General features: G+C 41.3%; 5 protein-coding genes, 2 long non-coding RNA genes, 1 other non-coding gene and 1 pseudogene across 11 annotated transcripts; 7 read left to right on the top strand and 2 right to left on the bottom strand.

Annotated features, from left to right (window-relative positions):
- Nucleotides 1-614: 614 nt before the first annotated feature.
- Nucleotides 615-73,297, bottom strand: Kpna1 (karyopherin subunit alpha 1). The gene is made up of 14 exons (XM_075965097.1): nt 73,084-73,297; nt 56,181-56,314; nt 38,285-38,392; nt 30,920-31,019; nt 27,575-27,669; nt 19,169-19,300; nt 17,966-18,054; nt 17,565-17,664; nt 16,629-16,792; nt 14,870-14,948; nt 11,540-11,665; nt 7,625-7,752; nt 4,264-4,442; nt 615-3,988 (listed from the first exon to the last, which is right to left on the bottom strand). Exons 2-14 carry the CDS (start codon nt 56,307-56,309, stop codon nt 3,801-3,803), a joined length of 1,617 nt encoding a protein of 538 aa, XP_075821212.1. The 5' UTR covers nt 56,310-56,314; nt 73,084-73,297; the 3' UTR covers nt 615-3,800.
- Nucleotides 37,064-135,366, top strand: LOC142845786 (uncharacterized). Its single transcript, XR_012909989.1, has 2 exons — nt 37,064-37,103; nt 133,494-135,366. It is a non-coding gene; the product is annotated as an uncharacterized LOC142845786 (long non-coding RNA).
- LOC142845777 (uncharacterized) lies at nt 73,254-104,512 on the top strand. Its single transcript, XR_012909987.1, has 3 exons — nt 73,254-73,562; nt 102,676-102,792; nt 104,303-104,512. It is a non-coding gene; the product is annotated as an uncharacterized LOC142845777 (long non-coding RNA).
- Parp9 (poly(ADP-ribose) polymerase family member 9) lies at nt 79,818-115,945 on the bottom strand. 2 transcript variants are annotated; one of them, XM_075965065.1, is made up of 12 exons: nt 115,851-115,945; nt 114,688-114,911; nt 113,406-113,502; nt 108,794-108,827; nt 104,506-105,425; nt 99,150-99,362; nt 97,508-97,726; nt 92,073-92,130; nt 89,399-89,785; nt 86,119-86,255; nt 84,256-84,430; nt 79,818-80,600 (listed from the first exon to the last, which is right to left on the bottom strand). In XM_075965065.1, exons 3-12 carry the CDS (start codon nt 113,418-113,420, stop codon nt 80,206-80,208), a joined length of 2,553 nt encoding a protein of 850 aa, XP_075821180.1. In that variant the 5' UTR covers nt 113,421-113,502; nt 114,688-114,911; nt 115,851-115,945; the 3' UTR covers nt 79,818-80,205. The 2 variants fall into 2 exon arrangements, with proteins under 2 accessions (XP_075821180.1, XP_075821170.1); XM_075965055.1 differs by having other exon boundaries at nt 108,686-108,827.
- Nucleotides 116,034-135,366, top strand: Dtx3l (deltex E3 ubiquitin ligase 3L). 2 transcript variants are annotated; one of them, XM_075965083.1, is made up of 6 exons: nt 116,034-116,217; nt 118,734-118,870; nt 118,913-119,053; nt 125,717-127,258; nt 129,097-129,314; nt 131,553-135,366. In XM_075965083.1, the coding sequence occupies exons 1-6, from the start codon at nt 116,034-116,036 to the stop codon at nt 131,620-131,622; spliced, it is 2,292 nt and encodes a 763-aa protein (XP_075821198.1). In that variant the 3' UTR covers nt 131,623-135,366. The 2 variants fall into 2 exon arrangements, with proteins under 2 accessions (XP_075821198.1, XP_075821188.1); XM_075965073.1 differs by having other exon boundaries at nt 118,734-119,053.
- A 4,822-nt stretch (nt 135,367-140,188) lies between these two features.
- Nucleotides 140,189-149,379, top strand: LOC142845770 (E3 ubiquitin-protein ligase DTX3L-like). 2 transcript variants are annotated; one of them, XR_012909985.1, is made up of 4 exons: nt 140,189-140,418; nt 142,347-142,750; nt 147,108-147,277; nt 148,027-148,155. XR_012909985.1 is itself a non-coding variant. In XM_075965110.1 (2 exons), exons 1-2 carry the CDS (start codon nt 142,382-142,384, stop codon nt 148,426-148,428), a joined length of 771 nt encoding a protein of 256 aa, XP_075821225.1. In that variant the 3' UTR covers nt 148,429-149,379. The 2 variants fall into 2 exon arrangements, 1 of the variants encoding a protein (XP_075821225.1); XM_075965110.1 differs by lacking the exons at nt 140,189-140,418; nt 147,108-147,277 and having other exon boundaries at nt 142,382-142,750; nt 148,027-149,379.
- Nucleotides 149,380-211,142: 61,763 nt separating this feature from the next.
- Nucleotides 211,143-218,607, top strand: LOC142837094 (uncharacterized; annotated as a pseudogene).
- A 10,447-nt stretch (nt 218,608-229,054) lies between these two features.
- On the top strand, nt 229,055-234,578 carry LOC142837100 (uncharacterized). Its single transcript, XM_075952042.1, has 5 exons — nt 229,055-229,064; nt 231,956-232,075; nt 232,264-232,324; nt 233,414-233,478; nt 233,722-234,578. The coding sequence occupies exons 1-5, from the start codon at nt 229,055-229,057 to the stop codon at nt 234,576-234,578; spliced, it is 1,113 nt and encodes a 370-aa protein (XP_075808157.1).
- An 11,703-nt stretch (nt 234,579-246,281) lies between these two features.
- Nucleotides 246,282-246,388, top strand: LOC142842762 (U6 spliceosomal RNA). Its single transcript, XR_012909442.1, has one exon. It is a non-coding gene; the product is annotated as a U6 spliceosomal RNA (small nuclear RNA).
- Nucleotides 246,389-269,186: the final 22,798 nt, after the last annotated feature.

Here is a 269,186-nt window from a genome sequence, read left to right on the forward strand (position 1 = left end):
GCCTGGTCTACAAAGTGAGTTCCAGGACAGGTAGGACCATTGCACAAAGAAATCCTGCCTTGAAGAAAAAAAAAAACCAAAATTAAAATAAATAAATGAATAAAAAGTTAAATATCTATTTTATTAAACATTATCCTAATGTCTTAGTACTCATTCTTATAACTTTCCTAACAATAAAGAATATTATAGAGTATCATTTACATTATAGCCAACATAGAACACTGAGTCACACCTAATCCCAAATTACTTTTAAATATTTTTGGATGATGGGAAAAGGTAAGTTAAAGTATTTCCCAACTATGCAGATACTTAATCTGTTTGCTTCAAACAAAGGGAAACGGCTCTACTGATTTGAGATGTCAAATGAAACTGCAAATAAGCAAATTTTGGAATGTAGGAGGCAGCACACAGGTGTGTATCATGAAAGGAAACAATACCCCTCTCAAAAAGCAACTCTTTTTTTTTTTTACTGTACATTAGTGAGTAGAATTTCCAACATAAGTCAAAAGCTTTAGCCTCTAAATATACCTAAAATGGTTTGCTTATTGGTGTGACAATTTTCACAAAATTAATCAGAGATAAAATAAATCTTAAAGAAACCCAAGGCAAACCTGTTTTACAATGCGGCCCCACATCTGGGGTCAGACAGCTGAAATGTTTATTTCGCACTACAGAAATCAAAGTTGCCGGTAGGTAGTCATGTACAACAGAGAGTTTGGTTGACAAATTATACTTACATATGTTTTCTTAGGCATAATCAGCAGCAACTGGAATAATTCAGATTTATTTATGGGACAGTAAGGCTGAAAAATACCCAGAGTCCACTAGCTTTGTCTGGTACACGGAAGAACCACCCTAGTGCAACAGTTTCCAGGAGGGACGACTGACGAGGGCATCAGAAAAGTGGCTTTGACTGGTGACAAGAACTGTGTCTCCGAAATCCTTTTCTTTATATGCGGCATCTGTACTTTCTGGGTTATTTCTCCACCCAATCATATTTACCTGTTGGTCCTTCAGGTACCCCACACCTTTACATCTCAAATTCTCTGAATGCCATTGTTTGAAGACCAAAGTTCTCAGTATAGAAGTCTGAGGGAAGACAGAGAAAGGTAAAGAGAACAAAGCCTCTTTGCCCGATCGCTGTCTAAACCCTTGAGCTTGTTGTGCTGTAGATACTAACATGCTTCTGTAGTGACACCTTTCTGATAAAAATATCAAAAGATTAAACTACATCAACAGACTCTGCCAGATGAACTGAAAATAGGATTTACAAGTACCCTAACATTCCACTTGTATTAAACCATCAGTCTGCTCCTTAAGGACTCGTTTCCAGAACATCAGAATTTGCTGTTAAACCTTTACATTTAATCATTTTACTATAAAAACAAAGTTCAAGATATTTAAGGTTCATAAACTTCTTGGGTCAAGCTGTTTTAGATAAAACAGACTGCACTGGCTACTGGACCTGACGTCACTGGGTAACCCTAAAATTGCTACAAAAGTTCCAGCTGTATGCCCTTGGTAAGGTAGGGTGACAACTCTGTGTGCTTTGTATCTCTTTTCATCCAAACTCGTTTATAAGATGCAAAGATTTTAACTATGCAATAAAGGTACATAATTTAAAACATTCTACAGAAATAACATTACCAGTAATTTACAATAAAAAAAAAAATCAGCCACGAAAAAGCCAAAGCTAAAAACAAGATTTTTACTATGAATCAGTGCTTCTATTACCCTTCTGAAAGAAGTGATATTTTAATGTGATGTAAAGGCAACATTGAAAGTTCATCTTTAAATTAACCACCTAATTTATCCCTAAAATTACAAAGAATCAGTCTTATACAGGTCAAGTTCAGTAAACTAACATGTTCTCTCAGCACAAAGCAGCACTAGAAAACAACAGGACAGATGGGAGCTGACTAGTTTTGTAGTGCCTGCTCCATCAGTGACAGACATCAGAAGATATCCATCCAGAGCACAGACACATTTAAAGACTAGGGCAAGAATGCATCACACTCTTAGCTGATAAATGTCCTTTGACTCTGGAACTTTCTAGTTTGAATGAAATGAATTTTTCAAAGTAAATAGGGTCATGTAAATTGGCTGCTTAAATAACATCATGATGAGGTATGGAAGTTCTAAATATCCCTTACATTCAGCAGGATTCACCAGAGATGTGCAACAGCTTGTCAGGGGCAACTCCCAGATAGCTTCTATACTTTGGGGTTACAATGAATTCTAGAAGAGTAGTCTAAAGAGATTTAGAAGGGTATGCTCTGAAACAGACGTGAGCATCTTTTCCTTCAGAATTCATTTTGAACAGAACATCATCAAGGAAAGCTCTTCTCTGATAGTGTGTCCCAACATTGAGCCAAAATGGCCAACTAGCACCAAGAAGTCGCATTGAACTCATTTGCAGTTCTCTTGGCAATTAAGCTTTCTTTGTTTTTTTCCCCTTCTAGTCCAAGCACAAATGTGGATCAGTGAACACAGTACTGGAAGCGCCATTTGCAGGTACATTACAGTCATCATTAAATAAGCAGGAGGTGGGCACTGTTTTTACTTGGGGAGGTAGGGTACTTATAGTAGGAGATGAAATAAAACCAGGGAACACTGAGGTTATTAGAAAAATGATCACTGCCCTTTTAGTCTAGAGGTCATATTGAGGAGACTGCTACGCTTTTAAAGGTAAGGTTGCTGCATTGCAGGATCATGTATGCAGCATGAATGCATTAGAATTGAGCTGCACTTGACTAAGGAAAAAAAGTTCCTAAGTAACATTTATATCTGTGTTATCTGCCAGTCACATAGAGGAAAAGCACCTAGGGTGAACTCCAATTACCAGGACCTTGATCAGGACCACAAAGCCTGAGTATCTTTTTTAATGCAGAAACACAGCCTCTCGTCACACTGGTTTAGAAAAAAGTGATGGGTTCTGTGTTCTTCTGACTCTTTAATCGAATTTTAGAACATGGTTTTACTAAGGACTTTTATCTTCATACCAGTGTTAAAACTCAACTACTTCCAAATCCTAAGAGACATAAAACCAAAGAGAAGCCATACACATTAATCTGTGCTCCTCTCCTTTCTGCTTTAAGGGAATCTGCCAAGTCAGTATCACATTTAAAAGTCAGAGTGTTAATTCTTCAGCATTCCTGACAACTAGAAGCACATTCACTGAAGGCTGAAGGTGAGGGAGGGATGGTTTAACTTTAATATCTGAAGAATGACTCCATTAGAGGAAAGAAAACCATCCCATCTCAATAAGGATTAATGCAAATTTGGCTAGAAAAAGCCACCAGGTACTCCAAGGGTTGGTTCACTGTGGAAGAACTCGAGAAGAGTACTCTGATGTATACACAAGTCTAAGTATCTCCCTTGTCCAAGCAGTTGTGTAAAATTCAAGATAAAGGTTTTAGTTTTATCTTTTAATGTCATTTTCCCCACTTTACGGAATGAGGGAAGAGTCCTCTTTTTTCCCCCACAAAAAAGGGAGCCACAAATATACGTGTATATATTCCCATGACTCTAATATAAGTGCGGATCTCCAAAGCTTAGGGATTTTTCCATAAGAGAGTGGGCCGTTCTGGTTACCCTTGTAATAAAAGGGTATTCCACCACAGAGAGCCAGAGGTTTTCCAGATGTGTGTAAGAGAGCAGGTGCGCAAGGCAAGCAAATGAGCGCAAACAGTATTATGGAAAACATTTGAGAAATTAGCTCCATGAGGACTGTGGGCTCCACAAGAGGACTTGACTGGGTAGCCTGGTCTGACACAGGAACAAGAAAGCAGAGGGTTGCTTCAAAGCTGGAAACCTTCCATAGGCGCCTCACACTGCTGGAAGATGTACTGCTGCTGGCTAAGGTCAACCTGGGGAGTGATGCTGCTGTCCTCATCTTCGGTCCCAAAGTAATGCTCAATAAGATCAAAGGCCTTTTGATAGATCTCCTGGTTTTCATGACTCTGCAAGAACTCTATTTTATCCAGACCTAAAATGAAGAATAAAGAATCGTTCTTGAAAATCCCAGTAACTACATCTTCAAGTCTACTTTGATGTAAACATTCTCACATTATCTTGTATTGCACAGCTGTAGAGAAGTGATTACTACTATTACATCTGAATGTTAATATCTTAATTAGCATCTTAGTAACAATTTCTCTAACAGTCACTTTATCACCCAGTACCTACTATATTCACGTCTTCTGATGACTACGTCTATTTCCTAACTCTTAGCCAGAAGTTGCTCCAGTCAAAGCATCTTACCATATGCTTCTTCAATCAAAGCACAGTAAGGGTTAATGCCTGAGCCATTCCTTTTGGCTTCTTGTTCTCCAAGCCTCAGAATGTTTTCCAAGCCATTGAGGGCAACCTGTACAATCTTTGAGTCCATGACAGTGAGGAGATCACAGAGTGGCTTGATACAACCAAGTTCTACTAGGTACCTGAATCAATAAAAAGCACAATTTAGTAATACAAAATAATTCTGTTAGACTTTCATCAAACTGTGAAGCATCATCTTCAAGCTTATAGAAATAAAAATAAACTGTCAACTATAGTACTTTAGGGCGGAAAGAATTTATTTGGCTTACACATCCCGATTATAGCCCATTACTGAGGGAGACTACTTTAGGATGCTTCTGCACACTATAAATATGTATTGTTTGTTTCCACTGGTTAACATTAAAAGCTTTTTGACCAATGCATAGCGAGGCAGGACAGGGTTAGGAGGAACAATCAAACTGAGGACTCAGGTGGGGAGGAAGGAAGAGAGAGACACAAGCTGCTGCCCAAGAAACAACGTGCCAGCAGACCAGTAAAAGTCATAGCCACACGACAATACATAGATTAACATGCATTAATTAACACATATTAATAATTAATTAAAATGGGTTAAATTAAATATAAGAGCTAGTTAGTAATAGGCCTGAACTACAGGCCAAACAGTTTGCAATTAATAAAATTTTTGTGTGATTAGGACATGGAAGCACTGCCTCTGTTTGAAGGAGACCTCAAGCGGGGCCACAGACCACTTATAGCTGGCTTTTACCATACCTCCCAGGACCACAGTAGGCTGGACCCTCCCCCATCAATCTTAAATTAATCAAGAAAATGCTCCACAGGTTTGCCTATAGACCAAGGCAATGAAAGCATTATTTCAACTAGCTTATCTCAAGCAGACAGAGAAACTGACACAATGGGAGTGGTGTCACATGATTTTAGTCTCAGAATTAAGGAAGGTGAGCTGGAGGCCACACTGGTCTACACGTGGAGTTAAAGCCAGCCACGGCTACATAGTAAGATCCTGCCTCAAAATCATTAACGATTGTATTTCATCACTAAGCACCAAAAAAATCCAAACAAAAACAAAACAAAAAACACAAATTGAGTTATCTAATAACATCCCCCCTTTCATAATTTTTGTACTTTTTTTTAAAAGAATTCTTCTCATCTGTATGAGTGACTTATCAAAATAAGTTTTGTTTATTTCTTCTTTCTTTTGGATTACTTTTGATGCAGGATTTCTCTGGGTAGCCCTAGCTATCCTTGAACTCTTGAACCAGGTGACCTCAAACACAAGAGATCTGTACAAGCATGCACCACCGCTGCTCAGTTCTTTCTCCATTTTTCACATGGGCAGTATTCCAAGATGCATGTTTTACATGTATATGGGTACACTTAGGGGATGTGGACATACATGTGTCCACGTGAAGGCAGGAACACAAGGTTGATGTCAGAAATAACCCTGATGATTCTTCCACATTATTCATCAAAGCAGGTGCCTCACCCCAACAGAGCCTACTGATGTGGCAAGTTAACTAGCAAGGACGCCCGGGGTATGATCTCTGTCTTGTGAGGCTGGACGTACGGCTGGACTGCCAGACTTATGCAGCACTTACTTGATGCAGAACCAGGGTTTTAACCACTAAGCTATCTATCTCCTTTACCTCTAGCAGTACATATAGTTTTGATAGTTAATGTTGGCATTATTTCTGTATGTACTCACACTTCTCAAATACAAATTGTGTGAACTAAGAATGAAGCAAATGGAAGAACTCTATAGCTGTATTTCTTTTAACTCCAGCAAGATTAACATGTAATCTGGAATAAGTACAATGGACACGAGCTATAGATTAGTAAAACTTGTATATGTGAATAATGCCACTGTGGAACTTGGTACTAGTCTTTTATCTATTTTCTTTCTACACTACTCCAAACTGAAAATACATAGGTAAATCTCCAGAAGGGGAGAGAGAACACATAAAATTACTAACATTATATGGTAAAGAGGGATATCACTGCTGATGACATGGAGATTAAGAAAATCAAAATCCCTTCTTTATTATTAAAAAAACACCTCCCTGCAAACTAAGGATAAAGGGAATATGATAAAGAGCCTTAACAAGAACTTTTCAGCTAACATCATATTGAGAACAAAGATATGGAATTAGGGAAGGGGTACTCTCTACTCCTATCCTATTGCACACTACACATGATCCCAAACAGTATGCTTTTTAAAATATATATAAAAAGGAATGGAAGAAAACTCTTCTTTCATTATTGTCTATATGGAGGAGAAATACACAACAAACAAACAAAAAACCAAAAAACTGGCCCAGACAGGCCTGGATAATAAGTAGAGAAAGAGTCCATTATATAAGGCATAACAGAAAGCTAATTCACAAATTTAACTTTTATACGCTAGTAATGAGCAGTTAGGACTCTGAAATTAAAAACCACTATAGTAGAAAACAGTATAAATCTGTTGGGGCACAATGATGTACACCTTGAATCCCAGAACTCTAGAAGCAGAAAGGCAACTCCTTGAGTTTCAGACCAGTCTGATCTATAGAGCAAGTTCCAAGACAGTCAGGACTACACAGAAAAAACTCCATCTTAAAAAAAAAAAAAAGACACAAAACAAAACAAAAACCTAAATATGAAGGGCTGCAGAGATGGCTCAGCAGTTAAGAATGATGTTGCTTTTCCAAAGAACCCAAGATCTCTTCCCAACACCCACACCTGGAAGCTCACAACTGCTTGAACTCCAGCTCTATGAAATATGAAGGCCTCTTCCGACCTCCATGAACACCTAAGAACACGAGGCAAACACAAAGAGACAGCGAGAAAAAGACAGATATACACAAATGTACACACATATAAATCTTTTATAAAAACTGAAAGAGAGAGAGGAAAGACGAGTGTTAAAAATTCAAGGTAGAGGTCGCAGAGATGGCTCAGTCGCTAAGAGCACTTGCTACTCTTACAGAGTTTACTTCCCATCACTCTGTCAGGTAGCTCACAACTACCTCTAACTCTAGTTCTCAGATCTGGTTTGTCTAGCCTTCCAGGTACTGGCATTTATGTACACACACACACACACACACATATGAATTAGAACAGCTTTTAAAATAACACTTAAAAAGACTAAATGTACTTCTGAGTCTAATTATAGCACTGAAAACAATTTCTCAAAGGGCCAGACTTAATTGTTCATAGTCAAGAAGTTCATTTCTTAGTGATCAAGAAAATCAATCTTTTCTTTTTAGGTTATGTGTTGGGAATAGGATGAAGAGGATAACTTGATTTCCTTTAATTTACAAAACACTACCTAGGTGGTACTTACTTGATCTGCTCAGCTGACCCTCCAGAAGTTGCATTTGTGATGGCCCAAGCAGCTTCTTTTCTTGTTCGGAATTCAGCGGTTTGCAATATACTAATAAGAGCTGGGAACATATTAGCATCTATCACAGTCTGCAATTGAAAAAGAAGTTAAAAGAACAAGAAAGTTACACTATTTGTGAAATATCACTGAAGGTCATTATAAGTTGCTTTGTTTCAGTTTGGCTTCTGAAACCAGATCTCACTAAATAGCTCTGTTTAGCCTGGTGATGGAGATTCCAAAAAAAGCAATGATTTTTTAAAAATGAAACAAAGTCTTTAAGAGTACACACAGTCATAGATTAAAGGATTAAAGAAAAATAAGCCACATAACAATGGAATATACACGGACTCTAGATTATGTATATATTTATATTATTGTGTTTCCTTTGAATTTTTTGACTGAGTGAGCTAAGTACAGAGAGATATTTCATTGTATGGGCTGCTAAGCTAAACCAACATATATACTTAAAGATATCTTGACTTCAAAATTTGAGTCTAAGGATTTGTTGCTTTGGAAAACAGGTTCTGCATTTGTTTCCACAGAGGATGAGAACCTGTGGATTCCTTCCAGACTAATGTGGTTGTATGGAACAAGACCCCCTGAAAGGTCTCCATTAACCCCTAAAATTACTTTGCCCAACAAAAAGCAGAAAGCAGTTTGGAGAGAACTACACCTAAATTCCCTAAATGATTGTTTATAAATGTTTGTTTACACTTAAAGGGGGATATAAGATAGAGATGCATATTTTGCATTGGTATGGATCTTGGTTTACTGATACAAATTTAAGGTCAATTTTGTTATATGTAAATTTCTGCTCTTGATTAAGGTACTCTGTTTCTGCAGCTCATTTTAAAATGTAATGTATAATTAAGAAATACAGGTTAGGCCGGGCGATGGTGGCGCACGCCTTTAATCCCAGCACTTGGGAGGCAGAGGCAGGTGGATCTCTGTGAGTTCGAGACCAGCCTGGTCTACAGAGCTAGTTCCAGGACAGGCTCCAAAGCCACAGAGAAACCCTGTCTCAAAAAAAAAAAAAAGAAAAAAAAAAAAGAAATACAGGTTAACGAATAATCATCAATAATAGTCAAACTTTTAGTCATCTTAGGTTTTCTAGATGTATAAATAAATTTCAGATGGATAGATGTCTTCAAATCTTTCAAAGACTAACAGAATATGGCATTTAAAATATTTTTAGAACTTAGGACTTTTCATGACAAAGAGACACATCTGTTCCTGGCAGCATCAATCTACTTCAAGAAGAAGATGGGCATCTAAGAGGCTATGGAGCTTGTTAGCATTTGGGGAAGAAACGGCTCTTGCCTGGACAGCCTGATGATATGCTGTATAAACTGGACACATAGGACCCACAGAAAAATGACTGCTGAACTTGCCTAAAGGTAAGACAGTCCTTTGGGTAACTATCCAGACAATAAGATGTCTCTGTCAATTCTAGAGTTTTGGAAGTTGCTTATAAAGCACTTACTGTTTACTTAGGTATATCCTTCTGGAGTCTTTGATGGAATCGAAGAATAGTTACAATTATAGTTTTCCTTAGTTATGATAAAAGATAAAGTAAATATAAATATTGTAACTATAATCCTTGCTTGATAACTGTTTTATGTAATTTTACTCTGTTAAAGTTAAAACCTTCCTTTTTATTTAAACAGAAAATGGGAGGTGATGTGGGATTGCCATCTGTATATGTGTTGTTTTTATTAGTTAATGTGATAGGGCAGAATTAGAGCTAGGTGGAAAAACTAAACTGAATACTGGGAGAAAGGAAGCGGAGTCAGACACTGGAGGAACCTTGCTGGTAGGCCACCATAGGCCACGACCTAGTGGTGATGCACAGATTAATAGAAATGGGTTAATTTAAGATGTAAGAGCTAGCTAGAAATATGCACAAGCTAACAGGCCAAGCAGTGATTTAATTAACAGTTTCTGTATGACTATTTCAGGTCTGGGTGCCCAGGAACAAACAAGCAGTATCTGACTACAGTATGGAACTTGTTATGTAGACCAGGCTAGCCCTCAACTCAGAGTTCCATCTGTCTCTGTCTCTAAGTGCTGGGATTAAAAAGAATAACTTCTGAACTAACTTGACAAATGATGTTTGTTTTTCCTACTGCCATTTTTAAATTTTTACTTTATTTATTATTAATGTGTATGTGAGAATGAATAGGCCTAGCACTGGCTTTCTCTTTCTATCATGGGCTCTGTACTATAGCTAATATTACTATTATGGAGGAGCTTGTGGTTTTAAGTCTCATCAGGGCAGAAAAGATGGTTTAGTGGATAAAAGTGCTTGCCACAGTACTGACAAACAGTTCTAATTTCTAGAAGCCACTGGAAACGTAAAATGTGATAGCAAGCTCAAAATGAAAGTCTCAGGATTTGCCTACCTGTGTATGACTCAAACATATACACAATAAATAAATAAATAAATAAATATTTAATGCCCTGAGCCAGAAAATGTTGACACATGCTTTAATTGCAATACTCAAGAGGGAGAAGCAGACAGATCTCTGCGAATGTGATCCTAACCCTAGTCTACATAACAAGCTTCAGGCTAGCCAGGGCTACACACTGAGACCCTGTCTCAAAAAAATCCAAGGTTTCTTATTAATGGAATACTTTTACTAAATTCCACTTACATATTATTACTAGTCTGCCTCATATACTTTCTTTATGCTTGAAACTGGCCCAAAAACCTAGCATAGGTTTGTATAATTTCTCCTATCAAAAAAAAAGAAAAAGAGAGAGAGAGAGAAACTCTAGCCAGGCAGTGGTAGCACACACCTATAATCCCAGAACTCAGGAGGCAGAGGCAGACAGATCTCTGTGAGTTCGAGGCCAGTCTGGGCTACAGAGCAAGTTTTAGGACAGGTTCCAAAGCTACACAGAGAAACCCTGTGTTGCAAATAAATAAATAAATAGATTTGTGTGTGTGTGTGTGTGTGTGTGTGTGTGTGTGTGTGTGTGTGTGTGTGTGTTGGGGGGCTGGAGAGCACTGGCTGTTCTTCCAGAAGTCCTGAATTCAATTCCCAGCAACCACATGGTGGCTCACAACCATCTATTATGAGATCCGGTGCTCTCTTCTGGTCTGCAGGCAGAACACTGTAGACTTAATAGATAAATAAATCTTTAAAAAAAAAAAAAAAACAGAAAAAGAAAAAAAGAGAAATTCTGCAAAGAGCATATTTAAAGAAAACAGACCCTCCTAGGCCTGGTGGTATACATTTTTAATCCTGGCACTCAGAAAATAAAGGAGGGCAGATCTCTATGATTTCTATGGACTCTAAAACAGTAAGTTCCAGGATAGATATTTAATACTCCATGAAAAATTTACAAACTCTAACACATGGGTTCACTGGAAAATATAGTTTAATAAGAAGTAAAGAAAACCTATTTCCATCAAAACATTTTGAAAACAGAGACCTTTTTATGGATCTCTGGTAAAATTATCAAACTTTAAAGGTAAAGAGAAAATGCATGGTCTAAGTATCAAAAAACAAACATCAGAAGAAAGAAAATTAAGATTGAAATAGTGACACAGGAAGTTGACAGTTTTAGAAGAAATTAGAAGACTATTTTAAAGACTGACCAAAACAACCTTACGCATCATTAAAAGAGACAGCTCAGCTGTTTACTGCTCTTTCAGAGGATCCAGGTTCACTTCCTAACACCCACAGATGGCTCACAACTTCCCTGTAACTTTAGTTCCAGGAGATCCAATGCCCTCTTCTGGTCTCTAAGCACAGCATGCACATGACACACATACAGTTAAACAGGCATATACACTTAAACAATAATAAAGTTTTTTGAAAATGTATCTCACACACAGGGATTAAAAAAATGCAGGCACTCTGGCATTACCTGGATCTGTGCCCTATTTCCGGCTGTAATATTAGATATTGTCCAACAGGCTTCCTTTTTGATAGATTCCTTGGGGCTACTCAGTAAGTGCAGTAAACTCTGAAGAGCTGAGCAATTCAAAATTACCTAAAAGAAGAAAACAGGTTTTTCAGTTTTACTTATAGCATAGTTCCAAGTTTTGTTTGCTGAGGCAAGGTCTTATGAAGCACAGGTTGGCCTCAATGCATACTGGAAGAAGAACTTGAAATCCTGGATCTTCCTGTGTCCACTCCCCAAGGGGCAATAAGTAAACATTAATTCAACAAACTGTCTTGAAAAACAGAGAAACCCAGTTTCAAAAAAACAAAAAAATACAAACAAAAAAAATCCAAAACAAACTTATTTTACTACAATGTAGGAGGAAAAAAACTGGAATTCTAAAAATTAACTTTATATATATATTGCTTTTAAATTGTATTTATGAGGAGTATGTATGTATGTGGCTTGACTGTATCACAGTACACATGAGGTAAGAGAAAACTTTGTAGGAGTAGGGTGTGTCCTTTCATCGTGTGTCCTAGGAATCAAACTCAGTGGCAAGTGCCTTTACCATTTGAGCCAACGTACCAGTCTATTAAAATAATATTTAGTGCTAGTCTGAAATACATTAAAGACTATGAATCTGGTTTCACTATGTACATTCACAAACACTGTGCCTTGTGATAGTACACACCCATACTTAAGAACTTGGGAGACAAACAAGGGATGATCTTGAATTTTGAGCACAGCTTGATCATTACAGTCATACTTTGCTCTCAAAGCAAAACAAAACCTATAATACTCATCTACAATAATGTTAGTATTAAAAACTAACATGGGCTGGAGAGATGGTGGCTCTTACAGAGGACCCAGATTCAAACCCCAGCACCCACATGGTGGTTCACATCCATCCTCTACTCCAGTTTGAGGAGATATGATGCCTTCTGCTCGTCACAGGCACTAAGCTTACATGCTATAGACACATGCACACAAAACACTCACACATAAAATAAGATGAATAAATCTTTAAAAACATCTACAAATATAGGACAAGTACGGTGGAATACACCTTGAATCCCAGCACTTGGAAGGGAGAGGCAAGTGGATCTCTTCTGAATTCAAAGCCAGCTTTGGTTGTAGAAACTTTGAAAGATGGGAGGAAGCAGTTCATGGAGCTGTGTGTTTTGTCTGTTCTTTCCTCTATTTTCCAGCAGACTTAACATGGAAAAGCTCCTCTGTCACTTATTCTCAGAACCATAATATTCTGCTTTGTAACAGGCCCCAAATGCAGAACCAATTGACTACAAGTGGAACTATCAGAAACTGTAAGCCCAAACAAACTTTTTGGTGGTTCTTCATCTTCTTTTTTTTTTAGATTAATTTATTTATTATGTTGTTTTGTCCATGTGTATGCTTGCAAGTCACAAGAGGGCACCAGATCTCATCATATACAGTTGTGAACCACCAGGTGGTTGCTGGGAATTGAACTCAGGACCTCTGGAAGGACAGCCAGTGCTCTTTACCTCTAAACCATCTCTCCAGTCTGAGACAGGATTTTTCTATGTTGCCCTGGCTGTCCTCAAGCTCAGAGGACACCTGTCGCTGCCTCCCAAGTGCTGGGATTAAAACTGTACACCGCCACTTCCAGTTCAAATAACCTTTTAACTTTTTTAGGGAAGGTATTCTTCAGTGATGAGAAAAGTAATGTCCCTATAAATTATATAGTAATAATATAGTATGATTAGTGCACTTGTAAAAGATTACTACCTAAATTAAAGAGCTTGAGGTTCTAAAGAAGCTTTCCAAAGAAAACAATACTAATATAAAAAGCACAAAGAGTAAGACATTAGTAAAAAGAGTATAGATATAGGGGAGGTGGTGGCTAGGGCAGGGATGGTAGATGAAGGAAAAAAAAGTATGTGTTAAAACTCAGAGCTAAGAGTGGCCAGTCCAGTTAGTCAAAACTTAATGAACAAACAGGGCAAAAACAAAAAGCATGGGTGGGACAAGGAAGATGGCCAAAACTTTTTGTTGTGTGGGGGCAGGAATTGAACTCAGACTCACATATGTTAGGCATGTAATTTATCACTGAGTTGTATTTCAGCCCTATAAAGCTGCCCCCCAACCAAGTAAATACATTAACATGGTTCAAAATCTAAGACTGGCATTTGCCACGTTTGAATCTTAAAACTCATTTTAATGAAAGAATAAAAACCAACTCCAAAGCACTCTGACTTCCACATAGAAGCTATGGCACACACATGCACATCCATATACATACATAGACATACAGTATTTTAAAAATTCAGAATGTATAAAAATTGCATATGTAAGAAACTCCTTTCCCTTCTGTTCTGTTACTCTACTCCAACAGTCAAATTATTCTCAGAGATAATCCATGATATTAATTTTGTATGTGTGGTTCCAGAGGAATTTCAAACAAATACAACCAAATATATATTCTCTTTTCTCTCGCCTAAGACACCTACATCAAGTAATGTAAGGGATGATTAGTGACGAAGTAACAGGGCACAGTGAACGGCGAGAGTAGAGCCAAGCTAGAACATGTACTGCTGGCAGGGACACTATTAGAGCCAAATACTAAGACTAGAAACTAAAACGGGAGCAGATAAAGAGGGAGAAACAAGTTCCCTTGTAGGCAGAATAAACTAGAATTCAAACATTATAACTGTAAAGCTGACTGAAATACCTAACATATAACTCTCAATTCTTAAAGTCCATGCACAAAAGGGTAATGAATACAGGAATGAGGCTCAAGATCTGTTCCCTAGACAATTCCCACAAACACATGAGAACAGGAAACAGAGCTTCCTAAGTCAAAAAACTAAGTATTCTATACCATGGAAGCACAGAAAAAAAATTTGTATGACATCATCATCAATGCATTAGAAATGTGGAGGGAAAAATAAAACAGCTAAAATGATTCACTGTGGATGCATGCTTGTTATCAAAGTAGAATGGATATTGAGAACTATGATGGGCCTCTTCCTTACAAAAGCCTCAGCATACACCACAGAAGGGAGCTACCAGAAACGCGCTGCTGGAAAGCTTACCTGGTGTTCCTAAGATCCAATACAAATAAAAGCAGGGAGAAAACTGACTTAGGGAAAAATTATTTCATAAGGGAACCTACAATCGCTACAAGTCACAGGATGAAAGAGAAATACTAACGAAACTGAGGACAGCAAAACAGTGTCAGTCATTCTTAACAATACAGAATTCAATATAACAGAACTGTGCTCACAAAGCTCAAGGGATTCACTTTAGGAAAACGTTAGCATGCGTTCATACCTGTGTCTGAATATCATCCCCTGTGACAATGTTTCCCACAGCCCGCAAAGCAGGAGACACCACTTTATAATCATTATGCCTGCAACCATTAAAAAAAGAGAAAGAGAGATGCTAGAGTCAACAGTTGTATCCAGAATCATTTTTTAGGGGATGAAATCCAAAATAAGCATATGTGATTCAATTTTAGAACAGAAAGGTACTTTATGACTATGGCTATTTAGGGAACTTAGCATGGTGGCAGAATTGACCATTACCTAGAAAAGCAATCTTTTTCCCTTATTTTTAAATAAATTTCATCCTAGTAATCTTTCCCAGGTACTCTAGCACTGAATTCCATTTTTCTCTAATTCTATAGCCCCTCTCCTCTTTTCTTGGTCTCCTGGAGCTGCTGAGATGACTGGGAAGCACAGGTGACATTTATGCACTGCTCACATTCTGAAAATGCTATGTCAACAGTTCAGCTATCTTAAAAACCAAAGTCAGATTTACACTTCAAATGTTTTTCTGTTTCACTAACCTACAAGGCAATCTTTATGGTAAAAAAGCTGTCCACAAAGCCTCCTACGTATCTGGGAGGACAGATAGTAAGTATAGATTTCAGGGTATACAAAGCAATAGCCCTGTAACTCTCCTCTAAGACCCTATTCTCTTCCTCCACATTTAAGATCTAATGATTAAAATGAAACATGTAGTAATCTTAACTTAAGGACAAAGGTGATTGTTTTCAAGATCTTGAATTCTTTGAACCCCAGTAGCACCATGTTGCCTTTAACTTGTACCAATACTACACTAGTGGTCTGCAACCAGTCTGTAACTAGCTATAATCCCAGTAATTATACACTTATCAATTTCATATCATGTTTGAGACACTGTCTCTACAAATGGTTTGTACACCAATCAAGTTCACGTTGCTTATAACTGTACTATTTGTTATGATATTGTGTCTATATTTTCTTCTAAGTATTAACTAAAGATTTGATTAATACAGTCTAAAATTACTTATGCCATAAGTAAATAAATCTTCCATGCTATCACCAAAAGCATTACAAAAACAGGATTCAAAGTCTGATGTCAGTCTGGTGTTTTCCTTTAATGAGAAAGTAAAAAATGGCATTTTACCATAGAAATATGCCTTTGGTGTCTAGTATCTGACCTTAGGCCTTCCAGTATGGGATGAACAACAGAGACAGAATTACATAGGCAGAGCTTTCCAAATAATTCTGCTAAAGGGCTAATAATGGCAGAGGTATAATAGATTCTTCACTAAATCTCAAAGCAAACCAAAACATGGCATCATAATAAAGAAGAGACAATCGGCCAGTGCACAATAAATCAATAAAACGTACAACCAAAGCACTAGAAATATGGAAAATAGCAGAGTATATAAGTTAGTACCAGCTGCTAGCTTGACACAGTCTAGAGCCATCTACTTAAGACTAAACTGAGGGACGGCCCAAATCAGACTGTGGCCATGTCTGTGAGGGACTGTCATAGCTGACGACTGACATGAGAGGGCAGGGCCCAGCGACCCCATGATAAGCTGGTGGAGCATGAGCTGGGAGCAAAGCAGAGAACAAGGCAGGAAGCTCGTTCATAGTTCTGGTTCATAGTTCATCTATAGTTTCTACTTCAGCTCCTTCCCTGGATTCCCTCAGTGACAGACTGTGACCTGGAAGTGAGAGTCAAGTAAATCTCTTCCTCCTCTAAGCTGTTTTCAGTGTGGTTTATCACAGACACACTTTCTTGAAGATCATCTTACATCAGAAGCTCCACAAGTCTCCTACATACTCCTGCATCGATGACTGCTTGAATTTTATCATTGGGTCCATCTGACAGGTATGAGAGGGCCCAGCAGGCATCGGCCAGCACGTCAGTGTCACTGACAAACAGCAGCCAAGAAAGGACATTCAGACAGGGAGAAACCTAGAAAAGAAAAGATGAGTAGAAACTCAACAGAAACAAACTGAAGTAAGACTATGACTCTCAGGAAGCCTATCAGGCAAACACTTGGTGAGTCACCGAGTGGTTTACATGTCAAGCGTTTGAAGGACATTTCAATCTCTGGCAATGTGGCCAGTACTTATTCAGTTTTCTGAGTTGAGGTGGTCAGAACCCAATGAAAATGATTTCAGGAAAAAAAATGCTGTGTATTAATCCTTAAATTAGAATTCTTTGTTACAGTACACACTTACAAAAAGAAAGTAGAGGAACTTTCAAAGATACTACAGCAGAGAAATTCTGCTATAGAACTTTGTTATTAACAAAAACTGCTATGGTTCTAAGAGTGATATAGAGCTTCATACTGGGAGTTAGAAATTACCCTAAATTAAAAAAAAAAACTACCAAAAGCATTGTTTCTACATACAAATACAATTTCTTTTTTTAAAAAAAGATTTTATTTATTTATTATGTATACAATGTTCTGCCTGCATGTATGCCTGCAGGCAAGAGGGCACCACATCTCATTACAGATGGTTGTAAACTACCATGTGGTTGCTGGGAATTGAACTCAGGACCTCTGGGAGAGCAGTCAGTGTTCTTAAACACTAAGCCATCTCTCCAGCCCCCAAATAGATTTTCTAACACTCTAAAAAATTTAAACAAAAATCGTCTTTCTATAAACATTAATGGTGGTTACTATATTACTTTAAGAGCATTTTTTTTCCTAATGATTTCCAACAAGGATAGTGTTTACCTTAGCAAATTCTGGAGGTGGACTCTTCCCTCTACAGAGATTAGATAAAGCCCATACTGCATTCCGAGTCATGGTCAAGCGGTTTTGCTTTGAAAATAACCTACAAGTATAATGAACCCACAGTAAATTATAAAAGATCCTAATAGTCTATAAAGAAAATACTACTACTGATAAGAGATGTCTTTATTCTCCAAAATAAATATTCATTTTCTTAAATTATTCATTCTTTGAAGATAAACATTAATTCTAATGCAGTATTTCAGAATTTCAATAAGAGACATCAACCTAACAAAGTAACAAGAAAATACTTGGCATCAAAAGAACACAAGGAAAACACAACATGGCTTCCCAAGGTATAATACTGTTCATATATTCATTACTCAGAAAGAGAAGAAACTTACTGCAGAAGAGGGGGGAGGATATTGCAGTCTAAGACATAGTCTCTGCACATGGTACTATCTCCAGCAATGTTGCCAAGGGCCCAGACTGCCTGTGAAAGAGTTATTCATCAATAAAGTTGAATATTTTCATTCCCTCATAATTCTTTCAAAAGAGATACCAACATATCATAGTAACACTTTATAAAAATAAACATTTTATATATAAGGACTATTATTTTCTTAAAATCATTCATCAGGGAGTCAAGCCAGTTATAGGATCAGTGTTAGAAAATGCAATTATTACACAAAAGAAAATGTTATTTCATCAAAGTAAAAGCTTTACTAGTAAAAGAGAACTCTTTTCCCAGTGCTGGGAAATGAACTCAGTACCTCACAAAAGGTGAATAATTGCCCCATAAAGCAACATACCTAGTCTGGAGTCAATTATTTTTAATGGATCCTACCCTTACTGATAAGTAATATTTTATACAGTCCTTTGTACAAAACAGGGATTTAAATGGCTCAATAGGTGGACTAAAAATTTTTGTAAGGTTGTTTACAATAGGAAACTAAGCAGACAGCTGAAATAATAACATAGACACATTTATTAAACTTGTAAAGGTGGCGACTGTAATTTCACAACAATGGCTTCATAGGTGTAGGCAACTCAATATAGTGGTCTATTGTATTTTAATTCTCCCTCAAAACTTCAAAAGAAAATCATATTCACTTAGTAGTGGCTTATCCTTACAAACTTATTAAGGCTGGTAATTAACAGAAGTTTGTTTTCTGTCTTTTCTGAACAAATGACAAAGACTTTTTGGTGGGGGGGAGGGGGTTAGACACAGGATTTTCAGTAGCTTTAGAACCTGTCCTGGAACTAGCTCTTGTAGACCAGGCTGGCCTTGAACTCAGAGACCCACCTGCCTTTGCCTCCTGAGTGCTGTGATTAAAGGCATGCATTACCACTGTCTGGCTTAAAATGACAAAGACTTTTAATAGTAGCAATAGAAACTGACATTAAGAAAGGCCATTTTATAAGTAATATGTCCATGATTAAAGAAAAAAAAAACGATAAAAGCTGCAAGAATCCCATGGTTGGAAGGGTAATTCTCACTAGAGGACTGTTCCTATTTAAACAAGCTATGGACCATTTTGATAAAACTCAAGCTGGGTATGACTATGTGAAATGTGGGCTCCTATCTGTTTCTGTGAAGATTTTACCTGTTCCTGGACATCTTCAAACTCTGAGCTAAGCAACTCGATGAAGATAGGCACTGCTCCTGCCTGAATCACAATCCGGGTCTGAAGAGAATTTCCTGAAGCAATATTTGTCAGGACCCAAGCTGATTCAAACTATGAAGACAAAAGTTAAGTTTCATTGTTTTATTAAAATTTAAAAGATTCTTTACTTAAAGCAATGCAATGTTTAGTACAATAAAAGGAGTCTGGGATCAATCTAGGATCATTATTGGCATGTTGTAAATACCATACTAATTTAAAAATAATTTCCAGAATCCCTCAGTCACATAAACATGGAATATACACAGAGAGTCTGGATTATGTATATTATTGTATTTTCTTTGAATTTTTTGAGTGTGAATGAGCTACATCCAGAGAGACATTTCATTGTACAGGCTGTGAGGCTAAACGAACACAGACATTTTAAAGGTATCTTCACTTCAAAATTTGGGTCTAAGAATTTGTTGCTTTGAAAAAGAGCTTCTTTTGTTTCCACAGAAGATGAGAACCTGTGAATTCCTTCTAGACTAATGTGATTTGATGGACCAAGTCCCCCAGAAAGGTCACTGTGAACACCCCCCAAAAATTACTTTGCCAAACAAAAAGCAGGAAGCAGCTTGGAGAGAACTACACCTAAATTCCCTAAATAATTGTTTATAAATGTTTGTTTACACTTAAAGGAGGATATGAGATAGATATGAATACTTTGCATTGGTATGGATCTTGGTCTATTGATGCAATTTTTAGGTCAATTTTGTTATATGTATATTTCTGCTTTTGACTAAGGTATTGTGTCTGTGCAGCTCATTTAAAAATGTAATGTATAATAAAGAAATATAGGCTAATAGATAATCATCTATAATAGTCAAGCTTGTACTCATGTTACTTAGGTATTCTAGATGTATGGAGATATATTTCAGATGGATAAGTATTCTTCAAACCTTTCAAAAACTTACAAAATATGGCATTTAAATGCTTTAAGAAATTAAAATTTTTCATGACATTGAGACACATCTGCTCCTGGCAGCACCAATCTACTTTAAGAGGAAGATGGGCATCTAAGAGGCTCCTTACAGAGTTTGTTAGCATTTGGGCAAGAAACAGCTCTTGCCTGGACTGCTTGATGATATGCTGTATGAACTGGACATGCAGGACCCACAGAAAAATGACTGCTGAATTTGCCTAAAGGTAAAAAAGTCCTTTAGAGTTCCTGCTTCATGAAAGAGACTGCCAGACATTCTGCAGGACAAAGAAGAAAGTGACCGACAAACTGCCAATATAGGTGGAACTGTCTTTGCAATTTCCTGCTTCATGAAAAAGTCTGCCAGATACTATGGGCCTGTAGGCTTAAGATGGATGCCCCCAATGTTATAGAAGAACTTTGGGTGACTGTCCAGACAGTGACATGTCTTGGTCAATTCTAGAGTTTTGAAAGTTGCTTACAATTTATTTCCTGTTTACTTAGGTAATATATCCTTCTGGAGTCTTTGATGGAATTTAAGAATAGATAATTATAATTATAGTTTTCTTTAGTTACGATAAAAAATAAAGCAGATATAAAATTTTAACTGTTATTATTGATTGATATTAGCTTTATTATATGTAATTTTACTATGTCAAAGTTAAATCCTTCCTTTTTATTTGTACATAAATGAGGAAATGGTGTGGGAAGTCCTTCCTGTATATGTGTTGCTTTTATTGCTTATTAAATAAAGAAGCTGCTTTCAGCCAATGGCTTAACAGAGTACAGCCAGGCTGGAAAAGATATAGAGAGAGAATAGGAGGAGTCAATGAGAAGCCATGTAGCTGCCAGAGGATAAATACGTGAGCTGCCAGTTGGAATCTTGCTGATAGGCCATGACCCTCATGGTAAAATATAAAATAATAGAAATGGGTTAATTTAAGATGTAACAGCTAGTAAGAAATATGTATAAGCTAATAAGCCAACCAGTATTATAACAGTTTCAGAGTGATTATTCTGAGCAGCCAGGAAAAGAAACAGCCTCCAACAATAAAAGAATATTTAAAGTGCCTAAAATTTCAGAAAAAAGTATAGCTATCATGAAACCATAGGAAAAAAAGTGTTTCATAAGTTGATATGGAATGATATCAAATTTTTTGTTTTTGTTGTTGTTGTTTTTCAAGATAGAGTTTCTCTGTGTAGCCCTGGGTGTCCTGGTGTTCACTATAGACCTGGCTGGCCTTGAACTCAGAGATCTGCCTGCTTCTGCTTCCCAAGTGCTGGGATTAAAAGTGTGCATCATCAGCACTCAGTGATTTTATTGAAAATTTTATCGAAAGAACAAAACGACAAAAAAATGTACTTCCATACAGTAACACACCATTTCATTAATTAAAGAGCTAAAAAGGAGTAATTATAAGTACATTAATACAGGCACTGTACAGATCATCTCTAGACAGAGTCACAAGACACCATCAAGATGTACTGCTTATAAGGACAGGCCTAGATGACTTCATAACAATAAGAAAAAGAACTCTACTGAACATTCTATGCTCCTTTGAGCTTTGTATTGTGGTACTGTATTTTATGAACCAATAAATAAATAATTTCTAGGGAATGGGCAAAATGAAATAGAAAGAAAACAGTGTAAAATGTATTTTACACAATTACAATTGAAAAGAGCAAAACATACTGTAAGTAAATTAAATAGGTAAAAAGATAACAAGTATATAATTAAAAGCAATGTCTCGCCGGGCGATGGTGGCGCATGCCTTTAATCCCAGCACTCGGGAGGCAGAGGCAGAGGCAGGCAGATCTCTGTGAGTTCAAGACCAGCCTGGTCTATAGAGCTAGTTCCAGGACAGGCTCCAAAGCCACAGACAAACCCTGTCTGGAAAAACCAAAAAAACAAAAAACAAAACACTTTCTGCTTCAGAGTACACGAGCATCTAATAGATAAGAAGCAGCCTTCAAATCCAAGTCTTTTTTTTTTTCTTTAAAATATATTGGCCCCCTTGGAGACAAGAATCTCACTCTTGTCCTTACTGGCCTGGAGCTCTCTGTGTAAACCAGGCTGGCCTTGAAATCAGAGATCTGCCTACCTCTGCTTCCTGAGAGGAGAGATTAAAGACAATTGCTACCATTTCCAGGCAAAGAAAAGGTTCTTAATAGATAAGAAAAAGAAAAAAAAAGAGGAAGTGGAGGAAGAAGAAGAGGTGGTGGCAAAGGTAAACTGAGCAAAAATCAATCTAGTATTACAGCATTGGTAAGAAAAAATATGAAGAAAATTATGACCAACAAAACTACAGCATATTACCAATTTTAGAGATGCCTAACTTTCTTGCTAGCATAACATTAAGAAATCTAAGAATGAAAGTTTATATACCTATATTCAGCCACGACCCCCAAATTAAATTTTTAATTCCTTCCACCATTTCTATCCTTTAATAAATAACTTATGCAGTTGAAAAAAATGTCACATTTCTGTTTAGTAACATAACATTGAATGTGAGATCAATTACATCTCATCAAAAATATACTTGTAGCTAATTACTTTCTAAAATTTTATATCAATTAAAAAGGCATCAATCATTGGAAAAGTTAAGATAGCAGAACAAATCTAGGTGACTGACAGTACATTCCTAGCAGAAGAAACAAGATCAAGTGAGAGATATTTGTACGTTTTTTGCTGCCCCTTGAGGGTTCTTTGGTTTGCTTATTTTTAAGATTAATGTAACCAGTGACCCAATCTATGATTGTGTCTACAGTTGGAAAAATGACAGCAGAACAAAAGGGCTGCCAAAGACACCTCTGAAAGCAGAAACTTTAGCTAATGCTATAAAAACTACATACATGTAACTATATCAATAAAGTCTGTGGGGGAGCGGTTAAAAATCTAACACAAAAATATCATGGGGGAAAAGCACTTTATACATTTATCTCTAGTTAAGTTACTAATGAAAGAAATGTTCAAACTAATTTCAATCTCTCTGAAACATACACACTTCAACTCCTTTTAGTTCTACCACCTAGAGCAAGAAATCTCAAATAGTACAGCACATTATTTAACTACAGAGGTGTTGCCTAAGCTGTAGTTTCTCTAAGTCACTGTTAAAATGAACTGGGTAAAATATAAGGCAAATGATGTAGGGAGGCAGCAGACTGTCTGACTAGAAGGTGGGCTCAAAGTTTATAAACTAATTAATTGCCCAATTACTATAGATATCAAGTCAGAAGAAGTTGAAAACTGAGGAAAAGCGATCTGGAAAGAGCAAGTCCTATCTGGATACTACATTTCCATGAGGAAAGGGGTCGCAATAAGATTTTGATGTATATCACAGCAAGACCCCGATAACAGAACATATTAAAGAGTTATCAGTGGGAAAAATCAATTAGCATGGTAATACTGCCAAGGTTCACACCGCTGACTGAGTTTAACAAAGGTCTCTGAGAAAATCAAGAACCAGAAGCCTACTCAGATGAACCAGACAGAAAAACAGTTGTGATGATGATCAGGAAAGTGAACAAGAGAGCAACAGCTAAGCATGGACGAGAAACATTGTATGTGCTTCTGCAAAAGCTAATGTGCCGGAGCTATGCTTATATTCAGTACATAATCATAATGATGACTGTCTTTAAATGCAGACAAGATTCCAGAATGGGAATTAAAAAATAGCTTTGGTATTTACAACTTCAGTGTTTTCACCTTATGATGAGTTATAGCCGGGGACGGGGGGGGGGGGGGGTCAGAAAGAAAACTCCAGGAATATAAGTCCTTATTCAGATGTGTTTAAGGTGCAGGTACACTTTTTTAAACTTGGATGTAAGCAGCCTAGATACCCTTTCCTTATAGTCTGCCCTGTATTTCACTAAGGTTTATGGCTTTGTTTTTAATATTTTGGTCTTAGGTGCTAGATCAGAATGTAACCAGAGAGAGACTGTAAAGCTCAAACTAATGATGAATACAAATACATAAAGATATGATAAAAACATCTAAAAGAAACAATAATGACTTAAGTAATCGTATAACCCAATAGGAGAATAACCTGGAAAGTGAAAAGCATACCTGAGAAATGTTATCACCAAAAGTAACAAATCATGGACAAAATAATCACAGCCTTAGCTTTCTCTGTGTTGTCTTATACTAGCATAATCTTAGCAATCCAAAAACTGCATCACAGGAAAGAACCTACTGTGTAGCTATAACTGCTAATACATAGTACTCCACTGAAGTTTTGCACAGGAATTTGCTAAATACGGACTGATTGCTACAACTGCCATCTGTATTCTTCAGATTTGAGGTTTTTCTCTCTGTCCTCTTTCTGAGTCTCTACCTTCTGGTGCTCAGCTCCTTTAATAAGGAAAATGAGAATCCAAAGCTGAAGTACTTCTGACCTCCTATCAAGTTTCCCACTCCAGGTTGATGTACGCCTGGCTCCCTTTCTCCATTTGGATCAGGACTCTGTTGCTGGCCACTTTGCCGGTTCCACTCTGGTTCCTAGCAAATGCCAGGCTCACCTGGAGAGCAAGTGAAAAGAAAGGCTCACATCAGAAAAATAAACCCAGATTATCAAACTCTGCAGAGAAGAGCACCTGAGATATCTGAGCAACCCTCCAGGAAACGGAGAGACATCAGTGAAGACAGGGAGGGAAGAGGATGAAGGTTTACTGCAGTTTATCACACTAAGCTTCCAGAGGGACAAGAAAGCCAAGAAAGGACAAAAAAAGCTAAGCCAACTTCATTCAAATTTACAACTTCTGGAGGAGTGCCATCTAATAATTAGAAGTAAGAAGTAATTTATCGTTTCTAGATAAAACTTTAAAAGTTTGGCCGCGCAGTATATTAGCACTGCAGAAGATAGTATAAAGATGCTGGACCTGACCTCAAACAAGTGAGCCCACAGACTACTCAAGGTAGAGCAGTCTCCTGCCAAAGGCTAGAGGGTGTCACTAAGCCTGACAGCACTCTAAAGCTAAGGTACTGCCTAATCCCCAAATGCTAGATTCAACCTCTAGTTTGAATGGCAAGATAGTATCTGGGCAGTGATGTCCCAAAGAAGACATGTAGGGCTCTCTTATTTGAGACAATCCACTGATCTGAGAAGACAAAGGGTAGTGACGTTCACTAAAACTCAGTTCTTTAGCTACAGGATAAAAAAAACTTGGCCCTGGGATTTATTATTGAACTAAGCCACCCAATTTCATTTGTGCCATAGACTATCAGTCTCTTTGTAAAAAGAGAAATGGCAAAACCTTATTCTAAAGATGTGCTACTTGCTGTCTTACATTTAGTGCTGCCCCCAAGTCACAAGGCAAGGAATTCCCTCCAAGCTTCCCAAAACATCTAATTATCTGAAGACATGGCAGAGCACTTATGTCCCTGGCTCCTCCCCGAGCATAATTGCTCTTAACTGCTTTGGAGGTGATCGATGTCACCCAACACTCAGACTGGAAAGAGAATGCCATGCTGTCCTTTACATGCAGAAGGAAAGCTGGAGACAATGACCCTCAAACACTAGACTGGTTACTTCCCAATCTTAGATAACTGAGGTAACAATTCATGAAGCACTCACTTCAGAGAAATCATTTTAGTCTTTCATCCCAATTACTAGTCTGGAAAAGGGTGGAATCTAGAAATTTAGATAAAAGCAAATCAGAGACTTTGAAGGCTTCACCTAAGTTCTAACAGATAATGAATCACAAAATAATAGAGAATTTTATGTGTCAGTCAGAAAAGGGTACTGTATAAGAACATGGTATACTGCTTATAGACAAGAGTACAGTAGAGTATAGAGACAAGATTCATTTCTCAAGATTTTTTCATTTTAATTCTGGAAGCTTCTGCTTTATTTCTTCAGTGCATAAGAGAGTAGACCTCCATAAGCACCTAGTTAAAATTGCCTCCCTGAGAGAATAACTGCTACCACTCAAGTGCACTCCTTCTGGAGACCGGAGAGCAACAGTTTATAATTTGTAATGAACGAAATAGTCATCTTCCCTATCTCCCTTTTCTTACAAACCATTTGGAATGATAAACTGCAGTAAGTCTCCTCTTTTGATCCCCATGGTCTCTTGGCAGGTCGCTTAGGGGCTCAGGCTCTGTTCTCTGCAGGTTGGTCATCTGGATTTCCTTTTTTTTCTGAGAAAACTCTCTTTCCTTGCTCTCAGGGTAAATATAACTTTTCAACTGTCTGGTGATTCTGGACTTAGATGGAGGCCAGAATTACAACAATCCAGGAGGCATCACGCAAAACAGAATCTTAATTCAAATCAGCACAGGGATTGGCAAAGGTCAAACTGGAGAAGAAAACCGATGGGACAGAGAAGTACTCTACCTTTGCTGGATTTCCTCCTTCTCCTCTGGAAGACATTCATCACCACAATAAAGATGTAAGATAAGGAGAAAGATGGAGCAGGAGGAGAGAAAGTACCAAGACAAAGCATTAAGACTAACAAATCATCTGCAATAAGGAGCCTGGGACAGGAATTTGCCATTTATGAAATTTCTCAATCAAGAGTGACAATGGAGGCAGAAATTGCCTTATGATTGGCAAGTATTTCTCCCATCTTGTGATCTACTTACCTCTGAAAGACCTGAGCCCTTCATATTACAAAAAAGACCTTGGTGAGAATTTATGGATTATAGGTATTTGTCAATAATTCAGATATTAAAGGAATCTGCTAAATGAACAATCAAATTAGTAGCAAAAGTTTAACTTTACCCAGGGAAAAAAGTAGTACTTTTAGAATTCCAGATACTCAAAGGCTGTGAGTTTGACAGCTGGCTCCTCTTACTGTAAAAATTATTCAATCCTAGGAGGCTGGAGGGATAGCTCTGTGGTTAAAGCACTGAGGACCAGGGTTCAAAATTCCCGGCACCCACATGGCAGCTCACAACCGTCTGTAACTCCCGTTCCAGGGGACCCGACAGTCATGGCAAAACGCCAATGCACATAAAATAAAAATAAACAAGTTAGAAATTAACACTAGAAAAAAATAAAAAAATTCAATCATTAGGTGGTAAACTCTTTGTACAGTCCATTAGAAGAAAATCAAACTTATGGCAAAGTTTTCTTGTGGTTTAGTAAGACCGGGTTTGATTTCTGAGTTTCCAGGCCAGTCCATGTTATATATTATATACACCATCTTGAGAACCCCCACCCACCCACACACAAACACACACAAGAAACTTCACATAACTTGCATAGGCTCCTGGTTATGACAAGTCCTACTGCGAAAAATTCAAATGAGACACAAATTCTAGCAAGTATTGGTCAGGACACCTGCATGTTAACAAACCTATATAAGCAGTTTACAAGGTAGTTATCACCAATACTCTTACAAACAAACAAACCTTCATACAGATTAGAAACTCATATTAAGTTTTCAAGAACAAAGTTCTAAGGCAAGAAATAAAATATCCGCACCTGCAGTGTACAATTTTCTTTTCGTTTGAGGAACTCCACAAACCTGGCCACTACTCCTGGTGTGTTGATGACTTCATCAATAGGAGGATTAGGTTCTGTTTCCCCATAAAATAAAACAAAAGATTTCAATAAAATGACTTTATAGATCAAAGTTAGTCACAATACCCCTCTGATCATTCATTGGCCAACTTTCCTATTAGAAATCTATCCCCTCCAAAAAGGTTAATATTGAATTTGGTCACTTTAAAAGCAGTGTAGCTTGAAAGGTATCACAAAAATATAAGCTTACATATTAAAATGAAGGAAGGGCAAAATTCTTTGTTTTTGCAGTACAAGGGAAATCTTTCATGTGTGCACCCTCAGTGCTGAACCTTGTATGCCAAGCCAATAATTCTTATCATTGAGCTACATTATCAGGTCCCAATATTTCCTAAAATTAATGCATTTGCTACAGTGGGTCTCAGCCTTCCTAATGCTGCAACCCTTTAATGAAGTTCCTCATGCTGTGGTAAGCCCCACCATAAAACTATTTCACTGCTATTTTATAACTGCAGTTAGCTATTGTTATGAATCATAATGTAAATAAGATATGCAAGATATCTGATATGTGACCCCTTGAAAAGGTCATTCAATCCTCTCAAAAGGGTCATGATCCACTATTAAAAAAAAAAAAAACCTCAAGAAAGCAGGGAAATCCAAAGCCAACTGCTACGAGCATTCTGGTATACGCTCCTCTGGCCCTTTTTTGTACAAAAGGCTTCAACCTGTGTTTTTATTAGACCTGCCAAAAGAACCTGAATGACAGGATTCTCAATGTGCTTATAGGATTTCACAGCAGCACTAACAAGAAAGTGCCAGCAAGAATTCATTAACACTTACTTGCCAAATTAATCTCACTTTGATTTATGAGGATGAGTATAAATTGGCATTTAATAAATAATTACTGGGTGAGCAGACAGAAAATATCAGATAATCAGGCCAATAATTTCAGAAGAGACTTTTCCTTTTGTGTATGCAATGCCAGAACAATACATTAGAACAGTACTGCCTAGGGAGACCCATGGCAAAAGTCAATAGCCGCACTGTAAAAGGTAAACCAAGCATGGTGGTCTGCACCAATAATCCCAGAACTCCAGATCAGAGGCAGATCCGGAGTTCAGATTATCCTCATGGCAACTTACAGGGACACCTGTGTGCTACATTAAGGCCCTATGCTTTTGTTTTGACTAATTAGTTTATTGTTGATTTAGAAGAAAGGCATTCTAGTAACATGTCTTTTGCCTTGTTCAACAGTTTTATCAATCACTCAAATGTAACAAACCTTGTAATAATGAAGATAAACTAGTTAATATTCTGAATTACAGAAACATCATAGAAAATAAAGAGTAACGCACCAAAAGTGACAATAAATCAGGGGAATAAAACAAAAGCAATCTTGGTTGTTCTGTTTGCCAGCATAGGGTATGAACCCCAGGTTCTGTGTATCACAGGCAAGTCCTGTAAGTCATGTTTCTAAGCTACAACAGTTGATTTGTTTTTGTTTATATTTTAAGATGTGATCTCATTATGTTGGCCAGACTAGTCTTAAATTCTGAGATCCTACCTCCATCTCCTGGTGGCAGACAACTAAGTACCCAGCTTAACAACTATATATTTTTTAATTTACTTATTTATTTGTTCGTCTCTCTGTGTGTGGACATGTGGGGCACGACACGTGTGGAGGTCGAAGAATAACCTACGAGAGTTGGTTCATACCACATGCATTCCAGAGATCAAACTCAGGTCATCAGCCTTGGAGCCTAGTGCCTTTATCATCTGAGTCATCTTGATGGCCTAGTCACTGTATTTATTAAAAGGCTTTTTTAAAAAAAAAAAAAAATCCACATGAATTCACTGTCCTCATTAGGTTCTCTCAACTTAACATAATTATCTGGTAAGAGAATCTCACTTGAAACATTGGCCACATCATACTGGTCCGTGAGAGATTATCTTGGCTGTTAATTGATGTAGGAGGGCCCAGCCCACACTATATGTAGCACCATTATCTAGGAAGGTGGCTCTGAACAGCGTGAGAAATCAAGAGGACATACTAACCCTGCCTACTAGCCAGCAAGCAGGATTCCCTATAGCACATGCCATACATTTTCCTGCCATCAAGTGTGTTCTTTGGCATGTAACACTCTACGATGGGCTGTAAGCAACTGCAACTTATTCCCCATACGTCTCACACCTTTGAACACTTGGTCCCCAGCTGCTATCATTCGTGCTCTCTGCTTCCTCTCAGTGTTCTGAGATATGAGCTCTCAGCTACCGCTCCTCCACCATTTGGGACTCTAGCCATTGGAACTGCAAACCCAAGTAAACTCTTCTATAAGGTAAGTTTTATCACAGCAATAAAACAAAAAAGGGAACTAAGTCAAGTAAGTCCCTTCCCTAAGTTGCTTTTGGCCAAGAAGTTTTGTCAAAACAACAAAAACCTAAAACATTCAAAACTATAGTTCACGAAGTAAAGAGTTTTCTTTGCTGAAAATTCAAATGTAGAACTATGCTGTGACCAACACTATTCTCTTAAACTGACACTGAAATGAGCAGTCTTCTCAAGACAAAGAAGTGAGTCTCTTGTCAACTACCACAATAAACACATCTGCAGTGCTATGCTCTAGTTATCATACTTTTAAGAAGGAAGCTGGCAAACTAGAATACATGTAGGAAAGTACAGGTTATAAAATGCCTTTTTGTAGGAAAAGCATGCTATAAAGGAACATGCCACAGAATTTTACCAAATTGTCATACCTTCTGTGTATGCTAAGGTGGTAGACATTTTAATGTAGCTATCAGCTCACGACATAAATATTTTTAAGAACTAATGATTTTAAACAACCATAACTTACTACTGTATGGTTCATTATTTACTACCAATATTTTAATATGGCTCAGATTTTTTTTATACGCCAATTTATTCTAATTACACAAAGAAGAAATATCCTATTCCACAATAAATCTATACTTAACTTTCAGTAGTAAACTACTAATATTAAAACCAGTAATTACTGTTCAAGTAATTTTTAATAAAGAGCGGAGCTTCTCGATTTCTGTCAGCAAAAGCTATTATTTACTTACTATAAAGTCTTTTTATGACAGCTCCCAAATGGTTCCCTTCTGGGAAATAAGTAAGGAAACAAAATGCACGGCTCAAAATTGTACACATCTATATGCCTCTTTATTTTTCTACTCACAAAACACATTACTCCAAAAGAAATTAGCAGGAGCTGTAGAAAAGGGATTGTGGACAAGGAATAATTTACACAGAGATTAAAAAGTAAAGTCAATAAATCTAAGACTTACCCTTTGAAAGTAGTTTCCTGAATTTCTGGGTTGCAGAAAGTTGTTGCTCTGGGCTATTCGAAAATATCATCTCAATCATGTCAGAGGTAATGACCCCACCCTGGATAAAAGGTAAGCAAATATAACACAGTATTAACCTTAGTTCAGTGGAAAGAAAAAACATAAAATACTATCAAATAAATCATGCATTTCCTAAAGTTATACAAGTACATAAATCTTTACATGCAGAACTGTCTAAGATCATACTAATATGAAGAGGTCAGTCAGACTCTATTATTACGAAGCTCATGACAGCCAGGCCTTGGTGTCTCACCCTTTAATCCCAGCACTCTGGAGTCAAGAGGCAAGTGGACTGCTGAGTTTGAGGGCAACCTGGTCTTGACCAAGTTGACCAAGACAGCTATAGCTATACAGAGAAACCTTGCCTTAAAATCTAAAATCTAAGGCATTGAAAAAAGAAGAAAATGCAGCAGCAGCAGCAGCAGCTTATAATAGTGAGAAAACTATCCAAGTAATAAATGCTGAAAGAGGCATATTAGCATTCTTCACCCAGCTCCTCACATGTATGGTTATTACTGCTATCAAAAGTAAATATTAGAAAATATAAAGGCTGGGCTAGATGGCTCAGCAGTTAAGAAGACTGCTTGCTCTTCCTGAGGTCTCAGATTGAAGTACAAGCACCCACATGGCAGCTCACAACCACTTGTAACATCCAGCCCTGGGGTAAAGACAAGCCGTCTTCTTGCCTCCACAAGCACCAGAAACCCAAGTGGCATACACACATACATGCAGGCAAAACACCCACATGTGTAAAATACAAAATTTTAAAGTTCTTTTCATGACCTCTAAATCTAAAGCAATTGCTCAGCTGCTACATCAGTCACTTCTATTCTATTCTTTTCTATTTTCAAGAACAGGTATCATGAATCTACAAAACGCTCTGTGTAGCCAAAGACAACACTAAACCTCCTGATCTTGCCCCCAGACCCAATTTATGTGGGACTGGGGACTGAACTCAAGGATATATATATTAGGCAAGCACTCTAATAATTGAGACAACCCATATCCCCAACATACTACATACTAAACTCATATCACCACTAGGTATTTTCCTGGTTATTTGTTAACACCTGAACTTCCTAGTTTATCATAATCTCCTTGAAAGTAAATTTAACCTTGCCTTTTGTGTTATTTTTTCAACAGATGTATAGAGACATAAAATTGCACATATTAATAGGACAGCATTAAGTATTCCTATACGCAATCACTACTATGATGGCTGTAAATATGAGATGTTCAACTAGAAGTAAAGGAGTTGGTGGTGGGCTTGCAGAAACCAGATTCTAACCACCACTAAATTAAAAAATTAGGTCCTTAAGTCCCTATTTGTCTTAAAATTTTCTGTTCCCTACCATGTTACTGTTTTTTTTTTTTTTAAATAAAGGTTACAGTTAGCAGGGTGGTGGTGGTGTAAGCCTTTAATCCCAGCACTTGGGGAGGCAGAGGCAGTCGGATCTCTGAGTTTAAGGCCAGCCTGGTCTATAGAAAGAGTTGATGCCCTATCATACTACAAAAGCATTTGTTCAACTATGTTCATAGCAGCATTATTTGTAATAGCCAGAACCTGGAAATAACCTAGATGCCCCTCAATGGAAGAATGGATAAAGAAAGTGTGGAATATATAGGAATTAGAGTACTACTCAACAGTAAAAAACAATGACATCTTGAATTTTGCATGCAAATGGATGGAAAGAGAAAACACTATCCTGAGTGAGGTAACTCAGACCCAAAAAGATGAATATGGTACTCACTCATTAGTGGATTCTAGCCATAAATAAAGGACATTGAGCCTATAATTCATGATCCTAGAGAAGCTAAATAGGAAGGTGAGCCCAAAGAAAAACATGTAGTTATCCTCCTGGATATTGGAAGTAGACAAGATTGCCAGGCAAAAATTGAAAGCTTAGGGGAGGGGGGGGTAAGGTGGGGGTAAGGGGAGATGAGGAGAGAGAAGTGAGAAGGGGAGGATGGGGAGAGCTTGGGGAATGGGACAGTTGGGATGGAGGAAGAGTGGATATGGGAGCAGGGAAGTATATATCTCAATTAAGGGAACCATTTTAGGGTTGGCAAGAGACTGGACTCTAGAGCAGTTCCCAGGTGTGCAAGGAGATGTCCCCAGCTTGCTCCTTGAGCAGCTGAGGAGAGGGCGCCTGAACTGGCCCTAGACTATAGCCACACTGATGAATATCTTGCATATCACCATAGAACCTTCATCTGGCGATGGATGGAGATAGAGACAGAGACCCACATTGGAGCACTGGACTGAGCTCCCAAGGTCCAAATGAGGAGCAGAAGGAGAGAGAACATGAGCAAGGAAGTCAGGACCATGAGGGGTGCACCCACCCACTGTTGATGGTGGGGCTGATCCAATGGGAACTCACCAAGGCCAGCTGGACTGGGACTGATGGAGCATGTGTTCAAACCGGACTCTCTGAACATGGCTGACAAGAAGGGCTGACTGAGAAGCCAAGGACAATGGCACTGGGTTTTGATTCTACTGCATGTACTGGCTGTGTGGGAACCTAGTCTGTTTGGATGCTCATCTTCCTAGACCTGGATGGAGAGGGGAGGGCCTTGGACTTCCCACAGGGCAGGGCACCCTGACTTCTCTTAGGACTGGAGAGGGAGGGGGAGGGGAATGAGAGAAGGTGAAAATTTGTAATAATAATAACAATAATAAAAAAAGATGCAAAAAAAATAATAAAAGGACAAAAGGGAAGGAAGAAGGAATGAAGGAAAAGAAAAGTTAAAGTTAATAAGAATTATAGAGAAATCTGCACTGAGTTCTGGAAATACTATGTAATTGACAATAAACCTCTAACACTTAAAATTTCTTATTAGAGGTTGGGTGATGGTGGCACACACCTTTAATTCCAGCACTTGGGAGACAGGGGCAGTCGGATCTCTGTGAGTTCGAGGCCAATTCCAGCCTACAAAGTGAGTTCCAGGACAGCCATTACACAGAGAAACCCTGTTTTGAAAAAACAAACAAACAAAACAAACCCGAAAATCAAAACATTCTCATTAGAGGATCATGTGTGGTGGCGCATGCCGAAACCCCAGCAAAGAAAGGCTACAGCAAGGGGGTAGAGAATTTAACACCAGCTATTACATAGTGAGATCCTGTCTGAATTTCCATAGGGGAATTCATGAAGCATTCTGCTTAAGATTAGAAAAGCAACTGTTTTCAATGCAGCAAGATTGATTCCTGAGTAAACAAGTGTTTAAGAGACTGTTACAAATGTTTTCACATGTACAAAACCAGCTGTATATCTGTGTGCATGGTAGTATTATAAATGTAGCAAACAACTATCTTTTTCTTCTTTTTATATCCTCTTTTATAGCTGTACAGATTTATATCATGGTATTTAAATTATAGGACATCAAGAAGGGAAGTGAACACTACCCAAACTTTTAGCAACCCCTTCTAGGGAGAAGGTTGTTATATAGAAAAGCTATACCATTTTAGATGAAGGAACAACTTTGTTATCTTTTCTGAAGCTCAATATCGTTAAAAAAAAGGGGGGGGTATGCCTAACAGATAAGGAGTAGATTCTGACAGCTGATTTCACGTGTCAACCAGGTTCCCTAGACAAATACTAGTCAAAATGTTATTCTGGAAGTATTTTAGATGTGATTAACATTTAAATTAGGACAACTGAATAGAGCAGATTCTAAGATTGGTTTTCATAATGTGGGGTGACCTTAATTAGCTAAAGGCCTTTTAGCATGAGGTTTCCCCAAAGAGAAGGAATTCAGACTCAGACTGCAACAGCGATGCTTCCTGAGTTTCCAGCCTGCTGACCTCCCTCCATCCAGACTACTTGGTTGCAAGCTGCCATCACAAAAGCCACTACTTCAATCACTCCCTTCCCTCTCTCTTTGCCCCTCTCCCTGTCTCTCTTAGAAACCTTGACTAATGCATCTAGAACACTACATTTATAGGGCATGAAGAGTTAACTCAGCAGTTAAGAATATATACTGCACTTGCAAAAACTCAAGTTCTGTTCCTAGAACTCATGGGGCCACTCACAAGTACCTGTAACTCCCACTAAGGGGGATCTGATCTCACTTCCAGCCTTCTCAAGCACCCACACATACGAGTATGTAATCAATCCCCCTCCCCCGAGACATCTATATATATATTTTAAAATAAATACTTTTAAAAAATTACTGGTTCAGCAGTGGTGGCACACACCTTTAATCCCAGTACTCAAGAAGCAGAAGCAGGTGAATTTTTATGAGTTTGAGGACTGCTTGGTCTACAGAGAGAGTTCCAGAAAAGCTAGAGATACATATGAAAAACTCTAGGACAACTCTGAGGCCATTTCTGAGGCCTCTCAGCATTAGTGCTCCCCCCTCCCCTGGGAACCAAGGACCTAACACCTTCTATTCTGCACATACTAGAATGTTGGGGATTTTCCATCTCCCTGTGATCTTGTGGATGCTCTCCAAATAGAACTCAGTTTTGGAATTAGGGCAAGATAACCCATAGATGTTGACTCAGTTCCTCAGCCTTGGTCAGGGGATATTGACTCAGATACGGTTAGGATGACTCACAGATGTTTCCTCCTTACCCCGCCTGATCTAGCAACCACTCTATCGCTGTGGCTCAGAACAATCATTGCTAGTAGCCCTTTGAATCAGCCAAATCTAATAGTTGGAAAAACAACCCCAAGACTCTCCCCTTGTTTCTGTGGCTTTTCACTTTAAAAGTAGCCTGTACAGCTATTCGGGGTCTTTTGGATTCTCGAATGCTGAAAGACCCTGTCGCAACAGAATTAAATCCTCTTGCTTTTACATCAACTGCGGTGTGAGAGTGTTTTATTGGGGTGACTCCTCCTCGGTAATTAGACTCTAGGGTCCAACACATAGAGAAACCCTGTCTTGAAACCCCCCTCCAAAAACTCAAAACAAAACAACAACAAGCATTACCAACATTACGATATTCACTTAGTATTCTCCTTAGTAGTTGGAAAGACCAACTCCCCCCCACCCTCCCACCCCCACTGCGCTCAGACAGGGCTTCTCTGTGTAGCCCTGACTGTCCTGGAATTAGCTCTATAGACCGGGCTGGCCTCAAACTCAAGAGACCTGTCTGCCTCTACAGCCCAGTACAAAGGTGTACACCACCACCACCTGGCTCAAAGACAGATCTTCTAAAGGCCTGAGAAAAATTTACCACAAACCGATTAAAATGCTGGCCACATCTTCATCAATTCTAAAGGAGTTATATATGTTGGGGAAACCACTTCCTTTTCAAATCCCTCTTGACTTAGTTAGGCAAACTATGTTTCCCACAAGTCTTGCGAACAGTCCCACCAAATTAATGTTTGAGACCACCATTCATGGAGCTAAGATGGAGCTCACTGGTAGAGTTCTTACCCAATATGCTCAAGTTCCTGGGTTAATTCAATGCACACAAAACTGCTTCATTTGTTTTCTAATAAAATCTTCGATGGGAGAATTATTGTAACTACTTACTCAGATATACGTACAATAAATGTTCTGAAATACTTCCTTAGCTATAGTTACTCTTATGATCCTTTATCTAATAGGTTTTTAACTCACCTATGTCTGTATATATCCTTGTATTCTTTACCCATTTATAATTAGTTTAACAGTGACCTCCTATTATTAAAGTAGTACATTTCTCTAATTGTAGCCTACATTAAGTACATTGTATTCATATTATAGATATGTAATGAATTTATTTTGAGACGTATGTACAACTTTGTATCTATTTTCTTTTCATCTCAAAAATTTCATTGATTCCTAGTTGGATGATCAGAATGGTACAAAAGTGAGCCTGCGTTGTCTGTGGTTTATTTTGGGGTTTTCTTGGTTCACTTTTGTAAGACGGATGTAACTGGTCAGTGTGTCACACTTCATCTTGGAGACCAAGCTCAAGCTAAGCTGCCTCATGGACACCCAAGCTCTTCTCCTCTGAGTTTATTCACCTCATGAGAAGTGACTTCTCTAAGGCTTTTTTTTTTGGGGGGGGGGGGAATGACACAGAGTTTTCTGTGTAGCCCTGGCTGTCTTGGAACTCACTTTGTAGACAAGGTTGACCTTGAACTCACGAGATCCACCTGCCTCTGCTTTCCCAGTGCTAGGATTAAAGGTGTGAGTCACCACTACCCCCTAAATTTCTAGCCTATTAAATTATAAGACCTTGAACTCTTGACTACTGTGTCTTAAGTCCATGCCTTATCGACCTTATCAGAATATAAATCTCAAACAATTTTTACCATGAAAACCATAGTCCTAAAACTAAAAAGTACTATACATGGCTGGGATATGTCTCAGTGGCAATGCTGTTGTTTACCCTGAAATAGGACCTGAGTTAAATACCCAGCACACAAAGATGTATGCATGTGATTTCTATTAGAATATATTAATTGTTCAAAACAGGGGGCTAGAGAGATGGTTCAGCCATTAAGAGCACTTGCTATTCTTGCAGAGGGCCTGGGTTCAGTTCCCAGGACTGACATGGCATTAGTTCCAAGGAATTCAGTACTCTTTCAGCCTCCATGGGCATCAGGCATGTACACATTTACATATGTGCAGGCAAAACACTTGTATAAATAAAATAAAAATAGAACTGCCTTTGAATCCAGCACTCAAGAGGCAGAGAGGCAGGCAGATCTTGTGAATTCAAGGTCAGTCTGGTCTACAGAGTGAGTTCCAGAACAGCCAAGGCTATATAGAAAAGTCCTGTCTTAAACTCCCCCTAAAAAGAAATACATCTTTAAAATATATATGCTAACTGCGTTCAATGAGACATTTTCATAAATGCATAGCATATTTTATATGCTATACCTAAAATTATTTAATCAAATATACATATATGTTGGTTTTATTATCACAACTTTGGGGAGGGTACATGTGCCACAGGTACCTGTGGCAATCAGGACAAGAGGGAGTCAGTCCTCACCCTCCACCATGTAAGTCACAAAGACTGAACCCGGGCTTGGAGGAAAGCAGCTTTACCTACTGAGTCATCTCACCTGCCCCCACCCTTCACCTATAGTCGACAAGTTGTATACACTTATGAAGTACAATGAGATGTTTCAACACAGGTATTTTTAACAGACTTTTTCTTTATTTTGCTTTGATTTAGAAACAGGGTCCGTGAGGTCAAGGAATGCCTCAAACTACCCTCCTTCCTCAAACTCCCTAGTACTGGTATTATATAAAGACATCACCATGTCCAATTAACTTAACCTTTCTATTAAACTCAAGAAGACCAACATCTTTTAGCTTCATCACACACCAAAGAGTTCGTTTTACTATCATACTTACTGGGGCCATCTCCATGTTATTAACCTGGGCCTCATGAAAGCCGCCATCTGACATAACTTCTTCTTCGGTTTCTTCTTCTGCTGTAGCGACATTTCTTCTCTTGAATAACTGAAAAGTAAATGAACGTCAGTAACACAATTTTAACACGGGGGAATTCAACATCTTTTTACTTCTAAAACTTTGTACTGCCCTTAGTATTTCCTGGTGAGACTGCTTTCTCTACAGTCTTACAAAACAATTAACTACCACAATACATATGGCAATCCTCAAGGGCAAGCATAGCAGTGGAGGCGCACACCTTTAATCCCAGCATTTGGGAAGTTGAGGCAGAAGGATCTCTGTGAATTTGAGGTCAGCCTGGTCTATAGAGCGAGTTCTGGAACAGCCAGAGCTGCACAGAGAAAGCCCTGAAAAGAAAAGCCCGAAACAAACAAACAAATCTCAAAGGCACAAAACTTAACTAGGAGAGACCTGACACTGACATACATACGATGGTGATGACGATAAATAACACTGTACAAGGACAAAAACACAACTTTGGACATGTTGAAGCCATATCCCTCAACAGTTGGTAAGAAGCAGGCAACAGTCTTAACAGCTCTTCAGGGAAAAATGCTATTAATTGGCCATTTGTTATAACAAGTGGCTTTTATACTGGACAACAACCAGCTTTAAAGTTTAGAAACTCAGGGAGACTGAAGCAGCAAGACACAGCTAGAACTTGAAGCTTTATAGAACACACTTTGAACATTACTAGTTAGATGATGTCAAAGGTTCCCTCCAGTAACAAAAACTATCACTTTCTTTACAGCCCAAGTCATGGTCACTAAAGTGCTTCAACTACACCTATGTAAACTTCAGACAAAGAACTAGAGATGATGCACTAAATGAGTGTATGTTGTCCCTCTCGGTGTTTTTAAATACACATACTTACCTTGCTTCAAATATACAGATAAACAGACACTGACTATTGAGCTGAATTTCTGTCAAAATTTTAGTATTTCATTTTGGGTTCACAATTATGACAGAACGGTAATATATCAGAAAATAATAAAGCAATAACCTATAATATCAGACTTTGGTTGGGAGAAATTAAGAGTAATTCATAAAATGGTTAGAATAGGGCTGGGCAAGACAGGCATGCAGATCTCTGTGAGTTCAAGACTAACCTGGCCAACCAGGGCTACCTGGTGAGACTGTTTCAAAAAAATGTTTAGAATGGTGACTGATATAGCAAATACTCAAGAGTTATTATCCATACTTTAAAATTATTAATTGGTTCAGTTCACTAATATAGAGCTGTATAGTTCATAATATACAACAAAAATTAACATACTAATTTTCTTTATAAATAAACTTAGCAAATTAAAAAATAACATTGACTTTTATATGATAAGACTCAGAAAAGTGACAAGAGTGAGGCTTTTCTATGCCTATGACATCAAAAATAAAGCCCTATTTTGTTAAGTGTGGTGGCACACTCCTTTAATCCCAGCACACAGAAGACAGAGGTAGGATGCAAGCTCATAAACCACTGAAAACAACTGAAAATTAAGATCAGGATAGTTTGAAAATAAGAGAAATTAAGACAAGCCTATGAAGTGTCATCTGACTTCAAAGATGTGAACTGTTTAATTAAGCCTATCACAGTGAATAATTAAAAGAAACACTAATATATATCATTATAGATTTCAGAACTGGGGAAACTATTCAAAAAGGAAATAAAATACACAAAGAAGCAGTAGTAGCATCTGGAAACCAGTATGAAAGAAAAAAGTTTCAACATTCTAAGAAAATCTGACTGCTTGAGAGACTGAGGCAGAATGACTGGCCCAAGTTCAGGGACAGCCTAGCCTATACAGTGAATACCAGGCCAGTCAGAGCTAGCTAGCCAGAGCTTTTTCTACATGCCCCCCTTTCGGGAATCTACTAAAGAACTGACTTTAGCAAACCGAGGAAGTAAATGCTTCTAGAACGATGGTTCTCAACCTAGGGATAGAGAATTCTTTGGGGTTCAAATAACCCTTTCACAGGGATTGCTAAATATCATCAGAAAACACAGAAATTGATATTGTGCTTTATAGCAGTAGTAAAATTAGTCATAAAGTGGCAAGAAACAAAATTTTATAGTTGGAGTCAACCACAACATGAGGAACTGTATTAAAGGATAGCAGCCTTAGGAACGTTGAAAACCACTGGTCTAGAAAAACATGAGATTGGAAACTGGAGAGATGGCTCAGTGGTTAAGAGCACTGGCTTCTCTTCCAGAGGTCCCGAGTTCAATAACAAGCAACCATATGGTTGCTCACAACCATCCATGAGATCTGGTGCTCTCTTTTAGTCTGGCTTGCAGACATACATACAGACAGAACACTGTATAAATAATAAATAAATAAATCTTAAAAAAATAAAAACAAAGATTAAGGAGAAAGGATCATTATAAGAAAAATGGTAAGAAATCCCAGTAAAGAAGTCTTAGTACAATAAATAGCTACACAGCAAACTCACAGAATAATCAATATTAACAGATCCCAGAGGTCAAAAACTGTGGAGGGGAAAAACTTAAAAAAAAAAAAAAAACTAGAGCCAATAAATTATCTGAAAAGTTTACGAAGTTAAACTAAAAAAACAAAAATTAAATTAAAAATTAACTTGTCATAGAGACATATGCCTTTAGTTCCAGTATTTATGAGGCAGGGGTTAGCTTGGTCTAAATAGAAAGCTCTAGGACAGCCAAAGCTGCATGAGACTCTGTCTCATAAATAAACAAACAAATGACCTAGCTATAGGAGGGAATCAGTAAATGTTAGAAATTTAAAGAAAGCTAAATAGGTTTTTTTTAAAAAAAGGCACAGGAGGAGCAGCAGGTTGCTGAAGAGATGGTGCAGTGGCTAAGTTTGCTCTTCCAGAGAACCTGGGTTCAATTTCAAGCACAACCATCTCTAGCTCCAGGGGAATCTAACTGACCCTCCTCTGGTCTCCACAGGTAACAGGCATATACACAGTATACTGACATAAATGGAGGCAAAACATACACATAAAATGCAGGAACGAACATACATACATACATACACACACACACACACATATATTTAAGAAGGGCTGGAGAGACGGCTCATTGGTTAAGAGCATTTGCTGCTCTTGCAGGGGATCAGAGTATCCAGGTTCATAACATCCACATGGCAGCTCACATTCCAGGATCTGATACCCTCTTCTGACCTTCACAGACACTGCATGCAAGTGCAAGCATACATGCGCGTGTGCGCGCGCGCGCACACACACACACACACACACACACACACACACACACACACACACAAATATACAGGCAAAACAAAACACTCAAACTAAAAACAAATCAAGAAAGAGAAAAAAAGAAAAGGAAAAAAGAACTCCAAAAAAAAAAAGCAATGTACAGAAAAGCAAATACATCTGCTCATCAGTGATGGATAATGAAGGCACACAGGAATACAACTATGCTGCTAGGAATGACTGGAAAGAGCGCTGTAAGACCTTCACCTACTACAATGGAACATCAGCAGATATACAGAAATTACTCAGAAATTTAACATTCATAAGAGTTGAAAGCATCTTACCTAGGAATGAAACCTGAAACCTCTAGTATTTTCAAGTATCTGAAAACTGTTTGGCTTCCTCCACTACATGTGTCAGTCACTCATCTCAAAGTAGGAATGCGAAAAGAAAATATAACCACCCAGACAGTCATGATCTATAGACTACCTCATACACAGCAGGTTACCTGAACTCACAGGCCAAGCTAATTGATGACAAATTCTGACAGTCCAGATTATCAAAACCGTTATTCCAGAAGATATTTCTCTTCACTAAAAATGCCAAACAGGCCTTCATTCCTTATTACTTTGTGTATAAACTTTAAAACAGTAACATATGACTATATCATATCAAGTCGGCAGGAATCTAAAGCTCAGTGTAGCTGGGTGCCAAATGGTAGTTCCACAATAGCCAGGACTGGAGAATAACAATGGTTTATTTATTTGGAGATAAATTCATAATAAGGGTAGCGATCCACAGTTCTCTGCACACACTAGAAACTGGAACCGAATCCATAAAAAAAAAATAAAGGTGGGGGGGGCTGTGCACACTTTTTGTCTGCACTTATAGTACATGAGACTTCACCCAAAGTGGGCCTGTATCTTAAAGGCTATTGGCTGAAGAAGTTTCCACAACTCAGTCAACATAAAGCATGTTCTTTCTGTACAGAAGACCTTTTTATTATGTCACTTGTCTGAGCTATACACAGAGGTTGTTTATATACTTTGTCCAGATAACAAATATTAATTTCTATTTTGCTGAGTGGCAGCTAACACTTTGCACTCGGAAGCATCAATTACTACACTTAGTTGGCACAAGCCAAGAACCTTATAGATAGATGAGAAAACAGCTGTGGGAAGATCAACAGTACTAAATGAGTTCCTGTTTTCCTTATCTTCAGTATCTCACAAACAAGGCATGAAGTACTAATGAGTTACCCGTACAAGACAGAATTTACCAAGTGACAAAGATTTTTTTGTTTGTTTTTAAATTTTAACTTATGTTTTAACTTCATTTTATATTCTATTCACAATTCTCCCCCCACCACCTCTCCCCCAGCCCACCCTTGTTATTTTTTGTTTTTGAGACAGGTTATTTGGCTGACCTGGAACTCGCTATGTAGACCAAGATGGCCACAAATTCAAAAAAAGAAAAAAAAGTGTGCCTGCTTCTGTCTTTGAAGTAGTGCAACTAAAAGCATAAAACCACACCCAGCTAAAAGTTAAGAACCAATATTCCAGAAAATTAAAGCCCTAGCACAATTTCAGATTTTTACATAGTAAATATGGTAAACTTCCAACTACAAATGCTTTTAGTCAGAAATGTGGTCGTATTTGTCAATTTATATACTATGGACATTGAGCTTCTGCTTTCAGGAAGATAAATAAAGAAAAAAGCTATGGAAATTTTATAATAGAATTGAAGCATGAAAAAGTAATCACACACAATCAGTAAACTAATCAAGGACAATTCAAGCATGTCCAACTTTTGACACTGTGACACAAGATATCCAAGGGGGGGAAAATTAAGGGAGCCCATGAGATGACTAATTGGCACTTACTACCACCCAGGAACCAACTTGGCAGAAAAAGAGAATCGATTCCTGCAAGTTGTCTTCTGACGTCTACAAGCATTCTTGGCTCCAAGACGCCCAAACCTACTCCGTCACACAAACATCATGCATATACACTAAATAAATGTGACCTAATAATAACAATAATAATCCTTTAGTTTTTTCTGAGATAGGGTTTCTCTGTGTTAACAGCCCCAGTTGTCATCAAACTCACAGAGATCCACCTGCCTCTGCCTCCCAAGTGCTGGGATTAAAAGTCAGTGCCACTGCCACCTAGCAATAATAATAATCCAAAAGCATTATCCAAAATGTCTCTTTAAATAAAATAAATTGAGAAAAGATATATTCTCTCAAATTTTACTTTAAAATATTAGATACTGGAACTATATAGGGAGAGAAACATGAAGCAACCAGAGCACATAAATGACAATCACTGAAGTTAACGTATGAGTTTATGAGTTTCACTGCCCTTTGTTCCTGTTTGTTGCGGGAGCTCCTTCCGCTCCTTCAGCCAATAGCCACAGAGATACCAGCCCACTGGGGCGTGGTCTCTCTCCCTTTAAAAAAGCGGCCACTTCCCTTTGCACTTGCTCTGGCTTCCAGCTCTGCTTCTGGCGAGTAGGCTTCATTCCTGATTGCGCAGAGGGCTGTTGTCTGGGACGGTGTTCTGTAAGTTTTTCCCCCTTAAAATAAATAACCTCTCTAATAATCTAATTCCAAACTGGTGTGGGATTGTTTGTGACTTACGCCTTCAATTGGTGCCTGAATGTACGGCTTTTTGGCTACGCGCCTCCGAGCCTTTGGTCGCCTTGTGGCTGCCAGGAACCAGCCACCTCTATGCCAGGGCCTCCTTCCCTCCTCAGCGCAGCCAAAAGCAGCTCTCAGTGAGCGACCACTCCACCACCGCCTCCGCCACCACCAAGGAAAAAGCGAGCGAGCGAGTGAACAGAGCTTAGAAAGTGCCTTAGAAAGCTCGACTCAGCTCAAACTCCCCCCCAGCCCGCTGCGGGCCCGCCCACCCGCCATATTTGTTCACACCTAGCAGCAACAGCAGTGCAGCCCACACACAGCACCACTCAGTGCACACGACTGCTCCTTGTCCTCTCCCGCAGGCGGCTTAGTCCAACCTACGCTACCGCCCACCTGTGGTTAAATAATTCACACAGCACGTGGTCTGTGAGTTTAACTTCTGGATTTGAGTATACATTTCAGAATTTTTTTTCTGGTTCTGACTCCTCGGCCACGTGGATTCAGGTGCACCCCGCCACCTATTGGCAGGCAACGGTCATTACAGGTAAAATTTATTTCCATTAAATACAAATAATTACAGGTTTGCTTGAAAATGTAGGGCATTACAATTCAAGGTTTTCACAGCTTTTCTAATTATACCATGGCTGAGATTTTACAAGAGGATATCCCACTGGTTTGGATATTCCTGGGGCTTATAATTCTACTTTTTTTTGGAGGCTTCTTTAAAATATGGCTTGATATTAGAAAAATGATACAGTCCTTACAGAATGAATGCAGGGTTCTTAGGGGAGAGGTTGAATACTTAAGAAAGGGCACAACTGTTCTGAGTGACAACTTTCAGTCGGTTGAGGTAATTTCAAAAACAATTCAGACTGACACCAACCTCCTCAAGAGTTTGAAATTCTCAAGGAGTAGAATAGATCTTTGTCTAATATAACTCAGTCAACTGAGCAAAATTTAGAAAAGGTAGTCTAATATTAAAGAGAGCTTCACTGCTCTGGAGGAGGGGACAGCTGATTTGGCTCGTAAACTTCAATCCCTGGCTGTAGGTGCTGAAACATTATCTGAGAGGATTCAAACCGCTAATAGGACTTTATCAAAAGGGTATGAAAGATTAATGGACAGGATTTCAAAACAAGAAGGCACAATTCATGCTATGAAAATTATGTCCAAGGATGAGATATTATCTCTAACGGACAAACTTCATACCTTAGAATCCTCAGTGAAGGCTTTGGAGCATAATTCTGGACAGGAGATTCGGGGTTTACAGAGGCAATGGTAAACAGACTTGAAAAGATTGAGGAAATTCTAAATTCTGATGAACAGGAGCAAACGGTAGAAAGGCAAATTTTAACTCCATCAGTGAGTAAAATTCTCCGGGATAATTCCCTGCCTTTCCAGTAATAACAACAGAGAAGGTGACTGGGTCACCAGAAACCTTAGGGTCATCAAGGAACATACATGGGAACCTGTCCGTATGAATGATCTGAAAGAAATCAAACAGGCTGTTATGAGTTTTGGGCTACATTCCTCCTTTGTTAAAGAGATGCTAAAAATATGGTCTATCAGCAACAAGGTCAAGCTCCACGATTGGATTCAATTGGTTTCAGCTGTCCTAGAGAGTGGACTGCAATTGAATTGGAAATGCTTATTCAGGCAAGAGGCTAGACTTTTAGAACAGCAGGAAAGAGCAAAGGGAATTGAGATTTCCCTAGATCAAATTCTAGGTGAAGGGCTCTTTTCCAACCCTCTGGAACAGGCTAATTATGATGAACACAACGTATCCATATGTACCACAGCAGCCTTAAAGGCTTGGGACAGGGTTCAAGACCCAAGACAAAGAATGGAATCGTATATCAGAGTTAAACAGGGTCAGAGAGAACCCTTTAGTGAATTTTTACAAAGACTAACTAAAGCTGTACAAATAGGGGTATCTGACACAGAAGCAAGATGTATAATTTGGCTTATGAGAATGCCAGTGTGGATTACAAAAGGATCTTAGGGCCATTAAAGATGAGATCCGTGCGCTTGGATGAATGGGTCTTGCATACACTCAATGTTCATACATTTGACTGAAGCATGGGTAGAAGAAGCAATTTCCAATGGTAAAAGAAGGCATCAGAATACCAAATGTTTTAATTGTGGTAAAATGGGTTATATGAAAAGGAATTGCATACAATGGATTTCCAGAAACAATAATATTAATAATGCCTGTAGTAATAAGAGCGGCGGGGCTGCGTCCCCAACACCCAGCTGCCTGCACGGCTAGCTTATGCCCGAAATAACAACACACAAACTGTATTCATTTAATCACTGCTTGGCCCATTTCTATCTAGCCTCTTCTCGGCTAACTCTCGCACCTGGACTAGTCCATATCGGATCATCTGTGTCACACCGCTCTTACAGGAAAGATTCTAGCCTATGTCCATCCTGGGTCGGATCTCTCGTGTGCAGGGAGCATGGCGTCTCTCTGAGGCGTCTGCTCCCGAGAGGAGAGCTGTGGAGTCTGAGCTCACTTCCTCTTCCTCCCAGCGTTCTGTTCTGTTTACTCCTCCCACCTATCTTCTAACCAATGAGGACCAAGCAGTTTCTTTTTATTTAACCAATGACCTTCCTCCATCATTTCCCCTTTTTAGGTTTGAACAAAAAAAAAAGGCTTTAACTTTAACATAGCAAAATTACATATAACAAAACAGTTATCAAGTAAAAGTTACAATAATCTTTATCATAACTAAGGAAAACTATAACTATAACTAACTATTCTTAACTCCATCAAAGACTCCAGAAAGATACAATACTACCTAAGCAAACAAGAAAAAAGCAAGTTTTAAAACTATAGAAATGACAGAGACATCTCGCTGCCTGGACAGTCACCCAAAGTTCCTCTGTACCGTTGGGGCATCCATCTTCAGCCTTCAGGCCCATGGTATCCAGCAGACATTTCCATAAAGCAGGAAAATTCAAAGTCAGATCAGTCACTATCTGTTGTGTCCTGCAGAATGTCTCGCAGACTCTTTCATGAATCAGGAACCCCGAAAGATCATCTCACCTTAGGCAAGTTCAGTAGTCCTCTCTCTGCGGGTTCTCTGTGTCCAGTTTATGCAATAGTCCAGGCAAGAGCAGTTTCTTGCCCAAATGGCTATCAGACTCCATAAAGATCCTCTTCGATGCCCATCTTCTTCCTGAAGTAGATTGGGTGCTGCCAGGAGCAGAGTGTCTCATTGTCATGAAAAACCCTAAGTTATTAAAACTTTTAAAATGCCATATTCTATAATCTTTGAAAATATGAAAAATGCCTATCTAAAATATATATATGCACATCTAGAAAATCTTAACTAACATGACTACAAACTTGACTATTATGATTATCTATTAACTACCTATATACATTACATTTTTAAATGAACTACACAATGACAATACCTTAATAAAGATCAGAAATACATATACATATATCAAAAATGACCTTAAATCTTTATCAATAGAGCAAAATCTATACTAATGCAAATTATTCATATCTATATCATATCCCCCTTTAAATGTAAAAGAACATTTATAAACCATATTTGGGAACATGGGCGCAATTTTTTCTCTCCAAACTGCTTCCTGCTGAATGGGGGCGCTGTTAATCACATCATTTAGGGTGTAACCTGTGTGCGAGGTTTATCTCAGTTGGCAGTTGAGTGAAGTAATTTTTTGAGGGTATTCACAGGAACCTTTCGGGAGGTCGTGGTCTATCATACCATATCGAGATATATGCAATCCACAGGGTCTGGTCCTCTGTGAAAACAAAAGAAGACCCTCTCCAAAGCATCATATCCTTAGACCCAAATTCTGAAATCATACCCTCATGATATCCGTTCTGGTTCCACTTGGCAGCCCATATAATGAAATGTCTCTCTGTACTTAGCTCCTTCATAGTCAAAAATTTTAAAGAAAACACAATGTACATAATCCAGACTCTCTGTGAATTTTCCATTTTTACATGGCTTATTTTTCTTTATTTCTTTTAATCTCTTAACTATCTGTTCTCTGTCTCTTTAAAGAGTTTGCCTTTTTTTTTAAACCATTAACTTTATTCTCTATATTCTTTTTCTTCTCTCTCCCAAGCCTACATATATTCATCCAACAGTGTCTGAATTTAGTGGTCTGAATCTGTCCTATCGTGAATCTGCAATTTTTAACTATCCAGGAGCACTTTTGATTTGAGTCTTTAAATCACTAGGCGCTTAAGAATCTAAGCTGTGACATTCCTAGGTTAACTTTTTGCTTTTTGAGCGTATATCTTTGACCTGGAATAACTCTGTAGACCAGGCTGTCTTTGAACTCTCAGAGATCCCTGTGTCTCTGCCTCCCAGGCATTGGGATTAAAGGTGTTTGCTACTACACCTTGAACTCACAGAGATCTGTTTGTCTCTGCCTTTTAGGCACTGGGATTAAAGGCCTGTGCTAGCACACCTTGAAGTCACAAAGGTCAATCTCCCTCTGCCTCCCAAGTGTTGGGATTAAAGGTGTATACTACCACACCCAACTACTCTCTTTCTTCCTTTTTTTTATTTTTAAGACTTTTAACTTTTAGCTTGCATATATTTTTAACACACAGTAAACCATTTAGAAATTTTCTTTGTCTTTGAATTTCTCTTTACTGTATCTCTCTGTTTTTCTGACCACATGAGTCTTTAATTTACTAAGCAATCTCAGTAGGACTAAAGCCGTGGCTTTGACAGCTGGATCCAGCCCATTCCTTAGCTTTCCAGCCTCATGGCTGAGGTACTGGCTGTAGCCATGTTTACTGCCACAACTCTATGGCATTTCAAGGTCCCTGCCAGCAAGCGAGCTTCAGTAGCCTGTGCTTGCAAACCTCACGAACCGCCTGCATAAAAGAGTCAGAGTTTACCCTGGCAGGACGGCCCAGAAAGCTGGCATTTTTAAACGGTGCAGCTTTTTTCCTGCTACGGCTGAAAACCGAAAAGCATGCATTCAGCTTTTCGTCAACACCATTTAAGTGTTTCGTGGCAGGAGCTCTTAATGAGCTGCAGGGTTTGGCAGCTAAAGCTGAGTCAGGAAGCTTCTCTTAGATGAGAGCGCTTGCTCGCTTCTAGCAAGCAGAGTAGACCCAAGAGAGTACTGCTACCAAAAAACCATGCACAAGACTGTCATTTTGTTCTAGAATTACTTCCCAAGCTGTCTCAGACTTTCTGTGGACTCAGTTGTCCACGTGGGTGCCATTTGTAGTAATAGGAGCGGCGGGGCTGTGTTCCCAGCACCCCGGCCGCCTGCTTGGCTAGCTTATGCCCCGAAATAATTACACGGACACTGTATTCTTTTAATCACTGCTTGGCCCTTTAGCTCTAGCCCTTACTGGCTAATTCTGATATCCCAATCAACCCATCTCTAATAATCTGTGAGCACCGGTCTTACCGGAAAGATTCTAGCATAAGTCTATCCTGGGTCAGAGCTGGGGAATGGCGTCTCTTTGAGGCGTCTGCTCCAGAGAGGAGAGCCGTGAAGTCTGAGCTCACTTCCTCTTCCTCCCAGCGTTCTGTTCTGTTTACTCCACCTACCTATGTTCTAACCAATAAAATGGGCCAAGGCAGTCCCTTTATTAGCCAATGACCTTCCTCCATCACCATGGGAGCAGGAGATCCTAGAGAGTGGTGGTTCCCTTCTTTACAGGACCTTCATTGTGAAGCTTCCAGTTCTTTGCTCTTTCTTTCTTTCTTTCTCTCTCTCTCCTTCCCTTTCTTTCCTTCTTCCTTCTTTCTTTCTTTCCTTCTTTCTTTCTTCTCCCCTCTCTCTTCTTCCTTCCTTACCTTTCACTCTCCTTCCTTTCTCTTTCTCTCATTTTCTTTCTTTCTTCTTCCTCTCTCTTCTTCCTTCCTTTCCTCCCTCCCACTGTCCCTTCTTTCTTTCCCTCCCTTTCCTCCTCTCCTCTTCTTTCCTTTCTTGATTTTATTATCCAAGTGGTGCAGTTAAAGAATTAAGAATCCTAAGGAGTTGTGGGTCAGCTAGCACCACAGGGTTCTAGCTTGGGGGGGCTGTCTTTGGGAGGTGAGCTTGAGGAGGGAAAATCTCTTGAGCGCTTGCTTGCCTCTAGCAAGCAGAGTGCCACAAATGCTTTAAAGCCAGAGTTCACGCTGGCAGCACAGCCCCAAGAAGCTGCGCTTTAAAATGAAACAGCATTTTTTCTGCTGCTGTTGCCGAATCAGGAAATCTCTCTACAGCACGCCACCAACAAACAGCAAAAAATTGTGTTAAACTCTTTCTCCCTTATTTTTAAGCCTTCTCGGGTTTTTTAAGTGGGTTTAGTCCATCACGTCTGGCGCCAGCGTTCTGTTCTGTTTACTCCTCCCACCTATCTTCTAACCAATGAGGACCAAGCAGTTTCTTTTATTTAACCAATGACCTTCCTCCATGAAATGCCTCTTCTAGAAATAACAGAAATAGGAGGACTCAGCCTTCAGGTTTATGTAGGAGATGTGGAAAAGGCAGGCATTGGACGAATGAGTGTAGATCAACAAAAGATAGACAAGGCAACCCGTTACCATCGGGAAACGCAATGAGGGGACTCTCGCAGGCCCCCATGGTGAATGTGGTCCAGTCATTCCCGGTTACTGTAGAGAACGTGCCTCGTCAGGAAAATTAGAAAGCCCCATGTCTGCTATTAAAAGCAATAACGGCCTGAAGGATGAGTTACTTGTATTTTGGCAGACTTCTATAAATGAACAAAGACCAAAGCTAAGAGTGTGTATAAATGCAAGTTTTATTAGTGGCTTACTGGACACAGGTGGAGATGTAAGTATCATTACTCCAAAATCTTGGCATCCGAATTGGCCTCTTCAGGAGGTAGATGTTCAATTCCTGGGAATTGGAACCCTCTCACGAGTAAGACAAAGCACGAGATGGGCTGAATGCATAGGGCCAGAAGGGCAAATTGGAAAACTAAGGCCACATGTAGCCAATATTGCCGTGAATTTATGGGGCCGTGACCTATTGCAGCAATGGAATACCCAAATTAACATTCCTGCTGTTTCTAGAGCCTCTATTTCTGAGGAAAATATTAAAAGATATTACAGACGGCAGATACCAGCCGTTCAGGCTGTACAAGAACACAAACAATTGATGACCCTTTAGAGGTACCAACAGCCCTGCCTCTTAAATGGTTGACTGAGAAGCCAATATGAATCAAACAATGGCCTTTAGCTGAGGAAAAGTTGCAGGCTTTAGAATAGCTGGTACAAGAGCAATTAGATGCTCAACATATAGAAGAATCTACCAGCCCATGGAATTCTCCTGTATCTGTTGTTAAAAAAAATCTGGTAAATGGAGAATGGTGACAGATCTCAGGGCTATCAACAAGGATATTAAACCTATGGACCCTCTGCAATCTGGAATTCCTTTGTCCTCTTTACTAAAAAAAGGATGGCCTCTCATAGTCATTGATTTAAAGGAATGTTTCTTCGCTATACCTTTACAAGAAAAGGATAGAGAAAAGTTTGCCTTCACAGTGCCTACTTATAATAACTCTCAGCCTACGAGGAGGTACCAGTGGACAGTCCTCCTCCCACAGGGCATGTTGAACAGTCCCACCTTGTGCCAATATTTTGTACATCAACCATTGCAAATAATGTGCAAGCAATTTCCCAAGTCTATCATTTATCATCACATGGATGAGATTCTGCTGTCTGATTCAAACATAGAAACCTTAGAAAGACTGCTTGAAGAAGTAAAGATAGTTTTACCTAAATGGGGATTGCAGATTGCTCCTGAAAAAATACAGAGAGGAGATTCTGTTAATTATCTAGGTTATAAATTAGGTTTGCAAAACATTAAAACGCAAAAGGCACAAATTAGGAGACCGGTTACAGACTCTTAATGACTTCCAAAGATTGTTAGGAGATATTTCCAGTCTATGACCAGCTGTTGGGATAACACCTGATCTAATAGTTCATTTAAACAAAACCTTAGATGGTGAGAAAGATTTGAATAGTCCCAGAAAACTGACAGCTAAAGCGGAAAAGGAACTAACAATGACTGAGGAAAAATTACAGGAGGCACATGTGGATAGGGTGAACCCAAATCTTAGCTGCATCTTAGTCATATTGCCTTCCAGAATTTCTTCTACAGGAATTTTAATGCAGAGGGAAGATACTATTTTAGAATGGATCTTTTTACCACACAAACCAAGTAAAAAATTGAAAACTTATGTAGAAAAGGTCTCTGAATTAATTATAAAAGGTAAACTGAGACTTCGTCAACTAGCAGGTATAGGCCCATAAGAAATTATAGTGCCTTTCACTACTGATGAAATAAAAAAGTTATGGGAAGACAATGAACCATGGCAAAGGGCTTGTGCTAATTTTTTGGGAGAAATTAACAGCAAATATCCCAAAAGGGATAGACTTAACCTCATAAAGATAACTTCTTGGATTCTTCCTAGAATTGTACATGATGCTCCAATAACTGGAGCCCGTACGTTTTATACTGATGCAAATAAATCAGAGAAAGCAGGTTACAAGTCAGATGAATTGAGTAAGATGGAACAAAGCCCTTATAATTCTGTCCAGAAGGCAGAATTATATGCCATTCTTATGATGTTAAGGGATTATAAAGAACTCTTAATATAGTTACAGATTCACAATATACAGAAAGAGATATCTTGCATATTGAAATGGCTGAATTTATACAAGATGACACAGAGTTGAGTTCATTGTTTATTCAGGTACAAGACATAATCAGGAATAGGCTTTGTCCGATATACATAACGCACATCCGGTCCCATACAGGTCTGCCTGGTCCTCTAGCACAAGGTAACGCTGAGATTGATCAATTATTGATTGGAAGCGTGTTGCAGGGCTCAGAATTTCATAAAAAGCATCATATCACTAGTAAAGGCCTAAAGAAAGAATTTTCCATTACATGGCAACAAGCTAAGGACATTATAAAGAGATGTCCTACTTGTTCTTTCTATAATCAAACACAGTTGCCTGCAGGGAGTAACCCAAAGGGTACTCAAAGGAATGAAATCTGGCAGATGGATGTGTTCCACTTTATGGAATTTGGTAAATTAAAATATGTACACCACACTATAGACACATATTCAGGTTTTCAATGGGCTACTGCCCTGAGCTCAGAAAAGGCTGATTCAGTAATCACACATTTATTGGAAATAATGGCCATCACGGGTATACCAGCAGAAATGGTCCAGCATATGTATCTAAGAAAATGAAACTTTTTTTTGCTTATTGTAATATAAAACACATTACAGGTATACCAAATAATCCTACAGGTCAGGCAGTTATAGAAAGATCAAACTGTACTATAAAGGATATGTTGAACAAATAGAAAGGGACCAAAAATACCCCCAGAAATAGATTACATAATGCTCTATTAACCTTGAATTTTCTCAATGCTAATGAGAAAGGAACAACAGTGGCAGAAAGACATTGGATAATGGAAAAGTCTGCTGAACTAAATCAACCGATTTATTTCAAAGATGTGCTGACCTCTCAATGGAAGCCAGGAGATGTGCTACGTTGGGGAAGGGTTTTGCTCTTGTTTCCACAGGAGAAGAAAAATTGTGGATACCATCAAAATTAATAAAGTTTTGATTTGAAGAGGCAAAACCTCTTGGAAAGGTGAAATGACAGCTCATCCACAATGATGATTTTCATACAGGTGGTAAGAAAAACATATAGAATGGGGACAGGGTTCTCTTTGTATCTCCACAGGAAAACATTCATCTTTGAAAAATTCAAGGGACCCTGGATGTTTGAATAATGACAGATGGAAAAATAACTGTCCAAAAGGGACTATCAAGAAAACCAAATAGGTTCTGTAAGTATAAAAATCTAAGATATTATAAAATCATATTTCTAAATTTATAGAGCTGGTTTTGGAGATGGACTCTGGCTCAGTCCCTCTCTAATTCCAAGCCTGTTGTTAAGAGAAAAACCCAGAGTTTCTGGAGTTTCTGTCTCATGTCAAGAGCCATGATATGGGACAGAAAGAAGTATTACTTTAGAAAACATCTTTGCTTTTCTTCATATCTATCATACCTTTCATTGAATATATCTATCATGCCTTTCATTGAATATATATATGTCTATATGATTAATGTTTTTCACAATGAACAATGAGTTTTTCCTGAAGTGACATTTGAAGTTTCCAGGAAGAAGATGGGGCCCCATAAGAACAACTCCACCTGGTTGATATGATGTCATGATACTAATAGCACTACTACAAGACTTGTTTTGGGTACCAGCTGCACAAGACAGTTCCAACTTGGTCAGCTGAAATGGTGCACATCTTGTACAACATTCTGGCCAGACCTCCACAAAATATTCAGAGACTATTTGCAATTTTAAAAGACATTGATCTTGGAATTTAACCATCATTTTACTTTCACAGGATCCCCCAGAAAGAACGTCGCCCCCATGACAGCTGGAAGTAATTCTAGAGGACGACGTCCCCTCTCCCAGTAAAGTTTGTCCTTGGGTTTAGGGACATCATTTAGGGGTTGATTATAATTAGTATATGGTTGAGGGCTGGGGGAGGAATTTTATAAGCTCAGGGATCTTTTTGAAAAAAAAAGGATGATGGGATAATAGATTTGTAATTGTGAGTTACTGGTTTTAGACAAATATATTGATATCAATTCATGTATATTGATACAAAGGTAAATCATATTGACTATTGTATACATGCATGCTTCTACCTCTGTTTAGAACATTTTTTATGTATTGATATATATTGTACTGATATATATATTGTATAAATTTACCATATTGCAGTGTACATTTCTACCTCTGATTAAGATACTTATATATTGTTTATGTATTGATATATATTTACCATATTGCCTTGTATATTTGTACATTGTTTATATTTGGAGGTCATATTGTCTTCATCTATCGCACAGTTGTTCACTGTCTTAGTCTTTAAGTTAGATAGGTATTGAGAATTATATAGATCAATAGTCATCTAAGTTTGTCATTTATAATTAGCCTAATCAGGTTCTTTAGATACATAGAGATTATATTCAGTATAGATAGATAATCTTCAACCCCTTCAAAGAGCTGCAGAAAATGGCCTTTAATCTAACTCAGAGTTTTGTGGAGTGAGACACAATTGCTCCTGGCAACACTGATCTATTCCCGAGAGAATGTTGAGCACCAAAGAAACTCCACCTGGAGCCTTTCTTTTTGGCAAAACTGGCCTTTGGGCAAAGAAATGTGCATGCCTCAACCACTGACAGAGACATAGTATCCGTACATGGACAAAACAGGACTATCATATCCTGCCAAGACAGGGTAAGATAGTTTTGAAAAGTTTCTTGCCTTTGAAAATGGTATGTCAGTTACGTTAGGCCTTAGCCAAAACTTGTTGCTTCAACACTGCAAACGTGACCTTTGGTGATTGCCCAGGTAGCTAGTTGTCTCTGTGATTTGTTGCATAACATTATTTCCTTTCTCATATCTTCGATAGGGTTGATGACTTGGCCAAGTTATTTATTATACAAGACTTAAGCTAGTTAGAATAGGATATTTGTACTTATTGTATATAATTTCATAGTAGGTTTAGAACTCTCTTACTTAAACGAAAGGAGGAGGTGTTGCGGGATCTCCTTCGCTCCTTCAGCCAATAGCAGCTAAGATACCAGCCCATTGGGGCGTGGTCTCTCTCCCTTTAAAAAAGGGGCCACTTCCTTCTGCGCTTGCTCTGGTTTCCGGTTCCGCTTCCGGCGAGTAGCCTCCATTCCTGATTGCGCAGAGAGGGCTGTTGTCTGGGACGGTGATCTGTAAGTATTTCCCCTTAAAATAAATAACCTCTCTAATAATCAAATTCCAAACTGGTGTGGGATTGTTTGTGACTTACACCTTCACCTGTTTTTTTCAAACTTCTCAAATAAAATTTATGAGAGGCAGTGCTTTGTCATCTGAAAATTCAGTAACACATATGTACAACAGAAGTAGGTGACTGACAGCCCCACAGACTTACCTGCTCCTCTCTCTTCTGCTTCCGTAACTGCAGGCCCTCTTCCTCCCTCCTCCTGCGCATCTCATCTGGATTCAGAGATTTGTTCTTGTAACTTTTCAGGCGAAAGTTCTCCTTTCCTGGCGTGGTCATGATTTCTAGAAGCACAGCGAGGGAACAGAGGAATTTTAAGGATCTTATTATTCTCTGAGCTCAGCCTTCAACACACACACACACACACACACACACACACACACACACACACACACACACACACACACAGCGGTGGAACACGAGAAATGGTTATTTCATTTATTGGGAGGGAAGGAAGCCAGCACACTATATGGGGTCAGAGGACAACTTGCAGGAGTCACTCTCTCCTAGCACGATAGTCGTGAGGAGGGAATATTCACAGCCAGGCTTGGCAGCAAGCATCTCATTCCACAATTTATCTTACCAGCTCTATCATATTTCCAAAAGTATTATTAAAATATTCAATTCAACCGTTTTTACTATATTAACAGGTATGTGTAAATATTACCAGACTGAATTTGAGTATTTTTATCACCTTAAAAAAGAAACCTGTCTTGGTCAGGCAGTGGTGCGCACACCTTTAAGTCCAGCACTCAGGAAGCATAGGTAGGCAGAGCTCCGTGAATTTGAGGACGGTCTGTTTTCCAGGATAGCCAGGGCTACAAAGAGGAACCCTGACTCAGAAAAAGAAACCTGTTTCACTTAGCTCATTAGCTACTGATCTTATTTTAGACATTTCATACAAACAGAATCATACGACATGTAATCTTTTGTTGATGGGCTTCATTTAGCCTAACACTTTTTATTTTATTTTATTTATTTATTACATATACAATATTCTGTCTGTATGCATGCAGGCCACAAGAGGGCGCCAGGTCTCATTACAGATGGTTGTGAGCCACCATGTGGTTGCTGGGAATTGAACTCAGGACCTTTTGAAGAGCAGGCAGTGCTCTTAACCTCTGAGCCATCTCTCCAGCCCCTAGCCTAACACTTTTAAAAGATTGATTTTCACTGTAGCAAATTACCAGTATTTTACTCCTTCCTACAGCTGACTAATATTCCACTATATATTACATCTATCTCTTATCAGCTGATGGACAGTTGGGTTATTTCTATCTTTTAGCTATTATGAACTATGCTTCCATAAACATCTATGAAGAAGATTTTGCGCAGACATATTTCCATTTCTCATGCATATACAGTTAGCGGTTGTATTGTGTGTCACAGTAACTCTATGCTTAATCACTTGATAAACTGCCCATCTTCCAAGGTGACTTTATCATTTTATATGCCCATCACCACTAGCTGCAATTTTCTACATCCTAGATAATATGATTTCTTTAACTGATGTTAAAGGTATGAAGTGGTAGCTCATGGTTCTGATTGGTAATCCTCTGATGATTAAGAAAATACAGCATCTTTGCAACTATTATCTAAGTATGTAGCTATCATAAAAATTTAGCAGATCCTTTGTCTATTTTTAATTGGGTTACATGTCTTTTCATTACTAAGTTGTAAGAGGCTTTTTCAAAATAGATTATAGATAAAACTCTTAAAAACCTTAATTTTGGACTAGAGAGATGACTCGGTGTTTAAGAGAAGCTGTTGCTCTTGCAGAGGACCTGGGTTCATATGATGACTCACAACTGTCTTACAACTCCAGTTTCAGTTGATCTGAAGCCCTCTTTTGGTTCCCAGGGCAACCACATGGTGCACATACATACATGAAGGCAAAACATTAATACATATAAAATAAAAAATCTTGGGGATGGAGAGATGGCTCAGAGGTTAAGAGCATTGCCTGCTCTTCCAAAGGTCCTGAGTTCAATTCCCAGCAACCACATGGTGGCTTACAACCATCTGTAATGAGGTCTTGTGCCCTCTTCTGGCCTGCAGGCATACACACAGACAGAATATTGTATACATAATAAATAAATATTAAAAAAATTTAAAAAAATCTTTTTTAAAAAAAAACCCTTAATTTTAACATAAGCCCTAAATAATATTTCTTTTAAGATTTATTTATTTACTTATTATGTATACAGTGTTCTACCTGCATGTATGCCTGCAGGCCAGAAGAGGGCACCAGAGCTCATTAGGGATAGTTGTGAGCTATCATGTGGTTGCTGAGAATTGAACTCATGATCTATGGAAGAACCGCCAGTGCTCTTAACCACTGAGCTATCTCTTCAGCCCACCTTTTCTCATTCATGCTTTTGATGTCATATCTAGAAATCCTTCACTTTATGTTCTTAGGAGTTATATACAGGTTATCTCTTATAGTGGTCCAAGTTAATATTTCTATATGCTATGTGGTAAAAGTTGAACTTCATTCTTTTGCATGTCTATACAGTTTTCCAAGTGGTATCTGATGATCTTTCAACGATCTTGGAGCTTGTTATAGAATGCATGTTATGACTGCCCACAATGTGTGTATGAAATCCTAAGTCCCGGTATGAGAGAGAGTACATGAGGTAAGTCCAGTATGATTGGTCATGACGGCAGACCCCTCAGAAATTAGGTTAATTCCTTTATAAAAGACATGCCTTTAATCCCAGCCATGAGAAATGAATTTCTGTTACTTGTGAAGCATTCTTGTTTGTCACACATAGGTTTAATTTTATGACTTTTGATTATATTCAATTGCTCTTTGATTATCAATGCCTTGTGTGAACATTAGAACAAGGAAGTGTGGACCTTTCTACAAGCTCTCTTAAAAGATTTGCCTTAGTCATTACAGATCTCCTATACTTTCACATCAATTTTCAGAATCAGTCTGTCAAGTTCTACAAACAGCTCAGATCCTGATAACACTGTAATGAACCTATAGATCAATTTGGGGAGTATTGCCATCATAACAAGCTAAACATTCTAATTTATAGTTTTGATTTGTCTAACTGCTTTTTTACCTTTATTTCAGTGTGTGTGTGCATACACGTGCATATGTGCTTACATGTATGTGCACTTATATGTGCCTGGTACCCCTTGGGAGACCAGAAGATGGTGTTGGATGTCCTGGAACTAAAGTTTTAGACAATTGTGAGCTACTATGTGAGTGCTGGGAACCAAACCCAGGTCTTCTGCAAGAACATCAAGTACTTAGCACTGCTGAGCCATCTCTCCAACTCCCCCTAACAATGCTTATGCACATTTCTGAGTATAAATTTTACACTTCTTTTACTAAACATATTCTCAAGTATTTTTTATGTCCTGATGAGTCAATTTTTAATTTTACTTTAGGTTATTCGTTATGTCTACAGAAATACAACTAATTGTTATGGCAGTTTTGTTTGGTTTTCATCTGTTTTTGAGACAGTGTTTCATGTAGCCCAACCTGGCCTCAAACCCCACCTCCCAAGGACTAGGATTCTAGGCGTGCACCACCACACCCAGTTTCAAATGATTCATAAATACTGACCTAAAATACCCTTCCATCTTGTTGAGCTTATCAGTGTTCAGCAGATACACAAGACCATCTCCTATACAGACTTTAGTTATACCTACTAACCTTGACGCCTTTGTACTCTTTAGTTTCCTAATTAAGGTTTTCAATACAAAGCTGAACATAAACGGAAAACGGACATCTAAGGAAAGCTACCATCAAGCATGACATTATTACCCTTGAGAATTATTTTTAAAAAAATTTAGTTTATGTGTATGTTGTGTCTATGTGAATATATGTTATGTGTGCTTGGGTACCCACAAAGGCCAGAGATGGTGTCAGAACCCCAGGAGCTGGAGTTACAAGTGGTTTTGAGCACTGGAAACTAAACTAAGGTGCTCTGGAAGAGCAGGAAGCGCTCTTCTATTTTCACTGTGAGCCTAGCCTTTAAAAGCTAAGTTATCTCTCCAGCCCAGGAGTGCTCTTAACCACTAAATCATCTGTTTTCCATGGGTGTGCTCTACCATGTTGAGAAGCTCCTTTCTATTCCTAGATGAGTGTTTTCTACCATTGAAAGAATTTGGACTTTGTGAAATGCTTTTTCTGTACACTGAGATGCACTTTTTGTTTTTATTTTACTAATACATTACATTAACATGTTTTAAGACTTTAAACCAATTCCTTCATATCTCTAGGAAAAATCCCATCTCACTATAATGTGTAAGTAAGTCTTCTGGAAGACTGCTGGGCTCCACTGTAAGTACTCTGTTGAGAATTGTGTTCAAATTATGATATCAGTCTGTATTTTTCTTGTGAATATCTTGTCTGGCTTTGGTATCAGACTTTGGTATGAGCTTTAAAAAATGAGTTGGGTAATGAAATACTTTGTAAAGAATTAGTCCTAAGTCTTCAGATGTCTGGTAGAATTCAGGAATGAAGTCAACAGGCCTAAACTTTTCTCTGTGAGCAGTTTGTTCTACAGCTCCACACTTTATATGTCTATTCATAGTCTGTTCTTATTTAGACAGCTTTGATAGATATATAATATGCCTGTTTGATCTAAGTCTTTATTGCGATACAAGAGTTGACCACATTTTTATAATCTTTTGTATTGCAAGCTAGTAATGTTCCCAACTTTGCTTCAGTTTTGTATACAGTAAACCTTTTTCCCATGGTTTTACTTTCCAAAGTTTCAGACACTAATTATAAGTCACAATCCAAACCTAGAAAATTCGAGAAATAAGCAATTCTTAAGTTTTACAGTGCCCATCATTCTAACTGCTGTTGAAATTTCACACCATCCCACTTCATCATGTCAGCTAAGTAAATCATTACTTTGCCCAGTATACTCATCCTTTATCCAGTACCAACTTGTTATTGTGTTAAACAGTTACTGTGATCATCAAACCAAATATCAACAAACTAAAATGCTTGTATATAAGATTCAATATTACCTGCTTTCAAATACCCACTAAGGGAAAGAGAATGTCTTCCCCAAAAGACAACTGTACTTGATTTATAGTTTGCTTCCTCATTACTCCTGGTTGTTCTGTTCACTACTGAAGGTATAGTAATGAAGTGTCTTCACTCTTATTGAATTACTCGATTATCCCTTCATTTATGTCACACACATACCCTTCTCATTTACTATAGGCCTTGTCTTTGGGAGGAAGAAAAAGATGAGCTAGAGAGATGACTCAAGTTTAATTCCCAGAACCCAAATCAGGCGGCTCACAACCATCTATAACTTCTGTTCTAGGGTATCTGACACTTCTGGTCACCACTGCAGGCATCTACAGTCATGTTTGTGCACAAAGACAGACTCAAGTCCCACCTCAAAAGAAGTCAGACATGGTAGCTTAAGGCTATGATCCCCAAACTTGGGAGGTGGAAGCAGGAGATTAAGATTTCAAGGTCACCCTCAGCTACACAGCAAGTTCAAGGCTAAGGGAAATCTGGTCTACATAAGAGAAACTGTCTCAAAACAAAAATTTTCCCAAATAATTTCCTAAAAATCTAAAAATATTTTCACAAAAACTAACTTCTCTTATTTTTTTTCTCCTCTAAAGAAACAACTGACTCTAGCTAAGGAGAACCCCTTTAAAATCCTAAAGTTCATAGAAAGTAGCTTTATTGGATCTGGGCAGTAATAAAGAGTGTACAATATAGCTGGGTGGTGGTGACCCAGTGGCTCAGGCCTTTAATCCCAGCACTCAGGTGGATTTCTGAGTCAGGTGGCCAGCCTGGTCCACAGAGTGAATTTCAGAACAGCCAAGACTACACAAAGAAACCATGTCTCAGAAAAAAAAAAGTATGTGTATATTTAATGACATGAGCCAAGCCTGATGACACACACCTTTAATTCCAGCATTCACGAGGCAGAGGCAGGGGGATCTCTATGAGTTCCAGGTAGGCTGGTCTACAGCAAGTTCCAAGACAGTCAGAGCTACAAAGAAAGACCATCTCAAACAACAAGAAAAGAAGAACTCAGTTGTATCTTTTTATTAAAGTGCCTTAAGAGAACCAATTACATGAAGACATTAGATTTCTCTGAAGCTTGGATCCCCCATTTCTAGAATGGAGATATGAAGACCTCATAAGGTAAAGAGAGCATACTTGTACTGCCTGATCCATATTTAAGTGATATATGAAGAATGAAGGGACAGCTATAAATAACCCCAAGTGATCAGAGGTCTCCAAAGCTCTAAAAAGTAGATGGTAGCTGGGCTTGGGCACAGTTCTAATACCCTGGGTTTAATCTCCAATACCAAAAGACAACCAAGAAAAAAAAGTATTTCAGCTAAATTGTAAAGTAGAAAAGATTTTAGCAGATAAGGTTAAAAAAGAAAATTCCACAAAACAGGCCGAAATCAGAAGAGGGGCTGGAAAGATGGCTTAGTGGTTAAGAGAGGACCAGAGTCAGGTTCCTGATGGAGGAAGGTCATCTGTCTATGTGTTACTTTCATTGGTTAATAAAGAAACTGCCTTGGCCCTTTGATAGGACAGAAAATTAGGTAGGCAGAGTAAACAGAACAGAATGCTGGGAAGAAGTGAGGCAGACGCCATGGAGCCAGCCACCAGATCAGACATGCTGAATCTTTCCTGGTAAGCCACCACCTCGTGGTGCTACACAAATTACTAAATATGGGTTAAAGCAAGATGTGAGAATTAGCCAATAAGAGGCTGGAACTAATGGACCAGGCAGTGATTAAATGAATAAAGTTTCCGTGTAATTATTCTGGGGCTAAGCTAGCTGTGTGGGAGCTAGGCAGGATGAAAAGCAAGCCTGCTCGCCTCATCACTACAGATTCCCATTATCCATGTCCAACAGAACAGAACCAGGAGCTCTAGTTCCAGGAGATCTGACACATTCTTCATGCTTATGTGAGCATGTGAGCGCATACACACATACACAACTAAAAGTAAAATAAATTTTTAAGATTAAAAAAGAAGTCAGAAAGTGGTTGCTGAGGAATGGCAATCTCATCTATTAAAACAGTTATTCTTCAAAACAGAGAAAAGACAACTAAGAAATGCCAACAACTCGTTTTCTTTCTCTTCATTACTTCTGTGTACACATGTATGCGCCCACACATTTTGAGCACACATGCATGTATATCAGAGTGGAGACAAGAGGGTGAGTGTGTCTTCTCCTTTCACTCTCCACCTTACTACTGAGACAGGATCTTGCTCTAAACCTAGAGATCACCAATTAGAATAGCTTGGCTGGCCGCAAGCCTCAGAGATCCTCCAATCTCTGCCTCCCCAGAACTGGGATTTATACACACACAACACCACACAAAGGCTTTTTCCTTGGGTTCTTGGGATCAAGTATCAGGTTCTCATGCTTATGCAGCAAGCATTTTACCAACTGTGCTATTTCCCTAGTCCCTATTAGGAGGCGTGGCTTTGTTGGACTGGGTATGGTCTTGTTGGAAGAAGTACTGTGGGGGTGGACTTTAAGGTTTCCTATGCTCGGGATACCACCAAGTGTTTCAACTGAGATTTCCTTTTGCACGATGAAGACGCTCTGCTACTCCAGTTTGTCTGCCTGGACACCACCATGCTCCCCATCATGATGATAATAAACTGAACCTCTGAAACTGTAAGCGAACCACCCCAATTAAATGTTTTCTTTAAAGGGTTGCTGTAGTCACGGTGTCTCTTTCCAGTAACGGAAATCCTAACTATGTTTTAAAACAGCCACATTAAGATTTCTGCAGCACACACGTACACACACACAAACCATCCAAAGTTCATTTTATCTGCTTCTGTCAGTTACTATCTCTGTTCCAATTCCTCATCCATGTCATAACTACCCACCTGCAATAGCTTTAAACCATGCTCTCAAACTCAGACTGTTCTTTTTAATGTATATTGGTGTTTTATCTGTACGCATGTCTGTGCATTGTGTGCCTGCTTAGTGCCCAAAGAGACCTCAAGAGGGCATTGGAACCCCTAGGGCTGGAGTTATGGACAGTTGTGAGCCACCATGTGGATGATGTGAACTGAATCCCTGTGCTCTGAAAGAAGAGCAGTGTTAACTGCTGAGCCATCTGTCCAGCCTCCAAATGCAAGCACTCCCCATCCCCCTTTCGTTTTTCAAGACAGGGTTTCTCTATATTTCCTAGAACTCACTTTGTAGAACCAAGCTGGCCTCGAACTCAGAGATCTACCTGCTCTGCCTACCAAGTGCTGGAATTAAAGGAGTGTGCCACCACCCAGCAAACAAGTACTCTTTATGACATAAGAAATGATGTATCATCTTATCAAGAAAATATGTGACTTTACAGTGAAAAATTAAAACTATATAAGTGGTGGCACCTGCCTTAATTCCAGCACTCAGGAGACAAAGGCAGGCAGATCTCTGTGAGTTCACAAGGTCAGCCTGATCTACACATAGTGAATTCTAGGACAGCCAAGACTGCTTCACAAAAGAATCCTGTCTCAACATCCCCCCACCAAAAGAGATAGAGATAGAGATAGAGATAGAGATAGAGAGAGAGAGAGAGAGAGAGAGAGAGAAGAAGGTGGAGAAGGAGGAAGATGAGGAGGAGGAGGAGGAGGAGGAGGAGGAGGAGGAGGAGGAGGAGGAAGAAGAAGAAGAAAGTGTTACAGTAGGGTAGTGGTGGCACATACCTTTAGTCCAGCAACAGGGAGAGAGAGGCAGGCAGAGTTCTATGAGTTCGAGGCTAGTCTGGTCTACAGAGCAAGTTCTGGGGCAGCCAAGGCTACAGAGAAAAAGCCTGTCTGGAAAAACAAAAACAAACAAAAAATAACATCCCTGGAACCCAGAAGACATCTTACACAGGCCATAGAATAGTATACCAATTTTGGATTCCACAGCCTGAGTGCATGCAAGGTTCCTAACAGTAAAAATAAAAAAGAAGTGATGATTCACTCCCAGAATCCCAGCCCATGGGAGGCCAAGGCAGGATTTACTTAGGAGTCTTAGGCCGGCCTGGCCTACAGAGTCAGTTCATAACCCAGGTTCTGTTATAAGTTTGTAGAGTGAGTCTCTAAATCAGTGGTTCTCAAACTGTGGGTTGTAACACCTTTGGAGGGAGGGAATCAACAATCCTTTCACAGAGGCTGCATAAGACCATAAGAAAACACAGATATTTAAAACTATGAAACATAACAGTAGCAAAATTATAGTTATGTAGTAGTAATGAAAATAATTTTATGGTTAGGGATCACTACAACATCAACTACCTTAAAGGGTTGCAGCATTAGGAAGGTTGAGGACCACTGCTCTAAATTAACAGGACAAGGTGTAAAACAAAACTTCTGAAGAAGAACCATAGGGACTAGGTACTAGGGCCAGAGTGATCGCTCAGCAGGTGAACATAATTGCAGAGCAACCCTAATAGAGTTCCGCCTCCAGAACCCATAGTGGAAGAACTGACTCCATGTTGCTCATGGTCCAGGAGTGCCCGCCCTCCCACATCACAACATAATAAAATTAAAACACACACACACCAACACTATATGGGCAGGCTGCAAAGTTTACACAGTAACCAGAACTTAAATCAAAATGCATAATGAATTTGAGGTTTCTGGCAGAGCTAATCTGTGCCACATCACATAACTTCACTGAAGCTTGATTATGACACACGCAGGCACTTCATACAGGGTACACCATCAAGTTACACAATACCATCAAATCTGCCCAAAAGATCTCAGCCTACTTTTCAAACTATTGTGTGTTAAAATTACAGTGGGTTTTAAAAACTTTTATTATACTTATTAGCAGCATGTATGTGTGTTTGTATATATGGACATCCACATGTGTACAGTGCCTGTGTAAGAAGAGGACACTGAAACTATACAGATGGTTGTGAGCCACCATGTGGATACTCTGAACCAAAACCAGGTCTTCTGCAGCAGCCTGCTGGCCAGTTTTATGTCAACTATACACAAGCTAGAATCATCAGTGAGAAAAAGACTCAATTGAGAAAATGTCCCCATAAAATGGAGCTGTAGGAAATGCCTTAGGGTATCTTAATTAATATTTGAAGGGAGAGCCCAGGCCATTGTGGGTGGTGCCATCCCTGGACTGGTGGTCCTGGGTTCTATAGGAAAGCAGGCTGAGAAAACCATGAAGGGCAAACCAGTAAGCAGCACCACTCCAAGGACTCTACATCAGGTTCTGCCTGCAGGTTCCTGCCCTTCTTTTGATTAACTGTAATATGGAAATGTAAGTCAAATAAACCCCTTCCTTCCTGAGTTGCTTTTAGTCATGGTGTTTCATGACAGCACTATTAACCCTAACTAGAGCAAAAAACAAGTGCCATCTTTGCCATCTCTGTAATCCCAACTGCTGAGTTTTTAATAACATACAAAATCTGCTTTTACAGAAAATATAATGATTAATTTTAAAAAACAAAGACTTTTAATATTTTCCTACAGTTCATCCTCAGCAGGTATTAGGCACTGCATCAGAAGGTTTGATTTTTTTTTTTTTTTTGGTTTTTTGAGATGTAGTGTTGAAGCCTGTCTTAAAACTCAACTCTGTGGCCTCAAACTCACAGAGATCTGCCTGCCTCTGCCTCCCAAGTGCTGGGATTAAACCCCACCTGGCTCTGAGGTTTTTTTTTTTCCGTTGTTGTTTTAAATCTTTCTACTTGAATTTTTGCTTGGTAGGATCAGGACAGAATTTCCAACCATTCGGAAATAGCCTTCAACATACTGCTACCATTTTGTACTAGGTATTTACACGAAGCAATCATCTCAGCACTGACTGTTATAAAATCAAAGAATCGATCAACTCTGAAATGTGCTGAAGATGTTATATATCTTGCAACATCAAATATTCAACAAAGATGTAATAATGAAAAAATAGATGTAATAATGCGAAAATAAACACAACTGACTCATACAAATTTGTTTTAGTCTTTAATAAATGGTTAAAGTTCATTTATATCAAAGAATCACTTTAAATTAATTTCTTTTTGTTTATTATCAGTAAATGCTTGATCTGCATTCTTATTTGTATTACACCCACATACTCTGACTGCAGAAAAATTTCTTGAACAAAAATGGTCTCTAGTGGAGAAAATTTAAGCTCTGGTATGTACAAAATAAACAGCACACATACACCTTGACAGACATTTCATCTCACAATAAATCATGTGTAATTACAACTGTAAACATTCACAGCTGAGCCACAGAGGACTGGGATTCTACACTGCTACAGGAAAGAATGGAAGGAGAGCTCAGAATGCTTTTAATTCTTTTCTTTTTTAAAAAAGATTTATTTTTATTATGAATACAGTGTTCTGGCTGCATGTCAGACAAGGGCACCAAATCTCATTACAGATGGTTGTGAGCCACCATGTGGTTGCTGGGAATTGAATATAGGACCTCTGGTAGAACAGTCAGTGCTCTTAACTCTGAGCCAACTCTGTAGCCCGAGCTCAGAAATTTAAGACAGATAATTTAAAGTATCCTGTATGATCTGGTATGTCAAAACTGATGCAATCAACTTTAAAGTTGACAGGAAATAATAATAAAATTTCCAAACCTGAACGATAAATTTCCAGTTTTTTAAGGGTCTATAGAATGCAGCTTAAAAAAAAGATATTTATTTATGTATATGGGTGTTTTGTCTGCATGTACATTTGCACACCAGAAGAGGGTATTGGATCCTATAGATTCTAGGAGTTAAACTCAGGACCATTGAAAAAAGAGCCAGTATCCTTAACCACTGAAGCATCTCTCTAGCCCTGGAACGCTCTTAAAATAAAAAAAAAGCTGGGGTCAGGGGAATGTAAATGTAACTCAGTTGGTAGAGTGCTTGTCTACCATGCTGGGGGTTCCATCCCCATTACCACATTAATGAAAAAAAAAATCAGGTGCTGGAGACCCTAACCCTAACCCAGAAGCACAGAAATTAGTAATACTGACTGTTCTTCCAGGTCATGAATTCAATCCCCAGCAACATGGTGGCTCACAACCATCTAAAATGAGATTTGATACCCAATTCCAGGTGATGTGACCCCTTCTTCTAGCCTCTAGAGGGACCAGTATTAATGTAGTGCACAGACATGCATGTAGACAAAAGACCCATACACATAAAAATAAAATTGGAAAATAAAATGCTTGTCACTTAAGAAAGTTCAGGGCTGGATAGATGGCTCAGAGGTTAAGAGCACTGGCTCCTCTTCCAAAGGTCCTGAGTTCAATTCCCAGCAACCACATGGTGGCTCACAACCATCTGTAACGAGATCTGGAGCCCTCTTCTGGTTTGCAGGCATACTTGCAAGGGAACACTGTATACATAATAAAGAAAAAAAGAAAGTTAGTTCAAGGTCACCCATCCTCAAGACCAGCCTAATATACATGAGATCCCATCTCAGATTGCAAAAAATTTTCAAGAATGAAAACTTGAATTTGGATCCTCAGCACCAGGTAAAGGACCAGATGTAGCACACAAACCTGTAAACCCAGAGCTGGGGTAGTGTGATTCTGTCCCACTGTTGGGATAAATCTTGAGCTCCTGATTCAGAGAGACTCTGTTTTCAAATAATAATATTGAGGGGTGGGGGGGGCAGTTAAGAACATGTTCTTGCAGAGGGCACAAGTGCAGTTCCTAGCATCCATGAGAGGCATCTCACAACTACCTGTGACTCTAGCAACAGGGAATGCAAAGCCTCAGGCCACCACCACCTGCACTGAAGTGCACATATCCACAAACACACACACACATACACAATTAGAAATAATAAAAATAAGTTTTAAACAAGACTGAGATTGATCGAGAAAGATGCCTGGTTCCTTTGGCACCCACACTCACATGCACACATGTGCATGCACACCCATAAGCACAAGTATATATACCACACCCACACAATATTTTTAAAAGGGCTTAAAATGTCAAAAGCAACAGTGAAAGGAAGCAGTGGAGATTCTGCTTCTACTTTGAGTGAAAATTTTTTTAAGGTTTACTTATTTATTATGATTTTGCAGTGTTCTGTCTGCCTGTATGCCTGCAGGGCAGAAAAGGGCACCAGGTCCCATTAGAGATAGGTGTGAGACATCATGTGGTTGCTGGGAATTGAACTAAGGACCTCAGCCAGTGCTCTTAACCATTGAGCCAATTCTCCAGTCCCCCAAATAATGTTCAATCTTGAATCTCATACCCGGCAAGATTATTGGTCAATAAGAAGGTGAAATAAAAAAGTACCATGTATGTGCCAGGAAGTTATCAAGAGGATATATTTCAAAGAAAATAAATAAACAAAACAGGGGGAAAAGATGATTCAATAAAGAAGAGCAAAGAAAAATTTAAGGAAGACATAACGAGACATCCCAAGATAAGAATGTAAATGAACATAGATGAAGACTACCAATCTAGACTGTATTAAAAAGAACTGGTGCTGGAGAGATGGCTCAGCAATTAAGAGTACTGACTGCTCTTCCAGGGACCCAGGTTCAATTCCCAGCGCCCACATGGCAGCTAACAACTGTTTGTAACTCCAAGATCTGACACCCTCACACAGACGTACATGCAGGCAAACACCAGTGTATAGAAAAAGAAAAATAAACTTAAAAAAAAAAGAACAAAGGGGATAGAATTTTTTGGCAAACATATCTAGTCCCAACACTTGGAAATGAGAGGCAGAAGAATCTTCAGTTCCAGGCCAGCCTGGTTGAATAGTGATACCATCTCAAAAAGCCAAAAACAAAGAAAATAAAGAGGGTAATGACTTCAGGAAAGAGCTCAAAATGAGGCCACTCTACTCCAAAAGAATGTATTCATTTCTACATAAACATCAACTGGTTGACAGGAAATTATATCATAATAGTCAATATGGTTCAACTATACTTACTATATTAACAGATGCTAAAGTAAGTAAGTATATTGAGAAAAGGGAGGGGTAGTGTAAATTTAGGTGGAGCTGATAATGTAAATACCAAGGAATATTTTACTCTGAGGAAAACTATAGTAAAAATGGGCACACCTTTAATTCCAGCACTTAGAGAGGCAGAGCAAATTCGAGGCCAGCCTGATGTACAGAGTGATTTCAGGGACAGTCAAAACTATGCACAGAAACCTTGTCTCAAAAAGCAAACAAAGAGAGAAGGAAGGAAGCTAGGTGTAGTGATACACATTCTTGATCCCAACACTCTGGGTGGCAAAGACAGGTGGATCGATATTAGTTTAAGGTCTGTGAATTTGTGATTAGCCTGGTCTAAATTCCAGACAGCTAGAACTATACAGTGAGACCAATAGAAACAAATTTAAACCACAGAATTAAAAAAAATGGAGGAGTGAAGAGGCAATAAACTAAGGTATTTATCAATCTAAAGTGAGGTATCATCTAAAGTATAGAGACTGGGACAGAGGTGGCAGTTCTTTTCCACTATCCTATTTTAAAACTGAGGAATTTTAATGATCACAAAACAAAAAACTTAAGAGACTCTTAACTGTGGATAAATTCAGCCTCTAGTTTGTTCTAATGTAAATAAAGACTGAACTGCTGATAAAGCCAAGGTTTAAAGTCTGGTATAAATATATTACAAACAATCTTATGTCTTCAATCTTGGCCCCACCACTGTAAAGCGGGGCGCGTTACCTAATCAGGCAGTAAGGCAACCTCCTCTTCAAGTGATTTTTGCAAGGATAATTATTGAAAGACATCTGATGTAGACAGGGTTGACCCATAATGAATTTTACTACTTTCTGTGAGTCTTTCTATTTCTCAGTTAGAAGCCGTCATTCTGACCCCAAGCTGGCTTGTTGGTTACAAAGCGTAAGAGAATGGACACATGGACAACTCAGCACGTATCCTTGTTCGTGCTGGAAAATCATTCGTGATGAGCATGCAGACTTATCTTTGTATATGAAGGGCAGCATTATTCTTGTTATATGAAGAGGATTATCTCCATTATCCACATTCTGGATTACTGCCAGCTCTCAAGAATTATCCCAATTAGTCTACAGTATTGGGACAATATCATTTTTTTTTCTCATTTAGGTCTACTTTGCAGTGTTGCTAAGGTCTTAAAACAAACAAACAAAAACCCAGAAACTACAATTCATCAGGTCTCATTCCCACATTTTCAATGACCTACTTCACAATCCTTCCAACAAAAGTCCCATCTGTACACCACGGGAAGAGAGAAATCAGCTCAATTCAGCTAAATGAATTGTCATAGCCAACATTTAGATTATTAGTTACACCTAAATTCACAATCCCAGCAAAGTACAAAGATAAGAAAACAAGAGTAATAAGGGATTATCCTTTATCAGCAAGTCAGTCATTTAGCCAATCAAAAGTCTTGTCTTTGGTTTTGGTAGCTCAAAGCATCTGCAAATCCAGTTTCAGAGGCTCTAACGCCCTCTTCTGGCCTCTGCAAGCACCAAGCACCATCACGATGCACTTATATACAAGCAAATAGACACTCATACGCAGAAAACCTAAAATATTTTTAAGAAACAAGTTATTCTGGCCGGGCAGTGATGGTGCACGCCTCTAATCCCAGCACTCGGGCGGCAGAGGCAGGCGGATCTCTGAAGAGTTAAGACAAACCTGGTCTACAAGTGCTGGTTCCAGGACAGGCTCCAAAGCCACAGAGAAACACTGTCTCTAAAAACCAAACACAAAACAACAACAACAACAAAAAAAAACCGCAAACAAACAAACAAAAGAAACAAGTTATTCTGAAAACTAATACTGTGCTCTTCCGTGCTTTCATTCATACTAGGAAAAGTTAGCATCTACTTCAAAGTTACTGTAAATCCACTTTACTTTCTCTCAGGCCTTCCTCTTAAAATTAGGTACCACATAAAACAGTAACCTACCAAGAATAAATTATTTCAGCAAAACTGTAAAGTTAAACCATTCTCAATTTTCTTTCAAATTTTGGACTTTAAAATGGGAGGGTGGAAGTCAGGTATGACAGCACAAGTCTTTACTTCCAGAATTTCAGGAGTCAGAGGCAGGTGGATCTCTGAGTTCAAGGACAGCCTGGTCTATATATGAGTTCTAGGGGCAGCCAGGAGTACGTAATGAGACCCTGTCTCAAAATATATATAAGTAAATCAGGCATGTTGTTTTACCTGTAACCCCAGCACTTGAAAGGCTGAGGCAGAACTGTTCTGAATTCAAGACAATCATGGGCTATGTTATCAAGGAACGAAAAGCAAAGAAAGTGACAGTGAGGTGGGGTTTGAAGGAACTGTGTTAAGAGAAAAAAAGGATAGGTGTTAGTGTTTAATACAATATTTCGAAAGCATTTCTCGGTTGTCGATTCTGATAGTTTACCAAACCTAAGTTTAAGCCTTAAAACCAATTATTTGAAACTTCTCAATTGCAAAGCGGGTCGGAAGCAACTGCATTCAACCCTCTCATTCTTTCTGGCCGACATCCCTGACTCCAGCCACCCTCCGGTTTGCTGCTCCCACTGCGAGCCTCAGCTAACGCCTGGCGGTTTCCCTCGCTTCCACCGCTCACACAGCCGACCAAGTTGTCATTGCTATAATTACCACACCCCCGTCAGCAGCTCCAGGCCCGCGTAGTTATGACATCTGTAAACTGCAGCCTCCCGTCTCCACCCCCACCTCCCTCCAAACACCGACCCGGGCGGTAACCTGCCAACTCCCGGACCGGCCCCGCACGCCCGGGACCTCGGCCACCGCACTCCGCGCCGCTCGCCCCCACCCTCCGGCTAGCGCGGTGCGCAGACTCCGCGCCGCCGCCCGGCGCCCCGCAGTCCCCGCCGCCGCTGCCACCGCCGCCCCGCCCCGACCGGCGTTCTCCACAGCGAGCACCAGCGTTCCCCACCCCCACCCCGTTTCGCCTTCGTCGCCGCCGCGCTGCCGTTAGGATCGCCGAGCCCGTGACGCACGGGAGCGACGCTAAGGTCCGGTCCCTGACGCGTCAGCGCCAGCTCTAGCCGCCGCCCGCGTCCGCCTTCGCCCCGGGGCCTCCCTCGGGTCCGCGGAGGGAACCTAGTGCCGCCCGCCGAGGGGGAGGGGCCGCGGGGAACCCCCTCACTCACCGGCTCCTCCAGGCGACCGGTCCCGGTGCCACTGCGAGGGTGAGACGCGCGCTCTTCGCCCGCCCGCTGCGCCTCTTCCCGCACAACCTTGACCAGGCGGCGCGCACCACGGCGGCGCTCAGCAGGCCTCGCTCTCCGCTACCGCGCACCGAGCCGCGAGACCCAGTGCAGCCGGCGTGCGCAGTGCGCCTGCGTGCGGGGGCCGGTCTGCGCGCCTGCGTGCGCCTTTCCGCCGCCCGCCGCAGGGGCTGCCGGGAAGCGGAGGCTCCGAACGTTCTTCCCAGAGTGGACGCGCTAGGTTTGGACGCCCGGGGCGGGGGGGTGGGGGGGGGGGAAGCAGCGGCCTGGGCTCTGAGTGGGTCTCTAAGGACGAGGTTTGCTGTCAGTAAAAGTAAAGACAGGTAGAAGTTGCGTCCTAACTAAGCTCTTCTAGAACGGACGGCTCCCCTCTCACATCTCCATAGCTAACCTCTCACATGGTAGGTACCGCACCCGGAGCTTGCTTATTGGATGAGCGATGGCATGGTTGGAGGCTGAGGGAGTATTGCAAAATACGTCAGTGTCTCACGTTCAAAGAATTCGCAGCTCGTCTGCCGGAACCTTCTGGGTATTCTCTTCGGCTCTCTCCCTTTTGCCTTGTAATTTATTAGTATCCTAAAACATTAAGAAATTAATTTTTGAGCCTGGCTTGATAACGCACGCCTGTGTCCCCAGAACTAGAAAGGTTAAGGCAGGAGAATGGCGAATTTTAGGCCAGAATGGCTATGTAGGAAGACCTTGTCTCAATAATAATCAATTTTAGTTAAAAAAAAAAACATTTGCTTTGACATGAGCAATTTGCTCTCAAACACACCGTTTAGAAAAAATGATTATTTTTCTTTTGGGGAAGTTGAGGTCACGGGAAAATCTCACACACAAGACGTGGCTTAACGAGTCAGTTTAAAAGGAATGTTGAGGAGCAACAGACAGTGTCGATACATTTATAAACGTAAGAAAGAGAGAACCCTCCGCAGTGCAATGTTCATTTGGCTTGGCTCCAGTACTGGTTTTAATAAACTTAACACAAACTAGAGTCACCTGGCAAGAGGGCCCCTGAGTTGAAGAATGGCTCCTGTCAGATTGGCCTGTGGACATGTCTGTGAGGCATTTTCCTGACTCATGATGGGCCCAGCCCCCGGTGGACAGTGCCACCCCTGAGCTGTAGAAGATAGCAAGTTGAGAATGAGTCACTGTAACCACGTTCCTCATGGTCTGTTCAGCTACAGCCTCCAGGTTCCTGCTTTGAATTCCTGCCCTGGCTTCCTTCAGAGATGTTCTGTAAGCTGGAATGCCTGCCTCCAAGTTGCCTCGTTTAATGCTATTCAAGCAATAGAGCAAAGTAGAACAACTTCCTCCCTCCTATGGTCCTTCTTTCCCTTTCTTCTGACTCCTGCATCAGTATCCCCTTCTCCACTAACAGTGCGTTTATTACAATTAGAACTAAGTTTGAGTAAGGCAGTTGGGGAAAAAGAAAATTTCTATGAGAGAGTCTTACGGCCAGTGTTCTGGCTAGTTTTATGTGAATTTGACACAAGCTAGGGTCATCTGAAAGGAGGAACCTCAGCTGAGAAAATTGAGCCTCCCTAAGATCCAACTGTAGGGTATTTTCTTAATTAGTGATTGATGGGGGAGGGCCTGGCCCATTGTGGGTGGTGCCATCTCAGGGCAGATGGTCCCAGGTTCTATAAGAAAGCAGGTTGAAGACGGGTGTGTGTTGCACACCTTTTCCCCAGCACTCTGGAGGCAGAAGCAGGTGGATCTCTAGGATCTTCGTGAGTTTGAGGCCAGAGCTACACAGAGAAACCCTATCGCAAAAACAAAGAAAGAAAGAAAGAAAGAAAGAAAGAAAGAAAGAAAGGAAGGAAGGAAGGAAGAAAGTAAAAAAAGAAAGCAGGTTGAACAAGCCAGTAAATAGCACTTTTCCATGGCCTCTGCATCAGCTCCTGCCCCTAGTGTTGTAATAAAAAAAAAAAAAAGCACGGGTGAGAAAGAAGCAAGTTCATATGGAAGGATTTTATTAGGGGAAAGGGAATGTAAAAAGAGGGAAGGGGAGTGGGGAGCCCAGCCAGCCTCTGGGGACAGAAGCAGAAGAGAGAGGCAGAGTGAGTGGAGCGGGAGGGAGAAAGAGGTGAAAGGTGGGCAGTGCCCTTTTAAAAGGGAACTTAGTGAATGTGCACAGGAGGTGCTCTTAGTGGCTACAACCTGTCAAAACTCCCAAGGCAGGCCAGTACAGACAGAGATGCCTGATTACTAACACCTAGGTTCATGCCCTGTTGGGGGTTTCTGTCTTGGTTTCCTTCAGTGATGCACTTAGACGTGGAAGTATAAGCCAAATAAACCCTTTCCTCCCCAATTTGCCCTTTGGTCATGCCATTCCACTGTAGCTATAGAAACCCTAATTAAGACCGGCAGGTATTCCTGACTGTAGCTGAGGTGATGTCTGATCATTACCAGGAGCTAAGACTCATTATTCAAAGTAGTCTTCATGGAGGCTGGTTTATTCCCTAATCCACCCTCAGTCCTAGGTAGATCCTTAAGAGTCCCAACCAAGAGTCACAGGTATCCACTAGGGTCTCTTCTCTTCGGCAGGGCCTTCTCAACCCCATTAGATAACCAAAGCTCTGCTTAGTGTCTTAGTTGTTGCTTGAACTCACAAAGATCTACCTGCCTCTGCCTCCTGGGTGCTGGAATTAAAGGCATGTACTACCACGCTCAGCCCATGAATAATCTTGTATATATACTATGTACAAGTAAACTGCCTGATGTGGGAGAGTCTTCTGTTTTGTGTTGATTTCATTGGTTAATAAAGAAACTGCCTTGGCCCTTTAATAGGACAGAAAATTAGGTAGGTGGAGTAGACAGACAGAATGCTGGGAGAAAGATGCCGAGTCAGGCAGTCACCATGATTCTCCCACCCGACACAGACGCAGGTTAAGATCTTCTGGTAAGCCACCAACCTGTGGTGCTACACACATTATTAGAGATGGGTTAATCAAGATGTGAGAATTAGCCAGTAAGAGGCTAGAGCTAATGGGCCAAGCAGTGTTTAAAAGAATACAATTTGTGTGTTGTTATTTCGGGTAAAGCTAGCCGTGCAGGAGCTGGGTGGCAGGAAGCGGCCTGCAGCTCCTTGCTACAACTGCCTTCTTAATTTAAAATGTATGTTTAAGAGTATTTTGCCTGTGTGTATGTATGTACGCCATATTGTGCATCTTCTGTGTAGAAGATGGGTACCAGATCCCCGGAACTGCAATTACTGACAGTTATTACTGCCATGTGGGAGTTCACATGTGCTGGGTACTAAGCCCAGGTTCTCTGCAAGAGCAGCAAGTGCCTTTAACCACTGAGCCATCTCTCTAGCCCCAGGACACTACATCTGTAATATCATTAGATGTGGTAGGCAGAACTCTAAAATAATCTCCGTGATCTCTGATTCTTGGTGTTGCTCTGTATAGGACCCCTTACTAATTCCTAGACAACAGATAGATCTGGGATTATAGAAGGCTTACTGTGATAACAGTTCATTTTGTAATACTTTGTGTATTATGGAACTAAAAATTCATGCTAGCCTTAAAGAAGCAATTTGTTGTCACTTGCCTATAGAAGGCCACCTGGTTGGGCCTGGAGAGATAGCTCAATGGTTATGAACACTAGCTATTCTTCTAGAGGACCCAGATTCAATTCCCAGCAGAGACATGGCAACTCACAAACAACTGTCTGTAACTGCAGTCCCAAGGGATACAGCACCCTTACACAGATATTTACAGGCAAAACACCAATGCATATAATATCAAAAATAAATGTTTTTTTTTTAAAGGACACCTGGTTGGGTCTATGGATGGCCTGTAGGGCCTGAATAGCCTTTAGCTAGCAGCGAGAATCACAGGAAATGAACTGTGCTAACAGCCTGAGTGATCTCGAAAGCAGACCCTTCCGGACTTGAGCCTTCATACGTGAGGAACATGTATTTTATTGTCTCTTTGATAGGCCCTGAACAGAGGATCCGGGTAAGCTGTGAACATTCTCTGGCCAAAGGAAACTAAGATAATAAATGGGTTTTAAACCACTAAGTTTGTGGTAACTCATTACATATCATTTGCAAACTAAACTAATACACTGGGCATTGCTTGGTTATTTCTCCAAGTTAATACTCTACAGTTTATAAGATTCCATTTCTATGCATATTTGCTAATATTTGAAACATAAGTTTATAAACACTTATCTTTCAGCTATTTTCATCTATTTGTAAACTATTTTCATTTTATATATTTGTTACTTTTTACTTTGTTTCATGGAAGTTTAAACCCAACTGACCAGATATCTGTGATACATTTTTTTGTTTGTTTGTTTTGTTTTTTTGAGACAGGGTTTTTCTGTGTAGCCCTGCCTGTCCTAAAACTTGCTCTGTAGAACAGACTGGCCTTGAACTCACACAGATCTGCCTGCCTCAGCCTCCTGAGTGCTGGGATTAAAGGTATGTGCTACCACCGCCTAGATACAATTTTACTTATTTATTTATTTTTGGATTTTCGAGACAGGTTTTCTCTGTTTGCCCTGACTGTTCTGAAACTAGCTTTGTAGACAGACTGGCCTCAACCTCACTGAGTTCCACCTGCTTCTGCCTCCCAAGTGCTGGGATTATAGGTGTGTGCCACCACCTCCCAGCTGGACGCAATTTTAAAACAAACGAATAAAAAAAAAAAACCTGAAGGTCGAGAGTGAGAAGATACCTCAGTCAGTAAAATACTGGCCACTGGGGTCTGAGGACTTCAGTTCAATCTCCAGCATCCAAGCAGAAGGTCAGGTAGGTTGCTACAGGCTTTGAATCCCAGTTCTAGGGCAAAGACAGGTGGATCCCTAGGATTTGCTGATCACCCAGTTTGGCCTAGTGACCTAATCAGCATGCCCCAGAACTCACTGAGAAACTTTATCTCAAAAAAGGGAAGGAGCGAAGGAGAGAGGGAGGAGGGAAAACAAAGCCAAGGTGTACAGCACTGCTGAGGAACCACCATCTGAGGTTGCCCACATATGTGCACATATGTGGGATTGGAGGCACACTCCTTTAATTCCAGCACTTTGGAAGGCAGAGGCCAGAAGATCTCTGGCCCACATAGTGAGACCCTAACTCAAAACAAAACCTCTGCAAGTTGAACCTGAAAACAAAACGGCCAAGCTAACAAGTATAGAAATAAAAACAAATGTAGATTTAGTACTCAAACATGTAAATATAAAAATAGATATATACTTGGAATTATACAGTATAGCATATTTCTGTTCTGTTAAATATAAAAGCAAAATGGCAACAGGACTGGTTAAAAATGTCAGCTAGTAATAAGTAGAGGAAGGACAAATTAAATAACATGTATGTGGCAATATTTTATAATGCTTATATCCCTTTGCTTTAGGGATCTATTTTAATTTTTCATTACATGTCTAAGTTTTGCAGACTATATTATTCTGTATCTTTCTTTCACACCTGATCTTATGTAATGGTGCTGGGGAATCAAGCCTGGGACTTCATGCTAGGCAATACATTACCAACTAAACTCTAGCTCCAGCCTCTTCTGTAAATTAAAGCCTATAAACAAAGGAATAATAGAAGCATGATAAAAGAACTAATTAGATAGCTGTTATCTGTATTCAATAAAAATAATGGCTGGCAGTGGGGGCCCACATCTTTAATCCCAGCACTTAGGAGGCAGAGGCAGGCTAATCTCAGTGAGTTCAAGGCCTGCTTGGTCTACACAGAGAAACCTCTCAACAAAACAAGTATTAAAATAATGTGTTTCTGTTGAATATTTTTTTAAAGATTTATTTATTTATGTATACAGTATTCTGTCTGCATGTATGCCTGCAGGCCAGAAGAGGGCACCAGATCTCATTACAGATGTTTGTGAGCCACCATGTGGTTGTTGGGAATTAAACTCAGGACCTCTGGAAGAGCAGAACTATCTCTCCAGCCCAAGGGTTGAGTATTTTTTATTCTGTTGACTTTTCCATTAATACTTCATAAACTGCCTTCAGGGGACATCTTTTTACATCAAAAGTCAAACATGAAATTAGTCTATTACAAATAGCATCTTAAAGTTAAGTCTGGGCCTAGTAGAGGTGGATTCAATCTTTATAAGAGCTATATTCTTTGCCTAAAACACACTTCCCGCTATGCCTTCCTCCCAGTCCTTGACTCATTTGCCCTGTTTTCACTTAAATTTTTTCAAAGACTGTTATCCTCCTTTAGTTACGCCTAATTATATTTGTTCATGTGTCCATCTCTGCCTTTATGATTATTCAGGGTAAAGGGTTTGGGGGGTAGTTGTCTTGCGTGGCATGCACAAAGTGACTGAAGCAGTTGTAGTGATCAGTAAATACTTGGTGAATTAAGCCACATGGTGGATGAACAGCATTGATTTTTGTTTGGGTTGGTTTTGGGGGGATTTTTTTTTTTTTGAGCGGGGAAGAGTGGGTGTTTTGTTTTTCTAGACGCAGTTTCTCTGGCAAACCAGGCTGGCCTGGAACTCAGAGACCTACCCTGCCCCTGCCTCCCGTATGCTGAGACTAAAGGTGTGCACAGCCACACCCAGCACTGAGTAGCATTGTTTGATATCACTGAATCCAAACTGAGGAGCAGTCTTTTGATGCCCTTCCAGTTTGCATTATTTCATTGCACACATAACTACTCAGAACCAGTTACTCAGACAAAGGTGATTTATTTGAATTTCCAAAGTTCTTTATAAAATCATATAGAAAATCTAAAATCATTCCATTGTCCTATTTTATACTATCATCATTTTAATTGGCTTGAGTTACTTACTAGGAAAAAACATCTTTTGTTATATGTAAAATATTCTTGCTGTTACCTATAGGAAAGGAAATGAAGGATGTCAAGGAGAAGAGACAGTCAAGAGCAAGTTTTAGTTGACATCTGTCCATCCCAAGCCCAGAGGTGAAGAAGGCAGTAAGTTGCTAGTATGTGGTAGATGCCTTGAGTAACCCAGTCATTCTGAACAGATAATCTGTTATATTCAAGCCACTCTTCAAGTCACCGACGGTCATTGTTTCAATTCACCCAAAATGACGTAGAGATTAAACAGGGCTGCCATTTGAGACCTCCCTCCATGAGTGCGGAGAGGAGACCATCTCTAGTTCTGATGAGTCATCCTGTCCCCACATCTGATGCTGTGACAATGTCCTATCCTGTGTACAAATCCACAAATACTGGGGCATCGCCTGCGTGCCACTAAAAACGACAATGGTTTCAGGGTTGGGAACATTGTCAACCACGCTGTCATGAACATCTAAGGCCCCAGGACTCAGTGGCGGTGGGGTTATACTTAAATTATTACCCTGACAAAAAGAGCCTGTGAGCACTTCTGCCTCAAACACATATATTAATTTATCAGTGCTAGAGGTTTTCCTGACTTTGTCTGCTAGTTTTTTAAGGCTTTTGGTGAAATATATGCCGGTTCCATAAACTGGGTCTGAAAGAGAAAAAAAAAATGTTATAATAGATTATGTCTATTTGGGTGCTAATATGTATTTTGTCTCTAGACCTTCACATAATTACCTCCAACACTATCACTGATACCATCAACAATAGTTTGACATTAGAATATATCAGTAGAATTTACACCGAAGTCACCAGCTTTCAAAGCAATTTCACATCAATTAGATTAAATTAATCTGTAATTTGGATAATATTATCATTTACAGTATGAAAATGTAAGATTCAGACAAATTCTGACTCAAGTCATTATTAACCAGGCAGTTAGCAGCAGTAAGGAAGTCTGTTCTTAAAACACTGGCTGGCTACAGAAGCCACAAGTAAGTATTAAAGCAAAGACTCTACAGGAAGACCTTGTCTCAAAACAGCAAAACAACAGAAATGAAAACGAGCAAACCCAAACCCTCCAAAACTGTTCAGTCGCCCTTCACTGTAGAGGAACTAGACGCAGCTTAATGGCATCACAAAGCCGTGGGTCAGTTCTCAGCACTGAAAATAAATAACCTCATGTAGAGGTGAACACTCGAAAACTTTGAAGCTGTGTTGCCGTTCCTTCCTTCTTTATCCCTTCTATACTGAAGCAAATGCTGACATAGGCTCTAGAGCAGCACTGGAAAGTAAAATGCAATCCAAGCCATATAAGCCACTTTAAGTTTTCTAGGAGCCACGTTTTAAAAAGAGGAAAGAAAAGAGAAAAAGAATGAAATCAAATTATCAAATTAGAGTCAAAGTGTCATTTCAGTGTCTAGTTAATAGTATAATTCACTGGGGGCGGGGCAGGGGTTGGAGAGAAGGCACAGCAGTTATGAGCACTGGTTTTTCAGAGGACCTAAGTTCAGATTTGTGGTGGCTTAAATAGGTATGGCCCACATAGACTCATGTGTTTGAATGTTGAATGTGCTGGGAATCAAAGAGGGAATGGCACTATTAGGAGATATAACTTTGTTGGAGTATGTGTGGCCATGTTGGAGGAAGTGTCACTGTGGGGGCAGGCTTTGAGGTCACATATGCTCAAACTACACCCTATACACTCCTGCTGCCTGTGGATCAAGATATAAAATTCTCAGCTCTTTCTCCAGCACCATATCTGCCTGCATACTACCATGCTTCTTGCCATGATGATATAATGGACCAAACCTCTAAAACTGGAAGCCATCCCTAATTAAATGTTTTCCTTTATAAGAGTTGCTGTGGTCATAGAATCTCTTTACCCTATAAAAACCCTAAGACAAGTTCCCAGAGCACATATGGTGGCTCACAACCATTGGATATCTCCAGTTCCAGGGAATCCAGCCTCTCTTCTGACCTCAAGAGATACCAAACAAACACATGGCGTGGTGCATATACATCCATGCAGGCAAAACACTACTACACATAAATCTTTTTAAAAGTTGTATACTTTTAAAAATTCACTAGGGAGATATTTACATTTATTATTGGTTTTAAAATCCAGTATCTATTTTATTTATCTTTATAGAACATTTCAATTCAGATTAGCCACATCTCATGTTCAACAGTCATGTGTGGCTAGAGGCTGCCACACTGATAAATGGCATTTCTGTTTTCAAAACATCACAAAGCAATCTCCTTGCATTGTAAACATAGAAGATACAGTGCAAAATAATAATAGTCTGAGATTAAAAATAAATATTTCTTTGAAAGAGTTTCTTTTTGAATATTGCCTCAAGGACAAAAGAGAAAAAGCTTAGAACAAAGCCTCTTAATATACAAGTACACCTATAAAACAATCATATGTCTATAGTTTTTTAATTCACAAGAAAATCATAAAATTCTAGCTACCATAGTTTAGTTTTCTGAGGTTTATTTTCAACTATAGGCTAAGAACCTGAAAGACTGAGAACGCTTTTTTTCTGTTTTGATTTTAAACTATAAACTGCAGGAAAATAAAGCATGATGCTCTTAGAGCAGTTTTCCTCAGTTTGAAGTCCTTCTTCCAGCTGGTACAACCAAATTAATAAGAAGGGCATATAACTAGTTCTGACCCAGAAACTATAACCTTCCTACTCCCCAGCCCTTTTTATTTGCTGATGAAAATCCTAAGCCTGTCTGTCCTGATATTGGAACATCTCACTCTCTCTGAAGCATACCTCTCCCCACTGTGTCCCATGAAGCCACAGACTCCCACTGCTGAACCTGCCTGCTGTCTTTCTTGACTTGCAGCTCAGCAAGTATAGCCTTCCTTCTGTTTCCACTTCCCTCCACCAGGCCAATAGACTTCCAGCTTGTTGGCCTATCCTATTATTTTCTCTCACTCCAATAAAGTAGTCTTTGCGTTCCCTGCTGAATCCGTTCTGAAAACTGTTTTAGTGACGTAACCAAGGACCTGCAAAAGGGATCCTCTGAAGACAGGAGCTTGACCTCAAATTAGTTCTCTTATTTGCTGACTTTTTTTATTGTGTGTGTATGTGAATGCTTGTGTGTATATTTGTACACCATGTGCATGCAGTGCCCACAGAGACCAGAAGAGGGCACTGGATTCACCTGGGACTGGAGTTATGATTGTGCATCACCATGTAGGTGCTGGGAATAAAACCCTGGCCCTGTGGAAGAATAAGTGCCATCTCCAGTCTCTAAAAATTTTGATCTATTCATTTTTATTTTATGTGTGAGTGGTTTTACCTACATGAATGTGTATGCACCATGTATGTTTGGTGCCCAAGTAGTTCAAAAGAGAGCATCAGATCCCCCGGAACTAGAGTTACAGATGGTTGTGAACACATGTGGGTCCTGGGAATCAAACCTGGGTCCTCTTCTAGAGGAACAAGTGCTCTTAACCACCCATCTTGCTGAATATTTAAAGGCATCATATTGCTGGAAATTATAATCTGGCTAAGAATGTGAGCATGTTCCAGCCTGTAAGGCAATGCAAGGTCAGTCACCTGGTTAGGTGACTGGTTAGGCAGCAGACCTAGAAATGAAAAAAAGGCTGTAAGGGAGAATTTTCCCTGACTGAGCAATGCTCCCTATTCCTGTCGAGCAGCACAAGTAAGTAACTGTTGTGTGTTTTTCCTCTCCTCTTTCAAAATGGGAGCCATTACTACACTTTTCCCAATCCTTTACATAGCATTAGCTAATGACAGAGAGGGCACTTCACCTGCAAGACTATACCTGATTCATTCACAGGAGATAGAGGAAGAAAGGGCTAGGCATGGTGGTACTTGCCTTTAATCCTGGTTTACCAGGGAGGGAAGGCAGCAGCAGGCAGAACTCTGAATTACAGGTCAGCCAGGACTACATAGACTCTGTCTTACAAACAAAACAATACAAAAACAACAAACTAGGGGTGAGTGCAAAACAAGTTTCTTAAATGTAAGTAAATATGCTTTGAACTAAGGAACGGGGTTGGTTCTGATAATTGTGTTGAGATGAAAAGGGCAAAGCAGTGACACTCCACGGTGCTCTCTGCAGGCAGAACACAGACAAGAATGAGATTAAACCTGGACCACAGATCCTGCTGTTCACACTTGCATCAAGTATCACCCACCAACAAAGGATAAAATAGCAACCATTTCCAAAAGACTTCACCTCTAAAGGCCAGTGGCAAAGAATCCCTCCCCACAGCCATACTCTGATGTCTGAGGATGAGCCCCGACGATGAGGCCAATACCTACCACAAGGTGTTGTGTACAGTCTGTGAAAGCCGACTCTGGATACCACATTGCAAAACTGATAGGGGACCTGCTGGAACAACCTTTGGCTCCCAGATCCCCTCGGTGTTCTCCCTTCCATCATTTTCTTCTTCTCTTGGAAGGCATTCTTGAGCACACTGTTTTGTATCTGTGCCACCTATAAGAAAAGAAGAACTGAGTTGGTCTGAAAACAGCTACTTTAAATCGTCTGCTGTACTACTTGGAAACTACATGTGTGATGTGCATGGAATACATGCATCTTGCTTTTCAACTCTCTCCTAATTTGGCTTCTCTCCAAAATCTACCCCCTTTGCAGTAAGTGCATTTAATAAAGTTAGTTGTATGCCTACAATCCCTGAAAAGGAGTCAGGAGGATCAGAAAGGGATTAAGGACAGTCTCAACTACACAGCAAGTATGAAGCTAGCCTGAGCTATATGAGACTCCGTCTCAAAAAAAAAAAAAGTAACAAAAATCACAGGCTTCGGAAATGTTTCAGTTCGTTGGTAAAGTGCTTGGTTTGAAAGCATGAGGACCTGAGTTCTATCCCCAGAATCTACATTTTAAAAAGCCAAGCATTGTGTCATGAGCTTGTGATCCCAGCACTGGGGAGGGAGCAGGTCCCTGGGGCTCACTAGCTAGCCAACCTAGCCTACTTAGTTCCAAGTAAAAGTGAGAGATCCGCCTTAGTCACTGTTCTAGTGCTGTGAAGAGACACCATGACCAAGGCCAACTGATAAAAGAAAGCACTTAACTGGGGGCTCGCTTACAGTTTTAGAGGATTAGTCCATGATCATCATAGCAAGAAGCAGACAGGCGAGAGCAGTAGCTGAGAGCTCTACACCCCAATTCATACACAGAGGGCAGAGAGAATGAGACACTCAGCCTGGCATGGACTTTTGAAACCTCAAAGTTCACCTCCAGTGATACACCTCCTCCAGTAAGCTCACACCCACTAACACTTCCTTCTGGTTAGTTCCACTAACCAGAGACCAATTATTCAAACACGTGGGCCTATGAGGGCCATTCTCACTTGAACCACCACAGGCCTTGTCTCAAAAGACAAGGTGAGCTGTGGAAGATGTCCTAAGGAAGGACAATAGCCAAGGTTCTCTGGCCTCCACATGTTAGAAACATCAGATTGTCAGAGTTCAGGTAGTTTAGGCACTGACATGCCCCCACCCCCTTTCCTTCATTTCCTTTTCATGGTTTCTTTTACAGCTAGACAACTGAGAGAGATTGTGGATGAGCCCCCAGTCAATGGGGAAGGACACGGTCGCCCCTGTGGTAGATGTAAACCTAGAATCCCACCAGTCTTCCTGCTCTTCCACTTTCTAAGTAGCACACCCTGCTAATTAGAAGTCAAGTTTGCCTTGTTGAGATACTTTCACTGGAGAAGCCTCTTTATTTCAACAGCATACACATACCAGGCAGGTATAGCCTGCTACACACAACAAATCCACTGTGTAATAAGTATGTGCCAGTCACTAGTGCTGAAATGACCAACAATGCTGACATAGTACATGTCCCATTGAAGCTAATGGTTTGTGAGATAACAGTAGGTAAACAATTGTAGCACAGTGGACTAAGCACTAATGTGCTTTCCACTGTTGTGGTCACTGACAGACCACCTGCTCATGAATCTTGATTCTCTGGCTCTGTAGATCTTGACATCATTTCTACCTCCTGATTGCAGCCACACCCTCAGGCCTGAATTCTCACCCGGTCTTACTCAGGTCCCAGGTGACTGAGCAGCTACCTGCCTGAGAGTCACAGGTGAAGTTTTATTTTGGCTATACAACCAATCAATAGCGAAGTGAACCAGAGCCTCCCTTGATTACGTATACCTTCACAACCCACAGGCCACACTTCTCAAACTGTCTCTTTCGGTCCTCAAGTTCCTGAGATAAAGGTACTAGGTAACGAAGATATGTGTGGAAATCCTCCATTTCATCCAGTATTTCTTGCTGATTGGTCCACTGTCCTAAAAATGAGTAAGACAAAACCTTGAGGAGATTCAATTAAACAATTTCTTGCTGGGCAGTGGTAGCACATGCCCTTGGGAGGCAGAGGCAGACGGATCTCTGAGTTCAAGGCCAGCCTGATCTACAGAGCGAGTTCTGGGACAGCCAGGGCTATACAAAGAAAAAACTGTCTTGTGAAAAGGAAATCTAAAAATGTGGAAGGTTGGCCCATTGAAAGCATATGCTCCTGCTGTTTAGAGCACACAGGAAGAGCTGTACCAGGTACCCAGGAGCTGTTTCTGCTTCAAACAGAAACACTTGCTCTTCACTGGGCCCTGGCACATATCTAAAAGGCGGAAGCCTGCCACCTCTGCCTGCGCGTCTCTTTTACTTCAGGCCTAAGTGCATAGGTGTATCTGTTAATAAGGAGTGTCAGTCTATTTAACCCATTTTGAGATGGAAAGCACTTTAACCTTTAGTTACCTTGGAGTCCAGGGACCACAAGGCCTTCCAGGACAGGCCACTTCCATGGTTAGAACAGTTGTCTATGATGGAGACAGATCTTATGGAGTCCAGGTTAGTCCCCCACCATAGATGACCGTGATTAAAAATTATCAATTTATGAGACCATCTTGCAGGACCCTGAGCGGAGGTAATGATGGATGGGAAAAGCCTTGACAAGGACTGCTTGGTTTCTCTGCCTACCCTCAAAGTGTTTTTTTAAAGATTTATTTTCATTTTATGTGCATGGGTGTTTGCCTGCATGCATTATTTGTGCAACGTGTGTATGCAGTGCATGCAGAGACGAGAAGAGAGCATCAGATACTCTAGAACTGGAGTTAATAAATTGTTAGTGACCATGTAAATGTTTGTAAACCAAACCCAGGTTCTCTGAAACTCGAAATCAAGTGCTCTTAATTGCTGAGCCATGTCACCAGTCCCCAATTCATCCTTTAATTAAACCTAAAATTAACATAAATAATTAGAAGAGGAAATGGGAGGTGCTGGGACCCTTTATTGCTTCCTCTTCCCAATGTGAACTGATGAAATCTTTCTCTGTCATTACTCCTATCCCTGATTTTCATACTGGGAAGGACAGCTGAGCTGAGCCTCCGGGGGCTGCAGAAGCTGACCTTCTGCCCTAAAGCTGTTCTAAACTATGATACACTAAGTTATGGGGTGAAATGGATGCATGATGAATTTGTCCTTGGTGAGTTGGGTCCTGAGACTTCAAAAATGGGAAGGGAAGCATTAATTATACTTTTCCACTTAATTTGTTTTAAAAACCACATTTATTTGTTTGTGTGGATGTGGGTATGTGCTGGTCCCCATGGATATAGAAGAGAAGGCAGCTTATGGAAGCTGGTTCTTTTGCACCAAATGAGTCCTAGGGATTGAACTCAGGTTAGACGGCAAATGCCTTTACCTACTGAGCCATCTTGCTGGCCATCAAAGTGGCATTTTAAATGAGACAATAGCTTGGTTGGCTGTAGGACTCACAAAGGGTCTCTGTTGGCCCAAGTGCCCACAGTTACTCTAATGAGTTTAATCACACTAACTGAGAGGTAGTGGGGTATATATCTCACCATACCAGTGAGTCCTTTTGTTGGTGACAGAGTTCAAAATAGCAATTTTAGAGAATGAAATGCTGTCAGCAATATATAAATGTAATGAAACCCAAGGTAATAAGATAGAACATATCTACATTTAATGCTCCATCTGCACAATTGAGCATGTTGGGTTTTGTGGTGTTTTGGTTTTTGGTTTTTTCACCCCATGGCTCTAGCAGGTCTTACTTTAGGCTTTCTGTGTAATTACCTCTTAAGACAATCCATGTCATCGCAAGTAAATCCAATGGAATGTGCTTCTATTTATCAATCAACAACTCTGACAGTAGAGAGACAAAACACAACTTATCAAAGCATTAGGACCTGAGCTGAACATGGTGGCTCACATCTGTAATCCCAGCACTTGGGAGGCTGAGTCAGGAGGACTGTCCTGATTTCAAAACCCACCTGGGATACATAGTGAGTTTCTGGACGGCCTGAGTTACAGTAGTACACCTTATCTCAAAACTAAAGCAAAAGAAGGTTAGGAGAGGGGCAGAGACCTGTAATCTCAGCTCTCAGGAACCAGAAGCAAGAGAACACAGAGTTCAAGGCCATCCTTAGGTACGCAAGTTTAGGGCCAGCTTGGGCTACTTGAGACCTTTTCTTTAAAAAACAAACAAACAAAAACTGAATAGAGCTGATGGAAATATGAACTTGGAGCAGCTGTGGCTGCCCGTACAAGGCCTACATACAACCAAGCCAGTCAAATCTGTGCGTGTGCAGGGGAGGGCTGCAGGAACTGCCACTTCTCACTAAGGAACTATGGGTATTCGGGCTGCAGTCTGATAGGTTGCTCGCACTCCATTCCATTGGACAGCACTACATTCATGTGTCTATGAAGGCTCCAATTGGACTCCATTGGTTTAAAATTGGACATAGAGTTAGAAGAAAAATATGGGGGAGGCCAAAGAGGAGCTGGAGCAGAGAATGGGCTGAATATGATCAAAATACATAACTATATACATGTATGAAAATCTCAAAGAATAAACAAAAATATTTACATCCCCAATCACAAGAAGTAAATGATCTAACACTGAACCTGAATGGCTTTTCTTTTTCCTCTCTCAGGCTGTTACTCCACAAATACGAGTACACTCATGACCAGAAGCAACTGTTAGGAGGGCTGATGCTTTTGTTTCAAGACACGGTCTTATGTAAACCAGGTTGGTCTCCAATTCACTCTGTAACTGAGGGTACCTGATCCTCAGAGACTACCTGATCCTCCTGTTTCTGTCTCCCATGTGCTGGGATTACACCTGGCTTTGGGGGATCAGGGTTCACTGGTTTTCTCCATCTCTTCTCTCTGCGGAAATCTTTGCCCTGACTTAGCAAAAACACTGCCAGCACCAACATCCTTCATCCCTTAGTCAGAAGGACACTTTCTTGAATTTAAGAAACTCCTTTTCCTCTTTTATTTATTTATGTTGATATAGTCACAGTACATAGCACTGACTGGCCTGGAACTCGCACAGATACACCTCGAAGGTGCTGGGCTGAAAGTTGGGCGCCACAATGCCTAGCAAGAGCTTTGACCTTGATATGCAATTACTCACCTAACAAGCCCCGAAGACTTTTCTGCTTTTTTCTTGCCACTTCTTCCTGAACTTCACACAGCATGCCTTCAATATGCATGACGGCTTCAATTAGGTCAGCCTGGGCACCCCTAATCTCCAGAGTGGCCTTTTGTGGACTGACAGTCTCTGAGATGGAGACTCCTGAGGTTGTCTGGAGCTGAGACAGCCTGTCATGCTCTTTTTTCCCAAGGTAGAGAATGTGGTTGTTCTCAATGATGTGGCAGTCCTCGGAAGTCAGCAACCTTTCAATCCATTCTTTGGCCTCACACATCTCTTCCACTTTTACACCCATCAGACTGATGGCAGGGGATCCAGCTTCAAGTCCATGTCTCTGCTCCCCTCTGATCCGCTGTGGGACTGAAGCGACTATCAAAAACATTTATAGAAGGCTGGTGGGTTTTTAAATAGTACAGAACATCACAGCCACTGTTGGCCCCAAGGCTGTCACCGCCACTGTCACCAACAGCAGCTAAGACCTATCTGTAAAAGCTATAAAGGAAGTCTACATGAACAGCAGCTCATGGCCGTCCTCCTTATAAACACACCAGCTAGCTTAGAAGACAACGGATTTATTGTATCTACCCTCTGCTGTGTGTGATTTTTCAATTCATAAGTAAGTTAACCTATTCTGACCTGCCAAGTGGCATATCTTTAGCCTCTTGCTCCTACCAGACTTAAAATCAAACACCAAAAGCTACAGAATTCAAGGAATAAAATATAATTTTTAAAAACAAAAACTGTCCATGCAGTGGTGGTGCACACCTTTAATCCCAGCACTCAGGAGGCAGAGGCAGTCAAATCTCCAAGTTTGAAGGCAGCAAGGTCTACAAAGTGAGTTCTAGGATATCCAGAGCCACCAGAGAAACCCCGCCTTGAGGGGAAAAAAAGAAAGAAAAGCTGAGGTTGAGACTGGTAACATGTACTTGTAATACCCACACTTGAGAGGTGAGGCCAAGAGGATCATGAATATATGAAGGTTTTGAGGTCAACCTGGGCAATGTGAGAGCCTGTCTCAAAAATAAAATAGACGGTGGTTCTGGGAAGAGTCAGGAGAGGATTAGGGCAAATGCACTGTATGTAATTCTCAAAGAACTAATTATCACCTTAACTTTTAAAAAAGGTAGCAAGGGGCTGGAGAGTGGCTCAGCAGTTAAGAGCACTGGCTGCTCTTCCAGAGGACCCAGATTCAAGTCTTAGCACCATCTCAGCAGCTCACAAGTTACTGTCTGTAACTTTGGTTTCCTCACACAGACACACATGCAGGCAAAACACTGATGCACATTTTTTAAAAAGTAGCAGTTAGGCAAAATATTCCACAGGAAAGCAAGCATGGCTAATACCTATGAGAAAAGATGCTTATCTTGACTGCAATTAGAGAAATGCACCATCACCCACAAGTTGGGCAAAAATTTGGCAGTTTAACAATATCAAGTGAGAAATCTATAGAGCAACTAGAACTCCTAAATATCTATGACATAAAATTGGGAACAGCATTCTTATGTAAGTTACAACCAAAAACTTTTACAAAGCCCACATTCTGTTTCTTTACAGATATTTTCAAGAACTACTGACTTAATCACAATCCTTGTCTCTGTGCTTCAGTTTGATGACATATAGAACTTTTACATCCCCTTTTTGCATTAGTGTTACCTAGAACTCCATCCCTTTCCTGTTCCTCTATATTCCATGTGGATTCCCAAAATTTATTTGTTGGCTCCTACTGGTTTGATTTATCTCAAGTGCTGCCCTCTCCCTCCACTGCTGGCCAATGGCAATCTTCGCATCCCAAGCTCACCTTAGACTCATTCTTGTCCATGCAGCCATTCTTGTTCACCCCCAGCCTGAAGGAATCTTTTCCTCTTCTACTCTACCCGAGGAGTCTGACCATGTGCCCCTTTTATTTGTCTCCTGGAACTGGTTTAATGCTTTGTAATTTTAATTTACAAAACATTTTTTGATAATTGGAAATTATCAAAATATTGTCTGTTATTTAAATTACCAGTTCATGATTGCTCTCCCTTTCTCTCTGTGAATGTGCATACATGTCACATGTACTATGGTATACATTTGGAGGTCAAAGGACAATTGGTGAGAATCAGTTTTTTCCTTCTACCACGTAGGTTCTGGACTTGAACTCTGGCCAACAGGCTTGGCAGCAGGTGCTCTCACCTGATTACACATCTCACCGGTTCGCAGTCACCTATCGTGATCATCCTCACTTTACGGACCAATCTATATAGGCTCCTAAGACTCCCAAGACTCGTGACAGAGCTACCCTTCTGTACTTGCAGCACAACTGAGCCATTAAACATTCCACCCCAGTCCACTCACGTTCTAGTGAAGGAGTGGAAGTCTGAGACAAAATTAATACCACTAGCATACACCATTCAATATTGGTTTAATCCATCAATCCCTGGAATCCAAAACCTAGCTCAGCGGTGAAATCAACTAGACAGTTCTTAAAGAGATCTGCTTGACCCTAGACCAGAGTTGCTGAATCAGAATCTATAATCAGAATATATGGGCAGGCATCCCACCTTTCTTTCATGTAGCGCAGGATGGCCTCAAACTTGCTATCTAATGAGAATGACCTGAACTCCCGATTCTCCTGCCCCCACCCTGATGCCTGTAGGACTCTTAATTTCTCACTCACCACTGCTACTGCTGAGACTCAGCTCACTGGACCTCTTCATCATTTCATCACAAAAAGCCTAAAATGAGCAGAGCAAAGCAGTCATAACAGGGAGGACAGTGTTCCAATAAAAATCTCAACCTGCACACACCACAGCACTCTCACACAGTCCTTAGGCCACAAGCAGGCTTTAAACAGCCCAAGAGAACAACATGAGCATTAGGAGCTACTACAACAGCGGTTCTCAACTTGTGGAGATATCAGATATCTACATTATGAGTCACAACAGTAGCAAAACTATAGTTACAAAATAAAAAAGAAATAATTTTATGGCTGGGGGTTACCACAACATGAGGAACTGTATTAAAGGTCACAGGGTCACTGTATTAGAACATCTGAGAAATGAATACAGGTAAAAATGAAAGAAAACTAAAACCTGGTAGGATTTAGGCAAAAAAACATAAGCATTCATCCATTCAACAAGTATTAACGTAGGTACTGAATTAAAGCTCAAATAAAAATATAGATCACTTCTAGACATTATGAGCACACCAAACTGTTTTATATGAGTTAATTATTGTAAAGTACTTAAAATTGGATCTGACTCATAATGAATATCGATATATGTTAGATATGGTAATAATTGTTTCAAGATATTCTACAGGAAAAGAGATGTTATCCAATACCTTTCTTCTTCAAAGGTGATACAGTAGCAATAATTACTTTATTGAGAAATGATAATATTTATGAGATAAAGAGTAGATTTTGCTTCATCTGTACTTTAAAGTGTGTGTGTGTGTGTGTGTGTGTGTGTGTGTGTGTGTGTGTACAGGTTCTCCTGTCTCACTAGGGCTCACAATATAGCCCTGGATGGCCTGGAACTCAGAGATCCTCTTTTTTTGAGGGGTTGATAGAGACAGGGTTTCTCTGTGTAGCCCTAGTTGTCCTGGAAAAACTCTCTGTAGACCAAGTTGTCCTTAAACTTATTCAGAGATCCACCTGCCTCTGCCTCCTGAGTGCTAGAATTAAAGGCATGCGCCAACAGACCAAACTAAAAAATGAATTTTCTTAATCTCCAAAACATTTCTAGCTGGGCAATGGTGGCACACGCCTTTAATCCCAGCACTTGGGAGGCAAAGGCAGGTAGAACTCTGTGAGTTTGAGATCAGCCTGGTCTACATGAGCTAGTTCCAGGACAGGCTCTAAAACTACAGAGAAACCCTGTCTCAAAAAACAAAAACAAAAAATTTCCTTTATAAACTGTATTTGAAGCTTCTAGACGCCCCCCCCCCCACCTTGGGGGAAATGACCAAAAAAAAAAAAAACCAGAGCAAATCCCTTAAACTAACTACATTTAATTACCTGGAGAGGTTAAGACAGGGTTATTCCCTGTCATACCCATCCAAGAACTTGGAAATAAAGCAAATGAACTAACATTTTCCACTAATAAACAGACTGTAAAAGAGGCCATATACAAAACAAGTCAGCTCTTTCGTAGTTCATCTTAGAAGTCGGGAGATGTTGCAAGGGTAGAAACACTTAGGGAAAGCTTTAACTGAAATGTGATGAAAAACTGAGAGGTGGAGCCAAAGGGCAAGGTGTGGCAGACAGAGTTCTTCCAGCTCTGCTCACTAGTGATGAATGAAATGGGAGGTGATGAGTGCTGTGAATATGTTTTATTGCCATTGGTTAATAAAGAAGCTACTTTTGGTCAATGGCTTAACAGAATATAGACAGGCTGAAAGAAATATAGAGTAGCCATGTAGCTGCCAGAGACAGATGCTAGAACTTTGCCGGTAAGCCTTGTAGTAGTGCACAGATTAAAAGACATGGGTTAATTTAAGGTGTAAGAGCTAGCTAGAAAGAAACTTAAGCTATTGGCCAAGCAGTTTTGTAATTAATATAGTTTCTGAGTGATTATTTCAGGTCTAGGTGGCCAGGAATGAACAAGCAGCCTCCATCAACAGAATGACATGTCAATATGTGCCAGCTAAATCCACTTAAAACCTGAGAGAGTTTGGGAAGGAATTCTAGACAAAACAAACAAACAAAAAGATCAATGCAGCTTCTTGCTCTGTTTTTTGGTTTGTTGCACCTCCTTTACGACAGGTCTTCCTGACTCAGCCTTGGCAAGGAAGGCTGTACAGCATCTTTAAAAACAGTGGCTCCCTGGTTTGCCACCACAAATGGCTCTGACTCTTTCAGGAGGTCTGCCTATGGAGCATTTAAAAAGGGTTTATGAGCAGCTGTTCAAACTGCTTAATGGTGTGACATAGACCTGCCGTATATCTGGAACTAGGGTGGTGTACATGGCTCTCAGAGGCAGTGAACATGCCTCCACCATGTTGGACTGGGCGGAGCAAGCAGACCATGCCGAGGGGTTGGTCCTAGCTACACCCACTTAGGAATTTAAAACAATTATTTCCTGGTTAGAAAATAATTAAAGATGCACACACAAAAAAGACAAATTCAGATGAAAAAGACCTCTAAATGGGTCACAGTATTGGATAAATGTACAAGGCTTGAGAAAGAGAGAGGAAAAAGAGCATAGACAGTTATAAAAAGAAGTAAAGTCGGGGCTGGAGAGATGGCTCAGAGGTTAAGGGCATTGCCTGCTCTTCCAAAGGTCCTGAGTTCAATTCCCAGCAACCACATGGTGGCTCACAACCATCTGTAATGGGGCCTGGTGCCCTCTTCTGGTCTGCTAGCCTACACACAAACAGAATATTGTATTCATAATAAATAAATAAATATTTAAAAAAAAAGAAGTAAAGTCTTTAAAGAAACAGCAAAAGTAATATTAAAGAGTACAGACAGTCATAGATTCAAGGAATAAAGATAATAAGATAAATATTAAACTTGTAGAAAAAGTAATAGAGTAATAAAAATAAGCCATGTAAAGATGGAATATACACAGGGTCTGGATTATGCATATTATTGTGTTTTCTTTGAATTTTTTGACTGTGAAGGAGCTAGTACAGAGAGACATTTCACTGGGCTGCTAAGCTAAACCAATATATGTAATTTAAAGGTAACTTGACTTCAAAATTTGGGTCTAAAGATTTGTTGCTTTGGAAAAGAGGTTCTGCTTTTGTTTCCACAGAAGATGAGAACTTGTGGATTCCTTCCAGACTAATATGGTTTGATGGACCAAGGCCTCCCAAAATGTCACTGTGAACACCCCCCCCCCCTCAAAAACAACTTCATCCAACAAAAATCAGGAAGCAGTTTGGAGAGAACTACACCCAAATTCCCAAATATTATTTTTAAAAGTTTATTTACATTTAAAGGGGGATATGCTATAGAGATGATTACTTTGCATTGGTATGAATCTTGGCCTATTGATAAAAATTTTAGGTCAATTTTGTTATATGTATATTTCTGTTCTTAATTAAAGTATTGGTTATACAGCTCATTTAAATGTAATGTATAATTAAGAAATACAGGATAATAGGTAGTCATCTATAATAATCAAGCTTGTAGTCCAGCAGGTTTTCTAGATATATAGAGATATATTTCAATTATACAGATAATCTTCAAACCTTTCAAAGACCTATGGATATAGCATTTAAAATGTTTTAAGAACTTGGGATTTTTCATGACAATGAGACAAGTCTGCTCCTGGCAGCACCAATCTACTTCAAGAGGAAGATGGACATCAAAGAGGCTCCTCTTGGAGCTTGCTGGCCATTTGGGCAAGAAACTGCTCTTGCCTGAACTGCTTGACTGGACTTGCGGAACCCATAGAAAAATGACTACTGAAGTTGCCTAAAGAAGGTGAGGCAGTCCTTTGGGGTTCCTGCTTCATGAAAGGGCCTGCCAGACATTCTGCAGAACACAGAAGAAAGTGACTGACACACTGCTAATATAGGTGTAACTGTTCTTTGAAATTTCTTGCTTCATGGGAAAGTCTGCCTGATACTATGGGCCAGTAGGTTGAAGATGGGTGCCGGCAATGTTACAGAAGAACTTTGGGTGACTGTCTAGGCAGCGAGATGTTCCTGTAAGTTCTAGAGTTTTGGAAGTTACTTACAATATACTTCCTGTTTACTTAGGTAATATATCCTTCTGGAGTCTTTGGATGGAATTGAAGAATAGTTATATTTTCCCTAGTTATGATAAAAGATAAAGTAGATATAAGTATTGTAACTGTAATTATTGCTTGATACCTGTTTTGTTATATGCAATTTTACTATGTTAAAGTTAAAACCTTTTAATTTAGACAGAAAAGGAGAGGTGATGTGGAAGTAATATACACTGTGAATATGTTTAATTGCCATTGGTTACTAAAAAAGTTGTTTTCAGTCAATGGCTTAACAGAATATAGCCAGGCTGATATATATATATATATATATATATATATATATATATATATATATATATATATATATATATATATATAGAGAGAGAGAGAGAGAGAGAGAGAGAGAGAGAGAGAGAGAAAGAGAGAGAGGGAGAGAGAGAGTAGGTGGAGTTAGTGAAACACCATATAGCTGCCACTGGAGACAGATGTTGGAACCTTGCCAGCAAGGCACGACCTTGTGGTGATGCACAGATTAATAGGGTTATTTTAAGATGTAAAAGGTAGCTAGAAAGAAGCTTAAGCTATTGGTCAAGCAATGTTGTAATTAATATAGTTTCTGAGTGATTATTTTGGGTCTAGGAGACCAGGAACAAACAAGCAGCCCCCATCAACAGATGAACACCTGATCTGAGAGGTGAAGCCAAAGGGCAAGCTGTGGCAGTATCCTTCCAGCTCTGTCCACGAGTGACGAACACCTGACCTGAGAGGTGCCAACAGTGTGTTTTGCAGAGCTGTTTCTTACTCTGAGACAAAATGCCTGGCTTAGGTTAATACACAAGAAATATATGCTAAATAACCATCTATTGCTTTTTATACTTTTATAGATACTCAGCTCTATCCAGGACAAAAACTATCAAGAAATACCCCAAAGAGAGCCGGGTAGTGGTGGCACATGCCTTTCATCACTGCACTCAGGAGGCAGAGGCAGGCAGACCTCTGTGAGTTGGAGGCCAAATTGGTCTACAAGAGCTTGTTCCAGGACAGCTAAGAGTGTAACACAGAGAATCCCTGTCTTAAAAATACAAACAAACAAACAAAATATAGAAAGAAATACCTCAAAGAAAGAGGAGGAGAAGAGGGAGAAAGTGAAGAAAGAATCATCCCATACCAAAACTAGGTTGCTAACCTTTACAGAACAAAGAGAATAAACACAACAGGAAAAGAGAAAAGCAAATCGTGAGCATGACTTTGATTGGGGTGAACTTTGCTCAGGGTGACATTTGGTCAAGGGTGAGTAATTTGCAGAAATTAAACTTTACCGAGTTAGAATCCCACCACATGTGGGATACTAACCTAGCCTCTTAGACTAGAGATATTAATTAGACATTGGTGATTGAATGAATTGTAAGATATTTCCAAGAAGCTAACTCACCTTGTATGTCTTCTTATCTGCTGGAAATATCACAATCCTTACAGTCAGTGATTTCTTCGGGTACTCTTTAGCAAATGTTAAAATTTCATCTAACATTACCCTCGCTGCTGAACTGCCCTCCATACCAATCCCTCCTGTCCCGAGGGCAGGAAAAGAAATGGAATTTACATATAGGTGAAAGCATTTTTTCAGACAGCTCTTCATTGCGTCTTTTAATATCTGTAAGATAAATACAAGTTCAAGATCAACCTTTGAGTCGAAAATAAGAAACTGAGGCAACTAAACGCTACCTAGTGCATCTGAACACTGTACTCTCTCCCATTTATACAGCCTTGATTGTCCTTCCCATCTTAGGGAGCCAAGCGTCCGTGTGCCACTCACCGGTCACTCCCAAGTCAACAGAGTCCCTGGCAGTTTAGAAGGAGATGGAGACTAAATGAGGCAAAGAGTGGTCCTTCACGATGATTAAGTCTACTGTGTACCTTCTCCTGGAGAAGTGCCAATAGCCTGGCAGATTTAAACTTCCATCAACTTTTCTTTTTCCTGTTGTTTTTTTAAGGACAAAGTCTCACTAAGGCACCCTGGCTAGAGTAGAGTACGTAGCTTCAAACTCACAGAGGGCTGTCTGCCTCTGCCTCCCAAATGTTGGCATTAAAAAAAAAAGGAGTGGACCACAATGTCGACTAACCCTCTATCAACTTTTCAATACTACATTGAATTACTACATACAGACAGGAATGTTGTCTGTGGAAGAACCTTGAGAACCTTGGAAAGATGAAGCATAGAGAATGATTGGAGGGCCAATCTAGGATTAGAGAACTCTCTCACAGAGAACAAGACATAGTACAGAATACACACACACACACACACCGCAAACTCACGCGCACATATACACACATATTTGCATTCTAGGTGTGATGGCTTATAATGCTGGCACTCAGGAGGCAGATGCAGGAGGATTCCCATGAGTTTTAGAATAGCCTGGACTACATATTTCCAGGCTAGCCTCGGCTAGACAGTGAAACTTTATCTCAAAATCAAAAAACAGTTAGTGTAGTGGTGGCACACAGCTTTAATTCCAACTCTCAGGAGGCAGAGGCAGGTGGATGTCTGTGAGTTCAGCTATGTAAAGATAGTCACAATCTCAAAAAAAAAACCCCAAAAAACCAAAAGGCACATGGGATTAAGCATCTCTACATCTGAACGGCCTCCCTCTATTCTCTAATTTTTGTGTTTTGGGGGAGGAGTTGGCTAAGAGTCAATATCCACTATAGACACAGTCAGAAGAGACCAGGTAATAGATTAGACTGGAATTTAACCTGTGAAAGAAAATATGGAAAGGCTGAATCCCACCTCACCATGGAAAGACAGAGCAGGTCATCATTAATTGTGGAGCAAACTGGTGCACAGACAGAAGGGTTCAGATGTTTCAGTGCCCACGTGCAGTGTGTACACTTAGACATGTCAAGTCAAACTTAAGAGAACTTGGGGCAACCATACTTGCTCAGCCTTTCAGTCAGGCATAGGTGTGTTTCCTAACAGGGATATATCATCTGATAATAGCTTACAAACATAATGAAACAATGGAAACAAACCGCCTAGACTCTGCAATTATACACACATAAACAGATTTTGAACTTACCTGGTCTTTGTTATTGTGTTGCCATACCACATGGAACACAAGCTGACACGACAATTTAAATCCTTTTGTGACCAGTACCGTCTGGTAACCTGAAGACTGTTTAGCCTCGTCAAGTTCCCATTGCATTTCAGGTCCTGCTTGACTAAGAATTGACTGTGACACACGTCCGCTTTTAAGATTGTAATTGAATACAGAATTAACAATTACCTCTGTCTGAAAAGGGTAGAAAACACAGGAGTTATCGTTAAATCCCTCCTTTTTAAATGACTAATTTGTACTTCCCAAGGAGTTTTGAAAATTACTTTTTGGATATCCCAACTTCACAAAAATTGATTTCACAATAGACTGACATTTCCAGAGAGTTTGTTTCTTTGCTACGAAGCCGTTTTTCCTGTACATATAAGGATGATATTGTCATTGCATTCACCTTTCTGACCATTCCCTCTGGCTTCTTTTGTTTTATTTTTTATTTTTTTTTATTTTTATGGTTTATTTAACTTTATTTTATGTGCATTGGTGTGAAGGTGTCAAATCCCTTGCAACTGGATCTTCAAACAGTTGTGAACTGCCATGTGGGTGCTGGGAATTGAACCCGGGTCCTCTGGAAGAACAGTCAGTGCTCTTAACCACTGAGCCATATCTCCAGCCCCGGCTTCTTTTGTTTTAAAGACTTTATTTTGAATCTGGAGAGTTGGCTCAGTGGTTAAGAGCACTTGAGGCTCTTGCAGAGGACCTGGGTTCAATTCCCAACTAGCACAAGGCAGCTCACAACTGTCAACAACTCCACTCTTGGGGGATTCAAAGCCACTTCTCACCTACGAAGTCACCAAGCATGTATTTGCCAGACACACAGGCAAAACACATACACCCATAAAATACTAAAATTAAAAAAAAAGATTTTATTTTCAATTGTGTGCATATGTCTGCGTGGGTTTGTACGCATGAGTGTAGTGTCTGAAAAACCCCGAGCAGGATGTCAGATTCCCTGGAGCTGGAGTTACAGATCTGTGACTACCAGATTTGGGTGGTGGGGACAGAACCAGGTCTTCTATTAGAACAGTCATCCTTTTAACAGCTGAGCCTTCTCTCAGTCTTCTCTGTTGCCTGATTGTTTCTTTTGTTTTTGGGACAGTCTCACCATGCAACCCTGGCTGGCCTGTAACTCACTGTAGACCTGGCTGACCTCAAGTTCACAGTGATCCATTTGTCTCTACTTCTTCATTCTGGGTTTAAAGGCTTGCACCACCACACCTTGTTTGGTTTTTGAGACAGTGTTTCCTGCAGCCTGACTGACCTGAGACTTCCCACACAGCTAAAGGTGACCTTAAATTCCTGGATCCTCACCACCGGGTGATGGTGCACACTTTTAATCCCAGCACTCAGGAGGCAGAAGCAGGCCTCTGTGAGGTCAAGGCTAGCCTGGCCTACAGAGTGAGTTCTAGGACAGACTCCAAAACTAAACAGAGAAACCCTGTCTCGAAAAACCAAAACTCCCAATCCTTTTGCCTCTATCTCCCCAGGGTTGGGCTTACAGGTTTATGGATCCTAGGGGTTGAACGAAGGCTCCATGCTGCTAGATGAGTACTGGACCAACTGAACTACATCCTCCAGTCCTCTTAGCTTTTTACCTGAATGCCTGCTTGCTTTTTGTTTTGTTTTTGTTGTTATTGGTTTTTTGAGTTTGGGGTTTTTTCTTTCGACTGGGCCTCACTGTGTATTCCAAATTAATTTTGAACCATCTCTTCAGTGCTAAAATTACCAGCATACACAGCCTATCACACCCAGTTGTGTTGTCTTCCCCAGTGCTAAGGATTGAACCCAAGACCTTGCACATGCTAGGTAACCACTCAACCACCCGAGCCAAATCCCTAGTCCACGGTGATTTTTGAGAAAACCCTTACAGGTTTCATTCTCTGCCATACCTCCATCACTTCCTGCTATCTCTGTGCAGGCTGTTTTGGAACAAAGAATAAAGTTTCTTAGGAACTCTCTGCCATCTCATGTCTTTATGTTCTCATGCACAAGGTTAAAGAACGTAAAGGAGACCGAAAGGTCTTTAGTGAAAAGTAGCTCTCTTTCTTCATGGATATACAATCATCCACCTGTTCCACAGGCAGCCACTTTAACCAGTCAATCTACAGCAGCAGTTCTCAACCTGTGGGTCTGGACCCCTTAGGGGGCCTTGAATGACCCTTTCATGGGTTACCTAAGACCACTGAAAAACACAGATATTTATATTGCAATTCATAACAGTAGCAGATTACAGTTACAAAATAGAAACAAAAATAATTTTAGGGTTACCCCTCCATGACAAACTATTTTAAAGGGTGGCAGCGTTAGGAAGGCTGAGAGCCACTGCTCTACGGAAACAGACTACGCATAGACACCAGTTATATTTCATAACTCTGGAGCAGTGCTAGAGGTGGTTGTGTTCTTGCTGCTTCAGTGCCCAAATTCCTATTACCCCAATGTCTTTGGTTCCATCAAAGGAAACTTATGTACTTCTATGGGTGATATTTGTTTTGAGACAGGGTATCACTGAGTAGTCTTGGCTGGCATGCAACTTGATTTGCAGACCAGGCTGGCCTATTTGGATCAAGTCTGCCTCTGTCTCTGGGGTGTTAGGATTCCAGGCATGTGACAAAGTGATCAGTTTATCAGGGACATTAAGTGTTTTACCCTAAAAGAGCAATCTGAACTTGCCACGGGGGGGGGCACTGGCACCCTTGAGAAAGTGTAAGGTTCCTAATGCTGCTGACAACAAATGCATACAATAAAATCTGTTAAAAGGATATTACTCAATAATGCTTCTACTTTGGTTTTAAACTGCTACACTAATGACTCCTCGGGTATTTCATTTCATAGTCTCCTCCATTTCACGCTGATTGACTTGTAGGTAATAAGTGCTATTCTCACTAAGAATTGGTCAATTATAATTTGACTGTGGCCAGAGGACACATCGCTGATCCAAAACTAATAATAAAGATATGATTTTAAACATCACTGAGTCTATCCAAACTCCGCATCTCCTGTCTGTGGATTCCTGTCTCTCTGACCATCACCCGAGCTTCCCTGAAAGCCTTCTCCCCTGCCAGTTCACATCCGCTACAACCTGAGGTCAGCTTCTGTTTTTTCCCAGTTCAGTGATCCAAACCATGCTGAACAAGCATTCTTACACAGAGCACCCAGCCTGTGGCTGCTTTTAGAGGGGTGTCAGGATTTCATCCTCTACCTTGCTTTTTGCTACTTCTGTGTATATATTGCGCTAAGCTCAATTAACATCCTTTTTTTTCCATACATTCAAAGGACTCTATTTTTTTTAAAGTTTATTTAATTTTATTTTATGGACATTGGTATGACGGTTCAGATCCCCTGAAACTGGAGTTACAGACAGTTGTGAGCCACCATGTGGGTACTGGTAATTGAACCTGAGTCCTTTGGAAGAGCAGCCAGTGTTCTTAACCACTGAGCCATCTCTCCAGCCCCCTCCTTTCTTTTCATTTGTTTGTTTTTGTTTTTTCCCCAGATTTTTGAAGCAAGGTCTCATGTAGCAAAAGCTGGCTTCTTCCAACTCAAGGAGCTGAGGACAACCTTAAGTTCCTGATCAATGGAGTTCTACTTCCCAATTACTGTGATTACAAGGGTAAGCCACCATGCCTGTCCATATTCCTAAGTACTACTTTTGTTTACTATTATTGATAGATTGCTTCAGAAATGTTGAGTGGTTGGTTTTCTCGATGAAATATTTGCAAATAAAGGATTTTTTTTTAAATTAAAAATAGAACTGTAGGAATGACTCAGTAAAGTTCTTGCAGGAACCTCTGTAAAAAAAGAAAAAGAAAAAAAAAAACAAACCAGGTGTGGTAACACACACTCATAATCCCAGCAAACCAGAGAAGGCCAAGGCAAGAAGTTCCCTGGGGCTAGCTGGCCAGTAAGCTACGTGGCAAGTTCCAGACAGATGAGAAACTTTGCCTCAAGAAAAGAAGGGTAGGGCTGGAGAGATGGCTCAGTGGTTTAGAGCACTGACTGCTCTTCCAGAGGTCCTGAGTTCAATTCCCAGCAATCACATGGTGGCTCACAACCACCTATAATGAGATCTGGTGCCCTCTTCTGGCCTACAGGCAGAATGCTTATAAATCAGTCAATCAATCAATCTTTTAAAAAAAAGAAAGAAAGAAAAGAAGGGTAGACAATACTTTAGGGAGACAACCAAGGCTGATCTCTGACCTTTACACACCTGTGCAAGGTGTGCAACTCCACCCACAAGCACACATAGACATACATAAACCTACACCTATCCACACACACACACACACACACACTAAATTCATTCATTCTAGTGCTCAGCTGGGGCGTAGTAGCTTTTAATTCCTTGGGAGGTGGAGGCAGGTGGAGTTCAAGACCTGCCTGATCTACAGAGTGAGTTCTAGGACAGCCAAGGTTCTATAGAAAAATAAAATAAAACAAAAATTTAGTGCTTGAGGCTGAGTCAAGAGGACTGAGTCCTTGGTGACACGGCAAAAAACTTTCTTGTTTCAAAAACAACAAAGACACACGAAGGAGCTTAAGTTCTTTGGGATCAAAGAGGATTCTAACTCCTTATGATTCCTAAGAATAATAGCCTAATTTTAATTCCCATATTAACCATGTGCCACACAGTATTGTAAGTGCTTCTTGGATGCTGATTCCAACTTTCAGATGTCAAGTGCTACTGTAATGTGTTTTACAGAAGAAGGACTGAAGACTGGGAGAAAGTATTTGAGTTAGGAACTAATGAAGGTGGTCTCTAATCCAGATACAGAAGAAGGACTGAAGACTGGGAGAAAGTATTTGAGTTAGGAACTAATGAAGGTGGTCTCTAATCCAGATGGCCTAACCCCAACATCCACATTCTTAACCCCAAAAAGATACATTCTATGGTCTTCCACTTTAAATATCTTAATAATTAACAATTAATTTGGGGTTGGAGAGATAGCTCAGCAGTTAAGAACACTGACTGCTCTTCCAGAGGTCCTGAGTTCAATTTCCAACAACCAAATGCTGGATGGCTCAATACCATTTATGATGGGATCTGGTATGTAGGCATACATGCAGACAGAGTACTCATACATTAAAAATAAATAAATCATTCATTCATTCATTCATTCCAGGATTCCACTTTGTCAGTGCCAGAGAATAAAAACAAAGACTTGCCAGGTGGTGGTGACACACACCTTTAATCCCAGCACTCAGGAGGCAGAGGCAGGTGGATCTCTGTGAGTTTGAAATCAGCCTGGTTTACAGGACAGCTAGGAAAACAAAGAACAACAACAGAAAAAAAAAAAAAAACAAGAAACCAAAACCAAAGACTTACTGTTTGCAGTTCAATGGAGCCTTGGACAATCTGGAGAGTCAGGCGCGGGCCAACTTGAAGTGTCACATTGGAAGAAGGGGTAGTTCCTGAACTCTCCCAGGGACTCAGTTCCTTCTTCCCCAGGATGCTTTCTACACTGGAAGAAGGGGTAGCTCCTGGACTCATCCCGAGGCTCAGCTCATCCTTCCCCAGGATGCGTTCTGCTGCATCCTTAAAGGAAGCAACAGTGCGGTCCTCGTTGCTAACCAGATGAATCTCTTTCAAATCATTGATCGGTTGCTTATTTTGGAGATATAACTGGATAGTTTCTAAAATTGTTTCTGTGCACAAGTCAAGAGGAAACTGGAAAATTCCGGAGCTCAGGGCTGGAATTGCTACTGTCTTAATGTACATGTTTTTTATGCAGACATAGTCTAGAATGTTTTTAATGGCAAGTCTCAGCAACCCAACAGCTGTCGTCTTGTCATTCCATGGTGTCCACCGAGGTCCGACGGCATGGATAATCCGATGGCAAGGAAGCCTTCCTGCTTTTGTGACAGCTATTTTACCAGTTGGAACTTTACCATAGGTGTCAACAAAGCGGCTGCTCTCTTTTTGGATTTCCAAACCACCAGCTCTCACCAGGCTCCCGGCCAGGCCACTTCCATGTGAAAGCTCTTCATTGGCTGCGTTCACCACAGCATCAACAGCGTGTCTGGTGAGGTCATCCTTCCAGACAGATAGCTCTATCCCGGGGATCAGCCTCCTTCTGAAGACCTGTTGAGCAGGAGCGCTGTTTCCTGCTGGAACTGGACAGCTCAGGGTAGAGCTACACCCAAACTTATTCTGGAGGACTTCACATAGCTGACTCTCATTGCTTTTTAAAATTTCAAAGACATTGTGTTTAACAGGAATTAGCCATCTATTGAAAGAATCGTTGGCTGGAAAAGGAGAAGAGACAAAACAAGAAAGCAATGAATGACGATTCTTTTGGAAAGGACCTGCTGCCTTTCCACACCACAAGACTGAGTTTCTTACTTCTAAAGATAGACGGCCTTGCACTCCCCTCTGTGCTGACTCTGCTTTTCATCCACACGTGGAGTCAGGCCAAGGACAACTAAGAATCTTCAATGCCAAGTCACTTGAAAAGGGCTCAGGCTTGTGTGTGGCATTTAGTCAGACCCCTCTAAGTGAGAAAACCTTGTACCGGGGCTAAGAAAGTCTTGAATGTATGTAAAAATTGTGAGTTGGGGAAGACTCATGCCAAGTGCATATACATACTTAAATGACTTCATTATGAATCAAAAATATGGGGAAGCTGTATTTGTAAATTATTCACTTTTTTATTTTTTCAAGACAGGGTTTCTCTGTAGCTTTGGAGCCTGTCCTGGAACTTGGCTCTGTAGATCAGGTTGACCTCAAACTCACAGAGATCTGCCTGCCTCTGCCTCCCAAGTGCTGGAATTAAAGATTTGCACCACCACACCCGACACTTCTTCACTTTTTTTAGTGCCTGGGTTTATGTTTGCTTAGAAGAAAATCCTGAAGTAAGTAAGACTTTAGAGTGTAAGTAGTTTAAGAAATGATTCTAGAAAACACCAGGGGTTCTGGATAAGGAGAGAAAGTAAGAAACTAAGACAGGAAAACAAGAACAAAAAGGGATAATGTGTGTGTTGATTAGCAAATGAAGCTTAACTCTACTTGAGGGCTGAGCAGATCACATAACTCTAGATCTAGTTTTAGAGTGGTCATTACGGGAGCTATGGCTTCTGCTTCCACAAGTCACTGCTCAGAGCTGTACTGAGGGAAGATGGGCAACACAGGATAGCCAATGGGTAGAAGGCTGACAACCTCAGCCTCATGGCACGTACTCAGGTCCTCACAGTCAAAATCAGCACAGAGTCACAACCAAGTAACTAAAAATTTATTTTCTATGCTGTGCATGCCTTTCCTTAAACCCAGCGCTGGGGAGGCAGAGGCAGACAGAATCTGTGAGTTCCAGGCCAGTCAGAACTACATAGTAAGATCCTGTCTTTAAAAATAAATATCACTTACTGCATATTTCACACTATGAAATATAGGATGTTTCACTTCTTCCTTGACTTGTGGAAAATCTAGTTATCTCAAAGTCTGTCGCTGTTACCACTAAAGTTCACCTCAGCACTAGCCACAGTTCTCAAGGCAGCCCCCTGATCACCAAAGGCCAAGCAAGGCCACTTCTGCCTGTGGGGCACCTCTAACACACACCTCAGGCTGCCAGAGACTTCAATTTGGTGGTGGTGGGGTTACCATTACAATTTTATTGTTGGTGGTGATAATACAAGACTTTGCTCTGTAGTCCTTGAATTATAATCCTCCTGCCTTCACCTCCTAAACCTTGGGATTACCACCACACCCACCTAGCACAGATCTTCATACAGCCTGGTGGATTTCTTTTTTTCTTTCATATAAGCTTTTTATATGCCTCACTCTACCTCAGAATCCAGTTTCTGGATAACCCAACCTGTGGAGTGATGATAATACATACGTTTTTCTGAAAATCCCTCTTGCCTTCAGAATCTGAACTTTTGTCAGACCTTGCAACCAAGTTAATATACCTAGAAATCACTTAAAATTATGTACTCAATCTGTTTCTCTACAGGATATCCAGCCTTCTAATCTCGCCTTTAAGAAAACAGTGTAGGGCTGGAAAGATGGCTCAGAGGTTAAGAGTACTGGCTGCTCTTCCAGAGGTCCTGAGTTCAATTCCCAGCAACCACGTGGCGGCTCACAACCATCTGCAATATGATCTGGTGCCCTCTTCTGGCAGGCATACATGCTGGCAGAATACACTATATATACTGTATACACAGCATGTAGACATACATGCGGGCAGAATCCTGTATGCATAATAAATAAACCTTTTAAAAAATGCAACCAAGGGCTGGAGAGATGGCTCAGTGGTTAAGAGCATTGCCTGTTCTTCCAAAGGTCATGAGTTCAATTCCCGGCAACCACATGGTGGCTCACAACCATCTGTAATGAGGTCTGCTGCCCTCTTCTGGTCTGCAGACACACACACAGACAGAATATTGTATACTGTATACATAATAAATAAATAAATATTTAAAAAAAAATGCAACCAACCAATCTTACTATGCAATAGTATACATACTTATGCAATCCCTTTTTATAACTTAAACTAAATGCATAGCTTTAATCTTAAACTATGATTCTTTCAAGACCCTGACCCAGAATAATGTGTGTGTGGTGGTAATCATTTGCTGAAAGCAGTCAATAGGTTGAAGGGAACCTTAAGCAAAGTAACTCCTAACTGCTGGAAGCAATGCATGGATATAGGTTGAGAACATCTGTTAGGAAACATCTGTTTGTGGGTCAGCTGGGGTCAGTTAAGTAACTTCTCTTCTAAAACTCTTTTAAAGAATTCTTAATTCCTTTACCATACTGTGTTTTCTGTGCTGCCAAATAACAGAAAGCCCTATGTTAGGGACAGACCCACAAGGACAGACAGACACAGACACACACAAGAGACAGACCACAGACCACAAACTACAGAAAGATGAAGAACACGCGGAGAAGTGGAGATTTCAATTCTGAGCTTGCCCTTGGTCTAACTATCCCAAGAGAAGTGTCGAGTCTTTAATGAGTTACCAACACAGCCTCTGTGTCTGAGAAAGGAAGATGAATGTCAGTGAAACTGGGGATCATTTCAGAGACATCAAAATGCAAGAAAACATGCATCCTAAAACAGATTAAATGTGGTAATTTACTCCGTTTCTAGTCTGAGCCAAAGAAAGGCTTCTGGTGACCTCTCTACCCGAAAGAAGCCATATCTAAGCAGCTGGTCTCAACTGGCCTGAGCACTGACGGGAAACCTCTGATGGGCCACCCCTAGAATTAGGCAGGTTGGCTCTTTTAGCTCTTGGTCACCCTTCCTGCCCATTTTGGCTGTTGAGCTATGGTCAGAAGCATCTCACAGGATCGAGAGTAGTGATGCGGACCTTTGATCTAAGGCAGGCAGATCTGAGTTCTGACCAGGCAGATCTACAAAGTGAATAGAAAAAAAGAGTATCATATCTGCCAACAAGGGAAAAAGACAGTGGGGACCCAAAGAGAACACGTCTTCAGCTGTCCCAGTGCCTCTTAAGCAGTTCCCCTTCTGAAGGAGGAGCTGGCATCTTCAGGGCCTGCAGTCACACACCTGAGCCCCCGAGGGGGAGGCAGTCTCCTTCCGTGTGCCCTCTTCTGCACTGAGGGAAGAGATGAGCAAAGCCTTTCTTAAACAAGAGTGAGAGTGAGGCGATCATACCTGGTGTTTCGGCATAAGCTGCTGCTCCGGTACCCTGTGAAAAACATGAAAACGGCTCCTTTAATAGCTTTAATAAGTGGAGATGATAGACAGTACATGCATTCTAGGAAAAGAGGAAGCACTGCTCAGAGCACGGGTTTTCGGGTTGGGGAAGGAAATGTCTTCGTTGTTGTTTGTGTAGATTCATTATTTGGTTTGTTGATTTTTGTAGTGTTCTTTTTAGCCTGTGTGCCTGAAACACTGAAAATACTAAATGCTGCAAGTACCGATCCTAGGTCCCTTAGAGATCAATGCACTTTTTGCTTGTTCGTCTCACGCTGTACCTGGGCTGGCCTTGAACTCACTAAATTGCCCAGGCTGGCCTTGAACTCCCAGCAGTCATCCTCTTACCCCAGCCTCCTGAACACTCAGGTTATAGGTGTGTACTACCAGGCTCAGCAGATGCACTTGTAATTCAGAATAAGATAAAAGCTGGAGGCTAACACCCTGAGAAGGCACAGAGGCCTCAACTAAAATAAGCCAGAGCTCTCAAACAGAGTCCAGCTTCCAAAGCCTTGTGGCGTTTCCCTAGTCAGAACAGAAAACACAGGACAGGACATGAGCTTCACCAGCTGCCCCTCCTCACATCTGTAAGGACGCACTTCGTTCACCTCTTTCACAACACAAACATTAAATGGGAATTTTCTGATCTGCTCGACAAGGTGCTTTTCTCTGTTCCCATTCTCATTCCTTGAGCACTCCTTACCTATCCTGAAAGACAACTGCTGAGTGACTAAGGAAAATCCACATGTCATGGAGGTGACACAGGTTGGATCTCACGCAGCACAGTTTGGCCTTGAACTTGCTACTATTACCAGGCCCAATTGAACCTAGGGCCATATGCACAGTAGACAGGCCCTTCGTCATCTGTGATACATTCCTAGTCTAGGAGATGACTTATTTTAAAAAAAAAAAAAAAAGGTCATCCATCCCCAAGTTGATTCTGCTAATTAGATAAGTATTTTAGGTATTATTCTTTTTTATGTTTTGAATTTTGAGGCAGGGTTTTACTCCATAGTTCAGACTGGCTTGGAACACATGGTGATTCTTCTGCCTCAGCTTCCTGACTACTGGTATCACAGGTGTGTGCCACAGTATTTAACTATATTAGCATACTCTTGATTTTCCATTTCTTTCACAGTACTAGGAAAAAAAAACAGAAAAAATTAATATAATTGTATATGTATGGGTGTTTTGCCCAAATGTATATCTGTGCATCATATGTGTGCCATGGAGGCCAAAAGAGGGAATTGGATCCCCTGGAGCTGGAGTTACAGACAATGAGGCACCATGTGGGTGTTGGGAATTGAACCTGGGTCCTCTGGAAGAGCAGCCAGTGCTCTTAGCTACTGAGCCATCTCTCTAGCCCCCCAAAAAAACTCCATGAGTTTGTGTATACCGCATGCGTGTAGGGGCCAACAAAGACCCCTAGAACTGTAGCTACAGGCAACACTGTGAATCACTGTGCTATAATTGAAGACCCAGATTTCTTACTGTTGGGGAAAGAACTCTTCATGTAATGACTAACTTCATGACAAAAAGGTATTTATGAATAAGACAACATAAGGGGATCAAGGGAATTCGAATTGGAAAGGAAGAAGTGAAACTTTCGTTATTTGCAGATGATATGATAGTGTACATAAGCGACCCCCAAAACTCCACCAAAGAACTTTTACAGCTGATAAACACCTTTAGTAATGTGGCAGGATACAAGATCAACTCCAAAAAATCAGTCGCCCTCTTATACACAAAGGATATGGAAGCAGAGAGGGAAATCAGAGAAGCTTCACCTTTCACGATAGCCACAAACAGCATAAAAGATCTTGGGGTAACTCTAGCTAAGGAAGTGAAAGATCTATTTGACAAGAACTTTAAGGCATTGAAGAAAGAAATTGAGGAGTATACCAGAAAATGGAAGGACCTCCCTTGCTCTTGGATTGGGAGGATCAACATAGTAAAAATGGCAATTCTACCAAAGGCAATTTATAGATTCAATGCAATCCCCATCAAGGTCCCATCAAAATTCTTCACAGATCTTGAGAGGACAATAATCAACTTTATATGGAAAAACAAAAAACCCAGGATAGCCAAAACAATCCTATACAATAAAGGATTGTCTGGAGGCATCACCATCCCTGACTTCAAACTCTATTACAGAGCTACAGTGATGAAAACAGTGTGGTACTGGCATAAAAACAGAGAAGTCGACCAATGGAATCGTATAGAAGACCCGGATTTTAACCCACAAACCTATAAACACCTCATTTTTTTTAAATATTTATTTATTTATTATGTATACAATATTCTGTCTGTGTGTATGTCTGCAGGCCAGAAGAGGGCACCAGACCTCATTCCAGATGGTTGTGAGCCACCATGTGGTTGCCGGGAATTGAACTCAGGACCTTTGGAAGAGCAGGCAATGCTCTTAACCACTGAGCCATCTCTCCAGCCCTAAACACCTCATTTTTGATAAAGGAGCCAAAAGTATACAATGGAAGAAAGAAAGCATCTTCAACAAATGGTGGTGGCATAACTGGATGTCAACCTGTAGAAGAATGAAAATAGACCCATATCTGTCACCATGCACAAAACTCAAGTACAAATGGATTAAAGACCTCACTATCAGTCAGAACACATTGAACCTAATAGAAGAGAAAGTGGGAAATACCCTACAACAGATGGGCACAGGAGATCGCTTCCTATGTGTAACCCCAACAGCACAGACATTAAGGGCAACATTGATTAAATGGGACCTACTAAAACTGAGAAGCTTCTGTAAAGCAAAGGACACTGTCACCAAGACAAAAAGGCAACCTACTGACTGGGAGAAGATCTTCACCAACCCTGCAACAGACAAAGGTCTGATCTCCAAAATATATAGAAAACTCAGGAAACTAGACTTTAAAATGCTAATTAACCCAATTAAAAATTGGGGCACTGAACTGAACAGAGAATTCTCAGCAGAGGAAGTTCAAATGGCCAAAAGACACTTAAGGTCATGCTCAACCTCCTTAGCGATCAGGGAAATGCAAATCAAAACAACTTTGAGATATCATCTTACACCTGTCAGAATGGCTAAAATCAAAAACACCAATGATAGCCTTTTCTGGAGAGGCTGTGGAGTAAGGGGTACACTCATCCATTGCTGGTGGGAATGCAATATTGTGCAACCACTTTGGAAATCAGTGTTTCGGTTTCTCAGGAAATTCGGGATCAACCTACCCCTGGACCCAGCAATACCACTCCTGGGAATATACCCAAGAGATGCCCTATCATATGACAAGAGCATTTGTTCAACCATGTTCATAGCAGTATTATTTGTAATAGCCAGAATCTGGAAACAACCTAGATGCCCCTCAATGGAAGAATGGATGAAGAAAGTGTGGAATATCTACACATTAGAGTACTACGCTGCGGTAAAAAACAATGACTTCTCGAATTTTGCATGCAAATGGATGGAAATAGAAAACACTATCCTGAGTGAGGTAACCCAGACCCAAAAAGATGAATATGGGATGTACTTACTCATAATTGGTTTCTAGCCATAAATAAGGGTCACGGAGTCTACAATTGGTGATCCTAAAGAAGCTAAGTAAGAAAGTGAACCAAAGGAAAAACATATAGTTATCCTCTTGGCTATGGGAAGTAGACAAAATTGCCGGGGAGAAAATTGGGATCTTGTGGGTGGGGTGGGATGGGGGTAAGGGGAGATGGGGAGAGAAAAGGGAGAAGGGGAGGATGGGGGGAACTTGGGGAAAAAGGAGGATTGGGATAAAGGAAGACTGGATAGGGGAGCACGGAAGCACAATTCTTAGTTAAGGGAGCCACCTTAGGGTTGGCAAGAGACTTGAACCTAGAGTGGCTCCCAGGAGCCCAAGCCGAGGTCCCCAGTTAGTTCCTTGGGCAGCTGAGGATAGGGAACATGAAATGACCCTAGCCTATAGCAATACTGACGAATATCTTGCATATCATCATAGAACCTTCATCTGATGATGGATGGAGATAGAGACAGAGACCCACACTGGAGCACTGGACTGAGCTCCCAAGGTCCCAATGAGGAGCAGAAGGAGGGAGAACATGAGCAAAGAAGTCAGGACCATGAGGGGTGCACCCACCCACTGAGACAGTGGAGCTGATCTACTGGGAGCTCACCAAGGCCAGCTGGACTGTGACTGAAAAAGCATGGGTTAAAACTGGACTCTCTGAACATGGCGAACAATGAGGGCTGATGAGAAGCCAAGGACAATGGCACGGGGTTTTGATCCTAGGCAATGTGCTGGCTTTGTGGGAGCCTAGCCAGTTTGGATGTTCACCTTCCTAGATATAGACAGAGGGGGAGGACCTAGGACTTACCACAGGGCAGAGAACCCTGACTGCTCTTTGGACTGGAGAGGGAGGGGGAGAGGAGTGGGGGGAGGGGGAGAAGGGTGGGAGGAGGGGGAGAAGAGTGGGAGGAGGGGGAGGGAAATGGGAGGCTGGGAAGAGGTGGAAACTTGTTTTTTTTTCTTTCTTTTCTCAATGAAAAAATAAATAAATAAAAAAAAGAGGAAAAAAAAGGTATTGATGTTTTTACCATGTTAAAGTCCATCCTTTGGGTCTCACGTGGGTCTTTAGCTGTTTATACCAGTTCGTGTTTCCAGGCGTAGTCTGCTGATCCTGGAGAGGGTGGTCTATTTCCGGGATCAAATAGAAAGCATACAGTTAGCACCGACCAAAAAGTGAGGGAATTTGGGTTTTTGTTCTTGTTTTGAGATAGGGACTCATCATGCTACCCTGGAACTTGCTAAGTAGATGAGGCTGGCTTACAAAACAAATATTTATCAGCTTTTGCTGGGATTAAAGGCTTTTAAAACTGAGAGGATCTTGTAAGAATAGACCACCAGGCATGGTGGCACACACCTTTAATCCCAGCACTCGGGAGGCAGAGGGAGGCTGATCTCTGTGAGTTCAAGGCCAGCCTGGTCTACAAAGTGAGTTCCAGGACAGCCAGAGCTGTTACAAAGAAACCCTGTCACGAAACAAACAACAGCAAATATATACAGAATGGGTGTGGTGGTGCACACCTTTAATCCCAGCCCTGGGAGGCAGAGACATCTGAATTTCTTGAGTTCAAGGCATCCCAAGCAAGCTTGGTCTACAGAGTTTCACGCCAGCCGAGACTACACAGGGAAACCCTGTCTTGGAAAAAAAAAAATGAGAGAGGCGGGGTGGAAGAAAATAAAAGAACATACCATAGGAGACCTGAAAATAATTTTTGGTTAACGTGTTGATGATGAGGACTGGCATGTAATTTTGCTGCTGTTACTGTCTACCTTCTGTTGAATTTTGATCTAAGTCCTAAGAGAAGTCAGGATGGGGGCGGGGAGCCGTAGTGGCTGGACTAGGAAAAGCTTTATGGAAATGAGATAGGAGCCAGGCCTTGAAGGGGCTGCTGTCTTTAAAAAGTGATAACAAAGTGGTGAGACTGAAAAGGTCTCCAAACAGCAGTCTTTGAGCAGTTGGGCTCCCCACAGAGTGTTTGAGGACCGAGAAACCTGCTTGAACCTGCAGGGGTCGTTTTCAACTGAACCTGTGATACAGCTCTGACCTAAGGGTATCTAGATCAAAGTCGGAAACTCTGGAGAACACCATACTTTCAAGATATTAGCCTAGTAGGTAAAAACTAAAGATTTATGAACAGACTCATGATTAAAATGTACAATACAGTGGTCTAAAACTGTTGCCATCGTTAAGTCTCTGGAGTGATTTACAATGTCTTTGCAATAGAAAAACTGTACATCAAAGCGCAGTTGGGAAAAAAATAACAAAACAGCACAGTTGGTTATATATTCATCTTGAGTAAGCTGGATACTAACCGACTGCGGGGACAAGGTCCGCCTTGCCTCCAGAGGGCAGTGTTGTTTTTACAGAAGAAAGACTTCTAAGGTTCCCGGGAGACAGCTGCAGGGCATCTATTAAGTGACGCGCATTTGTCTGTTCTGAAGCGTGCAGGCAAAGAAGCAAAAGCTTCCTTTTTCCTTGTCCTTTTATATAGACCGCTAGCAGGAGGAGTGGTCCAGATTTAGGGTGTGTCTGTTACCTGAAATGATACAATGAAGAAAATCACTCACAGCCAGACTTGTTGCACAGACTTGGGGAGAGAGGGCACAGGCAGATAGATCTCTGTGAGTTCGCGGCCAGCATGGTTCACAGTAAAGCCAGTTCCAGGACAGCTAGGGCTGTTACACTGAGAGATCTAATCTCGAAAAATAAAAACAAAAAAAGGAAGGAAGGAAGAAAACTCCTCACAAGCTCTACCCAGCTAGCTTGGGTTTTAGCTGATTCCACATGTAGTCAAATGACAAGATGAGCCGTCCCCTTGTAACAAGTTAAACCATCACGATGTGTGTAAACTTTACACTTAACACACATAATCTCCACTGCATTTCTGCTGACACTGTAGATCTAAAAGAACCTTCTTCATCCTCTCCCTGACCTATCTCATCTGCTCCCAGGCCTGGGACTGAGCTCTCAGAGTACAGCTCTCCCAGCCTGGGGTACTCTCCTCCCCTCCCCCACCTCACCTTAAGATTCGGCTTGAAACCAACTCTCAGAGGCCTTGGCTTTTTGCTTTGGTCACAGGTACCTACTCTTGTGGTCAGGTGCCTCTCCACCTCACTCTCTGGGGACTCTGGACAGCAGGCAGATCTGTGTTGCTGGATATCTTAAGGACCCAAAGCAGAAAATTCCTAAGTACCCATCTAACCGGTCACCAACCAGGTAAACGCCCTCAATTTCTATGAGTTGAATTCAGAATCGCATCTCAGGAAATATTAATCCAAACAATATAGTTTCAAAGAGCACAAACATGGGAAAAACTTTTTATCCTTAAACTCTGCTGCACCCTCCCTTAAGAAGGTCTGGTCCTGGGATCCCGGTTCCCGCCACTCTTCCGATCTTGGAAAGGAAGAAGACTACCTGGGACCCCGGAGAAATTACTTCCCCCAAGAGCCCACCGCCCGAGGTACAAACTACTCACCGGAGCGAGGGCCCTAGGAGACCGCAGGAAAAGAAAGGAGGTGGCTCTGCGGGGAACAGGGAGGGACCTCCTGGGAAACGAAACTGAAACTTTGCAGCCCGGGTTTCTGGGGCAAAATAAATCTTTGCTCTGTCCGGACTGTGCAAAGTCCCTGAGCCCCTAGCGAGCAAGACGCCGACAGCCATGGCTTCCAGGCCCTGCCCGCCGTCCCCGCTACTCGTGCGGCTGCCGGAGTCCATCTCCCGGGCCCACAGGAAACTAGAGAAATACTTCCAGAGCCGGGCCTCGGAAGGCGGGGAGTGCACTGTCCAGTCCTTGGGCCCCAGCGCCCCCGACACCTTCGAGGTGAACTTCCTACAAAGAGCAGGTGAGTCGGGACAGCAGAACCGGGCCAGGGTCGGGTGCAAAGGCAGACCATGAGGTTTCCAAACAGATCCATTCATGCTTCCGAGGAGAGCCCACAGGAGTGTGGCACTGCCTGTGGGAGCCGCTGCCTCCCACAGACTTTCTCCATCCCACAGTAGGGGAGAGAGCCTTAGATGTGCCCAGCCCCTGACTTGGTTTGGCTGCTTCCTAGGGATAGTTTCCTTTAGCTGCGTTGCCAATTTTCCCTACAGTCCTACAGGAGGGGAGAAAGGGAAGTGTGGGGGTGGGGATCTCGGCGGGAACCCAGAGCCCTGTGCTAGCTAGACAAGAGCTCCACCAACTGAGCTACACCCAAAGCACTTTCCTGTTGTAAATAATGGTTCCACTGATTTGTTTGTTTGTTTGTTATTATTTGCTTGTTGGGTTCAAGACAGGGTTTCTCTATCTAACAGCCCTTGCTGTCCTGGAACTAGCCCTTTTTGTAGACCAGGCTGGCCTCAAACTCACATCTGGGATTAAAGGCACATGCACCAGCACCCAACCCATTGACTTGTTTTTAAATAATTACAAAAGTAATTTATGATCACTTAAAAAAAAGTCAAAAGAAAAATTCCTTGGAGATGCACAATGGGAATATTATCATATATTCTTTTCTGTGAAACAGCTATTGTATATACATTTAAATCATTCTGAACTTTTGGGTTATTAGTTTGGCAGGGGTTTCCTCACTTAACTATAAAATATCATTCTATGTCATTGAGATGAGAGTTTAAGACCACTTCAGAAGCATAGGTTTGCCCTCACCACTTTGAGACAGCGTCTTGCTATGTCCTTTTGGCTAGCCTTGAACTCGTGATCCCCTTTACCCTTACCTCTACCCTTAAAGTGCTAGGATTATTAGTGCGTACCACCATACCCAGACTAGAAACATGGCTTCAAATAACCAAATGATGTTCTACAGTAAAACTTAAGCTGTCTATTTTTGAGTTCAGAATAACTTTCTCCCATCAACAACCTGCTATTCCAGAATGCCATACACAACTGCTCAGGTCCTCTGTTCTTATTGGGACACAAAACTCTTCCTGGGGAGACACAACACACATGTCCACTCACCTCAGATAAAGAGCCCACAATAGACCAAATCAAAGGAAGGATCCTACCAAAGCCCAACATGGTGAATTAATGACTTTTTTTTGTTGTTGTTTTTTCGAATTAATGACTTTTATTGAAGTTTCTTTCTTTCTTTTTTTTTTTTTTTTTTTTTTTTGGTTTTTTGATACAGGGTTTCTCTGTAGCTTTAGAGGCTGTCCTGGAACTAGCTCTTATAGACCAGGCTGGCCTTGAACTCACAGAGATCCACCTGCCTCTGCCTCCCGAGTGCTGGGATTAAAGGTGTGTGCCACCACCGCCCAGCTTATCGAGGTTCCTTACTGGAATATGGGTGAGGGGTTACTTACAGGAGCTGAAATGACTCAAAGACACCTGCATCACCAAAGTCCAGGTCAGCATGGGTAACATCTCACAAAGCTGGAACTTGAAGCACATTGCATAGGCTGTAGGCAGCTCAGCAGCTGGGACAGTGTCCTTTTTTAGGTGCCTCCGTGGATCTAAACCTCCTCCAAGTAGCTCTGCAGGTTTCTGTTTCTTCCAGGCAGATGTCTGGTCTTGGTCTCCTTGCAACTTGGCTTGTCCGAGAGTCTCCTCTGCAGTGCTGCTTTTCTGAGTCTTCCGTGCCCCTCTGTCCTGCCATTCTCAGAGAGGCTCTCAGCAGTCTTTATTGATTACTCTAGCAGGGAAGAACCTAGTGAATCTGGTCAGATTCAGAGACTTCCTGCAGCTAATTTAACTTGTTTACCTTCTGGCTCTAGGAACTTCCCTGCAGGATAGAACGTTTCAATCTTGAGGAAATTTAGACAACAGTGCTGCATTATAGGATTCATCCAACTAAACAATACAACATAACATGTACTTCAGAGTGTTTACCTTGTGTGAGGGATTAAAGTTGTCTAGAGATTCTTAAAAGTGTGTGGAAGGCCAGGTGTGCAGGCACAGGACTTTAATCCCAGCACTCTGGAGGCAGAGACAGGCAGACATCTGTGAGTTCAAGGCCAGCCTGGTCTATATAGGGAGTTCCAGGGAAGCAAGGCCGTAAGACTACATCTCAAAAATAAACAATCATAGCTGGAGAGACTCTCTCTTCCAGAGGTCCTGAGTTCAATTCTCAGTCACATGGTGACTCACAACCATCTGTAATGAGATCTGGTGCCCTCTTCTGGCAGGCATACATGCAGGCAGAACACTAGATACATAATAAATACATCTTTAAAAAATAAACAAGCAAACAAAAAGCACATGGGAGAATATGGATAGCTTGTGTGAAAGTCCTAAGCATATAAGGAACATCTCTGGATTTTGGTGTTTTCAGATTTTCCTAGAATTAACCCAGAGAGGATACTGGGGGTCATCTGTAAGTTTTCTCTCATTTCCCTGTGAATGTGTTTCATGTCTCTCCTCAAGCTAAGGAGAGAGTTCTGAAAAAGAGAGAGCACCAGATGGAGGTTGATGGCAAACCTGTGACCATTTTCCTGGAAACCACGAAAAAGCCAGTGGAGGTTCCAAGCTCCAGTCCTCCATCTCTGACACAGCCAGCTGAGGTTCCAAGCTCCAGTCCTCCATCTGTGACACAGCCAGCTGAGGCTCCAAGCTCCAGTCCTCCATCTGTGACACAGTCAGCTGAGGCTCCAAGCTCCAGACCTCCATCTGTGACCCAGTCTCTGGATGAAGCACTGTCTGATGAAGGGCCTGTTTACAATTCTGATGACGCTATTGTCCAGGAGGTGAGTGTTGAGCGAAGAGCTGGCACTGATGCTACAGCTGCCCCTAGGTCACCGCTTCTGCCCTTTTGGTCCAGCAGCATTAGCTGGGCACTAGCTGTGAGCCAGATGCTGCTCTAGGCACTGGGGTACAGAGGTGAATAAACAGGGACAAGATTCCTGTCCTCATGCAGCCTGTAGTGAGTAAGGGGGTCTGCAGATTGTAAGGAAGTAAATGAACTGAGGAAAAGCACTTCAAAGACAGAGATGTGGTAGGAGAATAAAAAAGGAGTTTTGCATCGGAGAGTAACATGGTGAAGGCATGCAAGGGGAAGATGGGAGACCTTCTTGCTGAGGTGACATTTAGCCTGAGGCTTAAATGATGAGAAGGCACCAGCTATTAACAAAATGCACTCAACAAATAGATAGGTACTGCTTAAGGTGTGACAGACACTGATGTAGGGCTGGGGGCACAGACACTGTGTGGACTGCTCTTAGGGCCTTGACATCGAGTAAGGGAAACAAAGAAGAGTAAACAGATGTATAATAGAATTCTGTCCAGTGACAAGTGCGGGAAGAATAAAGGAGGATGAGAACAGTGACAGAGCCACCATCCTAAACAGGGTGTAAACAAACCCGCGTGATGCTTCATCTAGAGAACATGAGTAAATTAAAGGACCTAGTGTAGGGGTCTGAGGAAACGCTAAAGGAAGACCCCAGACTCAATCAGTATGTAAGAGCAAGAAGTGATTATTATCAGCGTATGTGAGGTCGTTCACCTGCACAAAATGCCCGAGGAGAGCAGGCAGGCTCCTTTTAAGCACAGCTAAGGGGAGTTTTGGTGACAGTTAGGTCACCTCAAATATAATTGGTTAAGCAGGCTGTAGCTCCATTAGTACATTTTTAATTGGCTGTGGTTATGGTTTTATCATTTTAGATCGTACTTGGGCAAGGCAGGGTATGTTTTAGGGAGATTACAGGAACTGTCCTTTTTGGTCACTACCTTGAGGTATTGTAGGAGCTGCCTCAGGCACGGTATGTGCTGTCTCCCTCATTGTCCTTTTAGGAAACTGAAACTCAGGCCCAGCTGTAAAATGGGAAAAGTCAGACCTTTCTCTAGCTTCCTGGTTTTGTAGTAAGAACATTCTAGGTTGAGGGAAGCACATGCACAGGCCTCACAGGAACTGAAGCTCAATGAGGCAAGAGGAGGGGGGAGGCAGTGAGCAAGGGAGAGAGCTAAGGATGGGAAAGGGTACTGTGAGACAGGGTGTAGGATTTTAACTCCAGTGAGTGTCGGAGTCCGCTCCAACAGGAATCAGCAAGGGGTACTTGGATGGAGTGTGAGGTTATAACACAGAAATGGCAGATTACGAGAAGTGAAGACAGAAACAGGATAGACCAGGAGGACTGAAGGCAAATACCAAACAGCCCCAAGTTTATTGCTCAGCCAGCATTTATGCTAAATACAGTCAGAAGGCAGAACAAAGGGCAGTCCAGTCAGCTAGCCACCTCCCCGCACTGTCCTTGGGAGGAAGCTAAATCAAGTTCCTTATCTCAATCAGCTGAGTGGCTTCTAATCTCTAATGAGGAGGGCCTCCAACTGGCACACCCAATCCCAAATCTTAACAGATAATGTGTTCTTTCTCTTGGGCAAAAATGCTCTTTCCCACGGGCTTAATCAGAACTTTCTTACTGGAAAAAGCAGATCAGGCAAGCAAGCTTGAACTCAAAAGACTTCTTTAAGTCAGAAAGGACTCCATATGGAAACTGAGTCACACGTGGGCTCCCACCAGTGGGGATCTTCACCAGATCTTTTTGAGCCTGATGATGAGGGATCTGGATTGCACTTTTTTTAAAAAGAAAGATTTATCTTAGCTGTATGAGTACTTTGTGTACATGTAGGACTTTACATCAGAAAGGAGCATCAGATCCCATGACAGATGGTTGTGGGAAATGAACTCAGGACCTCTGAAAGAGCAGCCAGTGCTCTTAACCCCTGAGTCCTTCTCCAGTCCCTGGATGGTACTGGTAAAGGGTGACTCTGGCTGCTGGGTTGAGCACAGGTGTAGGAAGGAGCCAGGAAGGTGATGACAATGACAGATTCCCGAAGGTCCTGACAGAGGACTGACAAACAGGCTGAAATCTGGAAACATCCTGAAGCTGTAACATAGAGAAAAAAGGTTCCAAGTGGATTAAAGATCATCTGTAAGGGGCTGGAGAGATGGCTCAGGTTAAGAGTACTGACTGCTCTTCCAGAGGTTCTAAGCTCAATTCCTGGTTCTTATTCTTAAAACGATCCGCAGGCGGGCTGGCAGAGCCTGCCATAAGACAAGTGGCTACAGTTTCCCACCAGCGGGAGGCTCTGGCGGGTTACCAGCGGTGCCGGTTACCAGCGGTGCCGGGCTCCGGCTCCAGAGTCCGACACCCGAGTGGTGGCAAAGTTCCCATCAGCAGGAAGCCATGCGGCAGAATTCCCAATGCAGTGGGCACATGTGAGCAGACCCATAAACACAGAAAATAGCCATAACAGCATTTATTAATGGAAAAGAAGGAGAGAGGGAGAGAGAGAAAAAGAGAGAGGGAGAGAGAGAAAAGGAGAGAGAGAGGAGGCAAAGCCGTGTGTACACCCGGAGAGAACAAAAGAGAGAGAGATGACAGGCGGAGGTCAGAGGTAAAAAAGGAGTGGGCGTGGCTAGGGCAGGGACCAAAAGAATAACATTCCCACATCTTGCTTTTAATCAAAAAGCAAATTAGATGCTCCAGTTTGAAGGAATTGGGGTGGCGAATTCTCAAGACTGCTTCTGGCTGATCGTGGGCGTTGTCTTTTGTAGAAGGGGAACCCGACAGAAGGCTGGGTGCTGGTCACATCCTGGCATGGCTGGTCTCCTTTTGACCGGTTTTTATGGCATGGGAATGTCTGGTGTCCCTAAGGTAGAACAAACAACAAAATTAGATTAAGGAAAAAAAAATTTTAGGACCAGGGAATTGAGGTGGTATCTGACCTGTTTAAGATGGATTTCTTAATTCGGCTCCCTGGAACTCATAAGAATTCCTTGGGTTTGTGAAAACAGAAGTTTTAGACATATAATGACTGTGGCATAAGAGATAAATTTGATTTGAAATTTGTTTGGTGAGGTCACCTTGCAAAACCTCAACCTGGCGAAACCTCTCAGCTGTCAAACTGTCAGAGATCTTTGAGAAGGATAAGATTTTACTTGAGTTACTGATTAAAAAAATGACAGAGAACTTACTTGGTTGGCACCCAGAGCTACTTACTCTTTTTGGGTCCTCCGTGGTCGCTGAAGGTTGCACTTGACCTTTGCTGTTTAGCGCAGGGTCTGTCAGGCTGCAGAAAACCCTGTGGGCTAAGAAATCTGTAGGAAGACAGTTCTACCTTGACCTGAGCAGCTAGGCTGTCGATTCCAGCGATTCTGTCCACGTCTAGAGGTCTTTACTTTAGATCAAAGGCAGGTTTCCCAATGGTCAGCGCTCTGCAGTCGAAGTGAAATGCAGAAGGACGTTGTCCTGTGCGTGTCTGTCTTCTGTCTTCTTTGGAGGGAGCAGAGAGCTGCTGCTAGGAGCCAACCTGTCTCTTTTTTGTTGTTGTGAAAAGTTTTTAATAATTAAATACTTAAATATCACATTCCCCAGATCTCTGAGCAGTTGAGGGCAAAAAACTGTTTGTAATATAAGGTTAGTGGCAGAACCGACAATGGTAGAGAACAGCTTAAGAGACTTAAAGGTACATAGCAGTTTAAAATATATGTATTATTATGTATAGAAAGAGTGAACAGGAATTGGGCAATGTGGACGACTCTGACGGGCCCTATCAGAGGCGTGACATTGTTCAAAACATATGTAACAGAGTTAATAGGAGGATTTTAGTGAAAACTGGGTGAAGAGGCAGGGTAAAACCAGGAGTAAAACCGGGAGAGTGTGGTCACGTGGCCTGGCTCCCAGCCAAGATGGCAAAAAGTCACCTGACCCATCTGGCCCTCAGCCAAGATGGTGACCACCACATGTAGTCTGCTCTGTTGGAGAGATTCCATGACATAACAGAAGCCGCAGCGGGGAGGGGCAAAAGGCTGGAACCGAAAAAAAACGGCCATTTAAATTTTTTTAAAGGTAGTTGGGGCCATTTTGAACAGAGATTGATAAGTGTAAGGCATTAAAGCATGAGGCCAGAGTGATAGGTCTGGATGGCTTGGCTCCCATGGTCAAAGCCGTGAAAACACCCGCAAAAACCTTGGCACCTCAAGCCTACAACGAGAATGGCTCCCTGTAAAGTTAAGATGCAGATGGCACGAACACCCAGGCCCTGTGAACAGGCATCCGAGCTCACGGGGGGGGGGGGGGGGGGGTGTGCTATAACCTGGCTGCATCAACTCGAGCCTCCAACGAGAGAGGGATTCCCGGGCAGGAGGGAATCAGCCAAGGTCAGGCCGCACCATAGCAGACGAACACCCAGGCCCTGTGAACAGGCATCCGAGCTCACAGGGGGGGGGGTGCTATAACCTGGCTGAATCAACTCGAGCCTCCGACAGGAGAGGGATTCCTGGGCAGGAGGGATTCAGCCAAGGCCAGGCCGTACCGTAGCTGCGTGCCGCACCATAGTGGCAGTTATGACGAAAAGAAGGAAGAAAAGAAATAAAAAGAGAAAAAGAGGGAGAACTGGAGACCCCAGGCCTCCAGGCACGGGTGAGCTGAGGGGCTGGCTAAGGCCACACCATCCCAGGCATGGGCTTAGCACAGGAGACAAGCCGAATTGAATGCCAGCGAAGGGAACAACCGAGGCCCTGAAAGCCCGCGGTTGGAGGTCCCCCCCCATCCCTAAAAACCGTGAAGGGTTGCCGGGAGCTCAATGGTCAATCCCTTGGGTTAAAAGAGATGATTAAGCTGGCCGAAATGGGGACACTCACGATTAGAAGCCGGTGTTGTTTGGAGGAGTTGTATCCAGGCAGATGGAACATGTGGGTCGTTGTAGAAAAGGTCCTCAGGTTCTGATTCTGCCCCGGGAGGGGGCTTGGAGTCCTGGATGGCCCCTAAAGCCGGAACTCCGGCCCCGGGTGCAAGTCCGGGGTGGGCGAATCATCCGAGTCACGGCACCAATAATATTCTTTTTTAAAAAATGCTGCAAGATCCCTGTGGCAGTAGGCAGCAGAAATGCTGTAGGTCCCAAATGGTGGTAGCGGGCCATGTGGCGGCAGGCAGTGGGCTCTGGGAGCAGCCAGTCCCAGGCAGAGACGGCTGCTGGTCTCCAAGCAGTGGCTGGTCCTAGGCAGGGAGACACATGGCAGGCGGGCAGGAGACAAAGACATGGATAGACACGACATGCAGGGTGAGGTTGAATGTTTATTCAGGGGGTTATGGAGGAGGAAGGGTGAAGAGAGGACAGAGAGAAAGGGGGAGAGAGAGAGAGAGAGAGAAGAGGAGAGGAGAGGAGAGGAGAGGAGAGGAGAGGAGAGGAGAGGAGAGGAGAGGAGAAAGAGACAGAGAAGGGGGAAGCGGAGAAGTGGGGAGAGAGGCAGAAGCGAAGCTGCTTCTCCGAGAGGAAGATGGAAAAAGAGCGAGCTCAGGCTGGAAGCTGAAGATCAGCCTGCCTCAGTGGAAGGGGGAGGGAGTGGGCGTGGCTTGTCTCTTAAAGGGACCAAAAAAAAAACACATGGTGGCTCAAAACCATCTATAATGAGATTTTTGTGCCCTCTTCTGGCATGCAGGCAGAACACTGTATACATAATAAATACATCTTAAAAACAAAAAGGAATAGCAACAACAAAAAATATCACTTTCAAAAATCTTGAGTAGAAATAAATCATTAGATATTTTTGTTTACATTGCACTCAATTTACCTATATCCCTTTTCTCCTAACTAATCTGGACTTTCTATTGCATCACTGCACTTCTTAAAAACAAGGTGTAAAAGGACTTAGTAACTTTGCATGAGGTAAGTGTTTTAGCTTTCATGTTTTCTTAAAGTAAGAATTAAGGTAAGTAACAAAAAGCATATTGACATGGGGGCTAGAATCCTTCTTGGATTTAGAGCTACCTCTGAAGCTCACAAACTCTTCCTTGAGGGCCACAGCAACTTCACAGAGAGTAGCGTTGCCTTCTCGGCACTCTTAGTCCTCAGGTCAAGCAGATAATGTTGTCTTTAGATGCAGATCTATTAGAAAATGTTGGCACGCAGGTTTCATTGCAAACCAGTTAGTTATGTGGACCTCTGGAATGAGATCTGGCCTTGACTTTCTTTGTTTAATTCATCTTTTTTTTTTTAAAATATTTGTTTATTTATTTATTATGCATACAATATTCTGTCTGTGTGTATGCCTACAGGCCAGAAGAGGGCACCAGAGCTCATTACAGATGGTTGTGAGCCACCATGTGGTTGCTGGGAATTGAACTCGGGACGTTTGGAAGAGCAGGCAATGCTCTTAACCACTGAGCCATCTCTCCAGCCCTGTTTAATTCATCTTTGAACTCCCCCTAGGTGAGTCTAATGTTCAAATGAGACTGACAAGCCTGGCTTGCAGCAGAATGCTCCTCTCAGCAGATTTAAAGGAGTCAACCCCTGCTTTAAAAAAAAGACAAGAAAAAAAGATTGTGGTCTTTTGTGTATTCCTGGGTGTTCTCCTGAAGGGGGTCATATCTGAGACAGCTAATTTGTATGTGTGCCTTTTAAACTTTCAGGTCTTTCTTGCTGTGACTGCTGAGCTGAACTGTGAGCTGCTCTCCAAAGAGCAGAGGGCATACATAGCCTCTGTCTGCCCTGGCATCAGAAGCGTGGAGGGTGAGGATGGTATTGCCAAGGTGTGTGGCAGCTTCAAAGATATTGAGAAGATACATAATTTCTTGACTGTGCAGCTTTTGGAAAGTGAGCAGAAACAGAAGTACCCCACACACAAATACCCCCCTTCTGATGTGGAGAGACAGCCACCCAACCAGCAAGACTCGGGCATGGACTTTTCCTCTTCGGAACCAAAAACCGGGTTAGATGATGATTCTGAGAACCGTGTTGAAGTTCCTCTGCTTTTGCTTGAATATTTCAGACATGCCTATCCTGATAGAATAGAGTCCATAGCGAATAAATTTGGTGTAAGCTTTGAAGTCCGAGACAGTGCTCCCAATATGGCCTCTGTACAATTCACCACCGGCCAACCAGGCAACTTAGAAGCAGCCAGTCAGTCTTTCATCAGAGACTTTCAGAGATACACCCAAGCTCTGAAGCAAGACTGTGTCTCTTTAGAGGATCCTCAGAGAGCAATGGAACTCAGACAGGAGTTGAATCGCTGCTTTCCACAGCTCCTGATAAAGGAACAGGGAAGAAAGCTAACTCTCCTTGGGTCTCAAGCTGACATCTCAGCCGCCACAGAAAAAGTCTCCCACACTTCCTTCAAGACTCCTGTGGAAATAATGTCCTCTGGTTACATGACAGGGATTGAGGTTGATTCAACTCACTTCAACCTTCTAAAACCAGCATTGCACCAGGAAATCTCAGAGATAGAGCAGAAGTATAACACTTGTGTAAAAGTCCAGGAGAAAACCCAGAAAACCTGCCTTCTATTTGTCCCCAGGGATAAGGAGGTCGACCTGTCCGTGCACTCTTACGCCAGTTTCACTGATGCATTCCAACATGCCATGTGTCAGCTAAAGACAGAAATCCTGCCGCTGAAACATTTGGGCAAGGGGAAAGCTCACTTACAGAAGACCAAGTTTGTCGATGACTTAAAGAAAACGCACCCAAATGTACACTTCGTGGTATCTAAAGAGTCAATGACTTTGATGGGTTTGCCGAATCAGCTTGCACAGGCAAAGCAGTATATGTTCAAAAGAATAGGACTGTCCCTACCGTCTGGAGAGAGCTTAAATGTGGATCACGAGACACCCATGGATATCGATGCAAATGAAGCTTCACCTCCTCTCAGAGGCTCTGCTGACAGCTCTGGGGCCTTGAAGGTGAATGATAACGAAGATTCCTGTGCCATCTGCATGGATACCATTATCAACAAGCATGTGCTCCCTAAGTGCAAGCATGAATTCTGCTCCTCTTGTATCACCAAGGCCTTGTCATTCAAGCCTGTCTGTCCTCTGTGTCAGACGTCCTACGGTATCCAGAAAGGGAACCAGCCAAAAGGAACCATGACTTCCACCACTTCAAGACAGTCACTTCCGGGTTATGCAGACTGTGGCTCAATTGTGATTCAATACATTATAGAAAGTGGCATCCAAACAGTAAGTGTACCAGAGAACGTGAGTTTCTTTTGGCTCTGCTAGAGTTACCAGCACCCAAGGGGTCATCCTGTAGCTTCTTAGATGCTGATTTTCTGGGAACTCATTCAGTGATTATGGTAGGGACATAATAGCTAGAGGCCATACTGTTTGTTTAGAACTTGGATGTCTTTTCAGCTATTTCAACAGTGTTGGGGCTGAATCCAGCCCCTTGTGCATGCCAAGCAAGCACTGCCAAGCTGTGCATCTAGACTTTCATGTCTTTTTGACATGAAGGTAGAGACCATATGTCAGGATGGGAGAAGTTGGGTGGGTACGACTGTAATCTGAAGAGAACTATGAATTATTCAGAATATGAGCAAAACAGCATTTTCTTTTTGGTTTTCAGTAGACTCCACCTATAATGCACACACCTTTAGTATAGTAAATTTCGGAGGCATGCCATTGAAGGCGTAAGTTACAAACAATGCCACACCAATTTGGGATTATGATTAATAGGGTGATATTTATTTAAAGGGGAAAAACTTACAGATCACTGTCCCAGGCAACAGCCCTCTACGCGACCAGGAGTCTAGTCGCCGGTGGAGCAGGAAGTGAAGAGAGCGAGGAGAGGGAAGTGGCCGCTTTTTTAAAGGGAGAGAGACCACGCCCCAAGGGGCTGGTATCTCAGCGGCGATAGGTTGGAGGAGTGGGAGGACCTCCCGCAACACCTCCCCCTTCTGTTTAAATAAGAGAGTTCTAAACCTACTATGAAATTATATACAATAAGTACAAATATCCTATTCTAACTAGCTTAGGTCTTGTATAATAAATAACTTGGCCAAGTCATGAGAGAAAGTAACTACATTTATATAGTCTTCAACCCCATCAAAGATCTGAGAAGGGAAATAATGTTACCTGGGTAATTAGGAAGTTCAGTAAAACAACTTCCAAAACATGCAACAAATCACAGAGACAACTAGCTACCTAGGCAATCACCCAAAGTCACATTAGCAGCGTTGGAGCAACCAACTTTGGCTAAGGCCTAACATAACTGACACACCATTTTCAAAGGCAAGCAACTTTCAAAACTATCTTACCCTGTCTTGGCAGGATAAGACAGCCCTGTTTTATCCATTGATGCATGCTCTGTATCTTTGTCAGTGGTTGAGGTATGGGCATTTATTTGCCCCAAGGCCAGTTCTGCCAAAAGGAAAGGCTCCAGGTGGAGTGTCTTTGGTGCTCAACATTCTCTCGGGAATAGAGTGGTGTTGCCAGGAGCAATTGTGTCTCACTACCACAAAACTCTGAGTTAGATTAAAGGCCATTTTCTACAGCTCTTTGAAGAAGTTGAAGATTATCTATCTATACTGAGTATAATCTCTATATATCTAAAGAACCTGATTAGTCTAATTATAAATGACAAACTTAGATGACTATTAGTCTATATAATTCTCAATATCTATCTAACTTAAAGACTAAGACAATAAACGACTGTGAAACAAATGAGGACAATGACCTCCAAATATAAACAATGTACAAATATACATTGCAGTAGGTAAATATATATCAATACACAAACATTATATAAGTATCTTAATCAGAGGTAGAAATGTACACTGCAATATGGTAAATATATACTATATATATATATATATATCAATACAATATATGTCAATACATAAAAAATGTTTTAAACAGAGGTAGAAACATGAATGCATACAATAGTCAATACAATTTAACTTTGTATCAATATACAAGAATCTATATCAATATATTTGTCTAACAACAGTAACTCACAATTACAAATCTATTATCCCATCATGCCATTTTTTATCTAACATTTTCCTTTCCTCTTACAGGATGAGCACCCAAACCCAGGAAAGCCTTATAGTGGAACACGACGAACTGCATACTTGCCTGATAATCAGGAGGGAAGACACGTCTTGGGTCTGCTCAGAGAAGCCTTTAAGAACAGGCTGATTTTCACAGTAGGGGACTCTCGAGTATCAGGAATGTCTGATGTTGTTACATGGAATGACATCCATCACAAAACATCCACATTTGGAGGACCAGGAAAGTAAGAGCCCTTTGAAATGTAATGGGTGCTGGACAAAGTATAGGGGTGTTAAGTGCTGCAGTTTGAGGCTGTGGTATGAAACGACATTCTAGCAGCAGATGTTAGCCCCGTGTCTTAGCGAGGGTTTCTGTTGCTGTGATAACCAAAAGCAACCTAGGGAAGAAAGGGTGTATTTGGCTTACAGCTCCTGAGACACTGAGGGAAGAGGAAGCAGGAACTCAAACCAAGCAGGAAACTGGAGGAGCTGATGCAGAGGCCATGAAGGGGTGCTGCTTACTGGCTTTTTCCCCATGGCTCGCTCAACCTGCTTTCTTATAGCCCACCCAGGACTGCCAGCCCAGGGCAGCACCACTGACAATGAACTGGACATCAATCACTAATTAAGAAAATCTGCCAGGCGGTAGTGGTGTATGCCATTAATGCCAGCACTTGGGAGGCAGAGGCCAGGAGGTTCTCTGTGAGCTCTGGTTTACAGAGCGAGTTCCATGACAGGTTCTAAAGCTAAAAAGAGAAACCCTGTCTCGAAAAACCAAAACTAAAAATAAAAACTCGTGCCAGGCAGTGGATGGATCTCTTTTAGTTTGAAGCCATCCTAATCTATAGAGTGAGTTCCAGGTCAGGCTCCATAGCTACTGGGAAACCCTGTCTCAAAAAAGAAAAGAAAAGGAAAAAAAAATAAAAAGGAAAATTCCCTACAGGCTTGCCTACAGCCGGATCTTGTGGAGGCAATTTCTATATATAACCCTGGCTGTCCTGGAACTGACTCTGTAGACCAGGCCAGACTCCCTCTCTGCTAAGACTAAAGTTGTGTGACACCACCGCACAAGAAAGCAGTTCCTCAATTGAGGTTCCTTCCTCTCTGATGACTCCAATTGTGTCTTAAAACTAGACAACACACACAGCAAAACACTAATCCATAATGATAGCTTAATGAAAAAAGTATTGGTCCCAGCCAGGCAGTGGTGCCACATACTTTTAATCCCAGAATTTGTAAGGAAGAGACAGGTGGAACTCTGAGTTTGAGACCAGCCTGGTCTACAGAGAAAGTTCCAGGGCAGCCAGGGCTATGTTGAGAAACACTGTTTTGAAGAAAAAAATTGGTTCCTCAAACTTTCTACTTGCCATTTATCATGTATGACTTGGTTATTATATTTTGTATCAAAGATGGGCAGGGTAGGGGCACAACTTTAAGTACTCAACTCGAAGTACTCAGGAGACAGAGGCAGGTGGATCTCTGAGCTCAAGGCCAGCCTGGTCTACGGAGAGAGTTCCAGGACAGCTAGGTCTACACAGAGAAACCTTGTTTCTACAACCCCTTCCACCAAATGCATCAGAAGAAAGTGGTTTCAGAACCCAGGATGAATGGTGCCCAAGTCGATTTTAGGGTTTCATGTCAATTTGAAAGGAAGATCCTAGGAATGTTATTTGCTTAGATTTTTGGTTTCTTTTAGATTTAATTATTTACTTATTTGTATGTACATTAGTGTTTTTCCTGCTTTTATGCCTATGTGAGGCTGTCAGATCACCTGAAGTTACAGACAGGTGTGAGCTACCATGTGGGTGTTGGGAAATGAACTTGGGTCTTTTGGAAGCACTGTCAGTACTCTGAGCCATGTCTCCAGCCCTGCTTTGATTTCTTTTAAGGTCATCTTACTCTCCCTCACCCCTGGCTTCCCATTGTTCACAAAGATGTTAAACTAACATGGATGAAAATTGGTAGAAAAAAGTCTTCATTATAAAGAGTCCCAAGATGTAGGAGATGTAATTTGAAATCTGGTCCTATTTTATAAAACTCAGAATTCCTCTACTTGTGGCATCCAAAAGAAAACTGTCCTGAGATCTTGTTAAGTTTCCCAATTTGAAAGTCCTACTGTCATATGATTACCTTCTAGGTAGAATTTTGCATTTATAACATTATGCAAGCAATGTGTGGAAAACAGATGCTGGTCAGTCAGCTGGGCACTTCAGTGACTAGATACCAGCCACTGTCTGATTGCTAGAGGATGCTGGATCCCAGAACACTAGATGCTCAAATGTAAATTGTACAGATTTTGTTGTTGTTGTTTAGAGGCAGGGTCTCACTGTGTGGCCCAGGCTGGCTTCAGACCCACAGAGATCTGACTGCCGTTGCCATCCCAGTGCTGGGATTAAAGGCCTGTGCCACCATACCCGGCTATTGTACAGATTCTTGAGAATTATTTGGGAGGAAACTAACAGGATTCCTTTTTCTTCATGCAGTTTTGGCTACCCTGATCCTCATTACCTGACGCGTGTGAAGGCAGAGCTGAAAGCAAAAGGAATTGAGTAAGGAAAGCGCTGGGAAGACGTCTGTGCACTTTCAAAAGAAGTGTGTTTGGAGGACGCAGTAGGACAGACCTCAATTGTTTTGTAGAAAAAACTTAGAGCATTTTTCATGTTAAGTAGATGTAGTTTCTATAAAGCAGAAGTCTGCTTGCCAGTGATTTCTAGAGTGTTTCTCTTTCTTGGAAGGCAAAATATGAAGGGCATGTGCTGGGGACATCATAACGTGTGAAGATGTGAGCTCAGATTCACAGTATCCATGTAAGAGTTGGTGCGATGGCACACACTTGTAAGCTTAGCCCTGGGGAGTGGAGACGGAAGGATTCCTGGAGCTCACTGGCTAGTCTAGCCCAAACCAAAACCATGGGCTCCAGGTTCACTGAAATCAGGTGCATCGGGGCAATGTGGCGAATGCCTTTAATGCCAGGAACTGGGAGGCAGTAACATGCCAAACCAGGCCAGCCTGGTCTACATAGCCCAAGTTCCAGGACAGCCAGGGCTACATAGTGAGGCCATGGCCAAAAACAAACAAAACAAATATGAGGTAGACAGAAATAAAGACATCTTACATCACCCTCTGACCTCTAAATGCACCTATAAACACATTCACACTTGCGCACACAGAGAGAAAAGTTGTAGGGCAGAAAAACATAAAGGATTTCAAATTTTTGCTGAGGAAGTCTGATCTCATTCTTGTGTCCTATGGGGGTGCTGCTCAGTATGAAATCACCTTCTGTATCTTTCATTGAACCGCTGGCAACTAGTAGACCCTTTCCTGCTGCTTGTTTTGCTTGATACATGGTCTCTCTGTGCAGCTTTTGAACTCTCTTTGTGGACCAGATTGGTCTTGAATTTCGATCTGCCTGCATCAGCCTTCTGAGAGCTAGGGTTAAAGGCATGTGCTACATGCTAATTGTATTTGTTTGTTTGGGTTTTTGTTGTTGCCTCTTTTGGTTGGTTTAGTTGGTCTGCTTTTGGTGTTGGGACTTAAACCCAAGGGAAGTAAATTCAATCCCAACACCTTTGATCATTTTCCATGGCCATCTCTCTTGTGGTATGTTAGTTGTTTGGTCTTTAATCTCTGCCTGGAAAAGTAAAATCCTTGTGTGAATGGGAAAGTGAAACCTTTGTGTAAATGGAAAATTTAAAAGCAGGATTGAGAGCCGGGCGGTGGTGATGCACGCCTTTAATTCCAGCACTCGGGAGGCAGAGACAGGCGGATCTCTGTGAGTTCGAGGCCAGCCTGGTCTACAGAGCTAGTTCTAGGACAGGCTCCAAAGCCACAGAGAAACCCTGTCTTGAAAAACCAAAAAAAAAAAAAACAAAAAAAAAAAAAAACAGGATTGAGGGGCTGGAGAGATGGCTCAGAGGTTAAGAGCACTGGCTGCTCTTCCAGAGGTCCTGAGTTCAATTCCCAGCAACCACATGGTGGCTCACAACCATCTGTACTGAAATCTGGTGCCCGCCTCTGGCATGCAGTCATACATCGAGGCAGAATGTTGTATACATAATAAATAAATCTTTAAAAAAATAAAACAGGATTGACTGGAAGAGACTCCCACTTCCCTCCCTACCCATAGTGAGAAACATGCCCAGGAGGTCAGGCAACTTTTGATAATAAGAAGATAATCTTGTGTGTCAGGATACAGAACCTAGTAGACAGTTGGTGCTTAGAGTGTGTTTGTTGCCTGACTCAGCTCAGCAGAGGGATGAGCATATAAAAAGATGAATTCCTCAGATTTTTGGGATTTTTTGTTTTGTTTTGTTTTTTCGAGACAGGGTTTGTAGCTTTGGTGCCTGTCCTGGAACTAGCTCTTGTAGACCAGGCTGGCCTCTAACTCACAGAGATCCACCTGCCTCTCAAGTGCAGGGTTAAAGGCGTGTGCCACCACTGCCCGGCTCTCCTCAAATCTTTGGCAGAAGCAGGACCAGAGACTTTAACATTCATTCGGGAAACAGTTTCTTACCCCAACATGTATTGGTGAGACTCTGGCCAGGACTTTATCATGGGCTTTGCTCTTCCCCATCCTTGGAATCAGCCTCAAAGGGTGCACTCGCCCCGCCACAGACATGATCATGTTTTTCATATTTTACCCCCATACGTTATGCTGTGCTTTTAAATATGTTCTGTTTTAAATTTAACAGATAAATAACCTTGCCTTACTTTAACATTTTCTAATAACTGTTACCTGAAATGTAGTGGGTTTTTTTTGTTGTTTGTTTTTTGGAGGGCATTCTGGTTTTGGTTTAGTTTTTTCGTTTTGTTTTGGTTTTTTATTTTCTTATTTTTTGGTTTTTCTTAACCCTTTGACTCAATCCCACCAGTCTATGTTGTCTCTCTTGTAGTCTTTCTAATCCTTTCTCTGGACGTGAGTAAAGAAGAGCTAAACCTCCTGCAGAGTCTGTCTGGCCTGTTACAGTTCTCTGTAAGCAGTTTCCCTCTCAGAAGGAAACCCTAGTAGAGAGTGTGCTGGTGATCTGAGGTCCACCTTCTCTCCAAAATGGCCGATGAATGTCTTGAGCTTTCCCTGAAGACACACATGCACACTTAAAAACATTTAGCCAGATAATAGTATAATAGTATCAAGCATTTATTGAGTAGTTACTCTGTGTGTGCCTTATGTTAATATGATCAATACAATTAGTAACTCTAGTCTTTCCACAGAAAACTGGTGTGCAGAGACTATTAGGTAGTCACCAAGGTAACATAATTAATAAGTGGAAATGCTAGCTTTTACTTCAGTCCTGGTTTTGTGTTTTTGAGACAAAGTCTCATTTGGCCAAATTGGTCTTGAAATGTAGCCAAGGGTTTTCTTTAACTCTGACCCCCCTGCCTACTATCCAAGTTTTTGCTTATATCCTAGATTGATCTTCTTGTTGTTGTTGATTTCTCTTTTACTCTTTGAGGGGCCCATCACCCAGCTCCAAAATAATCACTCAGAGACCTATTCTTACTTAAAAACACCCGGCCTTATCCCATCTACCTTTAGCCTCTGGGCTTCTATTGTTTTTTGTTTGTTTGTTTGTTTGTTTGTTTTTCGAGACAGGGTTTCTCAGTAGCTTTTTGGTTCCTGTCCTGGAACTAGCTCTTCTAGACCAGGCTGGCCTCGAACTCACAGATATCCGCCTGCCTCTGCCTCCTACCCTTCTTTTCTTGTTCCATGATCTCTGTTCCCAGATTTCTCCTTCTCTTTATTCTCTCTGCCTGCCTGCCCTGTCTATCCTTTCTCCTGCCTAGCTATTGGCTATTCAGCTCTTTATTAGACCAATTAGGTGTTTTAGGTAGGCAAAGTAACACAGCTTCATAGAGTTAAATAAATGCAACCTAAAAGAATGCAACACCTCTTTGTTTCATTAAACAAACATTCTACAGCATAAACAAATGTAACATATCTGCAACTAATATTCCACAAGCCATCTCTCAGGATCTGCCTTCCTATCTGCCAAGTGCACGGATACATTGTTATGCCTCACTTCTACATCCAGCTTAAACCTTTTACTGTTAATGATTTACCAAGTTTTTATCATTAAGACTAATGATCAGTTTCTGTCATCTAATCTAGCAGTTTAATTTACTCCAAAAAAGCAAAAAAAAAAAAAAAAAAAAAGGTTTCTGTTAACTTCTGGATCTTGTATTTCATAATATATGCATATGCAAATTCAATATGGTGTGAATGCTTAATGGCATTTGGATTTCTGCTTTTGCAGGTGTTATTATCTGGCTTAAATAAATTTAGGTTCTTATTTACAAGAGATTTTGTGGTTTCCCTTATTTCTCATTGTTTTTTCCTTAGATTGGAATTCTGTTTCCTATGACACATTGTATACAGTGGTGTGTGGCTTCACGTTTGATTATAAAAAGTATCATATTTCTCAGTATTTTTCCCTTCTAGAGAATATAGGTGTAGGCCCATATTTCTGGATGGTGGGGCAGCCAGGCACAAAAGCCGTAGGCCTGATCTGAGGTGGTCATGTAGCTCTGCAGACAAGCTGTCTGTGCCTAACAATGGTCAGGAAGTTTGGAGGATATCTTATAGAGATGCTAATTCATGGCCTACATGACAGCTAGCATACTCGGCAAACAGGTAGATGCGGACTTGACAGAAGGCCATTCACCTGGTTACCTAAGAGATTAATCTAATGTATTTTCCCGTTCAGTTGATGTGTTGTTATATAAGTTGTTTGGATAATAAACGAGGGAGCTCTTCAGGAGAAAAGACTCTGAGATGCCCTTCAATGATGACCATGTAAGTTGCGTCTGATTATTCCTCACGACTCTGTTCCAGTCCAGTTAGGGAATCTGTGTTGGAGCGACATGGGCTCCAACATATAGGTTGCTATAGAAACAAAAATAGACCACAGGGACAGTGATATAGGTCAGAGGGTAAAGGTGCTTGCTGCTGATGTGGGATGGCCTTTTGTATATGTGTTGCTTTTATTGGTTAACAAAGAAGCTGCTTAGGCCCCGTTTGTCAAAGGACAAATTGGTGCTGGTCCTGGGTTGGGCCTACCTAGGGAGGGTCTAGTGCCGAGAGTCCGGGCCGGGTGCTTTTTGCGTTTTTTTTTCTTTTTAAAACATTTTTGAGACAATGTTTCAATGTAGTATAGAGTGGTTTCAAACTCCTACGCTCCTGACCCAACTTCCGATGTGCTGGGATTACAAGAAATAGCCACTATGCAAAACTCAAGCCTGGTTTCGTGATTTACTCTCTTCAAAAGTCCCTAGAAAACCTTTCTGGTTTCTTTTTATTCCAGAAGAAAAAAAATTCACCTGTCAACATACGTTTAGTTGAGGCTGGCCTTACGTCTTGAGGCTGCAGGGCCTGGCGATTCCGATGCTTTCAGGTGGGCACTGGGTAGAAAGACCATTTCTGGCTGTCAGGTCACCTATTTATTTTCTTTTCGAATCAGAGTCTTTGATAGCCCAGGCTAGCCTCGACCCATGATCCCACTCTCAACCTTGCTATTGCTGGTATTAAAGGGGTATACCACTATACCTGCTTCCGTGTGGTGATTCCGAGGGCATCTGACAGTCAACATAATTGGTCAGAAGTAGGGAAACAGTGACATCAAAACAGGCATAGAACTGCCAGCTTGGAGTAACAGTTCACAGAGAGAAGTAATTTTAATGGAGACTGGTCAGTTCTTTCAACTTTGGGTGCCTGGTTTTCTAGGGAGGGAGCTCAGATCTATTTCCCAGGAAAACAAGAGTCACTGTGAAATACACGCGCTTATTTAGTGTAGTCCTGGTGCCGGCTTGGCTCCTCTCTCCCCTGCACCCTCCTGCCCACTACTACTGGTCCCACCTCTTCTTATAGTTCAAGTTTCTCTGTTTCTTGCCTCCGTGTCGTTCTCTCACCAGGAGACTCTGTCTCGCTTCTTCCCATGTCTCTACCATTACCCCCCTTTAAAGCACGTATTATTTGCACAATAACAATAGGTTTCCACAGATGTTTTATGCGGTACACTTGTATCATCTTTACCACCACCTTTGGTGCTCTCTGGTCCTCATGTCACCTCCTGACATGCAGTATTTGTCTTTCTAAGTTCAACTTACTCTGATCTACATGTGATCCCCAGGTCCCTGCACACCCACATCCACCGCATCACAGGTCACCAAAGCCAACTCATGGATTAGCCTACGTGCCCATCGTTGGGTGAATGGATCCTGAAAATGGGCTTCCCAGGGTCGGAGAGGCAGCTCAGCAGTTAAGAGTACTTGCTGTTCATACAGAAGATCATTCAACACCCTCATGGTGTCTCAGATGTGTCTGAATCTAGTTCCAGAGATCTGACAACCTCTCTTCTGTAGACCAGGCCTGCCTCTGCCTCCTTTGTGTTGGGAGTTAAAGGCCTTGACACCCTCTTCTGACCCACATGAGCACCAGGCACACACATTGCACGGTAATACTCATCCGCATAAAAATAATAATTTTTTAAAAAATGGGATTCATATACACAATACTTACTATGTTTTGAGAGAACATCTCTGATCAAATCTCTTTTATGAGGTGGCCTTTGGTGGCCTCCTGATGCCCCAACTAGTGCTTTGTGAGCTTGATCATAGGTTAAACTCTACTGGATACAGGGCTGGATTGATCCTCTGTGGCTAAGAGTTCGTAAGGCTGACAATCACCTGTAACTGTAACACCAGGGAATCAGGCACCACTTCTGGCCTCCTGGGCACCTTCCCTCATATGCTACCTGCACACATGTTCACACGTGTGCATGTGCACAAAACACACACACACATACTTTTTTTTAATATTTATTTTTTATTAATATTTATTTATTTTGTATACAATATTCTGTCTGTGTGTATGACTGCAGGCCAGAAGAGGGCACCAGACCCCGTTACAGATGGTTGTGAGCCACCATGTGGCTGCTGGGAATTGAACTCAGGACCTTTGGAAGAGCAGGCAATGCTCTTAACCTCTGAGCCATCTCTCCAGCTCCAGCACACACATACTTTTTTAAAGGGTTCACCTGGGTACAGAGTGTTATTACCTACCCCTAGTGTCTCTGACCTAGTAGGTGTGAGACACACCTACTGGACACAAGAAGGTACACTTCTAGCTAGTTCTGAAGTAATGCTGAGGCTACTGGTCTGGGGACCACATTTTTAAAACCACTGTCCTAAAAATAAAATCTCAGTTCTGCAGCTAGCTTGGCCATAGAACACTTTTTATTCTGTTTTGCTTTCTTCCTATCTCTCGCTCAGCACAAAACCCTATGGTCCATTCCACACCAGAACATCAGTTTTACCAAACACTGACTATCTTCTTGTCCTCTTGTCCTTCTGGTCTTTGCCCTGCATACTTCCTCTTTGGGGTGTCCCTCTGTCTTGTTCCTTTCTGAGGAGCCACCTACATGGAGCATGGTTTCTATCCCAACACTTGGGAAGCAGAGTCAGGCGGATCTCTGTGAGTTCAAGGCCAGCCTGGTCTATGCAGTGAGTTCCAGGACAGCCAATACTGAGATCCTGACATTCTGGGACTCTGTCTCAAAAAACAACCAATGACAGAAAGGAAGTCACCTACTAGGGAGGCTGAGTGCTCCCCAGTCCACAGCTAGGGTGGCAGGGATCTGGTGTTCTCTAAGCCAGTTGCCACTATTGCTCCTAGGAGACAGGACTTGGATTTCCTGGAGGTTTGCTTTAGTAAGAAATTGGAAATCATCTCTTTAATTCCATCTCTCAGTTTTCCATAGGTTCACAGGGAAACCATGAACAACTTGAACAAGGAAGACCTGACTTTTGTGTCCTCAATAAAGGCTTCACTGCCAATGACATTCTGGGTCAAAAACTAATGAGGTTTCTTCTGATGATGTTTTTGTAGGCTTTAAGACAGTTCAAAGAAATACCTAAGGTGGTTTAAAGCTCCTTTTTTTTTAAGCCTGGAAGGAATCTCAATGGGTAAGAGGCCTTTCTGCTCTCGCAGAGGACTGGGATTCAACTCCCTACAACCACATTGACCAGTTCATATCTGCTGGTAACTCTAGTACCAGGGGATCGGACACTCTCTTTGAGTATCCATGGGCACCAGACACACATGAGGTGAACACACATGTGTACAGGTATCCAGACATGCACATAAAATAAAATCAAGTTAAGAATAAAAAAGATGTGTGGAAGTGCACACCTTTATTCCCAGTGCTGGGGAGTTAGAGGTGGGGGGAGAGAGAGAGACAGAGAGAGAGAGAGAGAGAGAGAGAGAGAGAGAGAGAGAGAGAGAGAGAGAATTCCTCACAAGCACTTCCTAGCTAGCTTGGGTGTTAGCTGATTCCAGGTGGCGTCACATCAACAACCAAGAAGGGCCATCGCCTTATATACAAGTTAAACCATGGTGATAAACTTTACAGTTAACACACATAATCTCCACTGCATTTCTGCTGACACTGTAGATCTAAAAGTACCTTCTTCATCCTCTCCCTGACCCATCTCATCTGCTCCCAGGCCTGGGACTGAGCTCTCAGGGACTTCAGAGTATAGCTCTCCCAGCCTGGGATACTCTCCTCCCCTTCCCCACCTCACCTTAAGGTTCTGCTTGAAACCAACTCTTGGAGGCCTTGGCTTTTTGCTTTGTTCACAGGTGCCTCTCCACCTCACTCTCTGGGGATTCTGGACAGCAAGCAGATCTGTGTTGCTGGCTATCTTAAGGACCCAGAGCAGAAAATCCCTAAGTACCCATCTAACCGGTCACCAGCCAGGTAAACACCCTAATTTTCTATGAAAACTAGTAACTATAAGTTGAATTCAGAATCACATCTCAGGAAATATTAATCCAAACAATATAGTTTCAAAGAGCACAAACATGGGAAATCTTTTTATCCCTCTGCTGCTTTACACCCTCCCTTAGGAAGTCTGATCCCAGTTCTTGCCACTCTTCCAATCTTGCAAGAGAAGAAGGCAACCTGAGACCTTAGAGAAATTACTTCCCCACCAACCTATTCACTGGAGCGAAGGTCCTTGGAGAATTCGGAGAAAGAAAGGAGGAAAGGAGGTGGCTCTGCAGAGAACAGGGAGGGGCCTCCTGGGAAATGAAACTGAAACTTTGCAGCCCAGGTCTCTGGGGCAGGACTCTTTGCTCTGTCTGTGAGGTGCACAGTCCCTAAGCGCTAGGTGAGCCAGAAGCCGATAGCCACAGCTTCCAGTCCCTGCCCGCCGTCCCCTCTACTCCAGCAGCTGCGGGAGTCCATCTGCAGGGCCCACAGGAAACTAGAGATATACTTCCAGAGCCAGGCCTCCGCAGGCTGGGAGTGCGGTGTCCAGCCCGTGGGCCCCAGCGCCCCCTACACCTTGGAGGTGAACTTCCTAGAAAGGGCAAGTGAGTTGGGACAGCAGAACCGGGCCAGGGTCTGGTGCAGGTGTCCAAACAGACCCACTCGTGCTTCTCAGGAGAGCCCACGGGAGTGTGGCACTGCCTGTGGGAGCCGCTGCTGCCCACAGACTTTCTCTATCACACAGCAGGGGACAGCGCTTTCAATGTGCCCAGCCCCTGACTTGGTTTGGCTGCTTCCTAGGGATAGTTTCCATTTGATACCTGAGTTGCCCAGTTACCCAGCAGACAGCCTTGAGAGGAGAAAGGAAAGTGTGGAAATGGGGATTGAAGCAGGAACTCAGAGTCCTGTGCTAGCCAGGCAAGTGCTCCTCCAACTGAACGACACCCAAAGCACCTTTCTGTTGTAAATAACGATTCCATTGGCTTGTTTCTAAGGATTACAAAAGTAATATATCATCCCTTTAAAAAAAAAGCCAAAAGCTCCCTGAAGATGTACAATGGGAATATTCTCATGTATTCTTATCTGTGAAACAGTTATTGTATATACATTGAAATTATTCTGAACTTTTGGGTTATTAGTTTGGCAGGGGTTTACCTACATAACTATACAATATCATTCTATGTCATTGAGATGAGGGTTTAAGACCAATTCATAAGCGTAGACTTGCCCTCATCACTTTGAGACAGGGTCTTGCTCTTGGCTGGCCTTGAACTTGTGATCCCCTTGCCCTTACTTCTACCGTTAAAGTGCTAGGATTATTAATGTATACCTTCATTCCCAGACTAGAAATGTGTCTTTTAATAACCAAATGATGTGCTACAGTAAAACTTATGCTGACTACTTTTGAGTTCCAGATAACTTTCTCCCATCAACAACCTGCTATTCCAGAATGCCAGACACAAGTGCTCAGGTCTTCTGTTCTAATTGGGACACAAAACTCTTCCTGGCAAGACACAACACACATGTCCACTCACCTCAGATAAGGAACCTACACAGACCAAAAGAAGGATCCCACCAAAGCTCAACTTGGTGAACCAATGGCTTTTATCGAGGTTTCTTACAGGAGCAGAAATGACTCAAAGACAGCTGCAGCACCAGAGCGCAGCTTAGCGTGAGCGACAGCTCATAACCCTGGGAAGCTAGAGCACACTGCATAGGCTGCAGGCCCTCAGCAGGTCCAAGTAGCTCTGGTCCAAACCTCTTCCAGGCAACCCAGTTCGTTTCTGATTCTTTCAGGTACATGGTCTGGTGTTGTCATAACTGCTTGTCTTCTCTTAGAGTCAATGGTGCTTTTCTGAGTCTTCCTTGCCCCTCTGTCCTGCCAGTCTCAGAGGGACTCTCAGCAGTCTTTATTGATTACTCTAGCAGGGAGGAACCTAGTGAATCTGGTCAGATTCAGGAACTTCCTCAAGCTGTTTTAATTTGTTCACCTTCTGGCTCTATGAACTTCCCTGCAGGATAGAACGTTTCAATATTGAGGAAATTTAGACAACAGTGCTGCATTATAGGATTCATCCAAATAAACAATGCAACATAACATGTACTTCAGAGTGTTTACCTTGTGTGAGGGATTAAAGTTGTCAAGAAATTCTTAAAAGTGTGTGGGAGGCCAAGTGTGGTGGCACACTCCTTTAATCCCAGCACTCTGGAGGGAGAAATAGGCAGATATCTGTGAGTTCAAGGTCAGCCTAGTCTATTTAGGGAGTTCCAGGGCATCAAGGATTACATCATAAGACCATAACTCAAAAACAAACCAACAAAAAAAACCAAGCAAATAAAAACCAAATAGGAGAATATGGGTAGCTTGTGTGAGAGTCCAAACCTATAAGGGAGATTTCTGGATTTGGTGCCTTCAGAAGTTCCTAGAATCAACCCAGAGAGGACACTGGGTGTCATCTGTAAGTTCTCTCTCATTTCCGTGTGAATGTGTGTTTCATGTCTTCCCTGAAGTTAAGGAGAGAGTATTGAAAAAGAGAGAGCACCAGATGGTGGTTGATGGCAAACCTGTGACCATTTTCTTGGAAACCACGAAAAAGCCAGTGGAGGACCCGAGACCCAGTCCTCCGTCTCTGACACAGCCAGCTGAGGCTCCAAGCTCCAGACCTCCATCTGTGACACAGCCAGCTGAGGCTCCAAGCTCCAGACCTCCATCTGTGACACAGCCAGCTGAGGCTCCAAGCTCCAGACCTCCATCTGTGACACAGCCAGCTGAGGCTCCAAGCTCCAGACCTCCATCTGTGACACAGCCAGCTGAGGCTCCAAGCTCCAGACCTCCATCTGTGACCCAGTCTCTGGATGAAGCACTGTCTGATGAAGGGACTGTTTATAATTCTGATGACGCTATTGTCCAGGAGGTGAGTATGACAGAAGAGCTGGCACTATTGCTACAACTGCCCCTAGGTCACTGCTTCTGCCCTTTTGGTCCAGCAGCCTTAGCTGGGCACTAGCTGTGAGCTAGGTGCTGCTCTAGGTATTGGGCTACAGAGGTGAATAAACAGGAACAAGATTCCTGTCCTCATGTAGCCTGTATTGGTACCATAAGCAGACCATAAGCAGGTAAATGAAATGCTTCAAAAAAGCACTTCAAAGACAGAGATGTGGTAGGAGAATAAAAAAGGAGTTTTGCGTCAGAGAGGAACAGGGTGAAGGCATGCAAGGGGAAGATGGGAGACCTTCTTGCTGAGGTGATATTGAGCCTGAGGCTTAAATGATGAGAAGGCACCAGCCATTAACAAAATGCATTCAACAAATAGATAGGTACTGCTTAAGGTGTGACAGACACTGATGTAGGGCTGGGGGCACAGGCACAGTGTGGACTGCTCTTAGGGCCTTGACATCGAGTAAGGGAAACAAAGCAGAGTAAACAGATGTATAATAGAATTCTCTCCAGTGACAAGTGCGGGAAGAATAAAGGAGGATGAGAACAGTGACAGAGCCACCATCCTAAACAGGGTGTAAACAAACAAACCCCCATGATGCTTCATCTAGAGAACACGAGTAAATTAAAGGACCTAGTGTAGGGGTCCAAAGAAACGCTGAAGGAAGACCCCAGACTCAATCAGTATGTAAGAGCAAGAAGTGTTATTATCAGCGTATGTGAGGCCATTCACCTGTACAAAATGGCGACAACCCCGAGGGGAGTGGAAAGACTCCTTTTAAGCACAAGCAAGATGAGTTTCAGTGACAATTAGGTCACCTCAAATACATTTGGTTAAGCAGGCAACAGTTACGTAAGTACAATTTAATTGGCTGTGGTTATAGTTTTACCCTTTGGGGTATACTTGGGCAAGGCAGGGAGATAACAGAAACTGTCATTTTTGGTCACTGCCTTGAGTTGTTATGGGAGCTGACTAAAGCCTAGTACATGCTATCTTTTTTGTTTTTCTTATGATTCTGCGTGAGAGAGATGTTGGCGGCAGGTGAGTCCAAAGCACTGAATGTGGGAACTCAGGCAGGTAAGAGACAAATACGCCAAATGGTCAGAGCTTAAGTGTTGGTTTTAGTGAGATAACAGGAATGGGGGAAGAAAGAGGAGAGAGAGAGTCAGAAATCCAGAGAGAGAAATGGGAAGAGGAAGAAGAGAGAGAAGTAAGTAGAGTTTCGCCTTTTAAAGGGACAGGGTGCTACTACCTGCCTACAAGAAGGCGTGGCAGGTTAGGGAATGAGGTCATTGAGTTCTCCAGACTACTTCCTGCTGATCTGGGCATCAGCTGTATTTGAGGGACCTGGGGAAGCTGGGGTTCTAACTATGTCCTGGGGTTACTGTTTTATTTTTCACTACTATCAAGGCTATGTGGAACCATTTGGTGCTTCTTGGGGGGCCCTGGCTACGACCTGGGGTTACTGGTTTTTCACTACTCTCCAGGCTATGTGGAACCATCTGGTACCTCTTGGACCTGACAAGATGCTGACAGAGCAGAGGACAAGGTTAAGCTTAGGAAAAAAAATTTTTTTCGGGCCTGGTAATTGAGAAAGTTTGGGGGAGGTGCCAAAACCAGGGAAAGGTGGGGAGCCTTAGCTGTTTAAGTCCTATTTTTTGGGGGTACACCTCACATGTTTGACGTGAATCCAAGTTGACTTCCTAAAACTTACAAGAATTCATTGAGTTTGGGAAAAGATTTAAGTTTTAGCACATTAACATTCCCATTGTGTATGGTCTGTATTTACATTGTAGAAATTGCAGAATATTCATGCCTGAAATGACTGTGACAGATGTTTTTTGCACAATGACAAATATCTTTGAGTCTATAGCTAGAAAATAACCAAGGGGAATTTGAAATCTTGAGCTTGTGGCTATGATGATTCTGGTAGTACTCTGCCAGAGCTAGATCAATGGCTTATCAGAATTTTACTGATTAAAGTTAAGATTATCAGCACTTAAACCTTTTTCCTCAGACCTTTATAGCTTGCATTTGTACACCTTAATAACTTGCATTTGCAAACCTTAAAACACCTTCTTAGACCCTAAAAAGGTTCTTAGATCCATATCTTTTATGCTTTGCTATTTAAAACACCTTTTATTTAAACAAAGGAACGTTAAGAAGTTGTACTGAAATCTGTTTTGTGAGTTTATCTCTTCTTTGAGTCTGGTAGGAAGATGAATTGTGTCAAGACTTAGTATTGGCTCTAGGAGAGTGAGGCCTGTGAGCTGAACTTTACAGAGAACTGAGAAGGCAGCTGAAGCCTTGGTTGCTGCTTATAAGCCCTCTAACCTTTAAGTTGTCAAACTGCATCAGAGTTCCTGAGAAGGATAGATTTTATCTGAGTTAATGATTGACAGTGACAGAAACTTAGTTGATGGCTCCCTAGACAGCCACTCCCCAGGATCCTCCATGGTCACTGAAGGCAACATCAGTCTCTTGCTATTAGGTCTAGACCTGTCAGGCTTCAGAAGATCCTGTGGATTCAGAGCTTGTAGGAAGACCAGGCTACCTGTTGTCTAGGTAATATGAGACAGTTGATTCCAGTGTCCCATCATTCAGGGTCTGAAGAGAGTCTTACAGCAGTCAAAGTGAAAGGCAGCTTGGCTCAGTGGCTAGTGCTGCCATTCATGAAGCAAGCTCCATGTAGAGGTTCTTCTGTACCATCCATATTCTTTGGAGGAAGTGGGGGAAAGTGCCAGGAGCTGACTGTTATAATAATTATAATTATGCTGGCCTTCCCTCTCACCTGGGTACCCTGTCACTTTAAGAGACAAGCCCCTCCCACTCCCAATCTCCCCCTTCCTGCCTAGGCAAACTGATATCCTGTCTCCTCTCTTCCTCTTTCTGTCCTTTCTTCTTCTGAAAAGGCAGCCTCTGCCTCCTCCCCCATTCCTCTCTTTCTTTGTCCCCTCCTTTCTCTCCCCATATCCCCCACCCTCCCACACCTTCCCGTACCCACTAAATAAACTCTATACCCAAGCTCTCTCCGCATAGCTTATCTGTCTGTCTCCCACTCACCTTGGCCTCTCCAACCTACAGTGGGACCTTCTAGGGGCACCTGTGCCATAAATCTTTCACTGACCTGTCTCTCAATTACAACACCTTTTTAATGAAATATTTTAAATTCTGTGTTCTCTCAATATCTGAGGACTGTCTGTCTCTTGGGTCTATCTGAGTTATGACTACAGTGACATTAGTACAGGATCTGCCTGCAGAGCTGGATCCAAGCTGAGAGGTTGTGGGGGAATGTTTTGCCCAGAGTCCTCCACTTTGACTTTATCTGGTTTTAACTTGGCAGATCAGCTTTATGCTTATAAAGGACAAAGAAGTAAAGAAAGATTCCCTTTTGCATAGAAGCTTAACAATAAAAACTGATAATAGTGAAAAACAGCTTACAGGAAGGGCTGGGTACTGTAAATCTCTACATTAGCTTTTGTTACTGATTAACTTTTTGAATCTGATCTTTGTAACCTGCTGTGTCCCACGTCCAGGCGACAACATCAGCCAGGTCCTGCCTAGCTAATTCGTCTATGCTTGGAGGGAACCCTGGGGATTAAGAAATGGCAGGTAGAGAAAGTAAAGATACAAAAGAAAAGATAGAGTCACAGGCTGGAGTCAGGAAGGCAATCCAGTGAATACTGAATCCACCCAGGTTTATTTTTCATTGGCTTTATATACCCCATCCAAAGAGGAGACAAAAGGCCTTATTAACAAAATGCAAGGAACAAACAAAGTGATCATCTTTGCAAATATCCAAAGCATCAAGCAACCATGCCCTAGGTGAAAACATCCTGTTAGTAGCTGTCTCGGCAGGTGGACAGTAGCCACTCTGGGTCAAACCTCCTGTCAGTAACCTTGGAGGAGTAAGAACAGGTCTGAACTCTCTAACCTTATTCAAGGTGGAACAACACCACCTTGTCACATCTGTGAACTCTGACAATAATCTCAAATTTTAATCATTATATAGAATATATTTTAAAGAAGAGTTAAATCACATATACAGTGTGTTGTAACAGATCTAACCATATATTTTATCATCATCTAAGAGTACATACCATTTGTTTTTTGTTTGTTTGTTTTGTTTTGTTGTTTTTTGAGACAGGGTTTCTCTGTAGCGTTGGAGGCTGTCCTGACTAGCTCTCTAGCTCTTTTTCTGTGTAACAGCCCTAGCCATCCTGGAATTAGGTCTCATAGACCAGACTCACAGAGATCTGCCTGTCTCTGCCTCCTGAGTAATGGTGTGTGCCACCAGAGTCCAGCTTTTTATTTTTTTTAAATTTTTTTAAAGGGGAGACAGGGTTTCTCTTTGTATGAAGATTTGAAGCCTGTCTTGAAACTCAATCTGTAGATCAGTCTGGCCTCAATCTCACCGAGAAACACCGGACTATGCCTCCTGAGTGCTGGCATTGAAGGCATGCACCATCCATCGCCCAACATCCTGAACTTCTAAAAACCAAGGTTTAAAAAGATTTAGTTACTTTGTATGAGTTAAGTGTTTTGTGCTTTGGGATTTCCTTAAAGTAAGAGGGTAAGTAAAAAAAAATGTGTTGATGAGGGAGGAAGGCAATGCTTGGATTTAGAGCTACCTTCAAGCTCACAAACCATTTATTTATTTATGTATTTATTTATGTATTTATTTATGTATTTATTTATTTATTTGAGACAGGGTTTCTCAGTACCTATGGAACCAGTCCTGGAACCAGGCTGGCTCGTACTCACAGAGATACTCATGCTTCTGTCTCCCGAATGCTGGGATTAAAGGTGTATACCACCACTGCCTGGCTCATAGACTCTTTTTTGAGGACCACAGCAACTTCACAGAGAGCAGCAATGCCTTCTCTCCCCCCTTTAGCTCCTAGGGTCAAACAGATAATGGTGCCCCTAGACATAGATATCTTAGACTATGTTTTTCTATGAGTTTTAGAAAATGTTCGTGCCCAGGCTTCATTGCAAACGAGTTAGACCTCTGGAATGAGACCTGGCCTTGACTTTCTTTGTTTACTTCATCTTTGAACTCCCCCAAGGTGAGTCTAGTGTCGAAATGGGGCTGACAATCCTGACTTGCAGCTGAATGCTCCTCTCAGCAGATTAAAAAAAATAAAAGACAAGAAATAAAGATCGTGGCCTTTTATGTGTTCCTGGGTGTTCTCCTGAAGGGGGTCATATCTGAGAGAGCTAATTTGTACCTGTGCCTTTTAAACTTTCAGATCTTTCTTGCTGTGACCACTAAGCTGAACTGCAAGCTGCTCTCCAAAGAGCAGAGGGCACACATAGCCTCTGTCTGCCCTGGCGTCAGAAGCGTGGAGGGTGAGGATGGTATTGCCAAGGTGTGTGGCAGCTTCAAAGATATTGAGAAGATACATCACTTCCTGAGAATGCAGCTTTTGGAAAGTGAGCAGAAGCAAAAGTGCCCAACGCACAAATACACCCCTTCAGATGTGGAGAGAGAGCCACCCAACCAGCAAGACTTGGGCAGAGACTTTTCCTCTTCGGACCCAGTAACTGGGTTAGATGTTTCTGAGCGCTGTTTTGAAGTTTATGTGGTTTTCCTTGAATATTTCAGACGTGCCTTGATAACTGTTTTGTTATATGTAATTTTACTGTGCTAAAGTAAAAGTCTTTCTTTTTTGTTTAAACAGAAAAAGGGGAAATGGTGTAGGAGGTTCATCTTTCTATATGTTGGATTAGCTTAACAGACAACACAATGAAATGTCTTTCTGTATTTAGCTCCTTCACAGTCAAAAAATTTAAAGAAAACATAATAATACACAGAATCCAGGCTTTCTGTGAATTTTACATGGCTTATTTTTCTTTATTTTAATCTATAACTATCTGTACTCTGTCTCTTTAAAGACTTTACCCTTTTTTAAAAGCATTAACTTTATTTTAAGGCATTAACTTTATTCTCTATATTCTTTACTGTCCAGGAGCACTTTTTAAAATGCTAAGTGCTTCTTAAAAACTTAGCTGCACCATGTAGGGGTAATATGGTACCGCCTGTTTCCTGACCAGTCTAAACCTTAACTGTGCTGTTATTATGATAATTATGATAGTTCCTAGCTGAGATCAGCACAGTTCAGCATGGCAGAGCCACTCCTGCCTCAGAGCCATTTGGTGCCCTGAGCCACATGCAGTTCCAGGCACACAGCGAGTCCACATTGCCATCAAGCAAGCAAGCTGTAGCACTTTACTCCCAAAACCCCACTCAAAAGCTCTGTTTCCTACCGGAGCAAGACAGAGATCGCAATGGTGGCACAGCCCCGAAACTGGTATTTCAAAACCGCCACTTTCTAGTAGACCTGATCCTGCTGCCTACCCAGGCAGGAAGAGCTGAGCCACGGGCATGGCCTCCGCTACTTTATTCCCAATCCCGGGTGAGCACACAAACATCTGAGCCCACAAACGCTCCATAGCCGAAATTGTGCTGGCGGCAGGACCCAGGAAGCCTCGTTTTAAAATGGTGTGGCTTTTTTTCTGCTGCTATTGCTGAATCAGGAAATCTCTCTACGGCACGCCCTAGCAAACAGCAAAAAGCTGTGTTAAACTCTGGTTTTTTTGGTTTTTGTTTTTTCGGTGTGTGTGTGTGTGTGTGTGTGTGTGTGTGTGTGTGTGTGTGTCTAGAATTCCCTTTTAAGCCCTCTCAGTTTTTGTGTGGAGTCAGTCCATCATGTTGGGCACCACTTTGTAGTAATGAGGAGCAGTGGGCTGTGTCCCGCCACCTGGCTAGCTTAGCCCCCGAAATAACCACATGGAATTGTATTAATTTAAACACTGCCTGGCCCATTAGCTCTAGTCTTTTATTGGTTAACTCTCACATCTTGATTAACCCATTTCTATTAATCTGTGTTCACCACGAGGTCGTGGCTTACCGGCATGAGTCTAACCAGTGTCCATCTTGGGCAGAAGCATGGCATCTGCCACACTTCCCTTCTTCCCAGCATTCTGTTCTGTCTACTCCACCCACCTAAGGGCTGCCCTATCAAAGGCCAAGGCAGTCTCTTTATTCAACCAATGAAAGCAACACATAGAAAGAAGAACCTCCTACACCAATTTTACTGTGACAAATGCATGGGTACCCATAGCTACAAGCATGTGCTCCCTAAGTGCAAGCATGAATTCTGCCCCTCTTGTGTCTCTAAGGCCTGTCATTAAAGCCTGTCTGTCCTCTGTGTCAGACTTACTATGGTAGTGAGAAGAAGCCAGAAGGAAGCATGCAGATTAGCATATTAAAACGGTCACTTCTGGGTTATGAAGACTGTGACACAATTGAGATTCAATATATTATAGAAAGTGGCATCCAAACAGTAAGTGTACCAGAGGAACGTGAGTTTCTTTTGGCTCTGCTAGAATTACCAGCACCCAAGGGGTCGTCCTGTAGCCTCTTAGATGCTGATTTTCCCAGGAACTCATCAGTGATTGTGGTAGGGACATAATAGTTAGAGGCCATACTGTTCGCTTAGAACTTGGATGTCTTTTCAGCTATTTCAACAGTGTTGGGGCTGAACCCAGCCCCTTGTGCATGCCAAGCAAGCACTGCCAAGCTGTGCGTTTAGACTTTCATGTCTTTTTTTGAAGGTAGAGACCATATGTCAGGATGGGAGGAGATGGGTGGGTATGCCTGTAATCTGAAGAGGAGAACTATGAATTATTCAGAATATGAGCAAAAGAGCAGTTTTGGTTTTTGGCTTTTAATATGGTTCACCCACAATGAACACACCTGAGTATAGTCAATTTCAGAGGCATGCCTTTTTTTAAAAAAAAATTGAACTGAAAAACCTCCAGATGGGGGGGAGGGGAGACTTTCACTCAAGTCTCGGGATAACACAACCCCCCAGGAACTCATGAGAGGCTGTCCTTGCTGCAATCACACGAGGTTTATTGACAGGTACCAGCCCTGGGGCCAAGACTCATATCCCATTCAGGGTAGAGAGTTCAACCCCGAGTAGCTGGGAGGAGAGGTATTTAAGAGAAGAAACCACAACCCAGTAATTCAAAGGGGGTAGGGAGGGTGTCATTGAAAAATTCCGAAAATACCAGTGATAATCACAGGGGGTAATTCCCTGTTCCTCAAGATTATTCTCAAGATTATAATCTAACTTTTATTTTCAGCTAGTTCCTGAAAAAGAGTCACTGAACCAGTTAATCTAGATTTCTGATTCTTCTCTTCCTGCTTAGGTTTTTGGCTCTATTTTTTCTGCTCGGGGCATCTGAATTTATCCAGGTCTTTCAGAACATTTTCGTCTCTTCATACAGAATGAGGACCCAAACCCAGGAGAGTCCTATCCTGCAACACAATGCTTTACATACTTGTCAGATATCAGAATATCAAGAAAGGTCTTGGATCTGCTCAGAGAAGCCTTTAGCCAAAGGCTGATTTTCGAGAATAGGGGACTCTCGAGTATCAGGAGAGTCCATCACAAAACATACATGTTTGGAAGATCAGAAAAATAAGAGCCCTTTGAAATGTAATGGTTGCTGAACAAGGTATAGGGAGTGTTAAGTGCTGCAGTTTGAGGCTGTGAGTTTGAAAAGGCATTCTAACAGAAGATGTTAGCCCAGTGTCTTAGCTAGGGTTTCTGTTGCTGGGATGACCAAAAGCAACCTAGGGAAGAAAGGGTGTATTTGGCTTACATCTTTTGAATCACAGTCACTGAGGGAGGAAGAGGCAGGAACTCAAACCAGGCAGGAAACTGGAGGAGCTGATGCAGAGGCCATGGAGGGATGCTGCTTACTGGCTTGTTCCCCATGGCTTGTTCAATAAGCTTTCTTATACCCACCCAGGACCACTAGCCCAGGGTGGCACAACTGACCGTGGACTGGACATCAATCACTAATTAAGAAAATGTGCCAGGCAGTGGTGGTGTATGCCTTTATTGCCAGTACTTGGGAGGCAGAGGCAAGTGGGTTCTCTGTGAGGTCTGGTCTACTGAACAAGTTTCAGGACAGGTTCTAATGCTGCAAAGAGAAACCCTGTCTGGAAAACCAAAAATAAAAATAAAAAATCCTGCCAGATGGTGTTGGCCCACGCCATTAATCCCAGCACTTGGAAGGCCAAGGCAGGTGGATCTCTGTGAGTTTGAAGCCAACCTGGTCTACAGAGTGAGTTCCAGGTCAGGCTCCATAGCTGCTGGGAAAACCTGTCTCAAAAAAAAAAATTCGGAAGAAAAACCAGAAAAAAATAAAATAAAAGAAGAGAAAAAGGGAAATGCCTTACATTCTAGCCAACACCTGGATCTTATGGAGGCAATTTCTATGTATAACCCTGGCTGTCCTGGAACTCACTCTGTAGACCAGGCCAGACTCCCTCTGTGCTAAGTGTAAGGTTGTGTGACACCACCGCCCGAGAAAGCAGTTCCTCAACTGAGGTTCCCTCCTCTCTGATGACTCCAATTGTGTATTAAAACTAGCCAACACACACAGAAAAATACTAATCCATAATGATAGCTTAATGAAAAATGTATTGTTCCCAGCCAGACAGTGGTGACACAAACTTTTAATCCCAGAATTTGTAAGGAAGAGACAGGTGGAACTCTGAGTTTGAGACCAGCCTGGTCTACAGAGAAAGTTCCAGGGCAGCCAGGGCTATGTTGAGAAACGCTGTCTTAAAAAAAATTAATTGGTCCCTCCAAACTTCTACTCTGCCATTCATCATGTATGACTTGGTTATTAAATTTTGTATATCAAAGATTGTGCACACCTTTAATCCAAGTACTTAGGAGACAGAAGCAGGTGCATCTCTGAGTTCAAGGCCAGCCTGGTCCACAGAGAGAGTTCTAGGACAGCTAGGTCTACACAGAGAAACCTTGTTTTTACAACCCCTCCCACCAAATGCATCACTTAGGCACAGACCATGAAAAACACTGGCTTTGGAATTGCTGGCTGTCTCTAACTACAGATTCTCTTGTGTGATAGCATGCTTCTCTGCTGTGGATTTCCTCATATATTGGGCACTGTTTTCCTGTGTTCTCTTAGTAGGATGACTTTCCCCCAAACTGTATATCCTCACAAGTAAAATAAGACTGTCAAACCTTTTGTCCCACACTTCAATAAAAGAAAAACTTAGAAGCCTGTTCTCTATAATTACCTCCCCGACAGGATGATTGGGCCAGAGGGAAGTCCTTCTGGAGAGATCACAGGGGGAAGTTTCACAGAGTGGAATTGCTGGTGTCTGACCTTGCTAGATCCTGTCCTTCAAGATTTCTGATAAATTAGTGTGGTATTTTAAGTGTCTATGTTTGGTGTATCATAGTTCTTCAGGAGATCAGTAGCACCTAACTGACCAACCATGTCCAGGTATTATTAATCACACTTAAGAAATGTAAAATAATGCACATATTCTTTGCCTTTTCCTTAGATCTCTCCATGGTTTGGTTTTCTCCTTTTGTAACCTGTATCAGCCTCTTAAAGAGACAGCTGGAACCGTCCCACAGCTGCAGCTGCAGTTAGCTACAAATTAACTGATAAGATTTTCTATGTATCTCAAAGAATACCTGTGTTACCGAGAATCTGACTTGTAGGGTTTTTTTTTTTTTTGTAACAAGTTGTTAGTGATTGGCTATATATATACACTTGGGAATTTGTAACAGCAGAATAAGATTGGAAGAATAAAGAATGTAGAAGAATAAAGAATGTAGAAAATGAAGAAGAAAAAGAAGAGAAAAAATGTAGAGTAATTAGAATAAGTGAATTGGAACAGAGATCTGTAACAGAGAATTGAAATTGGAATTAAAACCGAGACAGAGAATTATTACTGAGAAATTTCAGAGTCTTAGGGCAAGAAAAGAGAATTAAAGCAAAATAATTAAGAGACATGACTGGAACTTTATTGGCTGAGGTTGCTAGTTCATTTCCCAACCAACCTGACTCAAAATAATCTCACAGAAATCTGTATTAATTATATTATTGTTTGTATTTCTGGCTAACTCTTATATCCTAAGCTAACCCATCTCCATTAATCTGTACATCACCACAAGGTTGTGGCCTACTGGCAAAATTTCAGCGGGCTCCAGCAAGGCGCCTGTCTCTGGCAGTGGCTACATGGCTTCTCCTTGACTCTGCCTACTCCCTCTTCCTCTATCTGCTTTGCACTCCCACTCTGCCCTATTCTGCTAATCTATTAGCCAAAACAGCTTTATTCATTAACCAATAAAAGCAGCACATAGACAGGACTTCCCACACCATTTCCCCTTTTCTGTTTAAATAAAAAGGATGGTTTTAACTTTAACATAGTAAGATTACATATAACAAAACAGGTATTAAGCAAAAGTTACAGTTACAATATTTATATCTACTTTATCTTTTATTGTAACTAAGGAAACTATAATTATAACTATCTTTTCTTCAATTCTATCAAAGACCCTAGAAAGATATAATATTACTTAAGTTAACAGGAATTGCATTGTAAGCAACTTCCAAAACTCTAGAATTGACAGAGACATCTCACTGCCTGGATAGTCACTCAAAGTTCTTCTGAAACATTGCTGGTATCCATCTTCAGCCTACAGTCCCATAGTACCCAGCAGACTTTTCCAAGAAGCAAGAAATTTCAAAGACTATTCTACCTATATTCACAGTTTGTCAGTCACTTTCTTCTGTGTCTTACAGAATGTCTGGCAGACTCTTTCATGAAGCAGAAACACCATAGGACTGTCTCACCTTCATGCAGCTTCAGGAGTTATTGTTCTTTGGGTCCTGCAAGTCTAGTCAAACAGTTCAGGCAAGAGCAGTTTCTTGCCCAAATGGTTAGCAAACTCCATAAAGAGTCTTTTCAAGGCCCATCATCCTCTTCAAGTAGATTGGCGTTGCCAGGAGCAGGTGTTTCTCAGTGTCATGAAAAGTCCTAAGTTCTTAAAACATTTTAAACGATATGTTCTGAAGGTCTTTGATAGATTTGAAGAATACCTATCTGACTGAAATGTATCTCTATATAGCTAGAAAACCTAACTAACATGGCTACAACTTTGGCTATTATAGATCATTATCTATTAACCTATATTTCTTACTTACATTACATTTTTAAATGAGCTGCACAATCACAATACCTCAATCAAGAGTACACACACACACACACACACACACACACATATATATATGTATATTTAACAAACTTGATCTTGAATTTGTATCAATAAACCAAGATCCATACCAATGCAAAGTATTGATCTTTATATCATATCCCCCTCTAAATGTAAACAAACATTTATAAACAATATTTGGGAATTTGGGTGTAGTTCTCTCCAAATTGCTTCCTGCTGTTTGGAGAGTAAAGCAAATTTTGGGTGTGTTAACAGAATTGTTTCAGGGGTCTTGATACATCAAACCACATTAGTCTGGAATGAATCCACAGGTTCTTATCCTATGTAGAAACAAAAGAAGAACCTCTTTTCCAAAGCAACAAGTCCTTCCTTCAACCCAAATTTTGAAGACAAGATACCTTTAACATATACATGTTGATTTAGCTTAGCAGCCCATACAATGAAATTTCTCTCTGTACTTAGCTCCTTCACAGTCAGAAATTCACAGAAAACACAATAACATACATAATCCAGATTCTCTGTGTATATGCCATCTTTATGTGGCTTATTTTTCTTTACTCTTTTAATCTATGACCTGTTTGTTCTCTGTGTCTTTGAAGACTTTGTTTTATTTTTTTATAACCATTTACTTTTTTAAAAAAAAACTGTCTATACCCTTTTTCTTCTTTCTCCCAAGACTTCATATATTTATCCAACATTGTGACCCATTTAGAGGTCTTTTTTAAAATCTGGATCTGTCTTAACTTTGTATCTGTAATTATTTTCTGACCAGAAGCACATTTTTTATATACTAAATGGGCATGGCTAGGACCAACTCATTAGTCCTGCCTGTTGGCTCAGCCTAGTCCAACATTGCGGAGGTCTGTCCACTGCTTCTGAGACTGCCAGGTGGGAGCCATGCTCACCACCTAAACTCTGGTAACCAGCTGGCCCATGCTGCCACCAAGTAACTTGCAGCACAATGCCCACAAGCCACATTCAAGTGCTCAGCCTCTTGAAAAAGTTCCTGCTGGCAACACAGTACCCTAAGCTGCTGCTTTGAAACCATGCTTTGTGTGTGTGTGTGTGTGTGTGTGTGTGTGTGTTTGTGTGTGTGTGTGTGTGTGTGTGTGTGTGTGTGTGTGTGTGTATGTGTGTGCACGCTGCTGAATCAGGAGCATCTCTTAAAGGAGCCACAGCACACTGTCAGCAAACAGAGCCCATCCAAAATAAAAATCATGGTGAAATTTTTTGTTGTTGTTGTCATTGTTTCTTTGTGTGTATGTGTCTAGAATTCCTTTCCAAGCTCTCTCAGGTTTTATGTGGATTTAGCTCATGTACATTGGTGAGGCAATCTGTTGCAGGAGCTCCTTTTGCTTTTTCAGCCAATAACCTTTAAGATACCTGCCCACTTGGGCGTGTTCTCTTTGGCTTGAAAAAGTAGCAGTAGCTGTGTGCTCCCTCTCTTGCTTTGGACTCCACTTCTGGCTATCAGACTCTTTTCCTGGTCATGCAAGAGGGCTGTTGTCTAGGACAGTAATCTGTAAGTTTTCCCATTTCCATAAATAACCCTTTTATAAATCATAATTCCAAACTGGTGTGGGATTCTTTTGTAATTTACTCCTTTAGCAATCTGTAGTTGGAGGCTGCTAGTTCATTTTCTGACCACCCTGACTCAAAATAATCACACATAAATCTGTATTAATTGCAATATTGTTTGTCCAATAGCTTAATCATATTTCTGGCTAATTCTTATATCCTAAGCTAACCCATCTCAATTATTCTGTGCATTATCACAAGGTTGTAGCCTACCAGCAAAGTTTTGGCAGGCTCCAGTGGAGGCATCTGTCTCAGGCAGTGGCTACATGGCTTTTCCTTGACTCTACCTTCTCTCTCTTCCTTTATCTGCTTGGAACTCCCGCCTTGTCCCATTCTGCAAATCCACTGGCCCAAACAACTTTATTCAACAAAGCAACACCTAGACAGAAGGACATCTCACACCAAAACTGCAAGCATGTGAGTCTTTTCCCTCAGATTAGAGCTATCCTAAAAATCCCTTTTGCTGTGCTGAGGCAACCAAACTGAACCCTGGGAGGAAGTCAACAGAACAGGCCACTGCTGCCTTTTGGTAAGTTTCCACTGTAGCTCCAAGGAAAGAAGATTCTGCATTCCTGGAAGTTTGCTTTTGTGATAATCTGTAAATCCTCTCTTTAATTCCATCTCTCAGGTTTTTATACATTTGTAGAGAAACCATAAATAACTTGAACAAGGAAGACCGCCGCAGAAGAGAAAGTAAAAAACACTGAAGGCTTAAATGGCAATGGGTGGGTCAACATCAGCCTTGGAAGTTGTAGGGAGACAGTGGTGGAGAATTGCCCTGGCTGACAGAATTGGCAGTTGAAGAAAGGCTTTTTTGGGGGGTGAGGAAACACACATACAGCCCAGCCTCTCTCTGAAGGCTGGGAGTTTTTAAAGCCTCTGGAGGGTTTTCTTCTCCTAAGTTAGAGTTGGTCAGTTTGACATAAGACAGGATGACTGATGGGTCCACACTGTTGTGTACACTCGTCCTGTCCCCACTGTGAATGTGCTGAACCAGTCCCTCAGTGGTGGGGCACTACTGGCAGGAGAAAAAGCCCACAAGGCCTTTGTTTTAGGCTTTTGTCTCAGATCCAGAGGGAAAGGAGAACGTCAGACATCTTGGCAGTTCTCCATCTTTATTAGTTAGTCATGGCCCCTCTCCCTATCTGTCTGCCTATCAGTGAGTCTGCCTGACTCCTAGTCCCTCAAGATCACAGCTTGGTGGGTGTAGCTGCCACCTCAGGGCCATGAATTTCTCTCTTTGGAGATTTAGGTGTGGGAGTCATGCCTTTTCCTCAGTCTGGTGTGTCCAATACATTCTTTGGCCTGGTTTCCATATATGTTTGCAATATGTCCAAATTCCAGTCCTAATTTACCCCCAATAAATGTATAGGGTAGCACACTTTCTACTCTCAGGGATCAATTATTCATCTGTCTGTGCTGCACGGGTGGTGTGGCAGAATTGGTGCAGTGTGTGTGTCCATACTTCCCACTATCTTCAAAGTAGAGCCAAAGACGGCATGTAAATGGAGTGTTTGTGAACAAAGCTCAGTTTGAAAACCCACTGTCCACAGTAGGGTGTAACTTGGAGCAGGACCTGATCCCAACATCTCTCTCTCACCACATATGTTTGGATTTTTTTCTTTACTTGCAAAAATAAAGGTTTATTAGATGTTATAATTATAATTCTGCTGGCCTGCCTAGTCTCCTGTGTACCCTGTTCCTTTAAGAGACAAGCTTTGCCCACTCCCTATCTTCCCCTTCCCAAGGAGGCAAGTTGATGCTGCTTCCTCCCTCCCCTTCCCTCCTCCCCTCTCTCCTTCCCTTCTTCTTCAGAGGAGGGAGCGTCTGCCTTCTCAAATTCCACACTTTCCTCTTCTCTTTCTTTTCCCCTCTTTATCTCTCACTCTTTCTCTTTTCCCTTCATACCCTCTTACCCTTACTGTTTTTTGTTGTTTATTAATTTCGAAATTTTATATTATGTTTGTTTATATTTTTATCATGTTTGATAGGGGGAGGTGTCAGGGGCCAGACAGACAGAGAGACAGAGATGGAGGAAGCAGGAAAGCAGGACATACAGATTGAAAGAAAGGTAAAAATTCCAAGATAAAATGTAGAGGAATATAAACAGGCTAAATTAAGTTGTAAGAGCCAGTGGGACAAGCCTAGGATAAGGCCAAGTTTTCATAATTAGTAGGAAGTCTCTGTGTCATTATTTGGGAGCTGGCTGGTGGGACAGAGAAAGAGCTCAGATAAAGTGATGTCACTTTAAGAAAATACCTCTCTTTTTGCCTTTTTAATTTTATTATTGTCTTATGCATGTGAGTTTTTTATTTCATTGTTGTTGTTTGCCGACATTTATGTCTGTGCACCACATTAATGAAGTGCCCTTAGAAGCTGGAAGAGAGGGGCATTGGACCCCCTGAAACTGAAGTTACAGATGGTTGTGAGATGCTATATGGATGCTGGGAATTGAACCCAGATCCTCTGGAAGAGCAGCCAGTGTTCTTAACCAACTGCTGAGCCATCTCTCCAGTCTCTTTCTGTCTTCTTAATTTTAGTCATCTTTCTGAGATAAAATGGTATCTAATGCTTTTTTTTTTATTTTTTTCCCTTTCTTCCATTTTGAGACAGGATTTCTTCACCCAGGCTGGCACTGAATTTTCTATGTAGCTGAATCTGACCTTAAACTCTTAATCCCCCTGCCTCTACTTCTACTTCTAAATTGGGATTACAGACCAGTGACATCATGGCCTGCTTCATGATGATTTTCATTTGCTTTTTGTTTCCCCTTGAAGTTCTTGGAATCAAACCAGGGCCTTGTATATTTCTATGTTGCATTTTTTCTTTTTTCCTGTTGTTTTTTTTCCATTTTATGGCCAGGGTCTCACTGTGTAGCCCTGGCTGTTCTGGAACTTGCTATCTAAGATAAACTGGCCTCAAACTCACAAAGATCTGCCTGCCTCTATCTCCCGAATTCCATGATTAAAATTGTGCACCTGTGACCAGTCCACTGCATGCCTGCAGAAGTCAGAGATGATATAAGAATCCAGGGAACTGGAGTTACAGTCATGTGTCAGGATTTGTGTGCTGAGATTTGAACCCCAGTCTTCTCCAAGAATAATAAGTACTCTTAACTACTGAGAGACCTGTGTCATATACAAAAACTTATGCCTATTTTACAGCTAGGGAAATGGAGCTAAGTACTGGAGTTTCTCAAATAACTAAGGACAGGTCTATTATATAACCTAGCTATACCACTCTTGGGTGTATGCCTCAAGGACTCTTCAGTCAACATAACATAGAGGTGAATGACATTGTGTTTATTCCTGCACTACTTACAATTGTTAAGAAATGGAACCAATTTGGATTCCATCAACCAATGAATGGACAAAGAATGTGTGGCACATATACACAAGTTTTTTGTTGTTGTTTTTTTTTTTTTTTTTTTTTTTTTGGAGATAGGGTTTTGTAGTGGGAGCTGCGGGCCGTTTCCCGGCTCCTGCACATCTAGCTTTACCCAAAATAATTACATGAAAACTGTATTCATTTAAACACTGCCTGGTGCATTAGTTTCAGCTTCTTATTGATAATTCTCACATCTTGCTTTAACCCATATTTAGTAATCTGTGTAGCACCACGAGGTGGTGGCTTACTGGGAAAGATTCTAGCCTATGTCCATCTCAGAGAGGAGAGCTATGGTGTCTGCCTCACTTCCCTTCTTCCCAGCATTCTGTTCTGTCTACTCTACCCACCTATGTTCTAACCTATCAGGCCAAGCAGTCTCTTTATTAATTAATCAATGAAAGCAACACATAGAAAGAAGACTTACCTACATCAGGGTTTCTCTGTGTCACAGTTCTAGCTGTCCTGGAACTAGCTCTTTTTTTTTTTTTCGAGACAGGGTTTCTCTGTGGCTTTGGAGTCTGTCCTGGAACTAGCTCTGTAGACCAGGCTGGTCTCGAACTCACAGAGATCCACCTGCCTCTGCCTCCCGAGTGCTGGGATTAAAGGCGTGCGCCACCACCGCCCAGCTGGAACTAGCTCTTGTAGAGTAGGCTGGCCTTGTACTCACAGATATCTGCCTGCTTGTGCCTCCTAGGTGCTAGGATTAAAGGTGTGTGCCACCACCACCTGTAATATACACAAGTTTTTATATTACTTAAAAAAATTAAATCATAGCATTTGTGAGGAAGTGGATGGAATTGGAAATCACATAGTAAATGACATAAACTATTTTCAGAAAGATGGATGCTACATGCTTTTTCTTTAAAGTGGAACATAGATTTAAATTATGTTTTGTAGATATTTGTATGTGTTTGCATTGTAAAAGCAGAACAAGAGAGGAACAAGTCTTTCTGTTGTATTATTTTTGAAATAGTGTTTTAAGTAGCTCTGGCTGGCTTCTAACTTATTCTGTAGTGAAGGATTACCTTGATTTTCTACCCCATTTGCCTTCTGAGAGATTAGAGGCTTGTGTCACCACGCTGGGTTTATGTGGTTCTGAAGGTCAAACTCAGGCCTTTGATCTTCTAGATAGTCCCACTTGCAATTTATACAGCCTTGGGAGTAAGAGTTCTTTTTCATTTTTATTTATTTTATGCATATAAGTGCTCTATCTGCATGTACACTTTTATGTCAGAAGAGAGCATCAGACCCCACTTTAGATGGTTGTGATCCACTCTGTGGTTGCTAGGAATTGAACTCGGGACCTCTGGAAGAGCAGTCAGTGCTCTCTCTCACTAAGCCATTTCTAGCTCCCAGAAGAGCTCTTAAGGGAGGGAAGAGATAAAAAGAGAGAGATGGTAATTAAATATATGAGACATGAAAGCATGAAGTGGGGGTGTTTAGGGGGCCAGCAAGAGGAAGACAGAGGGATGGGGGAGAGCAATAGGAAAGGGGGATGAATTAGAACTAAATAAAATAGTATATATGCATGAAAATGCCACAATAAAACCCATTACTTCAGATGCTAATGTTATGCCCAGATCTGTGAAGTCCCCTCAGAACCAACAAGGAGACCCAATCCTGTATGTAAAAGAAAAGAGCCTTTATTTTATATAAGTTTTCAAACTTGGTCTCTCCTTGTGTCCAACATATTGGAATAATGGGAGAGCCCCGAGCTCTGTTAGAATTGGGGTTTTATAGTAGTAAAGATGGGAGTGAGGGATTGCTAAGGTTTAGGACCCCTGATTGGCTGACATTTGTCTAGGGGCGTCCTGGTGGAGGCTGGCAGGTAATCTTATCTACAATGTTTGAAACATTAGGAATTTCCTTTGAATGGTGTGTTCTTGGGTGGTGCCTGGGTAATCTCAGTTAGTGGTCCTTCCTGCAACCAGACATTTCCTCAGGGTAAACTACTGAGACTCAGGCCTCCATTAGGCTTCTCATGACTCCGTCCCACTGTTCCTATTAAGCTCATCATGGCTGAGTCCTACACTAACTTTAAAAATTAATCATAATTTTAAGAAGAAATGGGCCCTACTCTTAAATGACTTGCTCAGTTTGAACAGCTAACAAATGAGACAGCATTCTAAATTACACATCTTGAGTTCTGACTTTGAATCCTCGGGCATCGAGGGAGTAGGTGCCCCATTGGCCTGTCTACCTGGCTTTTCCGAGATGGCTGGTAGAAAGGCTAGAAAGGATTCCAGAAAGTCAGGGACAGAGTCAGCTTCCCTTCACAGTGAGGTAACTAGCAGTTTTCTGTAGGACATATTCAGGGAAACCTGAAATCTAGGACAATCAACCACCCAGGGACTCAAGGACTGCTGTGTTCAGTGAGTTGTCCTGGGTCGCTCTCCACAGAGGTACATGAGTTGGCAGGAGACATCAGAAGCCTTAAGCTATTTATTATTTATTAATCCTGTCACTTGCAACTGGATATTTGTGTAGATGAATACTGGATTCTACTCATCAAGGCTACAGTTGCTGCTGGTGTCAAACTTATCCACAAATCTGATTGAACAACAGCAGACTGTGGACTGTGGAAGGGTTAATGGATTTCTTGTGATCTCAGGATGCTAAGTCCTTGTCCCCTCCCTCCCTCCCTCCCTCCTTCCCTTTCTTCCTTTGGTTTTTCAAGACAGGTTTTTCAATACAGGTTTCTCGGTGTAGCCCTGGTTGTCCTGGAATTCACTCTGTAGACTAGGCTGGCCTCAAACTCAGAGATCCACCTGCCCCAACTTCTGAAAAGACAAAACAATAATAATAAAAAAAAAAGAAAATCTTGACTTCTGAGTCTATCTTTTTAACCTCTGTATATGAGCCCTCAAGTTGCCAGTGAGCCTTAACAGTGAGAGATTTTATTTTTATGATGATGGTCTGTATTTCTGAGTAGGCTTTGCTTTTCATGAAAAAAATCTAGTACAAAGCAACAAGATCCAAGTAACTGATTGATTCTGTGATTTGGAGTCAGATTAACATTATATAAGTTTGAGAAGTTAATGTCACGTAGCAATCAAACAAAGATACATTATCTCCTAGAAGGTCCAAGTTCAACCACCAGCCAGGCTATGCAGAACCACCTCCTTATTTCTCTATAACTTTGACCCACTCTTAGCTCTGCGGTCCCTCTTTCTTGTTGCTCCTCTTTGCTGGCAACTCCCCATTAGCAGGAGATGCAGACCTTCCCTTCTACCTGTAGATGGCATGCCTGTTGCTCAATTCGGGTTGCAGATCAGTTTTTACAATGCAGACACCCAGGTGCTAGCCCCAGACCTCCTTATTTCACCTGGTCAAGTGTATGGTGCAGGACACAGCAGCTTTAGAAAGCGCTCTAAAGGAGTCTAACATGCAGCTGTAGCTGAAAACCGCTGTTTTGAGTTTTTCTTCAGAATTCCACCATCTGATCTTGAAATTCGCCTCTGTTTGGACAACACACGTTCAAGACTATTGGAAAGCGAACCCTCCTGAGAAATCGTGAGGCTTTCTGATTATGAGCCGCTGGAAACATTAGCCTTTGGTGTAGCTAATGCGATAGCAGAGGATGCAGCCAGCTGTTTTCTCTATGTTCTCCGACGAGCAAACTCCTTGGACTACCTTGTAGTGTGGGCTCAGGACTTTGTCCTGAGATCAGCAGGTTGAACAGCTGAATCTTATGCTTTTACCCCAGGATGATCTGACTCACATGAATCAAACTCAAGAGAGTGACTTTATGAAGCAGGAATTTTAATTACTTAATTTGCAGTGGGAAAGATGATTGCCATGGTTACTAGTGATGGTGAGTGCTGCAACTGAGTTTTATGAGGGTGCTCAGAGAATATAATCAGACCAGGAAAGAAACTGGATGGCGTAACATTATAGCTCATTTATTTCTCACCCTAGGAGGAGGATTAGGTGGCTCGGCAGATGAACTGTAAAGCCAGCTCTAGCAGGGTTCAATGCCGTCTCACTGCTGAGCAACCACTGATAATAATGATGGAAAGTTAAAAATAAACTCTTGTGCTGGGTGTGGTGGCACATGCCTTTGATCCCAATCAGGGTGACACAGAGAAATCATAATTTGGAAAACCTAGTACAAAAGAGTAGGTGTAAAGAAACAGGAAGAAATCTGATCCAAAAATTAATAAACTAAGTAGTTTTCTTTCTGTTGTTTGAGATACAGTTTCACTGTGTAGTCTTGGCTGGCAAAGAATGTATAGAAACCCTTGTCCTCTGCCTTCTAAGTGCTGGGATTAAAGGTGTGTACTCTCATGCCCAGATGGACCAGAAAAAGTTGTTTGTTTGTTTCAAGATGGGTTTTCTCTGTGTTTTCATGACTATCTTGGAACTTGTTCTGTAGACAGGATGGACATGAACTCAGTGTGATCTCCCTGCTTCTGCCTCCCCAGTGCTGGGACCGCGACCTGGCTTAGCTATTCTTTTTTTTTATTTAATTGATTTTTATTGATCTCTACATTTTTCTCTGCTCCCCTCCCTGCCTCTCCCTCCCCCCTTAACCGTCCCCCGAGGTCCCCATGCTCCCAATTTACTCAAGAGATCTTGTGTTTTTCTACTTCCCATGTAGATTAGATCTGTGTAAGTCTCTCTTAGGGTCCTCATTGTTGTCTAAGTTCTCTGGGATTGTGGTTTGTAGGCTGGTTTTCTTTGCTTTATATTTAAAAATCGCCTTTGAGTGAGTACATGTGATAAACTATTCTTAACATTGCAGTTGGAAGTGTCGTCTTCCCTGAGGTCATCTGACAAAATCAAATGAATACACGAGATGGTTTGTAAATCAACTTGCCATGGAGGCAGGAAAGAATAATGGCTAAAAAACATTTAACCTAAAACTGTTTTTTGTTTTTATCCCCTGATGACTATAAAATACATGGAGAAATTATTTTTTGCTCAAAGACAACAAGGCCACACCTCCTAATAGTACTTCTCCCAGGAGCCTGTAGGAGCCATTTTCATTCAAACTACCACAGTGCCTACTAGCCAAGGAGGCTGAAGGTTGTTTTTGCCCCTTCCTCACCCATGTGCAAGTCTACTGTTTCCTCAGAACATCTGTTGTAGGAGACCACAGATATTGGGGTCCAAAAGATGAGAAATACCCTAACAGTAGTTGCAAGAATGTATTTAATTTTCCTCATTGCAAATATGGTAGGATGACCACCGTGATGCTAAAGTAGAACAGGTTTTTGGATTGCACAGGTTTTCCCTGCATTAGGAAATGAAACTCAATCCGTTTTTCTTTTTTATTTAATTTATTTATTTATTAAGGATTTCTGCCTCCTCCCCGCCACCGCCTCCCATTTCCCTCCCCCTCCTCCGATCAAGTCCCCCTCCCTCATCTGCTCGAAGAGCAATCAGGGTTCCCTGACCTGTGGGAAGCCCAAGGACCGCTCACCTCCATCCAGGTTTAGTAAGGTGGGCATCCAAACTGCCTAGGCTCCCCCAAAGCCAGTACGTGCAGTAGGATCATAAACCCACTGCCATTGTTCTTGAGTACTCAGTAGTCTTCATTGTCCGCTATGTTCAGCGAGTCCGGTTTTATCCCATGCTTTTTTAGACCCAGGCCAGCTGGCCTTGGTGAGTTCCCGATAGAACATCCCCATTGTCTCAGTGTGTGGGTGTATCCCTCGCGGTCCTGAGTTCCTTGCTCGTGCTCCCTCTCCTTCTGCTCCTGATTTGGACCTTGAGATTTCTGTCCAGTGCTCCAAATTGGGTCTCTGTCTCTGTCTCATTTCATCGCCTGATGAAGGTTAATATTCAGGAGGATGACTATATGTTTGTCTTTGGATTCACCTTCTTATTTAGCTTCTCTAGGATAGCGAATTATAAGCTCAATGTCCTTTATTTATGGCTAGAAACCAAATATGAGTGAGTACATCCCATGTTCCTCTTTTTGGATCTGGCTTACCTCACTCAGGATAGTGTTTCCTATTTCCATCCATTTGTATGCAAAATTCAAGAAGTCCTTGTTTTTAACTGCTGAGTAATACTCTAATATGTATATATTCCATACTTTCTTCATCCATTCTTCCATTGAAGGGCATCTAGGTTGTTTCCAGGTTCTGGCTATTACAAACAATGCTGCCATGAACATAGTTGAGCATATACTTTTGTTGTATTATAGGGCCTCTCTTGGGTATATTCCCAAGAGTGGTATTGCTAGGTCCAGGGGTAGGTTGATCCCGAATTTCCTGAGATACCGCCACACTGCTTTCCAGAGTGGTTGCACAAGTTTGCAATCCCACCAGCAATGGGTGAGTGTACCCCTTTCTCCACAACCTCTACAGCAAAGGCTATCATTGGTGTTTTTGATTTTAGCCATTCTGACAGGTGTAAGATGGTATCTTAAAGTTGTCTTGATTTGCATTTCCCTGATCGCTAAGGAAGTTGAACATGACCTTAAGTGTCTTTTGGCCATTTGAACTACTTCTGTTGAGAATTCTCTGTTCAGTTCAGTGCCCCATTTTATAATTGGGTTGATTAGCCTTTTACGGTCTAGTTTCTTGAGTTCTTTATATATTTTGGAGATCAGACCTTTGTCAGTTGTGGGGTTGGTGAAGATCTCCCAGTAAGTGGGTTGCCTTTTTGTCTTAGTGACAGTGTCCTTTGCTTTACAGAAGCTTCTCAGTCTCAGGAGGTCCCATTTATTCAATGAGGCCCTTAATGTCTGGGCTGCTAGGGTTTTACGTAGAAAGTGGTCTCCTGTGCCCATGTGCTGTAGAGTACTTCCCACTTTCTCTTCTATCAGGTTCAGTGTGTTTGGACTGATATTGAGGTCTTTAATCCATTTGGACTTGAGTTTTGTGCATGGTGATAGATCAATCCGTTTTTCTTAATTTTCCCTCAGATGTCTGACCACCTCCATTGATGTAGCACTTTTGAATCCTCCTTCCTAAATCTATTGTTTGCTCCAATGCCAATATACTGTGTGTATTGTAAAACACTGGATTTTAAAGGGTAAGATAAAACACAAATAGAAGTTTTAATACTTTCTCAATTGCAAAATATTTTGGAATCCACAGAAGTGAGTCTGTAGAATATCTATACAATTTACTAAGCACCCAAAAGTAGTTGTAAAATGAAAAATTGAACTTTAGCATTTATTTCTGTCTTACCCTTCTGAAATTACATTAAAGCAATAAATAGAGAAAAAAGGGAGTTGGAAGAAAAATAACAGTGAACAAAAGATAACATATTTTACAAGATGAGAACCAGCTAGCCTGTTGGAATAACTGAGTGGAGAACCATACAGAGAACGACACCACCAGAGACAGAGACTTGGAGGCCACAGGGACCTGGGAGGACTGGAGACAGTATGAAGATGAGGTAGCATTGGGTGACATCCTGCATCAGCGGCATCAGCCCTCAATGCCCTGCCTTATCCTATACACATTTTTTTTCTTTAATGGAGATTATTATTTCACCACAGAAATAGGACCAAAGAGATTCCGGATGTAGGGCACCAGGGCCTGGTGAGATGAGCTAGACAGAAGACAGTGTTAGAGCAGGTCTGTGCTGAGCTGTGAGTCCCCCCATCCCTGCCACATCCCTGCATGCCTTCAGAGTAGAACATGGTCTGCTGTGCCAGTGTTGAAGTCTGCTGTTCTCCAAGCTTCTTTTGCGGAGAAGGTTTAGTGTTTAAGGAAGGTTTGCGCCTCAGCAAAGACAGAGGCCAGACATAGAAATGGAAAGAGGAAAAAAAAATTAAAGATCTCATCCACATAATCCAAAGTATATAGATATTTTCCAGGCATGGTGTCACATGCATCTAATCCCAGCACTAGGCAGGGAGAGGCAAGTGGATTTCTGTGTGTTCGAGGCCCACGAGGTGTATATAGTGAGTTCGTGGATGGCCAGGATATATATGTGTGTGTGTGTGTGTGTGTGTCCTTTCATAGTGATAATATCTAACATTTGCTCACAGTTTTGTGCGTGCCGGGCCCCTTTGATCCATTACCTCTGTTGGTCAAATATCCTGGAGCAGGAAGCACTATCTCAGCCTGTGTGTGACTCATGAGGAACAAGGAATCTCACATTGGAAGAAACTGGTGGAGCCAATTCCCAGCCAGAATGTCAAAGTGCAAAGTCCTTGTTTTTATGCACTCAGCCCAGCCATCATTACACTTTGATCAACGTGGTGAAACCACAACCTTCATTAAATAAATATTCACTGTGCTGAAGCCAGCTGTGTTGTTCCCTAATTACATGTGTAGGAGGAATCAAATAATTCAGACAAAATGGCCAATTTTATTGTGGTTTTGAGGTCAGTGTTTCTTGTTAGCATCTGAACTTTTCACCTTTTCTATTTTTCAGTTTTGAAAATGTTTTGACAACTTTGTAATAACTATCTTTTAACACATGGACTCTTTTATTCAATAGTTGCTTAACAATTGCTAGGATAAATGATGAGCAGGCTCTCATAAAATCCTGAATTTCTTTTACATTTCTAATCGGCACACATTGTTTGCACATTTTTACTATTTTTTAAATACAATAATACAGTGCATAAAACTTAAATTGCTAGAAATCTCTCCTTTCTCCCTCTCTCCTCTCTCTCCTTTCTCTCCTCTCTCTCTCTCTCTCTCTCTCTCTCTCTCTCTCTCTCTCTCTCTCTCTCTTTCTCTCTCTCTCTCTCTCTTCAGGCTCTCTCTACATAGCTCTAGCTGTTCTGGAACTCACTCTGTAGACCAGGATGGCCTCGAACTCACAAAGATCTGTCTGCCTCTGCCTCCATAAATGTCTCTGTTATAACAGAGACTCAGCTTCTGCTTCACCCTCTGGGCATCACCTCAGAGCCGTGGTGAGGCTGTTATCCAGCCTCTGGAGGAAGGCTGCTATCGTTTTACCTTCCTGAAAATCCCAGGAGAATGAGCACTGACCTTGCCCTTCTGGGACTGTAGGACAGGGCTTGAGTGCTCTGGGGACTGACGGCCAGAGCTCAAGCTCTAGTGAATGCCTGGTCACCTACCTCTGAGATCCATCGAATCCATGAGATGGAGAAACAAGATCTACTCGTTGCTTTGTTTTAAGGATCAGATGGATTAAGGCAGATAATGCGTTTAAACAACACACCAAATATTGAACAGTATAAACAATTTATTTGGTGGTTTGTTTTGTTTTCTGTTTTTGTTTATGCTGTAGTTTTGTTTTTCTGAGACAGAATTTCTCTGAGGAGTCCCAGCTATCCTAGAACTCACTATGTAGACCAGGCTATCCTCTAACTCACAGAGATCTGCCTGCCTCTGCCTCCTGAGTGCTAGGGTGAAGGGCATGCACCACCAATGCCTGACTTCAACAATATATTTATTGAATTAAGAATCTGGGTTATGGGGTGGTAGTCAGGCAGCTTCGGGGGGTCATCACCCATGGTGGGGTGGTGCTTTTCTGTGATGCATTTGATTTTGAGTATGAAATCCCTTCTCTCAAGCTCATGTAAGTATCTCCAATAACCTTACCATTTTCCTACCAATAACCAAAGCCTTTCTGATTAAAAGGAAGTTCAACTGGTCACGAAGTGAAACTGGAGAGAGAGGCCAGGCCTCACAGTTATCTGTGCTGTCAGCTGTTCTCATTGCTCAGATCAGGTGCTGCTTCCAGTAACCGATGCCTTCTGTGCTTCCTCTTCTTTATTTAGCTGCACAGAGGGAGGGACTGGTTATGTAAGGCAAATTGAGTACAAAGTAACAATTGATGTCTTGGAGAAAGGAATGATCAAAGGGTACATTCCTTCTCCCCTGTTAGGAACTGGAAGATGCTTGCAGCTTCACAACTTGAACATCCTGAATTAGCTCCATTCTTTTGGACTTACTCAAAGTTGTGTCTACCCAGAGTCTAGTAGTGAGTGACAGAACCCAGGCAGGCCTCTTTTTAGCTACCTTTTGCTTTTTGCTTTATTTTCTTCTCTCTCAATGTCTTTACATGTTCAATCCGTGGCCAGTCATCTTCGGTTACTATAACAAATACCTGAGACTAATTGTCTTAGAAAAGGATTTTTTGTCTCCTAGCTTTGGAGGTTCCATCCAGTCCACAATCAGCTGACCCTGTTGCTTTGGCCTGTGCTGAGCAGCACATGTATCTTAAGTGTGTAGTGGAGCAAACCTGTTCCTCAGGGCCAAGAAGTGCAAGATGGAAGAGACAAGGGCAAGATGGAAGAGACAAGGGTCTCAGCATCCCTTCTGAGACCATACCCTGCAATGACTTTCCATAAGCTCTGTCTCTTAAATGTTCTATTCCTCCCCCAGCTCTTAGCTGTGCCTTTAGCTTGTGTGCCTTGGAATGATTCAGATTTCCTCCCGGGCTTTCATTTGCTTCCCTTCCCTTAATTTCACTTCCCCCTTTGGTGGTGCCCCAGTGCTGCCAGTGCCCTGGCCTGTCACTCTCACGTCTTTGCATACCCAGACCCTACACTACCACCCAGTGGGCCAGGCTTCTTATATCAATTAGCAATCAAGAAAATAGCCCACAGACATGCCCACAAGGCCAATCGGGTGGAGAGAATTCTTCAATTGAGGCTTCCTTTCCCAGGCATGTCAAAGTTGACAACCCAAGTTCACCACCAGAGTCCTTTTATTTTCAAATCCTGTTTGTGGTCATAACTCATTTCTCATTTCCCCATTTTAAAGATGAGGAACTTGCGTAATTAAAGAGAAGTTTGGATAGCTAGTTTTTATAATTATTTTTTATTTTATTTTATTGCCATGACCAAAGAAACTTATAAAAAAAGCAATTAATATGGAGTTCAGTTTTCAAGAGGGTTAGAGTTCGTGAGTGTCACAGTGGGGAGCATCACAACAGGCAGGCATTTGGGAGCTGAAGCAGTAACTGAGAGAGATTACAAGAGGCAGAGAGAAACATTGGGGAAAAGAGTGGGCTTTTGAAACCTCAGAGCTCATCAACCTCCCGTCCAACACACCCCCTCCAACATGGCCACACCTCATCATCCTTCCCACATAGTTTTACCAACTGAGGACCAACATTCAAATACATGAGTCTATAGGGACCATTCTCCTTCAAACCATAATAGCAAGTAGGTTCTGATGCATGCAGCCTGGTTTTGGATTCCTCTGAACAGCCTGTGCCAAAGCTCGTCACATCTTCAAAACCAGCTGACAGTTTTTCTCATCATGAAGAGAAAAATTTTTTGATTTCAGGAAATTTTGCTAAAAATCCTTAATCATGAAGCTACTAGCCCCATCCTGCCACCAAACTTGCCTGTCCTCTTCAACCACAATGGAACTCTGAAACACAGCTTGCTACACTACTGAGGGGACCAAGAGGTGAGTGACTAGCCAAGTGGTGGGACACCCCATGCCCTTGGACATCTATAGTGGGAGAAAACCTAGGGCCCCTCTCCTAACTGCCTTGGCTTCTCTAGCCAGTCAGCAGGAGAGTTTCCTGCAGGTAGGCTGTCCTAATACTTACCCCCATCCACCAGACTCCACAAGCTACCAGCCCCATCCTGCCCCCATACTTGCCTATCCTTCTGCAACCTTGGTGGAACTCTGAAACACAGCATGCTACAACATTGAGGAGACCAAGAGAGAGGACCAAGAGAATGAACCAGGAGGGAAGCCCAGAAGAGCAGGCATAGAGAGACCTTATTGCTCCCTAAGACACTGATGTTGACATTACAGAGCAGAGCTAGAACAATTCCCAAAGACTGAGACAGCCACTGCAAGAATTGGACCAAGGTTCAAAGTCACTGCTGGCCTCAGTTGAAGGAAAGGATGGATAGGCATCAATGTAAGAATTCATCCAACAACCTAAAAAGCAGCATGGCAACACCAAAACCCAGTGGTCACACAACAGGAAGACTTGATCATCCTAACCCAGAAGAAGCAGGAGAAAATGACTTTAAACCTAACTTTATGAAGATGATGGAGACCTTTAAAGAGGAATGAAAAACTACCCTAAAGAAATGGAGGAAAAGACATACAAAAATTGGAAGACATTAATAAATACCTCAAAGAAACCCAAGAAAAAACAATCAAACAGGTAAAGCAAATAGTTCAAGACTTCAAGACTGAAATAGAGACAATAAAGAAAACACAAACTGAGGACATTCTGGATATGGAAAATCTGTGTAAATGAACAGGAACTACAGAGGCAAGTATAACTATCAGAATACAAGAGCCAGAAGAAAGAACCTCAGGTGTTGATACTATAGAGGAAATTGTTTCATTGGTCAAAGAAAACACTAAATCCAACAAATTTCTTAACACAAAACATCCAGGAAATGATGGAGGAAGGTCATTGGTTAAATAAAAAGAAACTGCTTGGTCCTCATTGGTTAGAAGATAGGTGAGAGGAGTAAACAGAACAGAACGCTGGGAGGAAGAGGAAGTGAGCTCAGACTCCACAGCTCTCCTCTCAGGAGCAGACGCCTCAGAGAGAGACGCCATGCTCCCCGCTCCAGGGAAGATGCACGCATGAAGCTCCGACCCAGGATGGGCTTAGGCTAGAATCTTCCCGGTAAGACCGGTGCTACAGTTTACTAGAAATGGGTTGATCGGGATATCAGAATTAGCCAGTAAGGGCTAGAGCTAATGGGCCAAACAGTGATTAAAAGAATACAGTTTCCCTGTAATTATTTCGGGGCATAAGCTAGCCGAGCAGGCGGCTGGGGTGTTGGGGACGCAGCCCCGCCGCCGCTCATATTACTGCAAGGAAATCCAGAACACCATGAAAAGATCAAACCTAAAAGTAATAGGGATAGAAGAAGGAGAACTCCAGCTCAAATGTACAGAAAATATATTCAACAAAATCATAGAAGAAAACTTTCTCAAAACTAAAGAAGGATATCCCTATGAAGGTATAAGAAGCTTAAAGAACACCAAATAGACTGGATCAAAAAAAGAGTCCCATTGCCATATAATAATTAAAATGCAAAACATACAGAATAAAGAAAAATATTAAGAGCTGCAAAGGAAAAAGGTCAAGTAACATATAAAGGCAGACCTATCAGAATTAAACCTGACTTTTCAATGGAAACCATGGAAGACAGAAGGTCCTGGGCAGATATGCTGTAGACACTAAGAGACTAAGGATGCAAGCCCAGACAACTATACCCAGCAAAACTTTCAATCACCATCGATAGAGAAAACAAGATATTCAATAACAAAATCAGATTTAAACAATGCTTATCCACAAACCCAAATCTATAGAAAGTACTAGAAGGAAAACCTCAACCCAAGGAAGCTAACTGCACCCACAAAAACACAGGCAATAGATTACCTCCCACCAGCAAAAGCCAAAAAAGGGAAATATGCAAACATTACTACCGAAAATAACAGGAATTAACAACCACTGGTCATTAGTATCTCTTAATATCAGTGGACTCAATTCACCTATCAAAAGACACAGGCTAAGAGAATGGATACAAAATAGGATCCAGCCTTCTGCTGTATACAAGAAACACACCTCAACCTCAAAGACAGACATTACCTCAGAGTAAAGGGTTGGGAAAAGTTTTCCCAATCAAATGAATCTAAGAAATAAACAGGTGTAGTTGTCCTAATATCTAACAAAATAGATTTTCAAACTAAAATCAATCAGAAGAGATGGAAAAGGACACTTTATACTCATAACAGGAACAATCCATTAAGATGAAGTCTCAATCCTGAATATTCATGCCCCTAATGCCAGAGCACCCATATATGTAAAACAAACATTACTAAAGCTTACATGGCACATCAAACCCCACACACTAATAGTAGGAGACTTGAACACTCCACTCTTCCCAATGGACAGGTCAACCAGACAGAAACTTAACAGAGAAATAAGAGAACTAACAGATGTCATGAATCAAATGGACATAACAGACATCTATAGAACATTCCACCTAAACACAAAAGGGTATACCTTCTGTAGTAATATGGAGCAGCGGCAGGGCTGCGTCCCCAAAACCCCCAGCCACCTGCCCGGCTAGCTTATGCCCCGAAATAATTACACAGACACTGTATTCATTTAAACACTGCTTTGGCCCTTAGCTCTAGCCCTTACTGGCTAATTCTCACATATTAATTTAGCCCATTTCTAATCATCTGTGTAGCGCCCCTAGGTGCGCTTACCGGGAAGATTCTAGCCTAAGTCCATCCTGGGTCGGAGCTTCGTAGCGTGCGTCTTCCCTGGAGCAGGTAGCATGGCGTCTCTCCTGAGGCGTCTGCTCCGGAGAGCAGAGCTGTGGAGTCTGACCTCACTTCCTCTTCCTCCTGGCATTCTGTTCTGTCTACTCCTCCCACCTATCTTCTAACCAATGAAATGGGCCGAGGCAGTTCCTTTATTGCTTAGCCAATGAAATCAACAGATTGATATATGACACTCCCACATCACTTCCCCTTTTTCTGTTTAAACAAAAAAAGGAAGGCTTTAACTTTAACATAGCAAAATTACATATAACAAAACAGTTATCAAGTAAAGTTACATCAGAAACATTTATACATATAACAAAATTGACCTTAAATCTCTATAAATAGAGCAAAATCTATACTAATGCAAATTATTCATATCTATATCATATCCCCCTTTAAATGTAAAAGAACATTTATAAACTATATTTGGGAACATGGGCGCAGTTTTTTCTCTCCAAACTGCTTCCTGCTGAATGGGGGCGTCGTTAATCAGATTATTTAGGGTGTAACCTGTGTGCCAGGTTTATCTCAGTTGGCAGTTGAGCAAGGCAATTTTCTGAAGATGTTCACAGCAACCCTTCAGGAGGACGTGGTCCATCATACCAAATCGGAATAGAAGAAATCCATAGAGTCTCATCCTCTGTGAAAACAAAAGAAGACTCTCTCCAAAGCATCATATCCTTAGGCCCAAATTCTGAAATCGTAATACCCTTATATCCATTCTGGTTTAGCTTGGCAGCCCATGTAATGAAATGTCTCTCTGTACTTAGCTCCTTCACAGTCCAAAATTTCAAAGAAAACACAATGTACATAATCCAGACTCTCTGTGAATTTTCCATCTTTACGCGGCTTATATTTCTTTATTTCTTTTAATCTCTTAACTATCTGTACTCTGTCTCTTTAAAGACTTTACCTTTTTTTTTAACATTAACTTTATTCTCTATATTCTTTTTCTTCTCTCTCCCAAGCCTACGTATATTCATCCAACAGTGTGACTCATTTAGTGGTCTGAATCTGTCCTATTGTGAATCTTCAATTTTTTTACTATCCAGGAGCACTTTGATTTGTGCCTTTAAATCACTAGGCGCTTAAGAATCTAAGCTGTGACATTCCTAGGTTAACTTTTTGCTTTTTGAGCGTATATCTTTGACCTGGAATAACCCTGTAGACCAGGCTGTCTTTGAACTCTCAGAGATCCGCCTGTCTCTGCCTCCCAGGCATTGGGATTAAAGGTGTTTGCTACTACACCTTGAACTCACAGAGATCTGTTCGTCTCTGCCTTCTAGGCACTGGGATTAAAGGCGTGTGCTACCACACCTTGAAGTCACAGAGGTCTATCTCCCTCTGCCTCCCAAGTGTTGGGATTAAAGGTGTGTACTAAGACACACAACAACTCTCTTCCTTTTTTTGTTTTTTGCTTTAAGAACTTTAACTTTCAGCTTGCATATATTTTTAACACACAGTAAACCATTTAGAAATTTTCTTTGTCTTTGAATCTCTCTTTACTGTATCTCTCTCTGTTTTTCTGACCACATGAGTCTTTAGTTTACCAAGCAATCTCAGTAGGACTAAAGGCGTGGCTTTGCCAGCTAGATCCAGTCCATTCCTTAGCTTTCCAGCCTCATGGCGGATATACAGGCTGCAGCCATGTTTATAGCATTTCAAGGTCCTTGCCAGCCAGCAAGCTACAACAGACAACACTCAAAATCTCTCTCGGTAGCCGGCCCTCCTGCCTCAAACAGTCAGATTCCTGGCAGGATGGCCCAGAAAGCCGGCATTTTTAAACAGCGCAGCTTTTTTCCTGCTACGGCTGAAAACCGAAAAGCATGCGTTCAGCTTTTCATCAACACCGTTTAAGTGTTTCGTGGCAGGACCTCTTAATGAGCTGCAGGTTTTGCAGCTGAAGCTGAGTCAGGAAGCCTCTCTTAGATGAGAGCGCTTGCTTGCCTCTAGCAAGCAGAGTAGACCCAAGAAATTGCTACTATCAATAAAACATGCTTTACTCTTTCCCAAGCTTTTTCAGGCTTTCTGTGGATTCAGTTGGCCACACGTCTGGGCGCCATCTGTAGTAATATGGAGCGGCGGCAGGGCTGCGTCCCCAAAACCCCCAGCCACCTGCCCGGCTAGCTTATGCCCCGAAATAATTACACAGACACTGTATTCATTTAAACACTGCTTTGGCCCTTAGCTCTAGCCCTTACTGGCTAATTCTCACATATTAATTTAGCCCATTTCTAATCATCTGTGTAGCGCCCCTAGGTGCACTTACCGGGAAGATTCTAGCCTAAGTCCATCCTGGGTCGGAGCTTCGTAGCGTGCGTCTTCCCTGGAGCAGGTAGCATGGCGTCTCTCCTGAGGCGTCTGCTCCGGAGAGCAGAGCTGTGGAGTCTGACCTCACTTCCTCTTCCTCCTGGCATCCTGTTCTGTCTACTCCTCCCACCTATCTTCTAACCAATGAAATGGGCCGAGGCAGTTCCTTTATTGCTTAGCCAATGAAATCAACAGATTGATATATGACACTCCCACATCAACCTTCTTCTCAGCACTTCATGGAACCTTCTCTAAAATTGATCTCATACTCAGTAACAAAGCAAACCTCAACAGATACAAAAAAATGGAGTAACACCCTGTATCTTATCAGATCACCACAGTTTAAAGTTAGAATTTAACACTACTCTCAGAAATCCTACAAACTCATGGAAATTGAACAGTGAACTATTGAACCACCCCTGGGTCAAGGAAAAAATAAAGAAAGAAATTAAAGACTTCCTAGAATTCAACAAAAAATGAAGGCACAACATACCCAAACCTATGAGACACTATGATGGCAGTGCTAAGTTCATAGAACTAAGTGCCCACAAAAAAAGTGGAGAAAGCTCACCATCAGTAATTTAGTAGCACACTTGAAAGCTCTAGAACAAAAAGAAGCAGATGCACCCAGTAGGAGTAGAAGACGGGAAATAATCAAATTGAGGGCTGAAATCAACAAAATAGAAACAAAAAGCAATACAACCAATCAATGAGACAAAGAGCTGGTTGGTTTGAGAAAACCAACAAGATACACAAACCCTTATTCAAACTAATCAAAAGACAGACAGACAGACAGACAGATAGACAGAGAGAGAGAGACAGAGAGACAGAGAGAGAGAGACAGAGAGAGAGAGACAGAGAGAGACAGAGACAGAGAGAGAATATCTAAATTAACAAAATCAGAAATGAAAAGGAGGACATTTTTGTGCCCAGATTACGACCCCAGAGAGACCACCAGAAACCAGAGAAGCCCAGACCTCAATAAGCAAGGTTTTATTGTTAGCGTAATATGAACTAGTTCAGAATCTGTCTCTAACACCCCTTCATAGCAGGGTAGAGAGGAGTTAAAAGTTCCTTTGTGGGGTTAGTTTTTAAGGCAAAAGTCACAAGCAGCCCTTCTGGATGATCGAGGTAGGGGGACTGGCATGGGTGCAAGGTCTTTGCTCCCTCTCTCATCCTGCTTCCTCAGCTTGTTCTTTGTTTTCAGAGTAAGGCTGCCCTGCCCCTGAATCAGGCCATTTTTACCCGTCTCCACCAGCCAGGTGTCCATGTGTCCTTGTGTTTTGGAATTTCCCGAATGGGAGAGGGAAGGCCACTATCTTTCTAGGAACAGGAAGCTAGTCTGGGTTTCTAATTTTAAAACATTCTGCTAGGAAATTCTTTCTTGTTCCTTTGAAAATAAGGAGTGAGGATCTCACAGAAATAACAACAGATATTGAAGAATTATTAGATCATACTACAAAAACCTGTATTCCACAAAATTGGAAAACATAAAAAAATGGACATTTTTCTAGATAAATACCACATACCAAAATTAAATCAAGGCCAGGTGAACAATTTAAATAATATAAACTACAAGGAATTAGAAGCTGTCATCAAAAATCTCCCAACCAAAATAAGCCAAGGGCCAGATGATTTTAGTTCAGAATTCTACCACAACTTCCAAGAAGAGCTAATGCCTATATTCATCAAAGTATACCACAATATAGAAACAGAAGAAACATTGCCTAACTCTTTTTTTAAATCTTTTTTTATTGAGAAAATGAGAAAAAAAAACAAGTTTCCACCTCCTCCCAGCCTCCCATTTCCCTCCCCCTCCTCCCACCCTTCTCCCCCTCCTCCCACCCTTCTCCCCCTCCCCCCACTCCTTTCCCCCTCCCTCTCCAGTCCAAAGAGCAGTCAGGGTTTTCTGCCCTGTGGTAAGTCCTAGGTCCTCCCCCCTCCGTCCATATCTAGGAAGGTGAACATCCAAACTGGCTAGGCTCCCACAAAGCCAAAACATGAAGTAGGATCAAAACCCTGTGCCATTGTCCTTGGCGTCTCATCAGCCCTCATTGTTCGCCATGTTCAGAGAGTCCAGTTTTATCCCATGCTTTTTCAGTCACAGTCCAGCTGGCCTTGGTGAGCTCCCAATAGATCAGCTCCACTGTCTCAGTGGGTGGGTGCACCCCTCGTGGTCCCGACTTCTTTGCTTGTGTTCTCCCTCCTTCTGCTCCTCATTGGGACCTTGGGAGCTCAGTCCAGTGCTCCAGTGTGGGTCTCTGTCTCTATCTCCATCCATCACCAGATGAAGGTTCTATGATGATATGCAAGATATTTGTCAGTATTGCTCTAGGATAGGGTCATTTCAGGTTCCCTATCCTCAGCTGCCCAAGGAACTAACTGGGGACCTCGGCTTGGGCTCCTGGGAGCCATTCTAGGTTCAAATCTCTTGCCAACCCTAAGGTGGCTCCCTTAACTAAGAATTGTGCTTCCGTGCTCCCCTATCCAGTCTTCCTTTATCCCAATCATCCTGTTTCCCCAAGTTCCCCCCATTCTCCACTTCTCACTTTTCTCTCCCCATTTCCCCTTACCCCCATCCCACCCCACCCCCAAGATCTCAATTTTCTCCCCGGCAACTTTGTCTACTTCCCATAGCCAAGAGGATAACTATATGTTTTTCCTTTGGTTCACCTTCTTACTTAGCTTCTTTAGGATCACCAATTGTAGGCTCCGTGTCCCTTATTTATGGCTAGAAACCAATTATGAGTGAGTACATCCCATTTTCATCTTTTTGGGTCTGGGATACCTCACTCAGGATAGTGTTTTCTATTTCCATCCATTTGCATGCAAAATTCGAGAAGTCATTGTTTTTTACCGCAGCGTAGTACTCTAGTGTGTATATATTCCATACTTTCTTCATCCATTCTTCCATTGAAGGTCATCTAGGTTGTTTCCAGGTTCTGGCTATTACAAATAATACTGCTATAAACATAGTTGAACAAATGCTTTTGTCATATGATAGGACATCTCTTGGGTATATTCCCAGGAGTGGTATTGCTGGGTCCAGGGGTAGGTTGATCCCAAATTTCCTGAGAAACCGAAACACTGATTTCCAAAGTGGTTGCACAAGATTGCATTCCCACCAGCAATGGATGAGGGTACCCCGTCCTCCACAGCCTCTCCAGCAAAGGCTATCATTGGAGTTTTTGATTTTAGCCATTCTGACAGGTGTAAGATGATATCTCAAAGTTGTTTTGATTTGCATTTCCCTGATCGCTAAGGAGGTTGAGCATGACCTTAAGTGTCTTTTGGCCATTTGAACTTCCTCTGCTGAGAATTCTCTGTTCAGATCAGTGCCCCATTTTTTAATTGGGTTAATTAGCATTTTAAAGTCTAGTTTCCTGAGTTCTCTATATATTTTGGAGTGCCTAACTCTTTATGAGGCTGCGGCTACCCTAATACCCACACTGAAGCAGGCTGATTTGGGGGATTCTAATGCCCAGCAGATGGAAAGGGGTAAACTGAGGAAGCCAGTAGCCAGGGAGATGCCCCGCTGAATGGCCAATACGTTTAGAGGATTTGGAGGGGGCCCACACTCCACTCCTGGGACTGTCCAGCCAGGCAGGCATACACTTACCCCTCTGAATAAATCCTGGCACAGGAACAGGGTCCCTTGCTGTGCCAGGGACCCTGCAGACAAAAGACAATTGTTTTCTTTTTAAAAATTTTATATATAATAAAAATCCTCAATCATCATTGCTTGTAAGGTGAACAATGCCATACCAGGAACTCATTGGGAACATTCCTCTTCAACATTAGATATAGTTAAAGCTGGCATTTTTCAATATGAGCTGCTAAATATATTCTATGACAGTGTGAAGGAAAGGGCTATCTCACCACAGCTCCTGCCTCTCATGCACAGTCCCAGACTCGAAATAACACTCATTTGAAAATCATGAGGCTGCCTAGCATCATGTAGAAAATATTCCCATGTGAATGTTCTCTGGGTTTATACTTTTCTGTCAGTTTCTGGACCTCAAAAGCAACTTCCCACGATACACAGTAAAGGCCAACAATCAGGAAACATACTTTCCTATAATCTGATTATTTTTTTCTGAAAAACAAATCCATGTCTGGTGTAGTGGCTGGTTTTGTGTGTCAACTTGACACGAGCTAGAGTCATTAGAGGAAGGAGCCTCAGCTGAGGAAATGCTTCCATAAGATTCAATTGTAAGGCATTTTCTCAATTAGTAATCAATGGGGGAGGGTCCAGTATATTGCGGGTGGTGCCATTCCTGGGCTGGTGGTCCTGAGATCTATAAGAAAGCAGGCTGAGCAAGTCATGGGCAACAAATCAGTAAGCAGCATCCCTTCATGGCCTCTGCATCAGCTCCTGCCTCCAGGATCCTGCTGTGTTTGAGTTTCTGTCCTGACTTTTTTCAGTGGTGAACAGCAATATGTAAGTAAAGTCAAATAAACTCTTTCCTCCCCGAGTTGCTTTTTGGTCATAGCACTTTACTGTTGCAATAGAAACTCTAACTAAGGCACCTGGAATTGGCACCAGCAAGTGGAGAGAAAGTGAAATCGAGAAAGCAGGCAGGGGGAGTGAGCCAGAAGTTCTAGCCAATTGTCTCATTATTTCTTTGTTAATTATTCTGGATCCTCAATGGCTCTTGTAGCTATAAACTAACAAATTAATGCTGGATTGATCACTCCTCCCCAACAGACAGGTATAATAGTTACTTTGGTGTCAATGAGACCAATCACCTGATAGAAGCAATTTAAAGAAGGAAGGACTTATTTGTTCATTGCTTCAGAAGGTTAGGACCTTCCTGGTGGGAAAGACATTGCAGAGTAGTTCAGTTCACATCACAGTGAATGAGGGAGCAGAAAGCAGGAAGCTGTAGACTTCCTTATCAGCATCTCTGCTTGGTGGTGGTGGCTTCATTTCCCATAGTCATCTATCTGACAGCCACTCTTCCCGACATGTTACAACACCCAGGGCATGTAAAAGCTGTGCATGCACAATTAATCACAATGAAAACAGTAATTTCATTTGTTAAGGTTTTTTCAGTAATATAAAATACAAATTATACTAGTGTTATGATTTAGGTAAAATGCTGAGGTGCAGTTCCCCAAGGGTCACAGTGGCAGACCACAAGATGTGGCCCCATGTTGATGAGCTAATTTGTTGGTAAAAATATTTTTTTAAAAAAGGTAAATGAAAGCATTCAAGTAGAATGAAACACTGTTTTTCAGTAGAATAGATTAGCTGTAGCCAGTCATCATCCCCACCTACAAATACAAACAAAAGAGAAAAAGTAGAAAGTTTTGAGGCAGAAGATACCGACTGAGTTAGTTACTAAAAATTAGAGGAACAAACCTCCAGCTCTGGAGTTTTGAAGACAGCTGACTCCAGGCACTCTGCTGATCCATCCCAGTCAGTGTGCCCCCGCTTAGGCTGTTGGGGAAGAGCTGCAAAGTCCTCACTGACATTTGTGATATTCCAGAGATGAACAAGGATGGAGTCTGTAAACTCCAGGCAGCTATGGACTGCAGAAAAAATACTCAGATATCCTGAGAAACAAAGGCTAGGGAAAGAATGACATGGAGAATGTGCTATATTTTCACACAGAGACATTGGAACCAATGTAGACTGAGCTTTTCCAGGACCACACTCACCTACCCCCACAGCATAATTTACTATGGAGTTGAGAATGAAATGCTTTATGGAATTATTGTAATTTTTATTTTTGTATGGCAAAGTAAATGGGTAAGAGTAAAAAACGACTAATCTAGATTCCAAAGGGATTATGAAGCAAATTTGGAATTATATAAATATGGAGAATATATACATTAAAAATTCATATTTCCCACCATTCTCTGCAAAAAAATTTTGGGGTAGATTAAGAATTAAGTACCTGGGGCTGGAGAGATGGCTCAGTGATTAAGAGCATTGCCTTATCTTCCAAAGGTCCTGAGTTCAATTCCCAGCAACCACATGGTCTGGTGCCCTCTTCTGGCCTGCAGGCATACACACAGACAGAATATTGTATACATAATAAATAAATTTAAAAAAAGAATTAAGTACCTTAGAAAACAAAACAAATCCCACAAGATTATGCACTATATAGGAAAGACTAACAGACAGGATTTTGATTATGGATTAAAAAGAATTTTTTTAAAGCAGCTGAGGATAGGGAACCTGAAATGATCCTATCCTATAGCCATACTGATGAATATCTTGCATATCACCATAGAACCGTCATCTGGCGATGGATGGAGATAGAGACAGAGACCCACACTGGAGCACTGGACTGAGCTCCCAAGATCCCAATGAGGAGCAGAAGGAGGGAGAACATGAGCAAAGAAGTCAGGACCACAAGGGGTGCACCCACCCACGGAGACAGTGGGGCTGATCTATTGGGAGCTCACCAAGGCCAGCTGGACTGGGACTGAAAAAGCATGGGATAAAACCGGACTCTCTGAATATGGCGGACAATGATGGCTGCTGAGAAGCCAAGGACAATGGCACTGGGTTTTGATCCTACTTCATGTTTTGGCTTTGTGGGAGCCTAGCCAGTTTGGATGTTCACCTTCCTAGACCAGGATGGAGGGGGGAGGACTTTGGACTTTCCACAGCGCAGGGAACCCTGATTGCTCTTCAGACTGAAGAGGGAGGGGGAGAGGAGTGGGAGGAGGGGAGAGGAGTGGGGGGAGGGGGAGGGGGAGAGGAGTGGAAGGCTGGGAGGAGGCGGAAATTTTTTTTCAATAAAAAAATTAAAAAAACATTATTCATTTATTATATACATAGTGTTCCATATATATGTACACACACACACACACACACACATATGAAAGAAGAGGGCATCAGATCTCACTACAGATGTGTATGAGCCATCATCTCTGAGTGTGATTGTTAGAATTGAACTCATGACCTGTGGAAGAGCAGCTAGTGCTCTTTCCCTTTGAACCATTCCTCCAGACCTAGAAGGGAAGATTTAAAAGGCAGTTTTGAGAGTTTGGGAAGATGATTCAGTGGTAAAGAGTATTTCTTTACTGCTGGTCAACATTCTTTCAGGAATAGATTGATGCTGTCAGGATCAATTATGTCTCATGTCAACAGAACCCCAAGTTATTTAAATGCTATGTTCTGCAGATTCTTGAAGTGGTTGAAGATTACCTATCTATACAGAGTACAATCTCTATGTATCTAAAGAACCTATATAGGTAATTAATATAACCTAACTATATATATATATATATATATATATATATATATATATATATATCTCACAAAGATGAATAATTATTGACCTAAAATGCTTAATACCTGTATAACTTAAAGACTAAAATTTCATATCAAAATATTAAACAATCTATAAACAACTGTGCAATAAATGAGGACAATGACTTCAAAATGTAAACAATGTAGAAGTATCTTGATTAAAGGTAGAAATATATAATGCAATATGATAACACATTCTAAAAATTGTATCAATATATAGAGGTAAAAACATGCATGTATACAATCTGACAAAATAACTTTGCATAGGTATGCAAATATTATAAATAGAAATAACAAAATAATTTGAACTTGTATCAATATACAAGAAATTATACCAATGTAAATTGTCCATAAATAATAGTTCACAAGTATTCACTCTGTTAATTATTATTATTATTATTGTGAATAAGTTCACACTAAATTACCTATTACCATTTTTAAATCTTTTTATCCATTTTTTAGATATCTGAGCATACTTAGTTTCCACCCCAACCCTCTACCTTATACAAGTAATAATCAACCCCTAAATGGTATCCCTAATTCTGGGAACAACTTTTTTGGGAGAGGGGACATTGTCTTTTAGAATTTCTTCCAGCTGTCATGGGGGTGTTGGTTTTTTTTTTTATAAGATCCTGTAAAAGAAAAGCAATGGTTAAGTTTTAAGATTACTGTCTAGTATAATTGCAAATGATTTTTGAGTAGTTGATAGGATTTTTCCAAAGTTCTTATTTGGAATTCTGGCCAGAATGTTGTGAGAATATGCACCATTTCAGCAGCTAGTACCCCCAAACTGGTCTTTATAGTAGTGCTAGCAGCATCATAATGTCATATTAATCAGGTGGAGTCGTTGCTGTGGGGCCCCATCTTCTTCCTGGAAACTTCAAAGATTATTGCAGGAAAAGTATCTGTAAAAAAAATTACTGTTCATTGTGGAAAACCTAAACATTATTCATATGGACATACATTCAATGAAAAATATGATATAGACAAAATAAGCAGGGAGAAAGTAAAATTTTTCCTAAATTCTTTCTTCTTTCTGTCCCATATCAGTTGGCTCCTAACATGAGACAGAAACTCTGAATTTTTCTTTAAATAACATGCTTGGATTTAAAAAAGAATAGCCCTTGTACAGCTCCAAAGCCAGCTCTGTATATTTATAAATATATAATTATATGTATATATTTTAATCACCTGTCTTATAAGTCATATTCCTTTTTTCTTGGTTATCCTTTCTGAATATTTTTTTTCTCTTTCAGCATCTAAATATCCAGGATCTCTTGACATTAACCCCACATCAGACAGAGGTCTGATCTCCAACATATACAAAGAACTCAAGAAATTAGACACCAAAAGATCACATAATCCAATAAAAAAATGGAGTACAGACCTAAACAGAGAACTTGCAACCGATGAATCTAAAATGGCTGAAAGACACTTAAGGAAATGTTCAATATCCTTAGTCATCAGAGAAATGCAAATCAAAACAACTCTGAGATTCCATCGAACACCTGTAAGAATGGCCAAGATCAAAAACACTGATGACAACTTATGCTGGAGAGGTTGTGGGGAAAAGGGAACATTTCTGCAATGCTAGTGGGAATGCAAGCTGGTACAACCCCTTTGGATTGTACCAAATCCAAAATGTGTGGCATTTTCTCTGGAAACTTGGAAACAACCTTTCTGAAGACCCAATAATACCACTTTTGGGTATATATCCAAAGGATGCTCAGTGGTGCCACAAGGACATGTGCTCAACTATGTTCATAGCAGCATTGTTTGTGATAGCCAGAACCTGGAAACAACCTAAATGCCCCTCAATTGAAGGATGGATAAAAAAAAATGTGGTACATTTACACAATGGATTACTACACAGCAGAAAAAAATAACTACATCTTGAATTTTGCAGGAAAATGGAAGGAACTAGAAAACATTATTTTGAGTGAGGTAACCCAGACACAGAAAGACAATTATCACATTTACTTACTCACAGGTGGTTTTTAAACATAGAGCAAAGAAAGCCAGCCTACAAACCACAGTCCCAGAGAATTAGACAGCAATGAGGACACTAAGAGAGACTTGTTTAGATATAATCTACATGGGAAGTAAAGTATAAAAAGATAAGATCTCCTGAGTAAATTGGGAGCATGGGACCTTGGGGGAGGATTTAAATGGGGGAGGGGAGAGGCAGGGAGGGAGCAGAGAAAAATGTAGAGCTCAATAAATATCATGGGAAAAACGAGTAATGTCCCTTGCCAGGTATTTGATCTTGGGAAATCTCAAGTCTTTTTGCTTTTCCCTGTTGTTCTAAAATATATGCTTCTTCTCTCCAATAACACTTCCAGAGCAGCTGTGGTTCATTTTCTAGGACTGCTGAGATTAACTGAAGCCACTTATGTGAAGTAGCCTTGTCGCTTGAAGCCCAGGTTTTGACCATTTCTCTAACAAAGGGTAAATGTAGGCCATAAACCATTATTGCTTGTTTAATTTCTTTTTGATCAGTCATACATATTGGTTCCCATGTAAATTCTTCAACTACCTTATGGTTCTTAGTGCCAGATGTTCTTTCTGAGGAGATCACGTGATAGGCATTTAGAACTCTGGGCAAGCCATCTCAAAGTTTGGTACCTACTGATGAGGCTAAATGATGTCTTTGTACCTTTTGTCCCTGCTCATCAATTTCCATAAATTCCTCAGTCTTGTCAAATCTTTTTAACACTGCCTTTTGTAAAGTCTGGATCTCCTGTCTGGTGTTCTGTTCTAATGTTCTCATTGAGGATTCCAAGGTATGAAGTCTGTTCAGTAAAGATAACGTCTCACCCTTGAACATAATTTTTATAGGGAAGATATTACCTCTTTTGAGAGACACCGTATCTGTCAATCTATCATAACTGTTCAATGGATTCTGATTAATACATTCAACAGCATGAATTCTCTTAGACAATGTCTCAGCACCCTCTGTTATTGACTGTGTTTTGTCTGTCAAATTGGTCATATCCTTTTCCTGAGTGCTTATTTTCCCTTTCAGCTGGTCATTAGCGGTCTGTAAGGACTATCATTTCTAAAGGTGCCTCATTCATGGCTTTATTATGAAAATATTTTTAAGGAGAAAATATAAAAGTCAAAGCTAATTTGTAGAATCAAATATAAGGATGTAGAAGGCAAATCACATAAAACTTCCATAATACAATCTATGGTGTAAGTAAAAAAGATGTTGAACTCTTGCATCATTAAATTATCGGTATTCTTGTCTTTATAAATTATAAATCTGACATTATAAATCTCCCCTGTAATGTGTTTGAGTAGGTGCAATAACTGTTACTGGCCAGTAGATGTCGCAGTTGTAGCCATGTGGCTGGCTGAACAGTTTGAATTGGTTTGAGCATGTTAGATGCTGAAAACTATGCTTAAATTAAAAGAAGTTATTCAGCTCAAATCATAGACTGTATTCTCCACAGATATCCCTGACTGGGAGGCAGCAGCACAGGGACAGCAAAACAGCAATGCCAACAGAGACACCTGGGCAAGCCTGTTTCCTACCTCCACTTCCATGGTACACTGGGGAAGCTGGATCCAGAACAGCTACGAGAGGCCAGAGGCTGCTGCAGAGCCACAGTGCAGGGATGGTCAGTGCCCAAATACACCACATGAAGCCTGGTAGTGGCTGGCTGGAGCCTCAGGTTTTCTGAATCCCCAAGCCCCACATTGGACACCAGCTATTGTCGGACAGGAGTCAAAGAATCCCAGGCTAACTCCAATAGAAACCAATTATATTTTCTTCATTATAATGGGCAAACTCCTGAAAAAAAAAGAGAAGTCCAACCTCAGCTGTATAGTGCAGAAACCACAGAGAGAGCAAATTCTGGGTGAGCCGGCATTTTTCTCAAAGTACTGAAAAGGCCATGCCCTAACCTAGTCCCACCTCTTAAAGATCTTGGCTGACAGAGGTTCCCCATCAGTCCTAACTAGTTCTCTATGTGTATCAGGCTAGCCTAGATATCACAGAGATCTGTCTCTGCCTCTTGGGTGCTGCTGGAGTTTCAAGTACATGCCACTATGCCTGTCTGAAATTGTAGTTAGCGTTTGGTTGGAAAGGAGACCCCAGTCCCCTGGAACTTCTTTTTTTTTATTTATTTTATTTATTTATTTATTTATTTATTTATTTATTTATTTATTTATTTATTTATTTATTTATTTATTAAGGATTTCTGCCTCCTCCCCGCAACCGCCTCCCATTTCCCTCCCCCTCCCCCAATCAAGTCACCCTCCCTCATCTGCTCTAAGAGCAATAAGGGTTCCCTGACCTGTGGGAAGCCCAAGGACCTCCCACCTCTATCCAGGTCTCCTAAGGTGAGCATCCAAACTGCCTAGGCTCCCCCAAAGCCAGTACGTGCAGTAGGATCAAAAATCCACTGCGATTGTTCTTGAGTTCCCAGTATTCCTCATTGTCCTCTATGTTCAGCTAGTCCGGATTTGTCCCATGCTTTTTCAGACCCAGGCCAGCTGGCCTTGGTGAGTTCCCGATAGAACATCCCCATTGTCTCAGTGAGTGGGTGCACCCCTCGCGGTCCTGAGTTCCTTGCTCGTGCTCCATCTCCTTCTGCTCCTGATTTGGACCTTGAGATTTCTGTCCCGTGCTCCTCTGTCTCTGTCTCCTTTCATCGCCTGATGAAGTTTAATATTCATGAGGATGCCTATGTGTTTGTCTTTGGGTTCACCTTCTTACTTAGCTTCTCTAGGAACATGCATTATAAGCCCAATGTCCTTTATTTATGGCTAGAAACCAAATATGAGTGAGTACATCCCATGTTCCTCTTTTTGGGTCTGGCTTACCTCACTCAGGATAGTGTTTTCTATTTCCATCCATTTGTATGCAAAATTCAAGAAGTCCTTGTTTTTTACTGCTGAGTAATACTCTAATATGTATATATTCCATACTTTCTTCATCCATTCTTCCGTTGAAGGGCATCTAGGTTGTTTCCAGGTTCTGGCTATTACAAACAATGCTGCCATGAACATAGTTGAGCATATACTTTTGTTGTATGATAGGGCCTCTCTTGGGTATATTCCCAAGAGTGGTATTGCTGGATCCAGGGGTAGGTTGATTCCGAATTTCCTGAGAAACCGAAACACTGCTTTCCAGAGTGGTTGCACAAGTTTGCATTCCCACCAGCAATGGGTGAGTGTCCCCCTTTCTCCACAACCTCTCCAGCAAAGGCTATCACTGGTGTTTTTTATTTTAGCCATTCTGACAGGTGTAAGATGGTATCTTAAAGTTGTCTTGATTTGCATTTCCCTGATCGCTAGGGAAGTTGAGCATGACCTTAAGTGTCTTTTGGCCATTTGAAGTTCTTCTGTTGAGAATTCTCTGTTCAGCTCAGTGCCCCATTTTATAATTGGATTGATTAGCCTTTTACGGTCTAGTTTCTTGATTTCTTTATATATTTTGGAGATCAGACCTTTGTCAGTTGTGGGGTTGGTGAAAATCTTCTCCCAGTAAGTGGGTTGCCTTTTTGTCTTAGTGACAGTGTCCTTTGCTTTACAGAAGCTTCTCAGCCTCAGGAGGTCCCATTTATTCAATGATGCCCTTAGTGTCTGTGCTGCTGGGGTTATACGTAGGAAGTGGTCTCCTGTGCCCATGTGTTGTAGAGTACTTCCCACTTTCTCTTCTATTAGGTTCAGTGTGTTCGGACTGATATTGAGGTCTTTAATCCATTTGGACTTGAGTTTTGTGCATGGTGATAGATATGGATCTATTTTCATTCTTTTACAGATTGACATCCAGTTTTGCCAGCACAATTTGTTGAAAATGCTGTCTTTTTTCCATTGTATACTTTTAGCTCCTTTATCGAAAATCAGGTGCTCATAGGTTTGTGGGTTAAAGTCAGGGTCTTCTATTCGATTCCATTGGTCGACTTCTCTGTTTTTATGCCAATACCAGGCTGTTTTCAATACTGTAGCTCTATAATAGAGTTTGAAGTCAGGGATGGTAATGCCTCCAGACAATCCTTTATTGTATAAGATTGTTCTGGCTATCCTGGGTTTTTTGTTCCTCCATATAAAGTTGATTATTGTCTTCTCCAGATTTGTGAAGAATTTTGATGGGATTTTGATGGGGATTGCATTGAATCTATAGATTGCTTTTGGTAGAATTGCCATTTTTACTATGTTGATCCTCCCAATCCAAGAGCAAGGGAGGTCCTTCCATTTTCTGGTGTCTTCTTCAATTTCTTTCTTCAAAGACTTATAGTTCTTGTCGAATAGGTCTTTCACTTCCTTGGTCAGGGTTACCCCTAGATATTTTATGCTATTTGTGGCAATCGTGAAAGGTGATGCTTCTCTGATTTCCCTCTCTGTTTCCTTATCCTTAGTGTAAAGGAAGGCTACTGATTTTTTGGAGTTGATCTTGTATCCTGCCACATTACTAAAGGTGTTTATCAGCTGTAGGAGTTCTTTGGTAGAATTTTTGGGGTCCCCTGGAACTTCTATATCCAGAGTTTGGAATGTTTGGTCCCAGGTATCACCCCAGCCCCCTGGCATCCATATATCCAAGGAGTCTGGAATGTTTGGTGGAAAGTTCCATTCCAAGGCCCCTCCCCTGTGAATTGCTGCAGTAGTCTTTCCGGTTCCCCCTTTCCCCCCATCTTTGTTTTCCTGGAGGGCAATCTAGGAGCTTTGGCATCCAATAAACCTTAACTTTTTCTAATTTGGTTTGATTTGGTCTGATTTGGATTATTGCATTGGCAGAGAGGCTCATCGGGCCATAAAACTTTATAGTTGGAAAGGAAAAAAATGTAAAACAGATGCAAGTGATGGCCAAAGCTCAGCCTGACCTCAGTCCAGAGCTGTTTTTCTAGTTAATGCAGAGAAAGGAACCACAGGATCCAACCCATCAAACAGAAAGACATGAGAAACAAGATTATTTCTGTGCAGAAGTAGGTGTGGTTCAGGCTGTGTCCTGCTCTGAGTTCCTCTAAATATTGTGTAAAGCACTGAGGTTTTAATGCTGTCCCTTTCCCTGAGAGACTTCATTTTCCAATCAGTCACTATTGTGAGGCTGGAGCGTGTGCCCCTGGATAGACACCTGCCCTGCACCATTTTCCTGGCACTACTCACCTGGCACAGATGGAGAGGTGACTTATTTCTAGGCTAGAGAAGAAACCAGCCTATACATTTGTCAAAATAAGTTGGGAATTAAGGAGCACATTGGTATATTAAAAATATATCAGAAAAGAGCTGGACAGTGCTGACACAATTCTTTAATCTCAACAAATTGGGAAGTGAAGGCAGATGGATCTCTGTAAGTTTGAGAGCAGCCTGGTCTACAAAGCAAGTTCCAAGACAGCCAGGACAGCCAGGATTGTTACACAGAGAAACCCTGTTTACCAAAAAAAGCTGACAACAAAAAATTACTTTAGAAAAGCTGGGCCCAAGAACTTACTGCACTCCATCTCCTTTGAGGCTATGTCCTATCTGCCAGCAACCTGGACACTGGAAATCACAATGCCCCCATGCGGGTTGGTCCTCTATGCCACTCCATGGAGGTCCAGCCTCACCAACATTGGCAAGTGAAACTGTGCCAGCCTTCAAACTTCTCAGCCTTGCAGATGATTGATGCTGCCCAGACTTGGTAAACCTGTAACCCTATCCAAGCCTAGGGTAAAGCTTCAGGTAGCGGGTAAGTCCATTACTTTTATTTTCGACACGGCAGCTACCTATTCTGTTCTAACATCTCACTTGGGCCTTACGTTCCCTCACCAATTTCAGTTATGGGGGTAGATGGGACCTGTTCCTCCCTACTTAAAACTTTGCTACTGCCCTGCATTCTTGCAGGACAATTTTTCTCTCATTCTTTCTTAGTGATACCTACTTGCCCAGCACCTTTATTGGGTCAAGATATCTTTAGCTGCTTCCCCAAAGCTCTGTTCCACTTCCTAGAGCCCCTTTTTGACTCCACCCATCTCCAAGATTATGTTTTACAGGTTCACTCCTCCTGTCAGACATGTGAACAGGCCAACCCACAGAGGGCTCTCCACATATGTCTGTCTCTACACCAGCTTCGTGGATACCAACCGGGTGAAGATTGGCAGGTTGATTTCACTCATATGCCTACTCATAAAAAACTTCTTTATCTCTTAACATTCATGGACACTTTTTAAAAATTTTATTTATTATATATACAGTGCTCTGCCTGCATGTATCCCTGAAGGCCAGAAGAGGGCACCAAATATCATTACAGATGGTTGTGAGCCACCATATGGTTGCTGGGAATTGAACTCAGGACCTTTGGAAGAGCAGCCAGAGCTCTTAACCACTGAGCCATTTCTCCAGCCCCTCATGGACACTTTTACAGGATAGATAGAAGCATTTCCAGCCTCCAGAAAAATGGCAAATGTGGTGGCTCAGGTATTCCTGAACAACATCATTCCTTGGTTTGGTTTCCCATGAACCATCCAGACGGACAATGGACTCATCAAACAACAACTAACCAAGTTCTCCATTGAACTCAGGTTATCTTGGCCTTCCCTTCTACCCATTGCCCTTACTCACCTCAGGACCACCCTATGTTTTCCTATGGGCCTGAGCCTTTTTGAGCTGCTTTATGGTTGGCCCTTTCTCCTTAACCATTACCTCCCAGTTCAAACTCCACTGGCGGGGTACCTACCCTATCTCTCCCTTCTTAGGTCCCTTCTCCGTTCACACACTGACAGTTGTCTACCTGCCTCCACACCAGTGGACCCTAATGTTCCTATACCTGACCCACTCTCCCCGGGGACAGAGTACTCAAACACCTAACTCCTAGGTCTCCTGAATCTTGATGGACAGGACCTCACATGGTAATCCTCACCACCCCCTCAGCTGCAAAGCTCTTGGGACACCCACGCTGGTACCATCTCTCAGGTTCAAGGGGGTACCTACTGAGGACACTTGATCTCTCCAGCAGATAGGACCTTCCACCCTCCAGTTTTCCAAGATGCCACAATGAAGGGTGTAACGGCGTAAATGAATGCAGACAGATTGTAAAAATATATACAGCTTTAATGGGGAAATAGACTTACAGATCCAACGTTCCCGCGGAGACCAGGAAAGCAGAAGGGACGGCTGCGAGCATGCTCGCCAGATTTATAAGTAAACATTAGCCCGAGGGGAACACGCCCCCTAAGGGGCTGGACTTATCCAAACAGAAGGGCCTACCTGCTCCTTATCCTGGTACAATCATCTTTGGTGATAACAATACTTTTTTCCTCAACACCTGCCTTCTTACCTTCCCCAAGGAACAGATGCCTGGCATCTCTGGGATGACAGTACACAGGATGCCTTTCCAGCCACACCTCTCGCTGAGCATAGACCCACCAACACCCAGCTCTCCCCTTCCCCATGTCGTCCCATGCCCGCAGGAAATAGCCAGACTTGAGTCAATGTCCCTTTTTCCTAAGAGAGTCTAAATGTTAGTCAAAATATTACCTCAGCTTCCTGTGTCCCCTTATACAAACGGTCTGGAATGTAAGTCTCAAGTCCTGGTCTCTGGCCTTCTTTGGAGGCCTTGTCCCTGTGCCTGCCAAATCTTGACTCCTCCCCAGAGGAGTGTTAAGACAGCCCGCCAAAATCCTGACCACTCCTTAGTCTATTTAAATTGCTTCCCCTGAAAGTTTCCACACATGGTCTCTTTCCTCTCCCCCCATTGATCGCGTTTGCAACTTTCTGGTTCCTCCTCAGGGCCTGGATATTTTTAATTTGGCTTGTTGTGATTTGGGATTTTTGCGTCTTCACAGAGCTTGCATTAGGAAAATTCCTAACAGCCATGAGGATTAGAAAATTTATGGAGGAGATAAGAAATAAACACAGGGAAAGAATAGTATCAGAAGAGCCACTCATGCCCTCCTGCATACTCAGCTCTGACTTCTGAGTTTGCCCATCTTTAATTTCCTTACACTTTTATACCACAATGCAAAATGAGGGAAGAAGACAAAAGACTGCTTTAACGTGATACAAAAGATAATTAGAATAGTTACTTGCTCTGATCATTATTTCTTAAGAAAAGCATTCTGTTTTTTAGGCAGTAAGCACACCCTAGACCAAGTATCCTGAAAGCAGTATCTCCCTAAGTCAAACTTCCTATTTCAAAAGGAGCAGGAGTATGCTTGAATTCTCTGTCCTTTGGTCAAGGTGGAGTGGATCTACCTCTATGGATCATCTTAATGTCCAAAACACCAAGTAACCACACCTAGGTATGTCAAATAAATTCAAAGTCTTCAGACAAGATAGAATAGGCTCCCATTTTCGGGTCTCCATATCCATGACCATATTTTAAAGACTCTATTAGACTATTTTGTTAGGGCAAGCATACTTAATATAAAACACCTCTTTTCAGGCTGGCAGTGTTTACAGTTTCAAAGAGCTGGGTAAATAGAAAATATCAGAGCCAGTTCAGGTGAATCATCATGCCTTGAATAGTGTACTGTCAGTTTTTAGAGTACAAAGAGTTATTCATTAATTAGCCTGTTAGTGATATTCTTATTTACTAGGGCCATACTCTTCATATGCCCCTTTTTAGCATGTTACTTAGTCAGCAACCTCTAAACACAATGTAAGTGGAGACCTATGATCTGCTTCCAAGCTTGGCAGTTAGTTGGAGCTTGTCAATCTTCTTTATGTTGTTTTAATTGTCCTGTTTGAATTTGCTCAGGGGCAGAGGCACCAAGAAGATCCTGAAGTCATGGTCTCATAAAGAGAGTTTCTAGCATCTTTGAAGTAATCACAATCTCCAGAACATATAGAAGAGTTCTGTATAGGGCCAGATCAAATTATCTCCCTAAAAGTGAGAGAGATAAAAAGTTCAGGACTTTCATAAGGAAACTGAGAAAAAAATTTCCTGGGGAGTGGGTGGGGTTGTTTTTTAAAGGGACAGGGTACCTAGATGACAGACCAGGCCAGTAGGTTACAACAGAAACCCTTTCTCGAGTCTGCAGTCATGACCCAGCCACAGAAGAAGTAAGATGTGACTGCCTCACTGAATAAGGAAGAAGCAACAGCTGTTAAAAGATATTTGTGAGTTTAGGACACTGGCGGATCAGGATTGAGAGAGCGACCTGTTCTAGAGTCAGTAATCTCCATCATAAGAGGTACAGGGGTGTAACTGCTGAGTGAGTGAGCCAAGCTAGAGTCCTCTGAGGATGTCGACATGTGTCTGGGACTTTCAATGGAGTAGACCTAAGTCAGGAACCTATGTGTCTGGGTGTGAGTCTAGAACCTCCCAGGAACTAGGCCTGAGCCAGGACCTCTGCCAGTCTGAGCATTAATCTGGGACCTCCAAGGGAGTAAGCAGGAACCAGAGATCTCAGCAGGGCCAGGCAGGAGTCTGGTTCCTCAGAGAGAGTAGGCCTGAGCCAGGACCTCTGTGGATCCAGGCATTGGTCTGGGACATCAAAAGGAATCGGCAGGAACCTGGAACCTTTGTGGGTCCACATATGAGTCTGGGACCTCTGTGGGAGTGAACCTGAGCCAGGTCCTTTGCAGTTCTGGGTGCACCCAAGCCAGGGAACTCCAAGGCAGTAGACCAGAACCAGAAACCTTTGCAGGAGCAACTCCAAGCCAGTGACTTCTGCAGGAGGGGATCCAGACCAGGATGAACAGAAACGGGTCAAAGCCAGTAACCTAAGCCAAAGAAAGCCTGAAACAGCAAACTCCAAGGGAGCAGAGCAAAGCACAGAAGTGCTGAGATATCTCAAGGAACGCAGAGTAACCAATAGGGTAACTAGAACTGTGACACTGACTATACCATGAGGAACAACCATCTGAGCTTTGGACTCTTTGGCACCTAGATTATTAAACAGAATCTCAGGCAGCCCCAACCACATTTATTAGAGGAAAAGATGAGTAGAAAAGCTAAGAGCACATGCATCACCACAAAGAGCAACATAACACCAGTAAAACCTAAAGACCCTACAACAGCAAGAACTGAACAACCAAATATAGATGAAGCAGAAGAAAATGACCTAAAAAATAACTTCAAGAGAATGTTTCAAACTCTTAAAGAAGAAATAAGAAATTCCCTTAAAGAAATGGAGAAAAAGACAAATAAAAAATTGGAAGACATCAGAAAATCCCTCAAAGAAAAAGAAATCAAACATATGAAAGAAACTATTCAAGACTTGAAAACTGAAATAGAGGCAATAAAGAAAACACAAGCTGAGGGAAATATAGAAACAGAAATCATGAGAAAACCCTTAGGAACCACAAACACAAGCATGAAAAGTAGAATATAAGAGATGGAAGAGAGAATCTCAAGTGCTAAAGACACAAAACAGGAAACAGACTCATCAGTTAAAGAAAATATTAAATCTAACGAAAGCTTAACCCAAAATATCAAGGAAATATTGGACACCATGGAAAGGCCAAATCTAAGAACAATAAGTATAGAAGAAGGAGAAGAATTTTGACTCAAAAACACTGAAAATATATTTAGCAAAATTATAGAAGAAAACTTTCCCAACATAAAGAAAGATATGCCTATGAAAATACAAGAAGCTTACAGAATACCAGATAGACTGGATCCAAAAAAAGTCCTCTCATGTTGTCTAAGGTTTCTGTCCTGCCCAGTTCCCACAATTGTTAAGTCCTAAAGAAATCACGCAGAGGTCTACATTAACTATAAACGGATTGGCCCATTAGCCCAGGCTTCTTATTAACTCTTATAACTTATATTAGCCCATTATTGTAGTATATGTTAGCCACATGGCTCGGTACCTTTTTCAGTGAGGCAGTCACATCTTGCTTCTTCTGTGGCAGGGTCACAACTGCTGAAAGAGCTTTCCTCTTCTAAGAATTCTGCTCTCATTGACTTGCCTCAACTTCCTGTCTGGTTGTTATGCCTATACTTCCTGCCTGGCTACTGGCCAATCAGCGTTTATTTAAAATATAATTGACAGAATACAGAACATGGTCCCATACCATTCTCATCACAAAATAATCAAAACACTAAACATACAGAGTAAAGAAAGAATATTAAGAGCTTCAAAGGAAAAAAGGGCAAGTAACATAGAAAGATAGATCTATCAGAATTATACCTGACTTCTCATTGGAGACAATGAAAGCCAGAAGATCATGGTCAAGTGTTATGTAGACATTAAGAGACCAGGGATGGATGCCAGCCCAGACTATTATACTTAGCAAAACTTTCAATCACCATTAAAGGACTAAACAAGATATTCCATGACAAAACTAGATTTCACCAATACCTAGCCATAAATCCAGCCCTACACAATATACTAGAAGGAAACACCAACCCAAGGAAGTTAGCTACACCAACAAAAACACAGACAATTGATGATTTCATTGCAGCAAATCTTAAAGAAGGGAAAAACACACAAATTAACATCATCAACAATGAAAACTAAATTAACAGGAGATAGTGATCACTGGTCATTAATATCCCTTAATGTGATGGAGAAGTTCTGTTAACCAATCATGTCTAGTTAAGGCGTGGCTACCTGGAACCCAGGAAGAAAAATAGAATGGACCAGGTGTTCCCGCTCTCTGTGTGTCTCCCACTGGACAGATAGGAAGTCAGACCTCCTACTCTTGTAGCATGAGTTTCCCCTAATAACCATTAAAATATAATTGTTATTTTTGAGCTGGCCTGGTTATTTATTGTACTGACCTAATTTACAACACCTGGAGCCTGATTCGTGGAGCCACTAGAGTCTCTGGTAGCTCTGGCCAGCTGCTATCACGCTGCGTTCATTTGGGCATAGACTGTCCCATCTCGGCACCAAGCTCTGAGCTCCATAGCCATCCCCTTGCACTCCCCCTTGGCTTCCCTCAGCTCTGTGCCCCGCACCACTTGCTGTGCTACACGCTTTGGGTCCAACTGCCACTGGAGCAGAATATTTGTTTAGGTGGCTATTGAACAGCCAAAGACCTTCACAGAGCACACGGTCTGTGATTTGTACTAAAAAACTTCTTGATTTGAGTATATTTTCAGCTATTCCACCTAAATTCAGATCTAAACTGAGCACGTGAATTCAAGTGCACTGCAACACCTACTGGCAGGCAACAGTTATTGCACCTACTCCAACTGATTAAACCACAGGTGAGATTTATTATTTTTAAATATAATTAATGCGTTACTGATTTTAAAAAGGGCAATATGTCAGATAATCTAACCATCCAAGGTTTCAATAGCCTTTTCACTTACACCGTATGTGAGGTTTTATAAGACACATATGACGTCCCTCTAATACTGCTATTCCTAGGGTTTGGTTTTGTCCTATATATACTTTTTCTTAAAAATATGGTTTGATAATAGGAAAATGATGCAGTTTTTACAGACTGAATCCAGGCTTCTTAGAAAAGAAGTTGGAGATCTAAAGAAGGACAGGACCATCTTAACTAACAATTTTCAGTCAATTGAGGTACTTTTAAACATGATACAGACTGGTACCAAGCTTCTTAAAGAGGAGGTCATACATCTTCAGGACAATACAAACACTTTAAATACTAAAACTCAGTCAAACAAGGTGACTTTAGAAGTGGTCCAGACTAATACCAAACTTTTCAAAAAAGAGATTGCACATCTAAAGGAGAATACACTTTGACTACTAAAGCTCAGTTGAATAAGAGGCTTTTAGAAGTGGTTCAGACTGATACCAAACTTTTCAAAAAAGAGATTGCACATGTAATGGAGAATACAAACACGTTGATTACCAAAACTCAGTTAAATGAGGTGCGTTTAGACATGGTACAGACTAATAACAAACTTTTTGAAAAAGAGATTGCACATCTGAAGGAGGATACTAGGACTTTGCTTAACAGGACTCAGTCAACTAAGGTATTTTTGGAAAAGGTAGAGTCTAATAGTAATTTATTTAAAGTGAGATTTAGCACTCTGGAGAAGGAAACAGCTGATTTGGCACATAAAACCCAGTCCATGACAATGGGTGCTGAAACATTATTAGAGAGAATTCGTACTGTTGAATGTATTAATCAGACTCTGTCAAAGGAGTATGACAGATTAACTGATAGAATGTCTCTCCAAGAAGGTAATATACATGCCATGAAAATTATGTCCAAGGATGACACATTATCTCTTATAGACAGACTTCATATCTTAGAATCCTCAGTGAGGATATTAGAGCAGAATACTGGGCAGGAGGTCCAGACTTTGCAAAAGGCAGTGATAAACAGATTTGAAAGAATTGAGGAAATTATCAACTTTGATGACCAGGAGCAAAAGATAATAAGGCAAATTTTAACTTTGTCAGTACATAAAACTCTTCAGGATAGTTCCCCCAGAGTTCTACCTGCCTCTCCAGTAATAACATCAGAAAAAATATCTGGCTCCAAATACGCTAAGGTTATCAAGGAATATACATGGGAGCCCATACGTATGAGTGATTTAAAAGAAATTAAACAAGCAATTGTGACTTATGGACTACATTCGTCCTTTGTTAGAGAGATGGTCAAAACCTGGGCTTTCAGTAACAGCCACACCTCACGATTGGGCTCAGTTAATCTCAGCTGTCTTAGAAAGTGGGCTGCAATTGCACTGGAGATGCTTTCTTAAAGAGGAAGCAAGAATTTTAGAGCAACAGGAAAGAGTGAAAGGAACTGAGACTTCCTAGGTCAAATTCTAGGTGAAGGACTTTACTCTGATCCTCAGGATCAAGCTCTTTATGATGATCACACCCTGTCTGTATGTACTAGAGCAGATTTAAAGGCTTGGGACAGGATTCAGGAACCAGGACAGAGAGTTGAATCATATCTCAGGGTTAAACAGGGTCAGAGAGAACCCTTTAGTGACTTTTTGCAAAGACTAACTAGGGCTGTACAAATAAGGATAACTGACCCAAAGCTAGACGTATAATAATTGAATCTTTGGATTATGAGAATGCCAACATAGAGTGCAAAAGGATCCTGGGGTCTTTAAAGATCAGATCAGCATCCATGGATGAATGGGTCTTGCATACAATAAATGTCGAGACACTTGACTATGGTACTGAAGCGTGGGTAGGAGAAGCAATTTCCAATGGTAAGAGAAGACATCAAAATACCAAATGTTTTAATTGTGGTAGAATGGGACATATGAGAAGGGATTGTAGTCAATGGGTTTCCAGAAATAATGCCTCTTTTGGGAATGACAGGAATAGGAGGACTCAGTCTTCAGGTTTATGTAGGAGGTGTAGCAAAGGTCGACATTGGACCAATAAATGTAGGTCAGCAAAAGATAGACAAGGCAACCCGTTACTACAAGGAAAAGCCATGGGGGGGCCTCTTGCAGGCCCCCATGATGAATATGGTCCAGTCCCAGTTACTGTGGAAAACATGTCTCATCAGGAAAATTAAAAGAACCCATGCCTGCTGTCAAAAACAATAATGGTCTGAATGATGAGATAAATGTGGAAAATGAGTCAAGAGCTCTGGTGGGACAGAGGAAATGTATATTCTGGCAGAGTTCTATAAATGAACAAAGAACAGAGCTAAGAGTGTGTATAAATAGCATTTTTATTGAAGGCTTATTAGGCATGGGTGCGGATGTAAATATTATTACTCTAGAATCTTGGCATCCAAATTCACCTCTTCAGGAGGTAGATGTTCAGATGTCCAGTTCATGGGAATTGGAACCCTATCTCAGGTAAGACAAAGCACGAGATGGGTTGAATGCATAGAGCCATAAGGGCAAATAGGAAAATTAAGGCCATATGTAGCCAATATTGCAGTGAATTTGTTGGGTCGTGACCTACTGCAGAAATTGAATACCCAGATTAACATTCCTGCAGCCCCTAAAGCTTATGTTTCTGAGGAAAATATTAGAAGATATTATAGACGATGAACACTGGCCATTGGGCTGTACAAGAACACAAAGCAATTGATAACCCTTCAGATGTACCAACAGCCCTACCTTTAAAATGGTTGACTGAGAAACCAATATGGGTTAAGCAATGGCCCTTAGCTGAGTAAAAGTTACAGGCTTTAGAACAGCCAGTACAGGAGCAATTAGATGCTTGACATACAGAAGAATCTACCAGCCCTTGGAATTCTCCTGTATTTGTTGTTAAGAAAAAAATCTGGAAAATGGATAATGGTGACAGATCTTAGAGCTATCAATAAGGCTATTCAACCCATGGGCCTTCCGAAGTCTGGAATTCCTCTGCTCTTTCTCTTACCAAAGGGATGGCCTCTCATAGTTATTGCTATAAAGGATTGTGATTTCTTCACTATACCTTTACAAGAAAAAGATAGAGAAATGTTTGCCTTCACAGTGCCTACTTATAATAATTTTCAGCCTACTAAGAGGTACCAGTGGATTGTCCTCCCACGAGTAATGCTCAATATCCCCACCCTGTGTCAATATTTTGTAAGTCAACAATTGGAAATAATATGTAAGTGATTTCCTAAGTCTATAATTTACCATTACATGGATGATATTTTGCTATCTGATTCAAACATAGATACCTTAGAAAGACTGTTTGAAGAAGTAAAGATAGTTTTACCTAAATGGGGATTGCATATTGCTCCTGAAAAAATACAGAGAGGAGATTCTGCCAATTATCTAGGTTATAAAATAGGTTTGCAAAAAATTAGGACACAAAAGGTACAAATCAGGACAGATCAGTTACAGACTCTTAATGACTTTCAAAGATTGTTAAGAGACATCTTCAGTCTACAACTGGCTGTTGGGATAACACTTGATCTAATAACTCATTTAAACAAAACCTTAAATGGTGATAAAGTTTTGAATAGTCCCAGAGAATTAACAGCTGAAGCAGAAAAGGAACTGACAATGGTCAAGGAAGAATTACAGGAGACACAAGTGAATAGGGTGAACCCAAAGCTTAGTTGTATTCTTGTCATATTGCCTTCCAGAATTTCTCCTACAGAAATTTTAATGCAGAGGGATGATATTATCTTAGAATGGATCTTTATACCACATAAACCAAGTAAAAAATTAAAAACTTATGTGGAAAAGGTCTCTGAATTAATTATAAAAGGTATAGTGAGACTTTGTCAACTAGCAGGCATAGACCCAGCAGAAATTATAGTGCCTTTCACTACTGATGAGATAAGAAATTTATGGGAAGACAATGAACCATGGTAAAGAGCTTGTACAATTTTTCAGGGAGAAATTAATAGCAACTATCCCAAAAGCAATAGGCTTAACCTTATAAAGAGAATAAAAATTCAAGAATTCTTGAATTCTTTCTCAAATCATATGTGATGCTCCAATAACTGGAGCCCGTACATATTATACTGATGCCAATAAATCAGGGAATGCAGGTTACAAATTGAGTAAGGTGGAACAAAGCCCTTATAATTCTGTCCAGAAGGCAGAATTATATGCCATTCTTATGGTGCTAAGGGATTTTAAAGAACCTCTTAATATAGTTACTGACTCACAATATGCGGAAAGAGTTGACTTGCATATTGAAACCTCTGGATTTATATCAGGTAATACAGAACTGACTTCATTGTTTATCCAGGTGCAAGACATGATCAGAAATAGGGTTTGTCCTATGTACATAACACACATCCGATCCCATACATGTCTGCCAGGTCCTCTAGCACAAGGTAATGCAGAAATTGATCAATTATTGACTGGAAGCATGCTTCAGGCCTCTACATTTCATAAAAATATCATGTCAATAGCAAAGTTTTAAAAAAAGAGTTTTCTATAATGTGGCAACAGGCTAAGGAGATTATAAAGAAATGCTCTACTTGCACTTTCTATAACCAAACACCGCTACTTGCAGGGAATAACCCAAAGGGTACTCAAAGGAATAAAATCTGGAGATGGATGTGTTCCACTTTGCAGAATTTGGCAAATTAAAATATGTACACCACACCATTGACACTTATTCAGTGGACAACTGCTTTAAGCTCAGAAAAGGCGGATTCAGTAATCACACATTTATTAGAAGTTATGGCCATCATGGGTATATCTGCACAAATAAAAACAGATAATGGTCCAGCTTATGTCTCTAAGAAAAGGAAACAGTTTTTTGCCTATTATAATATTAAACATGTTACAGGTATACCACACAATCTTACAGGTCAAGCAGTTATAGAAAGATCGAATTGAAGTATAAAAGATATGTTAAACAAACAGAAGGGGGTGGAAATGCCCCCAGAAATAGATTACATAATGCTTTATTAACCTTAAATTTTCTTAATGCTAATGAGAAAGGGATGACAGCAGAAAGACATTTGATAATAGAAAAGTCTGCTGAATTAAATCAACCAGTTTATTTCAAGGATGTTCTGACCTCTCAATGAAAGCCAGGAGATGTGCTGCATTGGGGAAGGGGTTTTGCTCATTTCCACAGGAAAAGAAAAATTGTGGATACCATCAAAATTAATACAGGTTCAGTTTGAAGAGGAGGAACCTCTTGGAAAGGAGAAATGACAGCTCATCCACAATGATGATAATCATACAGATGGGAAGAAAAACATATAGAATGGGGGCAGGGTTCTGTTTTTATCTCCACAGGAAAACACTCATCTTCAAAAAATTCAAGGGACTCTGGATATTTGAATACTGACAGATGGAAAAAATTACTACCCAATATGGATCACCAAGAAAATCAAATATGTTCTGTAAGTAAAATTGTTTGTATATATTTTTTGTTTATTTATATTCATAAGTATATAGAGCTAGTTTTGGAGTTGGACTCTGGCTCAGTCCCTCTCTAATTCCAAGACTGTTGTTAAGAGAAAAACCCAGAGTTTCTGTCTTATGTCAAGAGCCATGATATGAGACAGAAGGAAAAAATAATTTATAAAACTTCTTTGCCTTTCTTCATATCTATTTTTGTCCTTATCATTCCTTTCATTGAATATATATGTGTGTATATGTTTATGTAAATAATGCTTAAGTTTTCCACAATGAACAACAAATTTTCCTGCAGTAATCTTTGAAGTTTCCAGGAAGGAGATGGGGCCGCACAACAACAACTCCACCTGGTTGATATGACGTCAGGATACTAATAGCACTACTACAAGATCTGTTTTGGGTACCAGCTGCACAAGAGGTTCCAACTTGGTTAGCTGAAGTGGTGTACATATTTTACAACATTCTAGCCAGACCTCCACAAAATACTCAGATACTATTTGCAATTTTACCAGACATTAATCTTGGAATTTAACCATCATTTTACTTTCACAGGATCCCCTAGATAGAATGTCACCCCCAAGACAGCTAGAAGCAATTTTAGAGGACGACGTCCCCCCTCCCAGCAAAGTTTGCCCTCAGGTTTAGGGACTTCATTTAGGGGTTGATTATAATTGGTATATAGTTGAGGGGTGAGGGAGGAATTTTATAGGCTCAGGGATCTCTTTGAAAAAAAAAAGAGGGATAATTGGATGATGGGATAATAGATTGGTATTTGTGAGTTATTTTTAGACAATTATATTGGTATAGATTCCTGTATATTGATACAAAGTTAAATTATATTGAATATTGTATGCATGTATGCCTCTACCTCTGCTTAAAACATTGTTTATGTATTGACATATATATTTACCGTATTGCAGTGTACATTTCTACCTCTGATCAAGATACTTATACATTGTTTACATATGAAGGTCATTGTCCTCATTTATTGCACAGTTGCTTATTGTCTTAGTCTTTAAGTTAGATAAGTATTGAGAATTATAGATCAATAGTCACCCATGTTTGTCATATTTATATTTAGACTAATCAGGTTCTTTAGATACATAGAAATTATATTCAGTATAGATAGATAATCTTCAACCTCTTCAAAGAGCTATAGAAAATGGCATTTAATCTAACTTAGAGTTCCATGATAGTGAGATACAATCGCTCCAGGCAACACTGATCTATTCCCGAGAGAATGTTGAGCACCAAAGACCAATGTGCTTTCTGCCACAGCCACCTAGCAAAGCTCTGCTCCAGCTGCCTTCTAGCCCCAGCTACATTCGTTCTGGGTCCAAACTGGTGCATGGAGCGGAGCAGAAGGCAGGAAAGCAGGCTTGCTGCCCCAGAACCACCAAAGGGGCCCCACTTAAATAATCTTTTAGGCTGATGACACCCAAATTCCCATTCTGGCTACTTCCTGCTGAGTGGGGGCTCTGCATTCTGGGGGTATTTTACTGCAACATTTCAGGGGGTCTCAGTGAATCAAACCACATGAATCTTGAATAAATCCTTAGGTTCTCATCCTCTGTGGAGACGAAAGCAGAACCTCTTTTCCAAAGCTTGAAATCCTTAGGCCCGTACTTTAAAGTCAAAATACCTTTCTTAGCAGTTCCCAGAATCAAATATCTTTCTCCAATCCAGAACACCATAGACAACACAATCAACATAACATATCTGAACTTCTTTTTGAGCTGTATACATTCTATCTTTTGGAAGCCTTCAATTCACCCTCCCACCTCCTGTCTCAGAGGGTGTCCTGTCTTAATTCCTCAATACATGCCCACCAGTTGGGGACAACCCTGTCTGCTTACCCCTCTTCCTCTGTTGGACTTCCAATTGCCACACAGGCATGGCCTGGAACTGAAACCCTAGCTAAGGACGTCAGGATTAACACATACCTCAACTAACCCTCACCTTCCAAAAACGACCAGTTCATGAACTTCGGGCAAGGGGCTAGAGGTTAAAATACACAAACACGAAGACAGAGAGACAGTTACACGGACCTCTAGTCACTGGTAAGAAGCCCTTTATTCAATAGTACCCTGGAGGCTTATATACCCAACAGTCAAGTGGGCCAACAGTTGAAAACCTTATCCTCTGATCCTAAAGGCCAAGAAGACAATGCGTGCTTGTGAAGCAGAGCTGGTAAACAATTTTGACACAGCCTTTAATAACTCAACTCAGAAGGAAAGTAAAGATCTCTAGCAAGGAAGAGCAGCTCGAGGCCAGGACTCCTATTGGTCCCAACCACAGGTGAACAATTTAGATAGACCTATAAGTTGTGAGGAAATATAAACTTTTATAAAAAAAAAACACTCCCATGCAAAAAAAAAAAAGCCCAGGACCAGATGGTTTTAATGCAGAATTTTACCAGAAATTCCAAGAACAGCTGATACCTATACTCCTTAATGTGTTTCACATTATAGAAACATAAGAGTCTTGCCAAACTCTTTTTTTGAAGCTGCAGTTACCCTGATACCTAAACCACACAAAGACATAACCAAGAAAGACAATTACAGACCTATCTCACTCATGAACATCGATGCAAAAATTCTCAATAAAATACTGACAAACCATCTTTAATGAGGTCTACTGCCCTCTTTTGGCTACAGAAAGAAGAGCTGGAGAGATAGCTCAGTGGTTAAAAGCATTGGCTGCCCTTCCAAAGGTCAGAAGTTCGATTCCTGGCAACCACATAATGGCTCACAACCATCTGCAATGAGGTCTGGTGCCCTCTACTGGCAACAGAAGGAAGAGGCGGGAGAGATAGCTCAGTGGTTAAGAGCATTGCCTGCTGAGTTCGATAAAGGCCAGGGCCAGGGATGTCCTGTGATGTCCACTTCCTAAGTCCTAGCAATTAAAAGCACTGTGCTCACCCTCTCCTTCAGTGAATCCCACTGGTCCACCAGCCCCTGGGCCTCAGCCACACCCTCCAGTGCCACTCCTGGGAGCTGCCTTCATGAAAGCTGTCCCTCCTGTACTTCTGTACTCTTTACCCAAGAGAGGGTGTCTCACAGTTTGATGTTGTCTGTTCTGCACATGCATGCTACCTATTTGTACATTATTCATAGCTAAAACCAATAATTGTAAACTTTACTTAAAGTGAAAAACCCAGAGCCCGTCAAAGTAAGACAGTTTGGACCTTTTACCTTACATTAACAGCAGGCAAAAAATTCCCTGTGTCCCCAGTCTAGTAAGCCTTTACAGAAGGCCCCTGTGAGACATTTTTAGCCACCTCTGCTGTGGCAGTGCCCCCACCACATGCACCTCTGGGCACTCTCTTTCTAACCTGTAACAACTGCAGAAGGCATGAGTGGCTGCAATTCCTGGACAGAGCCTCCCAATAAAGCTCAAACTGTTATCACAGATGGGGGCACTAGGGAGAACAATGGGTAAAGGCACTTTCTGTGCAAGCCTTGCAACCAGATTTGATGGAGGAAGGTCATTGGTTAAATAAAAAGAAACTGCTTGGTCCTCATTGGTTAGAAGATAGGTGGGAGGAGTAAACAGAACAGAACGCTGGGAGGAAGAGGAAGTGAGCTCAGACTCCACAGCTCTCCTCTTGGGAGCAGACGCCTCAGAGAGACGCCATGCCCCGTTCCCGGGCAGACACACGCGATGAAGCTCCGACCTAGAATCTTCCCGGTAAGACCGGTGCTCACAGATTACTAGAGATGGGTTGATCGGTATATCAGAATTAGCCAGTAAGGGCTAAAGCTAAAGGGCCAAGCAGTGTTTAAATGAATACAGTTTCCGTGTAATTATTTTGGGTAAAGCTAGCCGTGCAGGCGGCTGGAGTGTTGGGGACGCAGCCCCACCGCCCTTATTACTACACAGATTCAATCCCCAGCACCCATGTAAGTGTGGAATGAGAGAACAGATTGCACAGAGTTGTCCTCTGACCTCCAGGTGTGCACTGTGGCACATGTTCACACCACAAGAAAGCTGTTTGTTCTAAATAAGCTTCAGACATTACAGGTAAGGATTGTACCTGAAGGAGAAGAATGGAAAGAGAGATTGGGGAGAGAAATGAGACAGGAGAGCTTGAGTCTTTTGTTTAAGTAAAGGGGAAAATTATTTTATCACTAAGGGGAATTTTTAAAAAAATATTTATTTATTTATTTATTTATTTATTTATTTATTTATTTATTTATTTATTATGTATACAATATTCTGTCTGTGTGTATGCCTGCAGGCCAGAAGAGGGCACCAGACCCCATTACAGGTGGTTATGAGCCACCATGTGTTTGCTGGGAATTGAACTCAGGACCTTTGGAAGAGCAGGCAATGCTCTTAACCTCTGAGCTATCTCTCCAGCCCCTCACTAAGGGGAATTTAAAAGAGGAAGCAGTTAGGCCCTAACCTTTAGGAGAAGAAGCTCATTTCTGTCCCCACCCTGAGGGTTTCATACATAGTCTTATAGCTAGGTTCAGGTATTTTCTAAAAGGGGGGAACATCAGTACCCACAAAAGAGCAGCTTTCCTGATAGTCTCTCTTGTCAACCTCTTCTCTTTCAGAACAGACTTCTCTGAACCTCCAACAGGAACCTCAAGAAGAGGGTGACAACAGATGAACACCCGACACATGCTCACACCGAGGTGCCTGACCTTTGCCTCCAAGCTCCCTCATGTTCCTGCTCTGAGGCCCTTCCTGTTTGGGCAAGTCAACCCATCACAGCTTGTCCAGCACTGGGGTACTGGCTCACAATGTCCTTGTTCACAGTTGATTTGCAATGGAAAAGTACATGCATCTTGGAAATCATAGACAAAGCTGCTGGTGTCTGTGTGCCTTAGAAAATGATGTTGATATTAGGATGAGTACAAACTAAAAGTGTCAGAAAGAGAAGGCTGTAGTGAAAGGAGCAAATATGCTCAATGCTACATGCTTATTGCTTGTAGCACCCGGGTCAAGTGCGGTGCTCCAAATGAGCTTTGTCTGCAGTGCCTCCCTCCCACTCCAGGGCAAGTGACACCTGACAGCTGCACCAACTGTCTCCAGGTTAGAGTTCTTCACCTTGGGGTCATCTGCGAGCTCCTTTCACATGAGAACTTCCAGAGGCGATGCTGTGTCTACTTCTTGCCCAGGAGACTTGCCTGACCCTTGGCTTATTTCATTCAAAGGTTAAAGCAAAGGTCCCCCAGTGCCATTCTTCCCCATGTTGATTGAAAGACACTGGGATTAAGAATGCTTAGTGTGGTGGCTGGAGAGATGGCTCAGGGGAATAGAGCACTGGCTGCTCTTCCAGAGGTCCTGAGTTCAATTCCCAGCAACCACATGGTGCATTACAACCATCTGTAATAAGATCTGGTGTCCTCTTCTGTACTGCAGGATACATGAAGGAAGAAACCTATATACATAATAAATAAAAACCTTTTTTTTTAAAAAAACGGATGCTTAGTGTGAGGTTGCTACCAAATTCCACTGATAATATAAAATATATTGTTACAGGTACTGGGTAAACTTAAAACACATATAAAATTCCATAGGCATTGCTGTGGTCTTATTGTTCCCTACCAAGACCTAGGCTGAGATTGAATCTCTATCATGAGTAAGAGAAATGTTTAATCCATTTATGGCTATGTTGAGAACAACCTGTAGGTCGCAACCCCTTTAAGGGTCAAATGACCCTTTCTCAGGAGTTACCTAAAACCCTCGAAAACATCAGATATTTACATTACAACTAATAACAGTGTCAAAATTACAGTTATGAAGTATCAATGAAATTAATTTTGTTGTTGGGAGTCACCATACCATGGGAAACTGTATTGCAGGGTGACAGCATTAGGAAGGTTGAGAACTACTGACTTATGGTACTTGGAGGTAACTAAGGATAATGAGTTTGCGAAGGTGGGGGTCCTCATCTGTTAGGACTGTGCCTGTATAAGAAGAAGAGAGAAGGCCAGGGAGCTGCAGGAGCTGACTTAGACCCTCATTAGTAAGTGTAAACAAACAACTAGACACCTGCGAAGAATCAATTAAGAGAACAAATTGATTTCCTGATGTGGTGAACATCTGTGGAGGAAATCAAGAGAGAGTCTGATAAGGAAGAGGAGAGAGGGAATGAGAGGGCAGGGGGAATCTAATTAGTGAGGCAAAGACCATCTCCTGGATACTTCCAGAACACAGGGAAAAACACAAGGTAATGGTTACATCTGAGAAGGTGACATTTCCAGGGAAGATGTGAGCACTGAGTGACCTGTGGACCAAGGGTGTGGGTGGGGGTGAAAGGTGGATATAGTGTGGCCGAAGAAGTCACAGGCTGATCAAGAACAGCAGGAACTGTATTACACCCAAGAAAAGCACAAGCATAGCCCATGTAATCGATAGGGCTGAGGCTGAGACCCAGGGACAGTGAGCAGCGGTGACAGTGTGTGAAGGAGCTGGCTCTGGCCTACAGATGTGCCAGAGTTCTCTGTGTCATCCAACATGCCTTAGCGGTGGGTGACCACTGAGGGAAGGAGAGTCATTTTTCTTTGGCGTGTGGCCACTAGTAGGTTGTCCTTGTTCAAATAGATAGCCCCACAGCCACAAACTCATGGGTAGCACTAACTGGGCTCAGTATAATGTATGCTTTAAAAAGCAAAAGACCAGGATATGGATTGAGAGAGTGATGTGTTGGGGAGGTCTGGGTTGGTTCCTAAAAGCTACCTAGGGAATGGGAGAGCTCACATCTTCCGCAACTCCAACTCTATGATCCTACACTGTCCTCTGCCCTCCCAGGTTGCTGCATGTATGTGCGTATGCAAGCATGCACGCAAGCACACACGCATACATGCACAGAAGGGAAATTGAAGGCAATAAGGTAACCCCCCCACCCCAGGATGAAGACTGGCCCAACCCTTAAAAGACCCCTAATGAGCCTAAACTAGGATCTATGAAAAGACTTCACTGAGAGTTCTGTGTCACTCTAATATTTTCCAAATGTCTTTGATCCCCAAGAATCCCCACCCATGGCACCAATGAGGACTCTAAGGTTTTAGATTTGGACCAAGACTAGCCCACACAAGAGAGAACTCACAAGGCACCAATAGTCACTTTCCAGCCAAATACAATCAGAGCAGCAGGGTTGACCCAGACTGTCCCAGGGATTGGGGACAGAGCTAGGGAGGAGGGGAACAAGGCAAGTTAATATAGTGTGTGTGTGTGTGTGTGTGTGTGTGTGTGTGTGTGTGCGTGACACACACTCGTGTGCAGCAGGCTGAAAAAAGCCACGCTGATGCCTTACTATACCCTAACACTATGCTAATGGGGAGGGGGCTATTTAATGAAAATGTCATACTGTATTTTCTGAAACCCCTCCAAAATATCTAGCGCACAATTCCTGGACATCCTAGGGATATGGCAGTAAGGACTTCCTTTAGCCCTTTACAAAACTGTACCAAGAAATACCATTCCCCCAAAGCCAAAATAAATAACCATTAATGCAGTAAAAATTATTACACCAGACAGATGTAAGTAAACTTGAAATGTTTATTCTAACCACACATGCCCAAGCTTACAGTAAAAATGATTAAAATTTGTAGTTTATATCCAAGTGATCTATATAAAAGCCTATTAAAATTATGTATTTTTGCACAATTTTATAGATATGTAAAATACATCCTTCTAAAGTGATCACTTGAAGAATTTTACTAAATATAATCATCACCGCCACAGTAAAGTTACAGGCCATTTCCTACCCCCCTGAAAATTTCTCTATTCTTCACAGAAAGTCCTCTGGCTTACCCTAGATCACGGCTGTACTGAGCACAGAACAGGGGAAGATAGGAGCCAAAATCCCCAGCTGTGGGTCTCTGCATCAGAACATGGTGTGACAAAGCAGGGCTTGCCTGAAACAGGGCAGGAACATCTCTGGTGTCCCACTCTCACTGCGGTTCCGCTGAGGAGCATCCGAGGCCTGTGCTTATGAGCTTAGGAAGCTGGCAGCTCAGGAATGCCAGGCTCCACAGAGGATCTGGCCTGGCTGCTGCTGCCCAGAGATAAAGAGGAAGAACACTGGGGCATGCTGAATAGTGTCTATGTCAGGTTTGTGTGTGCCACCATGGCCCACAAAGGTCATGAGCAGAGGACAGTGGTGCCAAGAGAGGCAGCCCTTCTTCTAGCAAAATCTTGAAGAAGGAAGGGAATGGGGATGGGGGAAATAAAGGAGAAAGAAGAGGAGGGAAATGGGGGAGATGTCTTCTATGTATGCAGCACCATGCAGTCACAGTTTCAGTCACTGGACATGTCCTCATGTCCTCACTGGAGCCCTGGGTCTGTCTATATCACATGAGATTTTCTCCTTGGAGAGAAAGAGATCAGAAGGGTCCAAAGAGATAGAAGTCCATGCTGTCTGTATTTGCGCTTAGCCTGGTGCACCTGCAATGAGCAGAAAAGCTGGGATTTGCAGTACATGCTTCACAAAACACTGCCTGCTCCTGCTCCTGCTTCCTGGTCCTCACCAGTTGCTTCATCTGAGCAATGAACTGCGCACATGCCCTGGGTCTCATTTGCCCTGTCTTTGACTCAATGCTCTGCCTGTGTTTCCCACCCTTCTGACTCTATTTCCTTTATTTGCTTTGCTCCTGCTTCTTTACCTTTTAACTTCAGGCTATTTGTCTAGTTTACAGGATGAGGATTAGGTGTATTACAGAAGTGGTATATAATAAGTGTAACACACTCATCCTCTGGCATATCATTGTCTTTGACTGTTCAAATAATCTCAGCTCCAAACCTCTCCCTGTCCTACAGAAGACTGCTGTTCTAACTGACCCTTGGGTGCCTAGCCCCAGTGTATACATTTACAGCACAACTCCTACCCCAATGGCTCAGAGGACATTGCCAAAGAAAGGGTGGGAGGATTACTTCTGCTCTGTCTTCTAATTATGACAGTGGAGCTACCGATGAAGTCTCAACAACATGGTCACCTAATCAAGACCTATATGATGGCAATACCAGTTGACATGCCAATATGCATTGGGATATCTCACAAGGCTCCATCCCTAGATAGAGAACTACCACCATTAAGGGCTGCTAAAAAAGGGAAGAAAGGGGGGAAGTCATTCTGTTCAGGGACAAGCCCCTCATACGTTCTATAGAACTAAGTGACTAAGTAGTTGATCCTAAAAGCATATCCATATAAGCAACATTAGGCAGGCTCTGGTGCTATGAAAGTTTATACTAGTAAGTCTTCATACTGCTATCTTGTTAATCACAGTTTAGTTTTGAAGTCCCAACAAGGAACCTAAGATGGGTAAAAGGAAAAGGTATATTCCCTCCTCTATTTACTACTTTTCTTGTAAAACTCTTGAGAACTCCCCTTTTTATACAAGTTCTCTGCTCTTCAAAGATGTCTTCTATTAGAGCACCATAAAACTGTTTTAGTCTACCTTCTCAGGACTTGGAGGTGAGGTAATTTGAATGTAATTGGCCCCCATGAGCTCATAGGGAGTAACATGGGGGTTCACTGAGGCACTCAAGAGTGAGGCTTTAAAGCAGTGTAGGGGGCACCATAGCTACATTGAGGTACACTTGTGGGGGACACCAACAAAGGTCCATACACCCATGAACCCTGAGGGGACAGTTAGGCAGTAGGGGTTGGGTGAGGACACCCATGTAGCCTCGGGGAACTGATGCAGCTGGGCTGTGCTGAGGCAAGGGTGGGGGTGGGGAGTATAGAGGCAGCCAGGGGAAGGAAACTGAGACAGTCTGGATGACATTTACATGGCTGTGAGGCAGGGAGCATTGTAGGTTCGAGCAGAGTCACTTTATCAGGGTAAACAATAGAACAGAACAGTTGTTTTGTAAAAAGAACTGTAACCTCAAGGAAAATGTTGTTAAAAGTCAGTGATTGTTTTCTGTTGTTTACAGAGTTGTTTTTCTGAAGCATCTTTACAGTCTTTGCATGCCTGTGATCACAGATGCTTCTGATGTACCTGACGGTCTTGGATTATTGGGTACTGCCAATGGTACATAATAAGAACTAAAGTAGAAGGGGCGTGATGCTATAGAAAAGCACATAGATTAGATTAAGGGCTTTGGTATGACGAACTTGTTTGCCCAAAAAGCAACTTTGTGTAACATTTGGTAAATATGCCTTTGTACTGCTGCTTGACATTCAGTCTATCAGAGGCTGAACATTTGCTGCTACCAAGGCTACAAGCTGAAAGATTTCATTTTGGAGTGACCTCTTTCTTCATCCAATTCAAGCCACACAGAACACAATGGAACTCCAAGGCAGCTGGGGGGTGTTCTGTGGTAGCAGTAAAGGAAAGGAATACACACCAAGGCAACCAGGGACATACTGACGTAGTTATGGCCACACATTGACAGCTGTGGGGACACGGAAGAAGCATATGGTGACACTGAGACAGCCCAGGTGATATCCATGCAGTCACAGTTACACCAAGTCGGCCAGTGAGATACTGAGAGATTGGGGGGGGGGGGGCACGGAGGCAGCCTGAGGGCCCCAAACAGTCCAAGAGGGGGGGGGAGACAATGAGGCAACATGGGAGCACACAGCAAAGCAGCATGGGGGCCCCTGACACAGATGAATGACGCCCAAACATGCCTTGGGACTATGAGGTAAAGGCTGTGGGGATGAGGAGGACAGACACTGAGGATTCATGGGACACACAGGTTGTGATCTGGCTGCCCTCCTCCCCCTGAGCTATGGTTAAGCTTCCTTGAAATAAACAAGGTTGTGTTCTTCTGGCCTTCTGCCCTGATCTTGACTTGTGGCTGCTCAGCATGTCTCTGGCCAGCCTAAAGGTATAAAAAGGCTCTAGCTTGGGGCAAAATAAAGGTTGTTCTTCCTTCAGCATTGCAGCCTCCCTGCATGTCTCAATCCTTGCAACTCCCCCCCCCCCCACAGATGGTATACCCAGACCCTCTATATTTTACAAATACAATTGTAAAAATAACTACATCTTAATTATAAGCCCATATATGTGTAATTAAATAAGCTCTTATATAGTTAAATTTACGTCATATATGTGTATATGCATTTTAAATAGGAGTTGAGCCATACACACACACACACACACACACACACACACACACACACACATATATACCAATGATGTATGGAAATTTTAGTATAAGTCTTTATTCATTTGCTTCAAGCCAAATTTTGTTATAAATTATAGAGATTTTAACCCATATCTCATGAACAATCTGTAAGTCCTGAGATGAGAATTTAAACTATTGTTTAAAGATATTATCATTACTACATGAAACATTTTATAAGCACAAATGTCACACAGCCTCACAAATTTAAATATTTTTAAAACTATTCTTTAAAAAATCTAGTATGATTAAAAATCTGTAACAAAAGTTATCTTAAAACTGTAACTCCAGCAGGAAATTTTCTGCCCTCACTCACATTTCTGAAATGCAAAGTAGATCTACACTGGGTCACAGTAAAAGAAAGAGTAAGAATCCTAGTCACATTTTAGAGTCATTCTTCTTGACAATCTTTTAACGTTACAGTAGAATGCTTTTAAAGGTAATGTCAAAGGCTGGAGAGAATACTTTGGAAGAACAGTCAGGGTGCTTAACGACAGAAGACCCAGGTTCAATTTTCAGCAACTACACTTGGCTCACAACCATCTATTACTACAGTTCCAGGAGATTCAGTGCCATTTTTCTGGCTTGTGTGGACAATAAGAAAAGATTGTGTACCCAGACACCCTGACAGACAAAACACCAATACACATAAAATAGACAAATTCTTTTTAGGAAAAGCATAAAGGATAACATCAGTGGTAGTCATTCTTTGCCCTTACCTATCAGGATGGGTGTGTGGCCTCTGATGACTGAGAAGGAAATGCACATCCTCCTGAGCCTAACCCTCAGCCCCAGATCCAGGATATTATGAGCAAGAGCATGTGTTTTCATAGCTGGCTCTTCAGCTGGTCTTGATCTTACTGACACCCATTTGAAAAGTATAAAGACCGACAATGGAGAGTGGCTAACTGTGAGAGAATTTGAAATTAAAGGGGGATATGAAAAATCAGAGAAATAGAAAAGAAGTATTCATTGCAATAGATGCCGTCTTCAAGATCTGATAAAGGTATTCTGGTGGTAGATGGCTTCCATGTTTATTGGGTAAGATGGTGAATTAAAAGCTTCTATGTGACAGGCAGCTTCAGTTATTCTGGGGTGAGACAATAGGTTAGAAGCTCTTTTGGTATGACTGGTAGCTTCAATCAAGGATTTCACTGTCATAATTCACTTGTCCCAGATGTTAGCAGAATTCTATCTCCATACACGATACCATATGATTCTTCTTAGACAGGTTCCATTACATGGGTTCTTGCCATATGAATAAATCCATTTTTATTATCACTGAATTTTAAAAGTAACATGCCAGAGATGAATAACTAACAATTTTCAGATGAGGGCCTCAGACATCATGGCAGAAGGTCACAGGGCAGTTATGTGTGTTGTTTTATTGTCTGATGAGCCTGGAATGTAAATTTTTATACATTTCAATGATAAACTTCTATGTTGAACTGTTGCTGGAGCTCCTTCCGCTTCTTCAGCCAATAGCCGCTGAGATACCAGGGCATTGGGGTGTGGTCTCTCTCCCTTTAAAAAAGCAGGCCCCTTCCCTCAGCCTGCTTTCTGGTTTCCTCCTCTGCTTCTCGCGATTAGGCTCCCTTCCTGATTTCGCAGTGGGCTGTTGTCTGGACGGAGATCTGTAAGTTTTTCCCCCTTAAATAAATAACCATTCTATTAATCATAATTCCAAACTGGTGTGGGATTGTTACTATTTCTGTAATGTTTTCTCAGTAGTGTTGATCTGCTTGCTTCTCTGTGTCTTTATGTCTGTTCATTGGCATTTCTTTCTTAAAGCTGTATCCTATTTAAAGGGCCAAGGAAGAGCACATAGGAACCTCTTCTTCAGTTTCCTTCTAAAGTGACTGGTGATTACATTATAATGTAATGTCATGGAAGAAGTATGGGAAGCTGCAACATTATACAAATATACCATTTTAAAAGAAGTATCCGATGTCAGGATCACACTTTGTTTTACTGTTGGTTGGATTATTCTAAAATTCAGTGACCTTTGAGGATGTGCACATTGACTTCACTGAGGATGAGTGGGTTTTGCTGAATCCCTCCCAAAAGAGTCTCTACAAAGATGTGATGCTGGAGACATACAGGAACCTCACTGCTACTGGTAAGACTGTGAACTTTCCTTTACATTTTAAAATAAGGGACTACCCTGTATTATTTATTGATACTTTTGGTATATGTGTTTGAGAAAAAGCAAGAATGAGCCAAATAATTAAGGCATAGTTCACTTAAGATATTCAATTTTGTACATATTGATTAATATATTATTTACTTTTTGTTACTGTATTAGGCTACAGTTTGGAAGACCATAATTTTGAAGAGTATTGTCAAAGTGCTAAAAAACATTGAAGGTAATTTTTATTTGCAACTTGGTATATATTTGTCTTTGAAGAAGTTTTAATTTGTCATGGAACATTTTTTTTTTTCGGTTTTTCGAGACAGATTTTCTCTGTGGTTTTGGAGCCTGTCCTGGACAAGTTCTTGTACACCAGGATGGTCTCAAACTCACAGAGATTCGCCTGCCTCTGCCTCCTGAGTGCTGGGATTAAATGCATGTGCCACCAACACCCAGCCTGTCCTGGAACATTTAAAGAAAAACAATAATATAAATGAGCACACCTTTAGGTATATTGATGTGTATTAATTTCTCATAAAATCATATGCCTCAATAAGACATAACTGGTCTATGTTTCCAAGGCATTCCTCTAAAATCAGAAGAGAAACAAATGATTCCTTACCTGATCCCACCATTTGAATCCTAGTCCCATGAGAATTATGCTGTAGAGCTGCCAATCCATTTAGTTTCATACCACTCAGATATTGCACAGGGAACACACATACACACATTGACTAGATAATAAGTCTATGTTTAGAACTGACCAAAAAATAAATACTCAGTAGTAAAGCCAGTGTTACTCATGTACTTGTGACTTTGCCAAACTTATTGAAAGAGTTAGTTTATGAGAGTCAAAAAGTCTCTTTTTTATTATTTTATTATTATTTAATTAAAAATTACCACCTCCTCCCTTTTCCCTCTCACTCTGTCCACCCCCTTCCCCTCCCTCTCCTGTCCAAAGAGTAGTTGGGATTCCCTGCCCTGTGGGAAGTTCAAGGTCCTTCTTACTTCATCCCATCTTGTGCTGAAGGAGAGCACCATGAATATAAAATTTAAAATCTTATTCCTCTTTACAATAAAGCAAAATTATAAAATTAATTCATATAGATATTAAGATTCATCACTGTAATGTACATGGTAAAACTTTTGCATTTGCCAATTATCTTTCCAGGTATGAAAGAAACCATAATGGAGAGAAACTCTCTGAGTATGCTCAATGTGTTCTATCATTTGCATGTTATAGTCATCTTCAAAGGCATGAAAAAAATTATTCTGCAGAGAAGGCATATGATGGTATTCAATATGCTGAAGCCTTTGGAGGTACCAGTTGTCTCCAAATACTTAAAAGAAGAACACAAGCTGGAGAGAAACGAAATGAATGTAATCACTGTGGTAAAGACTTTTCATATGTAAGAAGTCTCCAAGTTCACAACAGACCACACACTGGAGAGAAAAATCTATGAATGTAATCAATGTGATAAAGCTTTTTCAAAATGCTCTAAACTCCAAATACACAAAAGAACACATACTAAAGGGAAACCCCATGAATGTAATGAATGTGGTAAAGTCTTTGCATGTAAGCGTAGTCTCCAAATACATAAAAGAACACATACTGGAGAAAACCTGTACATATGTAATCAGTGTGGTAAAGCCTTTTCAGTGAACCGTAGTCTTTGAGTACATCAAAGGACACATACTAGAGAAACCTTATCAGTGTAACGAATGTGGTAAAGCCTATTCACAACTCAGTATTCTACAAACACATAAAAGAATTCATACAGGAGAGAAACCCTATGAATGTAATGAATATGGTAAAGTATTTCTACGTCAATGTAATCTCCAAATACATTAAAGAACACATACTGGAGAGAAACCCTACACATGTAATCAATGTGGTAAAGACTTTTCACATACCAGTAATCTCAAGCTTCACAAAAGAACACATACTGTAGAGAAACCCTATGAATGTGATCAATGTGATAAAGCCTTTTCACAAATCGGTCATCTAAGAACACATAAAAGAATACATACTGGAGAGAAACCCTATGAGTGTGATCAATGTGATAAAGCTTTTCTAGAGCGCTCTAAACTCCAAATACACAAAAGAACACATACTGGAGAGAAACCCTATGAATGTAATCAATGTGGTAAAGCCTTTTCATATATCAATAGTCTCCAAGTTCACAAAAGAACACATACTGGAGAGAAACCTTATAAATAATCAATGTAGTAAGGCCTTTGCTTGTCGTAGAAGTGTACACATTCATCAAGGAACACATGCTGAATAGAAACCCTACAATTTTAGCGATTGTGGTAGAGCCTTTGTGTGTGTCCTCAGGCTTTAAATCTTGATAAAAAAATCATACTACAAAGATTTTTTTGTGACAGGGTTTCTCTGTAGCATTGGAGTCTGTTGTGGAACTCACTCTTAGAAGAGGCTGGCCTTACACTCACAGAGATTTGTCTGTCTCTGTCTCTGAAGTGCTGGATTAAAGGTGTGTGATACCACAGTCCAACCTGTCAAACGCTTTAAGTGCAGTCAGTGTGGTAAAGTTTTCCTCTTCTTGGTTACAAGAAGTAACAAGTTACAAGAGTAAACTTTTTGTAAATAGGTACTGTGGATTACTCCTATATACCATGACAATGTATTGGTGTCATTAGTAGTAACAAAGTATAGGAAGGAAAACCATACTGAGGACTCTGGGAAGAGCAAGAGCAGAGTCAGAGAACTCACAAACCAAATGCAGACATATAAGGAGATGAATGTGTTACGCTAATAAATGTACCACCACATGGCTGAGCATAGATAAGAAATATGGGTTGATTTGAAATGTTAGAGTTACCTAGTAATAAGCCTAAACTCTCTGCCAAGCATTTACAATTAATATTAAGACTCCATGTCAGTTTTTGGAAACTGTCAGAAGAGGAAATCTCCGCCTACAAATGTGTATAGTCCTGATTGACACAACTGGGTCATACCAAGATTTCAGACACAGGCCATTGACTGTAGCAGTGGTTTCATGTCACAGATCTAAATCAGCTCACATTATACAAGTCCACACTGCTGTGCGATAATGCTTCTGTGTTCTCTGAATATGTATTCATTTCATTGGATAACAATATACCAGAATAAGCCTATAGTTAGGCGGAATAAGGCTAGGCAGGAGTGTGCAAAGGAGATACAGAGATCAGCAATTAGACTTTGATATGACAGCATATGTCCAATTTAATGCAGCTGCCAAGAAGGCCTGGCATAGACTTTCATCTTCTAAAGAACAGGCTGAGGAGTTGTCTAGTATAAGACAGGGACCAGATAAATTATTTCAAAACTTTGTCTCCAGACTGACACAGACATCTAATAGGTTGATTGGAGGTACAGAAACAGGGCAATCAATAGTTAAAGAGCAAGCATTTGAGAATCCTAATGCTGTGCATAAAGCGGCTCAAAACCTTTCAGAAAGCAAGGTGTCACTGTGTACAAATGGCAGCCCAATATGCCACAGTCAGCCAACAAATGGCACCTAAATGTGGGTCAGACCAGTGAACCCCAAAACACACAGAAGTGTCGTCATGTGTACAAGGGAGCACGTGAGGGATCCCACAAGAAAATTGCACCACAGGTGGAGAGGTAAGTAATGAGTGCTCAGAAATAAGTAGTAGATATAAAAATGAAAGAGTAAAGCTGGGCATAAAAGTGGGAGTAAAAATGCAAATATATGTAAACATGGCACAAGGAAATAGTTCTCAAGTATCTGTACAGTTGCTAAGATGGATTTTGATAGCCAGAGTAGCTGAAGAGAAGTAGAGACAAAGGAAGAAATTTTTAGAGTTTTTGAATATGGTCCTACCCCAGCACTGGCAGTGTATCCGCTGCCATCTTCAGTCAGCTCCAAGATGTGGAGAGACCAAAATAAGTTTTGCCTTCACCTTTTCAACCAGCAGTGCTGTGGTCAAAAAGCAAAAGCCTCTCCAATTTCTGACTGAGTGAAAAGAATGATGGGGGTATGGTGTTTACCCTAGAATTGGCCTAGGTTACTGCTGAGATTATGGTAGTCCAAGATTACATGCTGTGGCCAGCTGAGTCTGACCCATGCTGTGCTGTGGAGCTAGGAAAGGCAGACTGGAAAGTTTAAAGGGCTATAGCTCCCATAGTCAGCACACACAGTCAGCCAATGGAAATACCTATAGGATAATTGACACATTAGACAAGGAGCCTATAATGGATAAATCTATGGCTTTTAACAGAGGAGAGGATTCAGAATTCTTCTTATTGTGTAATTACAAAAGATAAAATAGTAAAGCAAGTATAGTAAAAATCGGTATGACTGTACCCACTTAAGCATAAGAATGTGGCAGTTCAAAGCCTCTGTAATGGTGGACACCTGAGAACCTGAGCTAAAATTGCCAGCTGGTCATAGTCTGTAATGGGACATAGTCTGTAGCTATCACGCAATCTTCTGGCAGGAGAAAAATGTATCAACTTAGTTGTCATTTGGTGCTTGGGCTGCTCTCATGGCTGTCAGAAGTGCCTGTGACTCCTGATGTCAGCCTGAAGCCACAGAACAAACATCATCTTTGGTTTCCTAAAATCTGTACTCATTAGTATTCTGTGTACTCTTGCATCTTTTGAACAGGAGAATCATTCTACTCCACATTGTGCAATGGGCTGTGCTAGCTAGCCACGTCATGTCCAGGAGGATGAAGGCAATGTGGTTGTGGATTGCAGGAAGAGAGCTGTGTCATCTATCTGATTGAGGCATAAGTGATATTGAAATTCATATGTCTGCAGATCTGTAAAAGTCTGGGTCTTGGGTGGAAGCCAGAGCCAAGGAACCCTGTGCTGTGTCTTTAAGCACACTGTAAGGCTCAGGGAGGTGCTCTTGTCACTCAAGGCTCACTAGCCAATCAAGACCTCCAGGCCGACCTGTCAGTCAGAAGTCAGGCAGGGCATTTCCTGGCGCCATGCTGCTGGGTTGATTTTAGAGCTGAGAAGGCGCCAGTGGATTGTGTTCTGTGCTGTGAGTGCTACTGCAGCGAGCTCTGAGGAGAGCATGGGTGAGCCTGGAAGCCACGACATGGTGAGTAAGGGGTTGCTGTCCCAAGATGAGGAGGAGAGGATGGTGAGCCATGGGAGACAGTGTGGCACGCCCTCCTTGAGCGAGTGTAGGAACCCGCCGCTACCATCAATGTTTTCTGAGGTCCCATATGGTCCTTGCAACTCCCCAGAACCAGGTCTTGGCCTCTGAATAACTCCTCTCTGTTGGCTGCATCTGTGAAAAGCATTTTCAGCAGGGAATTGTGTGTAGAAACAACTTTGTGGTCCACATCAACGTGGTTTTGATACGTATGGAAGGCAGGATCCCAAACTTGGAGATGCCTACTTTTTCTATTATCTTTCAGAAGCTTTGCCCTTTGCATTTAAGATTTAGGAGTACGATCCCTTTGGAGGTAATTTTGTGGAGTTTGTAAATGACATTCTTGCGTTTTTTCCCACTCTACCTGTAACCGGTGGTGCAGAAGAGTAGAAATTTGATATAAACTCATCATCAATGCTTAGGAGATATTAGCTGAGGAAGCCTGCCTCTAAATTACCCAAAGATAGCAAAGTAGTGTGCTAACTAGGCCTGTTAGAGATTAAGATGCTAGGATACAAAATTGTTTAAGAGGATTGTTTAAACATTTCACTCTAGACCATGACAGAGACACCACTGATTTATAAACAGCCACTACTCCTGTCCCAAATCAATGAAGAAACCTCTAACGTGCTGCTCAAGGTCATTATGGGATCATAATGAACATTAGGGTATGGTGTGACTTAAAGTTCCAATTCTTTTTAGAGAAAATTATAGTTCTGTCAGTTGTATATGCTGAGAGAAGTGACAGTCATTTGAAAAGGAAAATGCTGCTGTGTTGAGAGCTGGCCATATCAATGATGTCTTTCCATTTAGGGTCCAACTCATGGAGAAGGAACTTAGCTCCTTCTCAAAACCAGGGATACTCTTGGCATAGCCAGGAACAGCCTAGTGTGTGTCTAGGCCTTGGGGTTTTGCCTAAGGTCCTGAGTTATGGAGAATAAAATAGAACTTCTCCATTGAAACCAGGAATATGTTTGGGAGAGGTGGTAAGGATCTGGAACCAGTGCCTTTCTGGAGAGGTTCTTTAGATCCTGAGAACCCAACTCTTCCCACCACAGTGAGCTATGGTCCCAAGGCCAATTTGGCATAGTCCATAATATTCTTGAGATCACCTTTGTTTTCCTTGTGTTGCATTTTTTTTTTTGAGACAGGGTTTTTTCTGTGGCTTTGGAGTCTGTCCTGGAACTAGCTCTTGGAGAGGAGGCTGGCCTCAAAATTCCTGAAAGCCACCCACCTCTGCCTCTGGACTCCTGGGATTAAAGGCGTCCTGGGATTAAAGCCGTGGGCCTCTGCCACCACCACCACCCTGCTCTTGTGTTCCATTGTTTGATTAACCTTATTCTGAGTTTGTCCCATTATGTGGTCATTTCTGCTGATTTCCTAGAAGTCTCCTATTTCCTCCCATTTCCCCTTACAAATGGTATACAAGAAGCTATTCATCTTCAGAAGCTTACTTGGAATAAGACATAGCTTATACAAGACTTCTATGTCTCAGTTTTTATCATACTTTAGTTCCAGTTTTCCTGTCTTTCTCACCTTCTGGCACTGCACGTAGGGCCCTGTCAGTAAAGTATGACCTGCTGCTTCAGGTCACTTACATAGTTTTGACATAATCGTGACAATATCTTTGCTATGTAAGTTTCCTAATTCCCTAACTGGCAAGACTTGCAGATTTCAATATCTATTTAATTTCTTCACAGTGTAAGCTAGAGTCTGAACCTAAAAGAAATTCAAGGATGCCAGTGTATGTGGAATGCAATGTTTATTCTAGATTCTCTGCTCTTTGAGTATTTGCCAGAGATGGATGCAAGCTATTATTGTACAGATTTTTCTTTATTAATCTCTTAAGTTTGTACAGTGTTTTCTTAATGGAAAGGTATATTCTAGAATAGCTGCACTTCCCCCATTATACAAAAATATTGCTAAGATAAGGTCCTCTTATGTTTTTATATGAGACCTTGATTTCATTCTGTGGCATTCCAGGTCAATGACCTTGCTGTCTTGATTTAAAATTCTTTTATTTATTTTTTTTTGAGACAAAGTTTCTCTGTAGCTTTGGTGCCTGTTTCAGAACTGTCTTTTGTAGATCAGGCTGGCCTCGAACTCCAAGAGATCTGCCTGCCTCTGCCTCCCAAGTGCTGGGATTAAAGGCGTCTGCCACCACCACCTGGTAATGATTCAAATTTTTTTTCGAGACAGTGTTTCTCTGTGGCTTTGGAGCCTGTCCTGGAACTAGCTCTGTAGACCAGGCTGGTCTCAAACTCACAGAGATCTGCCTACCTTTGCCTCCTGAGTGCTTGGATTAAAGGTGTGCTCCACCATTGCCCGGCATGATTCAAAATTCTTAAATGACTATGTGGCCTCAGATTTTTAAAATTACCCACTTGAGTCATGAATTCAACTATTCATTATACTCAGAGGAGAAGGATCTGCATGTGGGACGTGGTGTCTGCCTTCAGATCAGAATAGAAAGAATAGTTAACAGAGTGCACTGCAGGGGAAATGGGAGAAAATCAGCTGCTGGAGTCACTGTATTCTTTAAACACTGCCTGGCCCATTACTTCCAGCCTCTTATTGGCTAGCTCTTACATATTGACCTAACCCATTTCTAATAATTTGTGTAGCCAACACAGAGGTTCACTAGTCATTCTTAGGGGACTGAACAGATGGGAGTGTTGAGAGGAAAGCAGACAGTAAAGGTGGAGTTCATAGGAGTTCAGTCGGAAATAGATTCCATGAAAAATTAATCTAGAGGTCATTGGATTATATTTTTGTCCCAAACAATTCTTACTTTCTCCATTACCTGAAAATTGAGTAAGCTGAAATTAAAAAGCAGAGGCTGATTTCTTAAAAATATTGATTCAGTTGGGTAGTTTTTATAGATGACTGATTTGGGTCTACAGTAGAAAATTAAACAAGTGGGACAGAAAGAAATGAAAAAGTCTTTTTGGTAATGAAAAATGCTCTGGGTACTATTAGGTGTCAGAAACTTTCAAGTAGATTGACACCATTAAAGAAAATCCCTTGCTCTAGAGAGAAAGCCTAGCAAGGTGTTTTTTTTTAAAAAAAAATATTTATTTATTATGTACACAATATTCTGTCTATGTGTATGTCTGCAGGCCAGAAGAGGGCACCAGACCCCATTACAGATGGTTGTGAGCCACCATGTGGTTGCTGGGAATTGAACTCAGGACCTTTGGAAGAGCAGGCAATGCTCTTAACCTCTGAGCCATCTCTCCAGCCCCTAGCAAGGTGTTTTAAGGGTAAGATTCCATCTTGCTAGGAACTTTGGGAATGGACATGTCAGTGCACAAGAGCCTACATGGACTTCTCACAGCTGGTGTGTCTTGTTCAAACAGAACATCTCCACTCTTTTAGGGGCTAGTACACAGTGACAAGAAGGCAGGTAGGTTGAGAATAATGTTTGGGGGAGGTAGTCAAAGAGTGGAGAAGATTCATGGGTGGACAGGCAGCCTGGATTTCAAATGATTGATGTGGACTCTGCTTTATCAAAAGTTTTGCCTGACTTCAACTACCTGTTCTTCTTGCTGGTCTGGTCTGCTCTTGGGGCCTGGGGATATGTCTCAGGGGTGATGGCTGGAGAGTTGTTTGCAGATTGTGACTGTGAAAACTAAAGAAATGAAGAAGTTTTATGAACTCTTGGCCTACCTGTTCTTTGCCTGACGTGGTCTGTATGTGAGTATGGGATTTCTGCCTGAATTCAGGACTGGAACACAGACAGACATATTCCTCTTTTTCTAAATGGAATATATCCAGTGTCATTTTATGTCTGAAAAGTTTACTTTGTTTATTTTTTTAAAAGATGTCAAAAGACAATATTTTATCTAGAGTATCAGAAGAGACTTTGGATATTTGAACAACATTTTGGCTGGTAAAGATTGTGAAAATCATGAAGTTAGATTCAAAGCACTTTTATTTGTTTCTGTTTATTCTCTTTATTCTTTTCTCATACAGTACAATCTGACTACAGCCTCAACCCTGTCTAAACTCCCTAGTGCCCAACATTCCCACTGACCCAGATCCACTGTTCCTCTGATTCCCTTCAGAAAGAGCAGGCCTCCTAGAAATGCCAACAAACATCATGATTAGATACAATAAGACTAGACACAAACCTTCATGTCCATGCATGATTACACAACCCAGTAGAAGGAAAATAGTCCCAAGAGCAAGCAAAAGAGTCAGAAACACTCTTACAGTTAGCAGTCCCAGAAAAACACCAAGGAAAGCAAACTCTACTGAGAGGATAAAACTCAGACACTGCAAGCTCATAATTGCTCTGTCAGGCTCTCTAGGCCTTTATGATCCCTGCTTAGTTGATTCTGTAAATTGTGGTCTTTTCCATGTCCTTGACACATCTGGCTTCTAAAAAACCCTCACCCAAATTTCTCCTTGCTTCCACATGCCTTAGCTAGTATTTTAGTAAAGTTTTTTGCATCTGCCATAATCAATTTTCAGAGGAAGGCCATCTGTTGACAGTTAGGCTAGGAAACAATCTATGATTTTATTAGAGAAGAGCTAGGAATCATTATATTGATTATTATTTTCTTTTGGTTACTTGTATTTTGTTCTACTTTAAATTCTGAACCATTGAACTTCTCATTCCTTGCCATCCAGGCGGTGTTGTTCATGGGTTTGCCTCTTTTCACTTGGGCCTCAAGTTAGTCCCGTGATTGGTTTGCCACTACACCAATTTAAGCCACCAGTTTCCTGGTATATCTTTGGGACAACACACTGGGTGTCAGATATTTTGTAGCTGGGTTTCTTTTCTATTCCCACCACAGGGAGCCATATGTTATTGGAGAAGATGACAGGTTCAGGCTCCATATTCTTAGTTACTGGGAGTCCTCACTACGGTTGCCCTCTTAACTAGCAAAAAGTTTCTACTATATTAGGTTTCCACATCAACTTTAAAATTTTTCCTATTCCAGTCATCTCTCCCCGTATATTTTCCCTCAATCCCTCCATTATCCCATGATTGTTACTCTTGTTATTTTCTGTTCATTCATAAGGTTTAGTCTATTTTCTTCTTTCATGTGGGCTCCAAGCATCCTGTGCTACAGCCATTCTTGTAATTTACTCTTTCTGAGTCTATGGATTGTACTGAGATTATTTTTACGCAACTGCTAATATCCACATATATATGAGTACATATCATGTTTGTCTTTGTGGTTCTGGTTTTACTTGCTCAGAATAAAAAAAAAACTGAGGAAACTTGATGTTTAAATCAAATAATCAAATAAAAATATGGTACAGATGAAAATAAAAAATTCTAAATAGATGAATATAAAACTGGCTGAAAAACAGATAAATCAATGTTCAACAACCTTAGCTATCAAGGAAATATAAATCAAAAGTACTTTAATGATTAATCTTCTACCTGTCAGATTGGCTAGGATCAATAACACAAGTGACATCTCATACTGGCAAAAATACAGACAAAAAGGAACACTCCCCCATTGTTGCTGAGATTGTAAACCTGTATAGCCAGTATGGAAATCAATATGGCAATTCCTCAGATAATTGGAAATCTATCTACCTCAAGACTCAGCTATACCACTGTGGTAGTTTGAATATAATTGGCCCCCATAATCTCTTATGGAGTGGAAGTAGTGGTAGGTGTGGCTGTTCTGGAGTTGGCATGGTCTTGTTGGAGGAAGTATGTTACTGTGGGTTTTTGAGGTCTCTTATCCTCAGGATATGTCAGGCTATGTCGTTTTTCCTCTTAGTCAAGAACAAAGGACTCTCAGTTCCAGTATCACATCTGGCTGCCAGCTTACAGGCTTCAAGCCATGGTGAAATTATATGTGAACCCCCTCAATTAAATACTGTTGTTATAAGAGTTTCTCTGGTCATGGTGTCTTTTTACAAAAAAAAAAAAAAAAGAAAAACTAAAACAGAAGTTGGTCCCAGGGACTAGCGTATTGCTCTGCTAGTCCTAACCATGCTTTTGTTTCGAATCATAAGGTCTTTGATTCTTTGGCTTACAAAAAGGAAAGAATGCATTTGGCACTGCATACAGGGTCATACTAGGAGGAGCATGGGAGAGAGTGACCTTGATAATGAAATGAAATGTCAGGAGCCAGCTCAAGAGGTTTCAGAGACGAATTTTAATATGTTTCTTGCACGTCGGTCGGTGGTGGCACACACCTTTAATCCCTGCTTTTGGGAGGCAGAGGCAGGTGGATATCTGTGAGTTCGAGACCAGCCTGGTCTACAAGAGCTAGTTCCAGGACAGGCTCCAAAACCACAGAGAAACCCTGTCTCAAAAAAACAAAAAAAAAAATGTTTCTTACAAATGATTCTTGGTATGATTTGGTGAAGGAAGTGCCTTGGTTCAAAAAATCTGCCTGAGGCTAAAGTAAGGAGATTTTGATTAATTCCCTGGGAAGAAGAATCCTCAACACAGCATAAGATAGACTCTGCCAAATGGATGTTACTGGTAACTCTACTGAAGATACTTAGGATTCATGGCCTGAGGGGGTGGTGGCACATCAACTTTAATCCTAGTACTCTGAACACAGAGGCCTGCACACCTCTGTTAGTTCAAGGACAGCTTAGTTTACACATCAAGTTTCAGGATAGCCAAGCTCACACAACCAAAAGCAGAAAGCTGGTAAAGATAGAATTAAACAAGGTGCCATGTTCCAACCCCAGTAAGCAGCAGAACCTGACAGCTGGGGCCACGTGGTTCTGGCTTAAGAGTTAAGGATAACAGAAAGGCATTATATTCTGTTTCTTGTTAGTTGGGGCTGAAGAATCAGCTATGATGAGCAAGTTATCAGAAGTATTTAAGCAAAATATGGTTCTGCTGGATACTTAATGCTGGACGGTAGAGCTAAAAATTTAGTGATTATTACGAGACCAGTAGCACTGATGTAAAAATGTCTGGGAAGTGTTTTCTAAGAGCACAGAGCAACCGTCTTCCAGGGGTAGCCACAGTTGTACCTCAACAGGTAGGTGGAGTTTATAATGTGTTTCACCAGGTGGTAATATTTTGAAAGTATTGATGGATGTAAGGCTTGGCACTGTGAGAGGTCAGGAAAGGACATCACTGAAGGTGCAGGGTCATTGGCAGTTGAATGCCCAGGACTGTAAGGGTCAGGCCAAGAGACGCGGCACCCTGAGGAGATTCTATGAGAAATACTGGTGAAGGTGAAACCCAGTTACAACAGAAGACCCCAGTGTCTGGAGAGGCCAGCACTCTGAGATGACCACCAAAACAGCAGTGACAGTGGAATTGAGACAGCCAGAGACTAGAAGACCAGGTATGTGTACTGCAGAGGGTAGAGTCAGTGTATTGACCCAAAGCCTATGGAAGGGTCCTGAAGATCTTGAGTGGGCCTTAATATTGGAAGGTTGGAATTCTTTAATTATCCAAGATTTAGCGATCCCAGGATCATAGGTTACCTGCCAAGGAGAGCTACTAATGTGCAATGGAACCAGCCAAAGAAAAAGAAGTGTGATGTTCTCAACAAAGCTGAAAAGGATTGGAAACCTGGAGAGCTATTGGACATGGAATTAGGTATCATTACATTGACTTTTTGCTTTTTTGTTACTTGTATGTTTTTCTACCCTAGTTCTTTGATACATATAACTTCTGAATCCTGCCCATCTAGGTGCTCTTTCTAGCCATGTTGGGCCTCAATTTGGGCCAGTCATTGGTTAGCCACTACACAAATCTTGAGCACCATTTTCCTGATATATTTTCCATACACCACAAGTGTGTGTCAAATATTTTGTGGATGGCTTGGTTTTATATTCCCACTACTGGGAACCATATGTGATTACAGAAGATGGCCAGTACAGGCTCCATATTTCTGAGTTATAGGGAGTCCTCAGTATAATGACCCTCAAAGATTGCAGAAAGTTGTTACTGCAGTGTTTGACCATCAACCATTGAAAGATTTCCTATTCTAGTAATTTCTTGCTGTGTTTTCCCCCTACATACCTACATTTACTCTTATGATCCTCCCTGTTCTTGCTCTGTGTACTCCCACAAAATCTAGTCTATTTAATAGAATCTTTGGGATCCATGCACCCCCTGCTACAGCCATCTTTTCACTTACCCTATCTGGGTCTGTGGATTGTACAGTAATTAGTCTTGATTCAACAGCTAATATCCACTTACAGTGAGTACACATCATGTTTGTCTATGTTGTTTGGATTTACTTGTTCAGAAGCAAAAGACCTCAAGCAATACATCTAGAAATAAATTAATTGAATAAAAATGTGGTACAGATTTAAACAAGGAGTTCTAAATAGATGAATCTAAACTGTCTTAGAAACACTTAACTAAATGTTCAATATACTTAGCCATCAATGAAATGTGCATCAAAAGAGCTTTTAGAATTCACCTTATACCTGTCAGAATAGCTAGGTTCAATAACATAATGGAAAACTCATGCTGGCAAGGATGTTGAATAAGTAGAACGTTGATTGGCTAGGATCAATAACACAAGTGACATATACTGGCAAAAAATGGACAAAAAGAAACATTCCCCCATTGTTGCTGAGAATGTAAACCTGTATAGCCACTATGGTAACCAATATGGCAGTACCTCAGATAATTGGGAATCTATCTATCTTAAGACTCAGATAAACCACTCTGGTAGTTTGAATGTAGTGAGACCCAATAATCTCCTAGGGAGTGAGTGGCACTATTAGGTGTGGCTTTATTGGGCTGGGTTATGGCCAAGTCAAGTCAATATCATGATTGTTATAAGAGACTTTACATTGAAACACTTCAGGAACTGTTCCAGCCTATGACAGTCATTGAAGTTAGAGTAAATACGTGTTATCATGGGATGACTATGAATATTTATGCATCAGGGTCAGAATGTAGTTGATCGAAGGAAAAGGTCCCAGATTAGAAGAAGTGGTTGAACACTTGTCTCTCCGGGGTGCTCTTCTTTGTTGTATTTGTAGAACATTGAGTAGGAGAAATCTTTTGGATGAAATTCCTATATTGGGGATTGGATTTACATGTTCATAGCCTGAACCCATTTCTGGTTATGTGTGTCCTGATGTTATGACTTCACCACCATTATAGATGGTATCACTCAATGACAAAACATGCCGTTGAAGCAATTTCTGTTTACTCTTAAGCCTTTTGCTATCCTGATTTCTATTTTAATTTTTGGTTTTTACTTTTGTTTTTGAAAGACAATGTTTTTTCTGTGTAGCTCTTGGTCCTCAGTGTAGTTCCTTAGACCATGGTGTTCTCAACTCAGAAATACAAATGATCCTGGCTACTGCACAGAGGGATTAATGGCGCAGCAACATGCTTGTCATTTTTCTGTATTCTTTTACTGTCTGATGAGCCTGGAATATAGGTTTTTGTACATTTCCAGAATAAGTTTCGATGCTGAACTTCTTGAAATTTGAAGTTTGGTGGAGGGTATCATTTCCTTTCCCAGGAGAGTAGTATCCATGACATCAATACCTCTGCCATCTGAATCCTTGCACTGCAGGGGTGTGACTTTCTACCTGCCTCTATTTTTTTTTTGTTGTTTTGAATGCTTTCAATGAATATGAGGTTGTATCTATATACAAGGGTATGTACCACAGGCATGCCTGTTTCTCATGGTTGTCACAAGAGGCGTCAGAACCTGTGAAGTTGAAATAATGGATAATTACAAGTCCCTTTTAGTACTGGTAATTGTGCCCACTTATCTGCAAGGACAGCATGACCGCTTAATTGCTGACCCATCTCCCTTACTCTATGTTGTTTATGATCATCATTTGCAGGGCTGAAGTTTTCTTTGGTCCACTTGTAAGTGTTAAACATGCACTCCCTTTTAAGATCTTATTATGAAACAGTTTAAACTGGGCCACTGCAAGTTCTGGAAGATGAATGTAGAACTAAAGTAAACACAAAACTTTTTGTAAGAACTTCATTTAAAACCTCTGATTTCCTTTTACGTTTTTTATTTAAATGATTATGGATGGATACTGGGTTTTATTAATTTGTAACTCTGGCTTACCTGCAAGTCATTGCATAGGCTTCGACCGACATCAAACTCAATTTATTTCATCTGCTTTTACATTGATCACTGGGATTAAAGTCACAAGTGAATATACCCAATTTTGCCATCCTTTTTCTAGATAATTATTGGTCTTATTATTTCTGTAATGTTTTCTCAGTAGTGTTGATTTGCTTGCTTGTCTGTCTCTGTATGTCTGTTTACTGGCATTTCTTTCTCAAGTCTGTATCCTTTTTAAAGGGCCAACGAAGGCACACATGAGCCTCTTCTTCAGTTTCCTTCTACAGTGACTTTTCTTTATATTCTAATGCAATGGCATAGCAGAAGTGTGGGAAGCAGCAGCAATATACAAATATATCATTGTAAAAGAAGTATCCAATGTCAGGATCACACTTTGTTTTATTGTTGATTGGATTCCTCTAGAACTCAGTGACCTATGAGGATGTTCACATTGACTTCACTGAGGAGGAGTGGGTTTTGCTGAATCCTTCCCAAAAGAGTCTCTACAAAGATGTGATGCTGGAGACATACAGGAACCTCATCGCTACTGGTAAGATTGAACTTTCCTTTACATTTAAAATAAGAGGACTACCCTGTATTATTTATTGATACTTTTTTATATTTTTGTTGGAGAAAGAGTAAGAATGAGCCAAATAACTAAGGCACAGTTCACGTAAGGTATTCAATTTTGTACAATATCCTTTAATATATTATCTACATTCTGTTCCTTTATTTTAGGCTACAGTTGGGAAGACCATAATTTTGAAGAGTATTGTCAAAGTGCTAGAAAACATGGAAGGTAAATTTTCTTTGCAACTTGGTGTATATTTGTCTCTGAAGAAATTTTAATTTGTCCTGGAAGATTTAAAGAAAAAAATAGTACAAATAAGCATGCCATAAAGTATATGGTTGATCATTAATTTCTCATAAAATCATATGCCTCAATATGAGGTAAATGTGTGTGCATTCCTCTAAACAGAAGAAAAGGAAACAATGTCTTAACTGATACTACCATGAGAATTATGCTGTAGAGCTGCTAATCCATTTAGTTCATACCACTCAGATAACACACATAGACACATTGAATAGATAATAAGTATATGTTTAAACCTGTCCAGAAAATAAATAGTCTGTATTAAAGCCAGTGCTACTCATGTACTTGTGACTTTGCCAAACGTATTGAAAGAGTTGGGTCATGAGAGTCAAAAAGGCTCTTGTGGAGAAACCTTAATTCCTATACCACATGTCTGTGAGGAGCAGAAAGTCATACTGTGTGAATTCAATGTACAACTATTTATTTCTTCTTCCTTTATTAAGAATGTCATATTTCACAAGTCAGCTACCAAAATGGAAAGAGAGACTGTATCTCTTTCAGAATAATTAGAAGACAGGAAAGATATTTAGTATTTCAACACTGGGTAGATTTGTTGAATTGCTATACGATTATATTTAATTGGTTTTCAAAATTCCTTGGGAAAGACATCAGCAAACTCACACTGAAGATAAGCCCTATGAGTGTTGGACTGTGTCCTTACTTTTTTTGTACTAATACACTTTCTTTTGGTAGGTATTGTACAACAGGAAAACATAAGAATCCAAATGTAAGGTTATTTAAAACTGAGTTAGTCTAGTTCTTTTTAACTTTGTAAAAAAATTCATATAAAGTGATGCTATAAATGTGGGTCATTTAAAAATAGACCCATACTATCAAAGGTTCTTCAAAGACACAAAACATCCCATACTGAAAGAGAGCACCATGAATTTAAAACTTAAAATCTGATTCCTCTATACACTAAACAAAATTATAAAAATTAATTCATACAGATATTAAGATTCATCAATGTAATAAACATGGTAAAACTTTTACATGTGCCAATTATCTTTACAGGGATGAGAGAAACCATAATGGACATAAGCCCTCTGAATATACTCAATGTGATAAAGCCTTTGCATGTTATAGTCACCTTCAAAGGCTTGAAAAATTTCATTCTGCAGAGAAGACCTATGATGGTATTCAATCTGATGAAGCTTTTGCAGGTACCAGTTCTCTCCAATTACTTCAAATTACACATGTGGAAGAGAATCTCTATGAAAGTAATCAATGCAGTAAAGACTTTTCATATGTCAGAAGTCTTCAAGTTCACAGAAGACAACATTCTGGAGAAAAAACTGATGAATGTAATCAATGTGATAAAGTTTTTTCAAAATGCTCTAAACTTCAAATACATGAAAGAACACATACTAAAGAGAAACGCTACGAATGTAATGAATGTGGTAAAGTATTTCTACGTAAATATAATCTCCAACTACATCAAAGAATACATACTGGAGAGAAACCCTACACATGTAATCAATGTGGTAAAGCCTTTTTACTGAACAGTAAACTTCGAATACATCAAAGAATACATACTGGAGAGAAACCCTACACATGTAATCAATGTGGTAAAGCCTTTTTACTGAACAGTAAACTTCGAATACATCAGAGGATACATACTGGAGAGAAACCTTATCAGTGTAATGACTGTGGTAAAGCTTTTTCACAGAACAGTAGTCTCCAAATACATCAAAGAACACATACTGGAGAGAAACCTTATCAGTGTAATGAATGTGATAAAGCCTTTTCAAGGAACAGTAGTCTCCAAATACATAAAGGAGAACATACTGGAGAAATACCTTATAAATGTAACCAATGTGATAAAGCTTTTGCGTATCATGGTGAACTTCAAAGACATCAAAGAACACATACTGGAGAGAAGCCCTTTGAATGTAAGCAATGTAATAAAGCTTTTTCAGAGCGCTCTAAACTCCAAAGACACAAAAGAACACATACTGGAGAGAAACCCTATGAATGTAATCAATGTGGTAAAGCCTTTGCATATACCAGTACTCTCAAACTTCACAAAAGAACACATACTGGAGAGAAGCCCTATAAATGTGATCAATGTGATAAAGCCTTTTCACGACTCAGTATTCTAAAAACACATAAAAAAACACATACTGGAAAGAAACCTTATGAATGTACTCAATATAGTAAAGCCTTTGGCATATTGTAGAAGTGTACACATCCATCCAAGAACACATGCTGAATAGAAACCCTACAATTTTAGCCAATGTGGTAGAGCCTTTGTATGTGTCATCAGGCTTTAAAATCTTGAGAATAAAATCATACTGCAAAGAAACTTTTTTTCTTTTTCTTTTTGTTTATCGAGGTAGGGTTTCTCTCTGTAGCATTGGAGTCTGTTCTGGAACTCACTCATAGACAAGGCTGGCCTTTAACTCACAGAGATTTGTCAGTCTCTGTCTCACAAGTGCTGGATTAAAGGGGTGTGACACCACAGTCCAACCTGTCAAACACTTTAGGTTCAATCATTGTGGTAAAGTTTTCCTCTTCTTGGTAGTCTTTATATGAGAGTAAACTTTTAGTAGATAAGGAGTCTTTTAAGGCCTTTTGAAGGCGTAAGTCACAAACAATGCCACACCAGTTTGGAATTATGATTAATAGGGTGGCATTTATTTAAAGGGGAAAAAACTTACAGATCATCGTCCCAGACAACAGCTCTCTACGCAACCAGGAAGGGAGTCTAGTAGCCGGCAGAGCAGGAAGTGAAGAGAGAGAGGAGAGGGAAGTGGTTGCTTTTTTAAAGGGAGAGAGACCACGCCCCAATGGGCTGGTATCTCAGCGGCTATAGGCTGGAGGAGTGGGAGGACCTCCCGCAACACCTCCCCCTTTTGTTTAAATAAGAGAGTTCTAAACCTACTATGAAATTATATACAATAAGTACAAATATCCTATTCTAACTAGCTTAGTTCTTGTATAATAAATAACTTGGCCAAGTCATGAGAGAAAGTAACTACATTTATATAGTCTTCAACCCCATCAAAGATCTGAGAAGGGAAATAATGTTACCTGGGTAATTAGGAAGTTCAGTAAAACAACTTCCAAAACATGCAACAAATCACAGAGACAACTAGCTACCTGGGCAATCATCCAAAGTCACATTAGCAGTGTTGAAACAACCAACTTTGGCTAAGGCCTAACATAACTGACACACCATTTTCAAAGGCAAGCAACTTTTCAAAACTATCTTACCCTGTCTTGGCAGGATATGACAGTCCTGTTTTATCCATTGATGCATGCTCTGAATCTCTGTCAGTGGTTGAGGTATGGGCATTTCTTTGCCCAAAGGCCACTTCTGCCAAAAAGAAAGGCTTCAGGTGGAGTGTCTTTGGTGCTCAACATTCTCTCGGGAATAGAGTGGTGTTGCCAGGAGCAATTGTGTCTTGCTACCACAAAACTCTGAGTTAGATTAAAGGCCATTTTCTACAGCTCTTTGAAGAAGTTGAAGACTATCTATCTATACTGAGTATAATCTCTATATATCTAGAGAACCTGATTAGTCTAATTATAAATGACAAACTTAGATGACTATTAATCTATATAATTCTCAATATCTATCTAACTTAAAGATTAAGACAATAAATGACTGTGAAACAAATGAGGACAATGACCTCCAAATATAAACAATGTACAAATATACATTGCAGTAGGTAAATATATATCAATACACAAACATTATATAAGTATCTTAATCAGAGGTAGAAATATACACTGCAATATGGTAAATATATACAATATATATATCAATACAATATATGTCAATACATAAAAAACGTTTTAAACAGAGGTAGAAACATGCATGCATACAATAGTCAATATAATTTAGCTTTGTATCAATATACAAGAATCTATACCAATATATTTGTCTAAAAACAGTAACTCACGATTACAAATCTATTATCCCATCATCCCTTTTTTTTCAAAATGATCCCTGAGCTTATAAAATTCCTCCCCCAACCCTCAATCATATAATAATTATAATCAACCCCTAAATGATGTCCCTAAACCCAAGGGCAAACTTTACTGGGAGAGGGGACGTCGTCCTCTAGAATTACTTCCAGCTGTCATGGGGGCAATGTTATTTCTGGGGAATCCTGTGAAAGTAAAATGATGGTTAAATTTCAAGATCAATGTCTTTTAAAATTGCAAATAGTCTCTGAGTATTTTGTGCAGGTCTGGCCAAAATGTTGTATAAGATGTGCACCATTTCAGCTAACCAAGTTGGAACTGTCTTGTGCAGCTGGTACCCAAAGCAGGTCTTGTAGTAGTGCTATCAGTATGATGACATCATATCAACCAGGTGGAGTTGTTGTTATGGGGCCCCATCTTCTTCCTGGAAGCTTCAAATGTCACTTCAGGAAAAACTCATTGTTCATTGTGAAAAACTTAAACATTAATCATATAGACATATATATATGTTCAATGAAAGACATGATAGATATATTCAATGAAAAGTATGATAGATATGAAGAAAAGCAAAGATGTTTTCTAAACTCATATTTCTTTATGTCCGACATCATGGCTCTTGACATGAGACAGAAACTCTGGGTTTTTCTCTTACTAACAGGCTTGGAATTGGAGAGGGACTGAGCCAGAGTCCAACTTCAAAACCAGCTTTATAAATTTAGAAATATGGTTTAATATTACTTACACAACCCATTCAGTTTTCTTGATATTTCCTATTGGGCAGGTAGTTTTCCATCTGTCAGTATCCAAACATCCAGGGTTCCTTGAATTTCTCAAAGATGAGTGTTTTCCTGTGGAGATAAGAACAGAACCCTGCCCCCATTCTATATGTTTTTCTTACCACCTGTATGAATATCATCATTGTGGATGAGTTGTCATTTCTCCTTTCCAAGAGGTTTCTCCTCTTCAAATCGAAACTTTATTAATTTTGATGGTATCCACAATTTTTCTTCTCCTGTGGAAACAAGAGCAAAACCCCTTCCCCAACGTAGCACATCTCCTGGCTTCCACTGAGAGGTCAGCACATCTTTGAAATAAATCGGTTGATTTAGTTCAGCAGACTTTTCCATTATCCAATGTCTTTCTGCTGCTGTCGTTCCTTTCTCATTAGCGTTAAGAAAATTCAAGGTTAATAAAGCATTATGTAATCTATTTCTGGGGGTATTTTCGGTCCCTTTCTGTTTGTTCAGCATATCCTTTATAGTATGATTTGATCTTTCTATAACTGCCTGACCTGTAGGATTATTTGGTATACCTGTAATGTGTTTTATATTATAATAATCAAAAAAGCATTTCATTTTCTTAGATACCTATGCTGGACCATTATCTGTCTTTATTTGTGCAGGTATACCCATGATGGCCATAACTTCCAATAAATGTGTGATTACTGAACCAGCCTTTTCTGAGCTCAGGGCAGTAGCCCATTGAAAACCTGATTACGTGTCTATGGTGTGGTGTACATACTTTAATTTACCAAATTCCATAAAGTGGAACACATCCATCTGCCAGATTTCATTTCTCTTAGTACCCTTTGGGTTACTCCCTGCAGGCAACGGTGTTTGATTATAGAAAGAACAAGTAGGACATCTCTTCATAATATCCTTAGCTTGTTGCCAAGTAATGGAAAATTCTTTCTTTAGGCCTTTACTATTGACATGATGCTTCCTATGAAATTCCGAGGCCTGCAACACACTTCCAATCAATAATTGATCAATCTCAGCGTTGCCTTGGGCTAGAGGACCAGGCAGACCTGTATGGGAACGGATGTGTGTTATGTACATCGGACAAAGCCTATTCCTGATTATGTCTTATACCTGGATAAACAATGAAGTCAACTCTGTGTCATCTGGTATAAATTTAGCGGTTTCAATATGCAAGATAACTCTTTCTGCATATTGTGAATCTGTAACTATATTAAGAGGTTCTTTAAAATCCCTTAGCACCATAAGAATGGCATATAATTCTGCCTTCTGGACAGAATTATAAGGGCTGTGTTCCACCTTACTCAATTCATCTGACTTGTAACCTGCTTTCCCTGATTTATTTGCATCAGTATAGAACGTACGGGCTACAGTTATTGGAGCATCACGTACAATTCTAGGAAGAATCCAAGAAGTTCTTTTTATAAGGTTAAGTCTACCACTTTTGGGATAGTTGCTATTAATTTCTCCCAAAAAATTAGCACAAGCTATTTGCCACGGTTCATTGTCTTCCCATAACTTTTTTATTTCTTCAGTAGTAAAAGGCACTATAATTTCTGCTGGGTCTATACCTGCTAGTTGACGAAGTCTCAGCTTACCTTTTATAATTAATTCAGAGACTTTTTCCACATAAGTTTTTAATTTTTTACTTGGTTTATTAGGTATAAATATCCACTCTAAAATAATATCTTTCCTCTGCATTAGAATCTCTGTAGGAGAAATTCTGGAAGGCAATATGACTAGGATGCAGCTAAGATTTGGGTTCACCCTATCCACATGTGCCTCCTGTAATTTTTCCTCAATCATTGTCAGTTCCTTTTCTGCTTCAGCTGTCAGATTTCTTGGGCTATTCAAATCTTTATCACCATCTAAGGTTTTGTTTAAATGAACTATTAGATCAGGTGTTATCCCAACAGCTGGTCGTAGACTGGAAATGTCTCCTAACAATCTTTGGAAGTCATTAAGAGTCTTTAAGCAGTCTCTCCTAATTTGTGCCTTTTGCGTTTTAATTTTCTCTAACCCTATTCTGTAACCTAGGTAATTAATAGAGTTTCCTCATTGAATCTTTTCAGGGGCAATTTGTAATCCCCACCTAGGCAAGACTTTCTTTACTTCTTCAAACATCCTTTCTAAAGTATCTTTATTTGAATCAGATAACAAGATGTCATCCATGTAATGATAAATGATGGACTTGGGGAATTGTTTACGAATTATTTCCAATGGCTTACTTACAAAATATTGGCACAGTGTAGGACTATTGAGCATACCCTGTGGGAGGATAGTCCACTGATATCTCTTATTAGGCTGAGAATTATTATAAGTAGGCACTGTGAAGGCAAATTTTTCTCTATCCTTTTCTTGTAACGGTATAGTGAAAAAACAATCTTTCAAATCAATAACTATAAGAGGCCATCCTTTTGGTAAAAGAGAAGGCAAAGGAATTCCAGACTGTAGTGGACCCATAGGTTGAATTACTTTGTTGACAGCTCTTAGATCTGTCACCATTCTCCATTTACCAGATTTCTTTTTTACAACAAACACAGGAGAATTCCAAGGGCTGGTTGATTCTTCAATGTGGTGAGCATCTAGTTGCTCCTGCACCAGCTGTTCCAATGCCTGCAGTTTATCTTCAGCTAGAGGCCACTGTTTGATCCATATTGGCTTCTCAGTTAGCCATTTTAAAGGTAAGGCTGTTGGTACCTCTAAAGGTTTGGTATTTGCTGTATGTTCTTGTACAGCCTGAATGGCTGGTGACCTTTTTCCATAATACCTCATCATATCCTTCCCAGAATTATGAGTTCCTGGAACTACAGGAATGTTAATCTGGGTATTCCATTGCTGTAGCAGGTCACGGCCCCATAAATTTATGGCAATATTGGCTATATATGGCCTTAGTCTTCCTATTTGCCCTTCGGGCCTCATGCATTCAGCCCATCATGTGCTTTGTTTTACACGAGATAGGGTTCCAATTCCCAGGAACTAAACATCTACCTCTTGAAGAGGCCAATTCGGATGCCAAGATTCTGGGGTAATAATACTTACATCCGCACCTGTGTCTAATAAGCCTTCAATAAAAGTGCCATTTATACAGACTCTTAGCTTTGGTCTTTGATCATTAATAGAAGTCTGCCAAAATATACGTTTACTCTGTCCTACTGGGTTTTTTGACTCATCCTCCACACGTAATTCATCATTTAGACCAGTATTACTTTTTACAGCAGAAATTGGAGCTTTTAATTTTCTTGGTGAGGCACGTTCTCCACTGTGACTGGGAATGACTGGGCCACTGTTGGCTTGGGGGCCTGCGAGAGGCCCCTCAAGGAGTTTCCCGATGGTATCGGGTTGCCTTGTTTGTCTGTTGTTGACCTGCATTCGTTGGACCAATGTCGGCCTTTACCGCATCTCCTACATATACCTGAAGGCCTAGGTCTCCTATTTTTGTCATTCCCAGAGGAGATAATATTCCTAGAAATTCTATGCCTGCAATCCCTTTTCAGATGTCCTAATTTACCACAATTAAAACACCTGGCAGTTTCATGTCTCCTCATTGCTGTGGAAATCGCTTCTCCTACCCAAGATTCATCGTTATAGCTAAACGTCTCAACATTCATCATATGCTGAATCCATTCATCCATAGGTGCTGATCTAGACTTTAAAGGCCCAATTATCTTTTTGCATTCTATGTTTGCATTCTCAAAAGCTAGAGATTCAAGAAGTATTCGTCTAGCTTCTGGGTCTGTTACCCCTATGTCCAGAGCCTTAATTAATCTTTGCAAAAAGTCAATAAAGGGTTCTCTCTGTCCCTGCCTAATTCTGGTATATGATTCAACCCTTTTTGCTGGATCTTGTATCCTATTCCAAGCATTTAAAGCTGCTTGGTGACATAGACACAGTACTTCATCATCATAAAGAACTTGGAACTGTGGATCAGCATATTCTCTTGTACCAAGAATTTGATTTTGGGAAACCTCGACACCTTTTGCTCTTCCTTGCTGTTCCATATGTTTGGATTCTTCTCTGAAATAAATTCCAAACATCAAGGAAGGTCCATTATCTAAAACTGCAGATACTAACTGATGGAAATCATGGGGGGTAGCTCTAGCATTAGAAGCCCAAGTCCTTATCATTTCCTTTACGTATGCAGAGTGCAAGCCAAAATTAACAATAGCTTGCTTAATTTCTTTTACATCATTCATTGCTATTGGCGTCCATCTAGCTTCTCTGACTCCCTTTGAGCCTTTAGAAGTTGACGCTTTGTCAGAATTAAGTATAGGATATGCCGCTAAAACCTTGGGTAAGCCAGTTCTAATAGCTGGTGCTAGCATTGTATCCTGTCCTTGTGCCTTATTACTCTGTTCACCAGCTCCAATCATTTCTTCAATCATTTCAAGTCTTTTTATTATTGTCTTTATTATTGTCTCTTTTGAATCCTGAATCTCCTGACCTGCATTAGTTTCTAGTAAAGATTTTATGGTTCTTAGGAGTGCCATGATCTTCCTAAATGATAGAATATGCAAAAGAATACTGAAACCAAGTAAGCAGTAAATTAAGTTATCCCCATAGTCATATAAACCTTGCATGATATAACCCATTGTATTGGTAACCAGAACAGTAAAATTCACATTGGAAACGAAAACTGCCATATTACCTATTATCCAGCAGGTGGCGATGTTGCCAAGTCTCAACGAAAACAGGGTCCTGTTTCAGAGTCCGCCTAGTATTTGTTAAAAACTGGAAAATGTAAGTTGCTCAACAAAGTAAATGTAATTATATCAATTACAGAGATGGAACCAGAAACCAGAATCCAGGGGTAGAGAAGAGCAACCTGGAAGCCGCTTATGCCTCCACGTGACAGAGTCACTCTGAGGGGTTGCAGCTTTCAGCAACCGCGTGCTCTGGTTTGCGCCACTTAAGATCTGTGCTTGCAAGGGAGATTTAAAAACGACTCAGAAAAGAGCAAACCAAGCGGGCAGAGACTACGAGGGCCTGTGGAGTTTAAATCCACCTGGGGAGGCCAAGGCCGCCGCTGCAAGGCACAGGTGGTGGCTGAGGAAGGGAGGGCTCCCACCAAGCCAAACTTGCGGCCGGCAGCCGAACGGGGAAAGGAGAGGTTCCAAAACCAAACGTTGGGTGCCAATTGAAGGCGTAAGTCATAAACAATGCCACACCAGTTTGGAATTATGATTAATAGGCTGGTATTTATTTAAAGGGGAAAAAACTTACAGATCACCGTCAGCCCTCTGCGCAACCAGGAAGGAAGTCTAGTCGCCAGCGGAGCAGGAAGTGAAGAGAGAGAGGAGAGGGAAGTGGCCGCTTTTTTAAAGGGAGAGAGACCACGCCCCAATGGGTGATAGGCTGGAGGAGTGGGAGGACCTCCCGTAACAGGGTGGGATGGGGTAAGGGGGGATGGGGAGAGAAAAGGGAGAAGGGGAGGATGGGGGGAACTTGGGGAAAAAGGATGATTGGGATAAAGGAAGGTTGGATAGGGGAGCATGGAAGCACAATTCTTAGTTAAGGGAGCCACCTTAGGGTTGGCAAGAGACTTGAACCTAGAGTGGCTCCCAGGAGCCCAAGGCGATGTTCCCAGTTAGTTCCTTGGGCAGCTGAGGATAGGGAACCTGAAATGACCCTATCCTATAGCAATACTGATGAGTATCTTGCATACCACCATAGAACCTTCATCTGGTGATGGATGGAGATAGAGACAGAGACCCACACTGGAGCACTGGACTGAGCTCCCAAGGTCCCAATGAGGAGCGGAAGGAGGGAGAACATGAGCAAAGAAGTCGGGGCCATGAGGGGTGCACCCACCCACTGAGACAGTGGGGCTGATCTATTGGGAGGCCACCAAGGACAGCTGGACTATACTGAAAAAGCATGGGATAAAACTGGACTCTCTGAACATGGCGAACAATGAGGGCTGGTGAGAAGCCAAGGACACTGGCACGGGGTTTTGATCCTACTTAAAGTGCTGGCTTTGCGGGAGCCTAGCCAGTTTGGATGTTCACCTTCCTAGATATGGACAGAGGGGGGAGGACCTTGGACTTTCCACAGGGCAGAGAACCCTGACTGCTCTTTGGACTGAAGAGGGAGGGGGAGAGGAGTGGGGGGAAGGGGAGAAGGGTGGGAGGAGGGGGAGGGAAGTGGGAGGCTGGGAGGAGGTGGAAACTTGTTTTTTTTTTCCTTTTCTCAATTAAAAAAAAATATGACATGGAAAAGCATGACAATTCAGAAGTTAAAAAAAATAATTAAACTCTTGAATGGCATATTCCCCAGATCTCTGAGCATTCGAGGGCTTTTATTAAGTATATATAGGTTATGACTACAGTATAGGATCTGCCTGCAGAGCTGGATCTAAGCTGAGAGGCCATGGAGGAATGCTTTGTCTAGAGTCCTCCAGCTTGACTGTACTGGTTTTTAACTTAACAGGTGAGATTTATACTTGTGAAGGACAAAGAAGAAAAATTATTTACAATAGAAGTTTAACAGTAAAACTGACAATAGTGAAGAACAGCTTACAGGAAAAGAAACTGACAATAGTGAGGAACATATTTTGTTAATCTGAAATAGATCTTTCTAACCTTAGATTTTTATTATTGTATAGAATGTATTAAGCAGAATTAAATAACATATATGGTATGTTATAACAGATTCAACCATATATTTAGCATCATTTAAAATATTTGAGGCTTATTGCTTTCTTAGTCTGGAAGGAGATACAATGAACAGAGCTCATTAGGGATGCTTAAAATTTTTTAAAACAGTACGTCCATGTATTTATACATGCAGTTGAATTTAAGTTACACGTAAAGTTAAATGAGAAGTGTGGAAGAGAAAGCTGGCTTTTCTTTATTACTGACTGATACTTTGCAACAAGGAGGCAAGGCATTTACAGAGAGAGAGAGAGAGAGAGAGAGAGAGAGAGAGAGAGAGAGAGAGAGAGAGAAAGAGAGAAAGAGAATGAAAGTGGAGAGTTAAAGTCACAGATTTTAGCAAGTGGAAGAGAAGAGATTTGGTACAGAGGTGGGTCTCTGCATGTAATGGACACCTCAGAGGACCCTGCCAAAGTGTACCATCACACAAACACACCATATGCAACAGAGTCAGCATAAAAGTAATTTTTAAATGCATAGCTTGGTGTGGAAGGTCCTTCTGTCTATGTGATGCATTTATTGCTTAATGAATAAAGAACTGCTTTGAGGCTATGGCAGGGAAGAACACAGGTAGGCAGGGAAAACTAAGCTGAATTCTGGGAGAAAGAAGGGTGGAGTCAGAGATGTTGTAATATAAGCGGTGGGGCTGCGTCCCTGTCACCCAGCCACCTGCATGGCTAGCTTATGCCCCGAAATAATTACACGGAAACTGTATGCTTTTAAACACTGTTTATAACCATTAGTTATAACCTCTTATTGGCTAGCTCTTACATATTGATCTAACCCATTTCTAATATTCTGTGTAGCACCACGAGCTGGTGGCTTACCGGGGAGGATTTTAACCTGCATCTGTGTCCGGCGGGAGAATCATGGCAACTGCCTGAATCTGCTTCTTTCTCCCAGCATTCTGTTCTGTTTACTCCACCCACCTAAGGGGTGGCCTATCAAATGGGCCTAGGCAGTTTCTTTATTAAGTAACCAATGAAAGCAACAGATTAGAAAAAAATCACTCCCACATCACAGAGAAAAGCCATGGAGCTGCTGGAGATAGATGCTGGGAACTTTACCCGGTAAGCCACAGCCACATGGCAATACACACATTAATAAAAATAGGTTAAATAAATATAAGAGTTAGCCAATAAGAAGTTAGAGCTAATGCACCAAGCAGTGATTTAATTAATACAATTTCTATGTGATTATTTTGACTTTGGGTGACCAGGATGAACCAGCATCCTACTGCTACAAATTGGCACCCAACGTCTCCCCCTTCATGTGGCAAACTAAATTTCACTTAAAAATATGAGATAGTTAAATTCTAGACACAAAAATGCAGAGTTTAATCAGCTTCTTGCTGTTTACTGGCCACATCCCACGGCTCCTTTAAGAGAGGTTTTCCTGACTCAGCTGTAGAAGAAAAATAAAGTCATGCCATTTAAAAATGCTGGCTCTCTGGACTATGCTGCCAGCACAACCTCTGGCTCTTTCAGGAGATCAAGCATTTGGATGGGGTTTGTGAGCAACATGCTATAGCTTTTTTGATGGCAACATATATCTGCTGTGTGCCTGGAAGAGGGGTGGTATGTGTGGCTCTCAGAGGCACGAGTGGCTTCACCATGCTGGACTGGGTGGGGCAAGCAGAAAGTACCATGTATACCCTAGTAATGACACAGCTTAAGTTTTTAAGAAGTGCTTAGCATTTTCAAAAGCATTTCTGGAAAGTAAATAATTACAGATACACAAAAGGATAGATTCAGGCATATATAGACCTCTAAATGAATCACAGTGCTAGATAAATGTACATAGGTTTGGATGAGAGAGTAAAATGAGTATAGAGAGTTATAAAATATGCATTTTTAGAGTTTTCAGAAACAAGATTTATTATCCCATTCCTAAAAATCTCTAGTTAATAAAACAGTTTTTTCTTTTTAAGAGATCCTCAATCAGACTACTTTTGCATTATATGGCATTAGTTATGAGTTTCTCATTCTTAATAGATCAATGTAACAGGTCTAATGCCCAGACAGGAGAATTCCAGAAGCTGTTTTCTGGAAAGAGTATTGGGGCATTATTCAATATTAGAGTACAGAAATTTGCAGGGCTAGGGAGATGGCTCAGTTGGTAAACGGTGGCTGTAAGAACATGATGGTCTAAGTTCAGTACCCAGTTATAGACATGGTAGTGTCTATAACTCAGGTTCTGAGAAAGGCAAAGACAGGAGGCCTTAGGGGTTCACTGGCCACACAGTCTCTCCAGTCTGAGCTCTGGGTTAAGAGGGAGATACTGTCTCAAAAGTAAGGTGGCACACCTTTGTGGTGGCACAGGCTGTTAATCTCAACACTCAAGAGGTAGGGGCAGCAAGATCTTTATGAGTTTGAGGCCAGTATGGTCTCCATAGCAAGGTCCAGATTCTGAGTTCAATTCCCAGCAACCACATGGTGGCTCACAACCAGCTGTATTAAGATCTGGCACCCTCTTCTGGCCTGCAAGGATGCATGCAGAGCACTGTATACATAATAAATAAATCTTTATTTTAAAAAAGTTCTAGCTTCAGCAGCACATATACTAAAATTGGAATCATACAGAGAAGATTAGCTGGGCACCTGCTCAAGAATGACTCACAAATTTGTGAAGCGTTCCATATTTTTTAATCCACCATATAAGCAAACCCACATGATCATCTCATTAGATGATGCAAACACCTTTGACAAAATACAACATCCCTTCATGATAAAGATCTTGGAGAGATCATGGATACAAGGAACATATCTAAACATAATAAAGGCAATATACAGGAAGCCAACAGCCAACATCAAATTAAACGGAGAGAAACTCACAGTGATCCCACCAAAATCAGGACCACGACAAGGTTGTTTACTCTCTCCATATTTACTCAATATAGTTTTTTGGGTTCTAACAAGAGCAATAAGAAATCATAAAGAAATCAAGGGGATATGAATCAGAAAAGAAGTCAAACTCTCAGTACTTGCTGATGATATGATAGTTTACATAAGTGACCCCAAAAATTCTACCAAGGAATTTATACAACTCATAAGAACATTCAGTAATGTAGCAAGAGACAAGATTAACTAAAAAAATCAGTAGTCTCTTTTTCAAAGATGATACATGGGTAAGAAAGAAATCAGAGAAACATCACCCTTTACAATAACGACAAATAGCAAAAAATATCATTGAGTAACTCTAACCAAGTGGAAGACCTGTATGACAATAACTTTAAATCTTTGAAGAAAGAAATTGAGGAAGACAACAGAAAATGAAAAGATCTCTCACTATCTTGGGTAGGTAGAATTAACATAGTAAAAATGACAATCTTCCCAAAAGCAATCTACAGATTCAATGCAATGCCCATCAAAATTCCAGAAAAAATTATTCACAGACCTTGAAAAAAACAATATTCAACTTCATATGAAAAAGCAAAAAAAAAAAAAAAATCCAGGATATCCCAAACAATACTGTACAATAAAGGAAATTCTGGAGGCATCACAATCTCTGACTTCAAACTCTACTACAGAGTTACAGTGCTGAAAACAGCCTTGTATTGACATAAACACAGACAGGAGGATCAATGAAATTGAATTGAAGACTGGAATATCAATCCACACATATAAGAATACCTGGTTTTTGACAAAAAAATTAAAAATCAAACATATAAAATAAAAAACAAAGCATATTCAACAAATGGTGCTGGTATAACTGGATATCAACATGTAGAAGAATGAAAATAGATCCATATCTCTCACCATGAACACAACTCAAGAATCAAAGACCTCAACACAAAACCAACCACACTGAGCCTCATAGAAGAAAAAGTGGGAAGTACATTTGAATGCATTGGCACAGGAGACCACTTCCTAAATATAACCCCAGTAGCACAGACAATGAGAGAAACAATTAATAAATGGGTCCTCCTGAAACTGAAAAGCTTCTATAAAGCAAAAAAACATGGTCAAAAAATGACAGTGTACCAAATTGGAAAAGATCTGCACCAGCCCCACATCAGACAGAGGGCTGATCTCCAAAATATACAAAGAACTCAAGAAATTGGTCATCAGTCAAAAAAAGTAATCCAATAAAAAAAATGCGGTACAGACCTAAACAGATAATTCTCTACAGAGGAATCTCTAATGGCTGAAAGACACTTAAGGAAATGCTCAACATCCTTAGCCATCAAAGAAATGCAAATCAAAACAACTCTGAGATTCCATCTTACACTTGCAAGAATGGCCAAAATCAAAAACACTGATGACAACTTATGCTGGAGAGGTTGTGGTAAAAGGAACACTCCTCCATAGCTGGTGGGAGTGTAAACTGGTACAGCCGGTTTGGAAATTAGTATAGCGATTTCTCAGAAAATTAGGAAACAATCTACCTCAAGACCCAGCAATACCACTTTTGGGTATATACCTCAATGATCTTTATCTTTACCACCAGGACATGTGCTCAACTATGTTCATAGAAACATTATTTGTCATAGCCGGAACCTGGAAACAACCTAAATGCCTCTCTAACAAAGATAAATAAGCAAAATGTGCTACATTTACACAATAGAGTACTACACAGCTAAAAAATAATTACATCATGAATTTGCAGGCAAATGGATGGATCTAGAAAGCATCATATTGTGTGACGTAACCCAGACCTGGAAAGACAAAGATTATATGTACTCACTCATAAGTGGGGTTTAGACATAAAGCCAAGATAAACCAGGCTACAGTTCACAATCCTAGAGAACCTAGACAACAAAGAGGACCATAAGAGAGACACACATAGAAAGTAGAAAAAGACAAGATCTCCTGAGTAAATTGGGATCACGAGGACCGGGAGAGGGTACAAGGGGAGAAGAGTGAATGGCAGGGGAGGGGAGGAAAATATATAGACCAATAAAAACAATTTAGAAATTAAATAAAAATAAAGTTAATAAAAGAGAATAAAGAAAAAATAAAGCTTACTTTGGTTAACATCAGATTTAGGAGTGAAAGCAGTAGTAAGGAAGCAAGCTTTGATATAAGATGCAAACAAAATAAAAATAAAAAAGGCACCTTACAAAGGAAAGCCGATTCCTGCAATGAGGGGGACTGCTTTGGGAAATCATGAGAAACCCACTGAAGGGCTGCCTTCCACTCAGACATCTGTAGGGGATCAGCTGTGAGTGAGAGGCCAGATGACCACTATGGTGGCACCTGTGTTCCTATATGAACTAAATTTAAACTAGTAAGACCAAACATTGGGCTGCTACCTTCTTACATGTTTTATTTCAAGTTGAGAACTCTAACGGGTATCTTATTTTCTCATTAGTAAATGATGCATCTCTTTCCTCCTGAAGATACACCTTCCATTTATCCAACCAAAATCCCTTACGAAGTGTCTAGTGTGTTCAGTAAAATCAGGGTTGTCAACCCTGACTTAAAGCATTTTACTGGGTTCCAGAAAGTCTGAACACGTACAGTCATGCTGAGCTCAGGACAGATAACGGAGCTTTAAACATTGATGATGCAACAGTAGACACCACAGCCTGGTGCTTGTGCTTCCCTAGGTACACAATGTTGCTACTGAAGACAGTTTCCCTGTCTGTGGGCTTGAGACCCACAGCTCTGCCTTAGAGAGATGGGAAGAGAGAAGCTCCTCCTGCTGATAAAGAGAAGAATAGGCCTTGAGGAAGACAGCCTGTGAAGCCATTCTTTTTTTTTTTTTGGTTTTTCGAGACAGGGTTTCTCTGTGGTTTTGGAGCCTGTCCTGGAACTAGCTCTTGTAGACCAGGCTGGTCTCGAACTCACAGAGATCCGCCTGCCTCTGCCTCCCGAGTGCTGGGATTAAAGGCGTGCGCCACCACCGCCCGGCCATGAAGCCATTCTTATTACCCAGGTGAAGAGATCATGCCAGGGTGTGGGTACTAGGATGTTTATTCCCAGTTAATACCTGTTCTGGTGACAGTGAGCACCAGCTGCAGTGCACCCAGGCCCTCAGAGGTGGACTGAGGATGATCTTTGCTTTCCAGCAAGAATGGCCGACTGCTTCTACGTCACTTCTGAAAAGACTCTTATTTCCCATTGCCACCTTGTGGGGAAAATTCCCTCTAGGACACTGGCTCCTGCTGCCCCAGTTTCTTACCATCTGGAAGGTTTTTTTTTTTTTGGTCACACAGAGATTCCATTCCCTCTGTCACCCTTATCCAGTCTTCCCTCCATTGTTCCATCCTTGCTAGCTCTCCTCCCACCCTCTTCACACATGTCCTACCTGTTCACACATGTACTACCAGTTCACACATATCTTACCAGTTCACACATATCTTACCAGTTCACACATATCTTACCAGTTCACACATATCTTACCAGTTCACACATATCTTACCAGTTCACACATATCTTACCAGTTCACACATATCTTACCAGTTCACACATATCTTACCAGTTCACACATATCTTACCAGTTCACACATATCTTACCAGTTCACACACATCCTACAAATTCACCCATGTCTTACTAGTTCACACGTGTCCTGCCAGTTCACACATGTCCTACCCATTCACACTGATGGACCTGGTCCAGTTGCTTCTATCTCTGGACAGGGCACTGCCCTTCATGCCTGTTCTTCCAGTCCCAGACAACCACTACTTTATATCTTCATGGATTTTTTTATTCTGGATATTACGCGTGCATCCATACATGAGGAATGTGTTTTCAAGGCTGAGCAATTTCTGATTCCATAGATGTGCCACAATGATCCTATCCTTTCATGAGCTGCTGTGAACGGGAGCTGCAGGCCCTCAGCTATCAATAGGGCCAAATCCAGTCCTACCAGAACAAAAATCCCCTTCTCAGCCTGCACAAGCCTTACCCCCAGCAGCACATCATAATACCTCAATGACCCCCTTAGCCAGCAATAGTACCCCTAGCACACCTACCACTACTACCACTACCCTGTCTCCCCGTCAACCTGGAACAGGGGATAGACTACTCAACTTGGTACAAGGAGCCTATCTGGCTCTCAATTTCACAGATCCGAACAAGACCCAAGATTGCTGGCTATGTCTGGTCTCAAGACCCCCTTACTATGAAGGAGTGGCCGTTCTAGGTAACTACACCAACCAAACCTCCGCACCCACCAGCTGCACTTCCATCCCCCAGCATAAGCTGACCCTGTCTGAAGTATCTGGACAGGGACTTTGCATAGGGACTATTCCCAAAACCCGTTCGTGGTGTTTAGGGCAGGTGGTCCTGGTGACTGTGACTGACCTTTTAAGAGGTTGCTAGTGTTCTCCACGGTGGCCATTTTATATTCCTGCCCATATATGAGGGTCTGCTTGCTGTCTTCCTTCCCCAGCAGCCCCCGCATTGTAAATCAGGGAGCTTTTCCAGCAGGTAAAGGAACCGCAGTGCATGATGCCATCCGTCAGAAAGTGTACAGCTCCTCTGAAGTGAGAAAGAGGAAGAACTGGGATTCCAAAACCTTTACTAAAGTTTAGATGTCAACAGAGAAGTCACAGGACTAAGAAGAGCAGAAAGCTGCCAGTGTTCTGTGTAGGCCTCTGAGCTCAGTCAGCACTTAGAGGAGGAGCACAGGAGGAAGTTGGGGTTCTCCTTCCCCTTCACTCTGTTCCCTTGGATTCATTGTCTGAAGGGGTTAAATCAGCTCCCTTTAGAGGGCGGGGTTTGCCTCAGGCGAATCCCTGCCAATAAAGGGTGCGCGGAGAGGCGGCTCGCCCCTTTTTGTTCCTCGCTACCTGTGCTACGCTGGAACTTTGGTTCAGTAAGTTTAACAATAAACTGGTAAATATTCTTTGATATCTGCATTGCCTTTATTTTATGCGGGTACATCTGGCGCCCAACGTGGGGCTTTGCCGAGAACCGGCCCCGAATCGGAGTCTCTTGCACCCCCGGTCGCTGCGGCGGTCTCTCTGGGCGCGCGCGGAAGAAGTTGAGATTCTGAGCAGTCTCTCTGGGCGCGCGCTGAAACAGCTGAGATTCTGAGCGACTCGATTTTCCCTGCTGCTTGTTAGAGTATCAAGCAGTGAGTTTGATATCGACAGAGCCTTTTTAACAGCGCCTAAGCCTCTGTTCCGAGCCGCCCCGGCCAGATTTCCCGTGCCCGCCCGCTGGCGCGCGCGCTGCCTGTGTCTGCTGCTCCCCCTCCCACCGCCGCCAGCGCTCAGGTCACGTGACAGCGGCCTGAGAGCCCCGGCAAAAAATACTTATCAGCCTGGTGTCTGTTTCAATTTTGTTTTTGAGTCGTTTTATTTCAGATTTAGGACACGTGGATTCAACTGGACTCTTTCGCCACCACTGGCAGGAACCAGTTATTACAGGTAAGAGAACTTTTTCTTTTCTAAATAATGTCTGAGAATGTGACCGCAGCCTATTTCAATAGTTCTTTTGAGTGCACCATTTGGGAGATCTTACAAGAGGTGTCTACCACACCACATATATGGATATTCCTGGGATTCTTAATTTTCCTTAGCACTATTTGGTTTGATAATAGGAAAATGATCAAATCTCTTAAGGCAGAGGTTGAACGTTTGAAAACTATTGAGAGCGACAACAATCTTCTCAAGAATCAGTTTGAAGTTCTCCAGGAAGAAAACAAATCTTTGTTTAACATGACTCGGTTAACTGAGCAAAATCTAGAAAAAGTACAGGTTGATGTTAAGGAGAAATTCATTACTATGGAAGAAGGAACAGCTGAATTAGATCGTAAGTTTCAGCAGTCCCTTTCTGATGTTAAGGAGAAATTCATTACTATGGAAGAAGGAACAGCTGAATTAGATCGTAAGTTTTAGCAGTCCCTTTCTGTAGGAACTGAAACGTTAACTGAGAGAATCAAAACTGCTGAATGTGACAATCGAATTTTGTCTAAAGCTTATGACAGATTGGCGGAAAGATTGTCAATACAAGAAGGCACGGTTTATGCCATAAAAATTATGTCCAAAGATGACAAGTTATCTCTACTGGACAAATTTCATACTCTAGAATCCTCAATGAAGGCTTTAGAACATAATTCTGGGCAGGAGATTCAGACATTACAAAAAGCAATGGTGAATAGAATTGAAAAGATTGAGGAATTTCTAAATTCTGATGAAGAAGAGCAAAGGGTAGAAAGGCAAATTTTAACTACATCTGTGGATAAATCCCTCCGGGACAATTTTCACAAAGCTCTACCAACAGCCCTACATGCCTTTCCTGTAATAACAACAGAAAAGGTGGTTGGTTCCAGAAACCCTAGGGTCATCAAGGAAGATACATGGGAGCCTGTCCGTATGAATGATCTCAAAGAAATTAAACAGGCCATCATGTCTTTTGGGATGCACTCCCCTTTTGTTAAAGAGATGCTAAAATCTTGGGCCACAACAAGCAAAGCAACCCCCTTGGACTGGCTCCAGCTGAGCTCCGCGGTCCTTGAGAGTGGACCGCAATTAAAATGGAAATGCTTATTCAGGCAAGAGGCTAGACTTTTAGAACAGCAGGAAAAGGCGAAGGGAATTGACGTTTCCCTAGATAAAATTCTAGGTGAAGGGCTCTTTTCAGACCCTCAGGAACAAGCTAATTTGGATGAAAACATACTCTCCATGTGTACTACAGCAGCCTTAAGGGCTTGGGACAGAGTACAAGACCCAGGACAGAGAATGGAATCATTTGTCACAGTTAAACAGGGTCAGAGAGAACCCTTTAGTGACTTTTTACAAAGATTAACTAAGGCTGTACAAATGGGGATACCTGACCCAGAAGCAAGACGTATAATAATTGAGTCTTTGGCTTACGAAAATGCTAATGTGGAATGCAAAAGGATCTTGAGGCCTTTAATGTTCAGATCAGCGTCCTTGGAAGAATGGGTCTTGCATACACTAGATGTTGACACATTTGACTATGGCACTGAAGCATGGGTAGAAGAAGCAATTTCCAATGGTAAAAGGAGACACCAGAATACCAAATGTTTTAATTGTGGCAAAATGGGTCATATGAAAAGGAATTGTAAACAACGGGTTTTCAGAAATAATAATAATGCGTCTTCTAGAAATAACAGGAATAGAAGGAATCAGCCTTCAGGTTTATGTAGAAGATGTGGGAAGGGCAGACACTGGACGAATGAATGCAGGTCTACAAGAGATAGACAAGGCAACCTGATACAGACGGGAAACATGAGAGGGGGGCCTCACAGGCCCCCATGGCAAACATGGTTCAGACATTCCCAGTTTCTGCAGAGAACATGCCTCGTCAGGACAATTAGAAAGCCACATGCCTACTGTTACAAGCAATAGTAATCAGAAAGATGAGTTACGTGTGTTTTGGCAAACTTCTATAAATGATCAAAGACCTAAGCTGAGAGTGTGTGTAAATGGCATTTTTATTACTGGCCTACTGGACACAGGTGCTGATGTAAGTATCATTACCCCAGAATCTTGGCATCCATATTGGCCTCTTCAGAATGTAAATGTTCAGCTCCTGGGAATTGGAACCCTATCTCAAGTAAGGCAGAGCACGAGATGGGTTGAATGTATAGGGCCTGAGGGACAAATAGGAAAATTAAGGCCTTATGTAGCCCATATTGCAATGAATTTATGGGGTCGTGACCTATTACAACAATGGAATACTCAAATTAACATTCCTGCTACTTCTAGAGCCCATATTTCTGAAAGGAATATTAAAAGTTATTACAAAAGGACAAAACCGGCCATTAGGGCTGTGCAGGAACAAGCAATTGATGTCCCTTCAGAAATACCAACAGCCTTGCCTCTAAAATGGTTGACTGAGAAACCAATATGGACAAAGCAATGGCCTTTAGCTGAGGAAAAGCTACAGGCTTTAGAACAGCTGGTACAAGAGCAACTAGATGCTGGACATATAGAAGAATCTACCAGCCCTTGGAATTCTCCTGTATTTGTGGTTAAGAAAAAATCAGGTAAATGGAGAATGGTGACAGATCTCAGGGCCATCAACAAGGTTATTCAACCTATGGGCCCTCTGCAATCTGGAATTCCGTTGCCCTCTTTATTACCAAAAGGATGGCCTCTCATAGTTATTGATTTAAAGGATTGTTTTTTCACTATACCTTTGCAAAAAGAAGATAGAGAAAAATTTGCCTTCACAGTGCCTACTTATAACAATTCTCAACCTTCGAGGAGGTACCACTGGACCGTCCTCCCCTAGGGTATGTTAAATAGCCCCTCCCTGTGCCAATATTTTGTGAACCAACCATTGCAAATAATATGCAAGAAATTTCCCAAATCTATTGTATACCATTACATGGACGACATATTGTTATCTGATTCAAACATAGATACGTTGAACAGACTGTTTGAAGAAATACAGATACTGTTACCTAAATGGGGATTGCAAATTGCTCCTGAAAAGATTCAGAAGGGAGATTCTGTTAATTATTTAGGTTATAGAATAGGTTTGCAAAAAGACACAGAAGGCACAAATTCGGAGAGATCGCTTACGGACTCTTAATGACTTTCAAAGACTGTTAGGAGACATTTCCAGTTTACGACCAACTATTGGGATAACACCTGATCTAATAATTCATTTGAACAAGACCTTGGATGGTGATAAAGATTTAAACAGTCCCAGAGAATTAACAGCTGAAGCAGAAAAGGAACTGACAATGATTGAGGAGAAATTACAACAGGCACATGTGGACAGAGTGAATCCAGAGCTCGATTGTATTCTCGTCATATTACCATCGAAAATTTCTCCTACAGGAATTTTAATGCAGAGAGATGATATTATCTTGGAATGGATCTTTTTACCACATAAACCAAGTAAGAAACTGAAAACTTATGTGGAAAAAGTCTCTGAGTTAATTATAAAAGGCAAGCTGAGACTTCGTCAACTAGCAGGCATAGACCCAGCAGAAATTATAGTGCCTTTCACTGCTGATGAACTAAAGAAATTATGGGAAGATAATGAACCATGGCAAAGAGCTTGTGCTAATTTTTTGGGAGACATTAATAACAACTATCCAAAAAGCAAGCGGCTCAACTTCATAAAGAGAACTTCTTGGATCCTTCCTCGAATAGTCCGTGATGCTCCAATAACTGGAGCCCGTACATTCTATACTGATGCCAATAAATCAGGGAAGGCAGGTTACAAATCAGAAGACTTGGGTAAGGTGGAACAAAGTCCTTATGATTCTGTCCAGAAGGCAGAATTATATGCCATTCTTATGGTACTAAGAGATTTTAAAGAACCTATTAATATAGTTACTGATTCACAATATGCAGAAAGAGTTATTTTACATATTGAAACTGCTGAATTTATACCTGATGATACAGAACTAACCTCATTGTTTATCCAGGTTCAAGATTTGATCAGGAACAGGCTTTGCCCTATGTACATAACACACATCCGATCCCATACGGGTCTGCCAGGTCCTCTAGCACAAGGTAATGCAGAAATTGATCAATTATTGATTGGTGGTGTGCTTCAAGCCTCTGAATTTCATAAAAAACATCATGTTAATAGCAAAGGTTTGAAGAAAGAGTTTTCTATTACATGGCAACAAGCTAAGGAGATTGTGAAGAAATGCCCTACCTGCTCTTTCTATAACCAAACGCCACTGCCAGCAGGAGTTAATCCAAAGGGCACTCATAGAAATGAAATCTGGCAGATGGATGTGTTCCACTTTGCAGAATTTGGCAAATTGAAGTATGTTCATCACACCATCGACACTTATTCAGGCTTTCAGTGGGCAACTGCTTTAAGCTCAGAAAAAGCTGATTCAGTAATCACTCATTTATTAGAAGTCATGGCTATCATGGGTATACCTACACAAATAAAGACAGATAATGGTCCTGCTTATGTCTCTAGGAAGATGAAACGGTTTTTTGATCATTACAATATCAAGCATGTTACAGGTATACCATACAATCCTACAGGTCAAGCAGTCATAGAAAGATCAAATCGAACTATAAAAGATATGTTGAACAAACAGAAAGGGGTGGAAAACACCCCTAGAAATAGGTTACATAATGCTTTGTTAACCTTGAATTTTCTCAACGCTAACAAGAAGGGAACGACGGCTGCAGAAAGACATTGGATAATGGAAAAGTCTGCTGAACTAAATCAACCAGTTTATTTCAAGGATGTACTGACCTCACAATGGAAGCCAGGATATGTGCTGCGTTGGGGAAGGGGTTTTGCTCTTATCTCCACAGGTGAGGAAAAATTATGGATACCGTCAAAATTAATAAAGGTTCGGTTTGAGGAAGAGAAGTCACTTGGAAAAGATAAATAACAATTCATTCACAAGGATGACCGACATACAGATGGTAAGGATTACTAATAGGATGGGGGCAGGGTTCTTTTCTTATCTCCACAGGAAAATATTCATCTCCAAAGAATTTGAGGGACCCTGAATATTTAATTACTGATGGATGGAAAATAGTTACGACCCATTAAACATCAACAATAAAATTCTATACATATCGTAAGTATTGATTTTATATATATATATATATTTATATGTTTTATTGAACACTTCTTTATAAATGTGTAGAGCTGGTTTTGGAGTTGGACTATGGCTCAGTCCTTCTTCAATTCCAAGCCTGTTGATAAGAGATATTTCAAAGTTTCTGTCTCAGGTCAGGAGCCATGAAATGGGACAGAATAAGAATAATTTTATACTTGATAAACTTTCTTTGCCTTCCCTCACATCTGTGTCTTTCTTTATATGTCAGTATAAGTCCTTGTTGTTAATGTTTAAATTTCCCATAACAAGCAACATATTTTCCTACAGTAATTTTTGAAGTTTCCAGGATGAAGATGGGGCCCCACAACATCAACTCAATCTGGTTTTTATGACGTCATGAATTTTTTTTTTAAGCACTAATTTTAGACCTGTTTTTTGGTACCAACTGCAAGAGACAATTTCATATGATGCACATTTTTGACAACGCTCTGGCCGGACCTTCTCGAAACACACAGAGACTAGTTATAATTTTCTTAAGTCAAAGGTTAATTTGGGAATTTTACCATCGTTTGCTTTCACAGGGGCCCCTAAGAAGGACGTCGCCCCCATGTCAGCTAGAAGCAATCTAAGAGAACGACGTCCCCTCTCCCAACAGAGTTTGCCCACAGGGTTAGGGACATCTTTTAGTGGTTGGTTTAGGAGTGAGGGGATGGGGAGATATTGTATGTAATTAGGGATAAAAAAAAGGGGGGATTAACTGGGTTGATGGGATGATTGGTATTTGTGACTTACTGTTTTTAGAAAATTATGTTGGTACTGTTTCTTGTATATTGATATATTGAATATTGAATGTGAGTGTTCCTACCTCTATTTTGGTATAAGAGTATGCTTATATTGTATGGATACATCTATCATATCACAATGTACATTTCTACCTCTGGTACTATTTATGTAATAACATTGTTTACATTTGATAAGTAATGACATTGTTTACAGGTGAAGATCATTGTCTTCATACATTGCACAATTGTTTATTCCCTTAGTTTTCAAATTAGATAGGTATTGAGAATTACATGTTTGTCATATTATTTTTAGGTTAATCAGGTCTTTTAGATACATAGAGATTATTTTCAGTATAGATAGTATAATCTTCAGCCTCTTTGAAGAGCTGTAGAAAATGGCCTTTAATCTAACCTAGAATTCTGTGCCATCGAGACACAATTTACTCCTGGCAACACCACTCTACTCCCGAGAGAACGTTGAGCACCAAAGACACTCCACTGGGAGCTTGTCTTCCTGGCAGAACTGGCCTTTGGGTTAAGAAAAACCCATACCTCAACTACTGACTAAGATATAAACAGGATTGTCTTATCTTGCCAAGACAGGGTAGGATAATCCTAAAAAAGTTCCTTGCATTTGAGAATGGTATGTCAGTTATGTTAGGCCTTAGCCAAAGTTGGTTGACTCAACATTGCAAATGAGATTTTGGGTGATTGCCCAGGCAGTCAGTTGTCTCTGTCATTTGTTGCACATTTTGGATATCTCTTTTTTGTTAAGTAATATTTACTCCCTTCTCAGATCTTTGATGGAGTTGAAGATTATTTAATTGTAGTTACTCTTTAGCAAAACTTTTGCTCTCAATATTGTTATATTTATCATTTGTTATTATTGTTATAGTTATATTTGGTTTAGTTGTGTCTTATTTAGACAAAGGGGGGAGATGAAGGGGTTAAATCAGCTCCCTTTAGAGGGCGGGGTTTGCCTCAGGCGAATCCCTGCCAATAAAGGGTGCGCGGAGAGGCGGCTCGCCCCTTTTTGTTCCTCGCTACCTGTGCTACGCTGGAACTTTGGTTCAGTAAGTTTAACAATAAACTGGTAAATATTCTTTGATATCTGCATTGCCTTTATTTTGTGCGGGTACAATTGTCTCTTTCCCTTTAGCAGTCTCAGTTAGAGTGAGAAATGCCCCGTTCTCATGTTAACTATTTTTCATTTGGTTTTCAGGTTCTGTTTGTTCCCAAACACTGGTGGCATTATGTGGAATCCATTGATCCTGTCACTGTCTGTATAAACTCCTGGATTGAGCTGCTACTTTCTTGTTGTTGACCTTTAAATGGAAAAAGAAAAAAATTAAATCTCTAAGATAAAGAAAGTCTTTCTTAAGTTTGATCACTAATTCTGTGTCACCAGGATGATTTGGTGTCTATGTTCTGTGATTCTGTCCTCTCTTGATGAATATTGAAGTTAGACATAGGAGTCTGGGAGAGGAGCCATTCTCTTATTTTGCTTGTGTTGTTCATATTGTGTTTTGTGTGAGATGGGGTGTCTCCATGTGGGCCTCAACTCATGGTCCTCCTGCCCCAGTCTCCCGAATGCTGGGATGTCACACATGCTACTGTGCTCAGCTACTCCTGGAGAGGACACACAGTGGCCTTGACATTGATGGATCCCTTGAGTGGTATCAGGACAGTCATGATAGACCTGGTGGGGTCTGCATATATGTCTAACATTGCTGGTTCCATCCCACACCATTGCTGAGAGAAATATCAGTTTCTTGGTTCAGGGTCCTCATTTCTAACCGTGACTTAAGCATTGTCTCAAAGTAGAATCATGCAGCACTGTATTCTTAGCATTGATTTCTTCCAGGAACCTTTTCCAGTAACAGCTTCATCCTGGTTCTCTGTTTTATTTGACAACACAATGGAGATTAGGCTCAAGAATAGAAGTTTCTGTCCTGCCTGGCTCGGCCATTCAGTCCCAAAGAAACACACTAGGCTCATATTAATTATCAACTGTTTGGTCAGTTAGCTCAAGCTTATTATTAACTAGCTCTTCCAACTTAAATTAACCAATAATTTTTGTCTGTTTAGCCACATGCTTTGGTACCTTTTCTCAGTGAGGCATTCTCATCTTGTTTCCTCTGTGTCTGGGTGGCAAAGTGTGTATTTGCCTTTCCTTTTCTCCTAGTTTGGTTGTCCCGCCTATACTTCCTGCCTGGTTCATGGCCAATTGCCTTTTTTATTAAACCAACACAAGAGACAAATCTTTACAATGTACAAGAGCCTATCCCACAGCATGGCACTTTACCTGAAGCCTTAGTTGCATCTGCACTGTCTGTGTCTGTAGCCTTTGATCACATCTCTAGGGCTCTGGTTGCAAATCTGCCCTCCTTAATCTGAAGCCTCACGTTTTTCTGCTCTCTTTAGCAGTTGCATCCTCCACTTGCTAAGTGTTTCCTTGATTATGGGAAGGGCATTGGTGTAGGGTGGAAGGTACATCAGGAACAGGAAACCAACCAACCACTGAGCACCCTGTCTCTGAACCCAGAGCCAGGGAAAAACATCTTTGTCCCTGAATCCAGGAGCAAAGAAACATGCCCTGACTCTGAAACAAGTGCCAAAAAAACACATTTTGTCCCTAGAATCAGAAACAGTGAAAAAAATATGCTCAGTTTTAATACTAGAGTCCAAAGGCTAAAAAGGATCAGTGAAAGAAACGCAGTTTGGCCCTGAAATCAGAGCCATCTCTGCCCCTGAACAACTAAACTAACCAATCCCTGAGCAGGAAAAACTAACCAATCCCTTTTCACCTGGGAAAACTCTGCACCTAAGGAGCCCTATATAAGCCTTTCTGCCTGTTCAGTTGGAGGCAGGCTGTCATTTATGCCTCCCTGGCAGAGGCAGCTACTCTTCTGGACTCCTTCTTCCCAAATAAATCTCTTTCTCAAAAGAGTCTTAGGTGATGATTTTCATTTGCTCGTGCAGAATAGAAGAACCTGGCTGGGATGTTCCTTCGGGGACTGAGCAGAAAAACCTTGCTGAGATGCTCCCTTAGAGAGGCTGAGCAAGGTAGAGCAGAACAGAAGCTTGATGGGCAGCTCCCCAAGAGGGCCGCTAAGCAAACCTGAGCAGAAAAAGTAACAACTTTTTGTTGAGCTGGAGGAGATTGCTACATTTTTGCAATGGCTTCCCTTTTAGCAGAGTGTTAACAAAAGAAGTAACATCTTAGGTTTGAGAAGATGTTGAAAGCTCTGTTCTGATGTTTCCTCAAGAAACAGCAGGAGGGGCTCTCCAGAAGAGCAGAATTGCTCTATCCTGCCGGGAGACCATCCTCCATGATACCCCAGATTCAGGTAGACTGGCTTCTCCATAATCAGGACACCTTTCCTCCAGGGCTGAGCTGTCCTATTGTGACTCCAGCCTTCAGAGCTGTCTTGTTGCAGCTCTATCCCTCCAAAACTGCCCTATTGTGGCTCTACTTGTCCAGAGCTTCTTGATGAGTCAGGATAGCTTTGCAACTCCATAGCTGTAACACATGCCCCTACTTTTAGAGTAGGTGGATCCTGAGAATTACTGGAACAGGAAGCAAGCTGTGTTTAAAGGCTTAAGAAAGAGGGGGCACATAGCCCCTAGGGCTTAGGTGAGAGATAACAACTTCACAGGAAGTGCATGGAGCTGCAGTCCAGTGCAAGAGCCACACCTGACATGCCTCTTGTCCCTAGCAAATGATTCACGCCAGGCATGTTCAGTTTCTGCACTTACAAAACAGTGTTTGTAACTGAACTCAGCTCAGCAGCATGGTATGAAGCTCAAATTAATTAGCACTGTGAACTTGTTCTGATGTTTTTGTCCTGAGTCTTTAGATGGGAGCTAGCTCAGTGCAGGTGGTACAGTATTTAGCCCTTCTTGGTTTCATTGCTAAAAATGCAGATTCTGCCCTTACATGCTCTGGGGTAAAGTGTGTTCTCAGATATTCTCAGTAGCACTTTTATTTGCCATTCACATCAGGATTTTTGCATTCCAGAAGTTATCAATTATAGCAGTATTTTATTTCAACTTAGCTTAGAAAAAAATTTTAAAGATTCCCTCTCATTCTGTAACTGTCGCTTTGATATTTCTTTGTATTATATCTTCACATATAAAGAGAATGTAATATGCAGCATATTTGTAAGATTAAAGATAATATTGTATTAAGGGCTGGAGCAGTGCCTCAGCAGTAGGCAGCATATAGTACTCTTTCAAAGAACCAGAGTTCAGTTCCTAGCACCCATATCAAGTGACCCACAACCACCTCTTAACTTCAACTCCAGAGGATTCAACACCTTCTTCTGGCCTCTACAGGTTTTGCACAAATCAATCCCACACCAGTTATGATTTACAGGGATATTTATTTAGGGGGGTAAAACTCACAAAACACCAACCGTCAGGAAAGGAGCCTAGTTGCCAGAGCAAGAACCAAGCACCGGAACCAAGAGAGCAGGCCAAGGCTTGCCACTCTTTTTTTTAAAGATAAATAGACCACGCCCCAGTGGGCTGGTATTTCAACAGCTATTGGCTGAAGTAGCAGAAGGTGCTCCTGCAGCACAATGGGCTCCTACTTCAGCGACTGTTGGCTGAAGGAGCAGAAGGTCCTCCTGCAGCATGCAGGCATTGCGTGCATGCACACACACACACACACACACACACACACACACACACACACACACACACAATCACACACACCTAAATAAAATAAAAATAAATCTATTTTAAAAAGATAATATAGTATCGATGAATCCACTTACATGTTAGGTTGGGAGCGTAGGTCCCAGTCCCTTGCATCTATCCCAGCCCCCAGGCCTGGTCTGGACTTCAAATACTAGCAGGCCAGGTCCTGACCCCTCCCTGCGGAGGGGTCAGGACCACTCCCCAGGGTACTTGAGTGATTCCCCCCAAAGAAGAACACGTGGTCTCTCTTTCTTCCTCCCGGGGCTCGCGTTCCTGCGGCTTCCCGGTTTCCTCTTTGGGGCCACCCGAGAGCGTAGATCTCCCAGAAACCTGGATATTTCTTAATTTGGCTTGTTTTGTTTTGACTTGATGGGGAATTTTTGCATCGTTAGAGAGCTAATATTAAGAAATATTCCTAACACTAACTATCTAATTAATTCCAAATTAGAATTAGAATGCTAATGACTTGCTGCATTTTGTCCTTTCCCAGCCCTCCTTCAGGCTAGTCATCTGTTTTCATGTTCTTGCTTAAAAAGAAAATTTAGTTGTGTTGGCTATGCACATCCATCCACGTAGCTCCCGGTACCCTGTCTGGAGAGCTCTGGCAAACCATATGACCTGTTCTTCCATGGACGTTTCCTGGGAAGGTACAAATGCTCGCCTGCTTACTGAGTTCTTCTGGAGTCCTGACACAGAATCCTTTTCAGCCTTTTGTTCTTGGTGCTGACAACTGAGTGACTGAGGAGCCCTCCCATCTGCTATGTAATCTTCCCCTATCGTTAACACTGACTGTGATGCCAACCACATATTGGGATTTTCCCACTGTGTTATCTAGACTCGTACTGACTGAACACCTGAGAATCAAGGCCTAGCCAGCTTGACCCCAAAATTATCCACCCCCCAAAACATCCCACGTCGCTTCTCTGTTTACCCTATTAGTTCCCAGCCCACTTCCCAGGGTCCTGCACCAATTCACCTGCCCATCAGCCATTGCAGACCAAGTTCCTCACCTCCTCACCACACTTGTGGGGATCTGTTGTTTGTTAAAGCCACGCCAGCGTGAAGTGAGGTCTCACTGAGGGGATTTCCTTTATAAATTCAGCACCATGTTTCTCAGGCTTGACTGTTGTTAGTACAACTTTTCTCATCTTCCTGTGGCCTGTGGTCTCTTGTATCAAGGTACCACTGAGTAGTTGTTGCTGGCTGTTCTGTTGGTGAATAATTAAATGGTTTTCAGATTTTTGTGTTCATGAACAGAATCTTTCTTGTACATGTTTCTGACACACATGTGCAAGACTTTCTCCAGGGATGGTGAACAGACATGGTGTGGTGGCTGGTCTGTGGGTCCTCAGGACTCAAGGTGATCAGACGATGCCAGCGTGTTTCCAAGTGTCCCTCACAATGCGCACTCCTGTCGTTAGTGAGGCTGTGTCTGTGAGTCTGTTTCCTCAGCACAGGTAAATCAGACCGTCTTCTGACAGTGTCAGTGTGATTTTCCTGACGGTCAGCTGTTTTCAGGCATCTGTCAGTCAGATATTCTTTTTTTTAAAATGTCCATCTTCATTTTGTTTTTTTAAACAGGAGCTCACTGAGTGGCCTTGGCTGGCTTTGGAAGTGCTATGTAGACCAGGCTGCCACAATCTCAAAGAGATCCACCTGCCTCAACCATGAATGCCTGGATTAAAGGTGTATGCCATTGTGCTGGCTTATTCTTGTAAATTTTTATTGGACCTTTCCAAGCTATCTATGGCGGCCTTAAGATTGCTGTGGCAGAGTGGGTGTGAGTCTGTAAGGTGGAGAAAGCAAGAACACAGCACAGCACTGAAGGTGTCCAGCAGAGGCCTCAAGCAGAGCCTCCCTGTTCCCTTCTCCCAGTCTCAGCATTGCTGGCCCAGCACTGGTAACCATGATTCCTAGAATGGGTTGGTCCTACTCTGATCCGGGTGTTTCCTGTCTGGTTATTGTTCATCTTTCTCAATCACCATGTTGCTGCAAGTTTTGGTGATCATGAGGCCTCTTTTAATAGGACATAGTTTATTGGACCAGCCAGCAGGCTTCTCACAGACTTGCCAAAAGCAAGAGTTACCTCAAATGTTACAGGGTGAGACTTTATATATTTTTGGCATTTTTGTCTCCTATGTATTGCTGCGTACATTCTGATGGGATGCTTTAAATGACTAGACGGTAGTGTCTAGAGTGAATAGAGGTTGAAAGGGGGATCTGTCTTATGTCTACACAGGCATACTGACCAACGTGCATGTACACTCATGTGGACATCAACCAGCCTGCGTGGCTGTTTGTTTTCTCTCTTAGCCCTTAGAGGTCTCCTCGTCCCCCAGCACAACATAACTCCATGAGGATAGAGTTGTATGCAGTTACTGCTTCATTCACGGAATTTGGGCCAGTGCTCAGCATGGAAGGAGCACAGCACACTCCTAGCGCTTTGAGTAGGCAGACAAGAGAGCGGGGTAGGCAATGCTCCACCAGTGGCCTTGGCACGGAGCATGCTGTGGCCAGAGCTGTTTCTGTTCTTAGATTTGATCCATCACAGAAACAGATCTCTTTCTTCAGGTACTTTTTGGTTTGTTATGCATGGCTCAGTTGTGAGTCACTGAAGCCATTTGGAGGGCTGAGGTCTGTATGGAACGTGGAGAAAAGAAGAGATAACCCGAGAATCACTCCAGGGTCCAGTATCCTGTGCAGGCAGACCTGGTGTGTCCTGGTGCTCTCGGCAGCTGCATTGTTATAAACACCAATAGAGTCAGGGCTGGGTTACAGTTCTCTTCTGATTTTAAAGGATATGAACACATTTTAGTTTTCAGCACGGGCATTATTTGATGAGACTCCTCAGCAAATGTTGTTTCTAGGTAAGTTTCTCACGAGGCAGTCTAGGTTCTCTGAAGGCATGGACTGACGCAGAATGGACTCAGTGGAGCCCGGGCAAAGAGAAGCTTGGATGCTCTACAGTAGGGAAGTCTTTCATTCTCTGGGAAGGAATGGTGTTATACAAAGACCTGGGAAGTATTCAGACAGTATCGGTGGAAGCAGGAGATGGGAGGGTGTTCCCTGATGTTCTGGAAAGACTGTGACACCCTGGCTGATTGCCAAGAGGCAGCAGAGGGTGAGCACAGAGAAAGCCAGCATCACCTGACCCCCACACCATCCTGCTCTAGAGGACCACACCTGAGTGAGAAATACCACTGGGTAAAGAAGCACTGGGGCTCTGCAGCAGCCATTGGAGCTCACGCACTCCCGTAGTGTCTACCTGAGTTGTATCTGAGTCAGCAGGGCTAACAAACCCACCTTGTTGTCAGTAGGTATGGTGGCCAGGGCTATTGTGCTTTCAAGGGTCCATGAAAAGTTTTGGAGTCTTTGGTTTTGTTTTAATGAAATGACCTAATCAGGTCTTGATGATATCTGTGGATGTAGTTAGTACAGTTGTATAGTTCGGACTTTTTTTTAAAGACTTTTTCTTTTCTTTAATATGTGTGTTTGCCTGCATGTATGTATGTGTTCCACATGTGTGCAGTTCCCTCAGAGTCATAAAGAGGGGACATTGGCTCCCTGAAGCAATAGTTACAAGTGGCCATGAACTGCCATGTGGGTGCTAGGAACTAAACTCATGTCCTCTGCAAGAGCAAATGCTCTTAACCACTGATCTGTTGACAGAGGTTTCTGTCCCACCAAGTCCCATATCTGTTTAGTCCTGAATAAACACACAGAGGCCTCCATTAGTTATAAACTGACTGGCCTATTAGCTCAGACTAATTATTAACTCTTATAACTTTTATTAGCCCATAATACTTGACTGTGTTAGCCAAGTGGCTTGGTACCTTTTTCTGCGAGGCAGGCACATTTTGATTCGTCTGTGTTTGGCTTCCTCTGTGTCTGGGTGACAATTGCAGACTGAATCTTTTCTCTTCCCAGAACTCTCCTGTTCTCATTGCCCTGCCTCTACTTCCTGCCTGTTTGCCCTGCCTCTACTTCCTACCTGGCTACTGACCAATCAACATTTTATTAAACCAATAAAAGAAACAAATCTTTAGAGGGTAAAACCATTGTCCCACAGCACTGAGCCCTCTGTCCGGCCCCTGAGTTGAGGTTTTAATTCTGTTTTTGCACTAAAGGATACAAAGGTGAAGTTCCTGGGCCCCAAATCCTGGTGTGGTCATGGTTAGGGCTGTTGGAATCTTCCAGGTGCTCACCGAAAGCAGATTCTGTACTGCATGGAGGGCACCACCAATTGAGCCTTCAGCACGTTCCTCGGGTGTCCAAGGAGCACAGACTGTGTGGTCCTACAGAAATCTATGCAGACCCGTCTAGGGCTCCAGGCTGGCTGCTCACTGGATACTGGATAAGGCTTTCTGAACCTTAACCTGCATGGTGCCCCTCCCGTATTTCCAACTGAGCATTAGTACCTTAAGGACCCTTGGTGCTGTCCTGCTAATTGTGGTCACTGTAAGTCATTGACCTACACCCACCCTCCCCATGTTTGCCTTTTAGGGGAAAAATGATTCTACTAAGAGACATTTTTCAAGTAATTTTACTAGAAGCGAGGAAAGGCTGAAGGTGACTGTGACATTTGCTGGTTGGGTCTTTATTCCACAGTGTAACATCTGGCTATTCAGTCTTGCCCTGAGTTAACTAAACCTCTGGAGAACAAAAGTAGATGAAATCAGACCTCTCATTTTTATTCCATTTCCTAGAAAGCTGTTGGTACTGAGTTCAGATGCCAGTGCAGAGGAAGCCAGCCCCTCCTAAGCCACAGTCTGTGCCCGCCCACTTAGAAACAGCAGCAGAGGTTCCAAGGCCTCTGTGTTGTTGTGGCAGCAATGGTGACCCTTGCTCCACTTGAGGTCCCCTGGTGATCCCTATGGTGGGAAGCAGTACCTTAATCCTCCCAACACCCAGGATATACGACCCGAGAATGTCACACAGCACTAGCTCCTTGGCCTACAGAACTCCTAAAAGAAATAGAGTGGGCACCAAATTCAGAAAGAAGTCAGGGAAATCTGAGGTCACTTCACAGACATGAGATATTTGCAACTGTGATGGCCACTGTGTGATGGACATTGTGTGATAGACATCATGTGATGGTCACTGCATCAAGATCACATGTAATGACCATCATGTGATGAACACTGAGTAACGGCCACTCATTGATATTCACTGTGTGATGGCCACTGAATGATGGACATTGTCTGATGGATACCATGTGATGGTCACTGTGTGATGGCCACTGAATGATGGCCAAAACAGCACTTGCTTCTCTCAAGGCCAGGTCCTGTGGTGGGAATAGAGAAGGACTAGACACCAGCACCAAGACTCAGTAAGCTGGCTCTCAGGGTTCCTGCGTCAGTGAGCTCAGACAAGGACGTTCTTGTACTCTGAACATGTTCCCTTAAGCCCTGAAATATGGAAAAACTCTTCCCAAAGCACTATTCATGGGAACAAGGTCATGTTTGTGACCGCATCTCTCACTCTACCTGGCAAAGTCTAGGCACTCAATAAATGGCACTGAGTCTGAAATTGACAGGAGAAAATTAGAAGAACAACATTAGCCAGGTCTAGTGACACAGGCCTCCGACATGTAGCCAAAGCAGGAAGAGAGTGAGTTCAAGGCCTGCCAAGGCTATGGAAGGATACCAGAGGCAGTCTGTGCACCTAAACGAGATCCTGCCTCAACATAAAAAGTAAATAGGGCTGGGACTGTGTAGTTCAGTGGTAGAGTCGTTCCTGGCTTATGTGAGGACCTGGGTTCAGTCCCCAGTACCACAAGAAAGAATTACCATCCAGTAGACACTGAGTTAGGAACCTGACTAATTGGCTTACACACATCATAGGCTGGCCTGCCATGGGAAAGATGCTAGCAGGGTTCTTAGCATTCACTCATATTCACGGGGTGGAAGGCTTTCCCCTGGAGATGCAACAGGGGTCATCCCATTAATTTCAGTAGGTAGCCAGAACATTGGGGTTGACATTAAAAGGAACTTCTTGCAACTGTGGCCACAGCTTTTGAGCTGTGCCTCTCCTTGTAGCTCAGTTCACACCGACCATGAGCCATATGCCAGCATCCAGTTTGTACATAGCCTTGCCTGGAGCTGTCCAGCCCACATGGCACAGGACTGGCAGTAAAGAAAGAGAGTCTCTGCTCTGCATCTGTTCAGTTGGCGTTTAGCAGCCTTATTGGCTCAATGACACTGTGTGTCCCCATGGCACAGTGGCACTCCAACACAATTCCACTGGTGGCATCCAGAATTACGTAGCTTCCTGAAAGTTCATGACAGTGTAACTGTCACATTTGAGATGTAGTAATATGGGCGGCGGCGGGGCTGCGTCCCCAACACCCCAGCCGCCTGCCCGGCTAGCTTATGCCCCAAAATAATTACACAGACACTGTATTCTTTTAATCACTGCTTGGCCCTTAGCTCTAGCCCTTACTGGCTAATTCTGATATCCCAATCAACCCATCTCTAACAATCTGTGAGCACCGGTCTTACCGGGAAGATTCTAGTTCAGAGCTTCATCACGTGTGTC

The sequence above is a fragment of the Microtus pennsylvanicus genome, chromosome 1, assembly GCF_037038515.1.
Source record: "Microtus pennsylvanicus isolate mMicPen1 chromosome 1, mMicPen1.hap1, whole genome shotgun sequence".
NCBI classification, from domain to species: Eukaryota; Metazoa; Chordata; class Mammalia; order Rodentia; family Cricetidae; genus Microtus; species Microtus pennsylvanicus.

What these genes read in the sequence shown, in the direction of transcription:
- Kpna1 (XM_075965097.1), bottom strand. Translation starts at nt 56,309, where the DNA reads ATGACCACGCCAGGAAAGGAGAACTTTCGCCTGAAAAGTTACAAGAAC. An exon ending in AAGAAAATTGTACACTGCAG is followed by an intron (nt 19,301 to 27,574) that starts GTGCGGATATTT and finishes TTGTCTTCATAG; the next exon opens with TTTGAATCAGCTTGGGTCCT. An exon ending in ATCCTCCCCCCTCTTCTGCA is followed by an intron (nt 17,665 to 17,965) that starts GTAAGTTTCTTC and finishes TTATACTTGTAG; the next exon opens with GTTATTTTCAAAGCAAAACC.
- Parp9 (XM_075965055.1), bottom strand. An exon ending in GAGTCTCAGCAGTAGCAGTG is followed by an intron (nt 89,786 to 92,072) that starts GTGAGTGAGAAA and finishes TGTTTTTGATAG; the next exon opens with TCGCTTCAGTCCCACAGCGG. An exon ending in ACTGTACACAACACCTTGTG is followed by an intron (nt 80,601 to 84,255) that starts GTAGGTATTGGC and finishes TTTCTCTTTCAG; the next exon opens with ACCCAGTTTATGGAACCGGC.
- Dtx3l (XM_075965073.1), top strand. Translation starts at nt 116,034, where the DNA reads ATGGCTTCCAGGCCCTGCCCGCCGTCCCCGCTACTCGTGCGGCTGCCG. An exon ending in TAGAAAGTGGCATCCAAACA is followed by an intron (nt 127,259 to 129,096) that starts GTAAGTGTACCA and finishes TTCCTCTTACAG; the next exon opens with GATGAGCACCCAAACCCAGG. An exon ending in ACATTTGGAGGACCAGGAAA is followed by an intron (nt 129,315 to 131,552) that starts GTAAGAGCCCTT and finishes TTCTTCATGCAG; the next exon opens with TTTTGGCTACCCTGATCCTC.
- LOC142845770 (XM_075965110.1), top strand. Translation starts at nt 142,382, where the DNA reads ATGGTGGTTGATGGCAAACCTGTGACCATTTTCTTGGAAACCACGAAA. An exon ending in ATGACGCTATTGTCCAGGAG is followed by an intron (nt 142,751 to 148,026) that starts GTGAGTATGACA and finishes TTAAACTTTCAG; the next exon opens with ATCTTTCTTGCTGTGACCAC.
- LOC142837100 (XM_075952042.1), top strand. An exon ending in CAGGAACCTCATCGCTACTG is followed by an intron (nt 232,076 to 232,263) that starts GTAAGATTGAAC and finishes CCTTTATTTTAG; the next exon opens with GCTACAGTTGGGAAGACCAT. An exon ending in AGTGCTAGAAAACATGGAAG is followed by an intron (nt 232,325 to 233,413) that starts GTAAATTTTCTT and finishes TTATCTTTACAG; the next exon opens with GGATGAGAGAAACCATAATG.